This window comes from Aquila chrysaetos, chromosome 7, assembly GCF_900496995.4.
Source record: "Aquila chrysaetos chrysaetos chromosome 7, bAquChr1.4, whole genome shotgun sequence".
NCBI classification, from domain to species: domain Eukaryota; kingdom Metazoa; phylum Chordata; class Aves; order Accipitriformes; family Accipitridae; genus Aquila; species Aquila chrysaetos.
The window spans coordinates 16,034,028-16,254,117 of NC_044010.1; the positions used below are offsets into that span (position 1 = coordinate 16,034,028).

The 220,090-nt window shown below is 47.1% G+C and overlaps 5 protein-coding genes and 1 long non-coding RNA gene across 13 annotated transcripts; 4 read left to right on the forward strand and 2 right to left on the reverse strand.

Moving 5' to 3' along the window:
- Positions 1-248: 248 nt before the first annotated feature.
- On the reverse strand, positions 249-15,410 carry MAEL (maelstrom spermatogenic transposon silencer). The gene is made up of 12 exons (XM_030021064.2): positions 15,233-15,410; positions 14,423-14,509; positions 12,207-12,309; positions 10,099-10,254; positions 9,532-9,573; positions 8,511-8,638; positions 7,587-7,641; positions 6,845-6,986; positions 5,534-5,596; positions 4,521-4,653; positions 4,182-4,260; positions 249-3,369 (listed from the first exon to the last, which is right to left on the reverse strand). Exons 1-12 carry the CDS (start codon positions 15,362-15,364, stop codon positions 3,254-3,256), a joined length of 1,236 nt encoding a protein of 411 aa, XP_029876924.1. The 5' UTR covers positions 15,365-15,410; the 3' UTR covers positions 249-3,253.
- An 11,741-nt stretch (positions 15,411-27,151) lies between these two features.
- ILDR2 (immunoglobulin like domain containing receptor 2) lies at positions 27,152-71,335 on the forward strand. 4 transcript variants are annotated; one of them, XM_030019515.2, is made up of 10 exons: positions 27,152-27,617; positions 37,232-37,564; positions 38,662-38,781; positions 48,264-48,320; positions 52,791-52,937; positions 53,690-53,866; positions 59,021-59,137; positions 60,924-61,134; positions 62,062-62,752; positions 63,609-71,335. In XM_030019515.2, the coding sequence occupies exons 1-10, from the start codon at positions 27,572-27,574 to the stop codon at positions 63,642-63,644; spliced, it is 1,935 nt and encodes a 644-aa protein (XP_029875375.1). In that variant the 5' UTR covers positions 27,152-27,571; the 3' UTR covers positions 63,645-71,335. The 4 variants fall into 4 exon arrangements, with proteins under 4 accessions (XP_029875375.1, XP_029875377.1, XP_029875379.1 ...); XM_030019520.2 differs by lacking the exon at positions 27,152-27,617 and adding an exon at positions 34,714-34,759; XM_030019517.2 differs by lacking the exon at positions 48,264-48,320 and having other exon boundaries at positions 27,468-27,617.
- Positions 71,336-72,592: 1,257 nt separating this feature from the next.
- LOC121233429 lies at positions 72,593-76,416 on the forward strand. Its single transcript, XR_005932813.1, has 2 exons — positions 72,593-73,001; positions 74,355-76,416. It is a non-coding gene; the product is annotated as an uncharacterized LOC121233429 (long non-coding RNA).
- Positions 76,417-77,606: 1,190 nt separating this feature from the next.
- LOC115343527 (zinc finger protein 239-like) lies at positions 77,607-83,410 on the reverse strand. Of its 3 annotated transcripts, none has more exons than XM_030019522.1 (4): positions 83,349-83,410; positions 82,329-82,512; positions 79,918-80,004; positions 77,607-79,466 (listed from the first exon to the last, which is right to left on the reverse strand). In XM_030019522.1, the coding sequence occupies exons 3-4, from the start codon at positions 79,967-79,969 to the stop codon at positions 78,547-78,549; spliced, it is 972 nt and encodes a 323-aa protein (XP_029875382.1). In that variant the 5' UTR covers positions 79,970-80,004; positions 82,329-82,512; positions 83,349-83,410; the 3' UTR covers positions 77,607-78,546. The 3 variants fall into 3 exon arrangements, with proteins under 3 accessions (XP_029875382.1, XP_040980766.1, XP_029875381.1); XM_041124832.1 differs by lacking the exon at positions 83,349-83,410 and adding an exon at positions 82,681-83,295; XM_030019521.1 differs by lacking the exon at positions 83,349-83,410 and having other exon boundaries at positions 79,918-80,007; positions 82,329-83,295.
- Positions 83,411-83,435: 25 nt separating this feature from the next.
- Positions 83,436-145,704, forward strand: LOC115343529. Of its 2 annotated transcripts, none has more exons than XM_030019526.1 (6): positions 83,436-84,115; positions 134,928-135,206; positions 137,199-137,447; positions 140,789-140,926; positions 141,527-141,646; positions 143,127-145,704. In XM_030019526.1, the coding sequence occupies exons 1-6, from the start codon at positions 84,067-84,069 to the stop codon at positions 143,285-143,287; spliced, it is 996 nt and encodes a 331-aa protein (XP_029875386.1). In that variant the 5' UTR covers positions 83,436-84,066; the 3' UTR covers positions 143,288-145,704. The 2 variants fall into 2 exon arrangements, with proteins under 2 accessions (XP_029875386.1, XP_029875385.1); XM_030019525.2 differs by lacking the exon at positions 83,436-84,115 and adding an exon at positions 133,246-134,080.
- Positions 145,705-150,134: 4,430 nt separating this feature from the next.
- On the forward strand, positions 150,135-172,545 carry CD2 (CD2 molecule). Of its 2 annotated transcripts, none has more exons than XM_030021034.2 (5): positions 150,135-150,439; positions 161,397-161,693; positions 164,734-164,976; positions 168,466-168,585; positions 170,559-172,545. In XM_030021034.2, exons 1-5 carry the CDS (start codon positions 150,421-150,423, stop codon positions 170,765-170,767), a joined length of 888 nt encoding a protein of 295 aa, XP_029876894.1. In that variant the 5' UTR covers positions 150,135-150,420; the 3' UTR covers positions 170,768-172,545. The 2 variants fall into 2 exon arrangements, with proteins under 2 accessions (XP_029876894.1, XP_029876893.1); XM_030021033.2 differs by lacking the exon at positions 150,135-150,439 and adding an exon at positions 158,325-158,487.
- Positions 172,546-220,090: the final 47,545 nt, after the last annotated feature.

Consider the following 220,090-nt stretch of genomic DNA (forward strand, 5'->3'; position numbering starts at 1 on the left):
GAATGCCTTCTTTGCCTCGATCTTTACTAGTGAGATCAGCCTTCCAAAATAAATTTCAAATTAAATTAGACATCAAACCCAGGTATTACTGTATCTACAGTATATATCTAAGAGAACATTTCTGCTAAATCAGAATACAAGGTACTGATAAGGATATTCTTAGCTGGAGCAGTGACAGCGGTCAACAGGAACTTCTTCTGCATACCTGGTTTCTACAGTTTATTGAAAGAAGATGCACAAGCCAGAAATGCACAAGTAACAGTCAAATTCATAGTTTCTGCTACATGGAAGCAGTAACTGCTGCTTACTCTACATGAACATGCTTTATTTTTCAATATCAGTTATATACTCTTTGAATAGAATGTAAAAGAGTATGTGATTACAGGTTAATATACTGATGTCAGACTAGATCAGCAAAGTTGAAAACACAATGGACTGTGGTGACATGACCCTCAGACAACTGTTCTCCTAGCCAAAACCTTTATAGTAGAGAGTAGTAACGCCCAATTCAACAATTCATGTACTATTCATATAACAAGAGCAAAAATACCTATTAACTTTCCAACGTGTATGCAAAACCAGGATGACTTTTACCCATTACTGTCATGGGACTGAGTAAGCTACACTAATAGGAGGACAGGAAGTCAGGTCTCAGAATCTGTTAGATGTCTCCTTTACAAAAACAACTCTAAATTTAGACAGTTCAGTTTGTATGGTACCTATACACCCATATGCAGAAAGTATCAAGATACTGTTACTTTTTACCATGTGAAAAGCACATGTTTAAAGCTACACCACTGAAGTTTAAAGCTACATCACTCAAGCTCTGCTCAAGAGCCATTCTGCCTTTACTTGGTTTCATTTCCCCTTGAGAATTTTGTCATGCAAGTGGGGAGGATTGTGTTCCAATTTTGACCCACAGTTTGTGCCTTACCAGTACTATTCCTTGCGCACTTAAGAAGTGCGCTAAGGTTGTAAGTCACCATCTTTCCCTCATCTTTACTCTTCCATTAAAGGAGACAAGCATTACTGTATTGTGCTTATTAAGCAGAATTTATTTTTCAAGAAATCAAATGGAGTTTCAAGTTGCAAAACAGTCAGGGAAGCATTGCTCCAAAATGAAAGAATTTTCTATCATCCTCCAACAGCTGTTAGGGATCCCCCTTAATATATGCAGAATAATAGTATTAAATGGGCTGCATCAAATTAGTGTACTCATTCTCATTAGGTAGATATTACAATTTTCACTACAAAAAATGTCACAGGTTGTTATTACAGCAAGACAGATACTGCCCTAGTTAACAGCCCATTGCCTACAGCATATAACTAGGTCTTATACAGCTTATGTACCATTTTAAGTTACAGGTGGTAAGGTATAGTCATGCCATGGAACCCCAACTCTGTATTTTCTCCATTTCTGCTCAGATTCTTTATCTCAGTCTTGAAGATGTATAATACCTTAAGCATAGTAACAAATGCTCTTTGGTTTGTGTACTTACACTGATACTAAATAAATATTTTAATAGCAATGAATTTTCTTCTTCTTAAGCACTGAAACATGAAACTTTTATTGCAACACTGACCTCTGAAAATAATTCAAAGATCACAGTTCTGTATGTTTTGAAAGTCAATGCAGCAATGGCTGTCAAATTACAAAACTTAAAACTTCAACAACTCTATTCCAATGCAGAGAAGCCTTTACTACTACTAAATAGACACTCTTAGCTGCTACAACATTCCCAGATGCTTCATTGGTAAATCCCAGTCTTAGAGGTTTATTGTCCCTTATCTGGTGAAATTTAGCAGGTAGAACAACAGCATCAAAGGAAGGAAATACTGAATAATTCAAGAAAATTCAGTCATATACGCAAACTGCTAGGTAAGAGGCATCAAAATGGTTCAGTGATCCTGCAATACTGGATGAAGGGCCTCAACTGCCCTTACAATAACTGTAATAGGCTTCCAACTAAACCAGCGATTGGCCTTTTTTGACATACTGATCAGCATGCTCAAGTTTATTCATAAATGTGTCAACCTCTTATTTTGGTTGGGTTTTGTTTGGTTGGTTTGGGGTTTTGTTTCCTATTATCCAAAAGAATGAACGACCTAATTTTGAGTTTCAGTTCCTACAAGGAACAAAATAAATATCTTCTCACAGTTAGTTGCTATGGAAATAGTATTTCACAACTGGACCTCTGTTGGAACAAAATGTAGAAACAATTTAAAAAAAATAAGCTCTTATTTCTGAGAATCAGTTGCTTAAAGACACATGGACTACGGACGAGGCTCAGACAACAGACAACTTTTTGGGGACTAGTCCAAGACCTGTACCTCCATAAAACAGAACATCTAACTTCCTAGTGATACATCAGACAGTCTCCCAGTTTTTATGTGCCCTCAAATAATTATGACTGGTATCTACCCAGCCTGACTAAACTTGTGAAATTATATGTGCAGATTAAAGTATCAGTTTGAATTTGATATTCCTTTCAAAAAACCCCGTAACACCTACGTTCCTCTTCCGTCTCTAAGTTTGAGGCACATCATTTTTTAAACAGAAAACTGATGCAAAGGAAAAAAAAAAAATCTGTTGTACTTGTTCTTCATATATATAGCCTGTGCCTCTAAAGGAACATTAATAGATAGATAAATTTGCCACCACGTTTCTTCCAAGACATTTCATAGAAAGTCTGCTTTTTTGCCTTGAATGACCACTCAAATTCTTCATGGTTAGAACTGACAGATTATAGCAAACCTTTGAGACACTTATACCTTTAATTCCCCCAGTGCAGCCCTTCATACCTTCAGTGCTCCCCCCCATCATTTTTTGGGAAAGACTTATACACTGAAATTCTATCTTCCACATGCAGAAGAGAGGAAGGAAGTTATTAAAGAAGAAATGAAGCACTTGTTTAAAGTCACACTGGCCACTAAGGAATTCTTCTAATCCAATGATATTGACTAATCAATCTTGAATTTGCACTCCATCCATTAAGAAATAGAACTAGTATGGCATGTGTTTTTAAAGAGAGGATGCAACTGTCAGGTCCCTTCAAAATAAGTCTTCCTGTAGATAATAAGCAAGATTTTCATTGTCTTTAAATCCAGTCAACAGTTTTATCGTACTAACAAGAACTTGAACTGTCAAGGGTTGCACATAAGATGAAAAACTGCAGCCTGGAGAAACTGCTGGTTATCTTAGGGAAACAAGGCAAATTAGAATTTACAGCTGTCCTGCACGTAGAAAAGATTTTCAATTACTGAAAGACTTGGATAGATCAGATGTACTTTTCAGCAATCGAGTAATTCCTCTTCCTCGCATGGTACTTGTTCCATAAAGGGAAGTATTCACACCACATGGAGAATCACCTATTAAATTAAATACAGTTTGCAAATCAAAACAGCCTTTAAAGCTTGCATAAGTTAATGGAATTGTTCTTCATATGCTGTGGAGCTGAGCCTATTCAATAGCTCTAATATATAAAGTCAGAGACAGGGGTTATGTCCTCTGTAAACACCAAGACCGTAAGATCTCATGATTTACAATTGGAACAGTTTCAGAGTTTAATTCAGCATGTATTTTATATGCAAGAAAATAAGCTGCAAACTCAGAATTCTTACAGTTATTTGTCTTGCAAACTTGATTCTGTTCCTCCAAAGATTAGCCATGAACTGCCCAGATGAACTGAGCTCACAGGCCTTCTATTAAAAAAAATTTGTCTCCAAAAAGATGACTTTAAATGAGCAGTCTTTATGAACTGAGTTATAATAGAATACTTGCAACAAGTACCAGCTGAGTCTGCACATATAATGACTTAAGAGCAAGGAGAGTATCTTACAGATGGCCCTGCCTCAAAGCACCTAAGCATATGAGAATGGACTTCAAGTAGCAGAAAAATAAGGGGATATAAATCAGAGAGCAACATTTATAAGAAAAACTAAATTTTGAGAGACCTCTTTGACCATAAGATTATGTCCAGTAAGAAAAGGGCAGCTTTATGCTTAGGTCTTCAGAAATTGAGTGAAATTCACATGCAGGAATAAGCACAGCTCATGCAGAGCTGTTTAGTGGCTTTATGCCACTGACAGGCAACATCTAAGCCCAGAAATTTGAAAAAGAAGCAATTGGATTAAGTTTAAATACCTTTTTCCCCTTACAAATGTGAAAGTTTCAAACTCACAATTAGAAGGGACTAACTCTTGATCCTGACTTGGAGGAGCGAAATGTCTGTCACATCCAGAACCCTCAGGCTTCATTTTCTGTATGAAGAAATAAACGTTCAAAATAACATATGTGCCTTCTAATATGCAGTATACACAACTATCCATTAAACCTATGAATTATGGTCAAAAACTCACAGGAAGTGACCCAGCTAGTGATTAGTTCTCTTTCATCATATCTGCCTAATATATGTCACAAAAGACATCATCCAAAGGAAAAACAGCTAACCTGAAATTGGCAAGTTTGAACACTGAAGTTAACTAGCAATAAAACAGGATACCAGTTTAAAGAATCTGACCTGAAAACGTCCAGCATCCAGTATCACCATCTTGGTATTTGTGCTTTCACCATAATTGGAGTCTTGAAGAGGTAGGTGAGCTGCTGTCAGTGAGACTCCATACACACTAGCTAAACATTTACTGATGCAATAACTTGACGGAGAAAAAAAGAAAATAAGAAAAGTTTGGCTAAGAGGGCTGTAATGCTCATATATGGAAGCACAGCATTTTTAGTCCTTCAACTGGCAAACAAAAGCAACCACAGACCAAGATGCACAGAGCATATGTCAGAGGGCAGAAAGACATTATCGCAGCAGCAAAATAGTTATCCTGCATCCTTCCAAGACCACCAGCCTATTCTACAACTACACATGAAACCAAAACAACTATTTCCCCACACTATCAAATGCAACCACTTAGAAGTGTGAAAAGCAACATTTTTTTTGCAAGGCATAGCAGTACACAACAAGAGTTTTTTTGAATGAAAGACTATTCATTATCTCTCTAAGTGCTACTGACTGATATCTTAAATGGCATTTCCTTGTTTCCCAACTACTTACTTTCCCTTTCTCCACACCAAAAAGATTACAGAACCTTATGTATCTACATTATATGTAAGGCAGTATAAAAGTTTCCAAAGTAGAGATATACTAGAATATGCTGAGAATTTCTCACCAAATACAGGTATACTAAACCTCTCAGGAAAAACAGTGAATTCTAATGTAATTAACACTTCTCTCAACTCTCCAATAGTAAGCAGAGGTAGTGAAAGGATGACTATAGAGTGATGGACATTACTATCACAGAAATTATGTTACATCTAAGTGCTAAGACTTACAGCATACTGCTAAGCCATATGAACAACAATGGAAGTTACAAACAGAACAAAATCTTGGGGGTGGAGGGAATAAATAAAACTCAAGATCTAGAACTACAGCACTCCAGGCAGTCAAGAGAAGCCAGAGCCAAAAACATGCATCTATAACAAAATAAAGAGTCATCATACTGGAGATAACTCCTTAGCAATACTCACGCAATTTTCTTACAGGATGCCAAAGCACAGCAGAGTATATCATTCTCTTCATGCCACTTGCACCTACGCAAAATGAAGTTCAGGCTTATTTCAGAAGCATCTACATTGTTAATCAACATGAATACTTGGTCTGGTCAGAAGGAACAGGAACAAATATTAAAGATGTTATCTTTTGTCTCAGCGACCATACAGCACCTTTAACACTTCACAGAGGACCAGCGTTCAATAACTAAGCTCTAAGTGGTTGATGCAGAGTTAAAAAGGCATGCTTAACAGGCAACCTGCTTCATGCTGAGGTCGGGGCAAGGGAGAAAAGAGAATCCTAAGAGACAAATGGAATTTAAAGGTAACAATTTGAAATTTCCCATTAATGTGAAATAGTTCCTCTTAGTATAAGCATCTCCGTTTTCCTCTCCAAATGTGTGCTTTAAACTACATTTTTCCGTTCTTGTTAAGGTCTCCCTCTAGTGTGAAGATACTCATGAGTAAGTGAAAACTGCCTGACTATAAAAAGTGACACTGATTATCCCAATGGACCTTAAAATCCATACTATAAGTAAGCAGACTTCCAAGATTTTTTTTTTTTTTTTTTAAGATCTACTAAAATTTAAGATCAAATTATTGGTTCTTACTGAAAACAGTAGCAGAGGAAAAGTTAAAAGTATATTTCTAAGTTAACTGCATCATCACTAAATATTCCCCCGCCACACCACAAGCTATATACCACTTCTTTGTACAAACGCAGAAGAATCTGAAAGCAGGAAAAGCTTTACCATTCAAGACTCACAGGAAAAAAAAAAAAAAAAGGGAAAAAGTCCTACAAAGGAAATAGGATTCCAGATGTGTAATAAATAACATTCATTCCGGAATAAAAAAAAAAGATAGGATCTAGCTTAACGCTTATGCTTGAGAACTTGATTTATACCACTAGCAAACATACCGTGTCCCTCATCACAGTAGCAGCGTGAGGCATTTGATGTATAACAACAGCCAGGTCCTCTCCAAATTACACTTCTAAGAGAGGCTGAATCTTCTCACTTCTATGATTTCCAGTTAAATATCACAACATATTTTATTCCCAGTTTTTACCACCACCTTTAAATTAGGCCTCAGACTCAGCATTAAAAAGCCATCTGTCTTTATACTTCTTTTGGGAAAGTATTTTTCACTTCCAGTTGTACTCACAATGTGACAGGAAGCATTTTTTATTAGAAGGCTTGCAGAACATTCTAGGCTAGCAGCATACAAGCTGTATGCAGGGCACCAAGACACATCAGGCTAATATACGTTTCCACAAAGAACTCAACATACCTGGTATTACTGGAGAAATCCCACAGGAAGACATCCAGTTCTCTACACACCCAAGTCTTGGATGGCTCCTTTTGGTATTTCTTCCTGTACAGTTCTATGACCAGGTCTTCTACATCAAGAAGCTCCAGATGGCTCTCAATGCCTGTAGCTCAGAGAAAATCCAGGTCAGGAGAACAAAAGAGTCAGTGAATATTCTGCGCAGCTCACTTCTCAGCCAGTCCCTATTCATTGCCCAGCCTCTTACCAGAGCATCAAAGCTCTTGTAAACCTTAACGAGTTATTCCACCAGTGGTTTTAATAAAACCTGGCTTCCTAGCAAAGTGTGTTGTTTTATATTCCCATCATTTTCTCCACCTCAGTAATCATGTATCCTACTTGTGGGCCATCTCTCCTCAGAAGCTATTAGTTTTCCCATGTGTTACCATACACCCACCTTCACAGTAACGTCACTGCCTCCAGCGCTCCTTTAACTGGCTGAGCAAGAAACAGTGTATGTTACTCTACAGATGCGCTCATTAGCCAGTTAGCTGATAATGCTGCTGGTTTACTGTCACTAAGGGGGAGGAAAAGAAGAGGGAGAAGCACGCAAAGTAGTTCTAGCTATCAGTACCAACTTTTATGAAACCTTTGAGACCCGAAGATTTTCAGACAAATACAGCTGTCCATGATTACATAACCCTTCTTTCTTGAGGGGAGGGGAGGCAGCGGTGTGGGGGAAGGCCACAAATTATCCATTTCCTACCTGTTATGCTAGCCATTCGACTGAGACACCATTTAATTCGGAATCTGTCATTAGACTAGAGGAATGAAAATTTCAGTCAGATTGAAGTAGTACAATATGTAATTCTGACATCTGCAAGACTACTAACTAGGTCTGAAAAAGTCACCTCCAAAACAAAATTCATTGGCTGTGGGACTGAATGTACACTTCCTGAAAATTATACTGAAGAGGAACCAAATGCCACAGAGGCTTTCCAACCAAACCCCAGGAGAAATTCTAGACTAATGTTTGGGGACAGGTTAAAGGTTAATCCATACTACAGGTATCTCCATTAAGCGGTCAGAGATATTTTTTTCATGCATATTTCTTCAAAGCCCTATATTTATGGATGGAGCCCAAGATCTTGACTCTCCCCACCTTTTTAAGGATTAACATTAGGCTCAAAGGGAACTGAAATGTAGTATAGCTGTCATGAAGCTTAAACGCCTCTGAATCCTCTCGTTTTGTTTTGCTCATTGGCAAATGAAACTTGAGCAAAAATTAAGATTTACAGTATTCTCATGGGGCAAGAGTCATAAAAATGTAAAAACATCCCTTAGAAAAGCAGAATTGTGTGACAATTATTCACCACAATCAATTTAAGTCAATCTTAAAAGCCCTCAACCTAAGTCAAAACACTGTCAGAGACCAAGCGAAATGTTCATCAGTAGACTAGAGCCAGAAGTGCAGGCTGAAAATAAGAAGGCAGAAAATTAGGTCTCTGCTTTATAAAAAGGTTAGCTTCTAGGGGCCATTTCTTCCTGCATGGAACTGGAAAACTTTGGTGTCTTTTCCCACTCATTTGCACACTGATCAGGTTTTAGAGTGAAGTATCTCCTTAGTCACCTAACAGAAGTGAAATTAGAGGTTTTGATTTAGAGCATCTTACTTTGACCTTGGCCATACCCTGCAGTAAAAGTGAGGCCAAACACCTCTGGCTGGCTGGACAAACTCAAGAAGTTCCTGTAAGACAACTGCGTAACAAGTACGTGAAAGATGAAATCCAGATATAGGGATCTTATGAGTGGCATCACCTGGGGGGGGGGGGGGGGGGGGGGGGGGCAGAAAAAAAAACCACCAAGTTATGGTTAATGCCTCTTTCCTTAAATGATACAGTTTCCCCCTCCCTTGTATCTTTTTATATACATATATGTATACACACAAACACACACAACTCTTCTCTACAGGCAGTGTCTGGTGATTAAGCTATCAAAACTTTGCTTCTGTCAGCAAAAGACTGGCAGGTCTGGGCTGCGTGCAAACACACACACACTTACCCCTTTTAACAGGCCATTATCTAAGTATTTGACATAGAAAAACATGGGTCAAGTTTGTCCCCTCTGTACACAAGGGGAGGAAGTGTCCTAATAGAAACAAACTGGAATCTATAAACTCTACTTAAGAGTCACAAGGGAAACAAGGCAGGCCAAGCCAGACACAACAATGGTATAAATGCTTTAACTTTATTGATGCATGTAAAGCTGCAAAACACTTACGACTTTTAAATACAAACTAGGGTCTCTGAGTTACCCTGTTATGAATTAGCACTTCATGCTGAAGATATATGCAAGGACTATCAAGGGAAGGATACTCTGCTCAGGTGGGCTTGAAAGCATTTAAAGCCATACAAAGTTGTCCCATTTCAGAAGAACATACTGCAGTTATTATTGAATTAAAATAGGAAGACAGAATACAGATAACTCTGCCATTGACAAAACCATTTTGGGTGAAGTGCTCTGCCATTTGTGGGTACAAGAAACATAAAGGGTGACTGAGACAAGCTGCTGTCACTCCTTTCTCTTCAAAACTTGACAAGTTCCCAGATGGAGAACCTGTAGACTTACAAAACATTTGGATACAGATCAGATAAGCTGAATCTAAAACCGTACACCTTTGCACACCGGTCTTTTCCTCCATTGATACTCACTAGCAGCCTGACAGTGGTACCGAAAACCACGTGGTGGTACTTCTGCAGAAGAGCAGGGTAGGTGGGAGAAAAAGAACAATCATCATCCAACATCCACAATGACAAATCCTTAACTCTCAACTAAACACTACAGTTTCATGTACAAAAAGGAACAGCTTCATCTTCCCTTATGGCCTTGTACAACTGCCACAACTATTTTTGAAAAAGTTATTTTCAGTTATATGCATTTTTAAAAACAAAGTATACTGTATACTGTGTGTGTTTAGGTCCAATCAAGAAAACATTCATTAGCATGAAATGTAAAGCACAAACATCTGAAGGTCCTCCTGGATTTATTCTACCGTCTTTGAAGCTTCATGCAGTTCTGACACTTAAGTCCATCTCTTCAGAAACAATTAGCACTTCTCCGATATTTTAATAAGTCCAACCACTTATAGTCAAAGAAATAAACTTGACTTAATACCAGAAATGTAATCAGGGCAGCGCAGTAGTAAGTGATACTAGAAAGCCTCCCTCTCACCCCAAAGCAAGATTAACTACTTCCTGTCTCCCTTCCTTGGAACTCACCTGGATCTATGAAGTGATGAAAATCAGCCATTATGCCATCCTGTAGGGAGTACCTGACACACCCAATCTCGCAAGGAAGGAAGCGCTGTTCACAGTGGGATGGCAGCTTGCCATGGCTGTAAATGTTCAGGAAGTAGAAGATGTCTGCAACCACAGCTGAAAGGAAAAAAAAACCCAACACTTTCAGAAGAGCCACCAGAGGTTACAGCAAGGCATCCTGGCCTCATCTCATCCAGTGAAAGCTTCAGTGCACTTTATCACGAGTGAGTAAAGTAGAGTAACGACCAAGTAAAACACACAGATCCTTCTCTGTATCTGAGGTGACAAGGTAACTAATACTGAGGCAAGAGTCAGCTGTATCGGTAGTCCTGGTACACTTTCCATAGATGCTACTGTGTGTAGAGATCAGGGCGAAAAAAATCCAAAATAAAAGCAATTTAAAAAAAAAAAAATCAAACCCCAATGTTAAGAGGCCTGGAATCCAACAGGAACTACTACTCTTTTTTATAATGAGTCTCTCCACCCTTTGGGAAAATAAGGTTAGAAAAAAAATATCAGTAATTGCAAAGCAGCCTCACAAGCTCAATTCAGTAACTTGCACAAGTTAAATGAGCTGGTAATAATCTTCTGGGGTAAGAGGACCTGAGAAGTCCACTAATTAAAAGGATTGCTTTTCCTCCTCTAAATGAGCTCCCAAAGAAGGTGGCAAGAATACACAAGTCAAACATTAAGAAATAAATTTATTGTTTACTAATTTAAAGAGTATCCAACTATGAAAAATATTTCACAATACACCTTAATCCTTGTCTTCATGAATGTCATATAATGTTCTCGCTGAAGTTTAAGGTAGCTGTTTAATCCTTACCCTTAAGTTCTGCCCCTCATCAAAAAGTTCTACTTGTTCTACTAAATAATACAGATGTATAACAGTTTTTACACAGAAGCAATGCTGTATGCCAGACTTAATGGCATTAAACACCAGTTGTCCTAAGCTTGAATGCTGGTGCTCTCTTACATGGGTCTTAAACTCTACAAGCTGCGGGGTCATAGGAAAGATACCTCTCCTACCTGAGTTTGAACTGCTTTCCTTATGAAAAAATTTATACAGGACTTTTACTGAGAAATATTAAGGAGCAGCATCATAAAATGCACCTATTATCCTTTATCATCACCCCTCTCATTCAGTTTAAAGATCAATCATGTCAGCTCAAGCCACCGTGATCAATGTGATCAAATTTGCATCTTGATGACAGGGGAGCATGACCTCTGGCACGGAGGATGCTAACAAGTATTGCACTTTTTACGGAGCTACTCTTTCCTGCCCCTCCATAACCATGACAACATGAAAATAGTTCAAGAGGCTTGTTAGGTAAAAGGGTTGAGCTGAGACTTAACCACACAGCAGATACAGCTTATATTAACTGGCTGCTTGACTTAGCTTGTAAGCACTACTGTTTACCTTTTTTCAGAATAATGTAATGTTCATTGGGGAAAAGATTACAGATGTGTTCATTACTCCGTTCTAATTAACATCCATTTGAAGAGGGGGTACAGATAAGAAAGGTTTAGTTTTCAAGACTTCTTTCAGTGAGGAAGCAAGCTAGGATGTTATAAAAGCACTGACAAAGTACATATCCCCTCTTTTATTCTCCCAAAGAGGCCAGGTCATCATTTTATTTAACGCCTCTACCATACAAGTTTTGAACTTTGATATCCAACAACTCTTTACTCTTTAAAATTGGTACAAGTATTCTTTCGTACTAAACTTGGATTAGGCCTTGTAAATCATAAAGGTAGGAGTTGAAGAGTTACCTTTTTCTTAAAAACCTCTAAATAATTGTAAAGAAACTATTAGTGGCTATACTCTCATTAAGCTAAAAAACAGGACAGAATTACTGGGGGGGGGGGGGTAGGGACATTTGTACAGACTTCCTTCTGTACTACAAAAGACCATTTTACAGCAGTAGACCATTAGTTTAAAACAAACAAACAGTTGACACAGATGGCTATTAGCAAAATGTAAACAGCCTTTGTATAGGTATCACTGAGAATATCTATAAAGGGCAAGCTTTTATCTACCAGGATCAACTGCTTTAAGATTACTATACCCTGATCATTCTTCCAAGACATAGCAGGGGCATCTGGAAGAGAAGTAACACTGGGCGTCTCTGTGGTCAGATGAGCAGGAACCGGATGAACCAGATTACACGGCTGGAAAAGATGAGAAAGTTAAAAAAAATAATCAAAAGAGTCTACTAACCTCCAATAAAGTCCTTCACCTCCTTATATAACATCCACTAACAGTTATGGTTAGGTGGAACAAGTCTGCAGTTTATATACAAGTGCCTGTGTACTTGCAGACCAGGAAGGCAAGATTTCTCTTCTAACAAAAAGAGAGAAAGGTATCTTTATACCTTGGTCAACTCGCTACAACTAAAGAGAACCACAGCTAAATTTACAAAATACAATTTAAAAAAAAAAAAAAAATTTTAAAAATAATTTTGTTAGGTTCAACCACTTGTCACAGGCGAGGAACTTTTCAAATTGGAATTACAAATTTTTTTCCATACCCCTTATGAGAGTTTGGCACTCCTATTAGTTGCCTTTGACTAGGGATCAAATTCATGAAAAGCTGATAAAGCCTCAAGGAACTCATGAGATTGCTCCAGCACAGAGCAAGTAAGAGGGGAGCGTATGCCCATTAAGCATTGCAAATCCATGCATGAACAATAAGCTTTTAAGAAGACAGGAAGAGAAACCTGACAGGCTTACCGAATTCAATCATTCAAGACCCAAATTGGGGATAACATCCACGTCTAGGTACACTAATTCCAGATTACCATCTTAGCCAAAGTTTGTTATCAATTTAAACTATTTAAAATAAAATGAGGAATTAGTCCCATCCAAGTAAGCTTAGGTCATCTCCAAAACATGACCACGACCTTTCACTACACAAAATAACTGTGGTTGTCCGTGTACAGGGGTGTGATTAATAAATTGAGATCACAATCAATCTCATACATACACACTTCTCTACTTCCACTGACAGGCAACAAGGATGATGTTCTTTCTCTTGGTAAAGCAATTATTCCCTTCCCTGATTACAGCTTTCTAAAATGCTACACCTTGTGGAAGGAAATGCAGAAGCCTCCATTTATGACTCTAGTTGTCATTTCATGTAGCTCTCCTTCACATATGAAAATGGAGCTTCATTAATTACATACCCCTGGCCTGCTAAATAACAGGTTTATCACGTTTTAAACGGCTCTTCCCCGTACAGGCAGGCCCCCCAAAATCAGAAAACATTGCCTAACATCTCCCTACTAGTCTAGATTGACTAATTTAACTAATCCAGCTTTGCTAGTTAAAAGTCCTAAAATTTATCCTCACCAGTAAATCATAGTTCATAGTCAGTATCTAGTAATATGAGATGAAGAAGTAAATGCAGTATTATCCATTTACTCAATCAGGCTCTTTGCTTTGACACACAAGTTTTTACACTGTCAACCAAGACTGCAATAAAATAAGCTTTCTGACGCCTCACATAATTCAAACTCCAAAGCAAACCATGCTTCAAGGAACTGCTGGGAGAGGGAGACAGACATAAGGGGGGTGCAGGGGGGGAACACAACACACACCCTTTCAAGACAGTAAACAGTAGAAGGGATCTGTTTAACACTATTTCTGACCACAACCACATTCAGCTTAACCTGCTTATTGCTACATTGTGGGATTCTGTCCTCCACCATAGCATTACTATTCTCTCCACAATCAAACCAACCTAAAAATAATGTGTAATTATTCTTTTTGTGCATAGGTTGCAACATTTCATTGACCTGGTCCACCACACAGCCACCTGAGAATGCCAAATCAGCTGTGCGTAAGATGTGGTTTCAGGCTGTCAGACAAGAACCACCTAAATTAAGGACATCCACGAAGCAAAAGCAACATGACCCTATGACCAGAAGGCTTACCAATTTACAGTATTATAAATAAAAACATTGTAAGTCAGTCATTATAAAATATTGTTAAACATAAAACTAAGTTGTTAGAGCACTATATTTTACTGGGTAAAAGAGCCCAAAGGAACAAGCTGCGCTGGTTTAAAATGGTATAGAGTATTCTCACCTTCAATTCAAACCAGAACAATTTTCTGCATAACCTTCATAACGGTATGGACTACCACAGCAGCCATAACCTCCAGAGGTTGGAGGCTATGGAAAGCAGGTGACCTTCCACAGCGTCATAGCTGACCAAACCCCAACACCACTTCCTTCGCTTCTTATTTAGCTACATTGAAGGGCGTTCCTTTCTCAGCACTTACGTCTTTCACTGTCTTCTGAGAGCATTTATTTTCATTCCACTTACGAGCCTTCTCTGTATATGCCATCTTTTCTTCCTTAGTCAGCAACTTGAAGGAAAGCAAATTGTTAAAAAAAGGCTTTTACTGCTTCCTTCTAGTAGTCCCACAAACCAACAAACTCCACGTAAGAAATTAATTGTGCATTTCCAAACAACATTATCAACGCCTGGCAAGAACTGCCAACTGCTAACGTTGACTCTAACAGTAGCTTTCTCCCTATCGAAGCCATAAGCTTTGATTCAAAACACATAGCGAGCACATGCTTTTGAAGCATCTTCAGACAAGGGCAAACTAGCACTGCCCCACCACAAACAAGAGGTCTTCTGAAACTACTCTTGCCAGCCAAGGATGCTGCTACCCATCACACACAAGCCAGAGCTACCACCCCACAGCTGAAGGGAGGACGGCGTAGCTTGTGCTTCTTGGCTAGAGCCAGCTGAGGTCACTCAAGATGCCCATTTGAACCCTAAACATACGGCAATTGAGCCGCCAGCTAGTTTACCCTCCAAGAAAGGCCACGCTGACATTCTGTCCCATACACAGCCTGCACAGGGGCACCGCACGGATCCACCTGATGAGTGCTGGTTCACCATCAGCAAAAGGCAGGTGAGCTGCTGTGTAACCCACCGCCCCGGCACGCTGCGGCTGGAGCAGGGCCACGCCGCCAGCCTCCCCCCTGCCCTCCCCACCATTAAGCTGCGTTAACCCGAGGCCGTTCCCCCCCGCAGGAGGCCGGAGAGGCGAGGGGCGGGAGAGGGCCCTTCCCCTTACCGCCCACGCCTGGGAGCAGTAGGGGACGGCGTCGACCACGCGGGTCACGGGCAGCCCGCGCCCCTGCAGCTCGGGCAGCTGGTCGCGCACGAAGAAGTAGTAGGGGCGGGGGGAGCCCCTGCGGTGCGCCATGGCGGCCGCCGACCTCGCCTGGCCTCGGGCTCGCCACGCCACGCCGCGCCGCCGCGTCCCGCCGACGGGCAGCCCCAGGCAGCCCGCCTCTCCGGAGCGGGGCTCCCTGAGGAGCAGCCGGCGGGGCGGGGCGGGGCGGGGCGGGGCGGGGCACGCGCCCGCCCTCGCCTTTTGGCGGCAAGGGACGGATGACCGTTACAGGTAACGGTCGCCCGTCCTCCTGGGCGCCGGTGTCAGCCGCGGGCTGGGCGGCCCTCGTCAAGGGCACCGGGCACATCGCGGGTTTAACCGTCGCCTCAAGACTGGCCTTGAGGAGAGCGTGGCAGGGTTGTTTGCTGTTTGGGGTTTGGGTTTTTTTTTATTTTCTTTGGGTGCTGAAGGTTAAGAAATACCCAGTGGGAGCAATGGTTTGCACCAAGTTCTCGTAGACATGCAAAATGCAGGCTCCCCACCCTCACAAAATGGCAAGATACTGATTTTTCAAAATAAAAGGGTCATACTCCTCTATATCCTCTCAGTCTGAGTAACATTATACACTAAATTTAGTAAAATCCTTACGAAGAATTACTACATTCATTTACGCAAATAGATATGTTCATACGTATAAACAAAGGAACAGAGGAAGAAGAGACCATCTGGAATTCCATATGCAAAATACATCCACTGGTACATGGGACTTCTGAAAATATTCGGAGATCATTATTACTGATTGCAGCTACTTCATCTAGGCCAAAACAGGCATCCTGCTGCCTCTCGCTGTAGGGCTGGGCACTGGCTGGCAAGGTGCCTGCCCTGCAACCTGTGTGAACCCCCCTTGGCTCCCGGCTTTCCTCTCCTGGAGCAGCTTGGCTCCTGCTGCTCCCTGACAGTGAGCTCCTGAGGAGCTGCTACTCCGTGAGACAAGATGATCATGGTGATGTGCCTGCTCTGATGCTTCCAGTTGTGCTCAAAGCGCTACCAGGACCTGGGGTCCTGGGTGAGAATAAGGGGTGACAGATAACGGGGTAGGGGCCCAGGAGATGGAGGAAGGAGTGGGGGAAGAGGTCAACCAACTTCAGTTAAGAGACCTGGGTTTGCTTTTGAGATATGTGGTAGAAAAGTAAAGGAGGTGAGAGGGCATGCGTGTGCTTGGAAAGGCAAACTTGCTTATTAAAAATAATTTGGGACCTCGTGCTATACAAAACTGAGGCTGCTGTCCAGACTCTCTTTTTGTTGTTTTGGGTTGTTTTTTGTTGGCCTTTTTTTTTCCCTTTCATCTATCTCATTGACAGAATTAACACTTCCTTCACTGAAAGTTGGCATAGTGAGTCACAGTTCAGATAAGATAAAGGCTGGTAACAATCTGATCTGCATCATCTTGATAAGCAGCATGAGTTGCTTCCCCCTTTAAGCTTTCTATTGATCTCTCTCAAAAACCACTGGCCATAGTAAAAAAAGGAAATTAGCAGGGCAATAACCACAACGGGCTTTAAAACAAAGTTTAATCAGTTATACAACCAAGAGATTGTGAAATCTGGCTGCCTGGAACAGAGGACCCTAAGTTTGACCTGAGACAAGGTTACTGAAGTGACAATGTTGGCATAGGCCCTGATTAAATTCTGGCCAGGTTTTGCTTGTCCCAGGCATGTGATGTCTCCCATATTCCTCACTGTTCCCCTTGTCTTTTTTGAGGGATCTCCTTCAGCATGCAGTTGCAGTTCCTGCAGAACCTGTGTAGTGCAGCAGAGCAAGAGCTAGCATGCTACTTCTCACACAGCCATCTTCCATGGAGTTACCCAGACCATCTTGATAAAAATTAATGGTGTAGCCCTGACTTGGAAGATTCTTTCCAATCCTCTATCCCAGAGTTCTCTTGAATTTACTGTAAACCTAGGCATGAGGATAAAAAAGGTGATAAAACACCTCCACGCATTTCCAAATCACTGGAAAACTGCCTCTTCCCCTCAGTCTAGCCTCTTTTTTCATCTCTGGTTAGGTAATGTAAATCTGTTTAGCTCCAAAAGAGGTAGCTGATGTTTAGGCATAAATCTGTGGCTTAGCTGATTATGTTTGTCACTGCTGGAAGTGCTGGCAGGTAAGGTCAGATCAGATTGCTCTTCCATCTCACTGGTGGCTGGTTTCTCTGAGGGTTAAAAAATGCTGGTGCAGTTTAGTCTTCTGGGGGCTATTTTGTCTTGCTCAAATCCAGTGAAACAGTTTGGTTTATGTTTGTGAACCACATAATGAATTTGCTGTTAAACATGCAGGAGGGGCCAATCACATTGTTAAAAATGTATAAAATCATAATATAAACTCAACGAGAACAGGTGAGTGTTTTTAAAGTCACTTTCACTGTTGTGGAAAATCATTTATATTCCACTCTAGTTTCTGATACTTTAATGCTAAATCTCTGAGGAGAGACTGCAAGAAATAACTTGTATCTTGTAAATACAAACTTCTGCACAGGGTCTAGTTTTCCAGGCAGAAAGGCGAGTATTTACTGTTGTATTACTGGAAGACTTGTTGCTAGGAATGCATCTGTGCACATTTGTTTTACTTTCCTTCACACCACGCTCTTTTGTGCAGCTTTGGGACCCACCCTTTAGCAGCCCTTTCTTTTAAAGAAATTCAGATAATGATGCATCCACTGAAAAACACAAGGCTCCACTAATAGCTCTCTTAGGGCTAGAGGTGTGGTTGGAAAATAAAATTCTTAAGCAGTGGAGAGAGAAAGGATTTTTTTAGGTGGAGTGGGGGGCAGAGAACAAACAGGGAACAGGTCATCTTCAGAGCACCATGTCATCAGTATTCTTCCCCAGGGCCCTGAGGAGAGCCCAGTGCCTCTGAAGGAACTCATGTTTTAACTCTTTGATTGTCTGCTGTTTAACTTAGCTGGCAAAGGCATTCTCTGGACCATTTATACTGATTTGTAAATAACTTCTGTAGCACTGGGGCCATTCCAGCAGATAAAAGCAAGTGTTGTGCCAGTATTTATATATTACTTTTTCTTTTTTAATGCACTTAATTCAATTAAATGACTTGATATGCCAACACTCAACTCCTAGGTACCTCGCCTTGGAAACCCAGCTCCAGAATCAGGGACCTGTGCTTTCCCATCAATGCATGGCATTTGTCAGATATCTCAAAATAGGGTCTATGTGCCCTAGTACTATATATAGAGAAAAACCATCTGGAACTTTTCTGCCAGTAATGTATTTTCATTCATTCAGCATTCATGGCTATAATCTTTCCAAGGTATGTCTTACAGTTGTTTGTTGGAAAGAATGAACAAAGTTATTCTAAAAAACATGGCAGTGACTACATCTGCTGCTGCTCACTTACCTGCTGGTCTGGGGCTGAAGCACTCTCCTGAGATGGGGAGCCAAAGGAATCTTAGTAGATATAGTAGATATATGGATGTAGATAGGAACTGTTTAATAATTATCTAGCTTATAATGAAGTTAAAGAAATTTCAATAGAGGTAGACATGGCCCAAGGGGATGAGAGGTGATGTTTAATGTTTGCATTGTTGAGGCTGGCTGGGGCAAGAGATAGTCCCTGATAAGAAGCAGAAGTCGACCCCAAGAACCAGCCAAGACCGGCCTTGTGATTTGGATAAATGGCAAGGAGCGACTGAGTCTGCGCAGGCACAGAAGGTTAAGAGTTCACCGTGAAGAAGACAGACAGCCTTCATCTTCATGACCCCCAACGACCACCACAAGAAGGCACTGCGCAGGCGCAGTTGGGAAGAACTTAGGGAAATGACTTCTTGGAACTAATTTTAATATGAAGCGGGGATAGGTCATGCCTATGTATAGGCGTATTGTGAAACTCTATGTATATGTAACACTTGATTGTATAAATTTAAAGCGAGCTGCGGAGTCAGGTGTGCACAACTTTGGTGGGACTACCCCCCGTGCTGCCCAGCGCTGAACGAACATACCTACTTTACAATCTCACTGATTGTGGAGTCTGTTTCCACACGTCACTCCCACAAAGTGAAATATTTGGTGCTTATATCAGGCCAGATCCATCAGCCCAAGAGAGGTGAGGCTGACGCAGCTCCGCACTCCCAGGTCCAACTGAAGTGAGGTCAAGCATGTATTCGCAGTCTAACATGCCAGCTCCTCCTGTGGTTTTGCCATTAGAGGTGCACCATCTGCACCCCACTCCCCAGCTCTCAGGGCACATCACCTTCCCACCAGCTAGTCCTGCTTGATCATAACTAACACTGACACACACACTCGCATGCTCACCCCCCCTGGCACCGCTGACGTAAGGGCTTCTGACCCCTGGTCCGCTCTGGTGGATGGCACTTCTTGTCACTCACTCAGGTGTCTCCAGCTGCTGGCACCCAGGCACACGGTGCCTGTGGTCCCAGCCCAGCTTCTGGCACCCAGGCCCTCACTCACTCCAGCTGCTGGCCCCATGGACACATGGGGGCCCATACGACCTGCAGTCCTATTCCAATTGCTGGTACTTCAGTTGACTCACTCCTATCTCTCCAGTCACTGTCACATAGAATCATAGAATCATAGAATCACTGAGGTTGGAAAAGACCTTCAAGATCATCGAGTCCAACCATCAACCATGCCCACTAAACCATGTCCTGAAGTACCCCATCTACTCACTTTTTGAATACCTCCAGGGATGGTGACTCAACCACTTCCCAGGGCAGCCTGTTCCAATGTCTGACAACCCTCTCAGTAAAAAAAATTTTTCCTAATATCTAACCTAAATCTCCCTTGCCTCAACTTGAGGCCATTTCCTCTCGTCCTATCTCCAGCCACTTGACAGAAGAGACCAGCACTCACCTCACTACAACCCCCCTTCAGGTAGTTGTAGAGAGCAATAAGGTCTCCCCGCAGCCTCCTCTTTTCTAGACTAAACAGCCCCAGCTCCCTCAGCCGCTCCTCCTAAGACTTGTGCTCCAGGCCCCTCACCAACTTGGTTGCCCTTCTCTGGACACGCTCCAGCACCTCCATGTCTTTCCTGTAGTGAGGGGCCCAAAACTGAACACAGTACTCGAGGTGCGGCCTCACCAGTGCCGAGTACAGGGGAACAATCACCTCCCTGCTCCTGCTGGCCACACTATTTCTGATACAGGCCAGGATGCTGTTGGTCATCTTGGCCACCTGGGCACACTGCTGGCTCATATTCAGCCGGCTGTCAACCAGCACCCCCAGGTCTTTCTCTGCCAGGCAGCTTTCCAGCCACTCTTCCCCAAGCCTGTAGCACTGCATGGGGTTGCCGTGACTGAAGTCACCCAGGCACATGGGCTCTCCAACCCATGGCTTGACTAGAGGCTGGCACTCAGACCCCCCCATATACATGCATACACTCAGAATAAAGAGTTATAAATTAATTTAATAAGAAGATAGGAACAGGCTGTGCTAGGCAGGTTCAGGGCATGGCAGACAATCACATCACCCAGCAAACTGTTCACACACAACTGGCCCTTTCTATCCCTTTATCCCTGTATTTGCCCACACTTGTTCCTTCCCAAATCACCTAGATCTCTCCCTTTCTTTGCCTGTGATTCATCCCCTAAGCATCCCGTAAGAAGTCCTGTGCAATCCTGAAATGCTCTTCCCTTGCATCCCATAATGTGTCCTATATCTGTAGGCTGCAACCAGCCTCATTCCTAAAGTTGCTGTGGTCTTGACTCATCTTGATGGACTTCATGCCTGCACCCTGGGGCTGAGGCTTTCCTGGGACAGCCCTGGCAGGGGCCTGGACAGGTTTTCCCTTCCTCTGTGTCCTTAATTTGTGTTCCCATCTGCCATTGTGTCTCTGTGCTCATCTGGGCTTGTGGAGATGGGCCTTTGATGGGCTGATGGCTCTTATGATGGGTGTGGGAGGAGCCAGGGCAGGGTATTATTTAGGCTACCCCCATGCCATTGTCTCTCTGCACTCCTTTGTGGGTGTGTAGACAAGCTTTTATCACATAATACCACAGCTGATGTCTTTCTCAGCCTCGTTATGGAAGTTTTAAACCTACAATTTCTCTGGACAGTGATACAAAGTGGGAACTTTGCCTTTCCAGTCTGGTAATTATTATTGTTTCATATGTAATGCATAAACATTTCAGGGATGAGAACCTGCAGGCTTCCCCTTCCCTAGGCGAATGATTTAACCAGTAAGCTATAGCTGTCAGCTTTCTTTTGGTCTCGCTCCTTTTGACCTAATGAATCTTGGGTTTCTTTCTGAACAGTGCCACAACTGCAAAAGAAGTGGAGGGTGCCTTTCATCTCAGCTGTGTGATTAAGGATGTAACTCTGAACACCTAGGAGTCAGGAGGCCTTTTTACAAAAGGTAAGCCATATACCCCCACCTTCTTCCCTTGCCTGTCTTTGCAGGGGTTTGCTGAGCGTTAGATCTATTGTGAATGTTCTGGATCTGGCCTCACAGGTGGTATCAGCATCTTTCTTCCAGGTTTCTGAGGGAACTCAAGTGAAAGGTGCTATGCTTCTGTCTGCTCTTCAGAAATATTAGCGTTTGTGCTGGGAGTTGCAGGGCTGCAGGTCATGGGGTTGTGGGATGCATGGGACTTGCTGGGCAAGTGCTGTAATCCTGCTGGCCAGCACGTCCCAGAACCACTAAACCTGTTGCAAGGTACGTGGCAACCAGCTGCCCATGTGTGGTACAGCTGCATCCCCTCTATGCCGTAAATTTGTAAATTTCAAATATCTTTAATGCCGTGGTTCCAGTGAAACCACCACATCGTTCCACTGTCCTGGACAAATACCAGGAAATCCTTAATATCTGATAAGACTAGGTTTTCATGTGGAAAACAGGGACCTGGCTGCGACAACCCAGACGTATGTAAGCCTTAGCTTGGGTGCTTGTTACACATCTTTGTGCTCAGGACTACCTGGCCATGCAGAGAAAGAAAATTGTAAGTGTGTAGTCAACTTTGACAGTACATACATGCTTTCAGTCTCAAGTTGCTGCTGAATGAGGGCTTTTTAGATTGCAGTTCTAAATGTTAGGTACCAAAATTTTCCAAAGCCTTGTTTTGGATCTTGCCCCAAGTAGGATGACCTGGGTAATTATAGACCTGTCAGGCTGACAGGGATCCCAGGCAAAAGAATAGAATCACTGATACAGGAGTTGCTTCAATAATGAATTAAAGAAAAGTAATGTAATTAATGCCAATCATCATGGGTTTGCAGAAAATAAATTCTGTCACATTGGTTTGTAATTGCATCAAAAAGATATTAAGTGTGGTTACTAAAGGTAATGTATTCAGACATGAGGCATGTGACTTGACCACACAACACTAAATCAAGGAAATGCAATGATAGAGACCATCCAGTCCCCAGTAAAAACAGCTTAGGATGTCTCAAAATGTAATTTTAAATGAGGAATTGTAATTGCATATTTTCAGTAAGATCTTTCTTAGGTCATTTCTTGGCTGCACACTACTAGATATTTGTTGGTACCTTTGAAGGAAACATACAGTCATCACAGATACTTGCAAATGATACAAAGATTGAGGGAATAGTTAATAACGTAGGTGATAGAGTGGGATATCCACCAAAGAGGAGCTCCCCATGTGATGCTATGTCAAAAGGACTAACAGTATGATCCCTGAAGGATAAACAAAGAATTATTAAACAAGAGTGATGATGCTGTAGTACTTCTGCTTTCATGCTTTTAGCAACTGTGCCTGGGATGCTCTCCAGATCTGGTGTTAGCTCAAGAATATAGCATAATAACAGTCTGTTGAACTTCCAGAGAGAACGTTAAGGGTGCTTTGATCATAGTCTGTCGTTACCTCTGTTCAGAAATGCCTTAAGAAGGCCCTTCCATCTAGCTTGGCAGTACTAGAAGGTGAAGTTAGATGAAATTAGGGCCAGGGTGAGGTCCCTTCCAACCCAAAGTATTCTGTGATTCTTTTTCTAACAGATATGCTGTAGTTCAAACAGGATGTAGTGTGGCAAAGTGATGTGGCCTGTTTTATTAAGAAAGCTGGATTAGACAATCACAAAAGTCCAATTTGTGAACTCCAGCTCCCTGAAGGTATTTGTGCTTCCCACAGTTTCTCTACAGCCAAAACTGTAGAGGGTTTAACAACCCTGTTATCTGTTATCTCCTTGGTTATCTGTAGATATGCAAGCAGAGTTTGTCTTACTCCTGTTCAGTGTATTTTTGCATATACTGACACACAAAACATTGTGAGCTGGGATGATTCACTTATGATTGTGTACCTATATAATATCTTCTTAAAACATTACTGCTGATATGCACTTACTGTTTTACTTAAATGAAAATTTCAGATTCCCTCTGAAAGTGTAGCAAAGCTACGCTGTGGTTTTTGGTGTCTAAAAAAGAATCAGGAGCAGCACGGGAAATTTATATAGAGGAGTGAATACTATAGAAAGATGCTGTTCTCTTGAGTTTTTTTTCTGATGCTGAGTTTTTATTACAGAACTCAAGGTTCATTGGAATGAGAAAGTCAAATTTCTCCATTAAATATTCTGAACATTTGTTGGTACAAACATCATGGTTAAGAACAAAAGCAGTTTATATATCTATATCACTCACTCCTGACATTAATGGGAAGTAAAAGCTATCAAATGTAGCCAGGCAGCTTAGAAAAAAACAACATATAAAGAGAATGCGTGTATTTCAGCAATGTCTTGCTGTGAGGTTATCAACGATTAATAAGAGATTCCAGTGTAACAAAGCAAACAAGGAGAAGTTTTAGTTAGTAGCTATTCTGAAGAGACTCAGTAAATGCTATGATTTGATGATGTGTCGCCTAATAGCTTCTGTAATGTGCTGGTCTCAGTACTAAATCAAGAGAGCAGTGTCTAATGGCTGAATCTAGTATGACATCCCAGGAAGCTGTTGATATCACTGTTTCTATGGAAATTTCTACAGGGGAAATCCAGGGGGTTGAATGGATGTGCAAAAGTATGCATGAAGAGAAGTATTTTCACGCAGCATAGCGGGTTTTCAGGGATGTTGCTGAGATGGGTCATTCTGAGTGAGGTGCTGGTGTAAATCATTCCAGATGCTGGTAACTTCTGGAAGATGAAAGGAGGGAGGGAGGAGTGAAGTAGGTGGCAGGAAGAGAAAAGAGCCAGCAGCTGCTACAGGATGAGTAAACAGTGAGTTTGTTTGTTTCCCTATTGTTCAACTGAATTTGTTCATGATCCCATTGCTTAGAGGAGAACTGCTCCAGACAGAGTCACAGTTATATCAGTTATATCAAACAGTGTTGTGGTGTGGTAATCTTCCGATTCAGTCTGGGGCTAAATTATGCAGGACAGGCATGGGGAATTTGGTCATCCGGTATCAAGGTTGTCAGGTGACTGAGGGAGATGAAGGTTGAAGTCTACCAGTATAGTATTTTTCAGGGGACAGAGAATCCCTGCTGGGCTGTGGCTTGAAGCGATCTGGCTAACTGCATAGGAATTTACCTACCCTTTGAAGGTGAAATCGGGCTAACTGCAGTGGTGCAGCTTTCTGTCTCCTCTCCAGGAACTGACTAAAAGGAAAGACAACATCCCAACATTAACTATTAAGCCAGCTCAGATGTTGCAATACTCAGATCAAAGGTCTACAGAGATCTGGAACATCTATTCAGGGCTTGGGCATCCATCATACGTGCACATATACAAATGACAACTCACATTAAGTGAAAAAGAACCGTACAGCGAGTTTGAGTATATAAAAATTTCAAAGCAGCTATAAATCCAACGTTACTTGCAAAACAATGGTGCTTCCTTCTATTGAAAATCTTTCCTTCCTTTGTTTTGAGTCAAAAGTTTAGCAAAACTGATGTATGCCAAATTTATTTGCAAAAGCTGGAGTAGATAAAAAAAAAAGCTAGGAGTAGCTAACGATGGTGACGCATAAGGGATTGTACTGTTCCTAATGTTAAACATATGAGATAATATCAACATCAACATTGTCTCAGGAAATTCTGGATCAGACTCCTGGCCAATTAAGTTACAGAAAGGCAAGGCACCAGGATTTCACTTGAAATTTTGAGGGTTATCAGGAATAATGGTTAAGGAAGGGAGAGAAAAAATAGCTCTGTGTTCACCTATTAGGAGTCTTAATTCAGCTCATACAAACCTTCATGGATTATATCCTATAGATACGTAACAATGGTGAGGCAGGCCCTCAGCTGATGCAAAGTATTATAGCTCCATCTGAATTTTCTGGAACGATATGTATTTCTGGAGGCTGAAGTTGTGGCCCTAATGAGAGTTTACTGTGCCTTCCACCAGCAAGTATGCACAAAGGCAGTGGGGTGTCAGATCACTGTGTGCTGAAGGAGAACAGCACTATGCACTGTTGTGTATGTACATTATTTAGCATAACAGGGTCTTGGTTCTTAATAGTGGCTTTTAGCTAGTACTGCAAAACAGTTAAATTCATCATGTATCAGGTCAGCGGAACATCAGGACACTGATTGGGTGGGTGTATAATTTTTTTTTTAAAGCAGTGTTGAATAAAAATAAACTTCTGCGTGAAAAGTGTTTTTAAATAACATTGAATAGCTCCAAATAAAATACTTAAAAACAGACTGGCTGCCTAGGGATTGTCTCCTTCCTTAATTCCACTTTAACTATACTAACAGAGGGACTACAACGTTCAAAACCAACCAAAATGTTTCAACACATCTTTTAGCATAGCAAACATGCTGTTTTGCCTTTTCACTGAGAAATTATTAATCTATTTTTATTCACACTTTTGAAAAAAGCTTATCTTGCCTGTAGGGAAGTTCAGTCTGAAAGGCAAAATTATGAGGAATCTACAGGCAATTGGAAAAAACCTGCTAGAATGCAAATGGCTTGTACAGTTTTACCGCAGCATCCCTGTGCACCCTGCCTTTAGCAGCGGGACACACCTAGCGCTGCTCACTTCTAGGGCCAAACTTTGCTTTAGAAAATCAGAATCGTTTACGTTCTTTGGCAGATTGCAGATGAGAAGTTGAAGACTACTCCCATCTCTCATGTGGATCACTGACGTGTGCAGAATCGCAACTTTGGTTACAAACACCAGCCAAGCCCCTGAAAGAAAAATGCCCAAAGATGAACAACACGCAAAGGGAAGCTGTGCTGGATGCTGTGAATGGTGAGTGCCACGTTGGAAGGTGCTCCTCTGGTGCTGAGCCACCAAAGCAAGCATGCTGCTATTTAGCCAGCTCTAGGCCTATGAATAATTCCACTGACTAATTTTGCTTTCTCAGAAAGTCTAGAAGTTTTAAGTACAGTACGCATGTATACATGTGGGTCCACTGTGGCCAGGACCATATAATTTCAGACCAACATCCACCCTTTTAAAAGCAATCTCCTTTAGCTGTATTTCTAGTTGGCTGTCCCCTTCCTCCCCCAAAACCTCCATCCCCTTCCAGTATCACGTTGGCATGAAAACTTAACGCCCCACAACCCAGCTGTCCATCGCTACCAGCCAGAACACCTCCTCCTCATCTAAGATTACATCCCCTCTTCATCTAAAAAATTACAGTAATTAGTTGCAGTGCCCATGCTGGAAGTGGAAACCCCAGGGAAATTCAGAATTGGAACAATCTACATTCGTTTCCCAAGCACACATTTGGTTAATTTGAGGGGGGACAGATGATCGGAGTGGACTTTTTGAGTGCGCACTAGCGAAGTTGTAACCCGGGACGGGGCCGCGGCAGAGGCCGCTGCACGCCCCGCGGGGGAGCCGGGGCCAGCGCGTCGCTTTGGGCTCGGCGGCTGAAGTAGTTGCAGAGAAACGTGCCGGCGTGCCCGTAGGCTGAGCGGAGCTCCGGCAAGCCCCCAGCGGCACCTGCCAACCGAAACGCCCCTTCGCCGGACGGAGGGAAGCAGTTTCGGGAAGCCGCGGCCCCCCCCTGCCCCTCGCCGCCGTCCTCCGCTTGCCTCCCGGCGGCGGCGCCCCGCCGCCGCCGCGCTGTCCCCGCCTGCCGCCGCGCCCGGACAGCCGCGGGGGCGGCCTTGCGAAGCGGCCCCCCACCGCCGCCGCGGGAGCCGGCAGCCGGCGGCGGGGGAGGAGCGGAGCGGAGCTGAGCCACACAGCGCGGCCGCTCGCCGCCAGCCCGTCCGGCTCTGCGGGGAAGCGGCTGCCGGAGCGGGCTGCGGGCTCGCCGGGCGGGGCCGCCCCCGGGCCTCTCCCGCCGCCCCGCGGCATGGTCGCGCCCGCCCCGCGGCGCCCCCGCCCCGCGCCCGCCCGCCCGCCCGCGCCGCCTGGGCCAGCGGGAAGATGGATGGGCACGTCCTGAGCTGGATCGTCCTCCTGTGGCTCGCAGGTAGGGCCGCGGGCTGCCGGCCGCGGGCGGGGGCAACGGGCACGGACGTCCCGGCGGCCCCGACGTGCCCGTGCCGTGCCGTGCCCGGCGGGCTCTACGTCTCTCTTTAGGGCGAAAACGGGAGGTTTGGGGAAATGCCCCGGCAGGCTGCGGGAGGGCAGCTGCGGAGGGAGCCAGCGTGGGGTGGGGGTCTTTTCGGGGGCGTCCCGCGGTGCAGTTTGCGGAGACTGCGCGGAGAGGGCTGGTCCCGCTGGGGAGGGGGGAGGCAGCCAGCGTCTCCTGCTTGCGCGGGCCCGGCCGGGGGGCCGTGGGGGCAGGTCCGAGGGGCCCCCGGCGCTTCGGGGTGCGGGCGGCGATTGGGCCACTGTTTACCGCAGGGCGTGGGGGGGAGAGGAGCGCGCTTGTGGCGGGGAAGGTGGGAGCCGGCCCGGGGAGGCAGCAGGAGCGCGGGGTTGGGGCCGGAGTGTCCTTGGCCGCGGCGCAGGGGGGATGGCGACAACCCTCGTCTCCCCCCGCCTGCCCACGCCGGGCCGGGAACAATTGCAGGAACTTCTCCTTTGCCGGTGTCCTGGCCGCACACTCCGTCTAACAGAGGTGTGAGAGGAGGGGGCTGCCCTGCCTCCGCCCCGGCTTCCAGGGGGGCAGGATCCGGCCACCCGGTTTATCCACGGCGCAGCGGTACCCAGGCCTTTGTGAGGGCAGGACGGGACTGCCTGCCCCAGCGCAGCTCGCCAACCACCTCCTGCCCGGCCGGCTCCCGAAGAGGTCGGGCAAGCCCTAAGCAAGGGGGAGGGGAGCCGGAGAGAAGAGCAGAGGGCTCTGCGGTGGGGAGAGGGCAGGGGGAACAAGCTGAAAAGAGGCTGGGTCTGAGAGCTGCACAGCGAGGAAAGGAGAGGGTAGGGATTACAGCGGAATGAGAGCGGCAGGGCAGCCGGGAATCGGAGAAGGAAGGAGCCCTGTCGGGTCAGCGGCCGGATCTGCCTCCTCTGAGCTGGTGCAGCAGCCAGGTACAGGCAGGAGCAGGAGGCTTTAGGAAAAGCTGCAGCAGGCTGACTTAGCCAGGCAGGCTGGTTACAGGCTGGAAGAAGAAACAGGCACACTTGGATTAAGTGGCATATATTTCCCACCACCACCAATGTATCCCACAAAAAAGACCTCAGACTCTTCCCTCTTCCTATTCAGATTTAGGATTCACAAGCAGTAAATTCGGCTTTTAGTCATAACACCTCTCTCCCACCACCCACCCACCCACCCCTTTCCTTGCTTTTCACTCTGAGTCATCTTCAACACCGGTGCCTGCCTACTGCTCCCTTCCAGGGTTTCACGGCCTCATCTGGGGCTTCAGCAGCTTCCAGCTCATCCTCCCTCCTTGCTTCTCTCCCTGCCTGCCTCCCTGCCATTTGGCTGCTACTGAACGTATCCCACTTCACTGAGTTGGTCTGGAGTGCCAGTGCACCCACAATTACCACTCCTTTCCTACTAGCCATAGTAGTATGCTGATAAATAGTATCCAGGGACTGGTAAAGGAGTACAGGTTGTAGATAAACATGACATTACATTCCTCCCTCTTTTTAAAGAGCTTCATTATCTGGACGTGTCTGGCTAGGTCAGGACTTTTCCATCAAGCTAAAAGGCTGGGCTGTTAACACCTTTCTCCTTCCATTAAAGGTAGTTCATGATTGCTGGCAGCAACTGCTGTTTGGAGCATGCAAGGTCTATGCAGAGAGAGAGGTACTGCTGCAGTAGGGAGACCTTCCAGTCTCCTCTAGTCCTGGGCTTTTGAGACAGGACTGCCTGCCGCTGGTGCTGTCGACCACCAGCAGGCAAAGGCTTCCAGCAGGCAACAGGTTAGCCGTAGCCGTGTGCTGAGAGATGGAGGCAGTCAGTTGCTTCCCTCCAGCCTCCCGGCTGCTGTTGCCCAGCGATAGAGCAGGCACTGCTGTCCTTTTTCATGGCTGAGAGAAAGCAAATAAGACAAGGTGTGTGTGTGAGTGAGTGTGAGCATGTATGTGTGTGCACAGAAAAGGGAGAGAGGCTAGCAAACATGGATTCAAGATTTTCTTCTTACCAGTGGCTGTGCAAAGGAATGAAAGGTCTGCATCAAGGTAAGGAGCCCTAATCCAGCCAGAGTGGTACACTCCACTCTGGGAAAGAGAAGTGGGGGTTGGGAGGTGGCGGGGCCAGGGTAAGAGACAGAGTGCAAGATGGGGAGGAAGCAGGGAGACAAAAGGGAGCAAGAAAGAGAGAGAGGCTCTCGCCCCCTTCTCTCCCCTCCTCCCTCCTCGAGGTGGGCTGAGAAATTTCTAATCGGCACTCACAGTTCCTTTCCTCCCAGCAATAATTCCTCTCTGTCCTTTGTTTGTCTTTAATTTTTGGCTCTTGCATTTATCTTTTGTTTGGTTTTGTGCATTGTGAGTTCTTAGTGCAATTTGAAAAAATCCTGCATGAGGTACAATGGATTTGGTTTAGCTTCTCTTCCTCCTTCCCTGCTCTCCCATGCACCTACAGCTAGTGTTTTAATAACAACAGCAAAAGGATGAAGAGCAGGTCATCCTTTATTCCTTCCTGTGAAGTGACACGGGTTAGGATATGTGTGGGACTGTGTTCTTCTTGTTCTAGAAAAAGGAGGTACAATTTGTCAAGTATCCTTAAGCCCCCGTGTAAAGCTGGTTCTTGTAAACTACCAAGTGCAGCTTGAATCTGGAATGAATCCTCCCCTCGTGTTTACTGTTATTCATATTAATGCTGTAACTCCCAATGCATTTAAAACTAGAGAAGTGTTGCACTGGAGACTGAACTCCAGTTTTAGCCACAGAACAAGCACAGCAGATTTTTTTCTGCCTCACGACTCAGACTGAGCTTAGAAAGATTAAAGTTAGAAAACTGTCCATGTTAAAATGTGACCTTCTCTCCCTGTTAAGTCATTTTTCACCAATAATTTAGCACTCGGTACCTGTTTACTTTCCCTGTGCAGAAGAGCCACTGTAATGCAATGGTATAGTACAAGGGTGGGTAGATTTACTATACTACCTCTGCTTTCCCAGCCACAGTTTAGGAGAGCAGGCAGAGGGGGAATGCTGGAGCACAGTTGTTTTTTGCTGTTTCCTGGCCAACTGAGCAGACTTCTTGGGAAGGCAGGGAGATGGATAGACTGTTTTATCTGTCTTGAGTTTCATCTGACTTCCCTTGACTGGCTGCACACAGCATAAGCATAGTGTAACTGGGAAGAAATGACATTTTTCTTTTTATTCATGTGAGATCACCTCGAGTGGGACTGGCACCAGTGGAAATCCCAATGCCATCCCAAGAACAGGTGTTATGGCTTGGTGTTATAAGGCTTGGAGAGAGTCTTCCTGTTTCTTTTCCTTCATTCTCAGGATTCTGGTGGTGACCAATTGCTGAGGGATAGTTCTGGGAATTATTTCTGGGATGCTGAATCAAGACTGTAAACCAGGAGCCATCTGACAATTGGAACACCTTTCAGACAGTAGTAAGACACGGTGGATTTGATCTGGTGGCCAAAGCTGAGATAATTCTCCTGAAAACATCCAGGGTGACTTTTGTGAATGTGTGAAAGGGGCAGGTCGTAACAGTGTAGTAAGTGCAGGGAAGCTGGTGAAGAGAGGCCGATACCTAGAAAAGCCCATGAAATGCCCTGGGCTCTTGTGAAAGCCCTTACTCAGTCCTTGCCATTTCAGGGCTGTGTGCTTCCCTGGAGAAGTCAGGAGCATGGCGTGCCTGGGGGACAGCATTACAGAGAATGCGGAAGAGCAAGGAATACTCCAATGTCTACTGCAGTCAGTTTGCACAGTCTGGTCTCTGTCCTACATGGAGTGTTTTTGTACTGAGGTTCTGTGCTGTGTGCAAGGCCATGCTTTTCTCCTCCGACTGCTTTGGTTTTGCCACTTTCCAGGTTAAGCAGTTAGGGAGCTGAAATTCTTGGTTTTGCTACGGAGCTGTAAAAAGCAGTATCATTCTTTCACCTCAGCTGCAGCTGACCTATTTAGGCATTGGTTTCTTGCTGGCTAAAAAAGTTGACAATTAGTGGCCACAGAGCTAAAAACACAAGTCTGATAGGACCCAGACCAAGACATCCAATTCATTTCCCATAAGCCACTCAACACAATGTGATGGTGATGGCTTTTGCTGATAAATTGCATGGATTGGATTTAGTCCAGCATGAGTAGGCAAGAATCTGTACAACACAATCTTAGTGATCCCACTGGCTCTCCATTTACCTGTTTACACATCTGCTTATCATCTCTGACTTTCCAGTCTCGAAGCCCAGATCTTGCACTTCTGATTCAGGCTTGATCCACATTTGAAAGTGTGGATGGTGTGCCCGTATTCAGCAGTGGGGGAAAGAACACTTTTAATTGATTCACAGTAGCCAATGCACAAAAAAGAAAGACATAGCATCCTTTTGCCCAACAGTTTATTTTGTTTGGGGAAGTGGTATAAACTACCCTAGGAGCGCTGTCTCTTACCAATGAACATAGGCTTTTCTGCCAAAGCCCTTAGGTATAGTCTAGGAGTAGTTTTCCTGAGGTGCCTGGTTCAGGGCTGATGACTTCCATTCTCCTGTGTGCACAACTGCCACTCCTATCAATAAAGGTGCACAAAATTGGGGAATGTAATTTTTGTAGATTCATAGCATCAGCTGTACTGCCTCAGGCAAGTGGTAGTGTGAGCCAAGTAATTGCAAAGAAAGAGATGTGATGCATGCACAGGTAGGGAGACCCATGCTGACCTGAAGAATAACGTGTGTTGCCTTCTCTTGGACTCAAATCTTATCTTGTGTGCTAGAAGGATGCAGTCTGAGACAGTGAACTTCAGTATTTGGGTTTGCCTTTATTTACAGGGATTAGTGCTTCAGATCAACTTCGTTCTAACTAGATGATCTTCAAGGTCCCTTCCAACCCAACCCATTCTATGATCCCATTCATAAAGGGTAACTTAAGGCTGTGTAGTGAAGCTAAATCTTCTTGGGATTCATCTAGCCTCAGGGAGGCAGCAGCTTCTCCGGAGGGCAACTGAAAAGCAAGAGCCTAAGTTATCACCTCGCAATTGCCTTTCCTCATTTACTCATGGAAGGCATTTAAGATCAGGCTCACAAGGCTCAAATGTGCCCGTACAAATATCTCCTTTATAATCGCTTCCTGGAATTTCTTTAATCACTGCTAAAATGTATTAGTGATAGGTTGTGTGTAAAGTTGATTGCATAGTTTGAATGCATAATCTGAGGATACTTTAGGAAAAGAATCAGAGAAAGGAGATGAATACACATTGTCAATGAGAAACAGACAAAATCCATACAATTATTTTTCTGAAGTGTGATTATTTTTAAGATCTTTCTCTGAGAGTGTATATATACACATGCACAGACACACAAAATCATGGATTCTTTTTATTTTTCTGAGAGTAAGGATATCTGTGTTTTTAAGATGCACTTGATTAATATTTGCAGACCTTTTTCTGGGGATTTAGGAGAACAAGAAAGAAGGAAAGCAAAATTGTCATGTAGTCATGAAACTCCCATGAGCTAGATTTTTCTTGTGAAAGTTCAAACATTGTGAAATTCACAATGAACAGGTTGCTTCTCTGGAGTGCAGGAATTACATTTCCATGATGATTTTGAAACAGGGCTAATCTTGCTCTGTCTGCATTAGTCAAACATAGCAGAGCACAGTTCAATTTCTTTTCAGTCCTACTTGTATTAAACTAGACAAAGAGCTACCACGGTGCTGTCACTGAGCTTGTCTTCCTTTTTCACATGTTTCACTCTTCTGCTACAGCCCAGAGTTCTGTCCTGTGATACAACTGAGGCTTTTCTTATCCTGGCTAGTCTCTTGAAGATTTTTGAGGTCAGCAGTTCCTTCGTGAAGTTGAGGAAGTCCTAAGCAGACCTCTATAATTCACGTGCATGGACATAACTGTTAGCTGTAAAGCCACCATCTGTCTTCAGGCAGTTGAACATCCTGTTGGCCTTTTTGATGGACGCTGTTACAGCAGTGATGTACTACATGAATTGCTCCGATCACTTTTTTTGGCAGAGAAAATAACAGGTGTATAATTTCCCAGTTCAGCCATATATAATTGTATATAATTTGACTTAAACAGATCTAGAGTTTCCACTGCTTCAGTCTCTCAATCTGAGGCACTGTGTTGCTCTTAAATGCTATTTCTGGAAAGGATCCAAAAATAATACTTCAAAAATTAATAAAGAGCTTGGGGTAGGATATAGAAGACTCCAGATAATTTACTGCACATCTCCCAAATCCTATCCTTTCCTTTCCTTTCCTTTCCTTTCCTTTCCTTTCCTTTCCTTTCCTTTCCTTTCCTTTCCTTTCCTTTCCTTTCCTTTCCTTTCCCTTCCTTTCCTTTCCCTTCCTTTCCTTTCCTTTCCTTTCCTTTCCTTTTCCTTTCCTTTCCTTTCCTTTCCTTTCCTTTCCTTTCCTTTCCTTTCCTTTCCTTTCCTTTCCTTTCCTTTCCTTTCCTTTCCTTTCCTTTCCTTTCCTTTCCTTTCCTTTCCTTTCCTTTCCTTTCCTTTCCTTTCCTCTCTCCTCTCCTCTCCTCCTGTTCTTTCTTTTCTTTCTTTTTCATTTTCTTTTTCTTTTTCCTTTTTTCTTTTTTCTTTTTCTTTCTTTTTTCTTTTTCTTTTTTTCTTTTTCTTTTCTTTTCTTTATATAGACATTCACATGGGGGTAGGATGGGGAAAGTTAGTCAGATGAGAATTTGCTAAAGCTCAGCTAATCATTTATTAAAGCAGTCCCTGGCTTGCCAAACTCATTAATCTCATTAACAGGGAAGGAGGGCTATGGTGCATGGTTAGCTGAAAGCACTGTGTTTACTAAGCAGTGTACTTCCTTCACAAGGGAAAGATTTAAATATTCACTGTGTCACTGTTTTATCCCTGAAGCTGAAGTAACGTGATGAGTCACTCGGTCAGCTCATGTCACGTGCTGGCTTTGGCCACAGACTGCGTGGGGTCAGGCATAGAGTTGCCAGATACAGGTCTGACCTGGATCCATTTGTTTTTCAACGTGTTTGTCATGTCTCTTGCATTCAGATGCAACCCGGGAAGCACGGGGCCCTAGGGGGGAGAGAATAAGACAATGTCACCACTTGGTTCACCTTGAGAAGTAAGTGGTAATGTTCTCTTAGTGCCGTATGGCCCCCACGTTTCTGCCCCTCTAGTTCCTGGGAACAGGAGGCCTGGCAGAAGTGTCCCGGCTGCCACTTCTTGAGTTATCTCTCTGCCTGCACCTTGGGAAGGTGGAGGAGCTGCCTCATGCCCCTGCCTCTCTTGTGGGAACATCTTGTTGGGACCTCAGCTGTGTTTTCTGGTACTCTGGAGAACACCCATGCTTCAGTGTTTGGATTTGGGTCCAGGCACTTCTGGCAAAACTAATGACATCTCCTGTGCAATTTCCACTTGGCACAAGTACAATATGCATAATGTCATGCATTCATTGTATGCATAGCAGAGCATTCCTGTGCAAATGCCATAACACCCTTGTGTACTGCAAGCCTTCACATAGTAGTCCCCAGGGTCAAATCCTGCCTAGATCAGTAAGTCTTTGTTAGTATCAGTGACTATCTTGCCTCTCTGAAATACACCTTCCCCTAGGTTCTGTCCATACTGTGGTTTTATCCCCTGACTGGTATTTATAGACCTCATTGTGATTTATAGTTTGGACATTGATAACTTGTTGAAATGAATATTCAGTGTTGGTCCAGCCTCTTCACTTTCCTTTGGTTCTGACTCCTGATCATGAGATCTCTGCTTGCTTTTGCTTTTCAGGTCTGTAGCTGTCTCTAACTTGACCTTGTCCCTTCATGCCTGCTGTTGTCATACTGTTGATGCATTTATTGCTCTCTGTTTGCTTTAAACTCCACTGCCTTAGTATATGCCTTTTTTTTCCCCATCCTAAAGATATCTCCTGTCATTTCACTTACTTTTGCCAGCTTCCATCTCCTTTTCATCTCTACTTTCTGGAGCAGGTGGTTTATTTTTGCTGACTCCATTTCCTCTCATCTCTACATCATTTCTTAATCTCCTGCAACCTGGCTCCAGCCCTTTGAAATTATTTTGACCTAAGCTGAGACACCTTCTTCAGTTTCTTCCAGCTGAATATAAGCTTCCTGCTTCCATGATTGTCATCCTGCTTATCCTTCTGCTTCCTAAACTTACCCTGATACTTTATCCTTACTCTCTTTTCTTCTTTCCTGGCATTTGCCTTTCTCTCCTACTGCTTCCCGACATCAGGAAGGCTTTTGTTGTCCTCAGTCTTTCATTCCTCCCTAAGCTTCCCCTAAGTCCATCAGTCCCTCCTGATGTTGTGTAAACATCCTCTTCTGCTTTATTCTCTTGAATGTTTCCTTGTATCTTGTCCTCTTTTTCACTGTGCGTGCTCCAGGCCTTGGGGTGTATGATAATTGGATGTAGGGAGCTGCCATCATCAACATGTCCCGTACTGAAACTGGTTCCTTTTTCTCATACAAACCGTCACCATCTGGGCCTGCTGTCCATCAGCTGCAGAGACTGCCCCTGGTTACAAACTTCCTCTTAGATGCCCCTCCTTGCTTCTGGGCTGTTTCTCTGCCTCCACAGGCCAGCACTTCCCTGCTTGGGAAAGTGTCAGCATGTGTTTCCTGTGTTGCGTAAGTGCTCTCAGTCATTGCTGCCTGCAGCGCAAAAAGGAGGGAAGCAATGAAGGGCATGCGTGGGAGGTTTCGGCCATTCCCCTGCGGGTAGATGGAGTACCACACTCTCCCGAGGGCTTTCTGCTGGCATTGCTCACTGACTCTCCGCTTCTCCCTAAGCTACACAAGGATGTGGCAGCAGTCCCATGCGTCTTCTCTGAGGCCTTAATACATCAGCTCCAGGCTGCAGTTCTCCCATCAGCTGGTAGATAAACATTACGTGTTGAGATCCATCTCCTCCCTGGGAATGTGAAAAGCTTGAGTGTTTGGGCCATTTTTCTCTGCACCTCCCACATGGAGCAATTTCTCTCAGTGCTACATGCCAGCCCTGGCAGGAGCTGTGTGATTTGGATCCGCTCCTTCATGCATCTCTGGAGTTTGGCAGAGCAAGCAGCAATAACTGGGCACCAGTGCACAGCGGGCTGGGCCAGGCACTGTGTGCTGCCTGACTTCAAAGAGGAGGTGTGATGCCACCAAAATTGGGAGGGTGGTTACTTATTCTACATTGGGATTGTTACGAACTCAGGATCTGGCCCCTTGGCTGACCTGCTGTAGAAATGGAGTATGGCCATCCCTAAAATATCTCTTCCTTATCTGTGAACCAGCCGCAGAAGTGAATCGTCACACCACCGTGTTAGGGTCTCTACAGAGCGTAAGGATACTACATTTGAGCCTTCAGCCCCATCGTGCTGTATTTTTCCTTGTGGCTGTAGCCTATGGAAAAAGCAAACTTACTTCTGCTGCCAACATCTGTGCTTACATACATTGAGGAGTATTGCATGCTAGCACCTGAAATGGATGGACTTTTTAATTTTATGTACATGGCGAGAATGATGCTATGATAAAATGCAGTAGCTTCCTCTTAAAGCAATGCCAAGGCATATGACACTCATGTTTTTGTCTTTTAGCTGAGGTGGAAGGGTTGCAGGTCACCGTGCCTGAGAAGAAGAAGGTGGCCATGTTGTTTCAGCCTGCTCTGCTTCGCTGCCATTTCTCTACTTCTTCCACCCAACCAGCTGTGGTACAGTGGAGGTTTAAATCTTACTGCCAGGACCGAATGGGAGAAGCTTTGGGTATGGCAACTTCTGGTTTACAAACTATGAGCAAGAGGAACCTGGACTGGGATCCCTACCTGGACTGTGTGGACAGCAGGAGGACGGTCCGTGTCGTGGCCTCCAAACAAGGATCTGCCGTCACTATAGGGGACTTCTATAAGGAAAGAGATGTCAGCATTGTCCATGGTAACTCTCCTACCCCAGTGATGCTTGGTGGGTGTTGGAATGGACCCTTAGCAATTTGGGATGCTGGAGGCTGGTGGTAATTGTTCAGTTAACTCCCTTAGAAAAGGCTGCTGGAAGGGAGCTGTTGTATGTCAGGCATTTAGGATTCAACCAACCAACCCTAGACCCAAAGGTCATTTCCTTTGGCGCTTCCCTTCATCCAACTCCATGTAGGTCTCCAACCCTCATACAGTATTCTTTTCCCTTTGATGAAGTGGAAGGTTTTTATTCCAGGCTTCTGCATATTGCTCTGTATATAGATTTTCCTTAACAAAGGGGTACCAGCAAGAGAGATATGAATTCAGTTTCTGCGGGCTAGGTTTTTCTTCCTTGCGAACTCCAGTGATTTTTTCCCAGTTCAAAATACCAAAATTATCGTACACCTCATGTTTGCTCAACTCTGGACTTCACCAGCTTACCCCATCATGAATCTAAACCCACGCAGCTTTGGGCAGTGTGAAAGGAAGAGATTTCCATGGGGTGAAGTCAAATTGGGTGGACATGGGGGGTGGCAGGGTCCCTAAACATTTGGTCTGGAACGCTGTGTGAGAAACCTTGTTCCTCAAAAGCACAAAGCTTCTGCTTGACTTGGGACACCACCTCAATCAGAAGTGGAGGCTCCTTGGTGTGGAGAGCATGTGATCAGCCTCAGCAAGGGGGAGTGTTTTCCTTTATGTCTCCGTGGAACGTCTTCAGCAGATGACTGAAGTGCTGTAGAGGAGACACTGTCTAAGCCCTTCTTGCACGGCACGAATGCTGTTGGGACCCCAGGCCTTGGGTGATAAGGACAGCGAGTGACATTAGTTACCCCTTCTGCTCTTGGCACTTGCAGAGTGAGCTGCCTCTGCGGCATTACCTGTCTTCCCACTTAACAGCCACAGAGTCCTGAGTCTGTTGTTTTTTCCTGAATAGTGTGATATTCTGCATAAGGTTAATCCCTCTTCTTAGTAAGGTAATGAAGTGGATTTGGGACATGGAGATGGACCCAGTGCTTTCAACACTTCACTCTTCCTGTAGGTGTTGGAGGGAAAGCCTGACTTTTCTTCTTTGCCTTTCAGATGCAGACCTTCAGATTGGGAAGTTGATGTGGGGAGACAGTGGGCTCTATTACTGCCTTATTATCACACCGGATGATGTGGAGGGCAAGAATGAAGAATCGGTGGAGCTGCTTGTGCTTGGTAAGCCCTTTTGCCAGATTGCTTTTTCAGCAGGTAGCTGATGTATCTTTCCTTCTGCTCTCTCGCTCTCTCTACATATCTGTGCACCATATTACTATGGGTGTAAGATCTATGTAAAACAGTCCCCGCAGTACCTTCACCATTGCCTTGTACCTTGTGCAGTCATTCACACCTAGGCAAAGTGGGTGGTAAACGCTACCAAACCAGAATAGTAATGTTTACACCCACACTGCTCACAGACGTTGCGCAGGCGTAAATGACTACAGGGAGTGCAGGGCTGTGGAAAGTCAGAACCCTTGTTTTTAAAACATAAACCAATAAACTTGCAGCAAAGTGAGCACTTGAGACAGACTCTTAAAAAAAGATACCCAGAAGACATCAAATTGTATGCTTTTTGCAGTCTTTTAACATTCTCTTTGCCCACTCTTCTGACCTGTGAGGATGTCAAGAAGCACCCTGTTTATCTGCTTATGTGTGTCAGTTTGGGAGATTTTTCTGTCTCCCTAATTATACTTGTGCAGTGAGAGGTGGAGTTTCACAGTCACCCTAAACAGGTCTAAGCTGGTGCTGCCACTAAAAGGACCTGTCCTCTCTCCAGTATGCATGCTCGGCTCTGTTTCTGTTAAGCTCCCTTGAGCAGTGTGGTTAGCAGGATCAGTTTCTTTCCTATTTGCAGGGTTAGCTTTCAGTTATGGCTTCCACAATCCAGCTAACTGTAAAGGTCATAAAAACACCCATCCCAGCTAGGGGAGAAAAGCAGAGTGGAATGGGCCTTTCAGGGACATTTGTTGACGCTGCCTTGAGCCAGCTGTAGTACTTCACCCCTAGACTGCCCCAGGAGAGTAAGATGAGTTTTTCCCAACTTACCTTAAGACCTGCTGACACCAGTGTTTGTCTGGTCAGCATGCTTGCATGGTTCTTGGGTGTACAGATTCTGTACATTCTGTGAAGGAAATGTTAAAAAGCTTGGGTCTATGGTGTGTAGGTGATATATAGAAGCATACAATAGAACATGTCTGTCAAGTACTCTTGCTCTCATGGCTAAGGTCAGAGTTTAATTGGCATTTATATTTGGAGCTGTAGTTGTCCTCACAAAATAAACCAGATTGAATGGGTGAGTGACTATAACAGTGCCATCACCTCCCCTGACTTTTCCAGATGTCAGTCAAGCAATGGACAATTGGAGAATGGGTCCCTCCAGAAAACGGTGTCATACCCCTGTCTAAATCCACAGTGTGACTGTGTATTATATGCTAGTGAATTACAGGCCCAAGACTGACCTGTGTTAGTTCAGGTGAGGTTACCTCTGCCAGGTGGCAGTTGTAGCTGTTACATAGCCTCTCCAGAGGAGCTGTCTGTTGGCTGCATGGCGATGGGCTGCTGAATTATGTCCCTTCTTCACCTTCCTGTCCAGGATTTGGTGTCTTCCTCTTATGTGTGTCTACAGCTGTGCTCAGACACCAGTGATGAAACAGTGCTATGGTAACAGGAAGAATCTGTTTTTCAGTGTGTACAGAAGACTATGTGGGGGGAAAACAAAGAAATCCCCTCCTCTGAAGCTGGCTTGATGATGTCCCTGGCCCCAATTCATTGTGATTATGTTGGGAGGAAACACGTAGCTTAGGCTGCATTACCTTGACCACATCTGCTTTTCTGTTCACTACAGCCTGTGGGTCTGACCTTGCACTTTGTGCAGCACTGTGCGAAGTTTGGCAGCAGCATGAAAGCATACTTGTCGTGGGCATACTTTGTTCTGCCTCATGCTGTTTGGCGCAGCTTTGTGTGTATTTCTTCTCCTGGGTAGCGTGTACGGAGGCAACATTCCAGCTTTCGGAGTGATTCCAGGTTACCCACCCATTTCCTTCCTTTTTCCCTTCCTTTTTCCCTTCCTTTTTCCCTTCCTTTTTCCCTTCCTTTTTCCCTTCCACCTTTGCTGGTATTTCTACTTTCTTTTCCTTTACCTCTTCCCCATTGATGGCTAGAGGAGGAAGCAGCCAGTGTTGAAAATACCTTTTCTTAATATTCTGGCATCTTCTGGGACATTTTTAATTCCATCCCACTGCTTCAAGGGAGACAGTGAGTACAGATGTAGATTGGAGCAATTCCACAGTCCTAGGGGACATGTGGTGAAAGGGTTTTGTTTGCTGTTTGCTGGTCTTTGGGTGGAACCCAGATTCCTTGTTAGAGTGGTTGGAGCAGTGGAGGGATAGTGTTTGTGAGAGATGCTATGATTTCCACAGCACATTGCTTGCTGTTTGCTCTCTGCTGACAGTGGTCTTTCAAATATAATTTACATTGCTTGTTTGGGGGCTGCTGCATGATTTAAGCATAGATTAGAATTTTGAATAGAGCAGAGGTTCTACCCACTCACGTTATCAGTGGAGAAAGACAGAAAAATCAGTAACGGAAAAGGAAATAGGAAAATATCCCTTCTTGTGGTTTCATATTAATGCCAAGATGAAAGGTGTGTTTAGGTTAGAGAAAGATACTGCTGAACAGGGAAGTTTAATATCATGTAGAAACCTTGAAAGGACTGAGCAGCAAAAATGGTAGATACCTAATAGCATCAATAAATTAATGGAAATTTGCTTAGCTAAAAGTGGAGGATCCTGCTTTTATACAGTGAATTACACCATTAACAATTGGTCAAAAGCTGCTTTATCACAACTTGGACCAAAATCAAAAACCTGAGCAAATTACAGTATTCCTTTTTTCTTAGGGAAGCAATCACAGAGACTTCCAGTGAAGTCTTAAGCTATCAGTCAGCCCGGGTTATGATGGGATTGCATGTTGAGTTTTGTCACCTGGATGCGTCATGTTGACACACAAAGCGGCTGGACAACTCTAGATAGCATCAGAGAATCCCATGTGCTGTCTTCATTTCAGGCCTATTTCAGAAAAGCAGATAAGCATTTACTTATATCCATTTGTGCTCAGCAAAGCTAATAGGATTTATAACGCATACCTGATGTTAAGCATGTGCTTATGTGCTTTGGTGAAAAGACCATTCAGTAGGTGTAGCTTAGTCAGGGACTTTAACCCTCTCTAATGGAATCAGTGCAGACAAGGGAAGAGGGATAGTAACCTCTGAGCCTCAGAAACACAGAAGGGGATTGGCTGGTAGTGAACCTCTTGTAGAGTAAGGAAAGAATTTAAATTAAAAAGTACTATTACACTTTTACTAAACATATGTATTTTGGTGGCATTTGGAATCTCCAGACGAGGTCTAGCATGCTGGAAACTGTATAAACTCTGCTTCTGCTGCAGCAGGACTAGACTAGTACAGAGGTTAGCAATTCCACAACAGGAGTCAAGTGATGCTCTCTGCACTCGTATGTTTTACTAGAAGTATAGAACCCTTTGCTGACATTACAACTGGGCTAGTGAATCCATTTGCAACTTTATACATTTGTTTTTTAGAACTAATGTGATTGAATCAAAAAGGCTGAATCCTAAGTTTAAGAAAGTCTACATTTCTATCTTAGTAGCTAGCAGCTGAATGTCCTGCTTCTTGAAACACAGACAGTGCTATTAATCAAATAGTTATTTGTAGTCCCTGTGCACTGCTTTTTATATAAGAATGTCAGTGGGCTTCAGTAAAGTCATTCATTGCAGCCTTTGCTGAAGGGAACTGCAAGTGTACCAGTGTAGTGGATGCAGGGTGCCTGGAGTAACCTTTGAATCAGAAATACAGGGCAGTGTCAGTGGATACCATATCCTGGCTTCCTGTGACACAGCTCACATCAGGAAGCAGTCTAGCTTAATTGCATGAGACTGCATATAACCCAGTAAGCCTTTCTGAGAGCCAGAATTTACTAATCAGGTGTAGGGTCCTGTGAAAGCAGCTATACTGCTCCCTTCCCAAGCTGGTACAGCTGAAGAGCAATGGCTGTAGGTATTGCTAGGCACAGCTGGCTACCCTGAAATGTGTAGGTCTGTGCAAGCTTGGCAATGTTTGCATTACGAGATTTTACGTAGCTTAGACATGCATCGTGAAGTCATGGTTTCATTCCCAAGGATGTGTCAAGCTCTTGGAAGAGGCAGGAAAGTGATCCACTAATCCCAATTGTTGGTTTGATACTTTGGTTAGTGATCCATGTGCTTTGCTAGACAGCTATTGCCTGCTTTTTTTTCTATGCAGTTTGGCAGCTCATACTACATAAATTATGTAGTAGTGAAATATTATTTTATAATTAATCTTTTGGAAGCTTCAGGTTCTACCGTTGTTATGCTTTAAATAAAAACAATTAGCACTTGAGGTTTTTGTTAATTTCTGAACTCAGCTAGCATTTAACATTGGTAAACTGACAGCTTTGGTAGTTTGTATTACCAGCCAATATCGATTTAGGCTAAACCCCCAAATTTATAAAGTCTAACACCCATAGGTGGGAAAGAATGTAGATACATATACAACGCAGCATATTGCACAGTAATTAATGTACTAATAGAGACGTGCGTTGGCTTTCAGAGAGAATAAATCTCTACTGGGTCATGTGTGTATGGCGTGCAGTGCTAGTAAGGGCAGTTCTTACTCAGCAAAATGACTCAATAGCTGGTATAAATATAGCCAGGTTTGGAGTCTCTTGTGTGCCAGGAGAGACTGTATTGTAAGAGCTGGTGTGGTTTTGGAGACAGGAAAGTTCTTGGCAAAATTTTGCCTTGCAGGACGATGGTTTTAGGATTTTGCTCAGTTTCGCTGAAAAGCTGCCAGTAGCTTCCGAGCCAGTACTTGGGTCACAGCAGTTAGCAGAGATGTCAGTGCTTCTGGCCATGTGTTGGGGATGAGAGGGCCAGATGTCAGCCGGGGAGGTGTCTATAAGCAAGCGCTCTCCGACCCTGAGCTGCGCCTTCGTGACCGAAGGCGAGTAGCGCCAGCAGGCGGAGGATGTGATTGGCACGGGAGCCCTCCACTGAAAAAGGCAGGAAAGGGCGGCCGCTGGTGTCCTCCCACCCCAGAGTACTCGTCCTGTCCTTGCTAGGCTGGGCGCTGCTGCCCTGCCCCGGACCGCTGTGCTGCCGCCTTTGTAATCTGGGTCTAATCCCCCTCGTCCTAGCCCGGCCTACTCCTAGTTATTTATTTCACACCATTTAGAAGTGCTACTTGTTGCCAAGGCTTTTTACCCCTCTTTTCCTCCTTATTTGCCAGCGACAGCCACACGCTGCTCACGTGGTTAAAAGACCTCCGTTACTAAGGTAGCCATGGCAACAGCCTCCTTGGAGGTCTTTGTTGCCTGCTAAAACTTTGATCTCCAAGAAGGGCTGCTGCTATTTCTCTCTCCAATTGAAGAGAAGGATGGGAAGAAAGGATAAAGTTTACTCCAAGCAGAGGGAGCATGGAGGGACTCATTGCAGACCCATGCTCTCCCAATAAATCTCACAGCAGCTTCCTTGGAAAAGTATCTGATTTACAAGGGCCACGCACGCTTCCTCTCCTTCGCTTTCCAGCTTCCCCTAAGGGCAGTGTCCCATGCCAGGGGCCTCTTGCTGTGGCACGGCTTGGCAAATTTTTCCGCCACTGAGGAAGAAATAGTTCCCCCTGTAGCTGCTGCCTCCCGTGGTCCCACTGCTGCAGGTAGGGCTGCAGAGGCAGCCCTCAACAGGGAAAACAATTCAACAGTTATTCCCATATTTACCCAATATTTATTGCATTTATGCAATTGCCAGTATTTACCATGTTCCCGTATTTACCAATTGCCATGTTCCTGACTGCACCTGCGCCTTTATTCATGTCATCATTTCTTTTCAGCTGCACCACTTATCCTAATTATTTTTGTGTCTCTTCTCTGCAGACTCTCTGCTAATTGTCTGCTTGACTCCAGGTCCTCCCTGATCTGCTGCTATTTGCTCTCTCACTCTGTCACCTGCCTGCCTCCTGTGTATTAACTCCTGTCCTCGCTCCCCTCTTCTGTATCTCTGCACCTTCTGGAGCCGCTCTGCACCCACTCAGCTTTTCCTCTCCCATTCCTCCTGCCCTCTACCGCTGTGCTCTGCCAGTGCAGACTGGGGGCTTGTGGGCTCCCTCACGCTTTGAGGCTGGCCGGGGCCTGGGACGTACGGTCTGCCCAGCGAGAAGCCGCTGCAGGCGGGTAAAGCCCCGCAGCAGCACGGTGGGAGTAGAGACGGGTGCATGTCCCAGATCCGTGCTGGAATGAGGACAAGCTCCTAGCTCCAACAGAGCCACCTGGGACAGCCCTGGTAAACGGGGCCATCATCTATTCCCTCTTTCCCCCAGGGGTGTCTGCTGGTGCTTGGTGGTGAGAGCTTACACAGAGGACACATAGGACTTGGGGGGGGGCAGGCACGGAGCTGGCACTCGGTGGCCATGCCCAGCCACGTCTTGGAGTGCCTGCGGTCCTCTCTCTCAGGCAGGCAGAGCTGCTGCGCAGAGGTGGTGTGGCCAGATGGTCTCTTGGCAGGATGTTTTACTAAATTGTTTTCTCCCCACCAATTGCTATCTAGCCTCAGCCCTCCACCTTAAAGTTTCCTTAAAAAAACAAGAGAGAAGTGAGGTGAGCTTAACACCCCTGGAAGGAGCAGCCTGGGCATAGAGAGCCGGGAGGGTGCTGGCCATGGGTGCTGTGGCCGTCTCCCGGCTGGCGTTTGAGCCGTGGGTCCAAAAGGACGCCTTGCTCACTGCAGCCCTGCCCTCTCTGCCACAGCTTTGGGCACTGCGTGACCCACTGCGGTGCCGTCCCGGGCTCCCCTCCGCCGGCTGCTGCCTGGCTTTGGGTCTTGCACAGGACAGGCCGGTAAGAGTCAGCGGCGGCCCTTGCCCCCCCCCAGAGCCACCCTGTCCCTGCACCCGCTGGCTGGCTGGTGGGCTGGGTGCTTTTGCTCCACTTGTTGCTGGCAGCAGCGACAAGAGGAAAGTCGCCTTCAACGAGGGGCAGTGGCGGGGAGCCTCCCGTTGCCGTGGCAACCGCAGGGCAGCCATGGCTGCCGGCAGCCCCCCCCCCCCCCCCCCGTCGGCCTCACCCGCTAAGGGGGACGCGCACAGTGTAGGGAAGGGTTATCTGTGAATTAATTCAGCCAAGGACAGGGAGGGAGGAGAGCTGTGGTGCACTGAAAGCTGCTGGGGGCACGGCAGTCCGGAGGCGGGCTTTGTGCTTGCTGGCTGTCAGCTAGGCTAGTCAAGACGGCAGAGTTCAGGCTGAGCCGTGCTGGGGTTCGCTGCTGCCTCGGGCCCTCCCAGGCTTTGTGCATCCCCCGCTGGGGGCTCTGGGGCCCCCAGGGCTGTGCTGCCCACTGGCCGGGCTGGGGGAGCAAATTCCCCAAGCAGATACTCAGCAGAGCCGAGTGAGGCTGCACAAGCAGGGAAATACTCGACTGCTCATAGGTAGCACAGAGGAATTACCTTGGTTGTCTGTGTAACAAGTTACCAAGCTCTCAAGCACTGTTATTTTTGAGGGATGCTTCTTCCCCTTTGAATGTGTGGTTCCTCCTGGGGATCAGGAGGCACCATAAGATCCAGCACTGGCCGGGGTTGAGGCTGTTCGGGTAGGTTCAAAATAAAGCAGGCGCCTGTTTGGACTCATGAGGTGGAGCTTCTGCTCTTTATAGGTGTCACTCCCTTACCTCTGGTACCACAAATCCCAGCCCTAAATTAGCTGTATACCTCCAGCTATTTGTCCATTGGCGTCTGCTCTCAGACTAGGGCTGCATGTGAACTTGTGCGGAGATAATGCACATGGGAGGCAAGCTGCATGCCCGTGTCTGCCCATATGTTCTGCGTGCATGTGGTTCACATGTACATTGTTCACATACAGACACACAGAGGCCTATGCAAGAATTGCATATTTTTTTGAGTGTGCTGGGAAAATAAGGAATATATTTAATATGCACATGGAACGTAATGTAAATCTTTCATATTGTGACACAAGGTATGTATTTGTTGCATGTGTTTCGAGCCCACTTGTGGCACCCAAGACTTAAGCCATGTATATGTTGCATATATGCCTGTGTCATGTCAGCAGAAAGCATACATGAGCACTTTCCCATAATAAGCTAGCTGTGAGCAGTTTGGACACTTGATCCTTCCAGAAAATGGACTGCAAAGCATGTCATGAAGCTCTTTGTATATGTAGTTGAAAATGTTGCCGTAGACTGATGGCAAGAGTCCTCCTTCAAAGTAGTGAATTATCCGAAGGATCAGCATTGTATCTTTTGCCAAGGCTTCAGGAGCACCTCATCATGATGGCGTTACTGTGAGTACTGGACAGCTTTGATGAGTTGCAACTGGTTGCAAAGCACTGCCTGCATTCAGAGTATGTTTATTATGGCTCCAGCAGGCATCCTTGTGGATTTTTGATCTCTACAGAACCTATGCTGAAGCACTCAGAAAAAACGGACAGTGGGAATTTGATTATAACATGCTTCAAGGACAGGCTAGAATCCAAGGAACTTGGGATCCAGTTCATCATTGTGTCTGAGTGTTGCTTAGTGCAGGACCTAAAGGGCATGTGGGGAGGTTAAAGGTAGCTTTCTACCACTTTTGCGCTGGCTTACCCTTAGTTGCTTCTGTTACATTACATCCACAATGTATGTCTCTCTTCAGAGTGCAGCTCTCCTACCTTATGCATGTTTTCAAAAAACCTAGCATGATCCTGGTGCTATATAAAAGAGTATGTAGCACAGCTGCCCATAGGGCTGTTCTGCTGATGCACAGGTGTGTGTAAATTATAGCTGAACACTGTGAAGGATGTTTGCTGTGTATTAGAAATATCCCAGACATTCAGTGCCAAAACAAATAGGCATCAGGCTGCCTTTCAGCTTGGATTTTGTTCGTATTCAGTTATAAATTAGAAGTTGACTTGCCTTTTTTTTTTTTCTTTTCCTTTTGCAAAGTGATTCTACAAATTTCTACACAAATCGTTCCCTGGTTGGTTTGCTTCGCTTGAGAGTTGGCCTTGAATCACCCAATCTCACCAAGTTGCTTGCACATCTTGAATTAAGTAGCACATGCTCACAGTCATGCTTCAAGACTCTTTTCCTGGGCCTGTCTCTGCAGTTGCAGAGCCCCACATGGAAAGCACTACCCATGGGTGTTGGATGCATGTGGCTGACTTGTCAAGGGCCTGGGTTTCTTTTAAAGTAAACTAAATCCTTCTATTTGAGGGCTGTTGTGCATTTCCAGGAGCTTTTTGCATGTGTAGAGCGTAATTCCAGAAAGATGTTACTGTGTAACCATGCTAGGGGGACCTCCCTCTCCTTGTCATTTTGTGCCTAGATCGGAGAAGCTCTATTTCAGATTCTTTCCCCCCAGCTCTGCTGATAAAGATAAAATGCAAGGACACAGAAATGGCAAAAGTGCAGAGGTAGACACCAGGCATCAAGCAGGATGACATCTGTGGTTGATAGGAATTCCGTTAACAGAGTGCAAGTGGTCTGATGAGCAAGGGGACTGGAGGCTAAGGCAGGGGCTGGGAAGTGTGTTTTTCTTGCAGTAACCTCTCTCCTTGTTCTCCTCCTTCTGTCTTTTCTAGGCAGGACAGGGCTGCTTGCTGATCTCTTGCCCAGTTTTGCTGTGGAGATTATGCCAGGTATTCAGTCATTTCACCCTTCGATCACCCAGTCCTCTGTCATCTTGTCTGTTTATCCTTTTGCAGCATCTTTATGTGGTGTACGTTTCACTCTTATGTGTGTTTTACTTGGGGATAAAAAGAGAAAAGCCTGTCGCTTACTGGGAAAGTGTGTTGGGTTGAGATCTGAGAGAGCTGATGCTGGGACTTGGGGGAGGAATGGCCATGCTGGGAGCCAACATACAGAGATGGTTGATGTCATGCCAGGATCAGTGTGAGAGCAGAAATGCCAGCTCTGTTCAGGGGAGGTTTTATATCAAGCTCTCTGCTCTCCCCCTGCTAGCACAAAGGTCATGCCACTCCAGCCTGCGAGACCTCAGCAGCCTCGTGTGCCCATATGGCTTTGTACATCAGCTGCTCTTGTGCAGTAGTAACTTCCGCGCCCCAGACCTTGTCCTGCGGGTACCGTTACAGCCATCACCACAGATGGTAGCACAGGAGGTGCTAGAAATAGAGCACTGGTTAGTAACCCATCAGTGGCACAGCCCCTCTTGTGCTGCATGGTCAGGGCATTATCTAGGTAACACCAGCTGGTTGGACCAGACATGAAAGCTCTGTGCCCATGATAAATCCCTTGCTAGCCAAACTAATGAGAGCCACCAGTTCTGGCACTCCTTGCACAGGAAACAGACTGTGCATCAGATTGTCCTTGAAAGGGAAAAGCTGTGCGAACATTTAGCCCTTGAGTCATCTGATCATCCCCTGACGGTGCCCAAGGAGTGTTTCTTTCACACGTTTGTGCAAAAATGCAACTCCACATAAATGTGTGAAGCTATTTTCAAGTCTGTCCCAGAGATGCAAATGGAGAGAAGGCAGACACTCCCCCACCTCCAGTGTAACCCAAAGGTCCCTGGAAGTTCAGCATGGCAGGAGAGGGCTTGGTCTTTTCAGCATAGACAGAAGTTGATTCTCTGTTGCCGAACGCTTTTCTTCCCCTGCTATTTACAATTTTATTGAATGGGCATAAAATTCTTGTGTGCTGGCCAGGTAGCCTTCTGGTACCCTCACTGCATGGGTATAAACAATGAGAAAGTGTAAAAGGCAGCAGCAAACCACATTTCAGCTGTTAGCATTGCCTATTACCTGAATAAACAAAAGCGGATGCTCCTGCAAGCAGAATACAGTAGTTTCCAGGGAGTGAGGGCACACAGCATTTCACTTGGTAGTCATTTGAATCTCAGGGTTACACAGTTGTATCTGGAACCGGTTGAAACCCAGTTTTGTGCATAAAGGAGGAGCCAGCAGGCTCTTTTGCTGTTTTCTTAACCTCATCAGAGAAACAAATGGTCTAACTTCCTGTGAAGTAAAATCTTTCCTGATTCATAGGTCCCTGTCACTGGGACACTGATTTCGAACATCCACTTCTGCTGCTGAGTATCTTGCAATGTGCAATGTACGTACTAACCTGACCCCCTTTTGTACTCCTAGAACGTTTTCAGGGAGACCACAGATACACTTACAATGGGCTTGCTGTTTGTTTTTTTCTTCTACCAGGCTTTTATCCTTTATGGAGTGATGTGAACTGTTCACTAATAGCTCTGGAGATCTGACATCTGAGCTTCATTGCATAGCTGTGGCTGGCCACTTCTGTCATGCAATACTATTTCACCACCTTCTCTGTATCAGTGATGGTTGTAAAGAACAAGATGTGAACATGACAAAAGAAAAAGCCACTGAGCTGTTGCCCTGCTCGGATTGGCATCGATTAGGAAGTACAGGACTGGAAAGGATAGTCTGGCTCGCTGTCTTGCTTTCTATCCCAAGCGCCATGTAATTTCATCCTTTTCATAAGCTTAGCAAGCTTAAGAGTAGTCTGGGTTTGGCCTTTCTCTCTCCCATTGGATCGTTTTCTTTGATGTGCTGCTTCTAGCTTCCATCTGTGTTACTCATAGCCTGTTTATGCCCATTCATGTAAGACCTTTAACTATAATACCTGCTTTTCCTCCTAGCATTCATCCTCCTAGCATATTTACAGGCAGCTACATCTGCTCTCAGCCTTCTTTTTAATAGACTAACGCAGCAAGCTTCAGCTCTCCTGCTGCAAGGCAGGCTATCGAGTCCCTTCATCCCCTCAAATCCCTACTTTGCATCAGCTCCAACCTGAATTCATCTTTACTTGTACAAAGATGACCAGAGCTGTATAACATCAGTAATGTCAGATGAAGTTACATGGAGGCGTTGTATGATGGCATTAATATTTCCTTAATGCTACTGGAAATTCCTCCTCTGTTGGGCATAGGATTACATTTGCCATTTTTGTGGCTGTATTGCGTAAGTGGTTACAGTTGTCCTATGATGAAATAGTATACTGGATCCTCTCTCTCATTTTTCAGTTGTTTCCAACTAATGAAGTCCTCTTCAGAACAGAAATTGTTCTTAATCTTTGAACGTGTGACCTTCAAAGTATTGCTGCATACCTTGAAATTCATTATATTGCTGCATTTCATGTTTCTTATTGCAGGCCCGAGGACAACTGGCCCTTTCTATAACATATCCTAGTCTTCACCTTTAGTGACAATGCTTCCCTACCTCTTACCCTCAAGATACATTAACACACTCTTATTTTCTGAGTCAAGGTCATTCATGAAAATATTCAATAAGATAGCTTCTAGAACCAGCACTTGAGGAACTGTATCAGTAATCTTCTCTCAGCTCTTACTTTTCCATTCATGAATGTTTCCCTCCAGCCATTGCCTTATTCATTAGCTGAATTTTTCTCAGCATATAGTAACTTCACCAAAAAAAAATTATTCCACAAGGACCAAAATTACCTGCAAATTTAAATGAAATTCATCTGTTTCAGCCAAAAAAGAAAGAAAATATTCAAAAAATATAAACCATTTCACTTGACACTTCTGAAATGAAGTGTTTTGGTTTATAAATGCCAGATCTTTCACTGACAGTTTTTAGAGGAAATTTTAAGTTCTAGATTAAAAATGGAATTAAAAAAAGGGAATTGTTTGTAAAAGAGTTAAGGAAAACTCCAACAAAGCAAAGACTTTTACTTTTGTTCAAACAGAATGCTGTGGATGAATCAAAAATGACACTTCTTATTTTTGTATTTTATGAAGAAGTAGAAAAAACTTCTGTTTTGATTGTTCCAAGTGGAACATTTTTCCTTGACTTTTCAGCTTAGCGACGCAGGTCAGAGGTGCACTATTTTTCCAGTGTGGTTCTGTGCTCACATTGTAATCCTTGTATCACTATTTCTTCATCTTAAATAATAAAGTACCAGGAGACCCTTCAGTGAACGCTGGACTTCTGTTCAGAAACAGTTGTCTGTTGCTTTTTTTTCTCTGGGCTGGGGATAAACCCTGCCCCACTGCAAAGCAGTCCCACCACTTCTTTCTTTGCTTTCTTACCATCTTTCAAAGGTGGTTGAATAACCACCTGGGTACACCTGGAGTCTTTCCCTGCCAGTTGTCTGACTTCTAGATGGGTTGGTGCATCCTTCTGATGTAAAACCAACTCCAGGCCTCCTATACATTCAGAGTCTTGAGATTTCTTGGTTCGAAGGTGTTCACTGACCATTTCCTTAATCCAGCAAATTCCCATGTGGCAGTATGTGCAGCCCTCTGCACACAATCCTCTGCAAAGTGCAGGGTGGCCAGATACAGAGCTGCCCCAGCATGGGCTGGGCACCTGCTCCCACCACAGCTGCTGCCGCTGCAGATTTCCCGCAGCAAAGTTTGAGAAACCTTTTCTCACTCCCCTTCCTGTTCAAATCCCATCCTGGTTTTTGTGGACCAGCTCTTCTGTGCTTTCACTTGTTTTTCAGCTGCTCCCTTTCGGGGCCTGGCAGACATCATCTGAGGCTTCAGTGGGGAAAAAAGAAAAAAAAAAAAAAGTGGTTGTTAGTTTTCCTGGCTGGCTGCAGCGCCTGAATAGGATGTTCATTCGGCACATTCAAAAGAATAATTGCATGCGTGGGCCTAGTTGCGAAGGGGCAGGCCTGGCTCATTTACTGGGCTATTTATAGCATGCTTTTCACCACCGTTTGTCCCATTAAAACTAGAATGTGGGTAGGGAACAAACACACAAGCAGGGCATGAACATGGCCGGGAAGAAAGAGTCTTTGATGAGATCCAAATGCTAATGGAGCTTGTCCTGCGGCATTTGTACAGGTCTGCTGTGGGGTGAAGGGTTTCTGTGCTGGGATACCAGAGCTCCTGCCTCTGTGCTGCTCGCTGCTCAGCCAGCCAGAGACATAGCAAGAAGGTACCACATTTCTGTAGCTCCATTTCTCACTGTCATGTGCCATTTCTGCTTTGACACGAAGGGGGACGTAGTCCTAGACCTGCAGGGAGTTCACTTCTATTACTCACCTGTCTGTTTTGCCCCTGTGCTCTCTGCTAGGAGGATGTTGCTGACGTTCCCTTCCACAGTGATTGCAATCCTGTAAGTATCTCCCTTTCTCCCCTTGTTTTTCAGAGTGGGTCTTTGTGGGCCTGGTGATCCTGGGGGCATTCCTGTTCTTCCTCCTGGTGGGAATCTGCTGGTGCCAGTGTTGCCCACACAGCTGCTGCTGTTACGTCCGCTGCCCCTGCTGTCCTGAGTCCTGCTGCTGTCCCCGGGCGCGTGAGTGACCCTGTCCAAGCCTGGCGCAAATCTTCTCATGCACTTCTTCCGCTCCCTGGCAGAACAGGAGGAGAATCTGCTAATATTGCTTCCTTTGCCCTGAGCACTTTTCTTGACTAAAGCACTAGTTCTTAGGGGTGAAGCATCTGACCTATTGCTCAATGGCTGAGCGCTCAAAGTGAATTACAAATGTAATTCCCCGAGCCCTCCCTGCCTCAGCAGCTGTGCCTGCTTTTCCAAAGTGTCACACTCCCCTTCCAAAGTTGTTGTCATGTCAGTGAATGTTCTGGGTCAGAGCTAAGAGCATCCTGAGAGGTTTCTTCCTGGCAATGCAAAGCAGCTGCCCTCTACAACAGTGCAAAATCCTTGCAACCTAGCAAGGTTCCTGGTTAGGCTCAGGGAGATCTGTCAAGTTTCTTGAGCCTCATCCCTGCTACTTGAGTCATCAATTGTTTTTAAAGATGAACTGCCTCTAAATCATGGCAGTGGTAATGCCGGCTGTAACATGCTGAATGTCCTTCAGTTGCTGGATGTCTTGCAGTGCTCATCTGACCTGCTGTGTGCATTGTTTAAACTCCCTTCAGTGCCCTTTGAGGCATAGAGAAATTCACATTGGTGCTTGTCATTTCATTTGTCCAGTTGTCTCTGGCTGGGTTGTCACCAATGTTGGTGATGTGCAGGTTTCGGCCATGTGCCATGTGGGTCTGTGGGAGGCTGGTGTGATGCTGACTGCTGTTCTTTTTCTTTTTCAGTGTATGTAGCAGGCAAGGCAGCAAAAGCTGGGTACCCTCCTGCAGTCTCTTCCATGCCAGGTCCATACTACATCCCCAATGTTCCTGTAGCTGGTGTCCCATCTCCTGCTGTGCTGGTGGATAAGTCGCACCCCCCTCCCTTGGCCCCAAGTGACTCCAGCGGAGGAAGCCAAAATGGTAATTTGCAGTGCGAGGCACAACATTCAGTCCTCTTACTGGGAGCAGGCCTGGGAAAAGGAGGAACGATTGTCACTGGTAGAGTGGTATGAACAGAAGAAACACAGAGAAACTGCATTTTAATCCTGGCTCTGACAATGACATTTGCATCCCTTAGGGCCACATGGTCCAACTTTTCTAGTGCCATCAGCACAGTGTCAGTTTGTGGGTGCCTAATTAGGTCAGCAGGGAACGGGAGGCCAAGTTCATGCCCGGGACCCCTCTCATTACTGCTACGAATGTTGTGGAAGACAAAAGAATGAAGATGATTTCAGGGGAGCAGAGGCAGTGGCCATTTTCCCCTTAGAGCTGATGCCTTGCAAGTTGCTCTCTCTTGGTAAACTGTTCTTCCTACCCTCTGTAGGGCACTGCTTGCCCTCTGGCAGCAGTTTTTGGTGCAGCATGTTTTACTGTCCCCATGGACACATTTTGGGCACAGGGACATGCTCCCTTGGCATTTCTGCCCAAGAGCATTTGGGGCTGGACCCCCTTCCCTACCCAACAGAAGTCAGTAGCTCATTTTTTTTGTTCAGCCTTTGCATTTGTGAAATGTGAGTGATAAAAAGCTTCTAACTAGAAAGGAGCTGTAGATCAATGTCAGATGTGGAGTATCAGTATGATGACTGTATCTTGGTGAGGGTCACTTCTGCTGCAAAGGAAGCTGCCATCAAGGACAAAGAGGGTAGCTATTTAGCCACATGATAGCATTTCAGGATCAGAGTGGCTAACTAAATTCAAACATGCTGCAGCAGAAGTGACTCACCAATGTAGAGGCACCATACTGACACAGTATGTTTGCCATTGGTCCAGCCACATGTGTGATTTCAAAGCACCACACTAATTATCAATTGTTAAATTTGATAAGACACTTCCGAAAAGACAAGATCAAGTAGCGTAATCAAATAATTAAGCTTTTTGAACAACCCTACACATCCTTCTGCTGCCCCATTCAGTATATTAACCTTTCTGGAATTACAAAAAATATCTTCCTTCAACAATCATACTTTTTTTTTCCCCAGTGAAATCAAAACAGAGCTCTGGAATGGAGCATTTTGCAATAGGAAATAAATCAATCACTGATCCAAAGCAGAACGTATCCAATTCAAAAACCTTTGTCAGAAAGTGATGAATGGCAGCCCAGTGCTTAATTTTTTTCTTCTGTGAAAAATGTCACTGCATTTAGAGCATGGTGTTGGCTGTCGGAGCTCCAGGGATTTTTTAAGAGTCAGATCACAGCCCCAGTCTCGTCTCTGCTGTACGTTACTAGCAGAGCACAAATGCAGAATGAAAAACTGTGGATGCATTTGGTAACCAAATGGAATGGCTCTTGGCATCCCATGTTCATTACACAGAAAGATGCATTTATTATATAATCCAAATCAGCTGGCTGGACTTAATCCTTTGACTCAGGACTTGACAGGAAATACTACGTATTGCAAAGAAAACCATTATTACAGAGTTTTAACGGTTGTGGCAAGACAACAGAGATTCTTAAGCTTTTTTTATTTTTAATTAGTATTTTTTGCAATAATATGGACAAACCCTTAGTCTGGATCATGCACCTGTTATTCAAGGTGTTCCTTGAACTGTGGAGCTAAGAAAGGGTGATACCCTGCACTCTGTTCCTTTCTCTTAAAGTCCTCTACAATGCCAGAATATCCCCTAATTACAGGCTGTAGAAGAGAAAACATTATGTGGCCATTCCAAACTACTTATTTGCTGGTTGGTCAGACGGCAAGCTAAACAAAACAGGTAATGGTTGAGTTTATTATAAAGGCCTTTTCTCAGAAGGAGCACTAATTATGGTCTCTGTGTCCTCCACATAGCCAGTCTGATCTGAAACTTGCTATCTTTGAGACTTCAACCTTTCTGTCAGGTTTATTTAAAAAAAATGTGATCAGAAGTGCTGGGGGACAGAGATTGGAGGATTCTGTAATCCTGGCTGCCAGGCTAAAAAGGACAGCCTTTGCCCTACATAGTTTCTGTGCTTATAAATGACCCCTGTGAGGTGATCTAGTGAGCAACCTCACGCATGAGGATGTTTAGAAAATTTGTCTAGAGTTACATAAAAGCCATGTGACAAAGCTCCAGTGAAGCCTAAGCCTAGGAACTCCATCCTAAACTTAGGGCTGAACAGGGAGAAAAAACCAAACTTTCAGCTCTCTTATTTAGAAGAGCATTGGCAACACATAAGTTAGGATGTATGCTCTGTCTATTTTAAATGCAGTGGTTACCTGGAGACTGTTGCATAGATTCCTTAAATCATGCACACAGGGAAGCTTTTGATCCAAGAGCTGGACTCCAGACCTTTAATATGGAAAGTATATAAGGATGAGACATCATTTACTTCCTAACCACACTTGCCTGAAAAAAATAGTAGTGCTGTCATTTCTGGGGAGGGAAACAGCTTACGGTTTTGGCTGACTTGGTTCCACCCACAGAAGAGTAAAAAAAGTGTCCAGTTAAACACAGATTAAACATTAGAAATATATGAACTGTTCATGAGAAGAAAATATGGTCTAACAGGGAAGACTGTTCCATTCCCTTTGACTTCACTGAATGGTTCTGGACAAGTGGTTAATGTCTCTGCATCTTTATTCCCTTATAATTAAGATGGGCTTAAAAATATTCAGACCTTATTAAAGGGTTATGGCAATTTACAGATGAAGAAGCGTGTGAGGAGGAAGCAATAATGTCTTTGGTTCTCACATGAAGGAGTAATAAAGAGATTTAATAAGTAAGTTGAACATTCAATATCATTGCAAGAAGTATTTAATAAATAAACGTAGAGACAAAATATGCTTCATCTATAATGGAAAATACTTTTTATGAGCTGTTCACAGTCAACTTTGCAGATTTAAATCCGAAGTTAATTTCTAGATGCTTACAGAATTAACCAAGAAATTAATTTGCCTTTTGATACACAACTGCAATAGCAAGTCGAGCATGAAGCCTAGCTAATTCTCCATCAGTTCCAGGAGCTATAGATGCTGCCTAAATAGATATTAGGCACAGCCTCAGTGTGAGTAGTGGTTCTGGAGAGACAGTGTGGAAGCTGCCTGTTCAAGTTCCGCAAAGGTTATTAGTAGGTCAGAGTCATTTCCAGCTGATGGTTGTTTGCTGGCGTGTGTATAATGAGGTGGCAGCTTAGCTGAGCTCCTAGTAGACACATTAGAACAAAGAATAGCAAGAGGCCTCTTTCCTGGCAAGGTACCAGACAGAGGTCAGCCACAATGGTGAGGTGGAGAACTTGCCTTGCTGTTGCTTGTGCAGTGCAGCAGGAGTCATTACTTCTGAGGGCAGTCAGTCCAGCCCCTCTTTACAGCAGCAGCCTTACTTCAAGAGACGTGATGGTCATCCACTTTGGAAGGCAGAGGGAAGGTTCCTTGTATTCTGTAATTCTGTGTGCGTTTGCAGTTGTGGTGCACATATTTGTGAGGATAATAAAACACAGCAAAACTCCAGACTGCTGTCAGCTAAGCTATCTGGAGACACGTTGGAGACAGGACCCTGATAGACCCATACTACATTTTAACATCTAATACCTTTCCAAAGTACAGATACACAAGGTAATATTTCAGGATGTAGTTACTTACCTTACATGTGCACAGTCAAAACCCACAGTAAAGCACCTTCCTCCTGAAGCAATTTGCGGGATTATTACAGGAATCATTCTACGCATTTCTATGGCACAGCCGTTTCTGAAGCAGAGCATGGTTATTTAATAGTGCACAGACACATGCACAGCAGTTTAGGACAGAAGGTGCCTAAGAATACCTCTGCCAAGTCCTTGTTCAGCCCACACAGTGCATACTATGCAATGTACTACCAAACCCATATGTTAGTAGCTTGATGTATCGGGGTGTGGGATAAAACAGAAAGAACAGGTTGGCTCAGAACCACCGTCCAAGTATTTAAATCGTGCCACAAGAGGAGCACTGGTGCAACACTGCCGTATTCACACAAGGGAACTTACTAACCCCATGCAAGGCAGACAGGTTCCATTTTGTAGTGCTAAGTGAATTGTCCTCACGACAGTTCTCTAATGAGGCTGAATTTGAGGGTTGTAGTCCTCTTTTGTACTTAGACCTGTGTTTCTGTCAATCTTGAAATAGCCCCAGGCTGAGGCCTTTCTTAAATAATCTGCTATAAAAGCCTTATTTTCTTCAAAGTCCTGATCAGTGGAGTTCTCTGCTTGCTGACTATAGACCTGCCTTGAGGTAGTCAGACCATTCATAGGGTTAGCAGGTAAAGTGTGCATGGAGCCAGCCTGCCAGAGTTAGAGTTGCTGTGGCTCCAGGTGTGTAGGGGCTTCTTTTCTATGTACAGGAATGTGGAAAAGTCAAAAAAGCTGTCCAGACTTCCCCTGCAAATGGAGTAATCCCAGGAATCAAGCACTTTATGTGTAAGACATAACTTTTCTGTAAAATAAAGCATGTAAAGAATGCCAGAGCAGGCAGTTTCACAGTTACCCAGTGACCTGATTGGCCCCATCGTTGGATTCAGTATAAATCTTAAAGCAGTGTGGTATGCTTTGTGGGACTTTCTGTGTTTCCTTCTGTATTCTCTGGAGCTTCTCCGACCACATGCTCTTCAACCTGTGTGAGCAGAATTCATAGGGATGGAAGGGTGGAGTGGTGCTGCAGAGTGACAGCTCCCAAATGCTCAGCCACCTGCTTCCCCTGCAGACTGGGAGCTTATGGCCCCTGCTGCATAGAGGAAGCCTGATCTTCTGGGACTGCTTCTCCCATACCATGATGAATCCTTTCTGTAGTGCTGAGGAAGGGAAAATGAGTGCTACTTTTCTCTCTGCCATCCTCTGTGGGAGGTGGAATCACTGTGGCAATGACACCACTTGATGCATTTGGTTGTACAGATTGGGCATTTCCAAACCATTTTTGCTGTTACTGCAAACTTTATAAATGATGCAGCTGCTCACAACTTCACATCCCACGTTACAGGCAAATTTCTTCTGAAGCAAGGACTGACTCACTCTGTTTTGGGAGACGCAGCCTACCTGCCTGCAGACGTGAGCTTAACTATAGAAGCAATATTGTCAGAAAGTCTCCTTGGACTTAAATGTGTTTTCCTCTAATGCTTTTCTTTTCTCCCTAGCAGTGCGCAAAGGGTACAGGATCCAGACTGACAAGGAAAGGGACTCCATGAAGGTGCTGTACTATGTCGAGAAAGAACTGGCTCAGTTTGACCCAGCTAGGAGGATGCGAGAACGATGTGAGGAGCAAGCATGGTTTGATTTTTTTTTTCACTCACCTGAAAAAGACTGCAAATTCATAGTTAAAAGTTCACTGGCTTTGCCTTGGAGCTGGCCTCCAGGATACGATGCCCAGGATATGGTACTTGGGGCAGATAAAGTCTAGATTTTAGGCATTTACAGGTACGTTCTGATTTTAAAGATCTGCTGCTTACCTAATCATCCTTAATTAGAGCAAACAAGGTGAGGGATACTCAAATGCCCATGAAAATTGTCCACTTGGATAATTAAACTTTTGGATCATCAAGATCTGAAAAGCCAAGTCCATACTCATGCCTTCTACAGCCTGTGGTGTGATAATAGCCTGGATATTGTCTTCCCAATTTCTTTATGTCTTGTAGTGTGGTGCCTGTAAATTCCCAGCATGGCAGAATAGGAGAGGCGTGATTTTATTGAAAGCATATTTTGTGGGCTGCAATGACCACAGTGTGGTTTAAAGGGTGCAGAAAGGTGGTTTGGAGTGGCTGTTGCCCTGCAGAAGGAGCAGGGACTACAAGAAGGATTCAAGAAATCAGGGGATCGTCAGATTTTGTGGCACTGGTCAACGTAAGATCAGAGGTGGCACATGCATCAGTACTGACAGCTTGGCAGCCAGAAACTGCAGGTGAAGTGGAGGAGGGTGGCAAATAGGAACACGATGCAAACTCAGAACTGAGCTTCTGTGTGGAACTCCTCGTTGTCTTCCGATAGCCTCTTGCAAGCTTTATTTCCCTAAGTAAAGGCTGAGGCTGCACTTAATGGATGTCAGAATACAAACCCAAATGAGGATCTTTCCACATTAGGAAGCAGAGGTGCAGTGGTGGGACAAGGTGTGGGCTTGCAGTGCTGCTCTTTGTCCTCCAGCTGTTCTGTGCAGAGGACAGCAGCAGGCTGGGGGCTCAGTTCCTCTGGGCAGCATCTGACTCACGCAGAGCTAACCCATATTAGGCACTGGCAGAGGCTCATTTAAAATAGACGTGTGAGATCCTGCAAATCAGTGAAGGTAAGGGCTTTAGGGAATGACACTACATCAAAGCTCTGTACAGACTAGGCATAACTAACAAATTATATATACTTCTAAAACAGTCATTGCTGAGCACACTGTCTTCTCCACCCACAAGATTTACTATAAAAAGACCTCTCCAGATTGGTATGTCAGGCCTCCAGATGTCAATGTGCTTGACAGGGTAGAGACTGACAGTGATTCAGATAGTCTTACTTTTTTCTTAATCTTTTTTTGAGGGGGTTGTTTTTGTTTTAGCTGGGCAAGTCAGGCCAAAATCCAGAGCCAGCCTGTCTCACACCAGGAAAGGGGGAGGTGGCACAACCGCTTTGATGATGTTCCACCAAGCTCGGTGCCCACCTCACGAGGGCGGAGAGCTCACATGTGTTACTGAAGCAGGGCTGAGGCGGGGATTTCTGCATGAAGGCTGAACTCGGTTATCTGGAACACAGGCATCTGATGCCATTTCCGATACCCTTAGAATATCCCACCTGGCTGCCAGCTACCAGTTCAGAGGACCTATATATAGGTCTAACAGCAGCTCTATGTCCAAACTGAGCTCCAGGAGTCTTGGGCAGGATCGGTCAAGGGTTTGGAGGAGGGCCTTGGATTCCATTTTGATTTTTTTCTAATGGAGGGCAGCTCAGCTTCTTTCTGAAAAAGCTGCAGCTGGGCTTGCCACAGCCTTCCTGTCCTCTTCTCCCTTCTCACACATGCTATCAGGTGATGCCTATCTCATTTCTTTTCTGCAACCTTCCCTGCAGATAACAACACTATCTCTGAACTCAGCTCTTTGCATGAAGAGGACTTGAACTTCCGACAGCCCTACCGCCAGGTGCGAAGGAAACCTCTGCCTCCTGCGGGGGATCTGGATGGTGATGCTGAATACTGGGCAGGAGTGATCGGCGGGGGAAGCACATCAAGATCACAGGCTGTCTCTGATTACAGAGATGAGCGGGACAGTTTCCGGCACAGGTGAGGAGTGGTGTGTTGGGAGGCAGCTATATCTGGCAAAGTAGTGAAGAAAGGAGAAGGGACAGATGGACTGGTAGCTCTTCTCCATTGCCTGCTGCTGTGGTTCTGCTTAGCAGGACAGAGGGGTTAGAGAGAAACATGAAATCTGGAGATGTCATTAGATGAGGTTGGAATGAATCTGATTCCCACAAGCCTGCTGAAGCCTACCCAGCTGGGCAAAGCTAGGTACCAGCCCTATTCCAGGTGGGACGTAAAAGCGAGATCAATAGGAAACCTAGCCACCCTTCCTGAAGTGTTATCTTGAGATTTGTACCTGATCCTTCCAGCACTTCCCAGTGCTGGTGTGCTTTCTTAGGAGTCACACCCTGGTGCTTTGGTGCAGCAAGACCTGTACTCCAGGCCTAAGGGACTGGCATTCTGGTGCCTGGAAGAGGGGTACCACATCGTTCTGTAACATACCAGCAGCCCAGTCTCCCAAAAGCAATGGCAGGGATTTCCTTCCCTCAGTAGTGGGCTCTTGTGCCAGCTCACTCTCTTTAAATCTGCTTCAAAATTGCGTTGCTGTGAGCTTCTGTAGCCAGGTTCGTTGGTTTTCCCAGCAGGACATACACCTACAAGCTTTGGGGCCAAGGAGAAGCAAGTCCAGCCCTGCATACTGGAGGAGAAGGGAGGTGCACTCTGGGGTTAATCTTGGGTAACATTAGACATGTAGAGTCTGAGCTATCCGGATTAAGCTGCCTTTACAGTCAGCAGAAAGAAGCAGGGATTTCGAGGATGTGATACATCTCTTCCTACAGAAGATGGTGAAAACAGGTCAGATGATTCATGCCCCGGGAGTACCTGTTTCCCTCCATTATCTGTGAAGGCAGTTGAGGGGATGAGTGCAGCTGAATCCTGCCCTCTAACACTACCTCTTCCCTCCTCCAGCCAGCAGAGATCCAAGTCCGAGATGTTGTCTCGTAAGAGCTTCTCTGTGGGAGTGCCGGCCGTCTCTATGGACGAGCTGGCAGCCTTTGCAGAGTCCTACAGCCAGCGGACCCGCCGGGCAGACAGCCAGGAAACTCGGCGTTTTGAGCGGTCAGAGTCGCACGGCGGCCGCAGCGGAGGGCTGCTCCACCAGGATAGCTCCATGGAGGAATACTACACCAAGCGTAGCAGAGGGAACCGAGAGCCGCTGACGGACTCGGATCGGGGCTGGTCATACAGCCCACCCCGGAGACGGGCCCATGAGGAGAAGCACCTGCCCAGGCTGGTGAGCCGGACGCCCGGAGGGAGCCAGAAATACGATCACTCCTACCTCAGCAGTGTCTTGGAGAGGAAATCCCGGAGCTACGACGAGAGCGGTGACCGTAGTGAAACCCCCTCAAAGCTGAGCTCGCAGCCCAGCCAGAGAGGAGGGGGAACATACTATGCCTGGTCACCACCCTCTACCTACAAAGCCGAGAAGTCGCAGCAGCAGCCGCAGCAGCCGCCACCACCGCCTCAGCAGGAGGAAGGGGAGGACACCCTGCCGCCGTACAGCGAGAGGGAGCTGAGCCGAGGCCCTTCGTACAGGGCCAGGGAGCAGGCCTACCTCAACGCCTCTGACAAGAAGAGGAAGAAGGACCCCAAGAAAACAGTGAGGCCATGTCTGGTGCTCCTGATCCAAATAGGCTGAGCGGGGAGCCACCAGGCAGGGGTTACTAACCAGAGTTTACGGGCAAGGGGGATCTCCGGGAGGGTAGAGCCTGGAGTCCAAGTGTGGGGAGCCCCAGAAAAGGGGAGTTGCTGTGGGAAGAGGGCAGTCACTGTGGGTGTAGGAGGCCAGAAAGGGAAATAGCTCCTCCACAGCTCCTTCATGATGGAGGGGAGAGCCAGATGTGCCTGGGACTGGGGAGGTAAGGGATGTGTTTGGCATCTGTTGCCTGGTGATCCAAGGAAGTGGGAGTTTATCTAGGGTTTAGGAGGATCATGGCAGGGAAGGGAACTTACCCAGGGCTTACAGAAATTACAGGGCATTGCTTTGGCCTTGATCCTTGTTAAGGAAGGGTTGAGAGGCTCTGTTCTTCCGGACTGGGACAGAGCTAGTAGCAAGGTATGGTGTAAGAGACCTTGTCTTTCTGAAAGGGATGAGATGAGACTCCTGTGGGTGCATGCCCATGGGCATGTGTAGGGGCCATGCATGCCAAAGGCATTCCTCAAACAGGATACCAGCAAGTGCAAAACATCCTGCCGCAGTCCAGGCTAGTGAGGAACTGATAAGTTTATGGTTGCTGGGGAAGGAGACTGGCTGAAGTCTGCTCCATGAGGGAGACCCTGTTGCTAGAGCAGCTTGGCTGTTAGGCCTGAGCGTAAGTGGCATGTGTGGGAGAGGAAAGGGGTGTGAGTGGACAAAGCTGTTGCTGTTTGGTCATGTCTCTGTCAAAGCTATGTCTGTCTCTGTCCATTCCATGGGTGCTTTCCTGTTGACATTAATCTTCTCTCTTTCCTCTCAGAACGATTTCCCAACGAGGATGTCCCTTGTGGTTTGAAGTTGTTGTGGACATGTCATGTTGATGGGCTGGACACCATGAGGTGACTGCAGTGGAAAAGATACAGAGCAACAAGCAAGACAAGCCTCTGTGAACCTTTGTAGCCATCAGCCATGGACTCTGTTTCAATTGTTTGTTCATCAGGGGAGCAGACACTTTTGTAAGAGACAGACTCTCATAAACAGCACTCGATATCAGAGGCTCTGGGAGTCTGCCAGGAAAATGAGGCCAGGGCTCTCTTTGGCACCCTGTTTTCCAGTGCCCTCCATTTTGTGCTGGAAGGCAGCCACATCCTTACTGTCCCTGCAGCCCTGAACTACAAGCGAGGCTGCCTTTGTGCCTCTTGCCCTGTCTCATGTGCAGAGAGAGGCCTGTGTGCATACCTCTTGCTCTCTCTGTCTCCTCAGTTCTCTGTTTGGATCAAAATTGTCTCCATACTTATGCTTAGAGCCTTTTCTGTATCATCCCCATGCTGGGAGGAGGCCTTGTTCTTACAGATGCAGACTGCCTCCAGCTGATGGGGCCCTAACTCGTGAAAGAAAATCTACATCCTTTCAGACACTATAGAAAAGGACTGATGAGGTGTTGCTTTGGCAAGGGCTGAACAGAGAGAGAGAGAGAATTATGGGCTGGTTTGGTCAATATATTTAGTTCTGTTCATTGTGTGATGAGAGTTGCAGGTGAGATTGATGTATTGTTTTGAAAGTGGATCAAAATAGCTTTTATTGTGATGAGAGCATGATGTGTTTTTTCCCCCATCCCCAACTGTGATTTGTTTTCATACAGTTGCATTTCCTTGCAGCTGAGCTATGACCCCGTAGAGCTTCAAGCTAGAATATCTACTCCACTGTATCATAAAGCAGTGCTCTAGCCTTGCTGGCACTCTGCTTCCAGCACCACCAGACATCTCTGCATAGTGAGTGGCCTTTTTGTTTTAAAAAAGCAAAAAGGGGAAAGTCTCAGTGAGAGGGCAGCTGCGGATCTTTATTCTGTGCTACTGGTATTACTCCTTTCTGGTCATTGTTCCCAGACACTGAAGAGAGCAGTAACAGCAATGGAAAAAGAATTAACACTGTGGATGAACACAAGCTTTGAAAATCACCTTTTTCACTTACAACCCTTTCATTCACTTCATTTGTGACATGGTTTTAGTGGCTGTTGTCTCAGGAACAGCTGAATTTGGAAGTGAGTGCTTCACACCATTTGGAAGCCTAACATTCTGGTTTTCATAGGGTATAATGCAGTCATTTCTTTAATTTTTAGCTACTAAAATCATGATGTAAAGGAAGATGATGGGAATATTTTAAGGTCCAGTATCTTGATCCTTATTACGGCTAGAAACAACTTAGTGCCCTACTGTGTTATGGACATTGTCAGCCTCTGAAATGCCATCTCTGTTGTTACTCTGGAAATTTGGAGAGCTGTTTGGCCTCAGGTGCTCATTCTGGCAATACTGTTTTGAACACAAGATTTATTAACATCACTGCAGTTCTCCATAAAAATGATAGATTCATTTCTGTGTTACTCCTTTGCCAGATCAGTTCACCAGGAATGCTCAGGGGAGAGGAAGAACAATCTCCATAGACTTGATGACAGTGCAGTTTTCGTGCTAGGTGAATTGATGAAGGAGTGGCTTGCTTTCCCCACACTCCTCTAGCGATGACTGTAGTTTTGGAAATCCCAGTCCTGGGTCTTCCTGGCCAGAGAAGGATTAGCCTGTAGGGGCATACAATCGTGGAATCAGAATGTGCAGGAAGGGACCTTTAAAGATCATCTAGTTCCAACCCCCTGCCGTGGCCAGGGATACCTTGCACTGGATCAGGTTGCTCAAAGCTCCAGCCAACCTGACCTTGAACACTTCCAGGAAGGGGGCATCCACAACTTCTCTGGGCAACCTGTTCCAGTGTCTCAGCACCCTCATACTAAAGAATTTCTTCCTTGTATCTAATCTAAATCTACCCTCTTTTAGTTTAAAACCATTGCCCCTGGTAAAGAGTCTCCCTCCCTTATAAGCCCCCTCTAAGTATTGGGAAGGCCACAATAAGATCTCCCTGAAGTCTTCTCTTCTCCAGGCTGGAGAACCCCAACTCTCTCAGCCTTTCCTCACAGGAGAGGTGTTCCAGCCCTGTTAGTGTTTTCATGGCCCTTCTCTGGACCTACTCAAGCAGGTCCATGTCTTTCTTGTGCTGGTGGCCCCAGAGCTGAACGCAGTACTCCAGGTGGGGTCTCACGAGAACAGAAGGAAAGAATCACCTCCCTCGACCTGCTGGCCAGGCTGTTTTTCATGCAGCCCAGCACACGGTTTGCTTTCTGGGCTGCAAGCACGCGTTGCCAGCTCATGTCCAATTTTTCATCCACCAGTATCCCCAGTCCTTCTCTGCAGGGCTGCTCTCAATCCATTCATCCCCCAGCCTGTACTGATATTGAGGATTGCCCCGACCCAGGTGCAGGACCTTGCACTTGGCTTTGTGGAACCTCATGAGGTTCGCATAGGCCCACTCAAGCCTGTCAGGGTCCCTCTGGATGGCATCCCTTCCCTCTAGTGAATCAGCTGCACCACTCAGCTTGGTGTTGCCCACAAACTTGCTGAGGGTGCACTCAGTCCCACTGGCTGTCATCAATAAAGATTGAACGGTACCAGTCTTAATACAGACGCTTGAGGGACACCACTTGTTACTGATGTCCATTTGGACACTGAGCCGTTGACTGCAACTCTCTGGATGGAGCCATCCAACCAATTCCTTATCCATCAAATAGTCCATCCATCAAACCCCTATCTAGTTTAGAGACAAGGATGTTGCGTGGGACTGCGCCAAAGGCCTTACAGAAGTCAAGGTAGATGACATCAGTCATCCCCTTACCCACCAACACAGTCGCTCAATCATAGAAGGCCTCCAGACAGTCAGGCACAATTTGTCCTTTCTGAAGCCATGCTGGCTGTCTCTAATCACCTCCCTGCCATCCACATGCCTTGACATTAGCTTCCAGGAGGATCTGTTCCATGATCTTACTGGGCACGGAGGTGAGGCTGACTGGCCCGTAGTTCCCAGGATACTCCTTTTTACCCTTTTTAAAAATGGGTGTGATGTTTCCCTTTTTCCAGTCGCTGGGGGCCTGACTGCCTGACCACCGTGACACTTCAAACAGGGAGAGCGGCTTAGCAAGTACGTTTGGCAGCTACAAGCCAACTACATCTACTTGTATTATGGCTGGAGAGACTAAATTTTAAATATTTTCGTCTTTTCTCATCTTTAATGTACGTTCCTAGGAAAATCACAGCACAGTTAACGAGATAGGCAGGTGGTTTCCATCTGAGCTCTCCATGGCCTTGAAAAGTCTACAGAGCTACTCTACATGCTATTTTAAATTAAACATTTCATCCCTGACATATGGTGATAACTAGCAGCAAGAAATGTTGATGTTGTGTTAGTCTGAAAACCTTGGGAACCCCTATGCCATGAATTTCAAGGGAGTTTAGCCTCCTATCTTTTCCATCAGACATCCAGCAGACCCAGGGAACATTTTACATAGAAATTTGAAAGTGCATCTGCAACAATAACTATGTCAGAGAGGGGCCGAAACAGTGACTTAACAGTCTCTGAATACCTGTATCTTTTAAATCATACTGAAAGCCAGAGCATCACAATCTTCTTCCCATTTCAGTTATGTCTGTCCCTTATCTCTGTCACTGTTGTTTATTTGATCAAGCCCTCAGGAATGAGTTGTGTGTATTAAAAATACAAGCCTTCCCCTCATTTATTTGAATCAGTTTTGTTTGCTCGATGCTGGTACTTTAGGGCATTTGTACACTATGTGTAAGAAGTTGCCATTTATGTGTCTAGCTTATAAATAAGTAGTTGCAAGCTAATTCTCTTAAGAAAACTATTTTAATTGTAGAAACAACTGTTCATAAGAACCGTCCAACATTTATTTTGAATCCAAGTACCTGGAAGAGTATTGAAGATTTCATAACTAGTGATTCTACAAGTTTTATCAGATGATAAAAACTTCAGCCTCAAAAAAAAGAGCAGGTCTTAATTCCCTAAAGTCAGATCTGGGCAGCACCCATCAGTTGGCTCCACCTTGCTCTAAAACTTTAGATTTCATATCTGCTTATCCAAATGTGAAGAAATTTTCAGTTACTGGTAGTGTCGGTCCTCAGGCCATCTTTATTTTTCCCATTAGCAATGTGTCTGCAGCAGCACCAAATGGACCAAATCAAAAAGTGAGGTGTGACATAGAGCAGAGCTTCCATCTCTATAGCTACACAACCCTAATGACCCATGACTCTTGCAACAGAGGGGAGCAGGGGGCCAGAGGCTGAGAGGAGCCTCTTGTTTCAGAAAAGAAGTAATGTTTTGCTTCTGCGCCATCTGTCAGAACACCTGCAGAATGCTGGCACTGGAAAATAATGAGCCTGATTATTACGGGGTCTCAAATTATAAATTTTCCAGTGATCAATTTTTATTGCTGGCATAAAATTAAAATCCGTTTCATACAGGATATGGATGTCTGGGTCATGTCAAGGGCATGGATGGTTTTGTGGCCTTAAAATGAAGCATCACAACAGTGACTTGCTAAGAAGACAACCGAGATGATGAGTGAATCCTGTTAAAAAAAAAAAAAAGAGCCCTTAGAGCAACAGCAGGATCAAGCATCAGTGGTAAATCTGGCTGTGCTGTCAAAAATGTGATCTGGGCTACTGAAAAAAGTTTTGACATAATGGAATGGAAAAAATAAATAGCTGTGGTAATGACTTCTCAACAATACCATTATTCCTTTAAAGTACATTGTAAAAATTCCAGTGGGTGGTTTCAGTGTGAATATCCTCCGACCACTCCATTTCCACTAAAATGAAAAATTAACAAAACTAGCACTTTAAATACCTAAAAATTTTGAGAAACTCCAACATACATCACCTGAGACAGCCAGCCAGAATTATTCAGGTCTTTGTGCTGGCATATAATATAGGGGACTGGAACTGTAAGCATCCCAGCCTTTGTTACTGTTATTAGGTCAGAGGTGGCCATCAGCAGCATGCCCCAGGCCCATCTCACATTCCCTGCAGCCAGCATTGGCAGCTGTGTATGCCGAGTTTCCCCGAGAGGTCCCAGCTCCTGCTCTGATGTCTGGGTCCCTCCATAGCTTGCTGAATTGTGGTTTTCATTCTGGCTTGTGACTCTGGGTACTTGTTGTCCGTGGATCAGCAGTTACACTGCTTTCCTGACCTTTTCCAACAAGCCCCCTCTAGGTGGGCAATACCCATTCACCTGTAACATAAGACAAATGGTTTTGCAATCGCCAAAAAGACTTTTACATGCCAATCCTCTTCAGAGTTACCTAAAACTGGCCAGAGAAATTTGTGGGAGGGAGGAGCAAAGAAACTATTGAGCATTGTGAGATGGAACTGGTCTTTTGTAGGGAGGAGAGAAGGGGCATTGTCAGAGCATTGTTTTCAGGGAGTTTGAGGAGAGTTAACCACACATGGATGCCACCACTGGGCTGTTACCAGCTTCCTCCAGTAACGGAGTGATCTGATGTTGCACAGAAGAGCTTTGCTTGTCAAGTTGCTGGCCTGCTCCTACAGTTCCAGGCTGTCTTGAGCAAAGTAACTGCTAACTCTCCGTATACTCAGAGAGGACTACGTCTCTTTTGAACCAAGGTCCCTCCCAAAGCCGCTTCTCTGAAGAGATGCAGGACAGCCCCTGGGCTGTACAAATACATATCCCTGAGAAGGAGCAATCAAAACATTTTAGAAGTCAAACCTTGCCACAAACTGTTACAGGTACATAAACACAACAACACAGTGTTTATCATGCGTGGGCTATTCTGAAAATAATCTTAATGTGGAGATTATTTTGCTGAGGAACCGCTTGGAGCTATCTTCCTTTTTCTCCAGAGAGCTTTTACACAAAGATGTGTGTGAGGATCCATTCCATGTTACTAAGTACAGGGTTTGGGACATGTGGAAAGTGAAGCTAAAGGGGCCTTAGCTCATTTGTTGACTGGGTCCAGCAGCAGAGAGACCTTTGGCGTAAGCCAGGTGCTGCAGATCTGACCCTATGATTCCGGAAATCTCTGTGGTACAGCATCTCCATCAGGCTATACTGGCCATATGTGCTTTCTACAACAGCTGTGACATTGAAACCACCCTCATTGTTGCTCGGGGCTCCTAAAGCTCCTTTCCCATTGCCTGGAAGACCAGAAAAGAGATCAATTATGTAATGTGACAGGATGGCTATAATTTTGATGTGATCTTAAAAATGCCAGCTGGATTACCAGCATTAGAAACAGAAAAATCTTAAGAATAAAGTTATATCTATATATAGATATATAGATATATATACTGAAGGAATGAATCTGCCATGATTCCTATATGAATTCTCTTGTGACCTTTATAATTGCTTTTTGACATTCACCCCTGCCTGCACAGGGGCCTTTGCCAGGAGAGACCTTCACCTCCTCTCCCTTTCTGCCTGTCATTTTTTGTCATGCTTGTAATCCCTCTCTGACCCCTCTGCTTTCCTTGGCTATTTCCAGTTAACCTTCAGCCTTGTGCCTAGGGGTTCTGGTCAATTTAGATGTAGAGTGAGTGACATTCTGGAAAAGGACGTTTTTACGCCCTATAAAAGCAAAAATAACAGAACACACAAAACAAAACCCCAAGCGCTCCAGATATTGTCTCAAGCCCAAGCAGGGATGTTACTGGAAACGTGTTAAAAATTAAAGCCGAACATAATTTCAAAATGAGTAAGTATTGTTTTCAACCCCAGGGCAGTTGCAGTCAGAGCTCTGAAGCACAAACAACAGAAGCAAATGCGTTCAGTTTTCATTGTCCTTGGTGAGAGCAGTGGCAGAGAAGCAGCATTTCATGAGTCACAGAAAGCAAATGGGATTCCAAGATGCTATTAGTTACATTTGAGTTTAAAAGTATGAACTAAGAGTTGCCAGGCTCATTTTAAAAGCAAAATTCAGTTCAAGGAAATGGCAAGGTTTTAATCTCTAATGCCTGCTGGTGGCTCTCCACCTCACCTGCTCATTTTATATAGAAAAATATATTTTTTTCTGCAAAGACTCTACTAGTGCTCTGAGAACAACATGTGCTCTGTGCCCCAAGCACCAAAAGGAACTTAGAGGTGAAAGGAGCCTCTGGTGTGTCCCTGTCTGAGGCAGACAGTCCGCAGAGCACCAACACTGTCCCTATCATGCATCCCAACAGACTCGCCTTTAGTTCTGTTTGTACAAGCTACACAGGCGGAGACTCTGGGCTGGGAGCTAGGTTGTCCGCTGTTGCTGACTTTTCATAGACCCTGTTGAAAGCCCTGGCCCAGAGGTATAGTCCTCTTGCTGTTTATCAACGATCTGGGTTTTTTTTCTGCTGCTGTTTCTCGCCTACAACAGCCATTTCCCACCAATTACGCAGTGAGTGCGTGGCTTGCTTTGCTGTACTCAGCTGTTGTTATTTTACTTAGATTGTCCTTCTTTCCTGTAATGAACTTATTTTCAATACGGGGGGAGGAGAAGGACATAACAATACTCTGTATCATGAAAATACAACACTTCTATAGCTTTTTGGGACACATCCTTATCCCCAATTACCAAGCATTATACATTTGCCATGCTTGCAGTTTCAAAGTTGTTGCTTTTGAGTTGTCACCATGGAGAATAAAAGCAGGAAAAGCTACTGCCAATCTGCCTTTTTATTATCCTGCAGGCACACAATTTGCCCACTTTTTGCTAAGAAATGAGCTGTTTACATGAGTGGTTTTCAACCTTTTTTTAATTAATGGATGATAAACTGAACATTTTCCAGTGGAGCAGGAGAGCCCTCCATAAATTTCATACCTAGCTCACAGGGTAACATGTATAAGCACATTCTGCCAAGCCTCCTTTCATACAAGAAATCCCTGCAAGTAACTCATGGAGCCACACTACTTCACAGAAAGGATAAACTCTCCCCTGGTTTTGCAGATCTAAAAACTTTTTCCCTGTGGATTTTACTGGGAGACTTTATCTTTTTCCTACAGGCGTGTTCTTTTGGCAGTTTAACCCCTTTGTCCTTATGTCTGCAGTACTCTGCACCGATGTTTTTCGTCTCTCATAAACAAGCAACTTCATTCAGATCCTGTCTCCATGTTATAAATAATGGATGCGGACTCTCACACTGTTTGCAGATGTAATTTGAAGAGCATTTACACGTTTAGATCCATATCTGCTAGGCGTTATCAGGAGCCAGGTGCAGGAGAAGATGACCAGCTCCGGTCTGTATTTCCCTGTGCAAGGCACGTCATCCCTCAGCTCTGCAGTTTCCACCCTGTGGAAGGGGAAGCAATCCAGGACCACCTGTTTCCTAGGGCAATGCTGGCCAAGCCCCAGTGAACTCAGGCCGGCTCTGGATGCCTCTCCCAAAGGCCGGGCCGTATTGCAACTCCACTTGAATTTTCCGGCTGTGCGCTGAACTAACACTCCAGCTTTATGGACCCAGACGCAAGCGTTACAACGCAGGCTCGGTCCTCGCATTCACACCCTACTAAGTCATCAGCCGTGGACCCTGCGCCAAAAATGCCACGCAAGCAAGCTCTCTCCTCGGAGACCCACCAGGCCCCTCAGCTTGGAGCGCAACCCTGAGAAGAAGCCCGGCAAGTAACCCGAAACAGGACCCCCCACGCCCTTCTGCGCTGGGGAGAGGAGCGGCGGGAGTCGATTCAGCTCCTGCTTCGCCCAAAGGAGCGCGGCCACTGGCTCGGCCGCCCCGTCCCGCTCGGTTTGCACCGTCCCCTCACAGGCTGCGGGGGGGCGGCCCGGGCAGCACCTCGCCGCCACCGCCGCCGGTGGAGGAGCGCCCCCTGGCGGGCTGCCCTGGGGCCGCGCGGTGAGTCGGTAAGTAACGGCCGCCGCGCGGTGAGTCGGTAAGTAACGGCCGCCGCGCGGTGCGTCGGTAAGTAACGGCCGCCGCGCGGTGAGTCGGTAAGTAACGGCCGCCGCGCGGAGGCAGAGCGGGAGCTCCCTGGCGTTCCCGCCCGAAGCGGCAGGCTCCGTGGGGGGAAGGAGTCGGAGGTCTGGTGAAAGGCTGATCGAACGGAGTGCGTGGCGTTAGAGATCTCCGAGCTTAACGCTTGCCTCTGAAAATCGTCGTTAATCCTTTTTTTTCCCGTTTCTTCGGGCCTCTTTATTCCTCCTCCTTGCCTCAACCCCCCCCCCCCCCATGAAGAAATCTCCAAACCTGCAAGAAGAAGGAAAGGTGTCCATACCTTGAAGATAAACGGCGGTGAGGAAGACGTGACAACAGAAACACGGAGAGGTCACCCAGCTCTGCAGGAAGTCGCTTCCAGCCGGCGAAACGCTTATGCTAGCAAGGTAGGAGCCAGAGGTGCCCCTGCAGCTCCCACAGTAACTGCTGGTTACCCCTCATACAGGTAAGCCTCTTCTGTGTCCAGACCCAGTTGGTCCAGAGCTCTTGGCTGTAGATACAGGTTTGTGATTCAGGGCCATTTCTGAATTAGAGAAATGAACCCCCCCAAAATGGCCTAAGATGGCACAGGACCACTTATTACAGGAGGTGTAGTGCTTGCAGGTAGTCCTCACTGTGTGATACAATCAGAAAGGATTTCTATCTCAAGTTTGTTTCCATCGGCCTCTCTAGAGCAGGTGTTGGTGATTTTCATGTCCCAGTTACCACATCTTCTTTTTGAGCAACAGATTAGTCAGCACACTTGTCTCTGAATAGGTACTCCAGGGTAGTGAGAGTTTGAGCTCCAACTGGAAGCATTTTACACTCAAGAGCCTGCTAAATGTTTTATTTATTTAGTCTCTTAAAGTTCCCTGCTTCCTGGCAAAGCCAGAATGTGTGTTTCTACAGGCCTTAGTCCTGCTCACCTTGGAATTGCAAGTTTTGGAAAGGACTTGTAACATCCAGTAAGGTGGAGATCAAGTAAAACGGTAGCATAAAAAGCTAAAAGCTTTACCTCTTATAGATACCCAGCTGTGTCCTACCTAAGGACCACTGCATCTATTTGTCATCACTAAATTTATGTACAATCACAGAAAAGACACTTGTGGTCCATGCAAATGGACCTCCAACTGGAGAGTGTAGGGGTAAGTATGGGTTAAAGCACATCAGCCAAACGAGAACTGCCCGGGGGCTGCTGGCACTGTGGGATTGAGCCCTGTTGGGGAGGGCATAGCCCAGCAGGGCTTGCTGCTGCTGGCTGTACACTCCCCTTAGGGAACAGCCCTGCTGCTGACAGCAGCCCCCTGTCAGCATCCCCAACAAGGGGAGTTGGAACCCATCTCTCCTCTTCAGATCAGTAAGATTCTGCAAGAAGGGTGAGGTTACTAAAATGAAGACTACCTTAGCTATGTAAGCTCTTCCTGCATTTCTCTTTCAAGTTTCTGCCAATGTTAGACTTTGAAAGGTAGGCCTGCACAATTGAAGTTTGAGGAATACCTGCCTTGAAATGTAGGTCCTACAAATCTTTATGTGTGGAATTGGTTACTATTACTAAGTGCATGGAGACAGGATGGGTGGGCCTGGTACCTGGAATGTTTTTCTTTAGAACTCGGAGCCCCAGCACCTTGAGCTGAAACTATCAGCACAGTCAAGTGCTCAGGACTTCTGAGAAAGTAAAACTACTCAAATTAGCAAAAATACAGTCTGCACGCATCCTAATGCAGCCGATTTACAGAGACTGCACTGTGCACCCCCGGCAGCCAGAACTGACTGATCCAACTTGGAACCTGCATCTTTGCTGAACTGAGCTGCCAAGACCAAGAGGAGAGCACTTGGTCCCATGCACAAATAGGCCTTCACCTGACAACCAGAGTGACAGAACTTGTGTGGGTAGCAGCCTCGGAGCCTAAGGTATGTTTTAAGTAGTACTGGGGGAGTGAAATGTGGTTTGTCTGGTAGGTTTTTTTTTTTTTAATATAAATATATATTTATATATAGTAATTGTCGTCTTCACTTCTGAGAAGAGAGATCTGAGGCTGCCTTCTGTTCAGGCCAGTATGGTGCCTGAGTGGAAAATTTCACTCCTCAGTTTCAGTAAGATACAACTTAGGCTGGTTCTTGTGAATAGCTGTAAAATTAAAGTTACTGCAGCAGAGCTCTGTAATCAAGAGGTCTCCATGGACAGCCTATCATCCTGATGAGAGACACTTCTTAATTAAGCAAAGATGCCACATTGTAGCTGAAACAATTCCTAAGTGTCCCAGTTTCCCTCATCATATCAATAAGTCTGAAGTTACAGAGCTCCCAACAACAAGGCATTTTAGAGGATTTCAAATTAACGATAAGTCTAAAAGTTCAACACTCGAGCATGTGCAGCATTCAGAGAATACATTTTGAAATGTGTCTGAAGAGCAGTAACACAGTTTTGTACTACTGCAAAGATCTTTGAAAGGAAGAGTGCAGGTAGCATCCCAAGTATTGCTGGGGAGACCTGAGATCCACACGCTTCTGTGAAAAGCTCAACTTTAGTTGCAGGCAAATCAACTAAGAAGTAGCCCTTGCAGCTAAGGTTAACTGATTTCATGATTAAACTTGTTCCAATTAATGGGAAGACCAGAAAGAATCTATGGACAAAATATTGGACAAACTGTTTAAGCTATTGAGGGAGGACGCTGGTGTTTGTGAAGCAGCTGGCAGTGAGAGCCTGGAAGAAAAAAGCAAAACAGCTGCCTGCAGATAAGCACTAAATTCAAGCACAGGAGCAAAGTGAAGGGGAACATGCTGCTAGTGTGCTTCAACATATCAAGTGGCAACACTGAAATGCTGCATGAGTATCGATCATCTTACTCAGCTGGTTAGTACCCTTAGGTTATGTCTACACCAGTGTGTAATATAGCCCCAGGGAGCGAACCTCGGTGCTCAGTCCCTGATCATCTGTTCTGCATACTATATTCTGGAGTAAAATTGCAATAGTCCACATTCAGTAATTCTAACTGCTCCTGAAGGATCACCAGTCGAATGAGGCTGTCTACCAGGGTACCCTGCAAGAGCTACACGTCTAGGAGACTAGGGCACAGGCACACCAAAACCAACACGTGGTCTGGGCCATGCCTAGTTACATGGCAACCTGGCATTTTTGGAACATGAAAGCCAGATCTCTGAGAAATCAAGCAGCAGAGTTACAGGCAAGTCCTCACAGCATTTTTGGTTGCCTTTCCTGGAAAGAGGCTAGTCCCAAAATGGCCCACTGCCCATTTTTCCTGTACCTCTACGCATGACTAGGAGAGAATACAAAAGGTGTAGGACAGGAAATGTTCTCGGATGTTGTTTCTTAGCTCTCCCCCTCCCTGTTGCCCCCAGGTAAGGGAACCGTATATTAAGCTGAATTGTATGCTGTGGGCTTTGAACTAGGGAGTTTGTAACCACTGAACAGAGAGAGAGCATGAAGTGCCCTGGATTGTCATGGCAGGAGTGAAGGCACAGGGGCGTGCGCTGCCTAGAAGCAGTGTCTGTATGAAGACTCATTGGGTGCAGATAAAGCCCATCAGCAGGTTCTCAGTGTGCCTAGTTTGAAAAACAAACAGAAGCAGTGTTAGAGCAAGAGAGTGCCAAGGACTTCACCTGGGCTAATACTACCTGGCTTCTGTGCCCCTGGCACATTTTACTGTGTAGATGTAACAGTCCTGTTCATTGCCTTGCTTTGCTCCTTCCACAAATGTTCACGATAGGCTGATATTCCAACTCCGAGGCAAGAGATGTGTTTTCAGCTAGTTTATGGGGGAGAACTACCATTCAGAATAAATAAATATTTTGGTAACACTATGTGCAGCAAGGGGACCGCAGAAATGAATTGTAGTTTCCATCACATTGTGGTAATGGCCGTCTTCCTGGTGGGGGTGGGGAATGCAGAAACAATAAAGGCAATGTGTCAGGCTTTTCCAGGTCTCATCCTCTCTAGAAACATTTAAAAAAAAAAAAAAAAAAAGGGAAGAAAAGTAACAAACATCGTAAATTATGTGTTTCTTGGGAACTAAGCAATACTGGCCATGTTAGTTATTTCCTTTTTGGCATGTCTGTTCTCCTCTGACACCAAGCCTCTCAGTGGTATGTACCCTGCTGCTTGTGAGGCTGTGGTCTAGATTGGACTAATGCAGTTTAAATGACAGACTTTGGAGAGTTCATATTAAAAAACATGGATCATCTTATGGATCTGACTTAGGGCACAGCCATGTGAATTACTCAGCACAGCTGTATTAATTCCGGCTCTAGGGGAGAAGGTGGGAGTAGAGTGAGACCAAATGACTTAAACCAAATTGACTGCCAATGGAGCATGAAGCCGCACCCTCTGTGATAGCGATTGGTGGCTAAGGGAGGTATGGATGTTTCCGCATCACTCAGCCAGTAATTCCAATCACATTCCTTCTGTTCATAGCTTGCTTGTTTCCTCAGGATCCTGTGCTCCTCAGGCTGGGCGTTCTCTTTGCCCTTAGTGCTACCCCCCATTTGGGAGCTCACTTCCGTGTGAAATCTCATTGTTAGCATTAGGCCTATATGTGGTGCTGAAAATAAAAATTCTACAGCACAACAGATTTGATCACTTCATTTTCTTGCCTAAAGCAGACTGTGATTTCTTCCCCTGTTTGGCTCCGTGGGTAGAACAGGCATTTCAGTATACACTGCCACGTTCATTACAGGGAGTTCTTATACACTAGAGATATTAACATCTTTGTTATTACTGTCAGTTCTCTCCTCCCCCGTACCAAGCAGTTGCCTGAGCTAGAATTCCTTTTAAGGACAGACTCCCAGTAGTAGTATTCTCCTCCTCAAAGTGAAGAAGATTGCTTCAGAGGTCAGTTCCTTCTGCTTTCTCAGAATCCTGCCTCCCCCATATTCCTTAGCAAGTCATCGTTAAAGATGTCAAAACAGCTTGCAAAAATATCACATAAATTCTAGAAATCAGTGTCATAATTACCTCTTTGTAATCATTAACAACTCAAAACCATAGTGTTTGTGTTAAAAAGTTTTATGCAAGAAAAAATGTTTAACATTTAATATAAAATCAAAGTTTGACATAGTTTATTTTTCAAACACCATCCTTTTTCTGTTCATCAACTGACAGTTAGAAGATCACAATTAAAAAAGTAATCCTAAATATTTTTAAAAGCCTTATAAAAACATTCATAAAGTGCCACCCACAAAAGCACCTAAACAAGAATCTGAGAGAAACACCTATTAGGATGTTAATTTACTTAATTGCTGCTGAGGACTAAGCTGTCAGACAGCAGCGTAACTTGTGGAACTGTCAATTTAACAACCATACAACCCAGCAAAAATACTGCTCCATAGACGTGGCCCCAACAGAGCATCAGCTGGGCCCACAACATGTACGCAGAGGCACCCAGCACAGTGTTGTGGGGTTTTAAAATAAATAGATGCTAACACCACCTAAAACCAAGAATACCGGCAAGTGGGAGATGTGGATTCTAAGGGGAGCGATCATCACAGGCTGCGGCCTTACCATGAGGCAAAAGCCAGGCAGCTTGTACAGAAAACAGGTACAGATTTTCGCTGGTTTTTACTGGGATAAAAATCACTCCCCACTAGAAATAACAGAAGGCACTGATCCTTGGAACGTCTCTATGTTCTCCTCTCTGGCCTTGAACGTACCATACCGTATAAGCACCTTTCTTTTCCCCATCTCCAAAAGAGGGGCTCAGAACAACCACTGCACTGCAGTGAACATGCACTAGTTTGTTCAGCAGCGGCCTCCCTCTTCGCTCGAGTGTCTAAGCAGTGCTCACAAACAGATTTACCCAGAAGAAAAGGGGACAGGCTCTGAGGGTTCTCTCCCCCAAAATTCATGCCCTGTACGAGGTGTCCAGGGAGCAGCTGTGTGTCTTCCCAGTATCAGGTAGCTGCCTATGGTCCACATGGCCTTCTCCTCTCCACCAACTACTCTGTATGGTGCTTCTGGTGGCGCACCAGCTGGGGCTGGAACCGAAAGCTTTCCCCACACTGGGTGCAGCGGTATGGCTGCTCCCCAGTGTGGATGCGGGTATGCTTGATGAGGTTGGAGTTGCCACTAAAGCCCCGGCCACACTGGCTGCATTTGTAAGGCTTCTCACCAGTGTGGGTACGAGCGTGGTTAATGAGGTCAGAGCTCTGCCCAAAACGTTTGCCACACTGCCCACAGGCATAAGGCCGGATGCCGTCGTGGGCTCGCTGGTGCTGAAGGAGGTGGGAGTGTTGGCTGAAACTTTTCCCACAGGCTGGGCACTTGTAGGGCCGCTCGCCTGTGTGCATACGCTGGTGTTTGATGCAGGTGGAGCTGTCACTGAAGATCTTCCCACACTCGCTGCATACATAGGGTTTAAGCCCAGTGTGGATGCGCTGGTGCTTGAGAAGGTTGGAGCTCTGGCTGAAGCTCTTCCCACACTCGGCACAGGTGTAGGGTTTCTGGCCCGTGTGGACCCGCCGGTGCTGGATGAGATGGGAGCTCTGGCTGAAGCCCTTGCCACACTCTGCACACAGGAACGGGCGCTCCCCAGTGTGCATTCGCTGGTGCTGGATGAGGTGGATGCTCCGACTGAAGCCCTTGCCACACTCAGAGCAGATGGTGGGCCGCTCTGCACGAGGGGCTCGCCGTGAGGTTGCTGCCACCCTTCTCTCCTGTCTTTTCACGAGGCTGATATCAGAGCAAGGCAGCTTAGCCTCCTCTTCCTCCTCACAGCCACCTTGCTGAGCCTCCAAGGAACTGCACCTACTTCCATGGCTGTCCCCAAGCTGTTCCTCTCCTCCTCTGGACCCCACTGTCAACATGTCCTGCAGATCTGTGCTTGCAAGGTCATCTGAACGGGGACCTAGCTCACCACCTGGAAAAAAAGTATGACTCTAACAGTGATTCTCGCTGGGAAGTGGCACAGCAGAGAACGGGCAAGCTGTTATCCTAGGGAGCCTGGTCTGCACCGTGTAGGAGAAGCAGTAAAGGGAAGAGTGGGAGCAAATGGAAACCTAGCTGCAGGAGAGGCTGTATGGCCTCATCATGCGACCCAGAGCAGACGTGCCATGAACAGCAGAGCCAAGGGCAATGCTACAGGTGTCTCCTTGTCCCCAGGGAATCTTTGTATTTTGTCTTCTTAATATTCTGTCGTCTTATACATACTCTCAACAGCAGGCTGACAAAGGCAGGCTGTCTGTCTGCCCTGAGGGGGAAAGAGCAGGTCTCAATATGAGCTGCATGAAATTGGCTTAAATAACACTGAGGCAACTCAAACAGCATTTTGCTTGCTCTGTGTTTATAAACTTGTCTAACTTATTCCTCACCCATGTGTGTCTCCTCCAAGGCCTCATGATCTTGTTCTTCTCCTTGGTCCATCTGGGCAGTTACCTCAGGTTCAGCAATCAGGAATCCTTCTTACAAAAGCAAACAGAAGTAATCTTAGTTGAATATTCAGCAAGAGCTTGTCATATGTCTTAAAATCTACTGCCTCTACTGAATATGGAGAACAAGCAGAGTGGCTGCGTAAAAGAATGGACTCAACCAAGCAATATTTATGGACATCCTGTGCACTACTGAGCTGTCTGGTGTCAGATACTTTCCTTAAAGGAGATTCAAAGTTGCCCCTCTTCTGATAAGTGATATACATTAGGACATACACCAGATGTGCTGGACTCAGAATTGGTTGACAGCAACCATAGATATAGGTGTAAGCAGAGCAAAACCCAGCCATACTTACATTTCTTTAATAATGACAGCCAAAAGACTAATTACTCTCCTAAGATTAATTTAAATGGAGAATAACTCTTTAGTCACCAGAACCCCAGAACCTGATTTTCTTACTTGCTACCCTATCTCTTCTTTCTCCTCCAAGACTCTCAGGCTGAGGCAGCAAAAACCAACAAAACAGGCAATTTGATGTCTTGTCTACTCTAGCTGGATTATGTTAGTTCCCAGCCTGGCATCCCTGCTGAGCTCCAACAACTGCCATGAATGCAACTGTTGGGCAGGGTGCTCTTACAAATGCCATCAGCACCAAAGACAAGAATTTTTCCTTCAGTATTTACTATTTTAAGGCTAAAACCAGCCAAACAGTAAGCAATAGCAGTTAGCATCAAGAGGGCAGGCATTAGCAGTTGCTGCAGAAAAAATGCAGAACAACAGAGAAAATACAATGGTAAGAAAAATCCCACTTTATTTTAAAAAGTAAGAATCGAAGATGGCAGGGAAAGGATACCACATGGATGAGTCTAGGACCAGAGACTGATGTGCGTCACAGCTAAAGACATTACTCTTTCTCCTCCTTTTAATCATTATAGTTACTTCATATAGTTTGCATCACTTCAGAAATATACTCCCTGAACTCTGCTTCAAGCTACCAATCTCTCCAGACAACCAATACCTCTGGACAACTACTCAAGCTCCAGATGGAACTGACTAACTGGACAGATGGGCACTGGTGCAAACAAACACTGATGGGTGCCTGATCCTGGACCACTTCATCCATCACCAATAGCTATATAATGGCAGGTAACGGATAATAAGGGATTAGATAGTGTCAGAATCAAGGAGACAACTCAGATGAAGGGAACAGTTTTGGACCTCAGATGCCAGTGATTACAAAACCACCAGTCTTGAAGTCTTTTATTCTACATGGCAAAGCTGGACAGAAAGAAAGGGAGCAAGCAAAAGAGAAAGACTTCAATCTTGAACTGCAGAACCATGAAGAAAAAAATAATGAGATAAGCAAAAAAGAAGCCTTAGCAGAAAAAAGCTGCCTTAAATGTTAATAATCTGAGTCCCTACTTCAAATATTTGCTGAATGCTGAAGTGGACCACCCCTGCAGATGGATCATTGCCAGTAGTTCCAAGCTGATACACAAAGGGAGGTTGCTTTCTGCAGCCCAGCCCTGTAGCTCTCAGGACTTTGCCACTGCTGAGAATTTCAGCTGCCACAGTTTGTCAGTACAAGCCGACCAAGCTATTTACATGCTGCAATATGTACCAGATGGCTCACCCCCACTCTAGAGCAGGAGGAGTCAAAATCCTGTCCACACAGAGACCTCTCCCCCAGGCAGCTAACCAGAAACAGCAGGGTTTCTCTCTGAAAGCTGTCAACAAACAGGAACTTTAGAGGAGCAAATCCCTCAACATTTCAGAGGTGGTACCAGCATCTGACAAATGTCCAACAATCACCACCCGAGGAAACATCTAAGCAAGCAGACAAGGTAGAAGGAAGAGTTCCTTTCTGACCCTGCAAAAATTTCCTAGCTCGGGTTGCCACTGACATACTGCTGCCATGCTCAGATTTGCTATGGCAGCTCAGCAGAAAGCAGATAACCTTTATACAGTTAACAGGCTAGTCTGCAGTAAGAAAGAGTTTCTTCTTTTCCATGATCACAGTCATGTCTCTGTGAAAGGAGGGGACAGACCTCATCAACAAAGGGGACATTCCTTCAGGGATTTCATCTGTTACTAGCAGAAACATATCCCTGGGCGTATTGGGTTATTGCTTGAACATGGAAACCAAAACAGGAGGAACGTCTGTGTATGTGGGTATGTGGGGTTACTGTAGGCAACATCCACAGCTTTATTAAAACAAGACATGAAGTGTATCTAACCTGGACCTCCAGCAGGGGCTTTGCAAACACACCATACTGTTCCTGGGGCCTTGGCTTTAGTATTGTGATAGCATATACAGACTTTATAGCTGGGTCCTACAGTTTATGTTCTTTACCTTGGCTACTTATTTTCTCTTCCGACCACTCGTCTCTGTATTCCTCCCATGGCTGTACCAAGCTGTGGAGGTTATGGGACTCATCCCAGTGCAGAGCTCCATACTTTCAGCTTCTCGTGCTCCTGAAGTGCTGTCAGTGGCAAAGCACTCTCCGCACAGTCATGCCAGGCATGACAGCACAAACCTGCAATTCAGAAGACGACATTCAAATCTTCCTTTGCCCAGCTATTATCTGGGATAGATAATGCTTGCAGTAAAACCAAAAGGTGAAGGCATTTTTATCACAGAAAACAGTCAATTACGCAGCTGGAAACATTTCTCTTGGGGGTGGTGAGAGCCCCCTTCCCTGTACCGTCAGATATGTTCATAAAGGACAGCGCTTGCCAGTAACTGCCTTCCTGCCCAGCTCCGTGCCCAGCTCGGGGTGTGTGTGTGTGGGGGGGTGGGGTTGCTGCCAGCCAGACACAGGAGGTGGAACGGGGCGGGGGACACTGCGGAGTGCGCTGCCAGAGCACCCAAAGGCAGGGGGTGCGCAGGAGGCGGCAAGTACGGCGTGGCTTTCGGGAACAAGGATCTTCTACAGAGCAGGGGCCGGGGCGCAAAGCTGCCCGTCTGCAGCAGCGATCAGAGGCACTGGGTGGGAACTGGGGGAAGAGACGCGTCTGCTCTGCGGCAGGTGAAAAGGGATGGAAGGCGGTCAACTGCCTGGTGGGTAAGGGGCGCGAGCAGACGAGGACGGCAACGACAGCGGAGCGGGGTCCGTAGCAAGGGCGCGTGGGCCCTCCCCGTCTCCGAGCTGCCTTCTTTCTTCTCCTCCGGGTGGCTCCGTCCTCCACAGGGCCGACGGACGAAGGCTCTGGCTCGGGTTTAAAGCCCGGCTCTCGGTGCGGCTGGCCTTCCCCGAGAGCCGGCGCGGACCCGCGCGGGCACCCCCGGCCCTGCCCCTCGCTGCCGCCTTGTCCCCCCCCCGCGCCGAGCGGCTGCGGGAGGCCCGGCCCCGCCGTGCAGCGCCGCGCCTACCTGCAGGGCGCCCGCTGCGCGCCGGCGGCAGCTTCCTCCTCCGCGGGCAAAGGGCGCTTCCGGGGCGGGGCGGGGCGGGGCGGGAGGCGCCGGCGCCGGGGCCGGCCCTCGCCGTGGCCCTGCGGGGGCCCCCCCCGCGGCACTCCGCGCTCTCTGCGCGCCCTGCGGGGGCAGCCGCACCGCCCGGGGCCTCTCGGCTTCATCCCCTGCACCGGCCGGCCCGGGGGAGCGGGGCGGGGCCTGGCGGCAGCGGGGGTAGCTTGTTCGCCTTCGTAGCTGCCCCGGAGCCTTGAACCCAGCGCCTCTCGGCAGGCCGTCGGCCGGGCCTCGCGCGCCCCGGGGTTTTGGAAGAGCGCTGGTGTTTTACGGCCCGCGGGCAGGTTGTTGTACTTGCTGAAGTGCTTTCCCGTGGCGCAGGCCGGTGCTTCGGCGTCAAACCGTCAAGCTTTACTTCAGGGCAGAAGGGAAGGGGGGGAAGCGGGGCGCGCGGTATTTGTCTGCGGTAGAAAACGGGACACGCTGCGGCACCCGGCAGCCCCTCGTGAGGACACCATGCCGTGCAGGGTGGGAGAGGAGGTAGGAGGAGGCGGCTTTGCTCTGGAATTACCACCTCGTTCGGAGTTTCCCCAGGGGAAGGAAATGTACCCGTGGTTTTACAACGCGCCACCTGCTCTCCTTAATTTCTCCACGTAACTTGTACCTGGAGGGAAGAAGGTAGATGACTACGTGTGTTTTCATGAAATGTGGTAGGAAACCTGAGAGCTCAGGTGTGTAAATGAGTTCTTCCCAAACTGATGTTAGAGAAGCTCTCCCTGCACAGTAGCTGACATAGGAAAGGGTTAAGTTAGGCCTCTGCAGTTCTGAACTTAAGCTGGTGCCTGGGGGTGTGCTTGGAGACCCCCTTCGGGGCCCTGGAACACAACTGCTGGTGCAGGAGAGCTGTTGCATTGGGGTGCACCAGCCAGCCCTCTCCCTAGGCAATTCCTGGCATGGCTCTGCACTTAGAGCAGTCCCCACAACATTACTGCCTACCGGTATAAACCAGGCCATTCCACTTCGATAGACCCACTGCGGCACAGGCCTCCAGCACTATCCCAGCTGGCTGCTTTCTTGTGTGGCGTGGGGGCGTTCGTTCCCTCGGCCTTGCACGGTCAGAAGTCTGATTCCGGGGGCTGCTCTTCAGGCCTGACAGGGAACAGCCATCTGTGAGACCACAGCTTTTCTTGCCGTGGTGACCTGGATGTTTGCCATTTTCTTGCCATGGTGACATCTGGGTTTCCCTGCCACCTTACCAGGGGACCGGGAGTGGATTTGAACACAGAGGAAGCCACCCTGTGGCCACGGGCACAGGCAGGAGACAGCAGATGCGCTTCACTCCACGAGGCCATAAAAAACAAGCAGCTTTTCACCTTGGCCCCTGTGTCCCAACTAGTAAATGCACTGCCTTTTTGGGTGGTGGTTTTTTCAAGCCACCGCTTGCTCTGAGGTGATCGTATAGAGGATTACCCAGCCTTTCTGGGAGTTAAACACCCAAATACGTAGTATGTGCTTAGCAGTGGTACAAAACAGGCTGGCCATGAGATAAGGACCCAGATGAAGGCACAGAAAGGAGTGTTTTCCCAGGAATCTGGAAATCTTTCCTACTATCAAAGTGAAAAATACTCTCAAAGCCTCCTGATTCCCTTTCCACTTTAAGCTATTGTTAGCAGGGCACAAGTGATTTGAATTAGTCAGAAACTTTAGTGACTGTGTGCCCTAAACTATGGGAATTGCAGTAAGAGAGAAATGAACGGCATTCAGTGTTCTCATGCTGAGGCTTTGTTTGTTAAGGTTTAAGCATCAATTTGCATTAAAGACTTTTTTTGTTGGAGAAGTGATGACTGATGCGGGCTCATTAGACTTGCAGTCTGTAATTTCACTGGCTGTGGACAGATGGAGAAATGGTCATCAGCAAAATAAGATGGGAATACTGAAATAGAATGAAAGGGAAAACATAGCCCCAGCAATTTACAAAACAGTACAACTGACAGGCACATTGCTGTATCCTTGTAGCATATAGCACATTTGCCGAGAAGTGTGGAGGGCTGAAGATCAATATGTTCACAATCAAAGTACAAACGTATGCAAAAGAATGAAAGAGGAAAGTAATCCTGGTTGCTGGATCTCCAACCCTGCAGGTTTTTGAAATGTGGCTAGACAAAGCCGTGGCTGACCTGATCTGGTGCTGGTGATAGTTCTGCTTTGAGCAGGAGGTCGGACTGCAGAGGTGTCTTCCAATCAACATTTCTGTGATTCTGTGACCAAGATGTGGGCAATTATGGGTTCCCATACATGTAGCATCCTGCAGACAATTCAATAATTAAAAGTTGGTAGTTTGGGAGAAATCTTCAGAGAAGGGTTTGTCTGTCTTAAAAATGCATAAGGCAATAAAATGCACAAAATGGATAATGTGACCATATTTCAAGGAAAATGGAAAGAACCAAAGTGTCTCCAGGTTTATATAAATGGTAAGCCAGCATTTACTAGATAACTATTAAAATACAACTGCCTGAATCTAGACAGATGCTGTCAAAAAAGTTCTTCCATTTCAAAATAGCTGTATTATTTCAGAAACACCACCATGTCAAGCCTTGGCTCCATTTTTTACTACTTTGGAGCAATTTCAGTGTTTGATGACTTGCACTTCAGCTGTCTAGCGGTTTGGAGGTTCCCTTTCCTTTTTTTGTTCTGACAAAAGCCGATGTATCAGTTTTAAAAGGTTCTATGCTTTTAGTGTTAAAAGTATTTTTTCTTTAAAAAGCCCACAATGCTTAAATCGTTGAAATGACCAAACCCCCCGTGTCTAATGAAGAGCTTGTTGGAGAAAAGTGATGAAAAAGCCCTGGTGAGAATGACAGATAACAAGTACTACATGTGTGAATAACTGCTTTTCCATTTTGCAGTAAGGTCTAGCTAACCTTCAGCTTTTCCGTTCTCTTGGTATTGCAGTGCTGAAAAGAATGCCATACCTACCCAATAGCCTTTACAGTAATTCATTTATACTCAGCAAAACTGCCTCCTGAACGGAAGGAAGGTTACTAAAGACATTTGAAAGATTGTGACCGCCTACTGAAGATTGTTTCTTAAACTTATGTATTGATCAACCATTTTCACCTGCACTGAAAGAGCTTTTGGTGCGGAGGGATACATTAATCACTCATGCAGAGCACTGACACTCTGCCCAGCTGCTAAAAGAGAGCTGTTTGCTGGGTTACTCTTCGACGCCATTTGACAGGAAACGCTGTTCCAAGTGTTTCAGCTCCATCAACATGTGCAGTTTCCCATAGCCTAGAGAAGATTGCTTGTTAACACTGCAAAAAGTGCAGTGCTTTCCAAGAAGATAGTGACATCCCTTGGTTTGGATTTGAAGTATTAAAGTTTGTTGGTTTTTTTTTGGTTGTGCTTTTTTTTTCTTCCTCCAAATAGTTTCTGATATGGGAATCACAGAATCACAGAATGGCTGAGGTTGGAAGGCATCCCTGGAGATCATATAGTCCAACCCCCTGCTCAAGCAGGGTCAGCCAGAGCAGGCTGCCCAGGACCATGTCCAGTTGGGTTCTGAGTATCTCCACGTCTCCATTACATTTCAGGGAAAAAAATGACAGGAAGCAAACTAACATCAGATTGTTTGAAAAACTGGAAAGCAAGCAGTTGCTACATCAGTGCTAAAATGCAACTGCCCTGATCTAGGCATGTGCTCGTGGACAAAAGAAGCGAACAAGCAAACTGCCAAACAGCAGCATCACCATGTCATGTTCCATTTTTTAGTAGTTCAGGGCACCTTCATTGCGTTTCAAGGATACACATTCTTCAGGCTATGATACGTGCCAGTACTGTGGGAGGATTCCAGCTTAAGGTATTCATATTGCATTGAATCCAATCTGCTAGCAGCCTTAAAAATGGATGCAGAAAGAAGAGCTTTCTGCCAGGAGACTCAAGGACACGTATGACTGACTGGGAGTAAAACGGCCATCAAAGCTATTACATACACATGACCAGGGCTGCCCAGGAGTAGCAACCCTTTGTTGCCACAAACTTCTTGCTAGGTTTGATTCAAGCTTACCTAGGCTGGATAAATTACAGATTTTCCAAATAGAAATAAATAAAAAAAAATGCACACACATCCATGGATCTGCTGTTTTTAATGTGTTATTTTGTTTACAAATGATGATGCGCACTCCATTTTTGAAGAAATCGCCTCAATGTGTTTGGCCAATTACATATGAGATGCAAAATCAAAGTTAATTTGTGCACCTGATTCACCCCTAACTTTGGCAAGTAATGTGTAGCTGAGGAGATTTACTCTATTTGATGTTTAACCTCCCCTGTAAAACACAGTAATGATTGGGGGTTTGCCTAGGTATGCTCTTGTAGACCAGCAGTCTGTAGCTGACACGCGTGAAGGTTAGTGTAAGGAACCTGTGAGGACCTTTCCCTCACCCAAAAGGGACAATAGCTGTCATTGTGTGATTTTTAAGTCTCCCTAAGTAAAAGAGAAGGAGAGAAGGAAAACCCTTGTAGAGATAAAGGAGTGTAACAGCTGGGTAGAAAAATCAACCAGTGAGTAAGCAGAGGCATTCCCAGTGTTGAGTAACTGGAAAAAAATTAAAGAGAAGACTAGAACAAAGAACAAGTGAACACACCTGCGTGAATCTGCGTGAATCCATCAGAGACAACCCTCAAGCTCCTGAGGCTGCTGAGACAGCTGGCCAATGGCCTGGTGCAAGCTGGTTAACGGAGGCTATGTTTTACGTATTTATGTACATACCCAATAAAACTTCTCACTTAAAGGAGTGACTGCCTTTATCTCAGTTGCCGATTGCTTAATTACCCGTTACCTAGATTCATGACTTTGGCTACGCTCTGCTCTTACAAAACCAAGTAAGGGCTAAAAACTGGAGAAACCCCAAAGACTGAAAAGCATCTGGGAAACTGCATTGAGGGGTCTTTCAACAGGCACTGAATTTTATCACGTCTTTAGAAGACAGATACGATTTAGACAGTTTGCTAGTTAAATAGTCTAAATCTTTTTACTTCCCAGTGCAGCCTGTTTCCTCGTGCTACGGGAAAGGGAGACTGCCTTTCCTGAGATGGTGGCAGGTGGATGCCTCTCTGTGCTAGCGGAGTGGTGCCCAAGGACTCGACTCGTTTGACCCTTTGGGTCCCCTGCCTCACGGCTGCGGCCAGTTCTGCGCGCTTGTCGTCAGTCTTCCCTTAAAGCACCTGTAGTCGAAGGGTTAGGAGTAACTGAGGACCCTGCCGACACCCCCCCCCCCCCCCCCCCCCAGCGTCTAGGAATAACCGAGAATTTTTAGGGAGCTGTTACAAAGGACTTCTCAAAAGCGGTTAGCCACAGGAAAGAACAACGCTTCTCCGGAGCGCTGGGTGTCCATTTACCCCCCAGGACGAATCGTAGCCCCCGGCTCTCGGGTAGCCCCGGTGGCACTCCCACAGCCGTCCCCTTTCGGAAGGAAGGGCCAAGACCTCCTCGGTTTTTCATTAGCACCCGAGGGCCCGGCAGCGGGGCGCGGACGCGGCAACTGCAGGCGGCCCCGCCGCCAGCCCGGCGTCCGCCACCCGCCCGCCGCCGCTGGACTACAATACCCAGAATCCTCCAGGGCGCCAGCCCGAGGGCGCGAACGGGCGCTGGGCGGTAGGCGCGGGGGGGGGGGGGGGGGGCGCACGCGCGGTAGGGACACGGCAGGCGGGGTCGGGACGCCGGTTGTTTAATCTGTGCCGCCGTCCGCCCTTACTCCTGCGCGCGTCTGGCGAGTCTTCGCCCCGCCGCCCCGGGCCGGGCGGTGCTGCAGCTCCGCTCCCCCTGCCCTGCCCTGCCCTGCCCTGCCCTGCCCTGCCCTCCCCTCCCTCGGCCTTGGCGGCTGCGACGGCCTTGCCGCCGCGGGGCGTTTTGCCGCGAGCGCCCTGAGGGAGGGAGCCGGCCCCGTGGGGGTCCCCTCGCCTCAGGGGCGGCAGGCCGTTAGGGTCGGTTGCCGGCGAGAGTCGGGGTCGTGGCCCGGCGGGAGCCGGCTTGGAGAAGAGCGGGAAGGATCTGGAAGGAAAGGGGGCGATGCAGGGGAGAAGCAGCTCAGAGGGGCGGAGAAGGAGGTGTGGCAGGGGCCTGGGGAGACTGCTGGCCGAGGGAGGGTGGCTCTAGGCAGCGCATGGGTTGCTGCGTCTGTGAGGCCGCAAGGAGCAACAAGGGAGAGGGTAAAGCATCTCTTGCATCGCTGTGGCACTGATGGGAAAGGCAGAATGTAAGCCGCGAGCTCTAGCTTTCCTTCTGGCCTACGCTGTCTGTTTCCATTAACAAATGACGTTCATTTCCCTGGTCGCTGTCATACCGAGTCACACTAAAGATCCACCCGAAGACCTGCCTGTAAGAAAGGCAAGTGTGGAGTGATGCTTCCTCTGTGGGAGACCCTTCCAAGTCCAGCTTATCCGTGGCCTGACTGTTTCACTTAAAGGTTGTATCTGCAACTTTGCATTCACATGGTTGTAGCTGTGGTACACTCTGATCCACTTATCTCAGGAGCATAACTTGCATTTTCATTAACATCAGTTTTACGGAATTTTTTTTTTTTGGTAGTGTTTTGCTTGCAAATGTCTGAACATGATATTCTGGTAAGCATATTACTTTCACTCTCCTGAGTTTTCTATATCTACAAACAATACTACCTACCGATTTCTCAGTTTAATTGAGCTGAAAATGTAATCATGGTGGTCTAGAGGAAGAATCAACATATATAAGGGAAAGAGCCTCTAAAATGTGGAAGTTTTGCAGTAAAGCACTGTAGTTTGTTCCTCATGTTTTACACTGAAGTGTTTCAGACTGCTCAAAGTATAATGCAGTCTCACTTAATTGACACTTCTGTCTGTGGGAGGGAAAAAGGCTTGCTTAAGCATTTTGAGTGAAACACTCTCAAGAAAAAAGCAAATGTCATAGATCATGCCCTGCAATAGTGTTTTGAGTCTGGCATTGCTGAAGCTTGCTGTTGTCTACTGGTGTATTTTTAATACCCAGATATATTTCAACATTGTACTTGGTGACTCGTGAGTCAGTACTCTCATTCTTTTATGTTTATCAAACAGTGAACTAGGAGATTGTTTTTATTGGGGATGTAGAGGCTGTGTCATGGCATTGATTACGTATTTAGAAAACGCAAAAAGAGCATACTGAGCAGCAGAAGTTAGGCAAGAGGAAGTGACAGGTATGCATTCATTTTTCTAGCAGTTTTCTGGGAAGTAGCAAGATACTGCTGATGTAGTCCTGTATGGAGGGACATCAGGCAGTTAACAGCATTGGTAAGCCAACCAGAATGGGTGAAGTGACATGTCTTGTACAATTGTGGGAGAATTGGAAGGAGAACCATGACTGAGGTGCCTATTATTTGTATTTGAAAGCTTGTTTTTCACCAGAGAGAACTTGCGACTTGTTGTTTGTACAGCTTTAACTCTGTTTTGTTAATTTTTTTCAATTAGATAAATGTCCGAGGGTGTGCTAAGAAAGCTAGATATTGCTCTCAGATACCTGGGGAATAAGATGTTTGTGTACGGAAGGGGTCAGTCTTTCCCCATTTCTTCCCTCAGGCAGTCCGGTGTTGAATTACTTCATTTTAGGTGATGGTTGATCCAGGAATTGAGCTATATTAACATGGTTATTTGTTTAAATATGTATTTTGTTAGCCTCATCAGGGTAATGGTGTTATGCGAAGTAAAAGATAGCAGCCTCGGATTCTATTGCAGCTTCATTTCAATTGGAACTGATCGGCTGACAAGTTCCCAGTGAAACTGTGTGTCTGAAATTGCATGCACATGCCTTATCTGCCCAAAAGTAATGGTATATGCAAATTGTTTGGGCTTCAGTGGTCTGTGGGTGCTGAGAAGAAATTATTAACAAAGGAGACTTTTTAAACAGTTCAGGTAATTGAGAATAGCAGAGGCTAGTACTCCTGCTGGAGGCTAGTACTCTGTGAAGGTTTTGCATGGCAAGTGTATTAAAGGGAGGCTGGAGCCACTCAGCTGGTTTTCTTGTGAGCCTTCTCTGATTACAACGACTGCCTGAGGGTCAAACAAGCAAGACAAAGCTTAAAACAAAAAGCTCAAATAGAGCTGTATGTAAATATGTGCATAGACACATGTACACCTGCACGCACACACACGTCTTCATCATAGCATAAGAATCATGAAGGGCACACTGATGCTAACAAGACCAGTGTGACTAATGGTGCAAGTCAACATCTTTCCACTTTGAACCCAGGATAAAGCTATAGCTAAAACGCTGACTACCACTATTCAGCAAGTCTTGCTGCTGTTTTGGGCTGTGTAAAGACTCAGCCACTTATTGACTACCTAATAAACATGCTGCCATTTTTCCATGTAACAAGGAACGTCACCAGTTTAGTGTGGCAGGCAGGAAGGAAGAGGGCCTGTGCCGTCAGCAGTAAGTCTTCGGTAGGTCGAATGGATGCCTTTAGGGACCTGCACTGCTTGTGGAGCTCACTTAATTAGTCTAGATGTAGACTACTCTGCAAGGATTAGTACTGGGGAGGGTGCATCTGAGGCAGTGCGCTGTCCATCTTTGTTGTAGCAAAAGATGTTAATTATTGGTGTAGCTGCTCTCCTTCAGAGATCTTTTGAAGCTGAATCATCATTTGCTGCTGGTGGCAGTGACAGACATCTGGCTATTTATCTGGCTTCATTAAATTGCCCTATTCATTTAGATCTCTGAGCTGCTGCACGACTGCACATTGTATAGACTTCTTGTATTTGCTGGCTTTTTGTGCTTGTTTCTTGCTATTAATCTGAATGCTTTTGTGTTGAAAGAAGCTAGTTTGCAGTTTTTTCCTCCCTTTTCTTTTGAATATGTAATTATAGGTTGGTTGTTTTCAGAGTGCTGTGGTTTTCACAGTCTCTGTATTTGCTGAAACAACAAAGCAGTAAAGATGACCCACAAAACTGTATTTTGTGGTCAAACACATATCTAATGAAGGTTATGGAGGCTGTCTGGTAAAGCTTGCACACAAGAAATGCTTGATTTGCTGATTGTGTGGCAGCATATATTTTTAGGGAGGCTGAGGCCTTTCAGACGGTTGCCTTTGAGATGTCTCTCGTTTCTATATGAGTGCAAACCACAGCAAGCAGTTATTTTTGGATAATCAGTGTGAGTCAGCTGATACTCGTTTCATTTTAATGGTCTTCTGTGACCCTGTACTTGCTGAGTTTGGGCCCAAAGTGTTGCCTGACAAGCAGAGACAGCCTGTTCTCCTCCCCAGAAGTTCTGTCCATTTTATTGCTCATCCTGGGTGTCAGTTCTGCCCTATATGCAGTTTTCCTTGTTCCTTGCTGTGGTTTAACCCCAGCCAGGAACTAGGCACCTCGCAGCTGCTCGCTCACTCCCCACCTCCCAGTGAGATGGGGAGGAGAATCAAAAAAACATGTAAAACTTGTCGTCTGAGATAAGAAAGATTTAGTTATTATTAGACTTTAGTTATTAAATCTAAAGTAAAATAAAATATAATACTATCAATAATAGTAATAAATTCTAATAATAATAATTGTAATGAAAAGGAATGTAATAAAATAAATAAATAACTCCCCCAAACCTCAAGAAAAGACAAGTGATGCACAATGTAATTACCACCTGCTGACCGATGCCTGAGCAGTGATTCCCCCCTTCCTGGCCAACTCCCCCCAGTTTATATACTGAGGATGATGTTCTATGGTATGGAATACTCCTTTGGCCAGTTCAGGTCAGCTGTCCTGGCCATGCTCCCTCCCAGATTCTTGTACACTTGCTTGCTGGCAGAGCATGGGAAGCAGAAAAATCCTTTATTGTTAAGTAGTGCTTATTGTACTAAAACATCAGTGTGTTATCAACATTATTCTCACACTAAACCCAAAACACACTGTACTAGCTACTAAGAAAAAAATGAATTCTGTCGTAGCTGAAAACAGAACACTTGTTGAAGTAGAGGCAGTGACTTGGGGAAAAACAGGAGGCAGCAAAGACAAGTTCGATCAGTAATTTGCTGCTCAAGTTGTAGCCTTGGTATGGTGCATGTACTGTGAAGGGAAACTTCACCCTAATTTATGTGCTGGCTGTCAGGCTGGGAAGTCAGATTCTGTGAGCTCCAGAAATAAAGTTACTTTCTGAGGTGACTACTCAGCTAGCAGAGATGTGTTGGAACCATGGACTTCTCTAGAGACCTGTGGGAGTTTGGCTTCTTCACATATGCTCCTTTGGCATATAAAGAAGTGCTTTGCCCTATCTTCTGTGGCTTCATTTGGTTAGTCCTGTACACACTCGAGCAAAACTGGAAGCAGAGCAGGATGCGTGGCACTGCTTTGGGTTGCTGTATGGTGTTGCTCTGTTTTACATAATTTTTTTTTTTCCTTGGGAAAAGCTCTGATACTGCAGGTAACTGTAACGTAGTTCTTTGTTGTAGAGATCCTCAAATTTTGATGATAAAGCCATGCACCTTACCAAACACAAATAAGACCTTTTGCAGTGTTGGGAGTATTTTTGCAGAGGGTTGAAGGAGCAGTTGTACAGACATGCAAGTCCCTCTCCAGCAATAAATCTTCCTTTGTTGACCTGCAGCTACACCTTTTCCCTGGATTTCTTTTGGCTGTGAAAAATCGTCTGATAGTGCTAACCTCCACTGTCGTGCTTGTGGCATGGAAAAAGGGAAACTTACCCAGAAGTTCATAGCTGATACTGCTCTGACAGTGGCTGAAACCACAGGATTTTTTTAAAACAAAATAGCTATTCTATCTGAGAATTCTCTGTTCAGGTTCAGTAAGAAAATGATTTCACATGCAAGAATACTTTAAATATTTCTCCTCACCTTCTTACTTCAAGCCATATCATTCACTAGGGATCTAAGCTAGCGGGTTTTAAAGGTTTCCTGGTAAACAAGACCATAAAGAAGTGTACACATAATAGCAAAGAAAAGGTCACTTCTGAAATGTTACCTGTTTTCACCTTCCAGACTGCATTGTGTGCACTTGTTATTCTTGAAGGTAAGAAAATTTATTTAATTCTTAATAATTCCCTAGTAGCACCATGCTTTTATGCTAAACTGGGATGGAAAATCTGGTTCGGTGTGGAGGTGTTCTCAGAGGCTTATGTTGCTGGGTTTATTAGCAGCAGGACCAGGACAATATTTGAGTTGGGTTGGAACAAGATTATGTTCCCAAAGTGTTTTAGCTTGCTGCACTTGCTGTTGTAAGTAGCTTCTGCTTGAAATTAATTCCACTGGGAAATAAAAGACCTCAGCTAATGGAATTATGTCAGTATATTTGGAATATGAAAAAGCCAAGCAATTAAAAATAGAATATTAATTAATTAAGCTTACAGCTTCCTCTTAAAGATTTAATGTTTGAAGGAGTGCTGTAATAAACTCTAGCAAGATGATACTAATAAAACAAATATAATTTGACAGAGTTGGCTTATTAGATATTATTAATTGAGTATGAGTTGCGAGTTATGTCTTCGTATTTACAAAGAATAAAAATGGCTGATACATTAGCTGTCAGGAATACTTTTCAACATGTATCAGGTTATGACATTTGTGGCTTTATTTCATCAAAAATCTCTTACAGGAGTTTAAAGACATTTCTCACTTAAGCTTCGTGAAACTGCTAAAGAGGAAGACTAGTACAAAACCATCTGTGCGTAATCTATGGCACTTGGACAAGCCAGAGCTTAGTGATTAGTTTCAGGTCATACATTTCGGTAGCTGGATTTGGAAGTGAATCCCAATTTTCACTCTTAAATCCCAGCTCCCAGGTGATGTTCTCAAACCTGTGTCATCATTAGAGTTTCAGCCTGATGGCTGTAATTACGTTGAACTGTTTGGTCATGACATTTTTTCTGTGTGTGCTGTGTTTTTAGCTCACAGTGGTGTGATGATAATAGATGGGAGAGTGTACAACTTCTTTTTGACCTTGACTATCCCCAATTGGAGCAGGCTTTCGCATCAGTTGGCACAAGGGAAATACATCTTTGTAGTGCTCGACACGTGGCAACACTGGGCATGGCCAGCGCACTCATGTCTTTCCTAATGGGACGTTGGGGTTCTGTGTGGTCGGGAAAAACGATGCAGGACGGTACACAGCCATAGTGTGCAACAGCTCTCAGCACTGTCTCTACCGAAGAAAATTTCAGCTACGTGTGCATGGTGGGTGTAAATTCTCACTTTAAAGTCCTTGTCTTTCTGTGTTGGGCTGCCTGGATCAGACACTTGTTTATGTTATGATGTATAGATTATGTACTCACGGTTGGTAGCTTCTGCCTTTGTTTTTGAGTTCATGTGATAATCTAGATGAGAACACTTGCGTGTTTTATTTTTGATTAAAGGTTTTTTACACTTGCAATTAGCATCTACGCTTGTGCTACAATTCTAAAAACAAGATGTTACTGTTAGACTTTTAAACCCAACCATTTAAGCTCCTAAATGTGCTGAGCTCTTATTGAGCTTCCTTGTTTAGTTATTGGGTGGTAATTTTAGACTCTGTTTCAAATCTTGATTTTTCTGTCTCTTTATCCAGTGCTTGAATTTACCAGCTAGAAAAATTAGATCTTTACTTTGAAATATGTGTTAACATAGCTATTGAGGTCAACCCAGTCCAGCAAGGTTTACTGAAAGCGGCCTTAGCCTTCATGAAGTCTGACCCACAGTGGAATAATGTGGAGATTTAGGGACCTATGAAGTGCTGATTAGGACTGTCCTCCCTTTTCTGAGCATCCTGGGCCTTAAGATGTTACAGTTCTTAAGGGGTGCTATGGCACAGAAGATTAGTCAGTTATGCATTGTTCTGCCTTCTTGCTTTCCTCACTCTCAACATCACCATCTGCTTGCGGTTTCAGGGCTGCCAGAGGGCCCACAAAAATAAACACTTGCTCTCTCTTCCCAATAACCCCCTGTCTTCCCCATTGCCTTTCACTCTAGTTCCTGTATTTCGCAGCCAGGAGTAGAGGATGAGAATGAGTTTCTTTGTTACGCTGCTCCCTTGATATTGTCAGTACCCAGCAAAGCACTCTGGCTGCCTTGCCCTCCTGATACCCCTGGATGTTGAAGGCAATTTTGTGTTTTGTGCTTCAGTGACTTGAACTTGCCATCTCTGAGTTGAGCCAGAGCAATACAAGAACATGGAATAGAAAATGGGTTCTGATGACACTGCTGTTTGAGATGACTTGGTTTTTGTGCCTTTTAGTTAGCGTCCTTCCTCTGTTTCCTGGAGGTAGGAGCCAGAGAAATTTTATTCTTTCCTGTCCATTGGGTGGGTAGACAGAACAGACAAACAGGAGGCATTTTAGACTCTGAGATGCGTCCTATCTTAATTTGAAATAGCTAGGCAACTGAACTATGTTATGGCAGGTGGTTTCAATGTAGGCAGAATCTTTGCTTGTCAGGGCAAAACAATCTTTGCCCAGAAGCAGTTAGCTTTTTAGAAGCAAGCAATTATCATTTGTATGGGAGTTATTTTCATTCAGACTACAGTAATTTTATAATTCAGACATACCAAATTCAACTTTTGTTGAATTCAACAATTCAACTATGACAAAAGGCATAGGATTTGTTTCCATTTCTGACATAGCAGCTGTTGCAAATGTCAGGATTCAGTTTTGTAGGGAAACTGTTAAAACTTACTATTTGGGTTGTGGACAGTGTCAAAGACAATATTCTAGATGTGTCCCTAGGCATTAATATATATGATGGATGCTGATTCATAATACACTCTTGCTATGTCTTGTGACCTCCCAGTAGGATTCTCCCTTCCTAAATCAAAGCAAAGTAAAATGCTTCCTCAGCATGGCAAGGAAATGGACCTTCTCATGGTTTTCAAGGAACTGTTCAGGGACTTAATTCGTTATCTGCTGCCTTCTTAAAAGCAAGCTCTGGCTGCATGCAGGTTCCCAGAAGATAACTTGTAAGCCTCCATGGAAATGCTTCCAAGGTAGTAAGAGATTTCAAAAAGCAAATATATATGATGTCCTGTACATCCCTTAAGTAAATATGCATATGCTCTCTTTCAACAGGGCACCTTGTCAGAGGGCTTATAGGTGCCTCTGTTACTGTTGATCTGAGCTGCCTCCAATCAGCCAGGTACATCTGTGTCACGTTGGAAGAAAGACAGCCAGTGAGTAGCCAAGATAAGACAGGCAGCAAATGCCCCTGTGATCTGCTGCAACAGAGCCCATGTGTTCCCCAATGGCAGCTCAAGCCATTGCCCCATGCAGTGGGGGGATGAGGGAGAGTATGAGGCAGAAGACTTTGATTAGGATGGCATGCATTTGCATCAGAAAACTTTTAACCTGGAACTGAACAGTTAAGTCTGAGCATGCAATGTATGTATGATGATGTATTTTCAGTAGGTGGCCTTGCACTGTTGGCATGCCTTGGTTTGTCTTTGGGGGTCTTTTCCCAAATGGTGTACTTTGTAGAGGAGTGAAATATCCAGAGAAACATTCCCACACTTCTTCCCTTCCATTCTCTGAGTGTAGCTGTTTTGTAGGACATAAGTCTAAAAGTGTAGTTTGGCTGGGGGTGGCAGAGCAAGGAGATGCACTCATTTGTGTGGCAAATCCTGAAAACAGGACTTAGATGGTACATGCTACTCGGGCAGGTTTCCTTGTCCAGGGCCTGCGTTCAGAAGGTTTCTGGCTTCTGAATTCCAATAAGATGGTGAGCCAAGAGTGGTCCACTTCCCCCTGGGCCAGGCCATGCTTATGGATTACTTGCCAGGACAGAGAAAAGTAGAAGTATAGGAAAACCCAGAATTGGGAGAGAGTCCTACCAGGATTCAGACTCCTGTGGTTTGCCTAATGCTTGAATCCAACTCAAATTGCCCTTTGTAACAAGAACCCAGGCTTCAATCCACCCTTGTCACTCCTGTGTAATGTAATAGTTTGCATAGGTGGGAGAGGGTCTCTATATGTGCAGGTTAATGTCTGGAATGACTGCTTGGGGCAATTGTGTGCCTGAGGGTGGTTCTTGCATTGCTAAAGCAGTCTTTTAGAAGTTAATTTGGGGAAGTCCTGTATTTCAAGCCTTCTTCAAAGTGCAATGGTCCACAAGAAGGCCTGGCTCTTTGTCACAACCCAGACCAGACAGACCAGGGAATTGTAGTTAATTTGAAATTCCCTCGGGCTAAATTAAGGTGAAACGACACCAGTCAGTTAAAGATTTTATTCATGACAGAAGCAAACTGAACTTGGGAGGCGTGATAGTAGGTGGCAGGGTTTCTCACAACAGGCATTAGCATAAGACTACTTCTGTAAACCATGTAACCCAGGGTAACCATATACATCAATTCAGGGAATAAGGAGATCCCTCCTGTTGAGTCACGAGGTTCAGAGCAGACCCCCCTGCTTTCCAGACTCCTCCTCAGAGAAGGGCCCAGGGGCTGCTGGATCCACTCTTAGTCCCAGACTTGGTCAACGGTTTTATGTCTTAAAGGGATGAGGTGTAGGGATTGTGGAAAAGTAAAAGGAAAGAGAGAAGAAGACAGAGAGAGAGAAAGGAGGAGAGAAAGATTTCACCAGTCCTGGGTCCAGCATTGGTCCAGTCAGCCGACAGGTCCAGTCCCGGTGGGCTTGCACACATGGGGCTTCAGTTTGTGTCCTTTTATCATCCTTGCCCCTCCTTCGGGCGGGCACCCGAACTCATCAGGCTAATGAGCAGTTTGTGAGCCTTTGGGCTTGGGGGTCGTTTGGGGAGTAACTTGTCCTTCCCTGCAGATGTAGCCATTGTTTGATCTTTGTATCAGAACAGCTTATCAGAACAGGTTGCTGCGCACCCTCCAGCACGCCCTCCCCCTCCTGTTGCTGATGTCTGAGCTGATGGGCTTTTCACCTTGGTTCCTTGCTGTGCAGGGTTTGTCTTTAAGCAGAACTTGCCCCACCACAACGTTTGAGACATTAAGTCTTTCAGTCTCTCACACTCTTCGGTGTGATGTAAAGAAACTCTGAACAGACAGGCATGAGCAGTTCCATGTCCAGTTTTTTGAAGGAGTGCTCTAGCTCTAAATCTGTGTGCGTCCTTCCTCAAGTTCCCTTTGCTCTTTTTAGCACACATGATGCCCTCCTGCATTTTCTGTCCTTATCTCTTGTTGGGAGGAAGGTGGGAGTGGTTGTGGTTTGAGGGTGCATGTGGGGTACAGTTTCAAGCTGGCATAGAGCAATTTACTCGCAGTTGCAGGGTTAGCTCCTGTGGGTACCAGTGACCTTTTACCCATGCAGACCCAAAGGTCAGTGTGAGCTAAGTGGTGCCCACCTACCCAAGAGGTTTAGCAGCTCACCTTAAGCTCTGTGCTGCTGCTGCAACGTTCTGGGAATGGTATTTTACCACTACCTGAGGTATGTATGTGAGCCGCAGTAAGAGCAGAGACTGTAATGGAGATAGAAGGTGTGAAGGGGCTGCCCTCAATTTACACAAGTCTTGTGCAGACAGTACCCATGAATGTTTTAAGGCTGGGTAGAGTCCTGTTAACTTATAGCTTGCCCACCTTGTAGTGAGGAAAACCTGTGTAAGCACACGGAATGGAAGAAACATTATTAAAATGGAAAAAAACTATATTATTAACAAACACATATAAATTATATATGTTTCTTTTCCGAGTTAAGTAAAGGTGGCCCATCCACCTATGTTAAATCTGGTAATGATAGTCCAAGTTGGTAAAATTTTGACATTTCCAATTAATGTTTTATCCAAATTTAGGTTAATATGATGCGTCATGATCACGAGTTCCTTTTACTATCCCAGCCTTTCCAGTGTCAAGGTTGATCCTTCCCAGGTTTTACCCATGGACATCCCTATCTCTAAACGTCGTGAGTCAGGTTAGTGGTACCCTAGATGATGTGGCAGCAGGGTAGGGGTAACTATTAAAGAAATAAGTAGTAATACAGCAAAAGCAATAAAAAGACAAAACAGCAACAGCTAATTAAGTTCTTACAATAGATCTCGAATGACTCGCAAACATATGTACAATATCAGCTGATGTAAATAAAGCTTTCTTTGAAATACATCGTGCAATATTTTCTTGTCGGGAATTTGAGATTCCTAATGCTTTTAACACTTCATAGTTGCCAGAATACCATTTTCCTTGTGCACCCACAGGGAATCCCTTAAATTTAATATTTTTAGCATTTGTTAATTCCTGAATTTGATTTTTAAGATGACAACATTTCTTTACTTTTTCTGCTGCTGTGGCCGCCAGTGATGACAATTTACTTTTGTATCGAATTGTTACATTGATAACCATTGCCTGGTCTCCTTTTACAAATACTAGATCAGGCTTGTATATTTCATTGCATTTGTCTTTTAGTATAGGCTCTTGGAATACGATCTAATCCTTCTTTTTAACTTCAATTATTATTAAATCACATAATTGGTTGTGTCTCTTAATTCTGGCCTCTTGCACCATGGGGCACTACCCAATGATATGAGCACTTGTTTCATTTTCTGCTTGACAGTGTCGACACGATTTTATTTGCGACTCCTGTCTCCCCCTTGCCAGGAATTCCCTAGTGGGATACACGTTAGCTCTCAATTGCAGTGCCGTGAGGAGTTTTCGGTGAGGAATGCCTCTATATCGTTCAAGCCAATTATTGCTGATTTTATCCTTCTCAAAGTTGGTAATACCACGGCCCTGGGACTGTAGCTTGGTCCAATTTATAAATTCCTGTTTACGCCAGTCACAAGGTTTAGGAAAGATGGTTTTGGGAGTTGGTACTTCCCATTCTGAAGCAACTTCATCATCGCCCAATTCCTCAGATGTTACCCTAATCGCACTCGGGTCCCAAATAGATGGTATTTTATTTCTATCACCTCCAGCTGTTAACCACAGTTTTTCAAATTCTTTTTCGATCCCTTCCTGTTTTACTATTGATCTTATTACCTCGTCCGAAGACTGCGCAATCCTGTGTAGTCTCCGAGCTTGTATACTGGGGATCAGGCCCGAGAGTCTAGTGATGCCTAAACCTCCATCACGTGTACTGGAATAAAGTTATGGCATCGCAGGTACTAGGAGGTAGATGTAACCACTCCTTGACCGTAGTTTGAATCGTCAGGTCAAGTGCTTCTAGTTACGTTGCTTTTACATCAGCTTGGTCTGCTAAGTAAATCAATCATGGGATAGTATATCCCTTCAGGATGTCTACTTTCTGAAATGGTTTCAGTGGCACTTCACCAATCCGTTGTAACCAGTCTCTTACTTTCAATAGTAGTTCGGGTTTAGATATTCCAGTCCATGGGTCTATTCTCAGTCCCAGGTATTTTTCCGAGCTACCAGGTTCGATCATATTAAGTGGGGTACCGTTAACTTGCCATGGAGGACAGTCATTGATGGTATACGAGTCCTTAGTAGGTTGTATATAAAACCCATGGCATTTCTCCCCTTGAGTCCTGAGGCCCGTTAGATCGCAAAAGGCCTCGAGGATTTTGATATTACTTTGCATTCCTTCCCATGATCCACTTAACAATACCAGATCGTCTGCAAAAGCCATAGATGTTACACGTTTTGAACCATGATGGTATCCATTACCTTCTTCCTCTAACTTACACAACAGGGGGTCAACAGATAAGTTAAATAATAGAGGTGACATTGGATCGCCTTGTTTCACACCAATTTGGATCCCAATGGGATCCGACTGTTCATTCTTCACAGCAATGCGAGTTTTGATATTTTGATACATGTTCGTAATCAGGGTGATAATGTGATGGTCCACACCCTTTTGCTTAAGCACTGCAATAAGATGATAATGACTCACAGTGTCAAACGCTTTAGCCAGGTCAATGAAGACTACACCCAAGGGTCGATGTTCCTTTTTTGCGTTCTTAATCAATAGTTGTAATAACTTCAAATTTTCCGCACATGCCGCTGATCTAATAAAGCCCTTTTGTCGCGGATTAATAGGGCATGCCTTAGCCAGTCTTGCTGTCAAAATCCTTGAGAATAACCTCAAGATAATTGATCCGATGGTAATTGGTCGCCAGTTATTGATGTCCATATGGCGCTCCGGCAGAGATGATTTTGATGTTAACACAGTCCGACATTCTTTCACCATGTCCGGTACAATGCCAGTCACCAACCACAGTTTGAATATTTCCATTAACTGGGCAAAATGGGGGTCTGCCTTAATGATATCCCGCAGACTTAGTCTGTCTGGTCCTGGCGTGCTGTTCTTATTCATCTCTGATATTTTTAGAGATTTCTTTCGCCGTCATCATGGCTTTGAATGCCAAGTTGTCCACCTGTCCCCTGGATCTAAATGCACCCAGGGCCTTGAATGTTCCTGGTGACTCCCATCTTGACTTGAACACTTCGTGTATCTTGTCTTGTGGGATACCACGGTGCAGGGATTACACATCATCCAGGATAATACTGGCCAGTTTCCCCCTATCCAGGTAGAACAGCTGCTGGAACCATAGGAACTGCCCCCATTTCACAGCTCTCTTCTTCATTCACCCCTTTGGTGGTTCCGAAGGACAAGCAGTTTGGGCCATTTGACGCGTTCAACCCTGGCCCGCTTTCAACTTGGTGGACTTAAACGCAAGGCATGCGAAGCAGTCTTCCATTGCCTTATCAACAACTGTTGTTAGATCTTCTTTCCCTTTGATCACCTGCTCAAACATTCCATGAATGTTTTAAGGCTGAGTAGAGTCCTGTTAACTTATAGCTTGCCCACCTTGTAGTGAGGAAAACCTGTGTAAGCACATGGAATGGAAGAAACATTATTAAAATGGAAAAAAGCTACATTATTACAAATTAAGATATTAGAGCACTCCTATAGTGAATCTCTCTGTATTGGTTTCAGGCTGGTATTTCAAATAACTATAGCAAAGGAAGAACACTTCCAATTAACAAGAGATACAAGGAATATTCCTGCTTGTGGCTGCTCTCTGTGGAGTGTAAAATATCCCAATAATAAGCAGATATGTTTTTCTCCCCTCAGGAGCAGAAACATTTAAAGAAATCACAGAACTTATTGGTGGATCTGTGTTCTTGAATCTAACAGAGACAAAGCTGAAACATTTCTTCCAGGTAGTCTGGAAAAAAAGAAAACACAGAAATTGCTTGGACAAATGGTTCTTGGTTTTGGTGCTATGAGGAATATGTTAACAGGTCTGAGATTGTGTCTAATTACAGTCTTAGACTAGACGGGATTCAGGAATGTGACCGTGGCAGATATTCCACAGAAGTGAATGACAGAGATGGGAGAACTGTATATGAAGGCATTGCTAATGTGAAAGCTGGTGAGTATCACTTAAAAATGCTAGTTCTCAGTTAAGCAAAGGTGGGTTTTTTTTAAATCCAGATGCAGTACACAAACCCAGATGGATTATGTAAGAGACTGCCCCAAATGCACTAGCCATTAGCTAATTAACAGATGGATGAAACAAAGATTAGCTAGGGTAAGCCTTGTTGCGTAAAGCTGGGCATTCTTGTGCCAGCATGACTGCTCCAGCCGAAGACCTAGGCTGGCAGACAGTGTCGTTTTGTTTCTAGTTTGTTATGCCAATATATTTTGAAAATACTATGAACTGTGATAGAAAAATGACTTTTTTTGATCCAGTAAATGCCATAACCTTTGTTCAGGTGATGGCTGGTTTAGATGTTTCAGAAGAACTTTCTGGTGAATTTGAGTATTCTCCAAATTGGGAAAAGATCCACTGTCACATCTGCAAGGGTTACCATGGTGGGGAAACTTGGAAACATTTAATTAAATGCTGCCTACAATTCTAGTTTTGTTCTAAATTTCACAGTGTAAGAGGTTTAACTAGTGTAGTTACATTGATACAACTTTTTGCGTTGGCTAAAATTAGCCTTTTTACTGTCCAAGGGACACATTTAAGAGAGAAAAACAATTACTGTAAAAAAGTAATTCACATTTCCTGCTTTCCTCTTCTTTTAATGCCAACAGACTCTTGCATTCATGGGCCAGTGCAGCTCTGGGCAGTGACATCTTAGCTTCCCAATGAAATGGCATGAGCACTGCTTCAGTGCTGCATGCGCTTCCCTGGAACATAAGACTGATGTACTGTTTGGATTTTTCTGTGATACAGAAACCCAACCAGAATGATATAGAGAGACTTAATAGTATACCTGAGTATCACGCAGTGATACTAAAATGCCTAGTGCGTGAATATATCTCACTAGCTATTCTTATCTCACCTTACAGGCTTCTCAGTTGGTGGTGCGAGGCAGAAAGAAGAGCCAGAGAGTCAGGCCGTTGGCTGAGGTCTGTCCCAGTGTCATGGGTTACAGGCTCCCACATATGCTTTGTGAAAAGAGGCCCTTTGGTTCTAAAATCCTTAGAGAAAATAAAGAAGGTAACCTTTAATTTTAGAAGTCAGCTTTCTGACAATAATGTACTTACGGGATGTTACAAAAGTAAAGATCAATAAAGCTAACAGTACAGCAGAATGAAGGTACAGTGGTTTTTACAACTGAATTTTCCTTGTAGAGCAAAAGGAAACATTTGGAAGAAATGCCGTTTGTGTACTGTTCTATATTCTCACAGTATCAGTAGGAGTTGTAGCTATTATTGTCTTGCTTGCGCCGATATGGCATTTTCAGAAGCACGAAGACAGGTCAGGTAAGATATCCTGTTCAACACTTTCAGAATACAGAAACCCTATTTAAATAGTCCTTCATGTGTAGATCCAGTTCTCTGCATTTCAGGGAATACCTGACAGTGTAGTTTCTACTATGAGTTAGGTTAAGACTAGCAGGCTGCAGCTTTACACTGCCATCAGTGCCGGTGGTGGCACATAGCTCTGCAGGGACTGACTGCCTGAGGTTTTTCCACATTGATAGGAGGACTTTCAGCCCTGCCTGCTGCAAGGGTCCTGTGCTGGAAGTGTCCGAGCTGGTCCTGTGTCTCTGCAGGGTGGACTTGTGGCAAGGCCTTAGGAGGTCCCAGCAGCTGCCAGTTTCCTGTTTGCGTGGTCTGCTGGTTTTGTCATTTGGAGGTGGAACACTGGCTGGTAAAACAGGGCCTCATATCTCTGCCTGGTGGGGCTCATCTGCTTTCGGTCACTTCTGGGAGTGATACCGAAAAGCCGGTCGAAGAAACTCTCTAAGACTTGTTTTGGAGTTTTAGAAAGCAGGCATTCTTCGTTGCAGCGCTGGATGCACGGGGGATAATTCCACCTAGCGTGCATGCCACAGCTTCAGCACAAACAGGTTATATGGAGTAACAATTACATATTAATCAGATTAGTATATGTATACATAGAAATTATTGTAACTGATTATCATAGTACTGCCTACATCCGATCATGCGCAATGATGAATTCATTTGAGTCGAAGGGCTGCTTTTACGACCATCGACCCATTTGAGATTCTGTTGGCTGTCCTTGAAGTCTTTGTTCTTGTCCTTGTTCTTTGATCTTAAAGCTTAACGCAGTTTCAATCACATGTGGTCAGTTTCAACATTGTTCTCATCTATTGTACAGGAACATCTAGTTGTAAGAGCAAAGAACTGCAAAACTTATGAGTAACTACCTCTACTAGTTAATTGCTTGGCTATACTTTTGTCTATTGTTTCAATCATAGTGTTAGTATAAGATTTCTAATAATTATTTACCAAATCTCACTTTTACAGTCATCTAGCAGCAAACCAGTTTCCATGACTGGTACAAAATATTAAAACCATCAAAATATTTAGACGTATCGTACAGAATGTATGGACATATGCTATCAGGAGCACAGTGTTGGTGAGTGCAGGCAGTGAGGGGGAACCCATGTTTACTCCTGAGTCAGCCACCCTAGCCTGAACATGATGTGACATCCCCAAGCCCAGACACCGTGTCACTGTTGGAGCTGTGTGGGTAAGCATTTAACTGGGCTCAACCATGTCAGTGTTGTGCAGTATGCATGAAGCTGTGCTGCTGCTGCTCAGGAGGTCCCTGTTAGCTCCGAGGCCTGTGTGAGATTTTAATCCAAATGGAAGATCATCTGGTTTGGCAGTTTTAAGTAGCTCACACCCAAATGGGGGCAAGATGGGAATGAGAATCATGGGTCCCTGGAGCAATGCATAAGGTGAGGAGAGAGTGGGTCTGTGTGGCCTGAAGGATGAAAGATGATGATCTTCTCTGACAAGAAGCTGTTATTGCCTGGAGGCACTTTGCAGTTCAAATGCAAAGTTGGTCCAGCACATAGCTAATGGGGACAAAAAGTAGTTTATCCCATATGTAAGGAAGGAGTGGGTAGTGATTTGAAAGGCTTTAAGCTAAACAGAGGAGAGGAAAGGTCAGAGAGAAAAGAGAATTAGGGGGAGGGCGCATTCTTGGGGGTGGGGGGATGTGTGCATGAAGAGACTGAAAAATACAAGAAGATCAGTGGGTAGAATATTCTCCATGGTTCAGAGCAGTGAGACACACCTCAGAGACATTATCTTTTGTTATGTGCTCCTGAGCCTTACTTTTACTTAGTAAGGGATGAGCTATAGGGAATTGGGTGATATGCTGGGTATCAATTCTTCCACCTCTTCCTGCAAATGTTTGAAGTGTATTTGTCTGCTTTTTACTTGACTTGCCTTAAGTTTGGATCACAGTACCAAGCATTCAACATGCAAGTTGGATCCTTACAGATGAGAGGGACAATCCTGAGGAACGTGAAGAAAGGGATGAAAACAGTCCTTGTTCTAGTGAGTATCTATCACTGTATGGCTTTCTATCGGTCACAGAGAGGGAGCCAAGAGTGTGACTTGTCTGGGTGTGGTTTACTGAGGCCTGATTGTCTTATTTAAACTGAATATTGTAATCAAGGGGATCTTTCTCTAGCACAGAAATACCTGAAATTTGAGAGATCCAAATTACTCAAAGTACTTGGAGCTGCTGACAGCATTAATACCAGCGTAATCACATGTGCGCTGGACTCAGACTATCTAGATAATGAGTTTTTTGCAGTCTCAGGCCCTTCCTACCCTAGCCTAGTGGGCTGTGTCCTCTTCAGCTGTGTGCAGAGACTTACGGTTCCTGTTAGCTACTCACTGCCTGGGGATGGCTGGTGCTTTCCCTTCTTCTTCCAATTGCCCTGCACATTTGTTAGGCATCACACTTTCTGGGCAGAGGGGGTGGTTCAGACTGTGCAGGGCAGACAGTGTCTCTCCTGTATTAACTTCAGTGATCCTTCCTTCCATCTGTCTGTCCTTCTGTCCTCCCCTATGCTCTCTTCCCTCTTCCCTTTTGCGATCCTTGCACAGTTACTCTCTCTTGGTGGGAGGAGTTTCCACCCTAGCTCAGAGCCGGCTGTTGCATAGTGTTTGGCACATGTAGCTCATCAGCCTGGAGACCCTGTCCTCTCAACACCAAGATGTGATCTGCAGGGAGCAAAGGGAGCAGACCCTGCTGTCACCGCTAAGGTGAGTGTGTAGAGGAGTCCAATGGCTTCTCTTGTGGACAGAAGTGATTCCTGCATTTGAGTGGTAAGTGCTGCAACACTAGAGGCATCACATGTGAACTGGGTGGTTCATGGAACAGATGTCTCTTCTTGGGCTCCTTTTCCTGCTGTGTTTTGTAGTTCTAGAAAGTGATGGAGGTAGTGGGTAAAGTGAAGTGAAACTCAGATGTTCTACTTGAGAGACATGGCAGAGACTTAGGTTTCAATTTACATTTTTTCTGAGTTTTCAGTAAATATACAAATCTGAGTTACAGCTGTGCCTGAGCCCTGCTGTAACCACAGGTGTCCGCTCCTACTTCGTCCAAGTGAGAGGCAGGAGGGAGTGGCTGATAGAGGAGTTGCAGCGAGTGCTCATGCCCATTGGTGCTGTTCTGCAGGCAAGTGCTCACCCAGGGGTCTCTCATCTCCCCCATTTCCATCTACCTGTTGAAGGCCTGGCCATGGCTAAGCCTGCCCTGTGTTCAAGCGATGAGGGAGCGTGTGCTGTGAGATATGGCTCCGGGTGCCCCAGTGTCTGCGAGCAGCTGGTCAGCGGCCTGTAGCTCACCAGCTGCTTTGGTGAGGGGCTGACCTGACCTCTCTCACTCCATGCTTCTCTCCCTCCCAGAGGATGGGAAGTAGAGGGGGTCCTCTTGCACATATTCTTTGGCTGCTTTGCACATATTATTTGGCTAGCCTTTGCCAAGTTCTAGCCGCATGTTTTTTCTGTGTCTGTATCATAATCATGTCTAGTCTGTGGCATGTAAGAGATTTTTACTCAACTGAGTCTTTTCCTTCCAGATGGAGAAAGACCCAAGCTGCCAGGGCTCAAACATATGAAAGCTGTAAAGCCTCCTGCTGCAGTTAATGAAAAGTGCCTTGCCCCAAATGTTGAGAACACCACCCATCCAGAATCTGAGCACTGCAGTCCTCCAGGATTTGAGGACTGCCTTCCACTAGGTTTTGACCACTCCATTACCCAGTGTTTGATGGCTGTGCTCCTGCAGAATTAATTACTGCAGTCCTCCAGGATTTGAGGACTTGAATCATAGAATCATTTAGGTTGGAAAAGACCTTCAAGATCATTGAGTCCAAGCATCAACCATGCCCTCTAAACCATGTCCTGAAGTGCCTTGTCTACGTGTTTTTTGAATACCTCCAGGGATGGTGACTCAACCACTTCCCTGGGCAGCGTGTTCCAATGCCTGACAACCCTTTCAGCAAAGAAATATTTCGTAATATCCAGTCTAAACCTCCCCTGCTGCAACTTGAGGCCATTTCCTCTCATCCTATCTCCAGCCACCTGACAGAAGAGACCAGCACCCACCTCACTACAACCTCCTTTCAGATAGTTGTAGAGAGCAGTAAGGTCTCCCCGCAGCCTCCTTTTCTCCAGACTAAACAGCCCCAGCTCCCTCAGCCGCTCCTCATAAGACTTGTGCTCCAGGCCCCTCACCAGCTTTGTTGCCCTTCTCTGGACACGCTCCAGCACCTCCATGTCTTTCCTGTAGTGAGGGGCCCAAAACTGAACACAGCACTGGAGGTGCGGCCTCACCAGTGCCGAGTACAGGGGAACAATCACTTCCCTGCTCCTGCTGGCCACACTATTTCTGATACAGACCAGGATGCTGTTGGTCATCTTGGCCACCTGGGCACACTGCTGGCTCATATTCAGCTGGCTGTCAACCAGCACCCCCAGGTCTTTCTCTCCTGGGCAGCTTTCCAGCCACTCTTCCCCAAGCCTGTAGCACTGCATGGAGTTGCTGTGACCGAAGTGCAGGACCCGGCACTTGGCCTTGTTGAACCTCATATGATTGGCCTCAGCCCATCGATCCAGCCTGTCCAGATCCCTCTGTAGAGCCTTCCCACCCTCGAGCAGATCAGCCCTCCCTCCCAACTTGGTGTCATCTGCAAACTTGCTGAGGGTGCACTTGATCCCCTCATCCAGATCATTGATAAAGATATTAAACAGAACTGGCCCCAATAATGAGCCCTGGGGAACACCACTTGTGACCCGCCATCTACTGCATTTCACTCCATTCACCACAACCCTCTGGGCTTGTCCGTCCAGCCAGTTTTTTACCCAGCGAAGAGTACACTTGTCTAAGCCATGAGCTGCCAGCTTCTCAAGGAGTATGCCATGAGAGACAGTGTCAAAGGCTTTACTCAAGTCCAGGTAGACAAAATCCACAGCCTTTCCCTCATCCACTAGGCGGGTCACCTGGTCATAGAAGGAGATCAGGTTGGTCAAGCAGGACCTGCCTTTCATGAACCCATGCTGACTGGGCTTGATCCCCTGGTTGTCCTGCACATGCCATGTGAGCGCACTCAAAATGAACTGTTCCATCATCTTCCCCAGTACCGAGGTCAGGCTGACAGGCCTGTAGTTCCCCAGATCCTCCCTCTGACCCTTCTTGTAAATGGGCGTCACATTGGCAAGCCTCCAGTCTTCTGGGACCTCCCCCGTTGACCAGGATGGCTGATAAATGATGGAGAGTGGCTTGGTGAGCACCTCCGCCAGTTCCCTCAGTACTCTTGGATGGATCCCATCTGGTCCCATAGGTTTGTGAGTGTCCAGATGGCATAGTAGGTCGCTAACTATTTCCTCCTGGATTATGGGGGGTATATTCTGCTCTTCATCCTTGCCTTCCAGCTCAGGGGGCTGAGTACCCTGAGGATAACTGGTCTCGCTATTAGAGACTGAGGCAAAGGAGGCATTAAGGATCTCAGCTTTTTGCTCATTTTTGGTGGCAATGTTCCCCTCTGTATCCATTAAAGGATAGATATTCTCCTTGGCTCTCTTTTTATTGTTAACATATTTGTAAAAACTTTTTTTGTTGTCTCTTACAATAGTGGCCAGATTGAGTTCTAACTGAGCTTTTGCCTTTCTAATTTCCTCTCTGCATGATCTAACAAGATCCTTGTACTCTTCCTGAGCTGCCTGCCCTTTTTTCCAGAGATAATAAACTCTCTTTTTTTACTGTGTCCTAGTCAAAGATCCCTGTTCAGCCAGGCCGGTTGTCTTCCTCAGCAGTTCATCTTGCGGTGCATGGGAATAGCCTGGTCCTGAGCCATTAAGATTTCCTTCTTGAAGAATGTCCATCCTTCCTGGACCCCTTTGCCCTTCAGGACTGTCTCCCAAGGGACTCTCTCAACCAGTGTCCTGTTGAAGGATGACTATGTTGTTTTGTGTAATTCAGGCTATGTGCCTTCAGGATCCACAGAGTCCTGGAAAAGCAGTGAAGGACACATGTCCTTTCAGTATGCTCTGATCAAGAAGAGCACAAGGGGACTCCCAGAAGACAAGTCTGGAGATTTAGTATGCAGTTTTTCCCATTAGATTTGCCAGGAAAGATGTCCACAGTGTTGGACTTGATGTTTGGACTCTTCCCTTCTCTGTCAGCTGGCTTTGAGCTAACCTTGCAATTCTGCTGTTCCTCCTATAAATCTGATTCTTTGCTTTGAAGAATTGGCTGGAAGCCTGAAGAGAAATCTCTCTGTGGATCAGCTTGTTTTCCAGAGCTGATGCCCTTCTCTTCCCCCTGCTACAGGTCTTCCAGGAAGACCCATGAGGAACCCCTTGGAAAGCAGACATAGTAATCAGCCCTGAGAAGAGTTCAGCCCCTGCTTCTCTTGGTCTCCACTAAGAGGTGTCGCTGTGAAAAGAGGAGGACCTCAGGGATTTCTGGAGGCTAGATCAGGGCTCTGACTTCAGTTCCCATCTCCTCTTGGGTGGTCCCTGCACCTGACTGAATGGATGAGGGAACAGCTTAACAGCTCAGTGGACATAGGTGGTTTGCTTAACCCTTCATCTAACACATACAATGTTAATAAAACCACAGTTTTTAACTTGGCAGATTTAAGCATGATTATACTTCTGTTGTTTGCTTAGAGGAATGTGTTGCTTAGGTGGTAAGTCAGTGCAAACTATATTAGGAGACGGAAACTGTAGTGAAGAACACGCAGCAACTTTTATTTAGGAACTGTTTTAGAAGGAAAAAAGAAAAGGAAACAAAACAGAACATTGCTAGCAATAGGTATAGTCATATATGTAATTGCTGTTAAGGAATGGCCTTGGTAATCAGATGTTGAATTTTCTGCAATGCCTGTGTTAAGTTTTATCTTAAATGGTGTGTAGTAATTTTAAGATGGCTTTATCTTAGTTACAGGTGCTGTTTGTATGTTTCCTGATGTATCTTTTCTTACAGAATGTTGAATAAAAGGGTTTTTTTGTTATTACTAAAATGGTGTTCCTGAATGTCATTATGAGCTGGGATTGTTTATGTAATCTGTTTTGCTGTTTAAATATATCTTAATACATGTTCTTTCTGTAGATAAAAATCTATGGCTTTGTATTCTAACCCTGCTGTAGGCAAAGCCACATTGTTGGTGTCTCTTCAGAGCAAACAGATGATTGTGATTGCAATCCTACTTCCTGACTGCCCTCCTTCATGGGCAAAAACCCCAAACCCAACCCCTTTCTCATCTTGTTCTCACAGGGTCATTCTTGCTTTGCTGTAGAGTGTACAATCTGTCTACATCCTTCTTGATTCTCAAAACAGACTGCAATATTCTTGTTGAATTTTAAAGTACCGAGGGTAATAACTCCCTGTCTTCATAGCTGTTGCTCCACTTACCATGTTCAGAAAGGAAATGTCATTTTTTTGAAGGGGGTCACCTGCTAGCTCACATTCAGGCTTATCACAGAAAATATTCTGTCTGAAGGCAAAATTCAGGTTTACCTTCCAGTCTGTGGTGTGAGCTTATGAGTCTTCATGGTGTAAGAGCTCTTTAAGTTCCTATTGGGAAAAAAATAGGAACTTATAGGAAAAAAAATGAAAAAGCTGATTCTGCTGTTGATCTACAAGAATTCAGCGAATGTAGATTTAGACTGAGAAACATCATGATCTGACTACAATGAATGACACTTCTGGAGATACCCAATCTTGTAGTGTGATGAAAAATTAAGAGCTGATGAGTACGAAGTGTCTGAAAACTGAGTGAGAAAGCTTTGATGGATTTGAGAATGGCTACTAAAAGTTGCAAATTGGAGGATGTCATGGAAAAGGAGTTTCCAAAATGGTTTGTGAGCTTAGAGCGTCTTCCTGCTTACAAGGAGAAAACTCAGTAAATATTGCAAATTCCTTGGCTGGTTTCAACTTGCAAATGTTTAACTTTGGGAACTTTGGATGTCTGCTGCACTAACTATATGACTTCACGTTGGAAAAGAAAGCTTACAGGGGTCTATCATTCAGTTAAGAGGGTACAACAGGTGTAAGTATACCACATCTCTGAAGGAAAGAGTAAGGGACTGTAGTTTTTAATAGTCAAAATTCCTCAACTTTCCATGCATGTCATTACTCTTTAAAATACTAGTCTTGCATGTTTAACGGTAAGATCTTCTACGTTCTGGGTTTGCAATGGACTTCTTGATGCTATTAGGAGCAATTTGCAATTAATTTGGCAACAAATGTGCAGGCTTCCTCAGGGTTTCGGGCCTGTCCTTCCTCTCACACCCAGACACCAGCCCTGCGACCGGGGCTGCACGCGAGGCTATGCAGCGAGGGACAGCAGAGCGGTGCCTGGTTCGGTAGGAGGTTACGTTGGAAGGCTGCCAGAGCTGCCTGGTAAACCCTTGTGCTGTGCCACTGGCCTGGGCAAAGCACTGCCGGGGCTCTTGGGCCCAGGGCTGGCTGCAGGGAGCCGCCATGGGCCTGGCGTATGCCAGCAGCCGGCTGCTGTGGCTGTTTCATGCCTCTGGGCAGCAGCTCCTCTGTGTGGGTTTTATTTTCACCTTATTTCACCACATGGCTTTCTCTGGCCGTTCTGGCAGCCTTCGTAGACGTGTAAACCACCAGGTAATGGCTTCCCCGCGCCGTGCCTTCCAGAAGCTTCTAGGGCCTCTGTCAGCTGCCTCCGGATTGGCTGGCTGGTGATTGTTAGCTGCATTGTGACGGGTGGGTTCTGGAATGTGGGTGTGGCTCTCCATACCCAGCTGAGGGCTTGCGGGCCAGGCTCAGTGTGGCCTGGGGAGGGGAGCTGTGAGGGTGCCGAGGGAGTGGGGGATGTCAGGGGCCATCACAGCTCTCCTCCCTCTGTGCAGGACTCCTGGGAAGCAGGGTGCTAGGGTGATGGGCAGCAGGGCTTGGACCTCAGGGAGCTGGAGAACGTTGAGCAGGAGGAGGTAGCTGAACCCTATACTTTGCATATGGTGTCCTTTTTGTAAGTACCCGTTTAATTTCCCTTTGGTTCATGATGCTGTGACTGCTGACTTGAGTCAGCTGGAGATCTGTGTCTCTGCCTGACCACCTCAGGGAAGTGTACTAGGGCTCTGGCTGGCTGGCTGGGCCAAACAGTGCGGGGCTCTGGCTGGCCGCCTGGTGCAAGTGGTATAGGGCTTGGGGTGGCCTGACGGGCAAGTGGGCTAGGGCTCTGGCTGGCCGTCTGGGGAAGTAGGGTAGTGCACCGACTGACCGGAGGGGGCAAATGGTGTAGGGATCTGGCTGGCCTGCTGGGGCAAATGTTCTATGGTTCTGGCTGGCCGGCTAGGGCAAGTGGGGTAGGGCTCTGGCCACCCAGGTGGGGCAAGAGGGATAGGGCTGTGGCTGCCTGCTAGGGCAAATGCTGTAGGGCTCTCGCGAGACAGCTCAGGCAAATGGGGTAGTGCTCTGGATGACCATCCAAGGTAAGTGGTGTAGGATGCTTGCTGGCCACCCTGTGCAAAATGGTGTAGGGGCCCTGGCCGGCGGGCCTGGGCGAATGGTGTAAGGTTCTGGCTGGCTGGGCCTGAAAAATGGTGTAGGGGCTCTGGCTGGCCGTGTGGGGTGAATGCTGTAATAGTCTGCCTGGCTGGCTGGGGCAAGGTGCGTAGGGTTCTGGCAGGTAGGCTGGTGCAAATGGTGTAGGGCCCTGGCTGGCCAGCCTGAGCAGAGATGGTGTAGGGCCCTGGGTGGCCAGCCGGGGCAAGTGCAGTGGGGCCGTGACCGACCGGCCGGCACAAGGTGGGTAGAGCTCCGGCCGGCCGGCCGTCCCGGGCAAGTGCGGTAGGGCTCCGTCAGTCTGTCCCGGGGAAGTGTGATAGGACTCCGGCTGGCCAGCCGGCTGTACTGGCCAAGGGTGGCAGGGCTCCGGCCGGGCCCGCTAAGGGTGGCAAGGCTCCGGTTGGCCCAGCCAAGTGCGGTAGTACTCTGGTAAGCCCGGGCAAGTGTGGTATGGCGCCGGCCGGGCTGGGCAAGTGTGGTAGGGCTCTGGCTGAGCGGCTGGCCCGGCCAAGCGCGGTAGGGCTCCGTCCAGCTGCTTGGCCAGGCCAAGCGAGGTAGGGCTCCGTCCGACTGGCCAGGCCGAGCGAGGTAGGGCTCCGTCCGTCCGTCCAGCCAGGCTGAGCGAGGTAGGGCTCCGGCTGGCCAGGCCGAACGCAGTAGAGCTCCGGCTGGCTGGCCAGGCCGAGCGCAGTAGAGCTCCGGCCGGCTGGCCCGGGCCGGCTGAGTGCGGTAGAGCTGTGGCCGGCCCGGGCCGGCTGAGCGCAGTAGGGCTGCGGCCAGCTGGTTGGCCCGGCCAAGCGCGGTAGAGCTGCGGCTGGCTGGGCCGGCCAAGCGCAGTAAGGCTGCGGCCAGCCAAGCGCGGTAGGGCTGCGGGCGGCCGGCCGGGTGGGCCAAGCGTGGTAGGGCTGCGGCTGGCCGGCCCGGCCAAGTGCGGTACGGCTCTGGTCGGCCCAGGCACGTGCAGTAGTGCTCTGGCCGACAGGCTTGCCCAGCCAAGTGCTACAGGGCTCTGGCCGGCCGGGCCCGCCAAGAGCGGTAGGGCTGCGGCCATCCTGTGGCCCGGCCAAGTGCTGTAGGTCTCTGTCCGCCTAGGCCGGCCAAGCTCGGTAGGGCTGCAGCCGGCCTGGGCCGTCTAAGCGCGGTAGGGCTCCGTCTGCCTGTGCCGGGCAAGTTCGGTAGGGCTCTGGCCGGCCTGGCCAAGTGCGGTAGGGTTCTGGCCGACCGGCTGCCCCGGCCAAGTGCTGTAGGGCTCCATCTGCCCGGACCGGGCAAGTGCGGTAGGGCTCCGTCTGGCCAGCCCGGCCAAGCGCGGTAGGGATCCGGTCGGCCCGGCGGAGTGCGGTAGAGCTCCGGACGGCCTGGCCAAGTGCGGTAGGGCTGTGGCTCGCTGTCCGGCCTGGGCAAGCCGCGGTAGGGCTCGGGCTGTCCTGGGCAAGCGCGTTAGGGCTCAGGCCGCCCAGGCTGCGCAAGCGCGTTAGGGCTTGGGCTGGCCCGGCCAAGCGCGGTAGGGCTCCAGTCGTCCCGGCGAAGCGCAGTAGAGCTCCGACTGGCCCGGCCAAGCACGGTAGGGCTGCGGCGCGCCGGCCGGCCCGGGGAAGCGCGGTAGGGCTCTGGTTGGCCCGGGCCGGCCAAGTGCACTAGGGCTGCGGCCGGCCGGGCCGGGGAAGCGCTGTAGGGCTCTGTCTGGCCGGGCCGGCCAAGCGCGGTAGGGCTGCGGTTGGCCAAGTGCAGTAGGACTGCGGCCCGCCGGCTGGCCCGGCAAAGAGCGGTAGGGTTCCGGCCGACCGGCTTGCCCGGCCAAGCGCGGTAGGGCTCCATCCGTCCGGGCTGGCCTAGCGCGGTAGGGCTGCGGCCAGTTGGTTGGCCCAGCCAAGCGCGGTAGGGCTCCGGCTGGCCCGGGCTGTCCAAGCACGGTAGGGCTGCGGCCGGCCCGGGCCTGCCAAGCGCGGTAGGGCTGCAGCCCGCCGGCTGGCCTGGCTAAGTGCTTGAGGGCTCCAGCTGCCCGGGCCCGCCAAGCGCGGTAGGGCTCTGGCTGAGCGGTCGGCCCGGCCAAGAGCGGGTAGGGCTCCGGCCGGCCGGGCTAGGCAAGTGCGGTAGGGTCTGGCTGAGTGGCCGGCCCGGCCAGGAGTGGTAGGACTGCGGCCATCCTGTTGGCCCGGCCAAGAGCGGTAGGGCTGCATCCAGCCTGTGGGCCGGCCAAGTGCTGTAGGTCTCTGTCGGCCTGGGCCTGCCAAGCGCGGTAGGGCTGAGGCCGGCCCGGGCTGGCCAAGCGCGGTAGGGCTGCGGTTGGCCAAGCGCAGTAGGACTGCGGCCCGCTGGCTGGCCCGGCAAAGAGCGGTAGGGTTCCGGCTGACCGGCTTGCCCGGCCAAGCGTGGTAGGGCTCCGTCCGTCCGGGCTGGCCTAGCGCGGTAGGGCTGCGGCTAGTTGGTTGGCCCAGCCAAGCGCGGTAGGGCTCTTGCCTGCCTTGGCTGGCCAAGCGCGGTAGGGCTCCGGCTGGCCCGGGCTGTCCAAGCATGGTAGGGCTGCGGCCGGTCCGGGCCTGCCAAGCGCGATAGGCCTCCAGGCGGCCTGGGCTGGCCAAGCGTGGTTGGGCTGCGGCTGATCCGGGCCGGCCAAGCGCGGTAGGGCTCCGTCTGCCTGTGCCGTGCAAGTTCGGTAGGGCTCTGGCCGGCCTGGCCAAATGCGGTAGGGTTCTGGCCGACCGGCTGCCCTGGCCAAGTACTGTAGGGCTCCATCTGCCCAGACCGGGCAAGTGCGGTAGGGCTCCATCTGGCCGGCCTGGCCAAGCGCGGTAGGGATCCGGTCGGCCCGGCGAAGTGCGGTAGAGCTCCGGACGGCCTGGCCAAGTGCGGTAGGGCTGCGGCTCGCTGTCCGGCGTGGGCAAGCGCGGTAGGGCTCCGGCTGTCCTGGGCAAGCGCAGTAGGGCTCCGGCTGGCCCGGCCTGGCCAAGGGCTGTAGGGCTCCAGCCGGCCCGGGCTGGCCAAGGGCGGTAGGGCTCCGGCCGTCCCGGGCGGCCAAGGGCGGTAGGGCTCCGGCCGGCCCGGGCGGCCAAGGGCGGTAGGGCTCTGGCCGGCCCGGGCTGGCCAAGAGCGATAGGTCTCTGTCCGCCTGGGCTGGTCAATCGCGGTAGGGCCCGGACCGTCCAAGCGCGGTAGGGCTATGGCCGAGCGGTCGCCCCGGCCAAGAGCAGTAGGCCTGTGGCCATCCTGTTGTCCAGGCCAAGAGTGGTAGGGCTGCGGCCATCCTGTGGCCCGGCTAAGTGCTGTAGGTCTCTGTCCGCCTAGGCCGGCCAAACTCGGTTGGGCTGCAGCCAGCCTGGGCCATCTAAGCGCGGTAGGGCTCCGTCTGCCTGTGCTGGGCAAGTTCGGTAGGGCTCTGGCCGGCCTGGCCAAGTGCGGTAGGGCTCCGGCTGACCGGCTTGCCCGGCCAAGTGCAGTAGGGCTCCGTCCGTCCGGGCCGGCCTAGCGCGGTAGGGCTGTGGCCAGTTGGTTGGCCTGGCCAAGCGCGGTAGGGCTCTGGCCTGCCTGGGCCGGCCAAGCGCGGTAGGGCTCCGGCTGGCCCGGGCAAGCGCGGCAGGGCTCCGGCCCGCCTGGGCCAGCCAAGCACGGTAGGGCTCCGGCTGGCCGGGCCAGTGAAGCTGGGTAGGGCTCCGTGTGGCCAGGCCGGTGAAGCTGCGTAGGGCTCCGTGCGGCTGGGCCGGCGAAATTTGGTAGGGCTCCAGCCGGCCGGGCCGGCCAAGGCGCGGTAGGGCTCCGTCCGGCCAGGCCGGCCAAGCGCGGTAGGGCTCCGTCCGTCCGGGCTGGCGAAGCGCGGTAGGGCTGCGGCCAGCTGGTTTGCTCGGCCAAGCGCAGTAGGGCACCGGCCGGCCGGGCCTGCCAAGCACGTTAGGGCTCCTGCCAGTCCGGGCTGGTCAAGCGTGGTAGGGCTGCGGCCAGCTGGTTAGCCCAGCCAAGCGCAGTAGGGCTCCGACCGGTTGGCCCGGCCAAGCGCAGTAGGGGTCTGGCCAGTATGGGCACCCGTGGTAGGGCTCCGGCCGGCCTGGGCAAGCGCGGTAGGGCTTCGTCTGGCCGGGCCGGCCAAGCGCTGTAGGGCTCCGGTTGGCCCGGCCAAGCGCTGTAGGGCTCCGGTTGGCCCGGGCAAGCGCGGTATGGCTCCGTCTGGCTGGGCTGGCCAAGCGTGGTAGGGCTGCGGACAGCTGGTTGGCCCGGTCAAGAGCGGTAGGGCTCCAGCCGATTGGCTGGCCCGGCCAAGTGCTGTAGGTCTCCATCTGCCAGGGTCGGCCAAGCGCAGTAGGGCTCCGGCCGGCTGGCCCGGCCAAGTGTGCTAGGGCTGTGGCTGGCACGGGCACGCGTGGTACGGCTCCGGCTGACCGGCTTGTCCAGCCAAGTGCTGCAGGGCTCCGGCCACCTGGGCCGGCCAAGCGCGGAAGGGCTGCAGCCAGCCAAGCGCAGTAGGGCACCGGTTGGGCCAGCCAAGCGCGGTAGGGCTCCATCTGCCTGGGCTGGGCAAGTGCAGTAGGGCTCTGGCCAGCCGGCCTGGCCAAGTGCGGTAGAGCTGCGGTAGGCCCGGCCAAGCGTGGTAGGGCTGCGGCTCGCCGGCTGGGCCAGCCAAGCGTGGTAGGGCTCCGGCCGGCCGGGCCAGAGAAGCGTAATAGAGCTCCAGCCAGGCCAGACAAGCGGGGTAGGGCTCCGGCCGTTCTGGGCAAGCGCGTTAGGGCTCAGTCCGGTCGGCCCAGCCAAGCGCGGTAGGGCTACATCTGGCCGGGCCGGCCAAGCGCGTTAGGGCTCTGTCTGGCCGGGCCGGCCAAGCGCTGTAGGGCTGCGGCCGGCCCAGGCACGTGTGGTAGGGCGGTGGCGGCCAACTGCGGTAGTGCTCCGGCTGGCCTGGCCAAGTGCGGTACGACTGCGGCCCGCCAGCTCTCCCGGCCAAGTGCTGGAGGGCTCCGGCTACCTGGGCCGGCCAAGCGCCGTAGGGCTGCGGCCGGCCTGGGCCGGCCAAGCGGTGTTGGGCTCCGGCCAGCCCGGGCTGGCCAAGCGCGGTAGGGCTCCAGCCGTCCGGGCCGGGCAAGCGCGGTAGGACTCTGGCCGAGCGGCCGGCCCGGCCAAGAGCGGTAGCGCTGCGGCCATCCTGTTGGCCCGGCGAAGCGCGGTAGTGCTGCGGCCGGCCTGTGGCCCGGTCAAGTGCTGTAGGTCTCTGTCTGCCTGGGCCAGCCAGGCACGGTAGGGCTGCGGCCGGCCCGGGCCGGCCAAGTGCGGTAGGGCTGCGGCCAGCTGGTTGGCTTGACCAAGCGCGTTAGGGCTCCGGCCGGCCCGGGCCAGCTAAGCACGTTAGGGCTCCATGTGGCCGGGCCGGCCAAGCGCTGTAGGGCTCCAGTCGGCCCGGGCAAGCACGTTAGGGCTGTGGCCGGCCTGGGCCAGCCAAGCGCGGTAGGGCTCCAGCCTGCCCGGGCCGGCCAAGTGTGGTAGGGCCGCGGCCGGCCCGGGCCGGCCAAGCACGGTAGGGCTCCGTCTGTCCGGGCCGGGCAAGTGTGGTAGGGCTGCGGCCAGCCCGGGCACGTGCAGTAGGACGGCGGCGGCCAAGTGCAGTAGTGCTCCAACCGGCCTGGCCAAGTGCAGTAGGACTGTGGCCCGCCGGCCAGCCCGGCCAAGAGCGATAGGGCTGCGGCCATCCTGTTGGCCTGGCCAAGCACGGTAGGGCTGCGACCGACCCGGCCAAGCGCGTTAGGTCTCCGTCTGACTGGGCCGGCCAAGAGTGGTAGGGCTGCGGCCGGCCAGCTGGGCCTGGCAATTGTGGTAGGGCTCTGGCCGGCCGGGCCGGGCAAGCGCGGTAGGGGTGCAGCCAGCCGGCTGTCCCGGCCAAGTTCTGTAGGTCTCCGTCCGCCTGGGCCGGCCAAGCGCGGTAGGGCTCCATCCCGCCAGCCTCGGCAAGTGCTGTAGGGCTTCGGCTGGGCTGGCCAAGTACAGTAGGGGTCCGGCCGGTCGGCCGGCCCAACCAAGAGCGGTAGGAATCCGGCCAGTCGGCCGGCCCGGCTAAGCACTGTAGGGCTCCGGCCGACCGGGTCGGGCAAGTGCGGTAGGGCTCCGGCCGACCGGCCCGGCCAAGTGCGGTAGAGTTCTGGCCGGGCGGCCCGGCCAAGTACGGTAGGGTTCCAGCCAGCTGGCCAGTTCTGGCAAGCCTGGTAGGGGTTCCACCGGTCGGGCCGGGTGAAAGGTGTAGGGTGAGTGGTGCAGGGCTCCGGGCGGCTGGCCTGGGCGAATGGTGCAGGCCCCCGGGCAGCCTGGGCAAGTGTGGTAGGGCTCTGGCCGAATGGTGCAGGGCGAATTGTGCAGGGCACTGGGCGGCCGGCCCGGCCGAATGGTGTAGGGCTCTGGCCGAATGGTGCAGGCCCCCGGGTAGCTGGCCCAGGCGAATGGTGCAGGCCCCCGGGCAGCTGGCCCGGGCGAATGGTGCAGGGCTCTGGGTGGCCGGTCGGGGCGAATGGTGCAGGGCTACGGGCGGCTGGCTCCAGGTGAATGGTGCAGGGCTACGGGCAGCCGGCTCCAGGCAAATGGTGTAGGGCGAATGGTGTAGGGCTCTGGGTGGCCGGCCCAGGGAATGGTGCAGGGCTCCGGGTGAATGGTGTAGGGTGAATGGTGCAGGGCTCCGGGCGGCCGGCCTGGGCGAATGGTGCAGGGCTCCGGGTGAATGGTGTAGGGTGAATGGTGCAGGGCTCCGGGCGGCTGGCCCGGGCGAATGGTGCAGGGCTCCAGGCAAATGGTGCAGGGCTCCGGGCGACCGTCCCGGGTGAATGGTGCAGGGCTCTGGGCGAATGGTGCAGGGTGAATGGCGTAGGGCAAATGGTGTAGGGCTCCAGGCGAATGGTGCAGGGATCCAGGCGCCCGGCTGGCCCGGGTGAATGGTGCAGGGTGAATGGTGCAGGGCTCTGGGTGGCCAGCCCGGGCAAATGGTGCAGGGCTCTGGGTGGCCGGCCTGGGTGAATGGTGCAGGGCTCCGGGCGGCTGGCCCGGGCAAGTGGGGTAGGGCTGTGGCTGGCTGGTTGGGTCTACAGGTGTAGGGCTGTGGCTGGCCAGCCGGGACAAATGGTGTAGGGCTGTGGTGGGCCAGACAGGGCAGGTGGGTTAGGGCTCTGGCTGGCCCTTTTTTAGAAGTGGGTTATTGCTCTGGCTGACCAGCTGGGGCAAATGGTGTTGGGCTCTGGCTGTCTGGCCAAGGCAACTGGGGTAGGGCTCTGGGTGGATGGCTGGGGGAAATGGTGTAGGGCTCTTGGTGGCCGGATGGAGCAAATGGTGTAGGGCTCTGGCAGGCCGTCAAGGGCAAGTGGGGTAGGGCTGTGGCTGGGTGGTGGGGGCAAGTGGGGTAGGGTTCTGGATGACTCTCTAAGGTACCTGGTGTAGGGCTCTTGCCGGCCAGCCAGAGCCCTACATCATTTGTCCCAGCCGGCCAGCCACAGCTGTAGTCCATTTGCCCCAGCCAGCCAACCAAAGCCCTATACTATTTGCACTGACCAGCTAGTCAGAGCCCTACCACGCTTGTCCCAGCTCTGGCTCATTTGTATGTGGGTGATTTTGGTTCTGTCTGAACGCTTTGGGCCAAGCACGAGTGCAGCCGTCCGAAGATAGAGCTATGAGTGACCAGTTTCAGGTATCACCTGTGGCTGTGGCTGCTGTTCATAACTGGCAGTCTTCTCTACGGGAGATGCTATTTTTGGCTAGCAGACGAGGGTCTCTGGCGGGCTGGCTCTTTACTAGAGTGTAGTTTTGGCTTGTTAGCTAGCCAGGGAGATACTGTCTTGTTGTGTGGTCTTGGGGAGTGTGGCTCTTGCTTGCTTTATGTCCAGTTGTAGGTGGTCTGGTTTGCTGGCCTGAGTCAAGATCCTCTGCCTGTCTTGTTGGGGGAAGATTCTTATGCTGTAGCTTCTGAGCTTAGCTTGTTAGATAACAATTGTGAGAAGAAGTGGTAGCAGGTTGCCCTAAGGAGAATAATAATAAAAAATAACTTGTGTTTGGCAATTGAAGGGGAACATCTGGACCTCAGAAGGTCCTGTGTTAACTGCCAGGTGGCAGAGGCATCACAATACTGGATGTCTGAGAATACATCAAAGGTGCTGAACGTGACAGGAGAGGGCAGAAGTGTGTCTGTGTGCTATTGGATGATTATGCTTAGCCTTTCATTTCAAATTGTATATAAACTCCTTGAAAATCCCTTTGGATACCTTCTGTTATGGAGGAGGGTTCTCATGATCATGAAATAAACCTTTTGTAGTTCTACCCTTGTGTCCCTTTCTTCCTCAGTCAACAAACATCCTAAGTCACTTCTGCAACAGAATTTGTAGCCCAGATGGGACCAGTCCACGGGTCGACTCTGGCACCTCTTGGGAAGCATCTGATCCGGAGACCCGGTGAATTCATCTATTTCTGTCTGTCTCAGGGAGTGGACTGGGACCAACCAGAAAGAGGTGAGGTGTTGGTGAATTGAATTTGTGTAATTCTACATAATTCCTTTGATTTGGAGACTTAGTCACTGGTGTTCATGCAAGCTCAGGCAGCTGCTCTAGATGTGTCTCTGTCTCCTTTGTCTTTGATCGACTCTATTACTCCTTCTGTTCCCCCTTCTGCACCTCCTGCTTTCCCTTCAACAGCTGTGCAAGCTCTGCCGAAGGAGGTAATTATTCCTCCTCCGGTTGCAGGCGCAGCCGCAACTGTAACAAGAGTATGTGTGCTGTTTGGCCCGGTAGATTTGGTGGTATGGCAGCAACAAATGCCTTGACTGTAGGAAGATCTGGAAAAGCTTCAGCAAATGATTAGGGGAATTTTTAGAGCATATGACCCTGCTTGGTCTGATGTTTGTTGGTTACTGGAAACTGTATTTACCTCTGAAGAACGAGTGTTGATTTTGCAGAAAAATAGAGAACAGGCTGCTGCTCCGGGTGGTAGGACTGTGTGGCCAGACGCAGAGCCAGACAGGAATTATCAGACCAAGGCAGAATTAGATGCGTTAAGATTATGTCAAAAAGGGTTAGAAGAATGGTTAATTGGACAAAGGAAAAAGAATGCCAACAAGGCATTAACTAGACGGGGGAAATGATTCCAAATGTTTGGGGGAATTGACCCTGAAGCCCTGCAAAATGGGTCTTTGCTTGTCTCCTTATTTGTAGATCAAGCGGCCCCAGATATTAAGAAGTATTTTAACCAGTGTTGTCCAGGTTGGCAAGGGAAGCTGATAGGGGAGATAGTAAGTATTGCAATGTTTGTGTATAGTGGAAGGGATGAGGCTAAGGCTAGGCAGAAGAGAAAACAGCAGGAAGAGAAGGCTAGGTTGTTAGCAGCTGCTTTGCAAGGTAGGAATTTTAGGAGGCAAAGAGGTAATAATAATGGAAATAAGGGAAACAGAAATCTACATCAGACAAGACCAAAGGATTACTGTAATAAAACCAAGATACTTGAAAAGAGAATGCCCTGTGATCCCGAGAAGGGGACTATGACAGCAACAAAGGGAAAATCAAATCAATCAGGAGCTGAACAAAAGTGATGAACAATGATGGTTACCAGATCCTCAGGCCCTAGCAGTGGAAGGAGATACAAAAGTAATCCTTTCAGGGGACTCTAAGGAACCAGTTATAGATTTGAAAATTGGAGGTGAAACTTACCCATGTCTGATAGATACCGGCGCAACTTATTCAATATTAACCAATCCCACAAAGGAGCAAGAATTGAGGGTGAAGTAAATGCTGTAGGAGTAGAAGATAAATCTATATTTGTACCCAGGACAGAGAAAATGATGGTACAGATAGGTACATGGTCTCTTAATCGTTCTTTTCTGCTGTTGTGATTGGCACCAGCAAATTTGGTGGGGAGATATTTGTTATACAAATTATGGGCAGAGTTGCTGTGTACACCACAAGGAATTACATTGTGACTCCCAATGGGTAATGTACCAAAAAATTATGACAGCTATAGCAACTGAAGAAGGGATAGAAATACCCCAGGAACTCAAAGATGTACCTAGGATTTTATGGGCCCAAAGTTGTGCAGATGTAGGGTTATTAAGGTCAGCTAATCCAGTATAGATAGAAATGAAGGGAGGCAAACCTCCTTCCTTAAAACATTACCTGTTATCTCGGGAAGCAAGGGAAGGTATAAGACCAATAATTGAAGATTTTCTGTCAAGAGGGATTTTAATTCCTTGTGAGTGTCCCTGTAATACTCATATCTTGCTGGTTAAAAAACCTAAACTAGGCTCAGATGGAAAACTGGTTTATAGAAAGGTCCAAGAGTTACGAGCAATAAATAAGTGGGTAAGTGTACTGCATCCATTAATTTCTGATCCTTCAACAATTATAACCACGATACTGGCCAACACAAAATGTTTGACAGTAATTGATTTGTGCCCAGCTTGCTTCAGTATAACGGTGCATCCAGAATCTCAGTATATTTTTGCCTTCACCTGGGAGGGGAAACTGTAAACATGGACTAGATTTCCTCAACGGTTTGCAGGATTGTCAGCTTTATTTTTTAAAATCCTAGTGACAGATTTACAGGACATAGAGTTAACCAATAACTCTGCATTAATACAGCATGTGGATGATGTGCTAATAGCAAGTACAAATAGGGAAAATTGTGTTGAAGACACAAGTAACGCTGGTTGCTTTGGCTGATAAAGGCCATAGAACCTCTCCAACCAAATCATAATTCTGTAAAGAAAAGGTAGGGTATTTAGGATATTTTTTGTGAGGAGATAGCAGAAAGATACCAGATGACTGAACTATCCAAGATATGCCTAGGCCTACAACTGAGAAACAGGAATAGAGCAACAGTTGCATACTCGTTGTATGGGTTGTTGACTCGTTGTACCACCCTCAGTCATCAGGGGAAGTAGGGAGAATGAATCAAAGCATTAAATATATATCAGAGATTTGTGCAGAGACTAAAATGGCCAGATGGTATACCTGTTGCTTTAAGGCATATAAGGTGAAGGCCGAATAAATTGAGGTTGACCCAGCAGAAGTGTTATTTGGCAGGAATATTCAAATTCTGAACACATACGTGGCTGCGAAAACTAGGCATTGCAGTCTCTTGCCTTTTTTTCATGACTTTTAGTCCTGGAGAGACCCCCAGCTCCAAACCTCTGGTGAATACACCCTAATTTCAGTCTCCAAGAAGATAAAAAGAAATGTTTATGAAGAAGGGCTCTAGAGGAAAGAACCAGGGGTGAGTATCAGCTTGATCTGTACACCTCTCAGTGTCCAGGGAGTACTTTAAGGTCATTGGCAGCATTGTCAGAAATTTGCTTTATTGGGCCCACGCTTGCAAGTGATCAGAAGTGCTGCTGCACTAGAAAATGCAATGTAGAAATCCCTACATATTCGTAAGCTTTGAGGATGTAGAAGTCAGTCTTACACTGGCCTTCCTCAGTTTCAGAAGGCTTAGGTCTGACAGTACTTTGGTTTTATTTCCATGGAGCTGAATTGCTTTGTCACGGCATGGTCTGGACCTGCACAGGGACTGCTCCGTCAGCAGCGAGCTGGGCGTTGCGCTGTTCCACTCTCCCCCACCATGCAGATCTGACCCAGTCCTTCCTGCTGTGAACGGAGCCATCAGTCTGGGAGGCCACATCTGCTTCCACTGAGTGTGGGAGAAACATGTATCAGCCCTCTGGCATTGCCAAATAACAGAGAAGAAATGCTTGCAGGTTCTGAAAATCTTACTCATTTCAGATTTTCAGGGTATGCAGGAATTTAGTCTGAAAAGGCCTTATTTGCTGTCTTGGCCTCAGCCAGGGCTACCTCGTTAAAGAGTATCGTGACCAAGGACTTTCTAACCTGCCTTTTAAGTTGTAGCAGGCATGCTGAAGCCGTGTTTCCAGCTTTGATCCTATAAAACACTGCTTTTCAGCCTCTTTCAATTTGTGGACTGCTAAGTTTTTTTTCAGTGGAGTTCTGGTCCCTGTACAATGAATTTCAGTCTGCTGACAAGACAGCTATTTTTTTAAATAAAGAAGCTTCTTCAAGCTCTTGAATGGTTTAATTTGCTGCAGGTACCAGCGGTTGCAGTTTCTTGTGTCTGGTAGCAAAGCTTCAGCAAAAGGCACAAAGTGTTTTTTGCTGCTTTTTCAAGTCTTTTGACTGTCACATTAGGCTATCCATGGTGCTAGGGTGTGACAAGGTGAGGAATACCTGTCATGACGACCTGTGATCTTGTGGATGTAAAGCTGTTTTTGGTGGCTTTTGTCCCCATTCTGTACTATGTTGAAAAGATTTTCTTAAGTGAGCATGGCATTAACCTTCACATAACCACAGCAGACCACAGCAGATGTAAGGCTAAGACATTAAGTGAATCCTGCAAGAAATTTTAACCTATGAAATCTCTTTGCCTTTGTAAATAATGTTTATATAATTAGTTTGAAGATGGCAACATTAGTGAAATTTCCCAAGTTCATCTTCCAAGTTGGGATTTTGCCAAGTTGATTTTCCCTCACCAAAATGAGGCAAGGCAAAGCAAGGAGGAACTGGAAAAGATGAACAAGATGGTCTGGTACTTGAGGAGTGGGTGGGTGGCTGCAGAAAAATCCTGGTTGGCAGGAGCTGAGAATCTCTGCCAGAGACAATTTTGTCTGTCTCAATTTTGGCAGGCTAGGCCAAGGACAGTGAGCTGGGGGCACTGGTGGCAGAGTTACATGGTAGCAACCTCTGAGCAAGACCCAGGTGAAACTGATTGGGGGCTGAAATTCATCTGAGTCAATCATTAGAGATGAAAGCAAAAAAGCACCATTGACCACCAGCCTGTGGCAGGTTGGATCCTAACTTGACTTCTCCTAATGCTGTCCACTCACAGAAACAGATTTTCCACTGACTAGTGAAACTGGCAAAAGCCTATAGACTGTAGGCACTGTGCTTGCTGTCCTTGATGTGGTCCTTCAGTTAAGCTCTGTTCATGTAGCACCATGATTGAAGCCATACGTCTGAATAGCTCTGTAATAAGGCGTTTTTTGTTTTGGTTTGTTTTGGTTTTTTTCCCAAAGCAAATGCAAAGCATTTCACCCCACATCCAGTGGTGCTAAATATAAATTGTGTGGTTTCTAGCAGTTATTCTGTATATGGACTTTTCTTTTTCTCTTGTCATTGTGGGCCAAACTAGGGGAGCTGTGTCAGAGAAACTGTATGTGATTGGTATGCTTGACCTGGACAGCTGGGATCCTTATATTCTTGTAGGCCTCACCTGGTAGTGAGGTGATAGGTGAGCACCAAAATGAGGTGGCAGTGTGGCACAGTACCTCCTTCACATCTCTGCTTTTTTGTGGACCTGCCTGGGTCTCTCCCCCCATAGCTGCTCAGCGGTAGTGGAGTTGGGGGTGAATTCATGACATTCATCCTGAGCTGTCTGGTGGCAGGGGTAGAGAGAGAAGCACCCATAGATACAACAAGAGGAAGAAGAGAAGGCCTAAGGGTGACAGCAGCTTGTTAATGAGCAGAAGTCTGAATAAGCTTCTGTAATCCTTGTTGGTCTTGTTCAGGATCTGAGAGAAAGCTGGGAGAGGGGAGTTTGTGTATGAATCATGGGATCTGTGACAAGCACATGGATTTTAACTTTTCTGAAATGGGAGCAGAAGACGACCTCCCTCCAGCTTGTCATTTACGTATTCTGAAGGCATGGGACTGCTCTGCTGTGCATTATGGGGCAGGAAAGAGATGGGCTCTTCCAGAGCATGAGACAGGTGAGCACCATGTGCATGAAATCAAGGTGCTACTGTGAGTTTTTCTACTTTGGTTACTTTGAGCAGAGGGCTTCTGCAGATTAGATTCCCTGTTTGCTTTGGGATACTATGCAGTCTCATCCTCCCTGCCCCTTCAGGATCCTCCCTGCCACGCACTGTTACTTGAACTGTACATTTTAGACAGAACAGCAGTATCTGGTTTGGTGGGTCCCAGATAGCCTCAGCATCACACAGCAAAAGCAAAGGCTGTGGCAGGAAGCATGAAGCAAGGACCAGTGGTGTGTGTCTTACCGGAGGGGTGTCTGAGGCGCAGCAGACCTGCTGCTGGGAGGTCTCCCTGGTTCCTCTTTGTCTGCGCATCAGAGCAGGTATCCGTATAGATTTTCCTTTTATCAGCCCTGTTGCTAAGTCCCCAACACACACAACAAATTCCTCATCCATGTTTGCAGGATCTTAGGTGTTCTTTCCATCTCTTGGCAAGAGAAAGCTGAAAATATCTATGGATGCTCTGAAGAAGAGAGAGTGTTCCCGTGGGCCACTGTCACTGGGGATCTGACAGTCCCCATGGGGGCATCCTGGGACCTCCAGAAATCCTGGCCCTGACTCTTGCAAGTGTTGGACCATTCCTTCCCCAGAGGTACTACAGGCTGGAGAAGCCACATGCACCTTGTCCATAAGTAGGTCCTGAGCCTTTCTGCAGCAGTTCCTGATCTCAGCATGTTTCTCCAATGTGCTTTTTGTAATTTGTGGGTTACTTTAAATGGCCCTGTCACAGAGAGAGCATCTCTAGTTGAGGCTCTGACATGAGCTGTGTTTGGAGACAGGCTAATGGCTGAGGTGAACTTTTAATCTGACTCAGAACAGTCTTTTTTATGGTATCTTTGAACTGGAAGCTGGGAAAACAGTGTGGAAATGTGTCTTCTTCACTCTCTTTTGCCCTTACAGTGGCCTCTGGTAAAATCTCACGTTGTGCAGCTGGTTGGCAGCTGTGGGGTGCCACTCAGGGCTGGCTATTGTCTCAGGGCAGAGGACCAGCCCCATGGAAGCTGGATGGATTGAGCTGAAAGGGGGATCATCTGGAGGTTGTCTCTGAGGCAGAGATAGTAGGAATGAGAATAGAAGTCCAGTTTCCTTCTCCTCTCCTGATTTGCTTTATTCAGCATCCAGGCGAGAGCTGGTCAGGAGAAATTCCCCAGGTGCAACTTTCTATGGAAACTGTGGCAAATGGGCGATTTCAGGAGGTGGGGAGAAATGTCAGTGAGCTGTGTCTGGCCTGTTTGCTTTCCTAAGAGCTGACACGTGAGACCTCTCTGCTGTGGTCCATGGGGTAGGGAAGAGCCTCTCAGCTGTCAGACGTGCTGGTAGACAGTGTCGTGCGCATCCACTGAGGTGACTGGCATGTGTGCTTAGGGTGCAGGTCAGCTTTGAGAACGGGCTGCAGTCAGTCAAATTATGTCTGTCCACAGCTGCAACACAGCATCTTGGTTTTCTCTGCCCCTCCAGGATCATGTAAACCAGCTGCAGCTGGCTGGATGTCATGATCAGGCTGATGGGCTCTATCTGTTGTGTTGGGACCCAAGCAGCAGCGCTGCTGTGCTGTATTGCAAATGTGTGGAGTACGAGTGCTGCAGGACAGCGTGTGGGACAAGGGCCGGTGGAGCAGGTCTCATGCAGAGCATATGGTATTTGGCAAACCTGTACTTTGGGGCTGCCTGGGAAATCCTATGTATGTCGATGTTACTGGGAGCCTGCATGTTTATTTCCATTTTACAGATCTGTGTGGGGCTGTCGAGTCCCTGACGCAAGAGGGCCTTCATCTATGACCGGAGGTCCTGGTCACTCTTCTTGCTATGCCAGTACAGCCTATTTTGTCGGAAAGTCATTTGCTCTGAATGTGATCTACAGGAGTATCCTGATTATGCGTGTCCAGTTCCTGAATAAGTTGTAAAATAGCTGTGATTTCACAGCTTTGCTCTTAGAGGAACAAAGTGCATGACAGTCTCTTTATCAGCATGTAAGCATACACCTTTCTGTGTTTATCTTTGCTATTTTTTGCTTGCTATTTCTTTGATCAAGAAAGAGTTCAGAGTTCAAGCATAGCTCTCTGGCTAGTTTCATTTAACAAAGAAAGAATTAATGTTCTTATGAATGTGAATCTTCATCAGTCTCTGCATCTTCATCAGTCTCTGGGGTCTTGCTTCCCCCACACAGAAGCATTTCTCAGGCTTGCCCCCCATTCCTGCCTTGTGGCTGCACAGTTAAACTCTCCCAAGAGCCACTCAAAGTGTGCTTAAAAAAAAAAAAAAAAAGTCTCATGCATGAAGAGCTGTAGGTGTGGATTGGACGGATAAGCTAACATGGCTGCAAGCCTCTCTCGCCTGCCAGTGCTGCACAGTCCAGGTTATACCTGCCCTGGCAAGCTGTGGTGTAGCCATCGTCATGCCACTCCATCGCAGGGGGACAAATGGACAGAAGAGCAGACTGCCTGCAGCCAGCAGTGCTTCCTTGCCTGGGGCTGGTGCTGGGGCAGGGAGCCCTCAGCAGCCTGCAGAGCCAGCTCCATGCATCACCAGAGCCGCGGGCTTGTCTTCCGTCTCCACGCATTGAGTTCTGGCATTTAGCTCTGCCGACTCCATCTGTGTGGGGCTAGGCCTGTGTATTTCCCCAGTTAATGCTGACATGCAGTAATGACAGTAAAAATAGGTGCGCTGCTTATGCTTACCAGCCTATTGAAAGGAAGATGTGCAGAGTTAGTATGTATAAATTTCTTCATAATACTTCACAGCTTATTTCCTGCTTTTCTTGCTAGCTCAGGTTTTCCAATCTCCCATGCTCCATGAAGGCCTCGTGTCATCTAAGGAATGAATCTCCATTCTCCTTTCATGATGCCATCAGTGAGTGAAAGGTCAAAATGGCCCTGTGAGCTTACAGCTCACCAAGTAAAAAAGACTTTAGTTCACCTTCCAACTACAAGTTCTTGTCTTTTTTTTTTCCCCCTTCTTCTACTTGTGGTTTCTGTTAAGCCTCACAAGGTGTTTTTTGTCTGCAATAATCACACAAAACTTTATGCATCTTTATATAAAAAGGGGAAGTAAGTTCTCTGGCTAGCCAAGGGTGTTGTGAGTGTTCATTAGCCAATGTTAGAAATTATTGTCTAATCTCATCTAAAAAATTTGTTATATATGAAATTTGAGAGGATTGCTCTTAAAAGGAGGTTGCTGATTGATGACAACACAAATAGTATGCATGCTGTCATCTTTATCCTGGCTGTGACTTCTTTTTTTCTTTTTTTTTTATTTTTTTAGCTAGTGAGGGTCAGAAGGATTTTTTTTTTTTTTTTTTTTTTTTAAGCTAGCGAGGGACAGAAGGAGCCTAATGGGACTTCATATACTGCGTGATGTATGGGGCACTTGCAGTCAGAAATATTGAACTCATAAATGTACTCGTTTGCCCTGGAGTCACTGAGAGGGAGACTAAATACAGGACACCGCAATGTCACAGTCATGCAGAGTCACTTCTGTAACAACAGAGCTATAGTAGAAAGGCCGTATTTTTCTTTGATTTTACTGCAAATCTGTAAAAGAGTTCTGTAAGGCTGCTATCATTGGCTGGAGGAGAAGGTGAACTTTCGCTGGATTTGGCTGTATGCACACCCCTTTTGCGTTTTATTGTTTTTCTGAGATTCTGAACGTTTTGGGGTGCTATTTTGAAGCGACCCTGCACATGCTGTCTGTTCTGTCTTGTGTCTCCACCAGAGCACTGCAACCTTAAGCTCCACCAGCTTGCCCTTCAAGCATGAAGGTGAAATGAAGTTGAATGTGCACATCCGAGGCAGATGGTTTGCCCTAGTCTTGCAGTGGTATTTGAGAGCAATTTTCTTCATGTCATTTCAGCAGCACAGAAGGAAATGAAAGTGTTTCTTGCTGTAAATACTTTTCTCTCTCCCCCTTCCTCTGCACTGCTGTGAGTGTCTGAAGACTCACTTCACTGCTTTTCTCAGAGAAGGCTATTTCTGTCACATCTTAGATCAATTTAGGCCTGTCCTATGCACATATGATAAATCATAGAATCATAGAATGGTTTGGGTTGGAAGGGACCTTAAAGATCATCTCGTTCCACCCCCCCTGCCATGGGCAGGGACACCTTCCACTAGACCAGGTTGCTCAAAGCCCCATCCAACCTGGCCTTGAACACTTCCAGGGATGGGGCATCCACAACTTCTCTGAGCAACCTGTTCCAGTGTCTTGCCACCCTCACAGTAAAGAATTTATTTCTAATATTAATCTAAATCTACTCTCAGTTTAAAACCATTACCCCTCATCCTACCACTACACTCCCTGATGAAGAGTCCCTCCCCATCTTTCCTGTAGGCCTCCTTTAAGTACTGGAAGGCCACTATAAGGTCTCCCTGGAGCCTTCTCTTCTCCAGGCTGAACAACCCAACTCTCTCAGCCTGTCTTCATACGGGAGGTGCTCCAGCCCTCTGATCATCCTAAAGACAGGATGGTGCTATGGTAGCCTGGAACAAACTTGTAAATTTTGGACACTGGGAGCAGGAGGTAAGATGTAGTTGTCATTGCTAAGAAGTCAGAAGGGCCAAACCAGTGGCTGAAATGTGGAATTATCAAGCAGAGCCAAATTGTTTGAAAAATAGTGCAGACCACAATACAAGGGGTTTAACCATTTCACAGAAATGCGTGTATATGTGTAATTCCACCGTGTGGAGCTTCCTTAATGGGCTGTGTCCAGAGAAACAGCACAGAAGTATAAGATTCCCAGCTGCATCCTCAACTGCTGTCATAGTTATTCCCCGGCACATATGCTAAGTGCATCTAAAAAACCCCAGATGCTGGCTCTAATGCTATGGCAGTTTACTTCCTCCAGTGAGCGAGAGGGTTTCTGCTGTGTTGCTTGTGAAATCCACCTCGGCACTCTGCAAAATGCCAGAGTGCTTTAAGCCATCTCAGCGAGTGTGAACAAAGTATCTGGTCTGGTGTGGCCCTGTAGATAACTGGTTCACAGCGGTTCCTCAAGATTGGCTTTTCAGTCTTGTCTCTGGGATCTGCACTCCAAACAGAGCCAGGGTGTCTTTCGGGCTGCATTCAGTCTAGTTTTGCAATGCAACTTAACTTCCCGTAACCTTTATTCTTTGCCTGGGGTGGCTGTACGGAGCTCTTTCCTGTATGGCAGGTACCATTCAGTCACTAGAAGAGCCCAGCCAAGTTCAGGCTGGGAGCGTAGCCTTTGCGTACAGAGGGAGAGCCTTCTCCCACACCTGCTGCTGGTGAGACTCTCCATGAGTGACAGTTGTTGGTGTTTCAGAAAATCAGCTGGTCTGCATGTGCGTTGCTTTATCTGACTGGACTAATTTTGCTGGATGGGAATGCTGTACTTCGACAAACTGGAAAAGGATGAAAGAAATAGGTGTTTTGCCTTTGCCTCTCAGAGTTAGCATCTTCCTAAATGGGATGAGCTGACCAGGAGATATTTCTGTCTCTCCTCAACTCTCAGCCCTATTCTCACACTTGCAGCTAGCTCCAAGGTGCAGGACTTTGCAGAGCACTTTGTGGCTCACATTGGTTCAGCCCGAGTTCAGTCACCCAAAACCTTGCAGGTCTATCTTGAAACATTATTCAATCTGTCCACTATGGAGTTTCTTTTCTTTTTTTTTTCACTCTTGCTTCTGACATCATTTCCTGAACGCTATATTCACTGAGCTCTGTAGCCAGATCGTCTTCTCAGCATATGATGCAAGGAGCTCTTTAAAATGGATTTCAGCTCTTCTTTTACTCTGCAGTGCTTGCTGGTGATAATAACTGTTCCTCATGGTAAGTGGGATTTTTCTTTATGAAGTTGGCAGAGATTTGCCTAGATGAACAGATTCCTTAATTTTGCTCCAAGATCTTTTAAGGACTCTACGAGGTTTGGGGAGGTGTCAAATAGTGTAACTGCTAATGCATGAAAGGGGCAGTCAGACCAAAGTAAGACAGATTATTTTTTTAGTAAATGAATGATAACTAACAATATAGTACTTTCTCAGTGTACTGCATCTGTAAAAGCATTTCAGCAGAGAACGTAAGGTCCTTGTACGCAGAATGCTGGCTGGACGGGCTGGAGAGCAATGTGGTCCCAGTCCTAGTGCTCGGTGTGACCTTGGGTTAGTCCCCGAGCTGCTGTCACCCTGCCATTTACCCATCTCTGATTTGCGTACAGCAACTTAATAATGTGCAAGGATACTGTGAGACTTGTTCAAGTTAAAACTGTGACCTTACTCTTTGGGTAAAAGCAGCTGTGCAGGCAGCCGTTGTTTTTGCTGCCCTCTGCATAAGATCCATGGCATTGATGCCCTGAGGATCTTTGCAGTCTCTCAGCTCTGATGGGGGGTGGTAGATGGTCACATCAAATTTGGGGAGAGAAAAGGCCAACTGCTCAGCCTTTTGTCACCCTGTGCGCATGGTCTGCACACCACTCCCATGTTATCAGGGGGGAAAGTTGGCCTTTATAGAAGGCTTCCCACTCCTCTGATTTTCAATTACTGGTGACCCCAGCCTGTCACTAGGGGTGGGTCTGTCCCTCTTACATCTCCCCTGGACATTTGCCTTTCTGGGATGCAGCTGAGAGGGGATGGATGGACACGGCAAGCTCGCTGCCCACACTCTGTGCCTCTCCTTTCAGGCTCAGTCACCTGGACCGGTGTGCTCAGTGGCGGCTCAGCAGTCTTTTCTGTGGGAATTCAAAGTCTGCAGAACCTCTCCAGAATGAGCAAGAGGGATGTGAAATGCTTGACAACTGTCTTAAATGATAGTTTGTTGGCCAAGTGCGGCAATTCTGCCGGCAGATGCCTGAACTTGCAGAATGGCTCTCTAGTGCTGAGGAGTGTGGAGAAAGAGGATGAAGGAAAATATGAGTTTGTTTTTCACAACACCACCAGCACTTTTACACTGGAAGTGTTCGGTAAGTGGCCTTCTTAGCAGCAAATAGCTTTTGAACTTGTGAGCCTAGCTTAGAAGCTGGTGCCTTAAAATTCTTCCTGAGAGACCGCTTGAGCTTGCAGGAGCTATAGGTGCCTCTGGAACAGCTTTGTAAGCCTCTGGCACCTCAGGGGGCAGTAATAGTGAGTGTAAACTAGGGAATGCTTTTTGCATCCGCGTTGTCAGTCTCTCCTGTCTGTTGAGCCTTCCTTGAAGTAGCCAGTCAGTCGAGCTACGTGCTGTTTTTCCCTCATGTAAGAGACAGCAGCCTGAAGTGTTTGTAAAGTTGAGCCTACAGTATGTAGACATGTAACTGGAGATTTCAGTCCATTTCCAGAGTACTCTTCCTGATGGCTCTCACAAAAGCTCTCACTGACTGACAGCATTTTGCTGCCAGTGGACATGCTTCCTTAAGGAGTTAACCCTACCTGACTTGGCTCTGGAAACTGAACTGAGCTGCTGTGCAGGTCTGGGTTGAGGCATGCTGGGTTTTTCCCCTGCTTCATGCAGCTGAGGAAAGGTACTAAAGGAATCCGTGTGTGACTTTCTGATTCTTAGCTGCCCCTGAGCAGCTTGGAGGTCAGCATCTTCTGGGTCTGTTCAGAGGCCAATGATAGGTACCTTACCGTGCCAGTCTCCCTGCTGTCCTCCCTGTGGCCTCAGAGTTGCTGCTCCCCATCGTGTGCTTGCTCATCCATCTGTGGGGTGAGAAGATGGAAATAAAGTTGCTTCTGTACAGGATCCAGCTTGGGTTAATATGGAGAAACCTTAAATGGGTTTGCCCCCCTGCTGAATAGTGCTCCGGACAGCCAGCAACCATTGCTCTGGTCCTCATCTCCACCGTTCCTTTTGCAGGGCTTTCACTTACACAAGCTTCTGAGAGAAATTGAAGCGTATGAAATTGTAATGAAAATGTCTGAGCAAACTGGTCTCAGTGAAGACAAATGAATCCTTACACCTTTCGGGTGCAAACAGGCGGAACTGCCATGGAGAGTAGGTCAAAGATGTGACTCCTTGGCACGAAGATCAGGGGCTTAGACTGGAAGCAGGCAAAGACTGCAGAAGTGTCCTGGGTTTAATGTCCATTTCAGTGGATTTGCTTTGGGAAGTGTTGTCTACTCCTTGTGTTCTGTTGCCACACTTAAGTCAGGGGAAACAATTTCATAGCAAAGGTATTCCTGGAGGCAGTGAATTATACCTGAAGATGATGTCCCACTTGAAGAAAGTGATTTCTGAGCTTATTTACATGGATGTTTGCGTAGATGTTCTCAATGTTACTCTTACTGTCATAAAACCATACTACTTCTCTGTCTAGTCTGTATTTGCAAAGTGGCAAATGTAGGAAATAGGTTGGCTCCTTCTAGTAGACTGAAGGAGGGAAATTCAGGAAAATGTAATAAGATCAATGATTCATTACTTCATTTTAAATTGTCCCAGTCTGGGGGGTCCTATCTAACTGCAGGTGTCTGGTGCTGGTACCTGTGTTGGGCATGATTTGTACTAGTTCCTCTCTACAATGGAAGGAAAAGCAGAGTGACAGCAAAAGTACAAACCTCTGGTGGAGGAGAGGGCTGCGTCTCCTCTGAAGCTGCAGTTATCTGCTGATTACAGAGGAAGCCTCTGGCTGGCAAATGCTTTGGGTGTTTCCACTGTCCTCTCAGATCAGGGGCTTTTATATTTCTCTTTTTCTATTTCAGTAAGGAAAATGAAGAGATGCCAGATTTTTGCAGCATCCCCAAAATGGGGACCAAGAGTCACTATCAGGGTTGGGTGGGCACTGCTAAGCATTTCAGGGCTGGGGGCAGGCACTGAAGAGTCTGGTTTCTTATTTCTGTGCTCCCTGGCTACCAGTAAATGCAGCGGTAGTAAGACTCCAGTAAGGGAAGCTCCTATCCAGCTCATGTTCACTGCTGAGTCCGCCCCTCACCTCTCTTTTTCCTCCCTGTTCCCATTGCCCTGTGCTGTGCGTGACCAGAGCCGGCCATTGGTATCCAGTGCTTCCCTAATGGGACTGGAGAGTTGTCCTGCGATGTGACCAGCAGCAAGGGCACCACCTTTCAGTGGCTGCTGAATGGCACTGCGCTGAGCACCCCTGAGGCTTGCATTAAGGATGGTGGGAAGAAGGTTCGCCTGGACAAAACCGTGCCTGGGGAATTTGTATGTGAGGTTTACCATGGGAGCAGTGTCACAAGGACCAGGCCCATTGTGCTGTCTTGCAGTTATGGTGAGTAACGGTGTCTCCAGAAAATCTCCTTTTGTTGTTGCCGTCTGCATAATACCGAACTCTTCTGTCCTCTGGCAGCTGCCTTCCAGACTTACCACATCCTCCCTTTAGAAAGTGTCCCCTTGACTTCCTTCTCCCTCCTGTGTCTCAGACTGACACAGCCTACAACCATAGAAAGGATGAAAGTTTGTTCAGGAGGTCCTTTTACCCAACTGTGCAGCAATGATGGATATCCATCTGTCTGTTTTCCTACTTCCCAGTGATGAAGACCTTGCACCCTCCTGTGCACCAATCCTTTATGCCGATTTAGAAACACGAGCTATTTCCTACTCTGATGGTCATCCATTACCCAGATGGCCTTCCAGTTTCTGTAACATCCCTGTAAAAACACCTCTGCTAGTTCAGCCCTGTTGCTGCTGGACTCAGCTCCATATCTAGGCCAGCTGCACAAAGATTTACCAGTCTATACAAATGTCTCTCTACCAGGCCCACACCATCGAAGGTGGGGTAAAAGACACAGAATGTAGGGGTTTTTCCCTCCATGTCCCTGCTTGGATATGTAGTTCTGTGAGAAGGCTTATCCGTTTGCAAGCTATCCATAAATGCCGAGTACTCTGCTTCAATGAGGCCATAGTTTAATGAGACAGAAAATCCGGATCCTAGGACTGATCAAAACTGCCAGAACTTCATGATGCAAAGCGCTGGTCTGTGTTTGTTGTAAGCTCACATTTATTAGAAAATAATAATAATAATAATAATAATAATAATAATAATAATAATAATAATAATTTGATTAGGTAACCTTGAGTGAGATTTCACTTGCATCTCCAGTAGTGAAGGCATTTCTCCTCTCCAGCAGCGAAGATGGTCATCAAAACTATGTCAGGGTGGCATAATTTAACCATAAGGGTTTTGACTAATTTAGTTGCAATTGATTTAAGCACCTTTGCTACTAGAGAAATTGTACTGTGCAATAGCACCTAGCATTTTAGAAATTAGGTCTGAGACACTCCAACTCTACAGCAGATATTGTCTTTTCTTCTATGGTTGGCATACAGTTGATGTGAAAGCAAAATTACTGATATAAACCCTGTATCATGTTGTCGTGTGTGCTGGCATTCAACAGAAATGCCGTGGCCTGTTCATGCCTGATCGTGTTGGTGCCGCTGGCCAATCTGTACAAGTTTGGCATTTGTGATTGTGGAGCAGTGATTTTAATTTTGTCCAGTTAAATTGATCAGAGGTTGTTCAGCGTAGTCAGACCCAAGTTGGCTGAGGCACTGGGGAGTGAGGATGCAAACATCCATGAGCTGTTCAATCAAGCCCTGTGATAAATCATGCAAATGCTGACAGTTACCATTTTTTATTCTGGGTGACTGCCCAGTCCCCTGTGTGTGATATCAGTTCCCCATTTCCTCTTGAAAAGCCCACAGGGGAATTTAGTGATAGCTCTGTTGGGATGGACACACACAATAACACCTATTTGGAAGGGTCTGAGAGCAAGAAAGTAGCAGTGATTCTACTTTTTAGTCATCAAATGCAACCACATTTGTAAAAAGTGAACTAAAGCAGTTCTGGATACTAATAAAATGAATTGAAGAGAGAAATGAGTTTAGTTTAAATTAATTAAAGACTAATTCATTATTTTTGCGGATTATTATTTGCTCCAGGCAAAGGGCTGAATACGTTTTTCCACTGTAGGTATAAGATCTATGTAAAAGCACCTATTTGGGCAACCTATTGGCTGATTAAATTCATTTTGAATAATTGTTAGCGTAAAACAATTTGGCAGAAATACTGTAAACTTCCCAGGCACTGAAGGGCTCTGATCATGCAGTATCTAAAGCAGAGGATTCAGAAATTAACAAGTCAACATATATAAAAGGCTTATATTTATTCATTACTTGTTTTATTACTTGTTCGTTACCAATTTTTAACACAATATTGTATCAAAAAGACCTTTTTAACAAATGGCAAATTTTTAGGAAAAAATACTTCCAACATATGTTTATGCTTTTGACAATATTCTCTAAGCTTTCATCAAAAAGGAAATAAAATTATTAGGCAAATTGTTTCTCATTTGCTGAAAGTTTAATTTTGAGTATAGATTTTTTGAACTTGGTAACTGTTCCTAAACAGACTGGAATGAGCAGTCTGAAAATGCTTTGAGTATTTGAGACAGGAGCAGCTGTCCACAGTTGTTTTTACTGTTCTGGTGAGTATGTGGACTATGACAGCATGTAGTATGTCCTGGAACGTTTGAAACACTTCCTAGCCTCTGGGGATATGCAGTAAGTTGTGCATTTGGGATCTCGAAAACAGGCTCTAAATGAGCCTGTTGGTTTCCCCAGTGTGGCGCTGTGCAGGCATGCGCACAGACAAAAAGAAGTCAAATGATTTAAAAAGTGATGGCTTGGGTTTGCCTAAGGAGTTTCAAGGAAATTGTAGTATAGTGATAGTTGAGTTGTATGTTTTCTTCATAGTGGTAAGAAGAGTTTTCCTACTGGCTACTGCAGGTTGGAGCAAATTGTCTTAGTGAAGCTGCCAGTCTGGACAGGTGTCTCTTTTCTGCAAGTCTGTGATACCCTCTACCAGCTTTCCTGCTCAGCAACAAGTCTGACTGTCAAAGCAACCCTGAGCAAGGGACTCTGAGCTGGGTAATAATTACCACCGACTTGTGCATGGCCTTCTGCTCAGCCGTCTGTAGCTGTAGCCTCCTGCTAGGCGTTTCACATGATCTTGGTTGGGAAGGGGAATAAAGAGAAATCCTTCCCTGAGCAGCAGTGAAGCCAGGTTCCTACAGCTCTGACTCCGGTGGCTGGAGTCTCTCGTGCCTGAGGAAGTGCAGGCTCTGATCAGACTTGCTTTGAGGTTGGTGTAGTCGTTACGTGGCTGTCCTAAGTGGATTCTCTGGAGCCTAATATGAACTCTGAGGGTAGACTCTGCAGCTTGTCTTTCAGCAGGAGATGCTAGCTTAGGTCTCTCTCCTCAGCTGCCTGTTTTCCTAAAACTTGTTGAAATGTAGTATCTTTCAAACCACCACCTTCCCTATTAAATTTGATTAAAACTTACAAATTATCTTAGACGTTACTGGTCAGAGTACGCAGAAACAAATGCACACAGCATAGCCACACAAGCCTCTCTTCTTAATGAAAAATTCCATACCATAATTAAATGACGTGACATAAATTACAATGTGCCACATTTCATAATATCAGCTCCCCTGATCCAAACCAAAGCAGTGCAATAATAATGCTCACGTGCTCTAATCTGTCTGCGGGGTTTGGAGGAAGAAGCTTTTCCACCCTGGTAAAACTAACAGCACCCTGTACTTCTTGCAGGAGACCTGCTGCAGTACCCGTGGTTCATTTACATCCTGGCAGGATGCGCGGGGGGTGCGGTTATCCTGGTGGTAGTTGTGTCCTCAGTCATATGTTGCTGCATGAAGAGGAAACACAAGTTCATCCCAGTGCCTTCGGGTGAGTGGAGAATGCTGTTGCTGCCTGGGATGAGTCTCACAGAGGACTGTGTGTGTGTGCAGGATGGGGTTGAAATGGCCTCAGGTTGGTGGCTGCTCGTCTTCTAGCCAGGCCTCCCCTGACCCAGTGGAGCAGAAAGCTGCTTGCTGACAGGCAACTGTTAGAACCAGCAGGGTCTTGAATTAAACCTTGCTTTTCCTTTTTTCACCTCATGCTTGCCACCATGTGCTCCTGGCCAGAAAGACACACAGCAAAACCTTTTCTATGGGCAAGAAAATTGAGCCTCATTGAGGTCTGATCCTGAAAGGACCTGAAGGCTTCTGGTGGCAGTCCTTTGTCGGCACCAGTCCCTAAGTGCAGTCTGCCCATGCTCAGTGAGGCCACCTCAAGCTGTGATCCTGCCAGCATGGCCAAACTGGTCTCTGACAGGTTGGCAGCGGCTGTCCGTACTTGGCATCTCTCTGTTCCAGGAATGGAGCCAGTGCCACATGAGGAGGAGACGCACGCGTGTGTTGGTGGTCCGGCCTCGCAGTCAGTGTGCCAAGGCTGCTAGGATGCAGGGGACCTCTTTCCTTCAAGTCTCTGATTTTGGTTTTACAGAGGAGGAGAAGGATGACGGACTAACAATGTCCGTGGTCTCCAGTGAAGGTGTGAAGAGCCCCCCTGATGGAGACCATGTTGAGGCTCAAGCTGCCCAAATCGACTGTCCTTCAAAGCCTGGTGGGTCCAGTGACTTGTTTTAAGTCAGACAGATAGCCTGTTCAGGAGGGTGAAGGACAAAATGGATGTGTGTGACTGATGGGGAAGGAGCTCACTGGAGAGAGGGGCCTGGGACTCGCTAGTGCAGGGAACATGCTTCATCTTGTCCAGACGGCAGAAGTTGCAGCAAGTCATTTATCAGTACCTTACTTGTGCTCAGCTTCTGCACAGGAGTAGCTCTTGCCTTCATCTAGCTGTGAGATGTAGCAGCAGCCGTCTTGTAAGTATCCCGCAGAGGGTACTGCCAGCAGACTGCAGACTGTCTGTTCCAGTGTTTCCTGTGCTAAAATACACATCTCAAAACCAGCAACCCCTCCAAACTTAGCAGTTTTCCTGCCATTTTATCACCCCCCCCCCCCCCCCCGCCTTTCTCATCAGTAACATTTTGTAAGAATTGGCATTGTTTTTGTAAGCAGTCATCTTCAGGACAGCATCCACCAATATGCTGAACTGGAAACACAGCTAAATCCCATCAAAGTCAGAGGCTTGTGTGTTTCCTTAAATTGGTGCTAAAGTGGGAATACAGTCACATTTTAAATCCTTCAAGAAATCAAGAATACAACCCCACAGCTTTAGCACAGTATGGTCAAGAGAGTGCAGCAATAAAATCCTTTCAGAATCCTGTTCTGTGAGTGCTTGATATTAGTACTCTACTTTTTGCATTATGTTTCCCTTAATTTTGTTCCACAAACACAAGTGGTGGCAACACCTTCCCTGGGAATGCACCATCATCAGCTGGAGTAGGTCTAGCAACGACATCATGAACTGGAGCAACGTTACATAGGTTGTAGCCTGGTCTCATCACTGCTGTCTCCACTTCTGGTATCCTTCACTGTACCATGCACAGCCTCTCAGCAGCTCAGCTATGCTTTATGTCTAACCTTGGATGTTGCTTTGCCCTGCTTTCAAAATACTAAATGCTACTCATGAACATAGTGCGAGAAAGAAAAAAAAAATTTAAGTAATTCAGATCATGTTTAATATTAATATACTTAAAGTGTAGAACTTTTTTTTTAAAATAAAAAATCTCCACATTGTCAGTTTGACTAAGAAAGTATCCCATGTTTATATTTTCTTCAAATAAGTAAAAAGCAGAGATGCGTGTGGAAAGTGTTTAGGTGAGAACATATTATGTGTGTGCTGTTAGCCAGCTTTCATTACTCAGATGTGACTGAATAGATTTTGCTTTGGTATTTTGGTACATTTTGGCCAGTTGAGCCCAGAGAGCTTCAGCACCAAAGTGTCTTACAAAACAAAGCTACGATGAACAGCTCAATAAATGAGCAGTTACAAAGAAAACTGAAATTTGCCTTGCAGATGCCTGGGGAGAGGGGACTGAGCAGGTTAGGCAGCCTGTGGCATCAGGGACTGGGGGGAGGATTTCTATGGGGGTGTGAGCATAGCGCAGGCACTTATAAACCATTTCTCCCTTCTTTTCCAGATGCTGCCCAGACTGGTCAAGGCATTGAGCCTGAGCCCCCTGTGGAAGAAAATTTACCAGTGGAGATAGAACCTGAGGAAATGCCAGACCCAGCGGTCATAATTGATGTGGAAAGCCAGGAAAATGCCTCAGACTGTTTCCCGGATCCAACTGATGACTGATCTGGTGTGCTTGCCATTCTGCCCTGTCTTGAAGCCTATGACACTCGTCCTTTGCATCCCATAGTCTCATTGTGTGTAAGAATTGTTCTGGAAAATTTTAGCAGGGAAAGATGTGAGGTGTCAGGCCTGCTAACCTCATTTAAAAAAAAAAAAAAAGAAAAAGTAAGAAAAAGCACATGTGTGGCTTCAAGGCCATGCTGCTGTGGGCTGACATGTTCACTAACAAACTAAACTGGGCAGCTCTTTGATGCTTTGCCTGTTAATAGACTGGCAGTTAACCTGTGGAGCCCTAGAGGACAGCCTGAAATGAGATGGGAGGTTCTTCCTGCTCCTTGCCCACCACACGCCTTGCCATGTCTTCACCAGCCAGCAGTTCCTGCAAGGGGCAGGCATGACAGGTGGATTGAGGTGGCCTGCCAGTCCCAGACAGAAACAAGGACCTGCCAGAAATTTCCTGAGAAAGCCTGTTCTCAGGAGATTTCAAGGCGTTTTTCACAGGCCCTGCCAAAAAATCTCAATGGAGGTTTCAGCTAGGTATCTGCTGTGCCGGGTGTTTATCTGAATTGCTCCTCTGAGCTCCAGACCCTTTGTGATTTGGCCCTGACCACTTGCTGCGTGGGGCCAGGAGTGGTGGTAGGGGCTGCTGTGTGCAGACCCCGGGAGGCGACGCTGGCTTGCTCGCCTTTCGATAGCCTGTAATGGCAGGGGGTTACCGGTTACCTTTTGCCAGAACCTAACTGCTTGGGTTGCCAGTGAGTTAAAACAGCTCTGTCAACTAGCTTGCTTGCTTGCAGCAGAAGGGTGCCTGGGGCTTGAGCATGTAATTTTGGCAGAAATGTTGATTATAATGCTGAGATTGTTCATCAGTGCAAGTATTAGTGCCTTTGGTGTAATGGTTTAGCTACTACAAGCTGATTAAGCTGGCCATCTGCCTGTGCTTGTAGGCTTTTTCAGTGCTGTATTATTTGCACAGACAGCAGCAATTTATAGAATCTCTTAGGCAAGTCTTGCTGCTACACACGTCCTGTTCTGCTCAGGGGAGGTTTGAAAGCAGCACAGCTGGGGTAGACCTGCAGGGAAGAAGGATGAGGAGAGGAGAGGGCAAGGACTCAGTCCCAGGCAGCAGGTAGCTGAGTCCCTGGCAAAGCTGCCAGGGGCTGCAGGGCTGTCAGGCCACAAGGAGTGCTGCAGGATGCACTGCCAGAGCAAGGTATTGCGAGGCATGTTGGTGTTAAACTAGCCCAATGCACTAGAAAGGCATGGTAGAGTAAAAGCAGAGATGGTACAGATCGGGGAAGAAAAGGATGGGGAGGCATGAATTGCATTCCTTTCTTCCCTTGTCATTTTGTCCCTGTTATATATCGTGCTGATGTTGTGCCATGAATCCCTTGGAAATGGATTTAAGGTATGCCCTGTAAATGCCACCCAACGAGGTCTGCAAGTACCCCAGCAAAATCAAAACAAAGCCGAATGCATCTCTCCCAGGCGGGGGAGCTGGCGGGACGGCTGCATGCTTACCTGAAGTCCTTCATGTCTGTGTACATGGCAAAGCTCTGCATTGGTGACGCCCAGCCGTTGTTGTTTCCTTGTCCTGTGACTCTGTTTAGAAGATTTTTGGATCTTGTGTGCTGTGTTGGTGGTGATTCAGCCTGGCTCTGCTTTTTAAGGCTGCCGTAGGAATCAGATTTTCCACGGTAAGAGGGAGATAATAAGTCTTTTCCTCATGGTGCTGCACTATCTCCTGTCAGTACAAACATTCCTCAAAGGCTGTGAGTTGAATGACAGAAATGTGACGCCGAGCGCTTGGGGTGGCAGCTGCCAGTAGGTAGCACAGTGGCAGTGATACTGGGTGAACAGGGGCCATCACTGAAATGGGGGGACATAGTCAGCTTTGTTTCTCTTCTGCACTTTCTGCCAGGGACAGGCAGGGGACAGTCGACTCCAGTACATGCTTCAAAGGCTGAACGGTGCTCTGAGGTGCACTGGAGAAAATGCCAGCATTTCGGCTGCTAAGGGTGGCAGAGCTGGGCCAGCCTTGTCCTGCTGGGCTGGTGCGTCCCGGCTCCAGCTTGCCCTAGTGCTGCCATGCTGCTGTCAGCCCTGGGAGGGCAGCTGTTAGCACCACCACGGGGGTAACCCCAGTCTGGGAAGGATTTTTCCCATTGAGATGGAAATCTGAGACTCTTTATGAGGCAGGTAGGACATGGCTGGTTTTCTGTCCTTCCCTGCTGAAGATGCCAGTTCAGCAATGGGGGCAAAGGTTTTTGTTACTGTTAAGTCAGGAGAGAAGTCGTGCAGCCTGTGCTCTTCCTTTAACTGTATGTGTTCATGCCCAGCTATTGTTCTTTTTTGGTGGTTTTTTTTTCTTTTCCCCGCGATGATTTTGTTCCTAATAAAAAGATCTGTTTTCTAACTTGTTTTGGAAATGTTTAAGGTCTGTTATTTAATAATTGTTTCTTTATGGTTTTCACTGAAAGTACAGGCTGGTTTCCAAATTTTCACCTGGCCAAATAAAGGAAAGGTGATAACAAGTTACTGCTGACTACAGCTGAGCTGGATAGTCTAGGGAACAGAGATCACAAGAACATTTCCAACCTAAATGATTCTATGATTCTATGACATTCATTTGTAAGTCAGTCCAGGAGAGGCTGTAGGACAGTGGCATATAACTAGTCCCCATTGCAGCGTGTGTGCCAACGTGCCTGCATGTCCGTGTGCACTCGCAGCTTGCCAAACCCTGCTCTGGTGCCTTGCCCGAACTGTGAGGTGCAGGGAAGGGACGCAGGGAGATGGGTTTGTTTTACCCATCTTTATGCATCTGTATTTTTTTATGACACCTAAGCCACCTCAGCTGTGAGAGAGGATGCTTTACTGCATAGCTCCTTTTGCAAGGAGGAGGTGACTCTCTCATGCTCACCCTTAGACAAGTGGGCCCAGATGGTGGGTAAAACCAATGTCCTGATGGTTTGTGATCATATAAAATCCCTTGACTTCACCACTGCAGGGTTATCCCTGGAGCAGTGGTGTGACTGGACATGGGTGATCCTGTCCTGCAGCCTGTGAACCCAGCACCCCAAGGAACCACCCACCTGAATTTGCACTTGTTTTCCAGCCCAGCTGTGGCGCTGCATCACCCAGGCAATAGTGAGGATACTTTTGGGCCTGGGGCTATCTGGCAGAGCAACAGGTATGGGTGTACATGGTGCTATCAGGAATTTGACCAGAAACAGAGATGTCTGTGCTGCCTCTTCAGGGCTTCTGGTGGCCTTGGTGAGGCTGTGCCATGCCAGCCCTACTCTCTCCAGGTTGCTGAGGGAGCCCTTGGTGCTGGGGTGCCTCGGGGTGCCTCCGGGTGCCTCTGGCCTCCTGTGGGGAGCTGGTGCTTTGCAGGGGAGGGGAGCTGCACAGGGAGCTGACAGTCACGCCATCCTCTCCAGCCACTGGTCCTGGCTAGGGAAGGCTGGGAGTAGGGCAGGGTCCCTCCCTCTGCTCATCGGGTGCTGGTGGGACAAGGGGAGCTCTGCTCTGTGGGAAGTACGAATGTTTTGGGATGTGGTTTCTTCTCAGCTGAGACAAACTACCAGTGGTTTATAGTACTGTACAGAATGGTTGTTTAGATTTGTATCCATGTCAATGTTTCGTGGTGGGAAGAGAAAAATTTCCCTCTGCTTGTGGCATATGCTAAGCAACAAATGACATGAAATGTAATATGTAGTCTTTTCATCATGTAATTCATGCAGTTTATGAATATAAAAGGAGAACAGAGAATGATCTTACTTGACTTAAGGTGAAAGCAAAAACAGAAAAGAAACATGTTGTATAACAGCAAGCAGAGACAGGGGAATGATTTTTTTTTAGCATTCATGATGAACTCATCCCCACAAAATTCTCATGTCAGTAAAGCTCCCCATCCCAGCAATGAAACAGTTTGTGCTGTGCTTCCCAACCTCTACCCCAGGCTGCTGTGCCTGATGTCCCAGTGGCTGTGCGCATAGCCCTTGCAGTCCTCCCTCAGAGCCCAGCATGGGGGCAGAGGCACCAGGGCAAGAGCCAGCAGTTTGTGGGGAGCTGGAGGACCAGCCGTCCCCACTACCATCAGCTCTACAGAAACACCAGAGCAGAAATTAGTGAGTCTGAGAGCAGATAGACAAAACTGATAATGGGCCAGTTTACAATAGCAAATGAAATGTTTGTTGTGAATACTGAAGAGGCATACGAGCAGTGGTTGTGATAACTTCTGATGAAAATCTTGGTGTAGTTGAAAAAATGTCTAGATTTTAGGCATGTGCATAGTAAGTTTGTGTCACTTTTTATGAATTACTGCAATTCATTTCAAAATAACCAAACAAGAAGAGTTCAGGTGTAACTCAGCTATAGGATACAATGTCACAGATAGGTATCTTCAAACCATTTCCTTAATATTAGCCAACAAATTCTGGTGGTGCTGTAAGATCTAGAAGTATTACTATCACCAGACGGGGAGGAGTGAGCTACCCTGTGGACTTCCATAGGTAAACACACAGAACCAGTAAAAAGAAAAGCAGCATCACCCATTTCTGTCTGAGATGGAAGCAGGATTTGGTGATGTGTTGTCACAGTGGCTTGGATTAACATTTGGGTATTGCTTATGCCTTTAGCCAGGCTGCTCAGTGCCTGGATGCAATCAAACCCTGCTTGTATGAGGCTAGTGGTGGTGAAGTCCTTCCTGAGCATATGCAATGCTCCCCTCTTGTCCTCTGGTGTAAAACAGGCTGGGAAACAACATCATCACCCAGTGGGGACCCCGTGACCTTTGACAACCAGTGACTGCATCCTGCATTGGTTTTGTTCACAATGAGCACTGTGTTTCCTTTCTGCAAGATTACGTGACTCATCTCTTAGGCAAGGGATGTGGCTGGAAACAGCAGGGGAGTTTTTACTGGGAATCTAGAAGACCCTCAGATGAAGCCCTTCTAAATATTTGTACTTTTCCAGCAAGCAAATGGTGGCAGGTGGTGTGTTAATTATATCAAGATTAATTTAACTTGGATACAATCAGTTAAGAGACATCTCTGGGCTGTGCAGGACCACTGGGAAGTGCAGCATCTTTCTGGCTGGCCTCCCTCGAATGCCACTTGTGTGGCTCCAGGCTGGCTGACAGGCTGAAGTGGAGCTCTTGGCCAGCTCTGGGACTGATAGACTCTTACCTCCAGCCCTCTTGATCACCAGCAAGCAATGTGGCTGAATCACACAGCCATCCACTATTGACAGGGACTAAAGAAACTGTTCCCTGCCTGTACCAAAGCAGACTGCTTGGAGGGCAAAAGACGTTTAATGATAAGGAAGATGAGAGTGGAGCGGGGGGCACAGACACCCCCCTAATGTGTTCAAATATGGCTAAACCCCTCAGGAGCTGGATAGCAATTGCATTCAAGTAGCATGTGAAGAGCCCAGAGCAGTTCTGCCTATGAGTGCTGATGGCATCATTGGCATCTTCACGGGGGTATTTCCCAGCTCAGCCACGAGGTGGGATTTCAGCCTCAAAAAGGTCCTTGTCCCTGGGGTTCCCCTGCCCTCCCATCAACTATGAGGGGGCTGACTTCATCACGTTGTTCATTATGCTTGCAAGTTTAGGGACCTGACTATACCCCTCACCTCTCAATGCACCTACAGATGCGTGCTTGGCAGCTTGGTTCCTTCCCCAGGAGCTAATGTTGCCATCTTCTTTGGTCTGCACGTCCTGTTGCCTTCAAGCTTTGCTCAGAGAAGGGCCGTCGGCCAGCACTGTGCCTCCCCTTCGCTCCGGGAGCTGGGTTGGGACCCTCTGGGCTGTGACCAGGGTTGCCTGATATCCCAGCCAGAGCTGGCTGCGGGTCTGCAGGCAGAGAGTAGAGTGATTTTGTGGGCTTTCCCTTCACTCTTTGTGTGGTCCCTGGGGACTGGAGGGGTGGGTGTTGTGAGGATGGGGTGAGTCTCTGCCTCCTGGGATATAGGAATACTTGCCCTATGTCCACCCACTTGGTTTATGGGCATTTTGGGGCAGGGGCTGGTCCTGACGCACGGAGAGACATCTGTAGTCTGCTTATCATTTGGCCATTGTGCCAAACGCTAATGGTAAGGAAAGGTTCCCATCTGTAGAGGTAGCAAATACAGGTGGCTAATGTCAGCTTATTTTTAATTGATCTGTTTTTCTGGTTAGTATATTCCATGTCACACTTAGCCAACATCCATGATAAAGTATTGGATGGGACTATAGTATAAAGTATGTATTTTATAGTTAATACCGGAAATGAGGAAAAAAGCAGAACTTGGGACCTGAAGTCTATGCAGAATTTTTAAAACTTGCCTAAACTGATGACAACTACTGATAGTTTTAGTATTGTCTCACACTGTAGAAACTAGATGTATTACAGACCAAGAATTACTTCGAGGCAATTTTCAGTGAATCTTTTGGAATTGCAAATACAGTACATTAAAGAGAATTATTATCTGCTCTCGTATCATATGCAAATGGAATAAAGAAATACAGTTTAGTGGCTATGCTCTTGCCAGCATTGCTGTCTTAACTTTGGTTTATACAAGTTCCTCTTCAAGGGCAAAACATATTTTTCCAAAACTAAGGAGTGAAGCAGTTTTAACAGTTTTTTTTGATACTAAATGTCATGTAATGAGATATCTTCAAACAAACAAAAAACAAAAGAAAAAGATGATGTGATGGTGTTTTTGTCTATATGAAAAGAATTGCAATAGTGACTTTGAATGCATGACTTGAAGCAAAGAGCATTAAGACTTTATGTTGCACTCCTGTGAAAGCTTTCCATCACAGAGCAATAGGCCTTGGAGATTTCTCCTCTGAAACAACAGAAAAACCTACAGTTACGGGATTTGGGACAGCAGGGATGGGATTCAGTGATGTGTATGAACGGGTAGTCAACTGCCTGGCAGTCAGTCTCAATTCACCTCGAGCTGGGGTGGGTGGAGGCTTTTCCGAGGTGGCACACAGAGCCTGAAGCAGGAGCTACCTGCTGGGTGGGACAGCCTCTGCTGCTGGTGTCTCTGTCGTCACAGGATGAACCGTGGCAGGACCGAGAAAGGAGGAGAAGTATGCAGAGAGCAGAGTGACCGCTGCGGAGGATCCAAGAGGAAGAAAGGGCATGGGCTTAACGACTGAGGGTGAGTAACGGCGGTCATAGATGTTGTTTCTTCCCTCAAATGGGTGGGGAGGCTGCAGGGGGTCTCAAGCAAGGTCTGTCCTGCATCATCCTGCAAACTCTTTAGGCAATATAAAATGTTCTCCAGAAAGCAGTAGTTGGTGCTGCTTCCTCACACCTACTCTCCCTGCCATTTGGCATGAATCGTGTTCGCCAGGTGGATGGACTACTCTCCCAGTTGTAAATCACAGCTCCCCTGAGCCCCTCAGGCAATGTTTAGCCAGGGGCACTGGGGACTCCTTACTCCTCTCTGCCTTTCTCAGGAGCTATTTGCAGGGAAAGTGCTGTGCTAGTTTTGATAAGGGGGAGTAAATACAAATCTTCCCATAGCAGCAAATGGGAAATACCTTTTCTTTTTTTTCTCTGCCTGCCCCTCCCCTTGTCTAGTCCTAGCCAGCCCTTTCAGGATTTTTCCCCTGACCTCACTTTCTGGTATGGGTTTTGCTAAATAAGATGGGAGAAGGGTGGTGGGAAGGCAGGACCCTGGCCAGCTTTTTAGGTACCCTGAATACAGGTAAGAACATGGCTGTTCCCTTTCCTTCCTGTGCACAAGCTGGGTCAGGATTTCTCTTGCTGCCATAGGAGGCCACAGTGAAAGCTGTGCAACTTAAGCTTCTGTTTGTACATATTCCTGCCCAGCTGTTGAGGGCTTGGGCTTCTTCAGGTGATTTAGTTTCTGATAAGGAGTTTTGTTTCCTTACCTTTTGTTGAGAGTTTAAAGCTTTATTATTTGGCAAATACAAAGGCCTGTTTATAGCTTTCTCTGGAGAACCAGCTGTAGATGGAGAGGCCCTTCTTTGCTGGAGAGAACATCAGTAGGAGTCAACACTGCCATGAATTTGATATCATCTGTCTTAAAAAACCCCAATGGTTAAACAGCCTCAGTGAGAGAGGAAAGTAGATGCCTGTGTTTATACCAAATTACTGATGCTGCAGAGCTTAAAGGAACTTTCAAGATAACGCAAATAACTACTGCAGCTGTAGTTCCAACTCAGTGCTTACCTGTGTGGGCACAAGGCACACACAGTAACTTTCCATTGAGGCCGCACCATAAACTTGCAGCTCTGCAAAGTGGCCACTAAGGTTCAGCAAATTTTTATGGAGTTGCTGAAAGCGGTGTATGTAGGGGACATGACAGAAACATAGTCAACAAAAAGCCTGCTCTTCCATGATGGAAACAAAAAGGGGTGGCTGAAAAGAATGGTGACACAATCCTGAACCTGACCACTGAGGCTGCTTGCAGCAATAGATGCTCTGAACGGAAGGTGCTTTTACGTGTCGCTTTGTTAGGTAGTTGGGAGCCAGGGGTTTGGGTCACAGGAGCATCTGGTTCCATTTGTTGTCCTTCTTTGGACTGCCTGGCTGACCTTAGCAAGTCATTTCATCCTCCTCTGCCTCATTTCCCCATCTGTAATACTGGGGTGGTCATGTAGGCCTCTTCTGTCAAATGGGTTTAAGCCTTGCTGATACACAGCAGCACCTCACTCACACCCGTGTGTTGGAGTGGCCAAGAGCTGGGAGACCCGGTGGGGTGCTGCGTGCGGAGATCTGTCCGGGCTGCAGCGAGTGCTATGGTCTGGCTGCCACAGGACGTCTGACTGCCCAGATGTGAGGAAGGAGGTTGACCAAAACTGTCAATGCTGGACCGTACCTCTCTCATTAACCTTGTTAACTTGCGAGATGCTGGTTTCCTTCTGACTCTCAGGAGTGTGACAGAGGGGCTTGGGCCTCATGTATTGCCTTGGTAGAAATACTGTGAAAAGCCACAGCTTGCCTCCAATTCCCCAGTGCTCAGATGCATTACGCAGAACATCCCCTGCCTGCCTTATTGAGATCTTAAAAACCAGAAATTCTCAGAAATGCAATGGCACAGCACTTTAGCCATTACCCTTCCTGGCTGACAAGAGGAGCCGTGGGCTGTGAGCATTTAGAAACACGGGCAGCTTTGTGGCTGTACTTTCCCCTGCTGTGGAAAAGGCCCACTCTTCGCTAACGCTCACGTAGCTCCTGCTGCGGCTGCCTGGCGTTTCCTGTGCAAGCGCGGCGTGTTGGCAGCAGAGCTGAGAGCGTGGTTGGGATGGGGGTGAGCCCGTCCGGCTGCCCTGTGGCCCCTGCACCCTGAGGAGCTGCCCACGTGGGTCTGCGGTTGCTTTTCAGCCCCGATGTGGGGCTGGGTCACCCAGGCAAGAGGGAGGGTGCTGCCTAGTCTGGCCAGACTGGGTTCTGGTCCTAGTGTTCCACCTGTGCTTGCTTGGGGCTACCAGGGAGAGCAGGATGCCCTGCTGCACTGGCTAGCCAAAACCTGCCACAGCAAGGGTCTCAGCTCCTTTTTCTGTCCTAACAGCCTGCCTGCTGAAAGGGCTGGATGGGTTGATGAGCTGAAATGGCTGTATGTAGGAACAGACAGACATCAGAGGGGCCAAAACCAGGTTCACAGGGCACAGGAAACTTGTGGGACCGGAGAAGAAGCAGGGGAAACTGAGCTGCAAAGTTGGGATCCACACTGAGCAGCAAAACGGCTTGTATGCCTTTGAGTGTGGGACTTGTATGAAGGCTGTTCAGGGCCCCTCCTAGGAATAAATGCCTTGAGTACTGAAATGTATTATGCAGTTGTTTGTGCTTAGTCTCCTGGATCACTTCTCATCCTCCCACCTGTTTTGGACTGTCCCTCACTCCTCTCTAGAGTTCTAATAGTATAATAGAATAAAACATTGCACAAGACATGAGTTATTTATGCATTTGTTAGGCTGGTGATTTCTGGAGGGTGTCAGATCTTGACCGAGAGATTACTTAGACGGTAGTAACAATTTGTCTTTCCTGGATATCTTTCTAAGAGCAGCTGTTCTTCTACTACCTCCTTTGGGTAGCTAGTTCATCCCCCCTCTGGTGGTGAAGGGGCATATTGTAGTTAATACAGGTCTCCATGCATTTATCACTGCTAAGACTGGAAGAGGTTGTTCTGTTCATCTGTCTGGCTTCTTGTGTAAGGCAGATTGACTGCATCATACCAACAAAGTTTTGCTTCGACTGCAACATGTTTTGCAGTAGTAGTAATGTCACTGAAATTGCTAGAATAAGATACTGAAAGTTAGATCCTAAATCTAGGGTCATTATAGATGATGGAAATCGGTGTCAGACTGAAACGCACTGCCTGCAAGAATAACTGTCTGATGGGGTGCTGACATCTGCTCTAGCCTCAGTCATTGTTTGTCAATTGATTTGCCACAGATTGTCAAACGGCTCTATTTAAGGTTGTTACGTTCCTTCAGACCCAACTTAAATGAGGCATCTTTTGTGAGGTTTGGCTGTTTACACATGCTTACAGGTGGAAAAGAAGAAAATGAGTCAGAGAGAGAGAACACCTGGGGCTGATGATGTGGTATTATGCCCATCACAAGGGAATCATTTCTCTTCAAATAATTAGCTGAGGACTACTCTGCATGAGTCACAGTTTGAAAGCTTCCATTTACCTTTTTTTAAAGAAGGATAAAAAAGTTTCTGCAGACAGCCGTTTCAATGCTGACAGGGTGTGTCACTATTTTTGGAATATTTCCACCACGTACAGGCAAAGCAGTGCTCTCAGTTTGCATGTAACAGGCTCCAAGCCACTGAGTCAGCATCCTCACCAAACCCTTGGTCAAAGCTTTATTTTGAGTTCATGATTTTCATATTTGCACTGCTTCATTCAAGCTGGATTTCTTCCCTTCTTTGCTCTGCGTAAGGCAGAAATGAAGAGGAGGTGGTATGTGGCCTTCATCGAATAAATGGCTAAAACTGTATGTGGAAGCCAGCAGTTCTTTGGCATTCACAGTGCAGAGGCAACTCCCCCTGCCAGGGCTGACTTTGCTTCTTCCCCACTCCAGCCACTGGCCACAATTCCCCATGTCCTGCAAAAAGGTACAGTAAAGGGGAAGGGAACGTGCCGTCGTGGAACCCTCTGCTACCATCCAGGGCAACCCAGATGGAGCCCAGCTGTTAGTCTTGCAGGCTGGGGTGCAAACCCAGGAAACCTCCCAAAAATAAGGTTAGCCTTATTCAAAGCTTCCCCTCCACATGATATTGCCCATCTGGTGTTCCAGTCAAGATCACGTTTGTTCTTCTCCTCACAAACTGTGCCTCACCAAAGGCCTGTCTTTCTGAGAAATTTAGAGGTATGAATTTTCAATACTCTTGTCATCTTTCATGGTGAAAGGGTCTTGGGTCGTGGTGAGTGCGGGGTGTCTGACTCTTCTTTCAGGGAAAAGTATCCCATGCAAATGCCGTTTAATACAACCTAAGCTTCATACCAAAGGAGATGGTGCAAATTAGCGGATGGGCTACAAATCCACACTGGCTTATTGCACGCTGACTTTCCTGAGATCAACATGCTAAGTGTATTTGTACTCTTCCTTTTCTAGTAGTTCTAATAACATTCTCTCTCTTTTTTTTTTTTTTAAATAAGCCTCAGGCATGAATGTTTATTGGCTCGTCACTAAGTTGAAGACTTAGAGCTGGGAACAGCTACACATTGTCTCTTGAGATGTTGCCTTCAGATGTGTGGGAGTCTGTCACCTTTACATGGAAATGTGAGCATGATACTTACATTCCCTGTGAGGAAACTGCTTAGCGTATTACAAAGAGCAGAAGAGTGAAAGAGAGAACAAGCAACAAAAGCAAATGTATATGACTACAGCACTTTGCGGCTTTTGCAGTGGAAACAATACCACAGAGATAGCAGTGGCTGCAAAGAAACACTCCATCGTCATGGCTGCACTCTGTCCTCTGCTCTACTCTGTGTCAGAAGATGGAGATGTCTAGCAATGCAGTGGGCTAAATAGAGGCCAAGCATCCTTAGCTATGGGCTGACAAGGCAGGTCCAGCATCACTGTACTGGGAGACATCTCCTTTTCTGTGTGTCCCCTGGTTTTCTAGCTGGCTTGTGTTCAGCCCGGCAGCGTTACTTCCTGTGTGACGGGTGGGAGCGAGGGTGTCTGCAGCAAGCAGAAGAGCGTGCGGGCACGGTTATCTGCAGGCCCGGCAGTCCTCGCCTCGTCCTACGCAGCACCACTGGGGTCGGCGTTTGGGCTGTGGCGGCACACAGCTGCGAGCAATAGCTCTCGCTGTGCCTGCCCCGCTCCCTGGGGGGCACCGCCGGTTGGTGCGGGGGGCTGCTCTGCCAGCGCTCCCTGCTGCAGCTGTTTTCAGGACATGCGTCCCACACCGCATTGCTGAAGGTACAAGCTGGCCTCCAGAGCTCCTTTGTGACAGTAGCCCAAAGCTGCTGTGCTTTCCGGAGATACCCATTTGCCTTCAGACACCCTCTCCTTAATGCCTTCCCTTGGGGGGAAACAGAGACATCAGTGCAGGGACTTCCATTGCTTCCCTCCCAGTAACATCCAGAAAATCCCTTCCTTCTAAAATGGGGGTTAAAGCCCAGTCAGGACTGCAGCACAACATTGCCTTGCTCCTCAAGAGAGGGAGGGTAAAGCCGCAAGGATATTGCGATTTCCCCACTTCTTACATGGCAGGAAGGCTGAGATTAGAGACATGGGCTGCCTTCTCTTTGTCCAGCTGGGTCCGATGGTGCAGGAGGTTTCTGACACTGGTTGGAACAGGGGCAACTTGGTGGGATGGGCCATGCACATGCCAGGATCTCATGGGGAATCCTTGCTGCAGGCGGGTGGTGTGCCCCTTTGTTGGCTCGGCTGTGCTTTTGTTATACAAAATCTCTAAGCAATTTGATTTTGTGCACATGACCCAAGTACTCAGAAATAGCAAGGCCTGGTGTCACTTCTGTGATGCACCGTGGACAGGGGACATCAGCTATTGAGCCCTCACCACCTCTCTTGAGTGCCTCTTCACTGCTCACAGCAAACTCCTTTTTGAACAGACCTGTTACATCCTTTAGGAGTGGTTTCTTGCTCCTGTCTACCTGTTGCTCTAACAGGAAAAAGGATGCCACGTTCGATGGGCTAGAACTGGTCTGCTGCAGCATAAGGACTTCCAGTCTGAGTCATTTCAGCTGTGATTTTACAAGAGCGTGGGCATCTGGGCATGACAAACTTGATTAACTGGAAGTAGTGGCCTTCATTATGAATACAGGGCATCCTTTTAAGCCTTGTTCTGCTGCTGTGGAGCTTTACCTCTCTTCTCTCTCTCACCTTCACACACAGAGGCATCTTTCCATTTGTATTTAATTTGCACCAACCCCAGTTTCTGCCTGCAGCTCCGCAGCAGGCAGTATCCAGCTAGCAGGACAGCACCGAGCAGGCTCTGTATGTGCCCAGAGCAGAAGGTCAGTCCCTGCCCCAGTGCATTTGCAGTCTGAGCGTGCCAACAAACGAAGTGCAGAGGTATGCTGGAAGCAGGTGGCGGCTTTGAGGGGTGTTGCCTTGAGGAAGAAGTGAGACAAGGTTGAGCAGTGGTTTCAGCATGCCTGGGAGCCTCTCTCCGCTCTGCTTTAAGGACACAGCAAAAAAAAAAAAAAAAAAAAAAAAAAGCAGGAGAGACTGGGGTTGCTGTGTTTGCCCAAAGCCCTCTAGGCACTCGGGCTGGAAACAGATGTGTCCAAGCGTGCAGACCTTGCATGTCCCTGCCAGTGTGACCGGGGAGAGCGGTCCCCACAGCACCCCAGGTCTGGCGCTGCTGGCACAGTCTGCTTGGCTTTGGAGATGCCTGGGCATGGCAGCCCCTGCCCTCGGCTTGTTTTTCTCCACAGAAGGTAGAGGTCAGGCACAGAAATGTCATCTTGCTGCTGTTGCTTCCTCTCTCCTTCTGCATGTGCCTCCCTTGTGTGTTCTTTGTAAGGAAACAGTAACAAAAAGAAGGAAGAAAAGCTAGGTTTTCCCATGATGTGCAGAGGCAGCAATACTGTGACCTTAGTGCATTTTACCTCAGGTAACTTTTTCTCTTTTTGTGCAAAAAGGGGTAGTTTTTACCAGCTTTAGTACCAGCTAAAAGATGATGAAGCCGGAGAAGGGGTGGTGTCTTACAAGATCTTCCTATAACTTCGAGGAAGGGGAATCACATAAATAAATGAGAAAGATTTATCTGATATTGTACATCTCCTGTGCCATAAGTTTTCTTCTGTCTTCTTTTTTGGTCTACATCTGTGATAAAAAGCTGGAAGATTTCAGCGGCTGCTGTAGCAGAGGGATTGTGTTGGGGATGATACAATTCAAAATCCTCACCACCCCATCTGTTTCATACTGGAAGCAGGAATAAAGATTTTATTAGCTTCTCATGTGGTTTTGGACCTAACTCCCAAGCCTCCTCCCAGCTTCTTTCCTCACCATCTTCTTCATACCAACCAGCTTCAGGGCTGGTTTCTGGCTAGACCCAAGGCAGTGTTTTCATCCCCTTCCACGCTCATCCCTCTTTCATGGCTTGCTCAAATGGCAGCCCCTCATAGATCAGACATTGATGTGAAGCTGATCGTGACAGTTTCCAAGGGAAGTGTGTCTCCTTTCTACACGTTGCCCAACAGCCATCGGCTACCTGCTCCTCACTGTGGGTCTCAGGCTTGCTGTCCCCTCGCTGCTGCTGAGGCTATGGGGGAGAAGAAGGATTCTCATCACTCCCCCCCCCCCCCCCCAAAAACCGCATCCATCCCACTAGGATGGTGGCGTGTGGATGCTGGAATTGAACTCTCCAGGTGAACATTGAAGAGGATGAGAGCTCCAGCTGTGTAGACAGACCTCGGGGGCATTCCTGCATTTTAGTGTGCATTTTCCTTGTCACTGCACATTGTCCCTATCCTGATGAAACACCCCACCGAGACATATTTCTGCCCATGGTTTTTGTGCCTATGCTAGAAACGAGAAGTGGTAGGGTGAGAGCTGGAGGAGGGGAGAAGGGCATGAGGGCTGTACCGACACGTCCCACAGCTGCTTGCTCACAGCTGAAAATCCTTTTACCTGCCAGGAGCTATCATTAGACAAGGCAACACTGGATTTTTTTTGACCCTGAAAATGAACTTTAGGAGGATTTTCCTAGTCAAGTGCTTGCTGCTTTTATTTCCCAGTGTAAAATGTGAGTTTTTCTTACCCTTTTTTGCTTTTTCGGGCTAGCATTGTTAAAATTGCATTTTAAACCATTTACAACTTGGTGGGATGTTATTGATAAGAAACTAGTTCTACTTTCCCAATGAGTGAAGACCTTTGGGTTATTGCTATTATTATTTGATTTAATTTTCAGCCGGGGAGAGGGCAGGACCTATAGAATAGTTTCCTATTCTAGTTATAATAATAAGCTGTAAACAGATTTGTTTTTAAGTTAATGAGCCTTAATTTGACACATGTATAATGAGAAATGTCAGCATGCAGTTTTCTGTCTGCCCTCGAGGTAGCTTGTACTACATTAGAGATCCAGTTCACGGTGCATTACTGCATGTAATTTCCTTTTCTTATCAAAGATGAGCAAACCTTTTGAAAGTGCAAATTATATTCTTCCATAAATATTAACAGAAAGAGTGATATATTTCAGTGTCTTCAGTGGAGTTGAAGAAGTCTAAGATGTGAAAACAGTAAGCAAATACATACATCTTTTATATTTTGCATATTACTGCTCTCATTATTTTAAAAAATATTAATCTAAAATCTTAATTAAGGTGTTAACTCATAGATTAGAGAAGGTTATAAGAGATGGAGACAATACAATCATGCATAGATTTTTTTTTCTTCCCTCTGTTCATTCCACTACAGATTGTATGTATGGCTGTTTAATGATTTTCTTTTCCTAAAAAAAAAATTAATGGATAAATAAGGAATTTTTTTTTTTTTTTTGTACGTGATCTATAAAACATCTTCCCTAGCAGAAATGAAGATTATTCCCTTGAATGGAAAACTTGTTTCAAAGACTTCCTTACTTCTCTAAAGTTACTATGGGAGTTTTTCCATGTAACTCTTTCTTGTGACTGCAAGTGAGCTCTATGCTGCCAGTTCAGATCTTTCTGCCCCTTGGAGCGCCTATCAGTTGGCATTAGGAGAAATGCTGTTTCATTAGCTGAACAGATTTTTAGTATCATATGTATGGAATACTCGGCTTTTGATTAGCAATACTATAGAGATCAGATAAACATCCAGAGATGTGTCTAGGTGGTCTGTCCATAGAGATGGCATTGAATTATCCTTGAAAACTTTAGGTTGTTTTTTTTATTTCTTTACCTCCAGAGAGAAAAAATAAATGATGGTATCTGTTATGCAAAGAAATCTTATTACTAGCTCTAAATACCTGTGCACAACTGAGCAGAAACAGGTATCGGAATTCAAATATTTGGGTATAATCTGTAGTGTCATCTGTGTGGAGGATAGCTGCTTCCAAGACTGTTTGATTGATAGTTTGATTTCAGAATATTTCATTAGATACATCAAATACCTTGTAAGAAATGCAATAGTGAAATAACAGTCTCTCTTTAGACTGGGGGTGAATTGCCGGAAGCACTTCTGTATTAATTTTCTTGTTGCAGAGGCACACAATTTTAGTTATTTGATTATCTCTAATATTGTTAGTTTCATGAAATAGCAACTGGATTTCAGTTTCGCCTCTGTGATACAGTTTATCATTGTCCTAGCTACCAGGAATGAAGGACTGTAATAAAAATATGCATAAACATAGTTTTTTTTCTCTCTGTGGGGAAAAAGTGCTTAAAATATATAAAATTAGAGCAGAATCAGCTCTATCTGGTGATGTGAAGAGAAATCCCCTCCTGCCGATTGGCTTTATCCTGTAAATTGAAGAGGAATGAACGTAAGAAAATGGCAAATGAAATAAGCCATGGCTCTAAGTGCACATTCGGTTGTCAGTGAGCTCATCCCACCTGACGCTTGTGAGCACTTTCCTATCTCCTCCTGCAAGTTTTCCACCCGCCACGGGGGTGGAGATAGTACCTTACTTGAAGTGACCTCCCGACAAACTTTGCACTCCGAAGTCCTGGTTCGCTGGAGATGGGCCTGGCAAAGGCTGTGAAGCAGCCTCGAGGTGGGAGGGCAGGCCACCCAGGCACAGCCCAAAGAGTACATCATCGCCACTGGTGGTAACGTGATTGATGTTTAGCAGCCTTGGCTTTCCTGAATATCCCCTTCAGCAGCCACACGCTAAGTACTGCCCAGTCCTTTGGGAAGCACCTACTCTTACCTGTTCTGGAGAGGGGACCTGTCATCAAATGAGACCTGCAAAGAGAAAAGATTTTTTTGGCCTTTGCTTCTCTCCTAATGTCTCCAGTGCCCGATCGGTTCACAGGATGTGGTTAGCTCTTTGTTTCTCCCTGCCTTACTTGCCCCACCATGATCCTGTGCTAGGAAAAATCAAGTGGATATATTCTGGGGGGGCAGGGTGCCTGGGATGGGCGAGGAGGGGGCAATGCAAGGTGCCAGCACTGGGTCTGCCTCCAGTTCAGTGCCTTACACTCCCTTACTGCTTAGCATGGGCCACTAATATTATTATCGTTATTATTATTGCCATCACTATTATTGCTGAACTGATTGTACTGTCCAGGGCCACTGGTATTAGTGTTCTTGCTGTCTGTAGTTATGTTTGCAGTGATGGGTGCTCTGAGTACCAGCCTGTGCCATGTGCAAAACATACTGAAGGGACCTTATTTTCAGGAAGGGTTAAGTTCATGGGCAGCCATGAATCTTGGCGTCCAAAATCACTCCAAATAAGTCAGCCAGAGTATGAAGCCAGCTTTTGAAAGCTGGACTCTTAGCTTCCTTGCCTCTCAGAATTAAATTGGGCGTTGATACTTACTTAATGAACGATCAAGAGACACTTTGGAGCAGGGGAAGAAGACAGCATCAGTAATGCAGAGAGGCTTAGGCAACTCGGGGGGGGGGGGGGGGGTTAGCAAGTGACAACCTTTTGGGTCACCGCTGTGGCTGCCAAGTGTGGCGGCGGGGGCTGCTGGACACATGCTGATGGGCTGGTTGTGCTTGCCTTTACAGGGTCCAACGCCAACGGGATTTACAGGGCCGTGAATGAGTCAGCTCTTCTCGACATCACTGCTGCTGGGAGCTTATACGATGTAAGATGGCTGAGAGACAGCAAAAAGTTGCTTCAGATAAAAGATAAGAAAGTTAAGTACTATGTGAACAAGGACCAGTGCAGATGTAAGATATTCCTAAATGGGACTCTGCAAATAGAGCAGGTGATGAAAGAGGACAGTGGAAATTACACGGTGACTGTTTATCAGCAGGATGGAAAACTGAAGGCAGAAGAAGTAATGAAGTTGGTCGTTCAGGGTGAGTTTTTGCTCTTCCCATACCATTCCCAGCATAGCTGGGAATAAGACTTGGTATTCCTGCTCTCTCCTACAACCTTTTCTACTCATTGCCCCCCTTTCTGTTTTGGGGGGACTTCTGTGAGATGTATGTCTTTCCTCCTGCCGCTGACAGCCATCTGCCGCTCTCCTCCCTTCTCTTGCTCCTATTAATTCCCTCTGGTCCCCTGCTTCTTTCTGGCTCCCCTGTCTTGTCAGCCACCAGGTTTCTACACGTGCCCAAGCAAGCAGCTGTGGGCACGTCCATGTTGGCGGCAGGGTGAGTGCGGATGGCTGTACCGCAGCACCGCAGGTGGTGCCGGGACCCCTCGGGCCCTGAGCCGGGACAGCACCACGCGAGCGGGGCTGTGCTCCCAGCAGAACCCTGCTTCCAGAAACCTCTCGTGGGAGCGCAGCAACCCACGTGAGGTGCACCTGTGGCTGATGCGCTGTGCACTTCTGCACTTCTGGTGCTATTTTATGGACACTGAGTTATGACTTTTGGTCTCTAGTTACTGCTCCAGCAAAGTGAGCACCTTGTGTTGCATCTGCCAACCTCCTGAGGAGAGCCCAGGTGGCACTAAATGCCTGTATTTAGGCAATGCGGTCCCACTCCATTTGTGCTGTAACATAAAAAATAGCCAGCAGTCACCTCCCCTGAGATACACCACAGTAGGAGTTGAATTTGCAGGGGAAGACGACTCCTGCACCCTATCCTTGCATAGCGTAACATAACAAATATGAAGATTGTGCTGCTCAAAGCACACTTAAGCACACACCTAGGGATTTCAGCTGCATGAATTCAAAGCATGAAGACAGCCTCCATTCCTGTGCTGTATCTTGTGCTGAGAGATCAGAATGGTAGCAGCCCAAAGCTTTTGGGATGAATAGGGAAGATGGGGATGGCTATTCTGCTCTTTTACAGCTGCTGCCACAACCGCTAAGCTGTAGGGCAGCATGGGTTTTTTTCCCCTGTACTAGGTACTGGTGAGGCCGCACCTCGAGTACTGTGTTCAGTTTTGGGCCCCTCACTACAGGAAAGACATGGAGGTGCTGGAGCGTGTCCAGAGAAGGGCAACCAAGTTGGTGAGGGGTCTGGAGCACAAGTCTTAGGAGGAGCGGCTGAGGGAGCTGGGGCTGTTTAGTCTGGAGAAGAGGAGGCTGAAGGGAGACCTTATAGCTCTCTACAACTACCTGAAAGGAGGTTGTAGTGAGGTGGGTGCTGGTGTCTTCTGTCAGGTGGCTGGAGATAGGATGAGAGGAAATGGCCTCAAGTTGCGGCAAGGGAGGTTTAGGTTGGATATTAGGAAATATTTCTTTGCTGAAAGGGTTGTCAGGCATTGGAACAGGCTGCCCAGGGAAGTGGTGGTGTCACTATCCCTGGAGGTGTTAAAAAAACACGTAGACTAGGTGCTTCAGGACATGGTTTAGTGGGCATGGTGTTGGGTTGATGGTTGGACTTGATGATCTTAAAGGTCTTTTCCAACCTAAATGATTCTATGATTCTGTGATGATTTTGCTCTGTCCTTCTTCAGCCAGCATGCACCACTCTGTCAACCTCTTGAGTCTGTGGGCACCACCTGGCACTACAGAAATGATGCCTTGATAAACCAGCAATGACAGCTGGAATGGTTTTAGCAGGGTTTCTGTGCAGTGGGAGACCCCGTGACTAACGGGCTGCTGAGCAGTAAGGGTGTCTCACTACTTCGGGAATTATTATTGCAAACTGTCTACAGATTCAGGAAGTCATGATGGCCTGATGCTATTTACTCATGCTTTAAGCCACTGAGCTGTCATTGGGGTGTCCTGGGTTCAATTTCAGGTTAAGGTTCCAGCCTAGCTATGTGTTGCATCATTTCATCTACTGTGCAGCAGAGAGGTTGCCTTACCTCTGATATGTGGTTTTGGAAGTAAAGTCCTTTAGTAACTGTCAGGTGCTAGAGTCATTTGTCAGCCAGGTTATACTTTGTTACTAGGGCTGGACAAACAGTTGTTCCAAAAAAATAATAGTTTAGATGATATCATCACACAACTCCGTCACTGGGACCTGGACTCTAGTGTTTCACGCTGGGATGTTCCCCTGAATGATAGGTTACAGCTTGCAGAAGAGGACTGGGCTTAATGAGGAAAGGGTGGTTGCAGATGTTACAGCATGGACCTAGACTGCATTTGCTATGAGCAGCCCTTATTGGCTTTAAAATTTATGATCTTTATAACTTACACTGCCTATAATTAGAGGTGGCCCTGGCATGTTTTTGTTTACCTGGTCTAAAAGGTAGAAATTAAATTTTTTCCATTTGATGTCCCTGCCAGTTGCCCCTAGTTGAGCAAAGCCCAGCAGGCTTTTCTGGCTCTTTCAGTGCCACCAGTGATAGGGAATCTGGAACTGAAATGTAGCTAGCTGTTTGCAGAACATAAAAAGAGACGGAAATCAGTTCTCTCTGTCATAACCTCATTGAGAGCTAAGGTGTGTCTGGTTTGTGTTTTCTATTCTGTTTTGATGGGTTTTCATGCTGTGGCTGTCATGCTAGCTGAGTGCTGTTGGTAGTACATAAAGCATCGTAAGTACCTGTTGGCCCTGTCTTAGAGGAAATCTCTGCTGATGGCCACATGCAGAGCAGAGCCGACTTCATTTGCACTAGAACTTTGGGGCCAGAGTTGGAGGGGGCTGTGGCTCTGAGTCCCTCGCATCTGTTGCCTCCCCCCGAAAACACAACTTCCTCCCTTTGCCTGGCTGGCTGGCTGGCTGTAAGCCAGGCTGAGCCTGAAAGTAGTCCAGCCATGGTGGTGCAGCTCTGCTTTGCTAGGCCAAATACGTAGGCTAATATACTGCATTTTCTTTATTATTAGCATGTTACTTCTGCAGTAGAGGTCTAATTTACTCTTTGTTCTTCTCTGGTCTCATTAGCTGGTGTTACTCCCTTACTGCTTATTGGGGGCTAATTCTTTGTTCTGCTTAATCACGGAGTTTTTAAAAAAGAGAAGCCATCTCAGACGTGCCTGTCCCTTTTCGTCTTTTTCAGAGCCTGTCCCTCAGCCAATCCTCAGTGCTGAATGCATGAACAAAACCATATCTGTCAAGTGTGAAGCGAAGCAGAAGACTAAAGACGAAACATTTATAATAGAACTGACTCAAGATAAAAGCAAAAAAATCCAAAAGAATGCAACAAAGTTGGAATTGCACACACGCTATTCTGGGACATTCAGATGTGTTGTTCAGAATCAAGTCAGCAAAAAAATGGCTGAAAAAGTAATTACGTGCTCAGGTAAAAAATCCATTTTTGCCAGAATCTGCTAGGGCGGACTCACAAAGCCTGGTGCAGTTGCACATATCTGCAGGACTGGTCCAGGTACCAGGAGCATCAGTGGTTCCTGGTACCCAGTATTACAAGTCTACAACTGCCGCAGTTATTGGGAGCCAATGCTGCTGTGGTACCTGGGACGCAAGTCACGCTTTCTGCTTGGCATTCCCCAGTCTTGTCGCGTCTCCACCCTCTGCACCGTGCTGCTGCCTGCCCCACTGCTACCCTTATGGCATTCCTGCTCTAACAGTAGGGAGGCCAAGCTGAGGGGAGTGGGATGTGAGATGGGCCATGTTCTTCCTCTTCTCCTGTGGCCAGCAGTGTTTTCCCCCATGCTCAGTGAGGCCTGGGGGACGCTGGAAGAGGGGGAGAAGTTTTTCTGGAGTCAAGAGCCTTGTGGGTGGCAGGGAGGTCTCCAGGGCGCACTGCAATGCTGCTTCCACTGGGGGTGAAGTCTCCTGGGGGAAGCTGCAGGCTGCCAGCGAGATTAGGTTGGCTGAAGGGTGAATGAACGAGAGAGATCTTTTTGCTCATCCTGTCATTTTCTCCCTCCCCTCCATCACTGCTGACTCTTCTTCCAAAAGTTGTCAAGGTATCCTGATAGACACAAGTGGTGTAAACCGTCACTGTGGTAGACCAATGAAATAAAGGAGAAAGTGGGGGGCTGGGCCTGAAAGTGCTTTAATCGCACACAGCAGTCTGCAAAAGGCAGAAAGCACTTTCCCCCTCATTTTTATCCTCCTTTATTCCTTTAAAGCTAATTTTACTTCCCAAAAGTTGACTTCAGTCAATCAGTCACACAGTCCAAAGCCAAAGAGTTGACTTCAGTAAGACAGTCTAAAACTACCCAAGCTACCAAGACATAAATTAACAGCCACTATTTGGAAAATAGTAGCATGGGATCTTCTCCTATGTATATGAAGCCATGGCATTGATTTCAAGGGATTTGCTCTTGATTTACATCCTTGTGGTGGGGAAATCAGTTGCACATTATTTTTCTCCTCTCCATGATCATACCTGTGAAGGTGGTGGTAGCCTGCTACCTGTGGATGTGGATGAGTGCTCCAACAAGGGGAAACAATAAGCTGCTTGGACTCTCCAGCTTGGCCAAGAAATCAGGAGGGAGGATATGGAGAATTTAGCTGAGCTTTGGGTCTGTGTGGCTCAGATGAGCATGGCTCAAAAGTACCATGGATTTTCTTACTCACTTGAAGCATCTTCTTTCTAAACCACAAACACAGCAAAAGAACTGAAGGAATTGCATTTTAAATGGGCAGAGTCATGCTGAAAATGATTAGATGGGCAAAAGAAGTCATCGCTCTCCCCTGTAAAAGTTTTGAAAGTGAAGGCAAAACCAAGGGACACTTCATACTGGTGTGACACTGGATGTGGCGTTAAGTTCAAAGTTCAGATTTCCAGTGCAGTACTGGGGAAAAGTCCTTGAAGTTGCTGGGCTTGGGTTCATCCCACCTAACTGCCAGCACTTCACTTAAAGCATGTGCTTGCTCTGGATTCCCGCTAGAGCTAGTGGAGAGTGGGGAGCTCATGAGAGCTGGCTCAGTATTTCCAATTTCCAGCTCTTTCTGCCATAGTGAATTTAAGGAAAAGTCGAAGTCCCAAGGCTAGCCCACAGTGTGAGAAGCGAGGGAGCAAGCCTTAAGGTACAGAGGCCTTACTGAAGTGATCCAAGGTCTGCTGTGGCTGGCTGAAGGGCAATGAGCCAAGGAATGGGGTGGGCCCTGCTCTCCCACGCATCCCATGCCTCCTGAAGGATCCCCCTGATGCCTAAAATAGCTGAAAAAGGGTGGTTTTCTGCTGCATGAGTGCCTGACCTGATGGGCTGCACAGCCCCATTGGTGCTAGCATTGGGAAGGGGCTGGGGCATGGGATGGGGCATGGACTTTGGAGCCAGGTGTAAAAACATGCTGCTGGATTAGGTCCATTTAAGGCCAGGCAAACTAGCTCAAACACTTTGTCTTAATGAGGAAATGCTGGCTGAAGATAGCCATCCCGGGGCATGAGCCAGGCAAGCATGGGCCTGCCTGCATTGCTGGTATAGGCAGGCATTGCCCATCAGCTAGATACTTTGATTTTCCTTCTTCTCACTATTGAGAAGCCTCACTATTGAGCCTTCTTTCACAGGCTGCATTGGGTGGGAGAGTTTGTTTTTTCTCAGATCATTAACAGAGAAGTGAAATGTTTGCCACACTGGTCTTTAAGCTACAAATTAGCATTTCTCAGACACCAAAAAACCACTAAAACCATGCAGCACTGCCCTTCCTGCTCAAAAATGAAAAACGCCTCAGAACTTTTTGTGTGGTGGCAAGACTCTACCAGCTCCATAGTAGATAAAAAATCCCTCAGCTTGCAGTCAAACCTCCTTCCAACCCTGCTGCCCTCCATGAGCATCTAGTCCTGCATTCCAGGCCTAGCACCTTGAATTTTGACCTTTAGCAGGCAAGGCATGCTTCAGACGGGCTTCAGCTCAGCTAACTTTTTATATAAATGTAACTATGCGTGAATCTGCCTGGGCTCACCTTATAGTTAGCTGGGAGAAACAGACACAGAAAGGGCAAAATGTGCCTTGGTGTAACAGTGGCAGCTAAAACGGGTGAGAAGAACCACATCACTGAGGGTACTCACCTTTTTTTTCCACTGGGGCAGCCCAGGCTGATGGTGGCCTTTATACTGTAGACATCTTGGCTTTGGTGTCATCACTCTTTGCCCTCCATATGCATGGCCAGTGAATGTTAATGGTGGCACCACTGGTGTCATCTCCTTTGGAGCTTTGTCCCCAAGGAGCCAAGGAGCTTGCACTTCTGCTGGGTTCAGCTCCATGGCACCTGTGCTCAAGCATGAACACCGAATGCCAGGAGAACAGCCCCAGCAGGAAGTGGCGAAGGAAAGCTAGTGTCCAGCAAACTTTATCTGGCCAAAATAAGGAATGCTCATATAAATTTTTGCTCACTGGACAAACTGAGCTCTCATTTTGAGGCTGTGGGATATTTGGTTATGTTCTTTTCCTTTTCACTATTTTTTTTTTAATTGGTGTACAGCCAAATATTGAACAGGAAGTACCAAAATAGTATGAAGCAAGCTAATTTCAGTGTTTTCAGCTCAGTAGGAAGGACCTAAAAAGTTTATTTTTGTTCAATGCCGAGCACTGCCTGGATGCTCGTTGTCCTTAAAAGGGTCCATTGCTAGCAGGAACAGGGCATTTGTGGTAATTTAAATAAGGTGAGCTGGCACACATGAGTGCTCTGGTTTCAATTTTCTGCAGAACTTGAATCCATCAGGGACCAATCAAAATTCTCCACAATGAGGACCAGCAACTTTCTGGGCTCTCTCACTGGGGCTGTGTTTACAGTCAATGGAAGAAAATACGGAATTCTAGGTAGGCGTTGTGGGAGTTATTTCTTTTCCTCTAACATCTTCTTTCATTCCCTTAACTAGGTCATCTGGATGTTTATCTCATCTTAAGCATAGCAGGAGGTGCAATCTTCTTTGTCATCTTTGTGATTTTGCTTATTTATTGTATCAGGAAAAAGAAAGCAGGAAGGCTTGAAGATGATGGTAAGTGTTTAAGGAGCTTTATGTTGCTATTGATTACAGCAGCCCTGTGGGCAGGAGCACACTCTCTGCCTTGGCATGAGTAATAACCTGTTTTTGGAATATGGTGAATCTCGGCACACCAGCTGGCATTGCCAGCCTCAGCTTCTGATATATGCTTTGAACAAAAGACTTCTTGTTCTCAAGCCCTTTTGTTTATTCACGGGGGAAGAATTGGTCCTCTAAAGCTCCGCCAAGGCCACCAGTCATGAGCATCTGTGGGGCTAAAACACACAATTAGATATCCCATCAGCAGATTTTTTTCATTAAATTTATATGGTGTAAGATTAGGATCCTTGAAATCATTAGTCACATTTGGAAATGTTGTAGGTAGCAAGAAGGGGCAAGAAGGGCTCAGCTTTTGTGTGAGTTTCCTCAGACACCTCACAGAACTTGTCCTCTCTACAAAACAATGTCCTCGGAGGCCTATCAACACCAGAGGTCCACCTTGAGGCACTTTAAAGAGTGGAGGTTTTCAGAGTGGGCAGAGATTTCATCTGTTGTCCAAAATTCATGGCTCTTTAAGACCATAGGAAATACTCTGCCAGAGTCTTCTCTGAGAGCGGGCTCTCAGTCTTGACAGAGAGGTTGCCTTGAATTACAACCTGGACATTGCCGCTATTTTGGGTGGACGGAGTATACTGAACTGCCACTCAGGAAGAGTTATCTGGCCCGTATGGAAGGAGAGGCTAAAGCAGGAGGGAGGTCGCCCTGGCAGGGCTTGTTTAAAGGCTTGTTTCTGAGTCCTGCCCCCACACGCTGTGTCAGGCTTCCTGTGTGGTCTCAATTAACAGCTAGTCTCTGTGTGAGTTAGTTCTTGAGTTACAATACTGGAGTAAAAGCTCCTTTGTACACCACAACGATCTTTGTGAAGGTAAAGAGGGCAACGCCTGAAAGAAACCTCAGCTGATACTTCAAAGGTGCTAGTGGTCAGGCTAACAACAAGGGTGAGCATGACCAGTGCCATGGCTGAGGGGAGTGCAGCCTCACCGCACCTGAGCGTGGGTAACTCACCATGGCCCTCCTGCTTCCCCTGAAGTTATGACCATGAAGAATAGGCAAGTGCTTTCCCCGTTCGCTGGGAGAGCTCACCACAGCACAACCACAGGATGTCATCTCAGAAGGCCTGCCATACCTTATGAGGATAGCCATCTCAGTGTCACTTTATATTATGGCTGTTCTTGTTTGAGTGGGATACATTATTCCCTCAACTGTGCAGTGATAGCATATCATCAATTCTTGGTTCTGGATTCAGCAAGAATTAAGAAAAAGAGAAGTCTGGGAAAATGAGAACTAATATAAGAGGGTGACTTGCCTCTTTAAATAGTTTGGTGTGTGCTTAAGGCCATTTCAGTGTCCCAAGAGGTAAATCCCTCAATTCCTAAACTAAGCTGACTGACATTTCAGAAATGACAAGTCAGTGATCAAGTCAGCTGTTATGAATTTACTTCTTTTACCTGTGGAGAAATTAATACTGGCAAAATGGACCTCAGGCTTCCAGGTGCCTGGAAATCCCAGCACGGATAGTGGCAGGGCAGAATGCTTTCATGTTGCTTCCTGGGGTTACATCTCACTTTCCCTTCAGTGGCCCATTTCCAAAAGAGGACAGAGCAGCCTAGGGTGGGGGTGTCCACCAGTGACCGCTGGGGCCTCCCCAGCAGAGTCGGTTCCTCCAACCCAGAGAGGACAGAGCTGCCCCAAACGCCCCCAGGTACTTTGACCTCAGGCAGGCAGCCAAAACTTTTGGGTTTGCCTGGGATGCACAGGTGGCAGTGATATTTGTTGTTCACTGGAGTAGCGGGAACACCTGAGAGTGACAGTGGTCTTCCAGGTCAGACCAATATTTGGCTTTTTCTTGCTTGGGCCAAGCACTTTTCCCTGGCTGTTCGACTTCTGCTTGCTATGTGCCTGATTGTGGGATCCTTCTGTCGTTGCAGACGAGGAGCGAATGATGCAGGCTCGCCAGGTGGACAGCGAAATGGTGGTGCGGGAGCTCCCTCAGCCGCCGTGCAATCCCACCCCAAAGCAGCTGCGCGTGCAGCAGCGGCCGCTGCCACAGCCCCAGGTGCCGCAGCAAGCGCTGCCCCCGCGGCCCAGGCCCCGCACTCAGCAGCGGACTCCAAACCACCCGAGAGAAAGACCTTGAACGTCTGCCCTGGGAGGGACAGTGATCTCTCTGCTCCACAATTCACTGGAAAAAGAAAGTTTCCAATAGTCAGGAACCCCTCCCGCCCAGCCTTGCGTAATGCTCAGCTATGAAATGGCAGCTTTCGTTGCAGAAAATTAGAGAGAGCATCAAATGGAGATGAAGAGACCCAGTGGAGGAGACTCAAGGTGATGGGCATTCATTCCTGTGGCCATTTTTCTTCAAGTGCCTCCATGGTAGGGTATGGAGCGTTGAGCCTTGAAAGTTGTGTCTTTCTGTGGTTCACTTGTTTTTACCGCACCTTGTTGTCTTTGTGGTTTTTGGATGGATTATATCAAGAAGAAGCTAAAGCTCTAGTGAGACCATATGGGCCTAAGGATCTTACAGGGTTTTGTCACGTGTCTTTCCTTTCTCCTGCCACACGTTAGAACAGCCCTCTGGCTTCAGCATCAAATGCATGACCTCCTGGATCAAAAAATAGTTGTATGTAATTAAATGTTTGTCTGAAGTTGAAAGAATTGGTGTCATCTAATGCAGAGAAGAAAATACTGAAAGGAGATGCGAGAGCCTTGAAGCATTTGTGTGGAAAAAACACAAGTGGGAAAGGAGTAAACTTTTCACTTTCTCTACTGTGTTTAGAACAAAACCCCACAGGTTTAAATTGCAGCAAGGGAGATTTAGGTCAGGATTTTATTTATTTATTTATTTTTTTTTTTCCAAACAAAGCACTGAAATAGATTTCTGGGAGAAGATGTCCAGCATTGGGGGTTTCAAAGGACAGATAAGGCAACTATCTGTGAGGCATCCTCGTTCTGCTGAGGGCCAGGGGAACGTGCTACATGGCCTTTCTGAGGACTGTTTCATCTCAGTTTTCTGTGACTCCCTGCTGGCAAATAAAATGAAACTTTATTCTCAGCATAGGTCTGTTTGGCTATCCAGACAATATTTTGTCATAGAAGAGGTCTGGTATCCATTGGCTCATGAAACAAGTGTTGCAAACTGCCAAGCAGGCTGATTACTAGTGGCATTGTCTGAATTGTCATGGCTTTCCATCGTAGGGCCTCCCGCTGATGGTGAAGGACTGTGTCCCTTGATTTGCTGGTAAGCACCTCATGTATAACCAGGTGATGATAGAGAACTGCTGAGAGATCTTCTCCCAAAGGGAGAGGTTGGACTGCAATAACTGCACCTGCATCACCCTCCATGTGCTGGACAAACACTGGTTGCTCCTCTGGTCCTTGGAAATGTTCATAACTGCCTCTATGGGACAGCTGAGGAGCTGAAAGAGGACAGGCCTTTTTAGAGCAATGTCTGAATGGGTACGCTGGCCCATCTGGTGTAAGAGGCAGTGCAGGTGGAGGAGGAGAGAGCTGTGAGAGCCACAGAGCACGAGACGTCCAGCTAGCATGTTGTTGCATTAGGCAGAAGAATGTGTAGTACCCCTTTCAGGCTTGACTATCCTATACATGCCAGGGGAGATAAACCAGCCATCCTTTGTTTCTCCTCGGAAATGTGACTATTTTTATCTTGTGGTGCAAGGGCAGGGAAGTAACTTGTCAGGGAGAAGGAGGTCTCTGCCTCCTCCAAAGCTCAGTGACTTTGCTTGAACTCTGACAGCAGACAGCCCTGGGAGTGTCACTTGCTCTCACCTTACCTTTCTGCAGCTTGTTTTGGGGCTTTCGCTATTTAAACTTGCATTTGGTAAATATTTCATGGTTTATTTTGTAACATGCTATATCGCTGTAGTGAATGAATAAAGATAGAGTGGGTGGAGAGGATCTTAGTTCACACCTGTGCTGGTACTTCAGTATCTGGATCTCACTTTGGTACAAAGGAGGCAAGAAAAACGTTTCGGTCCCTCAGCCATGGAAACATGGATGCAGAAGGTTTCACACTGATCCCTGGGAGGTACCGGCCGCCGCCTGAGCTGGTGGGCTCAGGTCGGCGTGGGTGAGCACAGCCGTTGTGCCTGCCTGCCTGCTGTGGCAGCGTGCCCTGCCGGTCCCGCATGGCCGGAGCTTTATCAGTGCCCTCTCAAGAGCAAGCAGCCGAGCTGGGACTCCTCTGTGGTTATGGGAGCACTGGTCCTTCCTGGGAGAGAGGGAGGATTACTGGGACCTGAGGAGGAGGGCCGGCTCCTCCTGGGACCCCCTTGCCACTGATTAGTGCTCTCTGTGCCTCAGGCTTAACAGAGCTGCAGGAATGCTTTGGAGATGCTCCTTCCCCACGGCTGGGGCTTGCTAAGCTTCTGTCATGCCTCTAAGACACCCTCCCGGGCTTCCCACCAGCTGCTGCCCCGGGCCCTCCTCTGCCTGGGACTGGTGCTGGTGGGGTGACACTTGCCACTGCTCCTTGCAGGGGAGCAGCAGTGCATGCGTGAGGTGGTGCCAGGGTGACTCTGGCCCAGCACAGAGGTGTGCTTGCTCTTCTGGCAAGAAACTGCAGCACGAAGCTAAGTCATGCCCAGGATAGGAACAGGACGCAGGAAGCTTTTCTATTGTTGGTCACAAGCTGGGTCCAAACCTGCCCTCAAGACTGGGCTCGAGACCACCCTGTGAACCATGGAAACCTTTGTTGCCTCAGCTTAGGGCATGTGAGGGCTGAGCACACCCAAAAGCTGCCCTTGGATCCCCTTCCTGGGGAGTGGGCTGTCAGCGGGCACCCTGAGTACAGGGCAGGCCAGAAGCCACAATAGTGGGCATAAGTGAAGTATGGAGGTGTGTGTTTTAATACTGCCTTCCACCTGGCTGCTGTAACCATGGGCTGAGAGAAGCACTCTCAGCCTCAGCCAAATCAGCGAGGTCTCCTCTGGGTTACTAGACTCTTTTCAGCTAAATGTTTCTCTTTTACATGCTAAGAGGCTCAAAGCTAAGTAAAAGAGTGGAATGTAGCCCTCTTGGGTGGGTTTGCACCAAAACACAGTCCTCTGTCAGGCATACAAGAAAATACTACAAGTGCAGAGTACCCCCGCACAATGGGAGTCTCATCAGGGCAATACTTATTTTTGATTGATGCCTTTTTTTGATAGTCACCATTGTTTTTACAATGTCTCATGTTTATTCCTGATGCGCTGCAGTGGACCATACTTGTACAGTCCTAAGTTCCATTTGGTGCCTACTTGAAAAGTCAGCAATTTTTCTGAATATGTGTCATGGAGCATTCAAATCTCGGGTTTTCATGCTGTAGAGGATGTTTCAGTTCTGGAAAATGAGCTGACAGCAAGACCTAAGAAATAACAGGAAGTGCTCGGCTCTGGTGATACTTGCTGCAACCTTTCTTGGTTCTTCTTTTGTAGACACATCTACCAGTGAGTCACACAAGATGAAGTGTTTTTCCCCATTCTTCTTATGGGGGATGAGGCGAAAGGGCTGACATGCTGAGCTGTGCTCTGTTAAGAATGCTGCCTTGTCCTCCCCGATTGGAGAGATGCAGTTTCTGCTGCCCGGGTGTTAGCAGGGATCAGTTTTGCTTGGTAATGTGCTGCAGAGCCAGCACTGAAGCAATGGGAGGAAAGTGCAGCCCCGTGATCAAAGCAGGTCTGTAGTCATGCCGTGGTCTTGCAGCGCTCGCCCGTTGTGCAGTCTGACTAAGCACACAGAAGAGCAACGGTTGGTTGTATAGAAGATACAAATCTTCTATCCCAGTCTTAATCTGTGTGACATCAGCAGCACTTGCTGCCCAAACTTGGCCTTTCTAGTAAAGTAGACAAGACCTGCTTGTACCTCAGCTGGGTATTAGACAGTCCAGAGGGAGGCTTTCTTGCTTCTGGCAAGGCAGTGCTGGCGCCAGCTAGATAATTTCATTTCTAAAATAAAACTCTGAGCTTCTAAAAGGTCAAGTAGGAAACCACGGCTAGTTCAAATGTCTGTCTTGGGATGCTTGCCAAAATGATGCTATGGGGAAAAGGCACCGATTTCACCCTTATTCTGCAACAATCTTCAGGCTCTGATGTGGAGATAAACCCCAGCTGGGACTGTGTTGCCCATCAGCTCCCTTCTCCATTCTGACAGACAGGGCATCATCTCCTCAGCCATGCTGAAGTCTTGCAAAAGGCTTAAGAAATGCTGGGTTTGTCTTTCAAACTGTAGTCCTCCGCAGGGTGTGCCACAGGCAACAGGCAGGAGCAGAGCTCAGCTAGGTGGGCAAGGTGCTCCACCAATGCTCCTTGCAGGTGCCGGCCGTGTATGCAGTGAGCAGGCTGGCATGGCTGTCACCATCTGATCCCCAAACTGGCTGATGGTCACCCTTGGCCCGGAGGGACCAAGGGGCTTGTTCATGTGCTGCGAGTGATAATGTAAGAGGTCTGGCTTCAGACTTTTGGATAAGATCAGTTTCTAGTAGCTATCAAGCTTCTGAAATAACCTTGCTGTGCAATCTTATCTCATGCTGTGGGAAGAAAGATAAGAGTTAATTGAAGGAGAGCACAATAAAAGGCCCTGTGCCAATAAAGTGGCCTCCCCTCCCACCCTCATCTCAGAGGAGGGATGCCCAATCCAGCCTTCTCCTCACCTTCTCCCCCAACAAAGTGTTCCTTCCTTCCTTCCCTGCAGGTGGGAGTTTACGAAAGAAGCTTTTCCCATCCTTGTAGCCCGGCTGCTGCCTTGAGCCACGGATCAGGAGAGGGTGTGGGAGCGCTTCCCTCCCTCAGGGGTGCAACTTTAGCCTTTACCCTTGCAGAGGGTTGCCAGAGCAGCTGCTCAAGGGGCCCCTGATGCTCACCTCAAGCTGAAATTCCCCTCTGCTCTGCTGCCGGAGAGGGGGAGAGCTGCAGCTCTGCAGGCAGAGGGTGAAGTTGCTGTCCTGATGCAGCTGGGGCTGATTTGCCATGGCTGGGCTCCAAGCACCTCCTGCCAAGAAGGAAGCCACCCCTGACATGTCTGTCCTGAAAGACCAGAAAGGAGTCAACACCCTGACTGCCTCCCAGCTCCCCTTTGGAGGAGAAGAGGGCAGTGAAAGTAAGAAACTGAGCAAAATTTCTCACCCTTTGTGGGTTCTCCTGGTAGGGCAAAGGCAAACAACGCCAAGCTGGTGAGGATGAAAACCTACAGCTCCCTCACCAGAATTTCTCCTCCTTGGCAAGGGGGAGCTGCTCTCTCCCCAAGAACAGCAGGGACCTGGGTGAAGAAGCTTTTCCAAAGCCCGTGGCAGAGCAGCATGATACGGCTGCTGCTCCCCTTGACCTTCTGCTGGAACTGGGAAGGTGCAAAGGGGAGCTGTGGGGAGAGAGGAGCAGGTGCGTGAGGAGCTACCTCACATCAGGATCAATATGGGCATCTGCTAGCTACTGCCCAGGGCTTCCCAGCTGGAATTTGGGGCAGAGGAGGAGGGCGGGAACCAGCTGAGCTGGCCAAGGGAATAAGCCAGGCTCCATGCGTGTAGCATGCTGGACAACAGGGCAGGTGGAGCGGGGTGGGCTGGCAGAGAAACGGCTGCTTGAGAAGATGAGCTGGATGACCAGGAAGCGGGATTTGAGTCATGGGACTTTCTCATGCTCACAGTCCTGGGACGGGGCTTCTTTTTCCATGCAGAGGCCTCATCGGAACTGTGATTTACCGTTTGGGCAGGGAGCATGCGTTGCATGCCTTGCCGGGCCTCCTGCTTTCCCCTCCTTTTTTAACCCCAGGACCAGCTGCCTTGTTCTCTCCTCCTGTGACTCTTCCCCCTGGCAGCACTGCTGCAGCGTTATCTTCTATTCTAGCTTTCCTTTCCTACAAGACACCCACTCTGGGTGTGGGGTTTTTTTTCCTCTTTGAACGACACCTCAGCACTCCACCTGCACATGTCAGCCTCAGGGCAGCATGCCCACCAAGAGGGAGGAGAGGGGACTTCCAAGGTGCCCCCGTGGCTTTGGAGCACAGTTCCTCTTCATCATGCCTGCCCTGGGAAGCCCCGCTCCAGGTTGCTTTGCTGTTGTCAGCCTTTGCTGGTGCCATCCAGAATAATCCCTGGCTCTGAAAAGATCGAAGAGGGGTACACCTCATTGCTGTCTTCTTCCATGGGAGGTGCACAGCTGACACCAACTCCCACTTTTCCGAGTCTGGCTGGGCTTGTGGTGAGCCCCGTCCCCCAGAGCCTGTGGTGCTGGCAGGCCCCTGCTCTCCCTCCCTCAGCATGTGCATCGCCGGTGTAAGTTGCTGGTTCAACTGAAGTACACGCTGTGGGAAGGAGAGGGAAAAGGCTAGGGCAAACAAATGACTAAGGCGGCATTCAATTCTGCCCACCTGGCTGTCAGCAGCACTGACCTCAATATGGTGCCGGTGCCTCTCGTGCCTTTGTTTTGGGTGATATTGTTAGACAGTTTCTGCCTTCAGTGCCTCTGAAATGTAGGTTTTGAGATAACAGGAAGAGATAACCCCACAACAGAGACGCTATCTGCATAGTAGTGCTCATTGGTTGCATTTCCCATGCGCTTTCTCTGCCTGTGTAACAACAGCAGGCAAGCATTTCGGGTTGCTGCCTGGCCTCCCACACAATACGCGCTTTCATTTCCAGCCCTTCTGGGTGGCATGGGGCAGGTGAGTGAGCACGGTGCAAAGGCAGGGGGGTGAAAGTACAGCTGTGCATGATGCAGGCACTGCTGACAACTGGAGGGGAACAGCTCTGAAACAAAACTCTCTGCAGGCATCCCCAAACTGCATTTCTATGCTTACCACTCCCTGGCTGAACACCAGTGAAATGGGGACGGGTGGTAAGGCCAGCGCATTAGGACAATTAGCCCTTGAAGAGCTTCATGCTGAAATGTAATGCCTGCTGGGACCACTACTGTTAGCAGCCGGAGTCAGACAAGCCCCTCTTCCTCTGTTAAAGGCAAGGTGAGCTTTCCCGTGAAGAACGGGAATGAAATAAAGGGGTGCTCGATTGCCAACGAGTTCCTACATAAGGGTGCCCTGGTCTCCAGCTTTTCTTCCAGAAAACATGTATGCACCTCACTTGCTTCCATGATGGGCTCTTCCCAAAGCCTTCTTCAGCCCCTTCCCCATTTGGCTGGGTGCCCCAGAGCCCCCTGTGTTTGCTGGCAGGTTCCATCGGAGGGTCCTGCTGGGCAGAAGCTCACTAAGCTCCCTGTTCTGGAAAGGAGCCCTGTGCCAGAGGCCCAGAGGCTGGGAGCTTGTCCTGCTTTGCTCTTACTCCTGCCCTCTCATCTCACATTGATGGTGTGTCCTGTCCCTCAGCGGCTCTCTCTGCCCCGAGCACTAGGCAGGTGGCAAACCTAGGAGATCAAGGGCTGTCTGCAGACTTGAGATGCTACTGTGATGCTCCTCTTCATATTCCTGCTGGGGACAGGGTCCTGACTTCTGCTCTCGTCTGAGAAGGGAGTACTTGTAGGTATCGGTTTACACTGGAATCACTGTTTTATTCCATTTCTATTTTCCTGGAGGTTTTACAGCTGTTAAATGCACCACCTGAGGGAGCTGTGTCTTCGAGAATGGCTGTACAACACTGGGCAGTATGAACGGCTGTACGGCCAACAGGCTCTATAACACAAGGGTGATTGCAAGGCCCGCGTGCTGCAGGCACACCAGTCACTGTAGTAGCCAAAACTTCAATTTTAGTTGGCTTCAGTGTGATTTCAGTAGCCAGGGCCAGTAGGAGTGAATGGCAGAATGAGGATGTGATTCCTACTGCAGGGAAGTGCCTGTATCTCAAACCCCAAATTTAACCAGCAAAACATCCAACACCCTTTTGCTGAGCTTACAGTTTCTATAGACTCTATTTTTCTTTTAGCCACTTGAAAAAAGACAAGCTTATCCAAAAGCTAGCCACTGTAAAAGAGGAACCGAGTAACATGAATTTTTTAAAAAGCACTGACAGGAAGGAAACATGTCTGCACAGCAAGTGACTTGTAGGAGCCTTTTAGGCCCTGTAGTGGAAACTAAATACTGAGTGTTGAAGGAGTTGCTGGGAACCCAAGGTCTTCCAAAGGAAGGGCTGTTTAATAAGGACAAAGGGGTGGAAATTAATGGTGTCCCCACCCTCTTTCTTTATCAGACAACTCACCGTGCCTAGAAATTCAGGCCGCACATGAGCTGCCTAATCTCATGCTGCTGAGAACAGCAAATATTTCCCTGGCTACTGCTGCCACAGTCTCTTATGAGGCTTATTCTTGTCCATCCCACCCCCTCTTCCTTGCCATCCCTGTACCACAGGGATGGCTTGCCTGGGGTATATTCTAGGGAAAAGAGGCTGGATATGTACATCTCTGAATATCAAATGTTACCTGCAGTAGATCTCTCTGTCAGTGTTGGGAACATCACATCAGGAAAATTGGGTCAGCTTTAGGGAAACCACCAAATTGCAGCTCTGAAGAGCCACAGATGGTGCCAGGGTTAGAGGGGATGTTGACAAGTGAGGAGAGGCATTTCAAGATGGCAACTGTAGAAGACGTAGCTGTGAATCTCCTTTCTCTCAAAGCATCTGTGCTAGAGAAGAACATCTGTGACAGAGCATCTGAGGCAAATGCAGGCATGATGTCTTATCTAGAGATGAAAAACTGCACCACTAACGGTGGGCACCAAAGCAGCTGTCTCAACTGACTCAACATATGTACACACATGTTAAGCAGCGAGAACTGTTGGTCCTCTCCCTCTCCTGAAGTTTTGAAGGACACGTGCTTCTGAAGCCCTAATAAGAAATAGTACAGAATAATGGTTTACAGGCCTAGATTGATCAGAAGGGAAGCAAAAGCTCTGCTTCTCCAAAGTATGAAAAGATGCAATCTTTTGAAAAAAACTGCTGTAGGAAGGTAGAATGAAAGAAATAATACAGACGATATTTCTCTGTGGGATGAGTGAGGCTTATCCCTGCACTGCAGGCACTGACCCTCTGCGGGCTGAGCCTGGGAACAGGCATGGCTGCCTGGGCCTGACACACTTGGCTCTTCTCTCACATGGGACCTGGCCGCTCTGCACCTTCTCCCAGCTCAAAGTGTCATGCAGGCGTGTGAAGAGCAAGTGGATGGGCTGATGGGGTGGTTGTGTCTTGGAAGCAGAAACTTGTCTGCAAATGGTGCGGCTCCCAGCCAGCAGGTCAGGCCATGGATCTCTGCCATGGGTCTCAGCATCTTTGGCGAGCTGGCTACCGCCACTTCAGGGACAGCCTTTAGTCAGGTACAACCCAGAGTGGGCCAGGATGGATGCCCTATCTAAAACATGCCACTGAAGACATTCCCTGGGGGCACTTGTGTGCATGAAACATGGGAATTTTGTGCTCTGCCTGTTTTATACCCAGAGCTGGCCCCTTCTGGTGGTCCTGAGCTAAAGTCTCTACCTTGGGTGGTGAACAGCATGGCTGGAGGAGGGGACACAAAACTGGACCCATGCACAAGGGGCAGCTAGCCCATTGCTGCTCAGGGAACTGATGGCTGCTTGTTCTCAATGGAGTAGAAGGGGAATTTATGGGCTGGCCACACAATGATAACAGTTTAGGGATGCTTTGTTTAAGCGCAGCAGTTGTTAGCCAGCTTCCAGCGCACACCTCTAGGCAGGGAAGGCAGTTTACAGCACAGAACTACCTAGCAGCTCCTGTACAAAACCCTGTCCTGCAGGATTTGGCCCAAAGTGCTTTGTTCAGCTGCGCTATCAGCTGTCTCCAGGGACAAGAAGTGGAGGCAGCAGGTGCCCTGCCTGCAGCGGCTTGCTTGGTGCTGGTGAGCGCGGGGTGCACAAGAACATGTTGGTGCTGTCATCTAGTGGGACAACATGAGCACAGCCCGGCCATGGCTCTGTGCCCTTCCTCCCATGCCTTTTACTCCTCCCTTGCGCTAATTTCCTTGCCCTTCCTCCCATCCCGACTAATAGGCCTGGGAGTATTTTGGGGCCGTAAGTCTTTTCCCTAGAATAGACAGTGGAAAAGCTGTTATTGTTACAGGCTTCATACGCAGTTTTTATCAGGCTTGTGTATCACAGGCTAGGCTTAAAGGGAGCTCATCGAAACTCGTGAACTCAGCTGGCCCTCACATACACCACCTTGCCCCCGCCCGGTAGAGCGTATTTTGTGCCTGTAAAAGAGATCAGCCCAATGCACAAGTGGAATAATGGTTAACTGCCTGTCTAATTTAGATCTTGTTTTGTGCCCAAGGAAATCTGTATGGTCAAGGCTAGAGACTTCTCTTAAACACTTGATTTCTGTGATTTGTATTCAAACCACAACACCAGTCACTACTTTGTTTGCAATCTCCGCTACAATCAGGTTCAAGTTTTGGTTCCTCTTGCAGCTGCTCAGACATGTTCTGCCACTTACACAACACATGGCAAACCTCCCCGTCGGCTGCCCTGAATTTTCCCAGAGGGTACATTGAGATGGCTTGTCTTCCGGAAGACAAGAACCAATGTCAGGGACTCAGCATTTGGGATGTGTTCAAGGCTGAGTGGCAACGGAAGGGCAGAGGTGGGAGTAGGGCCTTGCGGCTCATGTTATGTCTTTCCTGGCCCGTAGCTTTGTCCCGTAAGTGCCTCCTCATTCCTTACACAGCAGAGGGAGTGCTGGAATATCCAGTGCTGCTAATTCTGGTGGAGGAACTGGAACGCGAACTATAGCCCGGGCAGAGGGCAACAGGGAACCGAAAGCAGTCTCCCAAATGAGAAGCATTGGTGTGTTTTTGTTTCTAAAGATGCAGGGATTTCTTAACCATATTTTAAATAGAACAGCCCGGGTTGGAAGGGACCTCAGAGATCATCTGGTCTAACCTTTCATGGGAAAGGGAGCCTAGATGAGATTATCTGGCACCCTGTCCAGTTGCATCTTGAAAACCTCCAGTGATGGGGACTCCACCACATCCCTGGGGAGGTTGTGCCAGTGATTGATTGTTCTCACTGTAAAACATTTATTTATTGAGATGAAACCTCTCCCAGTTCAGTTTGTATCCATTGCCCCTTGTCCTCTCCATGTGGCTTCTTGTGGTTTTGGTTGAAATCCTACATCTTTCTATCTCTGAAACACTTCTGTTCATGTGTGATAGAAGGTGATCTTGGTTGGTGTCCCGAAGAAAATACAGTTATGAAGGTATGCGTTTCTGCTGGTCCCCATTCATGCCATCCTTCTCTACCCTTCCTTCCTACCCTTCTCCTAGTCTTTTTCAGGAAGCACATTAACCTGCAGGTTACACCTGCTTAAGTAAGTTGTAAGTATTCTGTTTCTAAAGGACTCCCAGCTTAATTTCTCTTACTCTCTTCCGCTGTATAAGGCACTCCTTGCCGCCTGGTTAACTGTTCCAGCCCATGGTGTCAACTACGGTGGCTGCAGAAGCTCAGTGATGTAAGCTGATGGTGAGTAGAGGAAGGTCCTGGTGGAATTCTCTTTCCACACATGGGAATGATATGGGGGGAGGAGGGGGGAAGCCCCAAACACATTTGCTCATCGAAGACTGGTTTTGGTGAAAGCTGCCCAAACGTGACTGTGCTGTACCCAAGAGGGCAGCCGGGACCGAGCCAGAAACATCACGTCGGGGTGCTGAGGGCACCACCAGCCCTTCCTGCCCAGCCTCCCCCCACCCTGCCCGCGGCCCAGGACCCCATTTCAGCCCCCCCCCGGCCCAGGGAGGTGCCCGATGCCCGGGGCTGGAGCTGCCCCCGGTGCCCCCGGCCGCGCCGCCTCCCTGCCCGGCCGCCCCGGGGAAGCCCGGCCGGCTGCTCCGGCCTGATCCGAGGAGAGATCCCAGCAAGGCCAGAAGAGGGCACCTGAAAACAACTGTTTTGCGCACGGCTGTGTCTGCCGGTGGGCTCTTCCCTCTCCCTTCTTTTTTTTCCGCCTTTTCCCCCCCCTCCCTTTTCCTTTGCACAAACCCTGAGAGCCGTTTTCATCTTCTTGGGAATTTGCCGCTTTGTGGCGTGAAAAGGAGAGCACAAAGCCCCGCTCGGTGTGCAGGCAGCAGCGGACTGCACCTCTCCCGCCTGCATCCACCCACCACTCCCTTCCCCTGTTGCCCCAAATTCTGTCCCCCAGTCCACACGCATACCCATGCCGGCACCCAGCAATATGCTCAGCTACAAAACACATGGGCACATGCAAGTATATTGTAACCGCACAGCAATTCAGGGGCCAAAACCAGATCTGTTTGTTTCGTTGTTTTTTTTTTTTTTTTTTTTTTTTTCCTGAAAAGCTCCCAGAAACATGCAGATTTCAATAAAACAGCACCTGTGTTCAAACCACAGTGGGGTTTGGAGGAAGGAAAAAACCACCCCACCTCAGCAAGCAAGAATGTCAAGCCAAAAGCGGTGCTGGGCTTGGCTGTCTTTTTGGGACACCACTACACGCTGGCCCTCTTTGCACTAATGCTGGTTGAATGTTGCTCCTTGAAAAGCCTGGTTTTCTGAAGGCTGAAAACATCAAGCCAGAAATCTTGCACATCAGACTTTAAATTAAAGGTGTCAGGCCTGAGAAATGTACAGAGCTCAGTTGTGCTGAGGGGTAGCTGGGTGCAACACCAATATCAGCCGGATTATAAAGCTCCTGGGGTTTGTTTGGAGTGAATTTTGATGCATGCAGTCACAGTGCAGCATCCCTGCCACGCTTCCCTTCTGGGAGCATGAGCATCCCACGGTCTTTCCCCTCTCCCGCATGTGCAGAGATGCATTCTTTTCACCTCCAACCCCCAAACATGCACTGTTTCCTCCTCACTTCTCATGGGTGCTTGCAGATTCAAGCATGAAATCTCTACCAACAAATGCTTTTTACATGCTCTGCTGTGTGGCTTTGCTGTATACACTTATGCCCTAAGTGCATCACTTCCCTGCAACTCCCTTCCTCAGGTGAGTGCCCTGCTCTCTTAGTCAACACATGCACACAATAAGCATTTCATGCTCTACGGCTGTTCCCAGATAACCCACATATAACTCACACTTATGTGTACATCTCCACTTTTTAAGCACAAAGACATCAACTGCTCTGTGATAAATTCATATTACTGACTGTTTATATACAGGCAGCTTTTCCACATAGTCCATAGGACTTCAAGTATAAATATACTCATTTTCTTTGCACAGATCCACATGCACACACTTACTTTCCTTTCTCTGGAACAGACAAGCCTTTGTTGTTAGGCTGTCTCTGCTCCTTTGGTCCTTCTTTCCCCCCCTTGTTTTGGAGTCCGTTTTCCCTAATGCCTGTCCCTCCTGCTTGTTCAGGCTGTCAGCTAAGCTGCAAGGTGCTGCAGATGAGCCACTTGAAATCATGTTTGTCCAAGGCCTTTTCCTGGGGTGACCTGTGGCTTGTTAAAATGGGCTCCATCCGTGGTCTCTCAGTGAAGTCCGCCTCCCCCCATTTTAAGGGTACAAAATGCAGCGTTTTGATGAAACCTTTTCCCCAGTGGGACCGTCTGTGCTGCAAGGGACTGGGCTCCGGCTCGGGGAGGTGCAGTATCTCTTCCATCACTGTTGCAGTAACAAAAATCCTGACAACCACTCCTACAAACACCCTGCTCTTGCCAGGACAGGCCGGGCGGCCTGCCTAGGCTCACCCGCACACCTTGGCCCTGGGCAATGCGCTGCTGCCCCATTCGTTTGACGGGTGGGTTGCTCATATGCCGGTGCTGAGGGAGCAGCAGAAAGCTGGGGTGCAACAAGTGGCAGGGGTGAGTGACATGGACTCTTGGGCAACCAGAAGGGGTTTCAGGGTGGCTTGCTGGCATCAGCAAAGGCTTGCAGCTTTTGGGAGAGCACAACTCGTGGTAGAGGGTCCCTGTTGCTGGAGTAAGGGCAGGCGGCCAGGCTGTGCTGCACTGCAACATGAGGGAAGGCGAGGTAGTAAGTCTTCCCTCACCCCCATACTGAACACACAGCACTGCTCTCCAGCCATTTCTGGGGAGGTTTCTTGCGCCTTACTACTGCCCAGTGCTCTCAAGACACAGCCTTGCTGGGGCTTTTGCTAGTGGCGGGCTGCCCCTGGGCTGGACTGGGCTGCCAGCCTCTGCAGTGGGGTAGGGCCTGTGTTCTGGGGAAAGGGCTTTAGCCCCAGCCAGATTTCAGGTGCTCTCCCAGCTGTGTTCTGCATTTAAGTAACAACTTCTGCTGCTCACAGTGAGTTATCCTGGGCTGAGAGGCTGGGGCTGTAAGGAGGTGCAGGGGTGATATTGAGAGGTATGTGTTGGTTATGTGGGATTCACCTGGTGCAAAACCAGTTGCTGGCTTTGTGCACCTGAACGCTAGCAGCGTCCTGTCCTGGTGCTAAGGTGATATCCAGCAAAAGGAGTTGTTCCAAGCGGCTCTCCCTCTTCTCTGTCTACGTTGACTCCAAATACATCCATGTGTTGTGGGAGGCTCTGCTGAAGCAGAATGAATGGATGCCAACTCAGCTGAAAGGGATGTGGTGTGGTGCAATGTGGTGTGGGAGGGAGCCCTGCTTTTGAGGATGCCTCTTTGACTCCACTGGGGAAGACATGCCTGGGCATTGTGGCGCCCCTGAAGGTGGTAGCAGCTTGCTATAAAAAGCCTTGAGAGTGACACTGGTGGCAGATACTCGGATGAAGTACATTCAAAGACAGCTCACTGAGAAGCTGGCCTCTGCTGGCTTGTCCTGGCAGTGCTGTGCCAGCAGCCCCTTTGATGCTGAACCCATTTTTGTCCCTTAACTGTTTTGGTCTCCTGGGTCTCTCACTGGGCTTAGAGTCCTAAACTGATGATGTGCTCTTTGCTTTTTTTGCCCTTTTGTATTTATTCTTTTCTGTTCAGAGCATATGCAAGACAGGAAGCAATGTCTGGCAGATGTACTGCCTGTCCTACATGGTCTTCTCCTCAGAGCAGTGACACCGGTGATACTTCCACTCACTTCCGTCTTTTCATCCCTTCATCGCAACCTTGTTGTGTGTCACGACGGTTATGTCTAACAGAGCCAGGTTTTGTGTAAGTTGTTTTATTTCTCAGTGAGCTCTCTCATCTGCTCAGTCAGGGGATGGCAGCTGCTGCTGCCATGGTGGGGAGCACCTCCAGCTTGTTTTGCTTCACTGCTCCATTTGCCTCTTCCACAGGGTTCCCAGCCAAACCAAAGACAGGAGCCAAATGTATCTTGTGTAGAACAATGGCTCCAGCTCCCCACCCCCAGCAGCTCGCTGCCCTGGAGACCTCTGGGCATAAAAAAACCCCACAGGGTTAGTGGAAAATTGGTGCAGCCCCCAGAAGGTCCTTAGGAAGCATGTGAGCCCGGATGGAGCCAGCTGCTCTGCGTGGGAAGGCAAGACGTTAGCCCAGATGACGCGGAGGAGAAAGGCAAGCCAGAGCTGGAGCACATTATTTGTCTTGTGGCTGAGAGGATGAGTGGCTTGGGCTTCATGTGGGTGAATGGCACTCGGCCACGTTTTGAGGAGTGATCTCCAAGGCAACCTGAAAGAGCCATAGGTGTCAGCTCTTGTGAAAAGGATGTTGGAAACCCCACAGCCCTGGAAGGCTGATAGTGCAGTGTATTTCTATTTGTAACCATTAGCTGGGTCTTTGCACAAACTTACTGTTGCCTGCAGTCTTATCTTCACAATGAAAGGCACAAATCTAGTAAGCGGGCAGTGGCACGCGCTGTCTGCTGCACAGCTCCTCCATTTGCTTCTGGACTGACTTTGTGTGATAGATAAGTGCCCAGACTACCCAAGGAGAGAAGAATCTCCCTTGAATCCTGAAGAGGTGATTCAGGTTGAAAACGGTATTTCAAACATAACCTGCGTTCTGGGGTCTGGGCTGGATGTGGCTACAGATACTGTGAAATGCATGTGCTAAGCAGGGTGATTTCTTGGTGCCAATGGGGAGGCCACAGCTTCTTAGCCTCCTTATGAAATCCAGTTGGGCTCTCCATGTGTGTGTTGGGGGTAATATGGACTCTCACACTGAAAGCCCTCCCTCATACCACTGCCATGGCTTCGAGACTCAAAGCAGAGGGCGAGGCAGCATCCTCTTTGTGAAGTGAGTTGAAATGGTCCAGTTTTCCTTCAGAAGTTTCTGGGTGACCAGCCATATTAACACAGCTGCAGCTGTGTCTCCACAGGGATGTTGTTTTTTCAAGCTGAAACCAAGAACAATTCCCACAAAGATGCACTGAGGATAAAAGTGATTATTCCGGAAGGAGCGATGTTGTTGCTTGAGTGGTGCTTTGGCTCAGACCTCTTCCCTCAAAATTGGAGAATTGTAGGATCAAATCTTAATTTAGGCTGGAAGGGCCCCCCCCGGAGGCCATCTAGTTCAAGCACCAATGAACCCCTGAATGAAGTAGGTAGATTATGAGGCATCATTGTGTTGCTGAGTAGAGAAACTTTGGAAATAAATCTTGGCTTATTGGGATTTAGTGGGACTTTTGTGGCAATGTAAGACGAGTCAGAGGTTCGGCTTGGCTGGGTTGCATCCAGCCTCTTGGATGCCCACATCACCTTCCAGAAGGGTGGTGATGCTGGTCCAAATACGATCCCTCACTTCATCATGGGTAACGCTGCTGCCTTTGCCGTTCCCTGCTGTATCTGGCTGGGACAGTGTGCTCTGTGCCCATTGTTGTGGTTGTGCTTTCCTTGCTTCGGCTGGGTAAATAATTGCCTTTTACCCCTCTGCGGTGACTATATGTCAGTGCAATGAAAAAAGCACAAGGACTTCATTACACACTGCTTTGAGCCCCCAATGAAAGGATGGTAGGAACATGGTATGTGGGGCAGGCATGCGTGGACCCAGAAGCAGAGCAGGTGGGAAGAGGCCACCTTTGATGTCCCGCAGCTTCACACAGGTGGTGGTTTTGCCTTGCTGCTACTGCTTCCTTCTCCCGGTGGTGTCCTATGTACCTCTCCTCTCACCCTTTTGCAGCCAGGGGAAGAAAGGAAGGTGCTTAGAAATGTGCCTCTTTAAAAAGCAGATGTTCCTGCTAGCTAGAAGCTGTCATGCCCTGTCGTTCCCTTGGTAGGAGGTGTATCTTGTTGCACAGAAGGTTAATGCGTGCGGCATTTCTGCTCTCTGGGTCTCTGAGCATGTGCTCTTGGGGGCCCAAACCCTTCCGCAGACCTCCCAGGTTTGCATGAGTTTGCAACTGTGCTTCCTGCTACTGGTTGGTCTGGATGTACAAAGGGAACAAATGTTGGATGTTACTTAGCACTTCAGTCAGGTCGTGCTGCAGCCAGGAAGCGCAATGGTTTGTAATGGAGAACATATGGGATCTCACGAAAACACCCTCACTCGCTCTGTCCTGTTTCCCTGCCTGTAAAATGGAAATAATAATTCAGTACCTCAGAGAAGAGTTGTGGGGCTTGCTTAACATATTAAGATTTGCAAAATGCTCACAGACCTTCATCCAGAAAGGGCGGCAGGAGGGTGTTGTGGTTTGAGTTGCAGGAGCATTGCCAGTCTGTCTCCTTCCCTCGCATCCAATAGAAAGGAGATGCTGGGTGGCCTGTTTGAATGGCAGGCCGTGGTGCATGGGGTGTTCAGTGGCCCCGACCACATGGGGACCTCTGGGTGTCCTGCTGTACTGGATGGGGACATAGCAGTGGAGTGACCCACCTGTGTCCATCTGTGCGATGGCCACCCCACAGCCCCGCTTGCGGCAACCGTACCCAAGGCAAGATCAGTCTCGCTTGGGGGAGTGTTGGATGGTTTCTCTGGCCCTGTCGTGCCTGTAGCCATCTGGGTCTGTTTCTCACTGCTTGCATGGAAAACTGGTATCGTCCCATGCAGCCGTCCTTGCACATGTGTGCTCTACATCAAATGCTGACTCCAAGAGCAGCAGCATTGAAAAAAGTCCACACAGATTAAGAATATTTCCCCAGATAGTAACATAAGGTAAAAGTCAAGGGACTATTTATTTATTTTTCCCTCTTCTACCTCCTTTTTTTTAAAGTAAGGCTTTTTATTTTGCCTTCAAGGAAAGCAGTACTTATCTTTATCTTGGAGCTGTTCTTAAAAAATCATTTTCCTTTTCCATACTGACCTTTCTGAGGCAGATGAAAGGAACAGCCTTTAGAGAAGAGAGCTGGGTAAGGCAGAACCCCCTCCTCTTCCTCTTCCTCAGCCAGGGCGCTGCATCCTCGCTCCCTCCATCCCTCACTCCCTCCATCCCTCGCTCCCTCCATCCCTCGCTCTTGGTGTTCGTTTCTAGGGGAGGAGGAGATCGGCTCAGTTCTGTTTCCTGATTGACAGGCTCTGACACACACACACACACACTCTCTCTCTCCCCCTCCTATCCCGGCCCCCCGGGTTGGTTGATATTTTCTTGGTTGGTTTTGTCCTGATGAGCCCAACACACTGGTGTGATGATCTTGAGGCTCAAGACATTTCAAGAGCAAAAGTCTGGGGTCCCATAACACAGGAGGTCCTCTTTGGTCTTCTGTGGCAGGGTTTGTAAGAAGTCCTCCTGGTGCCCAGAGCCACCTGAGAAGCAGGGTGGCTGAGCTGCACTGTGACCGGTGGTGTTTGTGTTTGGTCAGGGTGAGACCATGTCTCCCACCATTTCAGTATGGGCCTGAAAACCTGGAAGTGTGAGCACACAGCACAAAGAAGTTGTCCCCGAAATCCCAGCTGCTGCTACCTGGCCAGGGAAACCAAACGGCTGGGACAGCGACTGGGGCTGACAGCTTGGAAGAGGATCCCTGGCAGCCCCCCCGCCGAGAGGCAGGGATGGGGCCGGCACTGTTGCTGGGCCAGGGACTCATCCTGGCAATCCTGTGTGGTAGCTGGTGAAAATCTGTCAAATCTGAGATGCTCTGAGCAAAACAACTTGCCGGTAAATGAAGTGGCATATTTCCAGGGAAATTTTCACTCAGCAGAAACTGTGCAGCTGCATCTGATATGGACTCTGTAAATGGCCATTAGCCTGTTGCGGATGAGAGCAATATAATTGAATTTAAGGAAAAGGTTTAAGAGGGAATAAACTTTTTCTTTTGCATAGTTTCCCGGGAACTTCTTTTTTTTTTTTTTTTTTTTTTTAATTCCTCCAGTTGACAGCTGAAAATGTCAATAGGTTGCAGTTAATACATGGAGACAAAAATAAGAACCAAGGGAGGGCAAATGAGAAGGAAAACTAGGGATGTCCATCTTCACTAGAGCTGGGCGTATGTAGCAATAAACGTTCACAAAATGTGCTTGTGAATAAAACATGCAGCCTGTCTTCCTTAGCGATTCTGACCCATTTTATTCGCAAACACTCTGTTGAAAAAAAATTTTCTACCCACAAAGATGTTCACAAAAGCAAGCTATCTTTCAGAGTAATGTGAATAAATATAATTGAATGCTCAGGCTGGCATTATTCTCAAAGCTGTTTTGAAGAGCCCTATCAGTTGCATAATAGGCTCATGGAACAATTCGGCATGATTGCAAATAACTCGCGACAAGGAGAGGATGTTTCTCCCGCGTATGAAGCATGGCGCCTAGCTAGAAGCAATATAGGATGACTTACATGACCAATGGCATAATGTAAACTGTGAGTGAGGAGTAGGATATTTTCAGCAAGAGGGTCCCAACTAAGCCATATGTTAAAATGCCTTCACGCAAACCGCTTGTCACAGCCTCCAAAAAGCAATCCCATCTGTAAGTAGACAGGCTGCTGGCTGATAATTCGGGGACAGATAACAGGGCTGCGTTTGTCGGAGGATTTATCTGTAGTGAGCAATTTGATCAGCTTTAATCATATGTGACAGCAATGTGAAGTGTAAAGTTGTGGTCAATCAGTTTGAATTAATCCCTCCGTCAATGTCACTGAACTGAAGATCAGGGCAAGTTGGTGTTATTTTCTCGCTTAGCCCATTGCCAAGTGGAACGGCTCTCCCTGCCCGCAGGTATCCCCACCTTTCCTGCACTGGCCTACATTCCTCTTCGTCAGCCTTCCCTGCCCACGGTATCAAAGGCGGAGATGGAAATGAGCTATCAGTTCACATAGAGTCCATTCACCTCTGGTTGTTGCAAAGTCCTCTCCAGTGGGTTTTTCATTTTTTTCCGTGTGTAGCAGCAAGTTGCATTTCACACGCCCAAAATGCCTGGGCTTTCCCGGCGTCTCCCAGATTGCTATTACACATTGAACTATAATTGCACCGTCAGGGAGTTTTCCTTTCTGATGGTCTGCCAACATGTTCCCTTTAAAAAAATTATATCTATCGAGGTTAGCAGCTTGGGGAGGAAATAATCCAGACAAATGCAGGCTGCCCCATCTTCGGGCCAATTAATCTGAAACAGATATCCAGCGAGAGGGTGATAGCGGAAATGCTGAATGAGATCTGTGGGGAGCGGACAGCAATTTAGCCAGGCTGTAAACTTGCAATTCAGTTGCTGGCAGCAGCACTCAGTGATTATGGGCTACAGAGAGGGCAGAGGAGGACTCTGCTGCTCTGGGCAAGGTATGATGCATCTGCGGGCAGCACCTACAACGCTGTGTGCTTCAGGCATTCCAGGGCCAGCTCTGTATTGACAAACCCCTAGTCCTTTCTAGAGGAAGAGGCCAGCAAAGCTGCTAGGTTAGATTAGCATTCTGGTGGAAATAACCTGTTGGTAAAGTGCAGGAGAGAAGCCTGCGTCGCTCGGACCCCTGCCCAGGAAACAGTTTTCCGTGCAGCGCAGCACAGGCTAAAGGGCTTCACTGCGCAGGAGCCGGATCTTGGTGACGCAAAGGACATCTGTGGAAAATTAAGAACGGCACTTTTTTGGGCAGAAGCACTTGTAGAATGCTGGGCAGCTGCCTGGATGGGGCAGTGTGGGGTGCAGCAGAGCCCACGGGTAGGGAAGTCGTGAGCGCCTTGTTCCTGTGCTCTGGAAACTCAGCAGAGTCTGCTACAACTCGCAATTCCTGGCAACACCCTGCCAGGACAATAAATTAAGAAAACATGAACTAACTTAAAACATGGCAAAGCGAAGAGGAAAAGCCATGTGTTTAATTTTCTTTATTCCATCTATGAGGATTTGAGACTTCTTGGCTTAGAAAGGATAGAAAAATTGTTTCGAGTGCTTCATTTTGACAATACTGAAATGAAACCTTTTCGCTGCCTGAAGAGGTGGTTGGTCACTCTTTTTTTTTTTTTTTTTTTTTTTTTGTTACATGAACAGCTGTGCAGGTTGTGATGAGCCCATGAAGAGTTTGGTGCCATCAGATCTGAATCTGTGTTGGAAAAAGCATTACCAGTTGTATTCGGGTGCAGGATCAGCCTGTCACCGGTTGAAAAGGGGGGCCCATGGGGTGGGGGCATGACTTTCTCTAAAGAGTGCCATGAGTGTCTGTGATAAGATTAGTAGTAATCTGATGAACATTAACCAGTGGGGAAGGAATGTGTCTAGGAAAAGTTTGATAGTGAGGTCTAATAGTAAGAAGGAGATTACCCTGAAATAATGAATGCCTTTGCACTACAAATTGATTTGGGAAAAAAAAAAAGTTTTTACTCATTCTCTCTCTCTCTCTCTCTCCCCTGTTGGATTCGTAGTTATGATGCAAGTAACACAATATCTATAAGCCCTGTCTCAGAAGCTCTTCTTCCATTCCTGACCCTTCCTTAGAAAAAAACCCTCAAAGCAACAGAAAAACTTAGACAAAAAGTTCAGGAATGGGTAGCATGCAATATTTTTATATAGATTTTCGTCCTGCTAGTTGTGCTATTTGAGAATGAATTGGATGCAGCAGGGAGGTCAGCAAGAGCTGTTGTTAATAGCCACTCTCTTTCAAGATACATATAAAAAACCCCAAACACATTCCCTTTATGAAATATATTAGCTGAAATGATAGGAGCTGCTATCCAAATTGCAAGTGGTACAAAAGGTGGGTCAGGTGTTTGAGGAGAGGTGTGACCAGAGAAGAGAGTAACTGAGCATAAGCACAGGAGTCCAGTGCAGAGTAAGCGAGGGAAGGAGCTGTATCATTTTGTGCAGAAAAATCACAAAAATGTCACAGAAGCAGATAAAGGAGGATGTAAGCAAACATCAAAGCAGGGCTTGTAGCACCACTTTAGAGAGTTTTAGGGGAAACCCTGAAATAGTGAATGGGAAATCTCTCCTTTGTTTCCCTTCTGTGTTTAGGAAAACAGGCTTTACCATTGCTTGCATCCTCAGTTCTTCTTCCAAGGAGAGAGAGAAGTGCCCTGTAAGCGGCTCGCTGGATGCTCTGCTGCGGGAGAGGCAGGCTGTCAGGGCACAGCAGCGGCGGGTTGCTGAGGGGCAGCTGGGGCACTCATTTTCTGTCTAACCCCCTACTCCCCAGTTGCTCAAAATGCTCATCTTTCAAGCAACGGACACTATTCCAGCCTGGGTCTGCGCAGAAAGGTTGCTTTCTCTGGAAAATGGGAAGAAATGCGGTTCGACCAATTATTAGGAAGAAAGTAGGGATGTGCTTAGCAGGCTTTTGGCCAAACCCCAGGAAAATGAAAGACTGAAATTAGGCAGGGAAGTAACCTCTGCCATGAAGAGCTCTCTCAGTTTATGCCTGCAAAGTTGGCTTTCTTTTTGAGCACATTTTGATTGCTTTAAAGTCATGTACTATGCGTGCATGGTACTTTTTTGTGTGGCTAAGCTCTCAAAGTGAGCAGCTGAACAAGGCTTTGCAGTCTGCATGAGTGGCTGATTTCCCTGCACAGTGACAAGTCTGGTTAAATGTATCGTGGGCTGTGCAAAATGGACGCGGAGCCCTGGTCTGACCCCCTGCAAACCTTGGAGGGGGTCAGAAGACCCTGTATCGCAGCTCCTTGGTGCTTGTTAGAGGCAAAGGGCGTGCTGCTGAAATGGCTGGCCGGGCAGCCGGGGAAGATGCCCTTCCCTAGGGCTTTAGGAGCCCTGCAGCTGCTAGTGGTCTGGGAGGACTTCTCCTAGAACTTTCAGGGAAAATGAGGTGGACAAGGGATATAAAAGCCAAAGCGCTGGGAGATGGTAAAGGACATGGGATATTCTGCTCTTTAGGCAAACAGACACGATGTCCACAGCTACTTCTGGTAGGCAGCAATGCTTCAGAGACCTGCAGAACGGAACACCTATTTTCCTTCTGTGTTTCTTTAAAGACAAAAATAAAACAAGCCTTCCTTTCCTCACGAACTAGGGAAAACTGTAGAAATGGACACTGAGGGGAATGGCTGCCTTCTCCAGGATGGGAGGCAGGATTTCTGGCCAGGAGGCAGCCGTAGGGTACGAGCAACTTGCCAGAGCCATGTCATGCTGCTGGGCTGAGGCTGCACCCAAGCATCTTGCTCTGATGCTGCCCATCTCCCCCACGCTGCCTCCTCTCACCCCGCAGGGGCGCGGAGCCTGAGCTGGCCCCGTCTCTCTCTGTGCAAGCGCTGGTGTGTCAGCATCTGCCATAGGCATTAAATCCATTAGCCCCGAGGCGTCGGCTGCCGGCCCCCCCCAGATAGCAGCTTCGTGCACGTGGCCCTCTCCAGCCCCCCCAGGCAAGGGGTGGAAGGGGCTCAAGCCCAGCACGAGGGTTTCTGGGTGCAGTAAGGGGGGACAAGCAGAAACGGGGGTGAGACCAGAGGGGAGCGGCGATGGGAAGAAACAACCCCATCCTGCTCTTAGGCTGTATGTGGAGGCGAGTGGGGAGGGAAAGAGGGTGCCCCCCCAAGAGCCAGGTTAGGCTGCTTCACATTTTTTGTGCCCAACAAGTCGGCACAGAAATCCCTACCAGAGCCAGTCCTTTTGGGCCACTTGACCACTGGTTCCCTCCATAGCCCGCTGCTTCCTCCTCCCACCACAGGAAGGGGAGCAGCATCCTCAGGGGGCTGGGTAGCACCTCGAGACCTTCGGGAGCTCAGTCTGGGGGCCTCTGTTGCGCGCTGCGCTCCTGGTCTGGCTGGAGGACAGGATGGGTAGTGGGAGCTTGCAGTGCTGTGTCTGGCATCCCGTGGGATGGGAAGCTCGGTCTGAACCAAAGGGGCCATTTAGCGTTGTGAATTATTGAGTGCTTTGCAATGCGGAGGAGCAGAATGAACCAGCTGAGGTCGGGCAACCTGCGCTCTGCTTTTAGAAATGCTGGCTGACCAGAGGCCAAAACACCCCTCCAGCCCAGCAAAGCCGTGGTGTGCAGGCTAGAGCCCCGCGCAGCGAGGTAGGGACATGGAGGCCAACAGGAGGCAATGGTGGGGCTCTCGCTGGTGGCGGGACGGGCGGTGGGAGCAAGGGAGGTGGGAATGTGCTCTCCCTCGGGGGCTGGGGAAAGCAGGCTGGGCAGTGAGCTGTGAGCCTGCTGCTGGTGCTTAATATTTATTAATGACTTGGAAAAGTGAAGGAAGCAGTGAAGCAGCAAGTTTTGCAGATGGCATGAAATTATTTTGGTTAAAGACGACTGTGCAGGCACCCGGTGGTACTTACCCAAGGTAGGTGAAGGGGCAGGTGAACCTCGCTGTTGACAAAGACGTTGGAGAAGGCTGCCTTCGTGCCGCTGCCTCGCCGGGTTCTCAATTGACCGCAGCTGCCTGGGTGACAGCGGGGGAGGCTGGGTGTCACTGCACACAGTTCAGTGGGAACATCTGCTCAGTCTGCAGCAGCCGTCTCAAAAGAGATCAAAATGGCTGGCTATATAAAGAACAGGATAAAAAAAAAGCATGCCGAAAATACCACCTTTCTGCTGTCTAAGCAGTGCAGGTGAATTATGGGCTGGAATATCCTCTTGTTGCATAAGTAACATAGATGAAGAATGGGGAGCAAAAATGGGCAAAGAAAATGATGGATGCAGAGAGACTGAAAATAGCGAACGTCTTATTCCCACCTGTATGAGGAGAATTGTGGTGAGATGTTTGAAAAATAAAGACAAATCCATTTATCCTCCTAAATAAGCCACAATCAGAGAGACATCCATTGACACTGATGGACAAAATGGCTAATGTGGGCAAAGGGATGGACACTTTTAAGCCGTGCATCATCAGCCGGGGGGATGAGATGGTGCAAGATGTATCGTGCACACCAAGAGCCCAGCATGATTCAGGGTAGGGCTGGACGTGCAGGTGAATCACAAAGACTCTCATGTTTCGTGTCAGGGTTAGGAGTTGGCATGGCAGGTACCAGGGTGCAGGTCTTAAGGGTTGCCCTAGAAGCTCCCTGCAGCTTTTCCTTGAGGCACGCTAGTGGCCACAGTGCGAAGGTGATGCTGAGCTGGGAGGGCAGGTGAGTGGCCCCCCCCAGCAGCACGAGGCTATCAGCCAGCATGTGGGAACCGTCACCACCTCTGACTTCTTCACAAAAGTGGACTGAGGTGGTGGTCTGTGCCACCAACATACCTGGGGGAAAGAGGCAGAGAAGCCTGGCATTTATGTCAAAATGCCTGCTAATCCTTGCCTCTCCACCTGTCTGTTGGCACCCAGGACTGAGGTTCAGCCTTCTCCCTGCACCGGGGTGGCAGCATCTCTTTGTGTGGAGCTTTTGCTGCCTGGTGCAGATGGCTGCAAGGTAAACGCTGTGTACAAAAGTTGGTCCCTGGCACCTAATGGAGAAAAAACGTGGGTTGGAAATAGCTCGTCTCAGAGATGCATATATTCCTAACACTGAAGAAGAGCTGCTTCTCACCTAGGAGCTTAAAGCAGTGGGGCTGTAAACAGCATTTGGTCCCTTGCGCAGGTCTTTTTCACTCCTCCAGACTAAGGCAAGGGGAGTCATCGCTCATCATGGGCGCTCGCTGCACCGCTTCGTAAAATTCTTCTAGGGCGGTTAAATCACTCAAGCAAGACAAGCCTTCGCCTCTGATACAGCTAGGAAATGTGACCTAGTTAAGCCCAGCCATTTTTGAGTGCAATGAAATGGAAGTGACTTGCACTTGCTGAAATTTGACACCAGAAATAGGGCATTTGCTGCTCTCCCTGCCAGCGGAGCCACTGAGCCTGCAGAGTGTGTGTGGGTGAGTTGGTGGGTGCAGAAGGCAGCACCCTGCCACAGCAACCCCGTCCCAGCCCTCCTCATCCGCAGTGCCGTGGCCGCCCCAATGGGTGCCAGGGACCCCTACAGCCCTGGCCGTCCCCGCTCTGTGCCTCACGCTCCTCCATGAAATCCAATTAAAGGGTGAAATGAATTTCGGAGTCACTGCTAGGGGCTGGGAAATGCCTGTGCATGGGGGAAAAAAAAGGCCTGTCTGCTGGTGCTGGAGTGGCAGAGAACTGGATCTGGTCTCATTTTAAGCCCAGCCCCACTGAAAAGCTGCTGCCACGGTTGCAAGGGAGCTATAAACGTACCGTGCAATAACTTTATCGCTTTGATGGATGCTGTGTAACGTCTTTGAATGCCTTTTTTTTTTTTTCTTTTGCTCTGTGGCCTTGTACCTTGCAGCCTCCCTCGCTGTAATGTGCCGGTTTCTTTTGTAACTCAAATCCTGCCCCCTCCTCTCTCCCTATCTCTTTTAATGGGCAGAATATCTTCGTTTGCTGCCCCTTTCCTGGAGGAAAAAAGAACCCCTTTCTCTTCTCCTCTTGCTGCTCCCAGGGCAGGTTTATGCCTGATTAGCACAGAGGTGACCAGAAAGGAGCTCCAGTGCAGGCTGCTCAAGTGCCTGGAGCTCTTCTCTGAGAGAGGAACTGGCCTTGTGGGGACTGCAGGCTTCTCGTGCCTCTGGAGGAGAAAGAAACTTCTTGGTGCTAGAAGTCATTGGTTTGGGCATTTTCTTCCTCAGAAATAGTTTTCCTTTTGACGGTGATATGCTTGGGTCAGTCCATTCGAATGCACTGCTAATATCTTGGACCATCCAAGGAGCTGGCATGAGAGCTTGGGAGCACACCGTGGTGATGTGACCTCGATTTGCCATTTTAGGAGTGCTGTGTCAACGGCTGGGCTGGCTGATGCAATGGGTCCCTTCCCAGAAGGATCTCCTCCATCCTCCCTCACTTCTCAGCAGCTTTCCTCCACCCCTCTGTCCCCAGTGTTTTCCCCCTGCATGCCCTCAGACTGTGGAGCTCACTGCTGCCAGGTAGGATGGAGGCCAAAAGCACAGAGAGTTTTGCAAAGGTTCAGAGGAGAAAAGGTCCCTGAAGGCTACTAAAGTTGCAGGCGCAGCCCCTGGCTCAAGGAGTTGCTACGCCATGGACTGCCAGAGGCTGGGAGGGTCCTCTGGGGAAAGTCATGCTCTATGCCTGTCCTGGCTTTTCTGAGCTTTTTCCTTAAACATCTGCTCCTGGCTGCTGCTACAGACAGCATACCAGGCTGGATGCCCACCAGTCTGGTGAAGTGTGGTCATTCTTATGTCCTGCTCTCCTGCAGTTTTCTGGTCTTGTTGACCCTTCTCCTTCTGTCTCTCCAGTTGTTTCCCTGCTGGGATGACTTCTTCTCTTTCCCACTCTGCTCTGGCCCTGTTCTTGCCTTATACGATTTGTTTCAATGTTCAGCCCTTGCTTGGCTTCGGCTGTTGGTGACTCATTCTCTGCGCCTTGCCTCGGTCCCACCTCTTGGCTGTTTCTTGGACATCTGCTCTGTGCTGCATCATTCAAATGTAGCCTGCCTGAAAACAAAGCCCTGCTCTGTCCCCTGACACAGCCCCTTTACAGCAAAAACCTGCCTTCCCTAGAGACCTGAGGCTTCTCCAAGGGCACAGTGGGCTCCCCAGTAGACAGCATCAACAACAAGGCATTGGTACAGTCCTCTCCTCTTAACCCCAGCGTAAAGGTAACTTCAAGTATCTCCCAATCAGCCTGGAGTCACAAGAGCAGTAGAGGGACAGAGCAGCCCAAGCTCCCACTGTGCTTATCAGGCTGTTCAGGGCTCGTTGTTCGAGGCTCGTTGGGTGCAAGGAGCCACGCATGGCCAGCTACCTGCTCTCACTGCTGCCCCATGGCTCCCTCCCTGCTCCTGCACCCATGTCCTGAATGTGCCTCGCTCAGCACGCTCTGCCTGCCTCTCTCTTCATCGCCTGCTCTGCTGCAGGGCGGCACAACTTCTCTGATGAATTCCCTTCTCATGGGAGGAGAGGGAGGGAGAGAGACAGATGCTTTGTGCTACCTGAGGCCCTGCTGAGAAGAAGGGCTGCCCCATCCCTGTTTGTTTCACAAATTGGGTCCCCCAAAAACCCCAATTCCTCAGGGGCACTGAGCACAGGGAGCTCACTGCAGGAGGATGCATTTATACCCAAAAAGATGGAGTAAGAGTACCATTTCTTCTAGTCTCACTTCCAAGTTTGCTTCCATGTAGGGCTTTGGAGTAAGATGTAGCTGGTCAGCAAGTGTATAAAATCTAACAAAAGTAGAAGGTTGAGTTTCAGGCTACTATCATTAGACTAGACAAAACTTGATGAATGTGTTTTCTTTCTTCCCTCCTCTCCTTAAATGAATTCAGACCAGGCCAATGTTTCCTTCTTGGTGAGGGATTTCTGAGGTTCTGACTCCATGGAAATTTTGACTGGTGTGGGTGTGCGGCCAATTTTTGAAGGCAGCATTTGTTGAGGGTTTGCTCAGTGCTTGGAACATAAAACCGAACTAAACATATACATTCAGTTGCTGTGCTAAGAGTAAGGGCTTTATGTGTGTACTGTCCAAACACACAGGAAGGACCCTGCTGCTGTGAACCCAAACCAGCTGGTCAAATTAAATACAAAGATACGCACTTAAACTCCCATGCAGATTTGCAGTTGAATAACATCTGTGCTGCAAAGAGACAAAACCCAGGTGCATTTCCAAGTGAAGAATTCCAAAGCATCTTAATGTCAACAATAATAAGTCCTTTTATCGGTGCCTTTCACCTTGAAGCATTTCCAAATGCTTTGTAGATCTGGGTGCATATATGACCGTTTGACCAGCAATGAAGGGGAGGCTCTGGGGTGGGATGTAGCAGCCATTCTGTGTTATCTACAGTGCCCTTGGGCTCCTTCTCCTCCTTTCAGAGCCCTGCAGTGCATATGCAGTGTTGTTAGCTCTCTCTGATTCCCCCCTCCAACCTCCTTCCCCTGCATTTCTCTAGGCTTTCTCCATATCCCTCCTTGCATCCCTTGCTCCCACTGTGCTCGCCCTTCTGTGCTGCAATTCTTGTGCCTGGACAGCCCTCCCTGCTCTCGCCTGTGCATGCACTATTCCTTTTCCTTGGCAGTCCTCTGCAAAACTGTCCTCCTGAAGCACTCCCCGCTTCCTTCCTCTCCTCCAGACTCCTCTGCGCTTGAACTCTTAACTTTCAGTTGAATTTGCATGCCATGCCTGTTTTAGCTTGCATGCCGCCTGGGACAGCAAAGATGTTTTATCTGCAGTGACAAATTGCTGCGTAAAGTTACAGTGTTACATGGAAAGAACAACCACCCTAATGGTACTGCAACCTGATGGCCACGATATGCCAGGGAGAAGAAAGTTAAAGAAAACAAAGGTCAGTGCTGATATATTAAGGTCTGAAAGCAAAGAAACATACTTAAAATGTTTCCTTATTTAATGCTTTGCATCTAGACACTTTCTGAGATCATCTGTCGATTTCCAGAGTCTCCTGTTACAGGCAGAGGAAGGACAAACTTCCTTGCACCTCAGGGGTAGTCAGAGCACACTGATCTTAAGAGCCATCTAGCGAACCTCCACCAGGCTGACGCTGAGGTTCCCAGCTTTCAGTTATACCAATGATACCATTTAAATTGTCTCAAGTGAAGACTCCAATGCCATATGCTTAACTTCACCCAGTCCCTACTACCTGATCCTCTGCCATACCTGTTCACCTTAATTTTTGCTTCTGGGCTGGGCTTCTTCGGGATTTCAGACGACTTTACAAGAGTGACTGCTGCATGAATTGCCGGGCAGTTGGCAAGCAAGCTGCCCTGAGCTGCTGCTCATCATATACCTGGCACTTGCAAATCATAGTTTTCCACCCTTCTTCATGCCTTTGTCCCAAGCTTCATCTCTAGCTCTTCAACACAGAGAGCCATTTATGATATGCTCGTGCAGCGCCTCGCACTGCAGGAGTGTGGTCTCTATGTACATTGACAGTAACAGTTGGATAGTAAGTGATCTTCCTGCACCCTGGGCAGGAGCAGAGCTGATCTCAGTGCAACAGGCAGCTTGGAGCCTTTGGCCTATTCCCCCATAGACATGGTGGATAGTCTGACTCATGTGGCACGTGTCCATTAAAAACAGGCTTGGGATTGTCCTCACAAGTTTCCACAACAAAACGGGTCAGAAAGTAACCAGGGGACAGTACCAGGCCTTGGCTGAGTTCTTCTTCTAGTCAGCAAAACAAGGAAACCAGATAGCTTTGACAGTTCAAAGGTGACCGAGTACCATTGGTGCAAAACCTTAGGTTGTTGAATGAGATAGGCACATGAAGATGGTGGAAAATAGGACCAAGAGGGACCTTCTGTACCATATTGCCCAATCCCTGCTGTTTGAGGTAGCTATGGTATCTGTGAAGAACTGCCTCACCTCTGTGTTAAACAAGTTGGGATTTTTGTCCCGATAAAACCTCCTGGAAGTCAACCCCAGAAATGCACTTCTTGGACAGTCAGGACCTTCTAATTTCCAGCTGAAATGTATTCCTGGCAAATTTATAGGCACTTGTTCTTGTGCCAGCACTGCCCTTTCACTCAAATAGCTCTTCTCTCTTCCTGGTACTTCCCTCCAGGGTATTTGTAAGCAACAAATATATCTCTTCCCAGCCTGCATTTTGCTAGACTCAAGAAACCAATCGCATTTAGTCTCTTCATGTAGAAGAAAGCTCTCTCCTCCCCTGGTCATCCTAAGAGAGAAAGGCACAGAAAAGACAATTTTAAATTAATTAATCTTTTATGCGGACAGCCAATATTCTGTACTTCTGCAATGGCATTACTATCTTGCTGGTTCTATTAGAAATCCCTCATCTGACATCTTAGGTTCACATTTGTCTTTCTCACATCTGCACGCTATTGCCAGCTTACAGACATTTGATCGGCTAGTACGCTCAGGTCTTTCTCCTCCTCTGTCACTTCCAACTGATGAGCTCCCAGCTGGTAGCAGAAATTCTCGTTATTACTCCCTCAGGGCACGACCTCGCATTTTGTACTATTAAATTTGATTCCATCTCTATTGCTTCTGTCCCTTTTTCGTAGGAAAACTGCTCTGATTAGTCACCGTATAATGCCTTAGAGACCTAAAGACATATTCACTATATTTTTATTTTTAGAAACTGTTTGCTGTTTCAGTATTTTCATTCAGTGAATGATGCTGATGTCTCTCTGTATTACCACATCTTTCTAACAGAAACTCCAGGCTGATGTGGAGAAGGGCAGGGGAAAATTGCCTCCCAGATGAAATATATGGCAAGAACAGGTATATTTCCAAACCGTTTCAAGGAAATAATTTTTAAAGTTATTTGTCACTTTGCTGCACGTAGTGATCAGACACGCTGTCCAATCAACAGCAAACCAGAAACGTACAGGTATGAAAATGTTCTGTTTTACCTAACTGTTTTTTCCAAAGTGATCCACCATTGCTGTGAGTGAATTTACTGCATCTTGCTGCTGGGGCGCAGCTCTCATCTACAGAGCTGTCACAGTGATGGCTCCCAGCGCTTTGGGTTTTAACCATTAAAACTATTTTTATGATGTTCAAAATACTTCAGAAACATCTGTCTTTATTGCTTAATTGTTGCGCTCAATTACTGTGGCAGTGGGCAGCTTATGAAGATCTGCAATGGTGATGAGAATTCATTTATCCTAACCTCTCTTTCTCAATTACAAATAATGCTATGTGGAGATTGTTTTACCCAGAGAAGGTCTGATGTAATTCAGAGTAACCCCCCTGTCCTTAAGATGCTGTAGTAACTCTTCAGAGTGTCTGACACTGCTGGTGCTCTGTAAGGAGACACCTTTGTGTGCTGAAGAAAATTGCCACCGCAAGAGCTATTTTATGGAAAAATGTATTTCAGAAAACAGCTGGGGAGAGGTGCACACAACAGTACTGCAGAATTTTATTTCCCATGTCTAAATTGTCTGGTATACGTTTGTGAGGCGTTTCATAGGGCTGTGAGCTCTTTACTGGCTTTGTAGGTGCTTGAGCAACACCTAAAGCAATGGGACTTCCTGCCCTGAGGGGACCTCTGCAAAGTCCATCTCTGCAAATGAGTATTGAGGTAGTTTGGCTGCTCGTAAACCAGAAAAGGCTGATGCGTGTAGGGAGCTGTAGTACTGACATGGTTTTAAAATCAAAGGTGGTTTCAATTTGTTCTCAGTTACGCAAATAGGGCACGTCCCAGAGGCACATGTCAATTTGCCATGGTGGTCTTCAGATGGACAAAATTCGGTTCTCACGAAAGAACCAAATTTTCTTTCCACACTGTGTTCTGCATGTGCTCTGAGAATCCCCTCTGTGTTGGGATGCCGTGGGGATGTGGTGTCTGAGGAGAGGATGCTCGCTGTGTGCCTGTGATCCAGGCTTTGGTGGCACCTTGCTGCCCTCCTCAAAGCATCAGAGGGGCAGGATCTCTGTGCACCCTTTCAAGCTGTGCCTCATGGTTTTTTGCCGGGAAAGAGTGTATTTCCTGCCTCATCCAGACACGCTAACGAGGCACCCGTGACATCTGACAGGGCCTGCCTATGGAGATGTGAAAGAAAAAAGCAGAGGCAGAGGGAAGGCAAAGCATTGTTTTGGAAGCACAAGAACTTCTGAAACATTAATCTGGTGAGTAACTCCCTGCCAACAGAATTTCACTAAACCACTGATCTGAATCATGTCACAGATGGCATCATCTTCCAAAGTGTTAGCAAAACACAGGGCTCAACCTTCAGTGGCCAGGCATCACTATTTCTGATCCAGCACAACAACACGCCTGTAAAAGACAGAGCTTGTAATAACTGCAGCTCAGGAAAAAAAAGAAAAAAAAAAAAAACAACTCTTTGAGGTCTGAATAGTTGGCTTGCAGAAGGAGAATTGCCCATTTTGTTCAGTGTGGCAATGAAGATGGGCTCATAGGATAAAGAGCACCACATGCTTCTATAGACTGTGAGATCTGCTTTGATGCCTTTTTATAAGTGTAAAATCCCGACTGGCATTTCTGAGTGGAAGGTGAAAGTGCTAGGCTTGATAAAGTAGAACCAGTCATGACAAGCAGAAGGAGGAGGAAGAGATTGCATCTCAGCCGGGAGCCTCCATTTATGTTATTTCATGGCTGCAGGAAGAATTTAGGCTTGAAACATTGTTTTAAATACTAAAACCAGTGCGACCTGATGCCAGGATGGATAAATAGTATGCTCTTGGGCATGTGATCTCTGGTACCAGAAGCTACATCTGTATTATCTCAGCCTAAGGTCTTTTTGGCACCTGAATTTAGGTGCGCATCCTGGCCATGTCTCAGCTTCTCAGTAAGAGGAGATTAATGGTCCCAACCTCCCTACAGCTGATTTCCATGCAGGAAAACACGCTGGCTCCAGGTGAGAGCTGTGGTTCCTCTGAGTGGGTCATCACTGGTGTGGCCAGGACCCTGAGGAGAGCCACGGCACACATCCGAGGAACGCTTCAGGCAGCTCTAAAATACAAGCACCTCTCCCAGGGGCCTGGGGTCTGGCAGCCTGATCTCAGCTGGAGTTTCACAGGAAGCAGAGCTGCGATTTCCACCACCCTGGTTTCCCAAGGAGGGACAGGCTTCCCAAGGATACTAGTACCTGTCTCTTGGGCTTTACCCTGGCATCTGGCCCAGAGCTACCGCTGAGAAGTCTTTACAAAAGATGGCCAGCTTCAGTTAGATGTCTTTTGCACCCACCCCCCCCAACACAACGATGTTAAAAGAACAATGCTAAGGATTGCGAAAGCAAGCCCTCCACAAGCAGGAAGGCAATGGAGAAGAGCCAGAATAATGGTTGCCTTGTGCAATCTTATTTTGGTCTCCATGAGTGTCTAACACGCCTGCTGTTTTAGCCCCTGGAGCCCTGCCTCTCTTAGTGCACAGACTGCAGCTGCGGACGGCTGAACAGCAAAACATGAGGACAGAGGAGGCTATTGGCAGTTGACCTATACTCCTTTCGTTGGAGAAGCTGGAAGGTGTGTAGTAGTTGAAGTGGAGGCTGAAGGAAGACACTATCTCGCTGGGAAGACACCGGAGTGCTCTCCCAGAGAGCTGGACTTTCTCCCTGCCTGCACTGCCATGTACCTGCGGGATATCACGGACATCACTTCAACCAGGTGTTCACAGGTATTCACTGCCTCTCTGTGCTCTCATTGCCCACTGCCCATCTTGAAATCCTAGGGGTGCTGAGCTCTGCAGTTACAGAGATCAGCGGGAGTCCTGCTCTGAACCTCTGCGCACTATGCTAACGTGCTGGTCGCTGGGTAGGCAGACCCTAGGCAGCTCAAAGAGGGTATCAGGAATGACTGCCTCTTCCCATCAGGTGGTGAGCTGGTGATAATAAAAGCAGGAGTTGCTGTAAGCACTTCAGCATTATAATGGTGTTGCAGAAGAACCTAAGAGGAAATTAATAGGGCCAGAGTAACCAGATTTGAATAGCATGTAGTACAAAAGGCTGAGGAATCCATCAGCCCGAGGCAAGACCTCTCACAGAAGATGTCAGCCCAGCCAGTTAAAGTCAGGCAGCATTAGAAGAAACCGAATATAATGCCAACCTGCATAATAGACACTGCTACCACCTATGACAGTAATGAGATTTCATAAAGAAAAGCCCATCTCGATGGCTTCCAAAAGGGTTTCCTTTAGCAGAGAGCTCGGCATCTGGGCTGATTAAATGCAGCTACAAGTTTGAGCAACTGGAACAGCCTATCACATTTTAATGTACGCAGGCAGTTCTAGCTAAAAAAGATGCAGCAAACACATCCCGTCCATTTTTAGCTTGTCTCTGAATGTGTATGCACTGTGAGATAACTAACCATTTAGTCCCTGCAATGAACATAGTGCAGCACAGGACCCATTAGCAGTCCTTCCACGGAAATGGGCACCCTGCTCAGTCCCCAGAAGTGGGAATAGCCTCTTGCAGCCTCTGCCATGAGACAGCAAGAGGCAGGATGCATAGATTTGCTGTCACAGGCTGATGGAGAAAAGCAGGACAGTGACACTTCCTCTTGGTGACAGGAGCTGCCACAGGCCTTCCTCTGTACTGGAGGAGGACCTGAAAGCAGGACTCAGCCGTGAGTCTCTCCACGCTTGGCTCTGCACACAGTACAGCTGCAATGCTTCATGGCTGGCCAGAGCCACAGGCACAGCCCCATCCCTCCCAGCAATACGTTAGTGAGGTTCTTATACCTTTTTGCTGGTTTGAGAATCAGCTGCTGCCAGTCTCAGTTAAGGCACTGCCAGCTGAAGTTGGGGCTACACTTGTGATTTTGATCTGTGATTGCCTGGTGACTTGTCGAAAGCAGTAAGAGTCATCAGGGAAAGAGCTGGAGTGAAACCTTGCAGACACTGACCTTATAGGCAGGAGCTTCTCAGACCTCGTTTCCCACTACAGAAAGATTTTGTTTGACTCTCAGAGTGAACTGGGTCCCAGTTCCCTTCCTCAGGACCCTACTGCCTCCCTGACAAATGATGTCACATTTCAGCAAAAGGGTGGCTTCTAGCACCAAGCTTTTTGAAATGTTCTGCTTTACAGCCAGGGCTCAAGCAACAGTGAGACAATCTAGTGAAAAGAAGAGGTCAGTGCAATTAAGTGAAGGGATGCCAAAGGCAGGGAAGGTTTACACTTCTCTCCTTGTGAATCTTTGTGAAGCTGGGACTAAGGCAAGGCCATGATTCCTTAAATCACCCAACACCTGGAAGCCACTGGCAGGATCACAGCACAGGCAAGATGGATGTTTCTGTTACTGGTATTATTACCATCATCAGTCCTACTAACCAAGCAATGATAGAAAAATGCTTCATCCAAGGAACAGTGTCTACCCTCCATTTCTACACCATATGGCTTTAGTTACACTCAAAGGACCTAATGACAAATGAGTGTCTCGTCAGCATGCTTTGAAGGCAACAAAAAGATTCCTGTTGACTCGAGTGGGCATTGGCTGAGGACCACAAGCTGCAGGATGAAGACTGAATTACTGTGATCCCATACAGAAGTCTATTAAGGGATGGCTTTGCCTCCCTGAGAAGATCATTGGTGTCAGAGCCAGCAGAACTGAAAGTCCATGGCTGCCAAAATCAGGAGCACGGATTTATCAAAACCCCTGTGCTGCTGTGTTCCCATTCACTTCTGATCTGTAGAGGAGTTGCATGCTGGTCCATAACTCTCACCACTTACCCACACAGCATCCTGTCACCTTCCTACGGAGTCACCCTTCTAGGATTACTATTTTCCTAGCTGTAAAATGGGACCAGGTCATCAACACAGGCACCAGCTCAGAATCTGGCCTCTTTTCTTTTTTTTTTCCCCTTCTTCTAGAAGAAACCACAATCCACACTAATTTTTAAAACTGGCAAAGCTATCAAATCAGATTCAATTAGGCTCTTTCCACCCCTTGCACATGCCTGAAATAAAGCTTCTGTTATTGGAGTTTAGCTGACGATGCTTTTGTGCAAGAAAGGAAAGGCTCCAGTTAGTTTTTCTGTAACTGAAGCCATATGGAATTGAAACTTGTTGAATCAATAATAAAACATGTCTGTGTCACAGAGCAGTTTTGATTCCAAGACATACAATGGACTGTTTGCAAAGTCACATTGCTGGTTAAAACTACATTTTTTTTAGATCAACAAATAATTTAGGGACTCAGCTGCTTAGGAGGATATGGTCTAGCTGATTGCTTGAGAAAGTTTAAAAAAATCCCCAAACCAGCCTGAGGTTCTCTGTTGACTTGCTTTCATAATACATTTAACTACACTGTGGCAAATGCTTGCCAGCCATTTAGGCAAGTTGCTTAAGACATGTCAAGAGAGATGAAGAGTAAAAATTACTTCAACCTCCTGATTTCCCATCCATCCTTCCCAACACATACACGGTAGCTGCTCCGAGAAGCAGGTGAGTTCCTAATGCAAATTAAGTTGTCCTTTGAGGAGCTACTGCAATTAATCCACCCAGTAACCCCTGAACAAAGAAATATTTCCGTGACACACCAGTGTTTCCAGATTTGGAAAGGACTTGACAAATGCCTAACTGAACTTGCACAGCAAGTGAACTATGTGTTGGAGAAAAGAGAGTGCAGCCTCCAGAGGAGGGCACGGACTATCTAAGGGGGTAAATAACCTACTTGCTCAACAGCAGCATTTATTTTATTTTATTTAGGTGCTTGGCAGTGAAGGAGGAGGTTGGAGGATGTCAGAAGTGCTTCAGCAAGGCTTGCTGGTGACTAGAAGTTTCTTTACTTTCATGTAGCATGCCTGTAGCCACCTGACGTGCATCTATATTACAATATGAGGTATTCGCCCTCATTTGGGTTCTTGGCCTCAGTGTCACATGGCTTTGTATTGCGAATGTAAAGTAGCATTTTGTGGAACTCAAAAAGCTTTGGTGATTCTTTTCAAAAAGCTGAGCTTTTCTGAATTTCCTTTCTTGGTAGTGCTGGGCTAGGTCTGCCCTGAGAATATCGCATTTCATAATCTCTTGGTTCCTACTGGCCCTGGGTATAAGACAAGCCTAAGACCCCCGTGTTTTCCAAGCAGGAGGAGAGCTGTGCGGTGGTGGACTCTGGGCTGGCACCTCGGGTTTCCTCCTTGGGGACTGTGGGAGCAGATGCCTGGAGCTACATTTTTCCTGGGTTTTCTTTCTTTCCTCTCTGATTCTGTGTCGGGTAATTAAGGACTGAAAGGTTGCCTTAAGTGCAGCCTTGGGAATAGTATTTTACTGCATACAGAGTTCCTTGTTATCAGTTATTGTATTATAACAGGACCTAAAAATCCAATGCACATATGATCCTTTCTTGGAAAGGTTTAGTATGGCAACACATTAACCATGGAGGCAGATAAGAAGATACCTATCATTATGGTGCACTGTGGCACTGTAAATGGAGGTAACTTGAGCCAGCACATGCTAGAAAGAGGCAGGCACTGGCGGCAAATCGCTCAGGTCCCAGCTCAGTGCCTCCAGCGCAAAATTTGAGTCCTGTAGCAAGGGAATGGAAACACCACAGGGGACAAAATCGTTACTAACCAAAATAGCTGACATCATCTGCAGTTATAAGGGAACCTGCCTGTCGGTAGGGGTATATATCAATTTCCTGGTGTGGATTTTCCATAGTAATTTATCACTCCAGCAAAAATAAAAATCCCAACAAAACCCAAACAAATGAAGTGAAAAAACAAAAGAGCGCAATGTGTCATAATAAGCTCTCTCTGTTGTGGCAGCAGCTGCAGTTTCTCCTCTCAGATTTCTTTTCTGTTATTACTCAGAAAGAATCAGCAGCTGCTTAGGAAATATTCCAGAAAGATTCATTGAGAAGTTCCTGGGTTTTTTTCACATACTAATCTGACAGAAGTAATGTCTTCAAGGAAGGGACTAGCTCTCCTGTTTTTCGTCTGCTCCTCATAAATTAGTGGCTTCTGATAACATGGTTATCTAAAAAGGAAACGACAGCAGGAAGAATCCAGAAATAACAGGTCCAGGTGATGGGAGACAAGTACGTTTTTATGTCACAGAGAGGGTGTGGGAATTGCTTAGGTTATTTTGATGGTCGGTTTTGCATCCCTTTTAAAAACTTTTGCTCAACCAAACTGCTTTCCAAGTGGGTGTATCTGGAGGCAACTCCCATAAGAGGGATCATTTGGAAAAGACACAAAACAGGCTCCTCTAAAAGGAGCATACCTTCAGGACTTATTAACTCTTGAGTTATTTTGGTGCTGTCATTGTGCTCTGTGCTTTAGGGCTGGAGCGTGCTGCCATCAGAGCCCAGCCGGGGAAACTGTCAGGGTGGAGCTCGGTGGGACGGTCCAGATCAGTGCCTCTGAACAGGCACTCCTATTGCTAAACTTTGCTGCTCCTTCTTGGGCGCCTTCTTTTGACTGGGATGCCTGCTTAACAAGAGCATTTCTCCCCATAAAGAGGATGCCTAACAAAAGTCAGAGCTGATGCCTGATCCAAGTCAGGAAGCTGGTAACCAGTGGTTGTTAAATAGGTCAGGGGGGTAGAGGTGAGCAATTGTGTCAAGGCTCAGAGTTCCCCCAAACTGTGGCTGGAAGCTGTCACCCTGAGCCTTTCCCCTGATGTTGGCCCCTGGTTGTAAAACTAATCACATTCCCATTTCCAGGTCTCTGGTGCATGAGGTTACAATTAAAATGTCATCTTTTGAATGATGGTTGCCCATCATTCAAAATCAAAGCCTGTTTGTCCTTCCCCTGTCCTTCTGTGTCACAGGCAGCCCTGCCTCTGAGCGCACTCCAGGCAAAATCCAAAGCTCCTGCTGGCATCCAGAAGTGGAGACGGGTCTTCACAGAGCCAATATGGAGCCTCCAAAGCTCTCAAGACCATGAATCCTGCTGCATGGAGAATTAAATGGAAAAGCTTTTTCTTCCTCTTCTGCTGTCACTAGCGAGTAGGGGGAAAAAAAATTAAACCTGGGGAAAAGCAATTTGGATCTGTGATGTCCAGTGCTGCAAAACACTGTCCACTGAAGTATACCAGCTCTCAGGAATGTGGAAGAGATAATTGGAGGTTAATAGAGCTTTTACTGCTGGCTGCCCGGCCAATTATTTATATGGAAAAATCCTGACTCTTTTCCTTTATTGGATTGAGTTCACGATCATCTATATAAAAGAAAGCTGTATTCTGAGAACACATACACATTTGCATACGGATGGTGTTCTCTTGCAAATTATTTGAATAAAAATAAAAGAAGAATGAAAACAGGAGTTTTCACTCAAGGGAAAAGTTAATGAACTCACTTCTCTTTCTTTCACTCCCTGATTAAATATTATGTTACCATTTTATCTTTCTGCATGAAGAGTAAAGCCCTATTCTGTATTTTGCCAGCTTCATTCATGAAGCTTTGTATTATTTTTACTGCAATAAAAAATTAAAAATTACTCTCTCCACATGAGAAGCAGAATGTAGAAGAGCAGTAATTCCCTGCAGGATGGAGGAAGGAGAAAGTGAAAGATGAGACATCTTCTTTTGTTTGTTTGAATAGGCATGAGATATGCTCCAACATGTGCTGACGGGAGCAGTCGGAGAAGACCGGCTACAGAAGCTCAACAAGAAATGCAAAAGGCATTACCTGCTATGTAAGATATCAGTGAGACCTTCCTTTCTGAAGAGTGTTTTTTTCTTTAACGCTCATTATTTCTGAGAGTCCATGGGCTCAGTAGCAGATTGTACAGATGTTTTAAAGTTGACTGCTTGATCATTCTAATTCAGATCCTGTGGATTTTCAGTGTTGGTAGCTAAGTGGATTTCAGTGGATTTTCAGTTAGACCAGCTGAGCACCACTGGACTTCTCGTTCTGCAGTGGTCAGGTAGCTCAGCTGAGCTGGTGTTACTCACATGGGGCACCACCTTCTTTTAGGTGGCAGCAGAAGCATTGGCAACGTTCAAATAAGTAAGTCCAGATTCGTATGCCAGAAGATGATTACAGAATTGGCTTGGCATTTTATTAGCATATCAGAAGGCTCCTGCCATGGATTTGTCAGTCTCCGGATATATGAAATTTGCTAGGAGTCCCTGTCTGAGACAGCACCGGAAAAGTAGCTCTGTATGAAAACAGCTTCATCGGGAATGCCCATCACCTGCTATATATAGCTGGTTTTCAAATGTTCTTGAGAATGAACATTGTTGCTTTTAATCTAGAAACGGATGCAGGGTTTTATAGAGGCTTAGTGCCTGAATGGCTTGCAGTCTTGTTTGATCGGCTGTTGAGATGTAAGCAGAAGCAACATGGAATTATAAAAGAGAGATCCACGTGCAAATCTTGTAAACCACAGTGTTTTCTGGGGGAAAAAAAATGTAAATTCCAAGTAAGTGAGAATGAAAAACAAACGTGAGAATGGAGAAAGGAGATTTAACATTTAGAAATGGACCCCTCCATCCAGGGATTTAATCTGTGCTGCTTTTACTGGCCCATTGCTCTAGGTAGTAGGAGCAAGGCTTCTAGCTGCCAGTCAACCATTTTCTTTTTCATAATTATTCACATTGCTGTAGAAATGGAAATTATCCCTATTTTCTCACTTCCCAATTGAAAACTGTAATTGCAGCTGCTCCCTCCTCCTTGTTTGGAAGTTTTACATGCAGAGAGTCATCAGCTAGGGTTGCCTTAAATCAAATCTTCCCATGCAGCCTGGGTTATAATCTAGTGAGCACAGCAGCTGCCTAGTCTCAGCAAGGAGAAAAGCAACACATCTCTCCAGCCACTGGTTAGGGAATTCCTGCTAAAGAAAGGGGCTATGCCTTGTCTGATGCCTTTATAAAAATGTAAAGGTGCCAGTTTCCTGAGGGCTTTCACAGATATTGCTAATCATCCTAAATTGAAACAAGGCTTCCAAAAACAGCATGTAAATCCCCGTAACACACCTTCAATTTCTGTCTCCAAGGCTACCCAGCTGCCCTGATCCTCCGTGACAAGTTCTGGAAATGCCATGATTCTTTTGCATTAGTCCTTCCCCACTCTTCAATCCCCCTCACTTTTGGGTCATCTTGCTCACACGAGACACTGCTCCACAGCATTGCTGCCATGGTGGTGGGTGAGGAGCTGGTCTGAAAGCCCATGGGAAGTCTGAGTGGTGGGGAATGCACGGGCTCTCATCCCTTCCACCAACAGAGAAATGCTGATTTCCTCAGGGACACAAGAAAATAGCCAGAGTGCCCGTGCAGTCCTGCCCAGTTTTGCTCACTCATCTGTGCAAAGGCTGGATCGGAGGTCACTTTAAAACAATGCCAATAGTATTTATTCATGCTGTTTTTACCAAGCCTTCTTATTCTGCTATAAGACATGCAGTTCATGAATAATAGCAACTATTCCCCAGTCAAAAAGAAGTGTATTTTGAGGGACACAGTATATGTAGCCTTACTGGACATTTTCTAGTGACTTTATATGCAGATGCTGCTTTCTCACAGAGCGCCAAAATCTGCCCTCTTCTGAAGTCTCTTGGGTCTAAATTAGTGAGACTTTTACATATCGTGATTTGAATCTGAATGCGTTTCCTTGCTTGCAGTCCCTATGGTCACAGAGTAGGCAAGGAGACTTTGTGCTGTAGTTTACCTTGTGATGGTTTTTTTGGCTGTCCTGGTGAACCACATGATCAGCAGGCTCATTCCCTGTGTTGTCAATATAGGAGCACCTTCTGAGTGAACATCCTCAAGGACGCAAGATTTGCAAAGGCACAGCTGTATGGAGCAGTGTCCTAGCAGACAACAGGAGCCCCCAGCTGATGGCTCATCTGAAGGTCTGGGGTGAGATACAGCTTCTCCTAGAAGTTAGCATCTGAGTTCCTTCCCCGACCATTATCCAAGACTCAGAGAAGAAGTGCTGGATGAGCTGATGAGCCTTTTGTATTGCAAATACCCCCAAAATGCTGCAGGGTCAAGAGCAAAGTGCCAGACTAGAATCAATGAGGCCTTATGTAGCACTCAAGAATAACAAGCCAACCAGTGGATTTGCAGGCAGACTGTAACAGCTTGTTATCTGATGTCCCCTGGGCACAAACACTGAGACATCTGCAGTTTTTGACCCGTTTTTTTTTTTCCTCTGCTGGCTTAATAGCTAGTTAGCTGGTCATCCGATGTGAAAACAAAAACAGAGGGAAGAAGACAGCAAATTGCAATAGGCAGGAGATGCTGGACTATTAGGATGCCAAAAAGGCTGGATATAAAGTAAGTACACAGGTTGCTTTGCTCCCCTTTTTTATTTGTGCATCGAGGTCTTGGAGTTTGTTTCTGGAACTCTGTTAAAAGCAGAGGTTTTATTTTGCCAGTTGTCATTGAACTTTTGTATTGGTTTTATTCTGTATGTGGTTTGCATCCCTAATCTCTTTGCTTGGCACTGCAAGTTAGAAATGAACCTGAAAAACACACATTGAGACTTCACTGACTTTCCCTGATTTTTGTCTGAGAACACAAAACTCTCTTCATATCATCTCCTCCAGTCCCATTAGGGGAAGACCCCCAGAAGACTGACTTCTGGATCATCCTTTGGATTGAGATCTCTGCTCCTTGGGATGCAGTGACTGCACTAACTTATATCACGCCTCTTTCCTGTTTCTAGGCTCTTGTTAATAGTGTGCCCAGATTGTCAGAGGGGGTCATGATCACCAGCCCCAGCCTAATCTGTTAATTAACTCCTGTTAATGTAAATGCACTCAAAAAGATTCTTTTAGCCGCAGCGTTAAAAAAAATGAGAAGTCCTCTCTTGAAGAGACAGTGTATTTCTTCTTTCATGGTTTGGTATAGTGACAACACTGTCTTGCTGTATGAGAAGGATTTGCCACATCCTATGGTGCTCACTTCTCATCCCTGGATTATAGATTATTTTAAATCAACTCAGGATAATAGGTGACGGCTCAGTGTATATTATGTGTAGCATTTCAGTCTTGCATTTGCAGTCTTGTAATTTCTGTGTCTCAGAATAGCCTAAAGTCAAGGTTGGGTTATGCACCTTGAGTAGTAGAAGGTAACAATATGTGAGGTTCTGGGACCTGCCAGAAAAATGCACTGTTACTGCTTCTGATTTAATCTGATTTATCCTCATCGCATAGATGTCCTACTCATTGCAATCAAGGTCAGAAAAGGATTTGAACCTGTTTCTAATGTGGGAAGACAGCAGTCCCACAAGTAAAAAAAACAACAAAGAGCTAAGCTCAGATTGACCTTCGTGAAAAAAAGCAAGGTCCCAAAATGGAGTGTAACTGGACTGTATCAAGAGAGTGAATTTGGAGCAGGGTGAGAATTGTACCTGCTCATGTTATAAGCAGAGACTCTCCCCTCCCTCGTGACTCCAATTTTGCCTGGGAGAATCCATAAAAAAACAAACAAATGCCAACAGAAATGTTTCTATTGTTTTCATTCCCTGTTTCTAATGAAAACTGTTCCTTTAAAACAGAGCAATATCCTCCCCTATGATTTTTGCAGTCACAACGCAGAAAGAGAGAAAACCTGAAAGCAAAATTGACTCCTTTTGATTTTTCCTAGTTCAAGAGAGGAAACACGCCAGTGGGATAGAGAACAAAAATCATGACGAGGAAATCTGGATTTTAAACTGCCTCTAATGATCAACAGCAATCATACAAATATTTATTTCTGGTTTTATAGTTTATTTGTGTTTAAGCTGACAGCAGATCTTTAATTTGATATTCAGTCTTCCTTACATAGAAGTATGTATCTTTTAGATGGTTCTTTAATCATGTGCTTCTATAGGAGGTCAGACAGCAAGTTGTTGGGGGATAATTTTGTCATATACTGCCTTAGCATGTACTTTCTGTTCACTAATTCTTTGGTTGCTGATGCTCAATTTGGTACTAGAGATCAAATCCTTTTTCCACTGAAGTTGACAAGAAAATCTCCAATAGTTTGAATAGGGTGTTGATTTTCTCCTTACTGTTCATGCCATAGTGGGAGTTGCCATAATATCTAACACCAAATCTTTAATACCTATCTAGAGCTTTGAAGTGTAGCCCCTCATACTGGATAGCAAGCATTTACAATTTCAACCAAAAAGCAATGGAGGCACTGCAGCCCTGCTGCTGGAAGTGCAAAAGTGAGGCATGAAGTATGAGGATGTCTTATTTACTGCATAACAGGTTGGGTAATTTTTTTGCGTGTGGTTTGCTCATGTGGTGTCAGTGACATGGGCGTGCAACCCACAGCCATGGACAGGTCTCTGCAACCTGCCTGTTTCCTAGTTATTATGGCTCTAACCTGTAGACAATCATGCAGGCAAGCATCTAGAGATATGCTGCTAAATCTATACGTATGCATGGAAATACCACAATACATGGGTTTTTCTCCTCCTGTGTTTAGTGCTCAAAAATTCCATCAAATTCAACAAGAGCTCAGCATATAATATAAAACAGCTGTTTATGAGTGCTTAAGTAGTTAGGAACCAAACTTCAGGCAGCCAGATTTGAAAAATGTCATCAGTCTTTAAATGATGTGCTCTAGTGAAAGGAGTCTAGTCTAAAAATGCGCATGAAGTGTGAGAGTTCATGATGTAAAGAAACCTGTAGCATGCAGTGTGTTCTTCCTACTTTTCCTGGATTTCATTATGCCTTCCTGCCTCACAGAACAGCTGTAACATTAAACCCATTGAAACTTGTAAAGTGCTTAGAGATCCACTGAAGGGAGGCAGTAGAGGAGTAAAAGGTACTCAATTTTCATTGCTATTATATCAGGCAAGATAGTTTCCAGAGTGTCTTCGTAATAAGTAAGGATAAATAACTGCAAACGTAGAATCTGTTCTATGCTCATTAATAGGTATCTGTTGGACTGTGGTTGAGGAAGAATCTCTTTTAAGGAGCAGGTGAGTGTAGATTTGAAGATCTTAATTCATATTTCAATAACTTTCTTAGGGCCATGGCTCGAAGCAACAGAGTGTGCTTTACTAGTGCATGAACACTATCCAGGTCTACTGGCATTTGAATAATAGTGGCAAATAGTTTGTTTGACCATTTTCTCCTGTCAAATTTCGACAAGATTTTCAAATAAATCATTCACCAATATTTTTTCCTCATGATTTGGTTAGCTCAATAGCCAGCTGAACAATATTCATCAAATAAATTACTCACTTTCTCCCCATCAATCTGCAAATAATTTATTCACAAATACTTTTTACATGAGGCAGCCAGCTCTAGCCAGGACAAATCAAGGTAATTTCCTACTCTTTTGATCAAATGCCAGTAGGACTTTATCTTGGACAGCTCAATAGAGACAGGTTTTAATGCATAATACATAATGGGTAAGCTGAGTTTTTCACAGTTCTTTGTGAAGTCTCTGCTATTGCCCATATTTCTGTTCAGCTACTGAGAGACGAATGACAGGGGGGCATATATTTTCCATGCAGGTACGCTCAGAAGCATTTCACAAAACCTACTGTACCGCTTTGAGGGAGTAGGGCTCAAGTCAGCCACAACCATGATGGGGCAGCCCCTTGGCTGGAACACGCAAGCTGTTTAATAGAGCAAGGCAAAATTTAACAAAAGTCGAGGAGAGGAAATGAAGACGAGTATTGTGCCAGCTCAGAAACACAAAGGGAACCTAGAGGCAGAATGAAATCAAGCAACGTGGAATTTGGCCAGCATGCTGGGGATAATGGCCCTAGCTCTTGAGAAAAGAGTCTTTAATGAGTAGCCAAGACATGAGACGGCACATCCTCATGTAGATGTCTCCAGGACAACGTTCATGCTGTGGTTCCCTTTCCCCGGGATTTGCATGCAAGCAGTTTGGAAGCTGCTGACAGTTCCCCTCCTGCCCTTAGTGGCTGTCATATTGCTGATGGAGCAGTTGAGCATGGCCTTATCTACCTGTCTGCCTAACCCGCTCTTTTGTTGTGGAAAGCTTATGGCTGCCACACACCAGCAGCAAGGGGCTTCATGTAGCTAAGGCAATGGGACCAAAAGATTACTCCCCTGCTTAAGGTTTGCAGCCAGCAATCTGCACTGCATGTAAGCAGCACTTTTGCAGCCTCTGCCCCTAAACAGGGTGCTGGGTCTTTGTCAGGGTGGGTCCTTCTGCTGTTGGTTGGAGATGTATGGGACTTCTGAATGCTGTTTACCCTTGCACTCCACGCTGTATGTGGCCTGCTACGCAGTCGTCTCGCCTTCGTCCTCTGCTGCTCAGGCAACAAGGTCAGAAGAACAAGAGTTGTTTATCCATGTTTCTCAAGACAGAAACTTTGCAAAAGCTAGCAGCTATATGTTGGAGGAGTGGTGCAAGTAGGGAGTGGTTGCATGTGGGTTTCTTTAGGATCAGTGTGTGTTCATATTCATGCACATATGTGTATGCATAATGTGTTTAATATAACACTTCAATCTCGATCTTTCCCTGAGATTCTGTTGGCTAATCTAGTTACCCCCAAATGAGAGATGCCTTCAGCCTATGTGTTATGCAGAAATCTAGGTATGAAGAAATGTAGGCAAACATTTCTGCAGCATCATCAATAAATGAATTATATGTGGTATCTACTCAAAACAACAACATGCTAAACATTGAAAGTCAAATGGGATGCCTTCCAGAGAAACAAAAAAAATGACCACATATTTACTCTGCTCTCATAAATAAACATGGAGAAAGCAAAAAAACCAGAGGAAGATATTTGTCTCAACTTTATACTTGGAGAAAGCTTTTGACTCAGCCTGGCTCTCATAGCTGAACTATACAAAATGGAATTGGCAAGGGGAAAAAAATGACAATCACATACATGTAACAATCCATTGAAAGTAGGACACACAAAAAAGAGAAGAAAACAGGCTTTGAAGGAGAAGGTAGACTAACACAGCGGTCAGCTTCAGGCCTGCTCTTTCTGACATCTATGCTGGCGATTTATCAGCCCCAAAGAAACAGTTCTCAAATTGAATGAGGGACCTCAAACACCTGCTTAAATTGTCACAACATTACAAAATGTATTTTAACACACCCTGCTGCAAGGCCACGTAGTGAGGAAGGAAGAACATCGGTGATGAATGGCAGGATAAAGATGCTTTCTTGGAAAACACAGATGCAGAAAGAGACTTGAGGATTCAACATGGGTAACAGACCCCACAAGCTTTTTGTGCAGTGTAGGCAGTTAATGGTCTAATTCCATTTTTAGATATGTGAGAAGGGGAAAACCAAACAACAACTGAGAAATTATTTTTACTCTGTGCACAGCATGTGTGTATAGACCACAATGACATTGTATCACAGGGTGGGTGCCTGTGAGTCAAAAAGCACTTAGAAACATTGGAGAGTCCGAAAAATGCTGCAGTGGCTGAAACTGGATCTTACAATGTGAGGCTTCAAAGAAAACAATCTATTCCGTTTAGCAAGGAGAAGTGATAGGAGTACCATGTATAGGTACTTACCCATAAAAATGGGATGGGTGTGCAGTTCTGTAGACAAAGGCATAGCAAGTTCTGATGTCTTGAAGTTGAAGTTAGACAAATTCAACCTTGAAAGAAGCAATTTCCTAGCAGCAAGGATAATTAAACATTGCAAGAAATTTGTAGGTGGAGTAAGGCACTTGCCATTACTTGCAGTCTTTAAGACAAGATGTGTTGTCTTTCAAACTCACTTTGATCAGGCTGCTGGGAAAAACTCTATGGGTTGTATATATGAGTCAGATTAATGGGTCACAGTGGGCCCTTCTGTCTGGAAGTCTGACTATATGGGGGGGGAAAGCAGTTCTCACTAAATACAAAGTAAAAGAGTGAGGTGACACGTGTTGAGAACACCACACGCCACAGCTCAGGCTAGCAGGAGTTTACCTATTCTTGTCACTAGTGTAACTAACAGCGTGTAGCGGTGGTGAAGTAGATGCCAGTATCTGGCAGTTACAGTAAGGGCAATAGGGAGTTCCAAACTGGGCAGGCATAAGGAGAATCTTTCCAAGGACACAATGAAAATCATCGAATCACTGCTGTAACTTTTTAGCACTGTAATTCAGGTCCCGGATCCGTGATCCTCAACTAGCAACAGAGCACAGGGAATAGGAAGAACAGAGCAAATGGGGAATGAGGCTCCTGCAAAATCAGTGGCCTTGTGCATACAGTAAGCTTTGCATCCATGACTACATCCATGTGTACGTATCAGGATTGCTGCTGCAAGGCTTAAGAGGCACAAGGGGATATATTTTCAGGACTAGAGTTTGATAGAGGATCAGCAGTTTAACCAGCATTACAGAAGCTGACCAGTAAGGGTGAGAGATCTTCTAACCTGTTTTCTGAATTTGATGTAGGGGACATGTCTTGGTTTACAGAAGTGATGTTTTCCAGGGAAGAAAAAGCATGTTTGAGTGCTGGCCAAAGGAGGCGGTAGAACAGAATGATCGGAAGCAGGCAATAAGAACAAACAGGCATATGAAGGTATTGTAAACATAGATGAAGACAGTCATGTTTTGTTTGGGCAGCCCTTTCTCAGTCACGCTTGTGGATTCAGCCTCATTTGTAGTTTGGGAGCTCGGAGAACTTCAGTGTGGATAGGACTAAGTGTCCCCCAGGTGCCTCACGGCTGAAGCTCTGCAGAGATCTGGTGTGTGCAGGAGCTCAGGTAATTGTGGTTGGAGGGTGAAGGTTCTCCTCATCAATTTTAGGAGGGTCTTGTTTCATTCCTATCAGGCAACACCCTCTCTACTGTAAGCGTTACAGAATGAATAGCAAAGTCCAACCTAAAATCCAGTCTGATAATCATGCTCAGTTACGAACAGAGTACACACTTCCTGCTAGTGGGAGCAAACAACTTTGCCCAAGCCAAGGCATGCTCAAGACCAAGGTGCGCTGGAGACACTAGAATGAAGTCTAAACCTGCCATTTTGTGCGGGAGCCGCAGCCCAGAACCGTGCACAGGCTCTGGAGATTGCCCACACAGAGAAATGCATAACACGGAGCCGGCTCCACCAAACAACAGAAAATCAGGTAGCCTGAAGGGAGCCTGGGCAGCGAACAGCAGGACGCACACAAGGAGAGCCCTGATTTTACAGTTAATGTGGCAAGGGGACTGAAACAGCAGGTAAGTGTCCCAGCTACAGGA

Coding starts and splice junctions, on each gene's coding strand:
- MAEL (XM_030021064.2), bottom strand. CDS start 15,364: ATGGCGCACCGCAGGGGCTCCCCCCGCCCCTACTACTTCTTCGTGCGC. Junction 5,597..6,844: donor GATTTCTCCAGTAATACCAG/GTATGTTGAGTT, acceptor CATTTTGCGTAG/GTGCAAGTGGCATGAAGAGA. Junction 3,370..4,181: donor AGAGTTAGTCCCTTCTAATT/GTGAGTTTGAAA, acceptor TTAATTTAATAG/GTGATTCTCCATGTGGTGTG.
- ILDR2 (XM_030019515.2), top strand. CDS start 27,572: ATGGATGGGCACGTCCTGAGCTGGATCGTCCTCCTGTGGCTCGCAG. Junction 48,321..52,790: donor TGCTGTGGAGATTATGCCAG/GTATTCAGTCAT, acceptor CTTGTTTTTCAG/AGTGGGTCTTTGTGGGCCTG. Junction 59,138..60,923: donor TAGGAGGATGCGAGAACGAT/GTGAGGAGCAAG, acceptor CCTTCCCTGCAG/ATAACAACACTATCTCTGAA.
- LOC115343527 (XM_030019522.1), bottom strand. CDS start 79,969: ATGGACCAAGGAGAAGAACAAGATCATGAGGCCTTGGAGGAGACACAC. Junction 79,467..79,917: donor CTTGGAGGAGACACACATGG/GTGAGGAATAAG, acceptor CTTTTTTTCCAG/GTGGTGAGCTAGGTCCCCGT.
- LOC115343529 (XM_030019525.2), top strand. CDS start 134,020: ATGGATTTCAGCTCTTCTTTTACTCTGCAGTGCTTGCTGGTGATAATA. Junction 137,448..140,788: donor TGTGCTGTCTTGCAGTTATG/GTGAGTAACGGT, acceptor TACTTCTTGCAG/GAGACCTGCTGCAGTACCCG. Junction 141,647..143,126: donor CGACTGTCCTTCAAAGCCTG/GTGGGTCCAGTG, acceptor CTTCTTTTCCAG/ATGCTGCCCAGACTGGTCAA.
- CD2 (XM_030021033.2), top strand. CDS start 158,427: ATGAACTTTAGGAGGATTTTCCTAGTCAAGTGCTTGCTGCTTTTATTT. Junction 158,488..161,396: donor TTTATTTCCCAGTGTAAAAT/GTGAGTTTTTCT, acceptor TTGCCTTTACAG/GGTCCAACGCCAACGGGATT. Junction 164,977..168,465: donor AAAAGTAATTACGTGCTCAG/GTAAAAAATCCA, acceptor TCCCTTAACTAG/GTCATCTGGATGTTTATCTC.